At 43.0% G+C, this 288,358-nt stretch overlaps 10 protein-coding genes across 14 annotated transcripts in view; 3 read left to right on the forward strand and 7 right to left on the reverse strand.

The window, feature by feature from the left end:
- Positions 1 to 2,159: 2,159 nt before the first annotated feature.
- Positions 2,160 to 53,198, forward strand: abca2 (ATP-binding cassette, sub-family A (ABC1), member 2). The gene is made up of 49 exons (XM_080468434.1): positions 2,160 to 2,451; positions 21,586 to 21,679; positions 27,316 to 27,427; positions 28,330 to 28,493; positions 28,999 to 29,120; positions 30,516 to 30,629; positions 30,792 to 30,968; positions 31,100 to 31,321; positions 32,116 to 32,489; positions 33,403 to 33,562; positions 34,009 to 34,137; positions 34,227 to 34,394; positions 35,115 to 35,211; positions 36,062 to 36,235; positions 36,762 to 36,864; positions 37,327 to 37,441; positions 37,946 to 38,136; positions 38,606 to 38,756; positions 38,860 to 39,064; positions 39,151 to 39,315; positions 39,728 to 39,908; positions 39,990 to 40,202; positions 40,913 to 41,109; positions 41,225 to 41,412; positions 41,515 to 41,688; positions 41,934 to 42,054; positions 42,335 to 42,607; positions 42,843 to 43,064; positions 43,164 to 43,266; positions 43,547 to 43,872; positions 44,420 to 44,633; positions 44,720 to 44,825; positions 44,917 to 45,028; positions 45,454 to 45,514; positions 45,730 to 45,904; positions 45,985 to 46,100; positions 46,243 to 46,390; positions 46,466 to 46,589; positions 46,948 to 47,080; positions 47,155 to 47,275; positions 48,025 to 48,203; positions 48,905 to 49,046; positions 49,168 to 49,302; positions 50,949 to 51,052; positions 51,149 to 51,241; positions 51,512 to 51,614; positions 51,688 to 51,825; positions 51,991 to 52,200; positions 52,400 to 53,198. Exons 1-49 carry the CDS (start codon positions 2,386 to 2,388, stop codon positions 52,433 to 52,435), a joined length of 7,551 nt encoding a protein of 2,516 aa, XP_080324560.1. The 5' UTR covers positions 2,160 to 2,385; the 3' UTR covers positions 52,436 to 53,198.
- Positions 53,199 to 57,598: 4,400 nt separating this feature from the next.
- Positions 57,599 to 70,708, reverse strand: npdc1b (neural proliferation, differentiation and control, 1b; the record flags this gene model as incomplete). The annotated part of the gene is made up of 9 exons (XM_080466814.1): positions 70,630 to 70,708; positions 63,076 to 63,255; positions 60,684 to 60,752; positions 60,433 to 60,600; positions 59,533 to 59,599; positions 59,360 to 59,441; positions 58,458 to 58,537; positions 58,219 to 58,318; positions 57,599 to 57,670 (listed from the first exon to the last, which is right to left on the reverse strand). The coding sequence occupies exons 1-9, from the start codon at positions 70,697 to 70,699 to the stop codon at positions 57,599 to 57,601; spliced, it is 888 nt and encodes a 295-aa protein (XP_080322940.1). The 5' UTR covers positions 70,700 to 70,708.
- A 2,491-nt stretch (positions 70,709 to 73,199) lies between these two features.
- On the reverse strand, positions 73,200 to 109,471 carry niban2b (niban apoptosis regulator 2b). Its single transcript, XM_080466706.1, has 14 exons — positions 109,308 to 109,471; positions 89,677 to 89,807; positions 88,341 to 88,469; positions 88,103 to 88,208; positions 86,504 to 86,659; positions 82,723 to 82,838; positions 81,668 to 81,772; positions 81,171 to 81,333; positions 79,878 to 80,065; positions 79,561 to 79,716; positions 77,537 to 77,650; positions 76,679 to 76,786; positions 76,291 to 76,402; positions 73,200 to 76,153 (listed from the first exon to the last, which is right to left on the reverse strand). The coding sequence occupies exons 1-14, from the start codon at positions 109,360 to 109,362 to the stop codon at positions 74,694 to 74,696; spliced, it is 3,099 nt and encodes a 1,032-aa protein (XP_080322832.1). The 5' UTR covers positions 109,363 to 109,471; the 3' UTR covers positions 73,200 to 74,693.
- A 2,515-nt stretch (positions 109,472 to 111,986) lies between these two features.
- Positions 111,987 to 131,519, forward strand: stxbp1b (syntaxin binding protein 1b). 4 transcript variants are annotated; one of them, XM_080468230.1, is made up of 20 exons: positions 111,987 to 112,128; positions 117,750 to 117,799; positions 118,090 to 118,171; positions 119,416 to 119,492; positions 119,601 to 119,679; positions 119,990 to 120,093; positions 122,034 to 122,182; positions 122,394 to 122,478; positions 123,179 to 123,309; positions 123,509 to 123,616; positions 123,709 to 123,769; positions 125,199 to 125,264; positions 126,102 to 126,182; positions 127,090 to 127,228; positions 127,513 to 127,622; positions 128,272 to 128,373; positions 128,641 to 128,726; positions 129,148 to 129,308; positions 129,533 to 129,648; positions 130,699 to 131,519. In XM_080468230.1, exons 1-19 carry the CDS (start codon positions 112,092 to 112,094, stop codon positions 129,640 to 129,642), a joined length of 1,818 nt encoding a protein of 605 aa, XP_080324356.1. In that variant the 5' UTR covers positions 111,987 to 112,091; the 3' UTR covers positions 129,643 to 129,648; positions 130,699 to 131,519. The 4 variants fall into 4 exon arrangements, with proteins under 4 accessions (XP_080324356.1, XP_080324359.1, XP_080324358.1 ...); XM_080468231.1 differs by having other exon boundaries at positions 112,050 to 112,128; positions 129,151 to 129,308; XM_080468233.1 differs by lacking the exon at positions 129,533 to 129,648 and having other exon boundaries at positions 112,019 to 112,128; positions 129,151 to 129,308.
- A 9,462-nt stretch (positions 131,520 to 140,981) lies between these two features.
- Positions 140,982 to 209,992, reverse strand: whrnb (whirlin b; the record flags this gene model as incomplete). Its single annotated transcript, XM_080466525.1, has 11 exons — positions 140,982 to 141,158; positions 145,773 to 145,901; positions 146,889 to 147,064; positions 148,801 to 149,461; positions 153,536 to 153,739; positions 153,816 to 154,001; positions 159,589 to 159,628; positions 161,184 to 161,539; positions 174,940 to 175,065; positions 178,222 to 178,398; positions 209,276 to 209,992. 11 exons carry the CDS (start codon positions 209,990 to 209,992, stop codon positions 140,982 to 140,984), a joined length of 2,949 nt encoding a protein of 982 aa, XP_080322651.1.
- Positions 209,993 to 215,888: 5,896 nt separating this feature from the next.
- noxa1 (NADPH oxidase activator 1) lies at positions 215,889 to 231,315 on the reverse strand. Its single transcript, XM_080468155.1, has 16 exons — positions 231,218 to 231,315; positions 228,527 to 228,708; positions 228,257 to 228,339; positions 226,899 to 227,007; positions 223,487 to 223,627; positions 222,434 to 222,541; positions 221,680 to 221,739; positions 221,555 to 221,592; positions 221,339 to 221,477; positions 220,495 to 220,563; positions 219,245 to 219,332; positions 218,920 to 219,011; positions 218,273 to 218,433; positions 217,280 to 217,388; positions 217,061 to 217,184; positions 215,889 to 216,753 (listed from the first exon to the last, which is right to left on the reverse strand). Exons 2-16 carry the CDS (start codon positions 228,698 to 228,700, stop codon positions 216,623 to 216,625), a joined length of 1,626 nt encoding a protein of 541 aa, XP_080324281.1. The 5' UTR covers positions 228,701 to 228,708; positions 231,218 to 231,315; the 3' UTR covers positions 215,889 to 216,622.
- A 2,041-nt stretch (positions 231,316 to 233,356) lies between these two features.
- dpp7 (dipeptidyl-peptidase 7) lies at positions 233,357 to 238,485 on the forward strand. The gene is made up of 13 exons (XM_080468158.1): positions 233,357 to 233,566; positions 234,042 to 234,168; positions 234,252 to 234,391; positions 234,481 to 234,644; positions 234,758 to 234,893; positions 234,979 to 235,060; positions 235,446 to 235,612; positions 235,717 to 235,777; positions 236,395 to 236,513; positions 236,608 to 236,764; positions 236,885 to 236,949; positions 237,410 to 237,480; positions 237,579 to 238,485. Exons 1-13 carry the CDS (start codon positions 233,474 to 233,476, stop codon positions 237,676 to 237,678), a joined length of 1,482 nt encoding a protein of 493 aa, XP_080324284.1. The 5' UTR covers positions 233,357 to 233,473; the 3' UTR covers positions 237,679 to 238,485.
- On the reverse strand, positions 238,419 to 252,966 carry man1b1b (mannosidase, alpha, class 1B, member 1b). 2 transcript variants are annotated; one of them, XM_080468157.1, is made up of 15 exons: positions 252,676 to 252,966; positions 251,058 to 251,177; positions 250,512 to 250,626; positions 250,235 to 250,368; positions 249,809 to 249,939; positions 248,033 to 248,142; positions 247,226 to 247,405; positions 246,988 to 247,136; positions 244,296 to 244,484; positions 244,023 to 244,213; positions 243,809 to 243,929; positions 243,346 to 243,540; positions 242,983 to 243,114; positions 242,416 to 242,567; positions 238,419 to 238,699 (listed from the first exon to the last, which is right to left on the reverse strand). In XM_080468157.1, exons 2-15 carry the CDS (start codon positions 251,160 to 251,162, stop codon positions 238,678 to 238,680), a joined length of 1,926 nt encoding a protein of 641 aa, XP_080324283.1. In that variant the 5' UTR covers positions 251,163 to 251,177; positions 252,676 to 252,966; the 3' UTR covers positions 238,419 to 238,677. The 2 variants fall into 2 exon arrangements, with proteins under 2 accessions (XP_080324283.1, XP_080324282.1); XM_080468156.1 differs by lacking the exon at positions 238,419 to 238,699 and having other exon boundaries at positions 240,773 to 242,567.
- Positions 252,967 to 253,921: 955 nt separating this feature from the next.
- LOC308111567 (uncharacterized protein) lies at positions 253,922 to 273,338 on the reverse strand (the record flags this gene model as incomplete). The annotated part of the gene is made up of 34 exons (XM_080466526.1): positions 253,922 to 255,433; positions 256,111 to 256,296; positions 256,375 to 256,455; positions 256,556 to 256,662; positions 257,001 to 257,166; positions 257,312 to 257,374; positions 257,887 to 257,940; positions 258,024 to 258,041; positions 258,163 to 258,216; positions 258,402 to 258,455; positions 258,528 to 258,581; positions 258,918 to 258,971; positions 259,093 to 259,146; positions 259,241 to 259,294; positions 260,169 to 260,222; positions 260,791 to 260,844; positions 261,416 to 261,469; positions 261,665 to 261,718; positions 262,066 to 262,173; positions 262,307 to 262,360; positions 262,974 to 263,027; positions 263,780 to 263,833; positions 266,622 to 266,675; positions 266,799 to 266,906; positions 267,408 to 267,452; positions 267,685 to 267,738; positions 268,444 to 268,497; positions 269,305 to 269,349; positions 269,488 to 269,533; positions 270,186 to 270,239; positions 270,828 to 270,935; positions 272,054 to 272,098; positions 273,134 to 273,187; positions 273,262 to 273,338. 34 exons carry the CDS (start codon positions 273,336 to 273,338, stop codon positions 255,278 to 255,280), a joined length of 2,385 nt encoding a protein of 794 aa, XP_080322652.1. The 3' UTR covers positions 253,922 to 255,277.
- Positions 273,339 to 274,894: 1,556 nt separating this feature from the next.
- LOC308111568 (uncharacterized protein) overlaps positions 274,895 to 288,358 on the reverse strand; it is a gene marked incomplete at its 5' end in the record, with an annotated part of 31,606 nt that continues 18,142 nt past the window's right edge. Inside the window, 12 exons of the mRNA XM_080466527.1 lie at positions 274,895 to 275,398; positions 275,477 to 275,530; positions 276,441 to 276,485; positions 277,109 to 277,162; positions 278,763 to 278,816; positions 278,894 to 279,001; positions 279,743 to 279,796; positions 279,886 to 279,939; positions 280,017 to 280,055; positions 283,140 to 283,259; positions 285,078 to 285,122; positions 286,244 to 286,651. Coding sequence (XP_080322653.1) covers positions 275,297 to 275,398; positions 275,477 to 275,530; positions 276,441 to 276,485; positions 277,109 to 277,162; positions 278,763 to 278,816; positions 278,894 to 279,001; positions 279,743 to 279,796; positions 279,886 to 279,939; positions 280,017 to 280,055; positions 283,140 to 283,259; positions 285,078 to 285,122; positions 286,244 to 286,651 — 1,137 coding nt within the window. The 3' untranslated portion in view covers positions 274,895 to 275,296. The remainder of the gene's footprint in view (positions 275,399 to 275,476; positions 275,531 to 276,440; positions 276,486 to 277,108; positions 277,163 to 278,762; positions 278,817 to 278,893; positions 279,002 to 279,742; positions 279,797 to 279,885; positions 279,940 to 280,016; positions 280,056 to 283,139; positions 283,260 to 285,077; positions 285,123 to 286,243; positions 286,652 to 288,358) is intronic.

Below are 288,358 nucleotides of genomic sequence, written 5' to 3' on the forward strand. Positions count from 1 at the left end.
TTCAGATAATCCAGATTATAGAGCATCTTCCACATTCTGATTGATGTAACTTCAGATTAACGTCCAGATTATCGAGTATCAATAACTTGCTAGTACTATTTATCAGTAATCCCAGAAACTTTTATTTTAAAATACATACTTTTTGGATTAATTAAGTATTTAAATTCAATTCAACTCAATTCAGTACTTTGCTTTACTTTACTTTATTTTTTGTCATTACAGGTCATTTTCAAATCATTTGATGAAATTATCTTTACAGAGTTTTTGTTGGCAAGAAAAGATCATTTCAAAAGTGTATTTACCAAATGAATATTGCTCAGTTATTCAATCTGTGAGACTGAAGGATTTCTACGATACGTGAAACAACATCAGACTATTTGTAGTATTAGTATCAATAAGAGATTTACTTTTTCTGTAGCTTCGCTCTGTCAGAACTTGAATAAACATATTAAACACACACCAATAAAATATTTTCGCCACTTGTTTATAATCCATTCTGCTCTGAATTCATCCTGAAGAGAATCTAAAATAAACTGTGGAGACTGAAGAGAGACAGACTCGTGTCTGTCATCCGGCCGCAGGCCGCGGCTCGAGCCACACGTTCTTGTTCACTGCATCACTGTGCTGCCCTCGAGTGTCGAAAACTATTAATGCTGCTGCACTGAGCACGAGTCAAGACAGGTAAAGAATCAGTATTCAGTTTGAACCGTTTTTAAGATGTGATTATAAAATTGAAAGGCTTCTTTGTTTGAAAGTTCTCTTCATCAGCAAACTTTTTACGTGAATACTCCGATTATTTCCATATGCACACTGATATATCTGGAACTTTTTAAAGGATCTCCATACTTTTTGGTGAATTAAGTATCCAACATATATTCCAGATCGCTTCTTCCTTTGCATATTATCTGTTAGTTGGCAAAATTATATCACAATCCCTCAAAAAGTTTAAGAGTTAACGAACCAACAACAACAAAACCATGAAGGGAAATTATAATTATTACCGTATTTCCTAGGACATTAATCACTTTTAATTATTGTTGTTGCTTGATCGGTCATGTAACTTATATTAAAAAGTGACTTATACATGAACTATTTACCAGTACATACCGTCTGTGACCACTAGATGTCACTGTATGACATCAGAAAGCTGCTACAACACCAAGGAAAAACCTCCATTACTGTATTTGACTGACAGAGCAAGAAAAATGTCTCCAAAAAGGAAAGAAAATCAATGGTGGATGGTATGCTGGTTTTATTTCAGTGTGTTTTTTTCTGGGTTTGTCTCTTTCGTTCTTTTTTTTTTTTTTTTTTTTAAGATTTTTTTAAATGTTTCTGTGGTTAAATTTGTTTACCTTCATGTTGGTTTTCAATCATTTTTGGGGTATCTTTCTTTCTTTGGTCTTTCTTCTATTTTCAAGCTTTTTATGTTTACTTTGTTTGTTTATTAAATACCTTCGTGGGAGTTTTTTACCCTCATTGTCTGTTTTTATTCAATTTTGTGTAATTGACTTTGCCAATATTTTTATGGCTTCCCTGTTCATTTTTTTTTTTAAAGTTTTTTAGAAATCTCTTTTTTAGATTTTATTTAAAATGGTTCTGTTGTGAATGTTTTTGCCTGCTTTAGTGTTTGTTTATTTATTTATTTATTTATTTATTTATTGTCTTTCTTGTTTTTCTTATACTTATCATTTCACTTTGTATGGTTTTTTATTTGTTTGTTTGTTTTTAATTGCCTTTGTAAATATTTGCTTTTGATCACTTTATATTTTCATAGCTTCCCTGTGTATTTCTTAACGCTTTTATGAGTTTAGAATCATTTCTCATAAAAACATTTTTTTGTATTGTTGGGGTGATTAATAATAATAACAATCTCCTTTATTATTATTATTATTGTTATTATTATTATTATTATTATTATTATTATTATTTCTGTCTGCAAGGCTCTCTGTTGAAGAGCGCATGTGTGAGCGCGTGGAGCGTCAGTGCTGTTGTGCGCATTAACCGGAGCCGAGCCGCTGAGCTCTCCACAGGCCGGCTGGCTGGGACGTGCAGTGGCGTGCTCTCAGACGTGCACTGGTGATCTGGGACGTGCAGCGGTGTAATCGGCTGCGGGCGGCTTCATGCCACGTCGTGCCGCCCCGCTGCGCTCCGCCCTCGCCGCAGACAGCCGCTCGGACTCGCCGGTGCGGACTCGGAACGATGCCCGGCGGCGTCATGCTCAGCGCCTCCCCGCGACACGGCCGCCGCTGCCCGCTGCTCCGCACCGAGACGCCACCGTGAGCCCAGGCCCACACGGTTCCCGGCGGACTCGGACGGGGCTCCCGCCGGTTATTGAACCCCAGCCCGCGTGCGCGCTCATGTGTTAGAATAATAAAAAACGCCAAGATGGGATTCCTGCACCAGCTCCATCTCCTCCTGTGGAAGAACATCAGCCTGAAGAGGAGGGGGCCGGTAAGTCTTCTCTCAACGCAGAAAGCAGCAGTCATGGGGGGAGTTTGAATTTTTATTTTTATTTATATAAATATCAGACGGGCGTCGGTTCCGCCGCCGCGCTCCTGCTGCATTACCGCTTTATTTCACCTGCCTGTGTGCGCGTGTGTGTGTGCGTGTGTTTGAATAACACCGCAGTAAAGCTGCGTGACTCCCCCCCCCCACCCCGTTCGCGCCCCTGCTGTAACAGGTTGTTGTTGTCGTCGTGTGTGTGTGTGTGTGTGTGTGTGTGTGTGTGTGTGTGTGTGTGTGTGTGTGTGTGTGTGTGTGTGTGTGGGACCTGAGCTGACCACGAACGCACTCCTCTGCACCACCTGATGCAAATCCTCCTGGAAGTTGAGGGAGTGGAGAGAGCGAGCACCACCCAGCCTCTGCTGCTCCGCTCTGCACACGTTCATCATCAAATACATCAAACGTCCCTGTCTTCTAGTCTGTGGAGCGAATTCCACCTGAAGCAGCTTGATATGGGCTGAACATTCAAAGTGAAAGAGGTTACAAAGGTTCCCACGAAGCTCAAAATACATAGATTTTTTTAATGTCTAACATTATGTTTAAAATTGAAAGGTGTTTCCTAAACAGGCAAACACATCATACATAGCAGAGATTTAAAACAAATATAGGCGTTTGACAATATTAATGATCGCCTGCAGGTTTGAGGTTTAAAAATCTCAAGAAAAAAGTCAAAAATAAAGTTAAAATCATCATTACGTTCTTCAAAATGTAGAAAACGTTCAAGAAATTGTCCCGAAATATTAGGATTAAAGTTTGAATAGAGCAAATAAAGAAGTTTGAGTCTAGAGAACCAATGAATAATGATGTTATATCAAATAAATATGAAATAATAATGAAGTTTTGAGAACAAGGTTAAGATGTTAAAGAAAAATCAAATGTTCTGAAGTAATTTAAACATGTCACAACAGTTAAATCAAAATTAAGACAAAATATTTACAGTCACTCGAATTAAAGCAGAATTATTAAAGATAATGTTGTATTGTTGTTACGGTGACTGTCAAAATAAAACTATCAAGACACATGAGAATATCGACTGGGAATTATGACACTCTGGAGGAAAACCTTGTTCTTATTGTCCATCAGCTGAGCATGTGCAGAAGAACTATTAACTATGGTTGTACTGCACATGTGCAGTAGCAAACACAGCATTTCCCTGTGTCCAAAGCTGTCTTTTCATTGGCTTGTTGTGTAAACAGACGCCCAAAACACAATAAAAGTTTTCAGTTTTCACTTGAAAATGTTGTCGTGTAAACGAAGCCTGAAATAGCAGTGAGCCTGCTCTTTCTCAGGTGAGGCTTTCGGGCCACATCGGGCTCCTGCGCTGGTTGAAAAGAGCAAAAAAAAACCAACCAAAAACCACATCTCTGTATGCATCTTTTCTTTGGAATTGTGCTGTTTTTCTTCTCACACACTGACATGTTTGTTCGGGGGTTTGGGGATGTTGACAGGAAGAGACAATGCTTCTGTTATATGATGATCCAGCAGGTCAGAGGGAGCAGTGACACAGATGGGGGCATTTTCCAGCCTCCTTTTGAAGCCGTTCTTGGTGCCATGGAAGCTTTAACCGATGTAAAAAAAAAAAGTGTCACTGCGCAATTTCATCATGTTTCATCATCAGAATTCTGATGCCTTTTCTTCCAAATCTCATGAGTACAAGCGGGACAGACGCTAAACCAGGACTTTTTTTATTGATGTAAAGTTGCAGTGATTATAAGAAAAACACCAAAAAAAATACAAATTTAAAGCTCATCAATGTATATTGTTCTATAATTTAAGAAATGTTATATTATATTGTTAAAAACATTCATATAAACATCAGTTAGGAATTGATTGTAGTACCACTTTGTACCACTAGGTGTGTGTGTCTGTGCGTGCGTGCGTGCGTGCGTGTGGGTGTGTGGGTGTGTGTGTGTGTGTGTGTCCCTGGTCCCAGTATATGTGGTTCTAAAATCTTCAGGTACTTTTATTGATGGATAGAGAATAAGAAGCAAAAGTTTTCTCTCGCTAATTTTATATTTGTGGCTTTCTATTTTGCTTTATTACAACATTTGCAATATATACAAACTCGTAAATAGACAATATTAATGTCTTATCGAGCCATTTTTCTTTGTCAGTTAATTGTAATTTTCGATTGGTTAGTCGCACAGCTCTTTGCGATTACACTACTTCATGGACTATAAATCCCACTTTATTTTAGTTGTTTGTCCGCTCATGCAGCGTACACATTCATAAAATATACATTGCGTTCCATGTTCGACCAATAGATGTCACTGTATGACTATTTATTGCCCTTGTCGTAATTACCGTAATTCCTGGACTATGGCTCTTTCTTTAATTGTCTGACTGGTATGGTTGACTTTTCTTAAAAAGTGACTTATATGTGAAAACAATCCTGTAGATATCATGTCGAGCCACTAGTTGTCACTGTATGATAACAGAAAACTGCTACAGTACGACAGATGAACCTCCTTTACTACTGTATTTGACTGACGGAGCAAGAACATTGTCTCCAAAACAAAAAATCCTCTTAATTTTCTAGATGTGGACTATAAATGTGACTTTTTTTCTTCTTTGTGACACATTTTTTGACAGATGCGATTTATAGTCGGGAAAAAATACTGTAGTTTCTTCAAACCAGCTGGGGGAATTAGCAGAACATTTTACCGTAATTCCTAGATGATAAATCACAACCTTTCAGCCGTTTGACTGGCCATGTGACTTATTGTATGTTAAGAAATGACTTTGAATGAATTTATTAAAACCTCATTTAGTACTATATATGAGGTTCTGTAACAGCAGCTATTCCATCTGGACATGCACATATAAGCTTAAGCACATTTTCTCCAGATGTGATTTCTAGTCCACAAAGTACGGTAAACATAATAACTCCATCTTGAATTTACACAGCAGAGTGATGGAAGCCTAATTGATCCCAGTTCAGTCAGTTTTTTATATGTTTATTGAACAAGTTGGGATCTTGAAGAATTTGCGATCTATTGAGCAGCCTTAGTATGTGAACATGTGAATGTCACTAACAGTTTAAAGTACTTTGAGGATACTAAAATCTATACAAATGATTAGATTCACCATAAAAACAAGTCTCTTATCTTGTTTTTACAAAAAAAAGGAAAAAAAAAAGGCATCCCCTTGCCCCCCGGATTCATCCTACAGCTGCACCCTCTGAAGCTCGCTGGCGCCCTCTATAGGCGAGACATTTTGAAAACTCACAGCCTGAAGCATAAAGAAATCTCGCATATTGCCATTCGAAGAGAAACCTCGCATGGATGTGAAAACATGCAGATGTGAGCTATAATCCGACGTGGTGACCTCTGCCAGTGTGACTCTGCATATTGTGAATCCTTTAATCCTTACAGCATCTATTATTAGCCATCACAGACCGAAAGCCCATCAGCACTTTTAATTTTACCGTTTGTGCTCTTTCTGAAAGTCCAGGCTCGTTCTGCACTCTGCTGCTGGTGTCCTGATGGAGGGGTGAGGAGGAGGCGGGGGGGGTGGGGGGGATATTTTTATCCCATCTACCTGCAGACTTCAAACCGGGAGGCGCACCGGAGAGAGCTCGTGTTGTATTAATAGCAAGGGCTGCGTCATTTCTGGCTGGATTTATAGCGGCGCTGCTCCGCTCCGGCCTCATTACGGCTGTCCATCGGATTGATGGTGGAGCTGAACGGGCGAGTCAGCACTCAGCTCGCTCCGCTCCCATATGTCGGTCCCTCCTGACCGAGTCCGGCTCGTGCACAAATTAGAAGCACGTCATGGCCCAGATGCATAAAGTACATCCAGGTTTTCTCTTTAAAAACATCCCAGTAGCCGATCTTTAAATAAATAAGGCTGTAGGGGCATTAAAAGTACACATAAAAGTACTAGCGCTCTGCTTTATAAGTTTATGTGTTGAAAAAATAATGCAAAATTCAGGATTTTAACACAAAAAGTTATAATAAAGGCTCTTCCGTACTTTCCGCTTTAAGTGTGCGCAGACCGCTCGGACCTGGCGGATGAGCCCGCGGTTCCATGCATGCTACATTTCAGGGTTCACGTCGGTGCGCGTTCAATAACGTAACAAAGCGATCCCATAAGTATTTCCACTTCTGGTGGCGTTAAAGTTTTTGATATTTCACTCCAGGAGTTCTGAGCCGTCCTGCTATCTTTATACTCTTTTAAAGTGTGATTGTACAGACGCGGATACCAGCAGATCTCTTCACACAAGCGCCCAGCAGGCGTCCATTGTTGTTGTTGTCCGTTGCACATAGGCATCCACCCGACAGCGCCATGAGTACTACACTACACACACGTGAGCGCAGAGAAGAAGACTTTAACAATGTGAGTACACAGACCATCATGTGGACCGACGATGAAGTTGAAATGTCATTACAGGCGACTCAACTATAAAACTACCAAGTCCCAGGAGAATATGGACTGGGAGTCGTGACACTCTGGAGGAAAACTTGAGCTACTGAGCATGTGCAGAAGAGCTTATTACCAAGGCCGTGGTGCGCAGTAGCATGGTTTCCGCTGTCTACACCGAGATGGAGCCCAAGCCTTTTCATACAGTCATACAGTTGCATTTTCCTCCTGTTTCCATGGCGACTGAGTCTGAGCATTCTCCAAAAGTTCCACCTTGGGAGCCGTTTATAAAAAGTTGTGTTTTCAGTGAATCTGAGCGCCGTTGTCACGTAAATGACAAGCAAAACACTGAAAGTTTTGCGTTTTCCCTTCAAAACTTCACTCACTCACTCACTCACTCACTCACTCACTCACTCACTCTGAGCCCTAAAGAGCCGGGGTCGAGCTTCGTTCTCCTTCTGATGAGTCCGGGATCAAACCAAACTTCAGGTGTGAAAGCCAAGCCCGCTCTGCTCGGGCAGCATTACTCACAGCCACCGGATCCACCGGCTGTATGAAATATTGAGCAGCGTCGCCGTAAGGAAGTTAATTATTTCACTGGTGAGGTGGTGAGCTGAGCACTGCTTCATGTCTGACTATATTAACACGTTTCTTTTGAGCGGAATCCGAAGGGGAAAACACAGCCAATCGCAAACGGAAACCAAAGTGAGCGTGCTCAGCTGCACACAAGGGCTCCCGCCACCAGCTCGCTGAGAGTCTGACCTAGATCTGGTCTCTCTTTAAATGATAGTCTTACAGCGCAGAACCCACCGGCTGGGTATCTATGAGACTGCAGAGAGAGCCAGGGACTCGACAACAGAGATTTAAAGCAGAGAGAGAGAGAGAGAGAGAGAGAGAGAGAGAGAGAGAGAGAGAGAGAGAGAGAGAGGAGAGAGAGAGAGAGAGAGAGAGAGAGATGAGAGAGAGAGAGAGAGAGAGAGAGAGTGAGAGAGAAGAGGAGAGAGAGAGAGAGAGGAGAGAGAGAGAGAGAGAGAGAGAGAGAGAGAGAGAGAGAGAGAGAGAGAGGAGAGAGAGAGAGAGAGAGAGAGAGAGAGAGAGAGAGAGAGAGAGGTGGAAAAACACACAACAGGAAAGCATTCATGAAGATGAGAGGAGAGCGAGGGGATGAAGGATGAAGCTGCAGACTGATAAGAGAGCGTTGCAAATCTGAGGCAGAAGGTTAACCGACAGCTAAATGAATTATAAATGCTATCTGTGCGCTCTAATAGAGCAGCAGCTGGTTCACAGGAGACAGGAGAGGTTATCTATGAATCCGGTGAGGCAGCTTCAGGACACTCGAGTGTTTTTAGCTTCTGGTCGTCAGACTTCCTGATTGTGACGAGTCCGTCTAGAAATCTTAGCTTCCTTTACAGGAGCACGCTGACATTAGCTGTCCATCAGCCGTTAAGGTTTTAATTTTAAAGATTTTCCTGGACTGGTAAGTCGGGATGCACCGATATCAGTATCGGGTCCGATACTGCACGGAGTACTCGTACTCGTAAAAGATCCCCGAAACAACGCCGCAAGAGGAGGCTTTCCCATGGATGCTCAATATCGCCATCCATGGGACGGTACTGGACGGGGTCTCGTGCATTTTCACTGACCAAAGTTGCGGATGTTAGCGAAAGCACGGTACCTCCCCGTTACCATTCTTCGTAGCCGCTCCGTTGAGGTACCTAGCACCACTGGTACAGGTTCATCCTGAATGAGGCTGTTCAGAACAACAAAGTTTTGCAAGCTGTGTCACAGAGAGTGGAGGCCACAACAAACGTGTTCTCCGTGCTCGTCCCGCGTTTACTGTCGCGAAATGACATCGCATACCTGCGTCGTTACGTAGCCGTTTAAAACCCGTTTAGAACCCGGAGTTCAACGTTAGCCTCGTTTTGCAAGACGAGCTGAGATCAGCTGAATATTTGAGAGTTTACTGGAAAAAGGTTCTGGAGTAATGTGAAGTACAGTAACAATGTTCCTTCTTCAAACTTACTTTCCAGAGTTAACATGTTTCCAATCTGAAGACTTTGTTTTTTTTAATTTAATTGAATTTTTTAATTTACTTACCAACGTGTTTAAACTGGTGAACTTTTTGTAAATGCTCCCACACTTTGAGACTTTCTGGTCTCCTGACCCGTCTTCACCGAAACAAGCCCAGATGAGCTTTAATTGAATGTTTTGTTGTTAACAATATAAACTAACATTGGATGCAGACGTGAAATAGTAGCCAGCATTGTGTCCTCACAACACGAATGTTCCTAGTTTGAACCAGTTGATTGATGGGTTGATGGATGCATGTTCTTCCAGTGCGTGCTCGGGTTTTTCTCTGCCGTCTGCTCCAATTCAAAGACTTTATTTGTGACTATGAGTTGGCTGTAGGTGTGTGTATCATTGTGTGTAATCTCTGTGATTGCACTATGGTGAGTAAACCTGTCCTTCGGTGTCAGTTGAATTAGGCGCGAGTCGACACAATCCTACCTGAGCTGGAGCCGTTATGGATAGATGGATGAATGAATTGATTCACTCTTAGGCAAACTGAGAGTACCTTTAAGGGAGGAGAATACATTAAAGGCAACTGCAAAATCGGGACTGCTCCATAACTGGAAAAAAGTAAAGGACATATCGCACCCAACAGCAGTTTCGCCAACCTGAATGCATTCACATTATTACATATTTTTGCACCTTTTACATTTTGGAGAGTGGTTATGGGAAGTTTTGCTGAGTCATTATATTTGAGGACAGACTGATGATGGTCTGCAGCATCCAGCTCAGTACAGACCAGTCAAACATCTCCAACACACAACAAGTCAAACCGTAGTCAAACTGGATGGAGGAAGTAATCCAGCCATCACCTTATTGTTATCGTTCCTCCATCAGAGGAAACTCCTCCTGGCTTCGTCGGACGTTGGACCCATCCGTCACTCAAACCAGACTGAAGCGTGACGCTTCTCGCCATCAACACCTTATGAGCGCCGTGTTTGAGGTTCACTTTACACCATTCAGCCCCACACTTGGCGTCATGCTTGGTGATGGAAGGCGCCATGCACCAGGTGGGAGTTGGAAACCAAGCTGCTGCCTTCACAGTTCATGTGCTGCTGGTGATGCTGAATAATTGAGTCAGTGGAGTGTTGGCACTTTCTGGCACTCAGCGGCCATGTTGCTGATCTGATGCTCCGATCCTGAGTGGATACGGTTTGTAGACAGCTGAAGGTAGGATAACGCTGAGGAACTTATTACATTGGAGACCGCCGACTGAAATCTCTCGGTTACAATCACTAGTCAACAATTTAGGTTCACGCTTCATCCAGCAAACGAGCTTGTGTGTTAACTTCTGAAATTCTTCCTGTTTCTTTTAAACTAACATTAGTAAATTACACAACACATGAATCAATACTAAAACAATAGCTTATGTAGGAATGATAAATAAATAAAGAATGTTAAGAGTATATAAATAGATTTTATGAGGTGAACTACACCATGAAATAAATAACTGAATAAATTTGTAAATAGATTAAAAAAATAATAATAATATAATAATATAATAGGTTGTCGAGAGGAATTAAACACTAAAAGTGCATAAAAAATGGAAATAAATGTAAGTAATTAAAATTTTTAAAGTCCACAAGAAGATTTTATGTTGATGTTTACATGTTTCCACTCATGTAGGATTTGATTCTTTATTTTTATGTATTTATACACATTAATTATGTGATGCGGGAAAGACAAACAAAAGTTGTTATTTTAAGTGTTTAAAGTTGTTTTTTAGTGCACTTTGTAACGCAGTAAGGGATGTTGCAGAAGAAGAAAACGCTGTTGGACGGACAAAAAGCACCACAACACCAGAGTGAACATGATTTGTGCTCCCAGTGTCGCCATGGTAACAGGGTTGATGTGACGTTTGCACCAGGGCAGCAGAAGTAGAGTTGGTGTGAACGTTCGCTGTAGTTTAGTCTTCATGAACACTAGTGAAAATGAAAAGACCGTGGGACAGACCTGCATCACGTTATTACGTCATGAAAGGTGAAGGACGTTTCATCAAAGATCGTGACGGAAAGTTTAAGGTGTATCTTTCGGTTTATCTTTATTAGCGGCTCTGATCTGAGGTTGTTTTAAAAAGCTAAGAATTTTTCACTCATAAATCTTCTACGCTGGTGTGATTATAATTGATTGGGTTGTTTTATCCTCCTGGATCCCCTTTCCTGAGGTTCTGATATTTGGCAACAGTTCGTGGTCACATTTCAGTGACTCTCCTCTCATGTAATGCAGATGCAATTTAGCAGAAAGGCCCCTGCAATCAATTTCCCCTCCACCGTTCACAAAAGCAGAGGATACTTGGACAGTTTAGAGACAGAGATCCATGAGCGTGTGCTTCATGTTTGACCTGCTCATTGATTGCCTGGATGCTGGTGGCAGCTTCATGCTGTGTGGATGCTGCAGAGACACGCTGCTCAGAAACAGTAGAAGGGTAAATGAAAGCAAATATCTTGAAGAAAATCTGCCCCAGCCTGCAGAAACCCGAGACGAGGGTGGGGGGGGGGGTGGTAATGATTGACCTTTCAACACCACGACGACGCAAAACTAAGAGTCAAGATGACACTGTAGCGGCGTCAGGAAGTCTCTTACTGCTAAAGTTCACATTCAACCCCATCAAACGACGTGGGTTAAGAGAGACTCTCCTCTTCATGTCTGGAGAACAGCTGCGAACAGCTTCAGGGTAACATTGTCGCCTCTTGATTCTTGGTCCAAGTGAAGCCAGAAGATGAAGGTTGCCTATTTTGAGTTAACTGAACGGGATGTCATTATATGCAGATGACGTCTTGTATTACGTAACTGAGCATGTGCACCACGACCATAGTAAATAGTTCCTCTGCACATGTTCCAGTAGATAACACAATAAGAACAATGTTTTCCTCTAGATAGTCATGACTCCCAGTCCATATTCTCCTAGGACCTAACAGTCCAACTTGATCATCTGCCCATTCAAATATCCGTGTACCCCCATTGTTAATGTTTACAGCGTATTGTTCCCTGCATGCATGTGTGTGTGTTTTCATTACAAAAACAAGCAACAGCGCTAACACTACACTAACTAGGATATAGGCAACGTTGTGCAGTGAAACGAGTTCATGAAGTCCTTGTTTCACAGTGTGTCAATTGATGAACTTAAGAGATGACTAAAATCGTACGATAAGAAAAGTTAATGATCTGCAAAAAGCCGAATTCTGGCAGAAAATTAGATGCAACTACTGTTTGAGAGTAGATAGGTCTGGTCTAGATTCTAGACAGTCTCTCTTCTTGTTTCTTTTGCATGTGGACATGTATGTTAATCAGGCAAAACCTAAATCCTTCCCTTTGTATCTTATATAAATATAGAAAACGGAATGGGCGTTTACCCTTTCTTAAAAGATGAAATAAGAATGAAATGCTTGACTTGAAAATGTCGTTCATGTACAACTGTTAGATTTCTGAATATGTTGCTGATCAGTAAATGGAGTTTGGTTGATTTTCTTCTGCTTGAGTGCAAGCAGGTTGCCTAGCAACCAAGTCTCCGATGGTCACGTTCTACAACTAGCAGCCAAGTTTGCGACTTTGTGTGTCAAAATGCTTCATTACTGCACACTGATTAAAATTGGAGACATATACTTTGTCATTTTCATTGAAATAGCAGCTTTGGATGAAATAATCCCTGTAAAGAGAATATTTTACACTTCTATACAGGGATTCCATTTATTTATTTTTTTTGATGTTGCTGGCTACTCTCAGCCATTTCCGGCCATAATCACTGGGACTTCAACAAAGTTGGATTACAACAGAATTGGTAGATTTCCCATTTGAATCAACACTTTATTATTTGCAAAAGTATTTTTTTGTGAAAGCTCCTTTGATTCTCACACATCCCAATGCCAAATTTGCACCAAAACATTTCACACAGGAATTCCGAATGTGTTTTTCGTCTCTCATTTCCCAGATTCAGGTGCGCATCAGTGTAAAACATGCAGGATGTCGATGTCGTGAGCTGTGACAAATTCACCCGACATCACTGGAAGCTCCAGAAGGATCTTAAAACGTTTACTTTTAGGAAATAAATGTTTGATCGTTCCCAAATTTCAATACGTTTCAAGCTGAAGTCGACGACGCCTTGGAGAGTGCAGGCAGCAGCACAGAGGTCATTTCTAAAGCAACAAGCTGTCCTTTGTCTCCTCATCTCATCTCTGGATTTAATCTAAGCTGCTGTCTCTGGTGCACATCCCAGGAGGAAGGAAGAAGCATTCAATAATTCATAGGCTGTCTGTGTCCCTCTCCTCATCCTCCTCTTCCTCTGCTACTGTCTGTCCGCCTCAGCTAAATCCGACTGGCACAGACTGGCAGCCAAGGGGACTGAAGGACTTTCTGCCAGCAGTCGTGCTCTGCCCGAATGCTCCATCATGAATACAGCTGCTTTTTTTTTGTTTTGTTTTTTTTGTGTGGATGGCCTATTTGATGATTGTGAGGAGGATTTGTCTTAGCCAGACAAAGGGGGGGGGGGGGGGGGGGGGATCAGCTTCAAATCAGAGCCATATCAACAACAGAATTCCAGCTGCAGCAGCTCTTACAGGTCCAATCAAACTACGCTAATCCACGCTAATCCACACTAACACATGCAGACTTTCTATTTTCTCACAGGTAATTGCGCGATGTGTTTAAGTGCACTCGGATAATGATTTGGACCAAAGGAGAAAGCCTTGATGTCGGCAGTGCAGCTGCAGGGCTGTTTTTATAATCTCAGATACTGCATTAGTATTAAAAAGTTCTGCTGAGTCAGCAGATCAGAAGCAGCATATTTTTTCTTTATGGGGATTAAAAAAAAAAAAAAAATCTTTTTGGCTCCTTTGTGGTTGTAGAGCTTTTCTTTGGCCAGCAACACCTCCTCCTCCTCCACCTCCACCTCCACCTCCACTCTCTACTCTCTCCTTCTGCAGTCTCCTCTCATTGTTTTGCTTCCTACGGTGGCCTGAAAAGGTCAACATGGTGAAAAATAAACACATCAGCACAAAACGCTTGAATATGAAAGATGAACAAACCGCAGTGAATGTTTACTGAGCAGTTACCTGTGTGTGTGTGTGTGTGTGTGTGTGTGTGTGTGTGTGTGTGTGTGTGTGTGTGTGTGTGTGTGTGTGTGTGTGTGTGTGTGTGTGTGTGTGTGTGTGTGTGTGTGTGTGTGTGTGTGTGTGTGTCCCGCAGGGAGAGCCACCTGTTTACTGGGCTTCACCCTACAGCCAACTACAAAATGCTGAGTGCTGCTTTTTATCGTTACACAAAGCTGTTGTCTTTACCTGTCACTGTTTCACGAAGCTCCTGTTGACTGGAGGATCAGCTCAATAATGCTGAACAAACTCAGTCCACCTGACTGCAACATGGGAATTGTTCCACTGGAAGTAGCTTTAGCATTAGCATGTATCCATGACAGCAGCTGTGATTAGCATCAGCATGTCTAAATAGCTGTAAGCTTCGTTGGTAGTTTGTCTCATTGCCATAGCTCATACATCTGTTTCTTTAAAAAAAGCTAAGATCCCGATTACAGAGCATCTTCCTCCCACTAACCTGATATAAGTTCAGATGATCCAGATTATAGAGCATCTCCCTCCCACTGATTGATGTAATACTAATAAACTAATATTATAAACTTTAATGCACAGATCCATATAAAACAAGAACAGAAAAGTTCATAGACAAAGTAGTAAGATAGAAAATAATGAAAGATACGACATATTAAACTGCATATACGTTTTTTTTACAGGTTTTAAAATTAATGCATTCTAAAGAAATATAACATTTCAAATGTTTTAAATTAATGCAACTATTATACAAACATTCAACTAATCTTAACTTCAACTAATCCAAATATCTTCCTGACTCTGTTGTCCATAAGGAGTTATGAGTTATCTTTCCCAAGCAATAAGTAAAGGAACTATTTTTCAGAGTAACTAGCAGAATACTAAAATACTGTACTCAAGGACATTTATTGTTACATTGCTCAGATTGTACTTGATTATAAATAGCAATGCTGTTGAAGAAAAACTGGGGTGAATATACAAAATTAAATTACAGCAATCTTAGTATTTTTCTGGTACTCATTAAGTACTAATTAGCAATAATTTGCAAAACATTTCCAATGAAAGCTTTTATTACAATGGGATGAGAGCTTCCTGTCAGTCCAAATCAGTCTTTGCATACATTGTGAAGATTGGTGAACAGTGGACCAATAGGATGAGCCGAGCCCCCATCGTCATGGCAACAGCTATGACGTTAAGAATGGACCCACTGAAATCTGATCCACTCACTTTTTTGTTTACGTGAACGGGCGAGACGGTGATAATCCGAGGAAGCTGCCTCTTCTGTTTGTTTATGTGTGTGGAGGTTTGAAGTGTTTGCTGCTTGCAGATGTTTATGTAACCCTGAGAGCGTTTCACATGAATCACACACACACACACACACACACACACACACACACACACACACACACACACACACACACACACACACACACTTTCTTATTGTAAACAGATGGGTCCAGTCACCCAACAACAAGCTCACCCACTGCCACGCAATTAACTGATTTCTACCTTCGTCAGTTTACTGACTCACTTCCAGTTACTGCAGCTTCAGAGCTGCTGTCTTTCTCATCATGCGCTGGCCGGTAGGATTAACATCACCCAGAGCCGTTTTAAAGACTAATATCCATTTGTCCATAGTGCTTGGGGAATTGCGTAGTCTCTACGCAGGCCCTTCACCCTGGAAGTTCTGTGTTGACGTTGCATGAGCTGTGATGTAGTTCACTACCATAACACTAGGGGACGTAGAAGGATCAGGTTGAAACCACATGAAACTCGTTGGTAGTGTTTATTTTCCTCATAATGAGCAATTTGGCTGAAAGATCGGCAGTGACTCAGTTTTGTGTGGAGATGGTTCACGGCAACGCATAGCCTTTGTGTATCGGTTGCCTGTGGAGCATAGCATTGGCTTGAGATGTACTATTGACTTGATGAGGAGTGCGTCATCGATCATGAACTAACATGGACATTTAACATGCCCCACTGTAAGCAGCAATAGCATTCGCTTCATCCACATTAGCTGTGATTAGCATTTGGATCCTCAAGCAAAGGTTGACTTTCTTTCATAAGCATTTAGCTTTGTGAGTAGCTCATTCAATTCAGATCTTTCAATACCAACGCTAATCAATTAGCCTTAATATTAGCCATCACCACTGTATGCTTTAGACTCAGCATACAGTAAAGCTAACTTTTCCATCATGAAGTTGTCCCTTTTGTCGCAAGTCAAACCATTACTCATTACTCATAGCAGGAGCTCTCATATCATATGTAAATTCATAATATTACATTTTAAGTACCATGATTTGATAGGACTATCAAACCTGGACTATTCGGTGCCCCTTTGGTTTGGTCACATGTCAGAAGATAGTCTCTAAAAGAAGCCTCTGCGTCCAACCTGTTGAACATTTTCTCTACATTCACTTGTCAACATGTCATGATCAAACTCCTACAGTAACAAGTAATGACAGCATTCAGGCCGGCCAACACACAAACAAAGCCAATGTGTGCGAGCAGATCCATGTGTGGGATGAAAAAAGCATGTTACATAACCTAAAGACTGGGGGTTGTTTTTGTTGGGTTTTTTTTAAATGCAAAATCAGTTATTTATGAAAGAAATTGATGTTCAATTGGGAAGAACACAATAAAAAAAGGGCATTACAGGTAACAGAGAATTACAGCTGAATTCGAGAGAGTTAGAGCTGCTAACTCACTTTGAGCTTCCATTTTTGTATACGAGCATTAATTCTGGAAAATGACTTTGTTCCTCTATTTTTGTGCTCACTATGATTGCCCCTTTGACGTATTAGCATTAGAGCTAAGTCACGCTGATCATCCGTTTGATATGTTAGCATTAGACCAGCTGGCTCACTTAGAGCATTGCTAACATCATTTAGCTGCCATGTGTGCAGCTGCTTGTTTCTCCTGTCTGAGGCCATGCTGACCTCAAGCTACTATCAATAGAAACCTCATAGAAACCTCTGCAAACTTCCCTTTAAAGGATTAAACTGTCCCCACAGAGGACAGGCACCTGAGTGACGACCTTAGGTTGGTTTGTTGTGCCTAAAAAGCTTTGATTTCCTCTGCTGAAGCGAGCTTTATCAGGCTTTTGCTAATCCACCCCCGCGGACGGAGTGTCCTCTAGTCCTCCGGAGGACGAGTCCTCGCCGGCTCCCAACTGTATGAGCCCGATCAAATTGCTCAGCGGGGATACATCTGAGTCCATCTCTGTTTATTTTGAGGCGAAGTGGCCCTTTAAAGGACGAGTGTGATTAGAGGGCAACGCAGCCAGACTGAAGATGACGCATCCATTTAGAAGGAGGGAGTCATTTCCCCCAGTGAGGGCGGGGCAGGACCGGTGGCGGGGGGGGGCTTTTAGTCGGGGTTTACTGCAGCAGGGATTAAAAGATGAGGTGGTGCGGTGCGATGACTCTCATGGACGACTGTGAATAGTCTTAATTCTTCAATCCCAGTCTGATTTTACTCATCTTCGTTGGACTTTAAGGCCCCATTTTCACAACAACATCCATCCATCTATCATGATCAGGGTCCCAGGGCGATGGAGCCAATCCCAGCCTACTATGTTCCAGGTCAGGATACATCCTGGACAGGTCACCAGTCTGTCACCGGACAAACACAGAGAGACAGACAATCACACACTCACATTCACACCTTTGGGCAATCAAGAGTCACTAACTAACCTCACACGCATGTTGTTGGACTGTGGGAGGAAACTGGAGTGCCTGGAAGGAAACCCACACAGGGAGAACTTGCAAACTCCACACAGAAAGGCCCCAGTCTGTATTTGAACCCGGACCTTCTCCCTGTGAGGCCACGACACCATTTCAAGTGAAAACGCAACGTTTTTGGATTTTTGTTTCTGCAAAGTTTTCTGTCTGCGTGCCATTGTTTTGAAAACAATGTCTGTTTACACAGAAACATAAAAAAACGCTGAAAACGATATAGTTAGCATGCCAGCAAGTTGGTGCTGGTTGGACAGACGACCAAGTTGAATTATTATTACGGTGACTGTCAAAATAAAAGTCCCAGGAGAATATGGACTGGGAGTCATGACACTCTGGAGGAAACATAGTTGTTATTGTCATCTACTGAGCATGTGCAGAAGAATTAGTTACTACAGCCGTGGTGCTCATGCTCAGTAGCAGCTTTGCTGCCTTTTCCATGGAGACGAAGTGTTTTTTAAAAAGTTCCACTCTGTAAGCCATTTTAGTTGTGTTTTCAGTGACTCCGAGCACCATTTTCCTGTGAACGGACACCCGAAACGCAACGACAGTTTTGCATCTTCACTTCAAAACGTTGTTTTAATGGGCCTAACATCACAGGCAATTCGACGGCTTATCGGAATTTAAAGAAATCAAGTCAAATCCTCACTCAAGCTGAAACATCCAGAAGAGAAAGCTTAGTGCAACAAATAATCCAAATGGAAATATTCACGTTAACGTCATTTATCCTCTATGAATGCTAAAAAAATGTTTTAAGGCTGATATAGCCTACTCTGTCAACAGTACGTACAGTGCATAGCCTCTACACGGTCGCTTCATCCTAGAAGTTCTGCACTAAGGTTGACCCGTGAAGTAGTTCATTGCCATAACACTAGGGGGCGTAGAAGGATCGGTTGAAACTCGTTCATAGTGTTTCTTTTCCAGCTGTGCAGTTGAAGTTTCTGCAGAGTTCCAGACAACGCAAAGGCTATGTCTATTCTTTGTGTATCCTTTGCGTACAACGTATATATTAGACTTCATACATCCATGTGTTGGAACGGCCATCTCAAGAATCAACTCTACAAATTCCAAGATAACAAGGAAAACTTTTTCAAGAGAGAAGTCAATGATCGCTCGTGTGTCGTTGATCTGAAGTTGGATTGAGAAAGTACTGATTCAGGAAGCATTGTTCTATGACAGAGGTCGACAACTTTTAATGCCAATAGAACTCTTTTTGTAACTTATCCACCAAATTAAATTCACCTGGAGCCACAAAACACGTTTAATCTTTAAAATAACAATATTATTTTTTGAGATGTGTACGGTAAATTCCTCAAAATCCAATCTGACATGTTGTCATTCCACTAAGCTCAAAGAATAAAATATATTAAGATTGAATTGTGGAAAACTTCCGTTCCTCCCTGATGGATTGACTTCCTCCAACCCAATAAATCCTAAAGATTAAGTTTGATTCTCCACTTGGACCTTCGTACTGAACAGCAGAATTTCCCTCCACGTCCGGACGCGTTGCACTGAAACACACCGTTATTGAGCGACACGTGGTTGGTTGTGGCGGCGTCCTGGACTCAATCCCGCTCACTGGTCCCCGAAGCCTCCGTCCTCCTCCAGCTCAGAGTCATGATCGGCCTCTCAATTATTAATAACTGAACTGCAAATGAGTGGTGAGCGGCTGCTTAATAATACATCTGCAGCAGCAGAGTTACAGGTTCTTTGTGTTTCAGAGTTGGCTGAACGTGTGGCTGCCCCTGTTTTCGCAAGAGTTCATGAACGGTTCACACGGACTGTTTTTCTGCTGTGCTCAATATGACATTTTTGTGAGACTATCGTAACTTTATCAGGAACCAGAAAAACCGGACACACACACACACACACACACACACACACACACACACACACACACACACACACACACACACACACACACACACTGCATACACTCACTGTGACGATCGCCTCACGATTGGTCAAAATTGCGGAAAATCTGCATCGATTGGTTAAAGTTGCAGGCCTCGATAAAATGTTCTTGAGTCGGTCTCTTCCTCTCAAAGTCATGGTCTCATCTGGGTCTTGGTCTGCAACTCTGTCTCAGCCTCTTAAAATGTTCATGTTAGACACCTTCTCTTTATAGATGTGAAATGTTTGAAAAAACACCTGTTACTCTTTAAAGACGGCGAGAGAGCGACCAGGGCTGAGGGCTGGCAGTCCGCAGGGTGTTTGACCTCGAACATGTAAAGATATGTGTGTGTGTGTGTGTGTGTGTGTGTGTGTGTGTGTGTGTGTGTGTGTGTGTGTGTGTGTGTGTGTGTGTGTGTGTGTGTGTGTGTGTGTGTGTGTGTGTGTGTGTGTGTGAAAGCTCCAGGACCCTTCACTCTCACACACACTCACACATAAATCCAATGATTTGTTATTCAAATCACACATTTGAAATTCTCTTCCAACACACCAGAAGCATTTCACCCAGCTGTGTGTGTGTGTGTGTGTGTGTGTGTGTGTGTGTGTGTGTGTGTGTGTGTGTGTGTGTGTGTGTGTGTGTGTGTGTGTGTGTGTGTGTGTGTGTGTGTGTGTGTGTGTGTGTGTGAGAGAGAGAGAGAGAGAGAGAGCGAGAGAGAGAGAGAGAATCTATGGTCTCTTGTCTCCTATTTAAATGGGCCGTTTGTCTGTCATGACCTACACACAGACACAGAGTCTTACAAAGAGGTTATGGTTTCTGTGGACAGTGGAACAAGAGAGGACTATGCTGTCATATTCAACACACACACACACACACACACACCCACACACACACACACACACACACACACACACACACACACACACACACACACACACACACACACACACACACACACACACACACCTCCTGTGGCCTGCTTGTCGTCACAGTTTGATTACAGTTCGGGGAGGTGAAGGACGAGTCGGCTCGGTTGAACTGAGTGATGAAGCAGGAACTTCAGTTTATCAGAAGCCACAGACTGTTTAGCAGCTGCGTGTTCACCCGGCTCCTGTTTCATATAATCTAGATACAGAAAAAAATGTAAAAATTCAGTTTGAACTGGCTTTAATACACCAACAGGAAGTTCACCCAATATGTGGGAATATGTCCAAGTGTCCACAAGAATACGAAAAAGATCTCTCCTCTTTCTCCTCCTCCTCTTCGTCCTCCTCGTCGTCCTCCTGCTGATTTATGTTGTCTGGTCCCCGCAGTCTGCTCTGTGTCCAGTCCAGAGGCGGACTAATTGAATCTTAGACACTGACAGTATTTTTCCTCCATCGGGAATAATGAAAAGCAAAGTAAAAGGGCCTCATGTCGAAGTGGCTTATGCGCTTTGTGACATCGATCGGAGATTAAAACCCCAGACTGGGATCAGGGACAGTGAAAATAAAAGTAATTTATTACAGTTACTAGCTACGTATTGCAACAGAAAATGAAAAGTTGTGTGTCCTCATAAAACAGCTGTGTCATTGTAGTGTTAGCGTTAGCATTAGCTGAGCTTTCAGTACTGTGTGGGTCAGTCTGATTAACTCATTAAGTTCAGATGAAGATACATCAGTTTGTGGGAGGAAGATGCTCTATAGAAAGATCGTAGCTCTTCTTGAAGAAACAGATTTATGAACTAAGGACAATGAGAAGAAGCATATAGTGGACTAAATGTACCAAAATCAAATAAATAAAACATTTATTGAATTGGAATTAAATATATAAATGCGTCATTAATTCAACAAAAATAACAAAAAAAACGTATATAATTATTTCAATATTTAATAAATTATTTCATGGTTCGGTGTGTGTGTATATATATATATATATATATATATATATATATATGTGGAGTAAATTGATTTTTTTTTTTCATCCACAGTGGGTGCTGGCCTTTGAGATCTTCATCCCACTTGTCCTCTTCTTCATCCTCCTGGGTCTGCGGCAGAAGAAACCAGCCATTCCTGTCAAAGAAGGTATGAGAAGACAAGAAGCAGCATTTAATACAGGTTTAGGTTTTTCAGGATGTTTGACACTTCACAGTTTGGACCTTTCTTTCCTGTCAGAAGTAACATTTTGATTGTAAATGGATTTTCACTTATATAGCGCTTTACACTGTTAGTCACGTTCACATTCACCCATTTACACACCAATGGCGCCGGCTACCATGCAAGGACCAGGATCACAAAAAAGACATAAAATATCAGGATAGTCGGTTTCTTTCAGTATTATTTGGCAATTTAAATGCTATTCTACACAACCAAAACAAAAGTCTCAATTTAAGTTTAATCTGTGAGATTAACACTTACCATAATAAAAATAAAGTATAAATATCTAGACGCTGCGAGCCGTTCCTTACTTTACCTTTAAGATCTAAACATTAACAATAAAGCACAAATAATCTTGAGGTTTAAGTTGCATTTCAACTCTTGGATTTCCCGAATATGAGGATTTTTTCTTCCCTGCATCTTCTTCTCTGGTTTTGGTGTATTTCTGTGGCAGGGTTACAACTCCACCTAAAGGCCTGGCATATGTACTACATCGTTTTAGCCGTGTTCAAAGTGACGTGTGGAGGAATTGTTTTTAAGAACAACAGGGAGAAAAAAGATTTGTTGTGGCTCGTGTATGGACCATAGATGAAAGTCACCTGTAATAACAATCTAACTCGGTCGTTCGTCCATACCAATGTCCATGTACTGCCGTTGTTAATGTATATAGCTTATTGTTCTCTCCGTGAGTGTGGTTTCATTATAAAAACTAGTACCGGGCCCTCGGTAGAGCGCAGAACTTCGCCAACGCCGCATTAGTGTGCAGAACTGAGTTAGCATAGCTAGCATGATAGCCGTTAACTAGGTAGGTCAGGTAACTAAATCACTGTGTGAAACACTGAGCAGGTAGCGTCTCCATGGCAACAGACGCTGATCTCCTTTTATCTCCTCCTTGAGTTGCCTCTCTCATCCCCTTTTAATGGGAAATGTTTTGCAGTTTTTTGGGAATTATTCAGAAATGGTTCGCTGTTAACGTCCCACAATCTAATCACATGGTCATTGGATGATGGCAAATCATCCCTGAAAATTTCATGCAATTCGGGTGATTAGTTTTTTCAAAAAGTTGGTAAAACCCATACAAACCAATAAATAAATACAGACGAAAACATAACCTTGTCGGCCAACTTTCGTTGGCGAAGGTAAACAAACAGCACCTACTAGTGGCCTGACACGCTAACGACATTGTTTTCAATGTTTCTGCCATTTCCATGTAAACGGACATAATTTTAAAACGTTGCCGTGTAAATGTGAAACCTTTCTGAAACGAAAAGGCAAAAACAATGCTTTTCACTTGAAATGTTGCCGCGTAAACAGGGTCTCAGTTGTGTATAACTTTGATATAGAAGTGTCTTCTCATGTAGTTACTAATGTCCTCACTATGGTCCTCACGAGGAAGCAGCGCTACAGTAGGTAGCACTGCGGCACGGGGTGAGGGGGGTCAATGTCGATGTTGAAACTCAACTTTGTTTTACTTTGAGTTCTTTTTTTTTTTTCTTCATCTCGTCCCGTATGCTGCTGTTAAAACTGTCTTTACATGTTGAGCTGCACTGCCGGAGCTCAGGGAGGCTGCATGAGTTACCCCGGTAGTCTCCGTCCCGTCGTCCATGTTGAAATGTTTTGCTGTGATGTTGGTGAAGCTGAGCAGCTCACACTGCTGCTCTGCTGTGGTCCGCCTCCTCGCCATGTGCCGTAGTTTCTGTGTCTTCAGTTCACCGCCCAGGGCCTGATTTACGCAACGAAAGCCTCAAAGCTAACTTAATCTCTAAACATGCACCGATAACATTGACATCATTACTTAATAATGTGATTACAATTCTTAGAGAAACTTTAAAAGCCTTTTATTTCCTGTTACTTTGAACCTGAAGATTAGTGCTTCTGATTTCTGGTCAGAATGAAGTGAAATACAACTATCAATATGGGAACTTCCTGTCTGGTTCAGTTTATGCAACTTCAACAGCTGCTTGTTTGGGGGCGCTATCGCGGGTAGCCACAAGAGACAGCAATCTATAGTCTTCAGACCAGTTATCAATGAGCACCTTCCTCACTTCTTCTTCCTCACTACTCCACGTCTGGCCACAAGATATTTTCCAACTTTTTCTTTCTGCGTCTTCTTTGGATTCGCACTGTTAGCTTTGTTTGTTTACTACCTAGAATGCACTGCGCTCTACGTCACGTCCTCTCTCTCCGTACGCTGTGAGTCCCTGACTCATTCACCTTGTCTGCAGACCGGGACCTCAGTTCACTTTCAAGTGAACCGAGATCCACGTTTTCAAGAGGACCAGAGTTCACTTCTTTGATCCGGATCAGAGTTCAGTGGAGCGTTCACACACACACGAATGAAGCGGAACAAACTTTAATTTGGACCAAACAATGCTGGTGTGAAAGTGCCCTTAAATACCATATTTTGCCAACTATAAGTCACACCTCATAAGAAAAAAAAGAGTTTTACCTCGGAATTTTCTATCAATAACGTTGTTATTCCTGCTTATTTAAGTCGACACCTCTCATTTTAACTTGATGAACTTCATCCAGCTGAAAGAGTAATTCAGCTGTAGCTGTTGGTAAGTCAGGCCCTCTGCGTCCAGTCGGTCGAGTTCTTCATGTTGTAGTTGTAGCTCCCAGTTTATTTTCATGTTTTTGTTTTTTGTTTATCTCTGTTCTTTCATCTTCTGCTCCTCTTTGTTTCAATACCCATTCTTTCTTTCTGTCTTTCTGTCTTTCTTTGTTTTGGTGCATGATGCATGTTCTCCACATGTTGGACGGAGCAGTGTGTAAGTCTCATCGTGTTTGTCCTCATCGGGTCCTGTTGCCTTTAACCTTTAACCTTTTACCTGACTATCTCCCCAATTATCAAAGACTGTATGAAAACCTGTACGATTCAGTCACTCAGCATCGCTTTCTTTAGTTTTAGTTTCACTCTAATTAAAGAACACATGAGGAAACACTTGAACAACATTTGCTCTCCTGAACTCATTGGAGTCATTTACGCCACTCTTTTTTTTATCTCCTGGAGCTTTTTTGGTGACTTAAGCCATAACTTGACAAAGATCTTAATTGAACTAATAAGAAAAACACATTTGAGACTTAAGTTCCTTATGCCTTTGGTTTTTTTGTACCTATTTTGCTTTCTTCTTTTCTGTCGTTCCGTTGACAGAAGAACACCATCGAAACATGTCAAAGTATGTTGTAAAAACCTATTTGCCTGAAAAGAAGAAAGCAAATCTGTTTTTCTGAGTGTCACAGTTGTACTGAACTGGACTCTGAGAATCTTTCAGCTTGGGTTCTTTGCAACCTGTGAGCATCCTGTCAGGGAAAATCCAAATAGTTGTTCATCCTTCAATCATTTATATAGGATCAAATCACCGTTTAGCACAGGTTTGGTGACTAATCTGTGTTTCCACGTTTAAGAATCTCCTCATGGATGAATCCGCCTCTTCACAGGAGCGAGGACATCAGGACACCCTAAAATGTCTGAGCACTCTCCCTGAGTGGTCATAAATAGTGTATTTCACCTTGTCAGGTTCTTGGCACAAATTTCTGTGTATCAGTACAAACTTTCCTCCAGAAACTAGGAAGGAACCAAGTTCATTTCCTTCAGGGCTGAGTCACTGAATCACTTTGTTTTAATTCTGTTTGTGTGTGTGTGTGTGTGTGTGTGTGTGTGTGTATGTGTGTGTGTGTGTGTGTGTGTGTGTGTGTGTGTGTGTGTGTGTGTGTGTGTGTGTGTGTGTGTGTGTGTGTGTGTGTGTGTGTGTGTGTTCCTCTCAGTCCTGATCAGTGATGAGGTAAAGCTTTACTCTACATGCTAGTAGGTGATTAGTTAGTTTGAGCATAACCTGGTCTATCTCTCTTTTATACCACCACGACTATATGTTAACTAAAACTCACTGATCAGCTTCCTCCCGCTTCCATCCAGATTATGGAGCATCCTTCTCCACTAACATCCAGATTATAATTTTGTAGAATCGTTAAAAAGGAAATGTTCCAGGTAACAAGTAACTTTTTACTTATTGAGTTACTAAAATATCACTTAGAAGAAGAAGAAGAAAAAAAACCATCACTAGAATAAACCGAAGAGTTTTGTGGGTGTTGGACTCAGAGGAACACACTCGTACTGATATTTAATAATGAATAATCTGATTAATCTCTTCTTTTTGAACGGCTGTGGTCACACAACTTGAATTGCCTCTCACTTTTCAGTGTGTGATCGGAGTGTTTCTACATGTCCTTGTGTGATTTGATGGACATTTGTGTGATTTATAACCTGTTCCTCTTCTTAACCCCCTGACCCGTGCTCACCTCTCAGCTCTGGAGGGCCGAGGCGACGCATGTCAGTGAGCGGTCACAGATATAGAAGATAATACAGAATAATTTAACTGGACTTGGTTTGTAAACTCACATGAAAGAGTGATAATCCTATTTTCTTGCATTTCCTTGAATTTGTTGGTTTAGAAAATAAATAACAGTAGAAACATACAAACTTTAAATTTCAGCATGAGCAGCTTTAAAGGCCATTTCTATTTGCAAAAGTGTATAAAAAAACAACAACCTTTCAAACAACATGACTGTGAGTATTTTTCTCTGGTTGACTGTAAAAACAAAAAGCAACAACTGCCACCTCACAATGTAAAATATATCGTATTTTAAGAAAAAGAAAGACAGAATCAAAAAATTGCTTTTTTTGTAAATGTATTTAAAAAAGTAATATTTAATATCTATATATAATAATATCTCATATTCTTTTATGATAATATCAATAATAAAAGAAGAAATTGGAATGCACAATTTATTATACTTATTATTATTATTATTATTATTTTAAAAATAAAAATGTTAATTACACGGTTTTAAATAGTATTTAATTTTTTTTAACTATCTTTATGTTTTCATCATTAACAATGCTCGTTACAGTAAGAATGACCCCTCAGCTTGGTATTGGGAGGTCACAGGTTCGATCCCCACCACAGTCAGGCCACCACCGTGAGTAAGACCCTCGACCCCCACCAGCTCCCAGAGGGCCGTGATGTGGCCGCCCACCAATGGGTCATTCCGGTGAATAAATTTCCCCAAAGGGATTAATAAAGTATCATTACAAAAATGTATTCCACGTCATCTCTTCAGCACCAAATAACAAACAGCAACAAAAAAAACCTATTTCTGCTGATTCAGAAGGAACAGGGAGAAATGTGGACGTTGACGTTTCCAGATGAAGTTTGAATAAAAAGTACTTTAGTCTGTGTGACATCAGCACAGTTAGTCTGGTTGATGTGTTTATTCGTGGTGCAGGAACTCAAAAAAACCATGGACAGGGCTGCCCCCGAAGGCCTCCTGAGTTCAGTGGGAGCCCTTTTTGTACACAGACAGATGTGCTGGTCCCGACCGCTGTGCTGACATGTGTGGGCGCCTCGGACCCCCAGCCGGACACTCCGGACTCCTCACAGATTGTCTGCCTCCTTTCTCCACATGACAAACCCACCTCTTCTCTCTACATCCTCTGTGGCTTCTTCTGTCTTCCTCCCTCCCTCCCTCCCTCCCTCCCTCCTCCCCTCCCTCCTCCTGTGCAGCCTTCTACAGCTCAGCGCCCCTCACCTCAGCCGGCATCATCCCCATCATGCAGTCGCTGTGTCCCGACGGGCAGAGAGACGAGTTCGGATTCCTGCAGTACAAAAACTCCACGTGAGTGGATTTCTTTTAGTGATGGCCAATTGAGCAACCCTCATGAACCACTTTCTTTATTTCCTGACCCCACCAGAGGGCACTATTGGTTTGAATATAGAGGCTGAAAGACTGGCAATGAAGTGAATGCTTTCAATGATTTGTTGAACAGGAAGCGCCATCTTGTGGCTTCAGAAAATAAAGACAGTGGTTCATGAAGCTTCATTTGGTCATCACAAAAACTCCACATTGATTATTTATTATTATTATTATTATTATTATTATTATTATTATTATTATTATTATTATTATTATTATTATTATCATTAACTTCTTTTTTACTTTTTTTACTTTTTAAAAAAAATTATTCAAGTGTTCTCCCTAAGTGATTATCTATCCATCTATCTATCTATCTATCTATCTATCTATCTATCTATCTATCTATCTATCTATCTATCTATCTATCTATCTATCTATCTATCTATCTATCTATCTATCTATCCATCCATCCATCCATCCATCCATCCATCCATCCATCCATCCATCCATCCATCCATCCATCCATCCATCCATCCATCCATCCATCCATCCATCCATCCATCCATCCATCCATCCATCCATCCATCCATCTATCTATCTATCTATCTATCTATCTATCTACCTATCTACCTATCTATCTATCTATTGCTCTATCCCTCTATCCATCTATAAGGAGAGGAAATTCTACACTTTAAAAAAACAACCAAAGGTTCTGTCACTGAGCCAAGACGTTACATAAAAATGCTGAAATGTCTCTTTTCAGTAACATGTTCTTTATGTCCTAATGGGAATAAAATCTGAGGGTTTTATTTTCTCATATTTAACTCTGTCCCAGTATTGTTAGAGCTGTGTCTGTCCCACTGAATATCTGTTCCTCTTGTCAGTGTGACTCAGCTGCTGGAGAGGATCAGCGAGGTGGTGGAGCAGAACCGACTCTTCACCTCGGACCGGCCCGGTCTGGGTCAGGAGCTGGAGACTCTGCAGCAGCACCTGGAGAACCTGGGCTCCGCGCCGCTACCGCCGGACTACAACTTCAACAGCAGCCAAGGTCTGACCTGCACTGGACTCCGACCCAGTTCTTATTCTCCTGGGACTTGGTAGTTTTATAGTTGACTGTCACTGTAATAACAATCCAACTTGGTCGTCTGTCCACTAGAATGTCTGTGTACTGCCATTGTTAATGTTTATAGCGCATTGTTATCTCAGTACACGGAATTTTCATTACAAAAACAACCGACGTTGCCACCTCATGGCCTGGCATGCTTACTACATAGTTTTCACTATTTCTGCCGTTTTCATCAAAATGGATTTTGTTTTCGAAAGTTTCCTGAAAGTTTTCACCTGAAACGTCATGTAAACGGGGCCTCAGTGTTGAACAAGCAATTCCATCTACAACATCTGAAAACAATTGCATTTTTTATGAGTCTGTGTTGAGCATAGTGCAAATGAAAAAGCTTTAGATATATCGACTTTAGAGATAACTTGTAATGTTTGGTGTACTGTTTAGCTGAGTCATGTGTCCACGGCTGACGCGGCCCTTTGTTCGTTTGCAGGCTTCACGCTCGCCAGCGTGTTGAAGAACCAGTCGCTTTTCCTTCAGTTCCTCCAGAGGAACCTCTCGCTGTCGAATTCCTCGGCCGGCCTGCTGCTCGACACGCCGCTCAGCCTCAGAGAGGTGATTCACCACCACCACCACCACCACTACTGTTCTTCCCCAGGTGTTATATTTACAGTGCTCCCTAAAGAGAAAAAAAAGAACTAATCAGCATAAGAAAACTAAACCTTGTCAGCACACAGCATCGCCGCTCTCTAGGAGCAGGCCTTGTGTACCTGTTGATTCCCCCATGAGTTCAAACCATCTACAGAATTAATTCACTCAGGATTTCCTTTAAACTACAACCGCAACAGCTTCTCATCACCATCCAAAGTCTGATATTTATTACTGTACTACAGTAGGGCTGCAACGATTCCTCGAGTAATACCATTACAAAGAAAGACTGAATAGTTTCCTCTGCCTCGAAGCCTCATTTAATTAAATTTAGAGCTCACGTTTTGGGCGGACTCTTTTTATAATGTGACACAACGTGTTCACGTCACAGGACAGACGGAAGGGGCCCTTTGGAAACATGTCTGCAGTTTTGCTGGGAGCCAACAGAATGGCAGACAAAACAGCGAGAATGAGCAAGCAAACAAAAAGAAGTAAATTTCGCTTTGTCCCAAGTCCTGTTCCACAGCCAAGCATTTCTGTTGAAACAAATTGTTTCTAATTCTGAATGAGAAGTTAAACAAATTAAAGACAGTGTTTAAAAATCTGTACAAAAATTTTTTTTTGATACTTAGAAAAATAAGTGGGAAGCAATTTTATTTATTTTCATTGTATATTTATAATTAGACTTTAAGCAAAAGTATTTTTTCATCCAATTAATCTATGGAATATTTCATAGAGTACTCAATTGCCAACATACTGGATGTTTTCTACGGCGCATTGGGCAGTGCGTAGTCTCTACTCATTCCCTTCACCCTGGAGGTTCTGTGTCGAGGTTATGTGCTCTAAGAAGTAGTTCACCGCCATAACACTAGGGGGCGTAGAGGGATCAGTCAAAACTATATGAAACTCATTGGCAGTGTTTATTTTCCTCATAACGAGGGGTTTGTCACAAAGATTCTTTGTCCCGCCACTGAGCGGTTTGTGTTGTTCACCAGTTCACCTGATTGCGTTGGTTTGAGAGACCAGCATTTTCCTTGATGTTTGGTAGCTATTCAGCAATTCGGTCACTGTTGCGATGTAACTTTGTGCCACAAGGTGGTGCATTGAGTCAACAGGAAGTCCCGCTAATCAAACTATAACAGACCAGTTCTCGTTACATGGACCTTAAGTAATCTGATTAAACACACAAAGCCTTTCCATGCAACACTTGTTTTTTTTAATTCACCACTTTACCTTAATATTGTTGGTTTGGAAATGATGGAAAGACGTTTGGACTGACTCTCTCATTGGGACGTGTTTGTGGCGAAATAACCGGCTGACGTTTCAGTTATTTCCGTTATCCGTGTGCGTTTGTCTCTTTAGGTGTACGGTCTCATCTTTGGCACACCTCTCAGAGGCCATGGAGGAGCCCAAAGTTGGATTCAGGAAGTGAAAGATCCCAAACAGAAGCCAGGAGATAAAGATCTTCACCTGGGGGTGAGTCCACGCGGGAAAACCTTGAAGCGTCACGTCTGCATCCAAAATAGAGGGTTTCATTTTCAGGAAGTTCAGCATTTAGCTTGCGATTGCTGCTTAGCATGAGATGAAAACAAGCAGAACAATATTTCAGGGTCTAATATTCCTTCCTGGTCCACTCAGGAGAAGCTGCTGGGTGGGGTCCACAGCCTGGACGGAGGTCTGATACATCAAGCCTTACGCGACCCGACGAAGGCGGCCCACCAGCAGGCTCTGCTCCGACTCATGTCTCAGGCGTTAGGCCTGGCCGAGGTCTCGGGGAAGCAGAGGAGTGACCAGCAGGGCATGAAGGAGGCGGAGGTACCATGATCGTATAACTCACATTCTTCATTTTATATACAATCGAGCTACGGTCAAAAGGCCTATTTGGTACCAATACCCGAGGAACCAAACATTGATCATGGTGTGTAACGTACTGATCTGGTCTACAGGGGGCGTTGTTGAGCGGGTCCGTGCTGGAGGGCCTGACCTGCGGGGAGAAGGGCTCTGCCCGGCTCGGCGACATCCTACTGGTCCCCGAGAGGCAGCGACCGGTACTGCAGGCTTACCGCAGCAGCCTGTGCAGCCAGGGGGAGGGTCAACGGTCGGAGCGCTTCAGGCAGCTGAGTCTGGAGCTGAGGGAGCAGATCAACACGCAGAGCCTCGCCGAGAAGGTAGGCCGAGAATCTACACACTGATGAGGGTGGAGGGTGGAGGGTGGAGGGAGGAAGGAGGAAGGGGGGTGATCAGGGCTTCGGTCAGCCTGAGGGGCCACAACGTAGAAAACTCTTTACTGTCAAATAAGCTTTTTGCCCCGACTGCTTCATTTTATACGTAAAGTAAATGTTTATTTCATTCACTTATATTATTCATAATATTGTTTGTAAATAATAAAAATTATTATAATCATAATTTAATGTGTATTTATGTTCCAGCCCTTTCTTCCATAGTATATTATTTACTTAATGTAGAATTTTATTGGTTAGACATACAGTATATGATTTCATTATTTTTGATAAATAATAATAAGGTATTCTTGACATAAACATTCTTTCATTCAATCAATCATTTACTTAATTTGTTGTTTATTTGTTTGGTTATTACTTCATTAACTTATTTGTTTGTTTTTATCTATAATATTATTCCACCTTGTTTCCCCCTTTTTATTACCTATATCATATTGTATATATAATATAATATTACTTCTTATTTCACACACAGAATATATTTTTGTTATTATATTCAAATTTTTTTAGATGTATTTTATAATTTGTTCATGTCTTGTATTTTAGTTTAAATTTTTGGTGTGAGCTCTCAACATAAGATTGTTTCCATTAGGATTCTGACAATCAACACTGCAACCAGCCAACAGATAAAAGATCACAAAAATGAGGAACTACTCACTGTTTTTTAATGTTTATTGGTAGAATTTAGTGAAATGAAGACATGAATTTTGTGTGTTGTTAAGCTGCACCTGGAGCGCCCCCCCTCCCTGCTGCCCCTGTCCCAGTCCCACCTGGGGGCCCTGCTGAAGGACCTGGCTGACGTGGAGCGACTCCTGAAGGACGTGGACCTCCTCTCTGGCCTCGCCCGCCTCCTACCTAAAGGAGCCTGTGCCGGGCACGCCGTGATGCCCCCCGCCAACACCAGCTGGGCACAAAACACCACCATGTGGGGCCCCAACACCACCGACGTCCCCCCGGAGGAGACGGCAGGGGAGGAAGGAGCAGGAGGAGGAGGAGGAGGAGGAAGGAAAGAGGAAGGAGAAAACCCTCATTCTCAGTTCTCTGCGTTCGTGCAGCTGTGGGCCGGACTGCAGCCCATCCTGTGTGGGAACAACCGGTGAGCACTCACACAGGAAGTGACCTCGCAGCGGAAATAACACCTACTGCTTGCTAAAACAACATTCTGAATATCAGACCACATCACCGGTAGAAAAACATGTCTGAGGCCCCATTTACACGACAACGTTATCAACGGTGCTCGGAGCAACTGAAAATACAACTTTTTGAAAGCAGAAGTTTTTCAAAATGCTCCGAATCCATTTCCATGGAAACGGGGAAAACCAGTCCATATTCTCCTGGGACTTGGTAGTTTTATTTTGACAGTCACCATAATAACAATTCAACTTGGTCGTCCGTCCACGAGAATGTCCTGTATTCTCCCATTGTTAATGTTTATAGCGTATTTTAGTCTGCGATTATGTGTGTGGTTTCCTTACAAAAACAGTCACAAGCACCAACTTGTGTCATACGAGATCGTTCTTAGTATTTCTGCTGTTTCCATAGAAACGGACATCGTTTTCAAAATGTTGCTGCGTAAAAACCGAAGCTTCTCGGAAACAAAAACACACCTACACATGCAATGTCGTCTCGTCAAAAACGTGTCTAACGTATAATGTTAAAAGGGTCATATCATGCAGCTTTTCAACACTTTCACATGGATCTCCAAAGATCTATTGAAGGAGGCTCGTCTCCTACCCATTTGGTCATCACAGCCTTTCGGTGTTCTTACACGATCTTAATGGTTCAGAGATACATCCCAATGGACATAATATTGGAGCCAACAAAACCACATAAATAGCTAAGAATGTCATAACATTCTTGACAACCAATGACTCCCACTCATAAATAAACTGTTAATCAACTTTATGAACACAGAGCTCTGAAACAAGCACTTTTTTTTTACCCGTTTCTGTGAACGTTCGGAGGATGTTAAGGTGACGTTACAGTTTGTGAGGCCGCTCTGGTTACAGGATCATCGAGCCGGAAGCGTTGAAGCAGGGAAACATGAGCTCTCTGGGCTTCACCAGCAAAGAGCAGAGGAATCTGGGCCTTCTGGTTCACCTGATGACCGCAAACCCAAAGATCCTGTACTCGCCCATCGGCTCACAGGTCGACAAAGTCATCCTGAAGGTACGCACCAATCACGCCTCGCTGACTGGAACACCGTCGCTGTTTGCTCGAAGTTCGGCTGCAGAGCCACTGTCTCTCCACTCAGCTCAATCAACCGTACTGAGTCGTGTTCATTTCTCCGAGATGGAACACAAACAACTTCTCTCTTTTGACTATTTAGCCTGTACAAGGACCGTTTCTGCTCTCGGACAGAAAACCTCCCAGAAATGGATAATATGCTGTTCTGTCATAGGCGTCATAAAACAAGATCTTGCAGCATTGTTGGTTAAATCGATGGGGAGGGGCTGCGATTTAGACTTGGTCGTACCTCGTACCAGAGCATGCAAAACAATATGTATTAAACCAAATAGCATCAGTTGCTCCTGCAGCCCGATCTTGTCCGTTCGAGTCCGAGTGAGAAGGCCTTCCTGTGTCGCTTCCCTCTGTTGTGTTTCCGTCACTCGCAGGCAAACGAGACGTTTGCGTTCGTGGGGAATGTGACGCATTACACCAGAGTGTGGCTCAACATCTCGGCCCAGCTGCGGACGTTTCTGGAAGAGGGCCGGCTGCACACGCACCTGGTGTGGCTGCAGCAGGTAGGCTCAAACATGCGTCCCTTCTCTTTGCCTGCATGGTGCTCCATGTAGTTCCCTTCTTCGTCACCTTCTTCTTCTTCTTCTTCCAGCTGTCGTCGGAGCTGCGGCAGCACTCAGAGCTGCTGAACGGCACCGACAGCGATCTGATGCAGCAGCTGATGGAGGGGAACTACAGCCTGCCCAACACGACCACGCTGCTCGAGCAACTGGACACCATTGATAACGCCGCCTGCGGCTGGACGCGCTTCATGTCCAAGGTCAGCTCGGCTTGCACACTGCCCCATTTAGAAAGTGTCTCCCCAAGATACTAAGGCCCCATTTAAATGGCAACGTTTACAAGTGATAACGAAAAACTTTCGTGGCGTTTTGGGGGTCCGTTTCCATGACAACGGTGCTAAGAGCCACTGAAAATGCAACTCCCAAGGTTGAAATTTTCCAAAAAGTTCCAACACCATCTTAGTGGAAACGGGGGGAAACCGCAACTTTTTGAAAATGCTCTGACTCCATCTCCATGGAAACCAAATAAAACACAACTTTTTGAAAACAGTCTGACTCCATCTCCATGTACACAGGGAAAAACATCTTTTTCAAAACACATCTGTTTGAAAACGTCTCTGTGGAAAATGAAACTTTTATCAATCCCTACTTCTGCACATGCGCACTCCAATCGCAGTAAATCGTTCTTGAATTTAACAGCTCTTTGAAAGAATTGTACATTTACTACACAGCCATCTCAATCACATAGGGTGTGTGGAGGACACTTTTGAAAAGGCGCCTTTTTATAAATGCCAGCCAGCTGCGAGCACAAGAAACTGGACAGAGTGAGACAGCAGCTCTGCAACAAAAGAATAACTGAAGTAACTGAATATAGCAGAAGACAGGCTCCAAGAGCGAAAGATAACCTTTATGCAAGACCTCTGATGCTAATCATCACCCAATCATACAGAGAAATTGTGACGATGCTTTCTACTGTCCAGGTCAGTGTGGACGTCTTCAAAGGTTTTCCTGATGAGGACAGCATTGTCAACTACACCCTGAACCAGGCCTACCAGGACAACGTGTCTGTGTTTGCCAGTGAGTCATCTGACCGTGTCACAGCTAAAACAGCGTGTTATTTCTAATATTTCACTAATATTTTTTACTAATATTTTTCTAATATATTACTAAGATTTTATTGGTTGAAGAAGTTCACAAAGTCATTACTGCTCAGATTTCAAGGGACAGGAGGTTCCACATAGCTGTGACTTTTTGGCAACCTGGCTATAGTGCTGAAGAGAAACCTAGGGTTGTTCTTGTTTTCTTCTATTGAGGAGGAATAGATTGCATTTTGCATATGGCTTTTTTTATAGATTAACAGACTATCTCTCCAGACAGAAACAAACATTTCTAATTGAGTTAGACTCCATTTCTTCTCCAGTCTTGGCTCAGTACTAAACTGGAGACAATGTCTGAGAATTCAGGTATAGAAGAGAAGTCTTTTGAGAAGTCTGAAGTTCTTCAAAATCTGCTGAAGGAGTTCTACGAGTCTGTGGTGGCGAGCGCTATCCTCTATGCTGCGGCATGCTGGGCCAGCAGGCTGAGGGTGGCCGACACCAACAGGCTAAACAAACTCAATTGAAAGGCCAGTGATGTGGTGGAGGTGGAGGTGGACTCTGTACCGGCCGTCTCAGAGAGGCGGTCCAAACTGAGGTCCATCCTGAATAATTATTCTCACCCACTCCATGATGTCCTGGTCAGCAGCAGCAGCAGCAGCACCTTCAGGAACAGACTCATTCCACCAAAGCGCACTTATTTATTCCTGTGGCAATAAGACTCCATAACTCCTCCTCCAAATTCTGATTCTGAAAAAGGAAGATACACTACCACAAATAGAACTGGCGTTTCGGAAGCCGATTTGTATATTTCTTTTCTCTTTTTGCTCCAGGTGTAATTTTCCAGACCAACAAAGATGGAACCTTGCCACCACATGTTCTTTATAAAATCAGACAAAACTCCAGCTTCACTGAGAAGACCAATGAAATCAGGAGAGCCTACTGGCGCCCAGGACCCAACACTGGAGGGAAATTCTACTTCCTGTATGGTTTTGTTTGGATCCAAGGTAAGAGCCACTCTTACTACTGTCTCTTTATTGCACTTGGTGTTGAACTTACCATCAGCAGAGAGCCGTTTTCTCTATACGTTCTATTTGTGCGGCTAATTAGCAAGCTCTGTGCCCCTCTTGTAGCGCCACAGGCTCCTCCTGCCCCGGCGTTGAGGCTCTTGTCGATCTTGCAGAATCCTGCATCAGAGAGCACTAGCATCGTCTGAGCTGCCGTCTTCTGTAAATCTGCTTGACGAGTCCACTGTTAGCTTTAGCATTAGCATTATTCAAAGTTTCGCTTTAACATTATGCTACCCTGCCCACAGACACTAGTGTTAGCTTCAGCATTAACATTATCCAAAGCTGCGGTGTTAGCTTCAGGACTAGCCTCGTCTTCAAATCGTCTTCTTCAAACCGTCGAGAGCCCACTCCGATTTGTGTGACTCATTTTATTGTCATAATCAATCACTTTTTTAGTTTTTTCTGCCATTATTTACAGGAATGTATTACTTGATCATGAAAGAAGTGTCTTCTTTCTCCCCAGATATGATCGAGAGAGCCATCATCAACACGTTTGTGGGACACGACGTGGTCGAGCCTGGAAACTACGTCCAGATGTTCCCATACCCGTGCTACACCAGAGACGAGTAAGAAACCTGCTTCATGTTCACAAAGAACACATTTTATACTCACTTTTTCATTAAGTACTTCAATTACATTGAATTTTATTGGACTTAATTTTATTACCCTTTTCTTTAAATGATGGCCAATTGCATGTAAACAGATGGAGACTTCAGATTAACGTCACAGTATGCGACATGCATCATCAGCAACAGGTTTCCAGTTACTGTTCTAAAAACAGTGCCAATATGTCCCTATATATCCTAATTTTTCATGGATGTATATATATGTTTTGCAATAGTTGTTCAGACTGAATTCAGACATGATTGAAAGGATTATGGCTGGTTTTGGACATATTTGGAGCCAATAGCGAAGCAGGAATCGTTCAGTCCAATTCTGAATTTGCTGGATGTACAGGACAGGTGGTCATAATGTTACGGCTGACTGATAACTTTAGTGAAATAAGAAACATTCTGTGTCCTCTGCAGCTTCCTGTTTGTCATTGAGCACATGATGCCCCTGTGCATGGTCATCTCCTGGGTTTACTCCGTCGCCATGATGATTCAGCACATCGTGGCCGAGAAGGAGCACCGCCTCAAAGAGGTGAGGCCTCTCCTGATTGGTCTAACTGTCGGGAGGCGGAGCCTGTCCCAACTATTGTGAAAGGCAGTGAGACTTCAATTCAGGCCCAAAAAGAAAATGAGTCACTGTTCCATTGTGTTTGCATTGTGTGAACCTCAACGGGCACAGGGAGAACATGCAAACTCCACAAAAACAAAGAGACTAACATCCAGATTATAGAGCATCTTCCTCCCACAAACGGATGTAATGGAACTTAATGAAATAAATCAGTTATTAAGCTGACCCAGCATCCAGCTATTGTGTCACAGCAGGTAGACTTTTTATTTACAGTAACTGATGTAGTAACTGTAATTCCTTTGAATAGGGTAGTAGGAGCTGTATTGACTAATTTCCTGTAACTGTCACACTGCTTATCGGCAGAACAAGTAGACATGACGCTTTCCCTCAATCGGCTGAATATTTGTGAATAGTCACTGTAATTAGTCACCAGTGTATGTTTGTGTAACTAAAGTGTTGCTCCCCCAGGTGATGAAGATGATGGGCCTGAACAACGCAGTCCACTGGGTGGCGTGGTTCATCACCGGCTTCGTCCAGCTCTCCATCTCAGTAACAGCGCTCACGGCCATCCTGAAGTACGGCCGGGTGCTGCTTCACAGTGACCCCTTCATCATCTGGCTCTTCCTCACCATCTACGCAGTGGCCACCATCATGTTCTGGTGAGACCCTCGACCCAGAGGCCCCTCCACTGCTCCGATCACATGTCCACTGTTCCACAGCATCAAACCAAGCTGCTGAGATAAACTACCAGCACAGACTGAGGAAGGGAATCTGACTGCTGTTTAAGCATGTTAATGCAGAGTGTTTTAGAAAAGTTCCACCTTGGGAACAACGAAGTTTTAGGTTTCCTCTTGAAAGCCCTGTCATGTAAACAGGGCCTCAGTTACACTTGGATGATGAGAGAAACATCTTCCAAGACATATGACGAAGTCCAGATAATTCAAGTTGCTTTCAGAGTCTGAATGATCGGTTTCTTGTAATATGTTTGAATGATATAATCGGTAGGATTGGACTTGTCCTTAATCATCTTCACGACGCACTTCAGGTCACTGAAGACTTTCCTTTGGAATATATCAGCTGTAAGTTAAAGGGCATTTAAGAAATCTTCACTTTTCTGCTTTTTTCCAGTTTCTTGGTATCGGTAATCTATTCAAAGGCCAAACTGGCTTCAGCCTGTGGAGGAATCATCTACTTCCTGAGCTACGTGCCCTACATGTACGTTGCCATCAGGGAAGAGGTGGCCCACGATAAGATCACTGCCTTCGAGAAGTGCATCGCTGTGAGGATTTTTCATTTTCCTTCACCAATCTCTGAACTTGATGCTAACTCCACCAGGAGCTTGTTTGCTCACTGTGTTGTTGTTGTTGTTCTCACTCCTCCAGTCTCTAATGTCCACCACAGCGTTTGGCCTGGGCTCCAAGTACTTTGCGCTGTATGAGGTGGCGGGAGTGGGCATCCAGTGGCGGACCATCAGCCAGTCCCCGGTGGAGGGTGACGACTTCAACCTGGGTCTCTCTATGATGATGCTCATCATCGACGCCGTGGTGTACGGCGTGCTCACTTGGTACATCGAGGCCGTGCATCCAGGTGAGGGAGGGTTCGCCGCTTCAGTCACTTTCAGCCTCCTCTTTTGTTCCTTTGAACATGTAACACACAGTCTGTGTTTCCTCCAGGAATGTACGGGCTGCCCCGCCCTTGGTACTTCCCCCTGCAGAGGTCCTATTGGTTGGGCAGCGGGCGTGTGGAGACCTGGGATTGGACGTGGTGCGGAGGTGGAGCAGCCAGGCTCAGCGTGATGGAGGAAGACCAGGCTTGTGCGATGGACCAGCGGAGGTCTGGTATGGATCATCGTGGCCAACCGGGATGACTTTCATTGATGGGATTTTAATATTTCAGAATCACCAAGTCAGATACAATGAAGCAATAATCTGGATGTTAGCTGATGTTAACTTTCTCAGTTAGTGGAGGAAGATGCTCTATAATCTGGATGATAGCTAAGGTTCCATCAGTCTGTGGGAGGAAGATGACGTCGAGTTATAGTTACATGAGACTCATTTCCACTTGTTCCACTTATTCTATCATGTTTCATTCTAGACACAGCAGCAGCTGGCATTAGAAGGATGCCGGTGTCATATTAAAAGCTTTTAAGACTAGAAGTATTCAAAATAAATTAGTATTTTCAGGGAGGAGGTTCTGTGTCAATGGTTTGTTCCCCTCTGATCTGTCATTTGGTGGTGTTGGTTCTTCCAGAGGAGATGCGCGGCATCGAGGAGGAGCCGAGTCACCTGCCGCTGGTGGTCTGCATCGACAAACTGACCAAAGTCTACAAGACCGGCAGCAAGCTGGCCCTCAACAAGCTGAGCCTCAACCTGCACCAAAACCAGGTGGTCTCTTTCCTGGGACACAACGGCGCAGGGAAGACCACCACCATGTGAGAGAGAGAGAGATAGATTGTGTGTTTGGTGTGTTTGTCTGTGTATGTGTGTTCAATAATCAAGCTCTATTTTGATAGGTCCATCCTGACCGGCTTGTTCCCGCCCACCTCGGGCTCTGCGACCATCTATGGCCACGACATCCGGACGGAGATGGAGCGTATCCGTCAGAATCTGGGCATGTGTCCACAGCACAACGTGCTGTTCGACAAGCTCAGCGTGGAGGAACATCTGTGGTTCTACTCCAGGCTCAAAGGCATGGACGAGGACGACATCCGCAAGGAGATGGACAAGTGAGCCACGCCCCACCACCATCACCACCACCCCTCTGACAGTCACTCCTCTGACACAGTCTCTTTATCCAGAGCCTTTAAAAATCCTTCTCAGAGTTGGGTACAGTCAAGAGATTTATACATGTGATAAAGCTGAGTAAAAACAAAAAACAAACCTACTCAGAGAGGTACAGGCCACATCAGTGGGCTTCACATTTCTATCAGAGGTGCATTGAATGACATTATAAGTTATCGGTAATATCAACTGGGAGATTTTGTTTTTCCAAATCTGAAAACTAAAGCAGTTACCAGAGTGATCATGGCTGAATGTTTGAATATCATGAATCATAAATAGATTAATACATTGACAGACTTCCAGAAGCACATTCATGTAAGGCACATGCAAATCCCAGGAGGTGCATGAAGGAGAGTGTTGTTTCACAACATTTCTTCTTGTTCAATTAGAAATTGTTGCTATAAAATTAGTTTTGCATTAAAGAAGAAGAAGAGAAATCTGGACTTGTATAAAATCCACGTTAACTGCGTCATCAGTGTACAGGTGGACGGTACATGTAGACCAAAGCTTAATGTCCTTTTGAACAGTTTGGACTGACATCCCCGAGACAAATTCAGTTGTGATTTAACTAGAGTGAAATCGATGGGTTTGCCTTCAGGAGGATGAGAACATGAGTGCAGATATGAGCAGGTGACCTTCCCCTCACACGCTGCAGGATGATCGTGGACCTGGAGCTTTCCAACAAGCGTCACAGCCTGGTGCAGACGCTGTCCGGGGGCATGAAGAGGAAGCTGTCTGTGGCCATCGCCTTTGTGGGCGGCTCCAGGGCCGTCATCCTGGACGAGCCCACGGCCGGAGTGGACCCCTACGCCCGCAGGGCCATCTGGGACCTCATCCTCAAGTACAAACAGGGTGAGTGTCAGGGTTCCTTTGATTGAACTCTTTACATTGTATGTTTAAATCTCAGCCTGTATGTGTGTGAATCCTTCTCTTGTCGGTGTGACTCAGTGTGTGTCCTCCTGCTCAGGCCGAACGATCCTGCTCTCCACTCACCACATGGACGAGGCCGACCTGCTTGGAGATCGCATCGCCATCATCTCACATGGGAAGCTGAAGTGCTGCGGCTCGCCGCTCTTCCTGAAGAGCACCTACGGCGACGGATACAAGCTGACGCTGGTGAAGAAGCAGAGCGAAGGCCGTGGTGAGTCCCGGCTCAGACCACCAGGGGTGCATTCATTGACCCATGCTTTGAGCTGCTTTGAGGTGTGGATTTCCTCTGACACTGTCGACTGTGACGTCTCTCCAGGTGAGCTGCAGCCCCCTTCGTCTCTGTCTCCGTCCTCTCTGTCGCCCTGCTCGGAAGCTCGGGTCACCCAGTTCATCCGGCAGTTCGTGGCGTCCTGCCTGCTTGTGTCCGACTCCAACACCGAGCTGTCCTACGTCCTGCCCTCAGAGGCTGTCAAGAAGGGCTGCTTCGAGAGGCTGTTCCAGGTACCGCTTCTCACCTTCCTCCGACCAGAGCAAGAAAAGTCTGGTGGCTGATTTGGACATAGTTTGGGAAAAACTACTCTAAACTACCGAGATGCTGATGTTCGTAGCCGTTATCAGCCTGCCATCCCACGACTTTTATTTGTGGACTTTATTGAAAGATATTTTCTGTGTTGTACCTTTGTGATCATGCACGTACTCCAACGTGTGCATGATCTCCGGTCTTCTTCTTCTGGGGTTTCCTGCAGGCTTTGGAGCAGAGCTTGGACAGCTTGGCTCTGACCAGCTTTGGAGTGATGGACACCACGCTGGAGGAGGTCTTCCTCAAAGTGTCAGAGGAGGATCAGTCTCTGGAGAACAGCGATGCTGGTGAGACTACCATACCGAGACACTGGCAGCTGAATGCTTTCGAGGGTTGATACTGTCTTTACATCTAATGTGTGAGCTGAGTCTGCTGATATGACGTACCGTACACTGGTTCCGGAGTCGTTTCCTCAGCTGGCTCCCATATGTTTGATATTTGTCCACCAAGGTGTCTAACCAACAGAGTCCTGTTGTCCTTTATAAAGAGTCTGTGCAAAGTTCAGTCATGGTTGATTGGTCTAGTTGTGGACTGATCTGGTAATCCTCTCCTCCCCTGTCTCGGCAGATTTGAAGGGGTCGCCAGGCGGCAGCTCCGTGGGGAAGTCCTCGGTGGGGCCGCAGGGCGAGACTGGACCTTCGGTGGAGAACGAGAAGCCGGAGGTGGAGCTGAATAACCTGGTGATGTGCTCCAAGCTGAGCCAGAGCCAGTCCTCCCTGAAGTCCTCCTCGTCCGTGGGCTCAGTGCGGGGGGACGAGGGGGGGCTGTACGCAGACTTCTACGGCGACTACTGCCCGCTGTTTGACAACGCCCAAGAGTCGGACTCCGCCAGTCTGAGGGGTATGACTGTCTGTCATCCAAACATCACTGTGAAGCCAAACCAGGACACTCTGACAGTCTCTGTCTGCAGCAATTAGGAAAATAATGATAATGATGTAATGTGTAGTTATATCAATAATTAAGAACTGTTTAAATCTGAGTAATAATGAGTAACTTGGTTGTTTGTTTGTTTTTATTGTGATTATGCTGTTTCCATATCTGACATGTCTGAACCCCCTCATCTCCTGGCCCTCAGGGGAGGCGGAGAACCCCTCGTCCCCCGAGCCGGAGATCCTGGAGGGGCAGGGCAGCTTCAAGCTGGAGGGCTGGTGGCTGAAGCTGAGTCAGTTTCACGGCCTCATCGTCAAGAGGTTCCACTGCGCCAAGAGGAACACCAAAGGCCTCTTCTCCCAGATCCTCCTGCCCGCCTTCTTCGTCTGCGTGGCCATGACCGTGGCTTTGTCCGTGCCCGAGATCGGTGAGGCAGTAAACTGGCTTTGGGAGCTGACATAGTTCAATGATTGACTTCTGATCAGTTAAGAGTGACAAATCTTTTCCTGTTCGTTCCGTTTCACAGGAGATTTGCCTCCACTGATTCTGTCTCCGTCTCAGTATCACAACTACACACAACCCAGAGGCAACTTCATCCCCTACGCCAACGAGGACCGGCCTCAGTACAGGTAGTGCCCTGTTGGTTTTCTGCGTGTTTCCATACAGGACACGTCAGCTGTGTTTCTGTGTTTCATTCAAACATGATTGATAGCTTTTTCATTATCATATTGTTTACTTCAATTAAATAACAAATGGTTAAAAAAAATGAAATAATCTTTAATTTCAAATACAATCAAACACGACTTCAAATCCACTGCAGCAGACATGAGTGTGTAGACGGGATTTGTTTTGTGACTCATCAATTGTATATTTGGAGTAAATGTCTCCATGCCTGTCCCCGGCCCCCAGGAGTAAACTGTCACCGGACGCCAGCCCACAGAAGATCATCAACACCCTCCGCTTGCCGTCGGGTGTCGGTGCAACCTGTGTCCTCAAGACGCCCTTCAACAGCACCCTGGACCAGCTTGCCCAGACCCTCAACCCCTCTGCCAACAACTCGAAGACGCTGGCCGCCCGATACTTCGACTCCATGTGTCTGGACTCCTTCACGCAGGGTGTCCCCCTCTCTAACTTCGTCCCCCCACCCCCCTCTCCAGCCCCCTCAGATGACCCCGACCCCCGGTTTGTGGACGGGCTGTGGAACTTCACGGTGGCGCCTCCGACTACAGTCCGCGGTGAGTGTTTGTTGCCTTCACTTCACCTTTTACTCCTATCCTGTCGCAGCTGATTTGGCTGGGATACATCAGTTAGTGGAGGAAGATGCTCTATAATATGGACGTTAGCTGAAGTTACAGACAGACCCGCCTCGTAGAAAGTGAAGCTAACTGCTATTTGAGCATGCTAATGCTAACCACAGCCACTGTGTATACAGGCTAATGCTAATGCTACTTCCAGTGGGACACCTTTCCTGCTTGCTGTCTGGAGAACGGAATTAGTTCAAGATTATTGAGGCTCCTCCACTTTCAGCAAAGTGACATAGAAACCATGAGCAGAATAATGCTGGCTAACGCCGAAGCAAACACTACGAATACAGTAACTTTGGACTTAATGTATTGTTGTGACCCGAACTCTCATAGCAGACGTTTTAACCATCATAAAAAGATAAAAGCTAAATTAAATCCAACTCACTGACACAAGATATCATTTAAAACAACTCAAAAAGCAAAGAACGAATGAGTGGAACAATGCAGAGATTAGAAGTCCTCTTTCCCGTCCTCCCAGAGCCCGTCACATCTCCTCCCACCCTCCCGCTGTCCATCCACGAGCCGGTGCGCTGCACCTGCTCCATGCAGGGGACGGGCTTCTCCTGCCCCAGCGGGGTGGGAGGGCGACCCCCCCTCATGAAGGTGGTGACGGGCGACATCCTGGTGGACATAACGGGCCGCAACGTCTCAGAGTACCTGCTCTTCACATCGGACAGACTCAGACTGCACAGGTAGGACTGCTGCTGGAGGAAATGGTGGAGGAGCTGCTCCATCACATCTCTGACCGCAAGTTCTCTTGCTCTTTTTGTTTTTATAGATACGGTGGTTTGACAGTCGGAAACATCCAGAAATCAATCCCAGCATCCTTTGGGAGGCAGATTCCTCCGATGGTGCGTAAGATCGCCGTGCGCAGATCAGCACAGGTACGTCCGCCGCGCAGACCGAGTGGAAGATTCCAGATTAGATTATTAGATTTGGGCACAGCCTCTGAGTGAGCGCCCCCTTGTGTTCCAGATCCTGTTCAACAACAAAGGTTACCACAGCATGCCCACGTACCTGAACGTGCTCAACAACGCCATCCTGAGGGCCAACCTGCCCTCCTCCAAGGGGAACCCCGCCGCCTACGGTGAGGACGCAGGCTGTGGCAGTGAATTCACTGATCACACCACAGAAATCTGTGGCTGAGCGTGTTCAACAGTGTTTAGTTTCACTGAAGGTGATGATGACAACATAAATTCAGGTGTATTGAAGTAAAGAGACGCCTAGAACATGCAGGATGGAGGCCCTCCAGGACCAAGAAAAAAGTTTCTGAGCTGCTTTTCAATGAAAAACAAGTGAAGGGACTTTTTCAAAATGGAGAGAGCGAAGACCACGAGGGAGGGGGTAATGATAATGACATCACATGCTGCTGTAGAAATGAATGGAAAGAAGTGGGGTACATTAAAAAAGAGCTCCCAGCTGTGGAAACCTGCAGCAGCAGCACAAAGAAAATGTCCCAGGGTGAACGTTGTGACCAAAACACAATGAAACATGACGTTGTGTCTTCTGCAGGTATCACCTTGACCAACCATCCAATGAATCGAACCAGTGCCAGCCTCTCTCTGGACTACCTGTAAGTTCATTCTTCTTCCTGCCACTTGTAGATCGGATTAATCAGGAGTTTCTTCATTTTTTTCACCCCCTGCTTTTGGTCATAGTGTGATCACAATGTGATCATGTCGAGGTGAAGTGTTTCTGCAGGACAACGAGTCATGTGCATTTTCATGATGAAATCCTCACACATACACTGTTATGAAGACGGCCTCTTGTGTGTGTGTGTGTGTCCAGGCTGCAGGGGACTGACGTGGTGATTGCCATCTTCATCATCGTGGCCATGTCCTTCGTTCCCGCCAGCTTTGTGGTTTTCCTTGTGGCAGAAAAGTCCACCAAGGCCAAACACCTGCAGTTTGTGAGCGGCTGCGACCCCGTCATCTACTGGCTGGCTAACTACATTTGGGACATGGTGAGTTTTGCGGGACGTGAAGAGGTGTGTGTGTGTGTTTGCAGGGTGTGTGACGCAGTTCTGAACATGTCTGTCCTCAGCTCAACTACCTGGTTCCTGCCACGTGCTGCGTCATCATCCTGTTTGTGTTCGACCTGCCCGCCTACACCTCCCCGACCAACTTCCCGGCTGTTCTCTCCCTCTTTCTGCTTTACGGGTGAGACACTCGTTTTTAACCTGTACTCAAGAGCTGCGCTGTGGTTAAGATACTCTTAACTCTACTACGAGTATGCGGTACTAGCATGGTACTCAGCTGTGAGGAGAATTCTCTCCTGAGGAAGTGTCGCTGTCCCCTCCAGGTGGTCCATCACCCCCATCATGTACCCAGCTTCCTTCTGGTTCGAGGTTCCCAGCACCGCGTACGTCTTCCTCATTGTCATCAACCTTTTCATCGGCATCACTGCGACCGTGGCTACGTTCCTCCTGCAGCTCTTCGAGCACGACAAGGTGGGTGTGAGGGTCGTCCGGGCTCCACCTGCAACACTTTCATCTGTTTCACACCCGCTGCTCCTCCCTCTGCAGGATCTGAAAAAAGTCAACAGCTACCTGAAGTCCTGTTTCCTCATCTTCCCCAACTACAACCTGGGCCACGGCCTGATGGAGATGGCCTACAACGAGTACATCAACGAGTACTACGCTAAGATAGGTACTCAACAAGTTCATTTCTACCAGTCACAGTGCTGACAGCCTGAAAAGATAAACCAACCATCCAGTCAGTCAGTCAGTGGACCAACTGACCAATTGATCAATCGACCAACCAAACAATCAGTCAACCAACCAACCAAATAACCAATCAATCAGATAATCAATATATCAGTCATTTCCAACAGATCAATGACATAGTAAATGAAGTATTTATGGTTTTTTTTGTTAAACCTGATCAGGACTAAATGACGGCGATCTCCTCAAAAGAATCCAGTCTTGATTCCATGACGTTAAAGATTTAATACATTGAAGAGACTTATTGGGTTTTGTCTAAAGGTTGTTGTGGACGTGTCCTTCAGGTCAGTTCGATAAGATGAAGTCTCCCTTCGAGTGGGACATCGTGACCCGGGGACTGGTTGCCATGACGATCGAAGGCTTTGTGGGCTTTCTCATCACCATCCTCTGCCAGTACAACTTCCTCAGGAAACCCCCGTGAGTCCCGCAACGCGGCTGCCTCTCGCCCTCCCCAGTTACTGTTTCACTAAACTCCTGCGCTCTCCGTCCAGGAGGGTGCCGGTCAGCTGCCAGCCCATCGATGATGATGACGTGGACGTGGCCTGTGAGAGACGAAGAGTCCTGCGGGGGGACGCCGAAAACGACATGCTGAAGATCGAGAACCTGACCAAGGTGTGACGCCAGCAGGAATTAAACAGAGGAGAGAAATTTGACTTCTTTGTTGTACCAACTTATCGTTGGTAATGAGTCAGTATGAGCGGTATTACCCAGAAGTAATATTTTCTGCTTTGCTGGACTCGTTTCGATTGTTTGTTCTCACATGTTTTTGGCGATCTTTGAAGATGTTTGTCTTTCGTTTACATAGTTTGCTCAGTAGAATCCTTTATTAGCCAGTTCGAGGTGAAAATGTCTTCCTGTAAAACAGTATCAGAACAGAGGTGACTCCTTCTGGGCGTGATTGCTTGTCCGCATTCTGCATCCAATAGAAATGTCTTGGTTTATAAGCCCCGCCCCCTTCATTCTGCATTCTGACGCATATGCAGATATCTCCTTCAGCGTCGCGGTGGGTGACGCACATGTGGCTGGATTTGCTGCTAAGAACTGTTCTCATAGGGGATATGAGCAACGGCTGATTCTCCAAGAAGTTGAACGCCGTAACAATGGAAACAATAGCAACAAGTGCAATCATGGAATCATTTATTTCACTTATTCATTTATTTAGTTTGGTGATTTTATTTTATAATTTGAAAAAAACACAAGATCAGACAGTATATTGCAAAATGAACATTTTCAATTGTAACAATTATTTTAATCTGGATAATCATCAAAATTTATGAATTTTTATGAAGATCCACTCATTATTTTTGTATCTTGTTAACAGAGTGTGTGTGTGTGTGTGTGTGTGTGTGTGTTCCCTCCAGGTGTACAAGTCCAGGAAGATGGGTCGGATCCTGGCCGTGGACCGGCTGTGTCTGGGCGTCCGGCCCGGTGAGTGTTTCGGGCTGCTGGGTGTGAACGGGGCCGGTAAGACCACCACCTTCAAGATGTTGACGGGAGACGAGTGCACCACCGGAGGAGAGGCCTTCATCAACGGAAACAGGTCAGCAACAGGAAGTGACCCGGATGGTCCGATCAGGATCATGACCCCTGATACAAAGAGAACAAACAGACCTCTTACAGACCAGGTTTATAAATGTACTTTAGTCTATTTTAATTTTTAGACATTTTACAGACTAGTTTCAGTCATTTTTTTGTTGCTTTCTGAAATAATTTAGGTTGTTGTATTTCCATACGTTTTGGACACATTCTGGACTGCTCTTATCTTGGTTTTGAATATATTCTTCATTCATTTTTAACTTCATAAACTGAATGTGGGTTATGTACCTATTTGAAACAGGTTTTATATGAATTTCAAACAGATTTCTGGCTTATTTCTAAGTTCATTTCATCCAGCTTTTGGACATACAGTATGTAATGCTAGTTGAGGACAGAGTTTGGACTCGTTTCGACATATTTTAAATGACTTTGAAAGGATCAATCTTGGTTTTTTTAACTAGTTCTGTCATTTTTCATAATCATGGACACGTTTTTTTTTTGCATTGAAGTTCAGGTTTAGACTTGTTTTGCAGAAATGGTTCGGTCCAATTCAGCATCTGTGGGATGTGCAGGACCGGTGGTCATATGTTCTGGCTGACTGGTGTGTGTGTGTGTGTGTGTGTGTGTGTGTGTGTGTGTGTGTGTGTGTGTGTGTGTGTGTGTGTGTGTGTGTGTGTGTGTGTGTGTGTGTGTGTGTGTGTGCAGTATCCTGAAGGACCTGCTCCGCGTGCAGCAGAGTATCGGTTACTGTCCACAGTTCGACGCTCTGTTTGACGACCTGACCGCCAGAGAACATCTGGAGCTTTACACTCGCCTCCGAGGGATTCCCTGGAAGGACCAGGAGCGGGTGTGACACACACACACGCACGCACACACACACTTTAAACCAACAGTAAGGACTGAGTAAGGACCTGAAGCAGGTCGTGGTTCTCGTGTTGGGGGCTGACAGTACCCGTTGTCTCCTGTAGGTGGTGCAGTGGGCGTTAGAGAAGCTGGAGCTGTCCAAGTACGCAGACAAACCGGCCGGCACGTATAGCGGAGGCAACAAACGCAAGCTGTCCACCGCCATCGCCCTTATCGGATACCCGTCACTCATCTTCCTGGTGAGAAGATCCCAGAGTCCAACAGAAAGTGAACGGGCCAGGACCGATTAGAAAACACTCTTATTATGGTCTGTCATTTCACTGTATTCAACCCAAATATTGAGGACAATTTGGACAAAAATAGACTAGAAAGAATTAGAATATAAATTCTTCGTATTAAAGGAAGCCTCCTTCAGAGCCTCATACACCTTCAGTACCGCTGGTCCAGTGCTGAAGGCTGCTTCACACTCGGAGCCACATGTAGTTTAATGGTTAGAGGGAAACACATAGTGACGGTCTTTATTTTCTGAAGCCACTAGATGGCAGTGTCTGTTCAACAAATCGTTGAAAGCACACATCTTTGCCTATGGAGCCAGATCCAGGTCTACGGAAGAGCATCAGGGCCACTAAAGAAAAAAAAATTTGGAGGCTTACAAAAAAAAAAAACAACCTTTGTGCACTTCAGAAAAAGTCGAAAATCAAAGTAGATTTTTTTTTTTCACGGTGGCAAATTTTTTTTTTTTTACAAAGTCCGTCCATCCACATGCCAGCGCGTGTGACTGCTTCCTCAAAATGCATCACAGTTTAATGAAGTGGTGAAAAGATGCTTCAGAACAGAATTTAGCTCCTAAACATGGTGCAGTTATCATCGGTATCAGTATAAGAGACAGAGCAGCCTGCTGACTTGTTCGTCGCGGAAGTTCGTCGAGTACGAAGGACAAAGACACGGATCCCGGGCTGCTTATTTAAATGTTCTTATTAATCAAGGAAATCCTGTGTAAAATCACGTGTCCATAAGCAGTAAGCAACCCAATATAGTCAGAATTAAGTGATTTAATGTGAATTCACATCTACGGGCAAATGATGAGGGATGGATAGACGTCTCTCCGTGAAAAAAAAAAAATATCGACTTTGATTTTCGACTTTTCCTGACGCGCACTAAGGTTTTTGGTTGTTTTTTTTAACCGCCGAAAAAAAATATCTCGAGTTTGATTTTCAACTTTTTCTGAAGAGCACGAAGGGTTTTTTTTTTTTTTTTTTTACCGCCGAAAAAAAATATCTCGAGTTTGATTTTCAACTTTTTCTGACGCGCACAAAAGTGTTTTTTGGTTTTTGTTTTACCTCCACAAAAAAAAATCGCGATTTTGATTTACGATTTTTTCTGACATTTTTATTTGGAATACAGTATCAAAACCTTGAACATTCAGATTCAAAACATTTTTTTTTCCATCATATTTTTTTTTCAAATGAACAAACTTTTTGACCTGGATCTAGCTCCATACTTGCCATTCTTTTATCCTCTATATTCAAACAAACTGTGCCCTCTAGTGGGGAACGTGGTTCATGAGGCTTCATGAAGCTTCATTTGGCCATCACTAGAGACACTGAAGGTCTCCTTACAAAAGTTAAAAACAACATAGAAATATATATGTATGTGTGTGTATTATGTAGTAATACCAAACTCAATTACTAATCTTGGGAACACTTGGGTTAGGGTTAAGGAATACTGTATCACAGGGATAGGAGTTAAGGGGTTAAGTTTAGACAACCACCGAGTTACAGGGTCACCGGGTTTGGATTATGGGATGACCACGAACCTCCCACACTTTGGGAGTCACCTTGTGGCGTCTGATGTGTGTGTTTTTCGGGGGGGGGGGGCGTTCCAGGACGAGCCAACTACTGGGATGGACCCGAAGGCCCGCAGATTCCTGTGGAATTTAATCCTGGACATCATAAAGACGGGCCGCTCGGTGGTGCTGACGTCACACAGGTGAGGCTCCGCCCCCTCCTGCCGTTTTCACTCTCTGGGTGTTTTTTTTCTTTTTAACGCGGTGTGAATGTGTGCCACCATCCATCCGTCCTGCAGCATGGAGGAGTGTGAGGCGCTCTGCACCAGACTGGGCATCATGGTGAACGGCAGGTTCAAGTGTCTGGGCAGCATCCAGCACCTGAAGAACAGGTGAGCACAACCTCTTCCATTCTACATGCAGGGTACGGCTAACGGAGGCTACAACCATCAAAACTCACACACACATGGCCAAATACAGAACAAAATACAGAACAAAATGCAGAACATACAGACAAATGAAAAGTGTATAAATACAGCAAAGAGATGAAAAAAGTTTTGACAGAGATTTTGGAACCGACTAAAAGATTTGAAAACAGCAGTTTAAAAGAGATCTAAATGTTGGACCGGGTCCGATGTGGACGACTCGATGATCCGCTGCAGGTTTGGAGACGGCTACATGATCACCGTCCGGACCAAGAGCAGCTCCAACGTGAAGGAGGTGGTTCGCTTCTTCAACAGGAACTTCCCCGAAGCCGTGCTGAAGGTGCGTTACCCACAATCCCTCTGGTTCGTTTGCTTTGGCGTGTGCTGGGTGTGACCAGGTCTGAACCCCGCAGGAGCGTCACCACACCAAGGTGCAGTACCAGCTCAAGTCGGAGCGCATGTCGCTGGCTCAGGTCTTCAGTAAGATGGAGCAGGTGGTGGGTGTGCTGGGAATCGAGGACTACTCCGTCAGCCAGACCACGCTGGACAACGTGAGTCAACACCAAGAACCCCCACCCACTCACCCAAATCACAGAGAACCCCTTCCTCAAAAACATAGAACTAGAAACCCAGAATAAACCATAGAACCCCCTCCTCAACAACACCCGCCCCCAAACAGAGAGAACCACCTCCTCACCTTCTCATACCTCCTGCAGGTGTTTGTCAACTTTGCCAAGAAGCAGAGCGACAACCTGGAGCAGCAGGAGGTGTCGCCCCCCGGTGGAGGACAGTCCCCGCTGCAGCGCGTCCTCAGCTTGCTGAAGGCTCGTCCAGCCAACACGGAGCTGAACGCTCTGATCAGCGAGGCGGCCGACGAGCTGGAGAGCGACGACGACGAAGGACTGATCAGCTTTGAGGAGGAGAGGGTGAGGGCGGAGAGCAGGGGGGGGGGGGGGTCGTAACTGAATTTTATTGTTTTTTCCGAAAGAAAAAAAGTTTTTAACATTAACACATCACATAAATTTATTTTGTGTGTGTGTGTGTGTGTGTGTGGGGGTTTGTGTGTGTGTGTGTGTGTGTGTGTGTGTGTGTGTGTGTGTGTGTTTGTGTGTGTGTGTGTGTCAGGTGCAGCTGTCCTTCAGCACTGACACTCTCTGTTGAAGCGTTTCTGGATCAGAGGGTGGAGCGGAGCGAGCAGGAAGTGATGTCAGCGAGCAGGAAGTGATGTCAGTGAGCAGGAAGTGATGTCAGCACTCTGAGCCTGAGAAGAGGAGCTGAACCTCGAAGACCAAATCTGTGTGTGCCGGGGCGTCTGGGACCTCTGGTTGTGGTTTCAGGGGCCGGAGCACTGAACTCGTCCTGACCCGCAGACGTCATGAGACTGTTGTCCTGGTTCGTCTTGGACGACGGAGCGGATCTGGTGAGAGGGCGGCCATGTTTCTTTGTGACAGACATTAACCGGCTGGTTTTGGTGCTGGTGGTGCCCCTCTCTCTCTTCACCCTGAACGCTCTGCTGGGTCGGGCTTCATCCTGTGGTGGTGTGCCGACCGTCCACCTGAGGCCTGAATGAACTCTGCATCGCATCACTGTGACAGCCAGCAGGAGCTCTCGGATCATACGCCACTTTAACTTTGATTTCCAGGAACTCGGAGGACTCTGGGACGTTTCTCCGACTCTTTGTTTGGCATGTGGTTTTAACAGCTCTCTCTCTCTCTTTCTCTCTCTCTCTCTCATGAGTTTTGTGATAACTGAGTTGTAAAATGTCCTGTTGAAGAAAAAAAAAAAAAAAAAAGAGTAATTCCTGTGTTAATTCTTTTCACGGCTAACTGCAGTCTGATGAGCGTTTTCTTGGTGATTCTTTTGCCTCTGCTGGATTTTTTGTTTCCTGTTTGAAAGGGTGGTCATTAAACTGAGAAACAAACTGCTGGTGTCTTCTTTTAAACTTTATTTTCATTACATCCATCTGGGTGGTAGTACATAGACCAAAGGAGTCCAGACGTCTCTGTCCCCTCCATGTTCCTCCAGCTCTTTAAGACTCTTTAAGTCTCTCCCAGACCAAACGAGAGATTTAATCTCTCCAGAGTCCTTGGGCCGTCCTCAGGGCCTCCTCCCATTTGGACTCGCCTGGTAAACCTCTGAAGCGTCCTGATCAGATGAAAAACCTCAAATGGCTCCTGTCAATGTGGAGGAGTGACAGCTCCACTTTGAAGAGTTCCACCATCCAGGAGAGACTCACTCTATCTCACAGGGTGACGAGTGACGCCCGCCAGCCTGTCGAGAAAACTCATTTTGGCCGTTTATATCTGCGATCTCATTCTTTCCGTCATGGCCCAGAAGTCATGCCCTCAGGCGAGGGTGAGGATGTAGACCGACCAGTAAACAGAGAGCTCTCCTTCATGGCTCGGTTCCCTCTTCTTCTTCAGTGACGGCATTACTGAATCTGTGACAGATCTCATGATCCCTCCTCCCATCACTCCTGAATAAGACCGTCCAGGTCCATGCAATGTAGAGCCGTGTCACCCAGAGCAGCCCCACAATATCCAGGGCCTTCATGAACTCTGGCTGTGTTTTATATTTATTTTCCATGACCACACGTCGCTGGATGGCGTAAAAAAGAAAATAAAGAGCCAAAACGCAGTGTGTTTCACTTCAGATTATAGAAATATTTATTGGTTTCATTTCGGCTCTGCTATATCCACATGCATGCTAAACATGGTGGTCAACACGTGTGTAAAGAGCTCCAAACACGGAGTGTGAAAACAGTCAGTATCAAAGGTCAGCGAGCTTAGGTAGTGAGGAGGTTAACCATCATCAACATTATCATCATAGAGGATGCGCAGAGGTGTGTGTGTGTGTGTGTGTGTGTGTGTGTGTGTGTATGTGTGTGTGTGTTTGGGTGCAGGCAGGAAAGCAGCAGAGCTACATAACATAAAAAAAAGCCAAAGATGAGATGTGTTTCAAACGTCCAACAGTCAGTTTGTTCCTTGAACTCAGCACAGAGTCAACAGTCACAGGCCTGCTTCCTTTTTACACACACACATACACATACCAAGTGTGTGTGTGGTGTGTGTGTGTGTGTGTGTGTGTGTGTGTGTGTGTGTGTGTGTGCAGTAGTATAGAGTACAGTCTGATCTGAGCCGGTCTGGTGGAGGAGCCGCAGTGGAGCGACCTTCCTGAGAGGACAGTGAGAGGCCACATGTCAGAGTCTGGTGGACAGATTGGAGACGGACAGCAGGACACGCCGACAGCTGCAGGAGACACGAGCTGCGGTTATGTGGATTAATGGTAATCTGATTAGATGCTGACCCGATTAAATTTGCACCATATTAATGCTTCAATCTGATTATATCCCAATGAAATTACGACGGGATCGTAGGGGGTAGGTCTGATCTGATCAGGGACTCTGTGCGCATGTCACAAACGTCATAGTGCAAAGCATCATGGGATTGATCCACTGAGATTAATCTGGTAAAATCTTGGTAAATGTAAACCGGCACAACATTCTCATTACTTTATTCAGTGGTGATGTAAACGGGACAATCTGGTCCTAGGATCGGAAAGAATTCAATCAGAATGACAAAACAGTGTCAAATATCTGATGAGTCATCCTGCTGTCTGGGGCGTGTCCTCTTTCATGCAGCCAATAGGAACCCTTGGTTGAATCCCGAAGCCTCGCCCCCTCTCTGTCGGTGGTACGCCTCTGGCTTTAAATATTTAAATATGAGCGCCTGCAATCAGGGGGCGTGTCCTAAACGTTCCGCATAATTGGCTCCAGAAAAAGACAGATCTGGAACGCGGAACGAATGGTGAAAACAATGTGTCAGGAGTTCTAGAATGTGTAAGAGTTTGACAAGGTGTCAGAGCTCTGCAGAACTTTACCAGAATTGTGGAACATGTGAGAGTTCTAGAAGTTGTGAGGATTCTAGAACGTGTCAGAACTCAACATGGTGTGTAAAGAATTCCAAGAATTTGTCAGGCTTCTAGAAGTTACCAGAGTTGTATATAGTGTGAGAGTTCCAGGATGTGTGGTAGTTCTAGACTTTGTATGACAGGGTTCTTGAATCTGTGAGTCGGTCAGTGTTTGAACATGTCAGAGATTCTGTGCGAGAGTTCGAGAATTTTCCAGAGTTGTATATATGCGAGTTCCTGAATTAGTTTATATGTATAAGAGATTTGGATTATGTCAGAGTTCTAGAGTTGATCATACTTCTAGTACATTTTCAGAGTTGTATAATGTGTGATAGTTCTGGATGTCAGCGTTCTTGAACCTATGAGATTTCTAGAATGTGTCAGAGTCTTAGAAAATCAGAGTTCAGCAATGAGTATTCTAGAATGTGCAATAGTTCTAGAGCTTGCCAGAGTTCAAGTACGTTCCCAGAGTTGAATAGTGTGTGAGAGTTGAACGACATGTCACAGTTCTAGAACCTTTCCGGAGTTCTAGAATGTGCGAGCATGGAGAGTATTTGAATGAGTACCTTATAAAGGGTTACAGCCTGGACTTCACGAAGCATTCAACATGTGTGCGAATATAAAGAAAGAAACGATGAGCTGAGATTTGCCACTCGGGGAACCGAGAGAACCGTGAAGGAACACGGCGAGCAAGAGGTGGGATCTCGTCTGCTGTACACAGTAGCAGCTATTTACACGTCACAAAACCATGGGGACAAGCCATGTTAATCAGGTATCGTATGTACAGGCTGGGTTCTCTGTTTCAGAGTTCAGATAAAGAAGTTTCAAATTCCTTTGAAATCATTCAAGTTCTATTATATATATATTTATATATATATATATATATATATATATATATATATATATATATATATATTTATATATATATATATATATATATATGGATCTGTATAATCATCGATAGCAAGTTTGCAGAAGAAACTTGTCAGAAGTATAAATGCATATTGACGGTTGGGTTTCTTACACAGCGTCATCACTTCATGCATAGAGGAACTAGACTGAGAACACAAAGGCTACAGAACATACGGATACAGATCACGGTGCTGCGCAGAGCTCACGTTTAAAACCCTCGTTTAAAATAAATACTGAAATAAAACCGAAGCCTGCGCTGAGAGCTCAACCCAGGAGGGTTAGAGTTTACCCATAAATACAGAAAGGTTAAAAAAAAAAATTTAAAAAACTTGATCGTAGCTCAAAGGCAGAAGAAAAGGAGAGGAACTCTGGTTTATTCCGTCCTGTTAACGGGTGTATTTGAGCTCAACAGACTGTGCTAACGTTTGTTTTCCTTACCTCTGTGGTAGAAAAGTTCCATAACAATGTGTTTGTCAAATGTTAACTTTATGACGGCAACTGATGGGCAACGCTTATCACCTTAGAATAGCGCTGGAGGAGGCTAATGCTGACGAGCATTAGAAATCTCCATTTGAGACAGAATGGAAATGGAGAAAGCCCATGGTTCCCAAACTTAGCGATATGTTCCCTTGACGTGTATCTGTGAATGTGGCTGATTGTGTGAAACGCTTTGATAATGCTAAAGCACGGAAAATGCGCCACATAAGTGAAGGCACATGTTTTTCTAGCTTCCTGGGACAGTCTTGGTAGCTTGCAGCAACTTTTATAAGATGTGATAATCAACAACAGTTTCAAGAAAAGCAGCTAATGCTAAGTAGCATTGAGAGTGTCCATCGCTGATGACAAACAGACTGTACAAATTACTTTGGGTCCAAACAGTCTTCGTCTGCTCAATTTTAAATTTTTTTTTAATTATATGCCTCATTCAATAGGATGCTGGGAACAATGCTAATGCTATGTAGCATTAGGAAATCTCCATCCAGGATGAGTCACAGCAACGTTTTACTGACAGTATGCAAAGATGAGGCGAAGCCGATGCTCATAGGAAGGTGAAACGCCACCTTCTGGACATAGGTTAGTTTTCAAGTATTAGCATTAGCCCATACCTTTGTTCAGATTTGAATGAAAACGTTTGGAAATCATTTGTTAACACCTTGAACGGGTTGTTGTGCGACTCCGTGTTCTCGATTCCCAAGTGAGTTGGTCGTTAGCATTGCCTATTGAACCACGGGGAAAAAAATAAACCAGAGTCCTCTTTTACCGTACAGCACAGTACTTTACAGAGGAAGTACTCAAGCTACAATAATGATAAAAAAAAAACAAAAAACAGGAGAACAAAAAGATGGGAGACTTTGGTCCCAGATTCGGTCCAACTTCAAACAGGAAGTCAGCGCTCACACTCGTTCAATGTCCATCCCTCTGTCCTTCCTGTCCGATAAAAGGAGTCGGACTAAGAGCCCGGATGAAACCGTGCAGCATTCGTAAGGTGAAAACTGTCCAGGTTTACTTGTGGAATCTCTGCTGGTAAAGCGTGGAGTCGTCGAACAGCGGGTTCTTCACCTCCATTTCACCCGTCTGAAGAAACACAGGAGCATTCTGGGTAAAACAGGAAGTACCCACTGAAGCTAAGGTGCTAATATCTCGAGCCAAAATTACAAGCAAACACCAGTAGAAGTCAATTTAGTTTATAAATAAACGAGTTCATGCTCTAATTGTGACGTTAGCCTCGTCGCTAACATTAATACAAATGAGGAAACACATCGTAGCTGCCTGGAACCCCGATAACGCTAGCTAGCAATAAATAGAATGCAGCTGGTCTTGATATTTTCTCTTTTATTTTATTTTCCAAATGTTTATTTTTGATTTCAACTAAAAGTAAAAACAGACATTTTTTAATTTTGAGTTAATGCTAATGCTTAGATTAGCATAGGTTAATTGAATCTTCTTAGGTTGATTTGAGTTTTTGACAAATCTTAGTCATTTTCGTCACCGTATTACTTCTTTTGTGATCTTTTAAACCAGAACTTAACACATTTAAACCATTATTCCAACACCGACACGGACATCGCGCGGTCTGGAGATATCGCGACTTATAGTCTGCTGACTCGGCCGGCGGGACTCACCGGGGCCAGACCGGGACACTCGTACACCGTGAAGTCTCCGTCCTCGTTCTCCTCGTCCGTGGACGCTCCCGAGTCGGGAACCTTTGGCTCGTCTCTGTGTCTGCACACACACACACACACACACACACACACACACACACACACACACACACACACACACGAGTCATGGTATATTCCAGAAGGCTGAGGCAGATTGAAGCAGGCGGGGGGGGCAGCGGGGACAGGTGAACTGGACTCACTTCTCCAATGAGAGCATCTGCTGCTTCTGGTGCTGGTAGTGGTACATCTGAGCGCTGTGGGCCAGCTTCTTGTCCCCAGGCTGTGGCACAGTGGAGGCGGGGTGGGGGGGGGGGGGGGGGGGGGGGGGGGGGGGGGGGGGCGGAGAGTCAGAGGTATCCGGTTACAGTGATGACCTGTTTTTCAGTCCACTGCACGCCTCCCTACTGCACGTGTTCACATCTCATCACTGTACCATCAAACCACTGGACTATCCAACGTTAAATCAAGAATACTGAAAACTGAAGGAGCTGCTAGACGCTGAAAAAAAACCTTCTGATTGTCACACAAACTGCTAACAGAAGATAAATCATTCAGTGGGAGGAAGATGCTCTGTAATCTGGATGTTAGCTCTTCTTTATGAACTGATGACAGAACAGCAGCTCCAAACTATCAACATGCATTGATAGTTCATCTGAAGCAGACAGCTAACTGCTAACTAACTGTGTCATTGCTAATGACAGTTACTTTGAAACGATAGCTCTTCATTCACTGGCTTCAGGCAATAATGCTAACGCTAAAGTTGACAGCGGACTCAACGAGAAAGACAGAATGGGAAAGCAGTTCCAAAAAAGGCTAACACTATGTGCTACCACCTTAACTGCCACCATGCTGACAGCCACTAGCAAGGGATGCTAACCTACGTATTCCATCTGCTAGCCAAGGTGTCACTATGTGTTGCTATCTCAAAGTTTGTTAAGAAAATGTAAAATTTTTGCTGAGTTAGGATATTCCTGAGGCCAGACGTCACCAGACCCACAGCAACACTGAAGAACTGATGAATATTGAAAGTTATCCAGGAAACACTGAGTATTCGTGGTGAGACGCTTAACTGTCCGTGTCTCCGCGGATTGTCTGCACTCACCACGTTGTCGAAGGTTTGAGCCTTCATCAGTCCGTAAGCCGGGTAGTCCACTTTCTGAGTGAGACGCACTCCTTTCTGTAACCTGCAGAAATGACAAACTTTCTGCCTCAGAGGTCGCCAGTCTTCAGTAAACTCCGTGGAATAAACTGAGGGGTGGGGGGGGGGGGACGTACCTCACCCAGCAGGCTCCGGCCACGAGCAGAGCCAGCGACCCCGCCACGATGAAGATGCTGCTCAGAACTGAGAAGACATAGAGACATACGGTAAAGGGCAGCTGGAGCTGCGGGTTTCTGCGAGTGCGAGCGGTGGACATGACGGCTGCTGTACTCTGAGGGGATCTGAGATAATCTGCAAGGATCTGAGGGGAGCGGCCAATATGGCGGCGCCGCCACACAGGGGAACATTGACGGACTAACAAGGCGAAGCAGAACTAACGGACATGAGACAGACCGTCTTCACGCTTCACAAAGGAGGCCTCTGAAGACGCTTCAACCCCGGGGGGGCTTCAGGTCTGCTGACATCACCGCGTTTCTGTGTTCTGCTAGATCTCATCCAGGGAGCCGGGTTTGATCCCGGCTCCCTGTCCTCCAGAGACCAGATCGTATTTGGGAACCGAAAGAAAACACCAGGAGCTGGGAATGGAGCATAGTCCGAACCACTGCACCACTGTCCACAATGACCAGAGCACTCACATCTGATCAGTGAAGTGGTCTTTACTCAGCAAGGATGACATAAAAACTGGCACAGTGGTGAAGTGGTTTGCACTGTCCTCCCACAGTGAGAAGACCCAGGTTAAATTCTGCTCTGGGCCCTGATTGTGTGCAGGTTGCATGTTTTAAGGCCTCATTTACACGGCAACGTTTTAAAAACAATGTCAGATTCCACGGAAACATCAGTAAAGCGGAAAACAATGTAGTTAGCATGGCAGGCCATGAGATGGCGCTGTTGGTTGTTTTTGCAATGAATTCAAAAAGCTCATTTTCTGTGGCACCGACTTGTAAGCAGACTCCCAGACTTCCAAACTCACTTGAAAATGACGAGTAAAAGGAGCCGCAATGCCTGAGGAGACTCACCGATGAAGGCGTGGTCGTTGGAGGGGTAGGGCAGGATGACGGGGTCGCTCAGCAGAGCGGGGGTGTGGTTTGTGGCTGCGGCAGTGGGAGGAGCCGCGCTCTGATTGGCGCCCCGCTCTGTGGGAGGAGCTCTGTGGGCGGAGCCGATCTGTTTGTGCTCCCCGGAGGCTGCGGTGAGGAGAGGAAAGGCTATGGTGAGAGGACGCCAGTGGGAACGCTGAAATGTGCAGAGGGGAGTCACGGTGCGATACCTGGCAGCTTGGACTCGGTCCTCTGCTCGCTGATGACGGCCGACAGGAAGTCGATCTCCTCGTCCAGCTCTGGATACGTTTTCACTTTATCTGGAAACACCATTAGATACACAACCGTCACTCACAACACACCCAGTGTACCATTGTTCTCAGTCCTTGAAAAAGTTCAGCCGGACAAGATGAACATGGTAAATGTTCCTGCTTAGAACCCGTTTTTAATCGAGTGAGTGAACAGTGGAGAAGTGGTTAGTTCTGTTTACAGGACAAAGCAACATGGTGGGTGGTTAGTCCACAGTGCCTTTAGCATTTCAGCATTTCATGATCGTTGGATCACATCAGAAATATCCCGGTTTGAGTCCACAACAGAACCTCAATGTAGAGCACTACATGTTCTCCCGGTGCCTACATGATATTACAGGAAACTTTAGACTGAAAGTTTGTGTCTGGCAACAGTCCAGACCCAGTGAGACCAGTCAAATCCCGTGTGAGTCATCAGATCTATTTGGAAGAAAGTGTTATATAAAAGTAAGAAAAAGCAGCCGACAAAGTCGTGATAAGACTGGGCATGAAAGTCTGTTAGTTTCACTTCAGGGGAGAACTCAGTGAGGTGGACACGTCTGTACAAAAACGTATCTGAAAGTGGTAAAAACACTTAGATAATAATGATGGATCAGACATCTGGAAACAACTTGCACCCTGCACAGTTGAGTTGATACTCCACTGATTTTGTAAATTCAAAAAGAACAATACAAAGTTCACGAGATGTGAAGTAAACACAGCTGTCAAAATCCTTCTTAATTTAACACGCCTCATTGAGATTTCAGATCAAACTTTTACTTAAAATAAGTATCCTTAAATATTGAATGTCCTTTTTATGATGGAGTCACAATAGAAAGTAAAACAGCAATAGAAGATAAGCAACACAAGATCGAAAGAGAATAAAAAACAAAACAAAAAAAACCTTACCATGGATACAAATACACAATACAAAGTGTTTCAGTGACAAAGGGAAGATAAAACTGATGTTGAAAATCAGATAAAATAAGTTGTTGAGTGGATAAACACATGATTTAGAAACTAAGATGGAAAAAGTAATAAAAATACACACGGAAAAATGACTTTTTCTATACACAAGTGGACAAAATGGTGAAGAAGCCTCTGTCCCAGCTGGACATGGTGTTTCTTTTCAGTTAACTTTAGGGTTTAAAAGTTAATTCCTTTAAAGCTTTGGAACTAATTTTACACAGTTACACGGTTGCCTGCGGTCAAAAATGAAAAGCATGCTGGGAAGTGGAGTTTTCCTTCAACAAAAGACTGGAAAAGTCCCTTTCTATTCACCTTCTTATCTGGTCAAACATTTGAAATGTCTCAAAACTGACACCAATCACTAGTGTCAAAAAAACATCAACCCCGCCCCCAGTGGCTGAGAAGAGAAGTGCACTCTGGACAGGGGTAATGAATGAAAGTGGTGTTTGAAGACATGTCGACCGTTGGGGACTCCTCTCACCATGAGAGCCTAAATGAAATCATGAAGTCATTAGGTCCAGATGAGAAATTGTCCTAAAACTACTGTCTCACTCCACTCGCCTCCTCTGCACCCTCTAGGTCAGTGTGTGTGTGGCTCTGTGATCCATTCTCACGCCCACTTGAACGACTCCAACTGTGGGCGGATGAAAACATGCTGAGCGAGAAAGCCAGCGAGCGAGCGAAGGAGGGGGAGGAGGAGGAGAGAGAGGAAGAGGAGGAGGAGGAGGAGGAGAACAGCAGATGTGAATGTTGGAGTTGGGTCCTCCTCGGAATGATGAATGAAATCTGTCACTATGGCAACAGGGAGGAGGAAGGAGCAGGAAGAGGAGGGGAGAGAGAGGAGGAAGAAAAAAGAGACGCCACTACCGCATGCTGCGACGGGCCAGAATATAGTTGAGATTTGTTCCTCTGCATAACAGTGCTCTTTCTTTTGCCCCGAATTCGACATCGGCAGGTCCCAACAGACTGTAAACTTTGTTGTCATCATTCATAGATGGAATGAAGGACATTCATACTTCAGCCACTAGGTGGCAGCACTGTAATTAATCCCAGGCTATTTCTTCCAGAGCTCCACTAACAGTATTAGCACTCGTGGCTAGTCCTTACAGACATTATGAAAACAACCTTTTTACATTCAACTTTACAAAATGTGGACACAGCAGGAGAAATGGGGGGGGGGGGGGGTGCTTCACCTGTAACTGAGTGAAGACAACATGACTGATGTTGGGATGATGGGACAGTTCTCTCTGTGTTGCATCATCACATTAATGCTTCTTTCACTCATCGTGGATAAAAATATAATACATTTTCCCAACAGGATCTTTACATTTTGGTGGAGAATCCAGAGACACTGACTGACCTTTACTGGAGTGAGCAGAGTGAGCAGCGTGACTGGAGTGAGCAGAGTGTCTCCTCTGGACCACACAGCGCCCTCTGGAGTTCTCCACCAGGGGGCGCAGGCAGGGTCCACATTGGGAGCCGCCCAGCAGACAGAACTCCCGCCCGGCCCGGGCGCAGTCCAGACTCCGAGGGCACTGCTGGAATCCTGCAACACACAAACCACAGAGACAACAAGGCTTCCTTTAGGTGTCAGCTTCACTACACACCAGCTCGAGTCACCTCAGACCGACAGAAAAATACTATGAAAACTACACTGAGGTGAAGGGCGCAGAAATGTGCACGTCTACAGCTGGAGTGTGTGTTCTGTTTAAGGTGTGTGTTCTCTTTAAGGTGTGTGTTCCCTTTAAGGTGTTTGTTCTCTTTTCAGTTGTATTTTATGGTGGTGGGGAAAAAGAAAACATGAATGAAACATGGTTAACTTGGTTTATCACCCGGTGTACACACACACACACACACCAACACACCAAGGTATAAATGCACATACACCAACACATACTGTACAAATATACACACGCACATACAGAAACACACACTCGCTCTCTGCTGAGTCTCTGCAGCAGCTTCTTGTGGGGTGGGGTGGGGTGGGGGGTAAATTAGTCCAGATTATCAATATTAACATGTTTAGCTTCCTCTACTGCCGAAGAGCCTGGGCAACAGTTGTCATGACGACTGCCATGGCAACTGAGAAGGTGTGACATCATCACGGGGGTGAGTCACCGCGCGGGAGACGGAGGGGTTTGTGTTGTGTGGAGGAGAAACCTTCATCGCAGGTGATAACTGCTCTCATCCAGGCACGCGCACGCATACGCGCACACGCACACACACACACACACACACACACACACACACAACCACAGACCGTCCCAGGTGTCCTTGTGGCTCTCCTCGTTGCTCAGCCATCATCCGCCGCAGCAGCTAATCTATGCAAAGCTTCTCGGCTGGACGACAACGTGCCGCCTTGTTTCTGAGAGGCAGAGATCCGAGACTTGCGACACACAGCAGCCGCACTCCGTCTCTTCAGCCTCGTTTCCATCCCGCAGTATGTGCTGGGACGGGACGGGACAGGTTTTCATGCGTTTCCACTGACAACCGCTGCCATTTTTGATAACACCTCCGTTGAGGTACCCAGCACATCGGCACGGGTTCCATAAGGACGAGCTACAACGCAGCCATCTGCTGATTGGTCAAAGGTCAAAGGTGACTTTATTGGTGCAGGAGAGTGCATCTGGTGGTACATACAGATACAGTGACGATCGTCACTCTCGACAAGCCCGTAATATTTATAAACCATATAGTTCCCAATAGAAGAGTACCCTCTCCTTTTTTCAAAGATGTAGAGCGCACGAAAAAAGAACAAACCTCACTACTTGATAAAAGATGATATTTTGCTGTTGGTGCAAAAATGCAAAAGCAACAGTCAATAAAAAATGTTTTCAAGCATTTTTATTCATAACACCGCTCCGCTCCAGTGCTGGGCTGGTTTTGATTCACCAAATCATCACAGTGAAGAAAGACGATGGGCGACATGCTCACTTGGAGCAGTTCCCCAGACGTTATTGTCTTATTGCGGTTTTGTTTGACGTAGAAATCTAATTTTAACAACCTCAGAGCAGACAAAGACAGACACTGTGATCTCTACCGCCCCCAGTTCAGACTGGGGTCCAGGACCCCAGAGCGTTCCGTAAAGTCCACTCTGAATACAAAGTGTTCCTCCTACAGCTGCTTAGAATGCCAGCACATTAAGATAAGAGGACGGTGAAGCCTAATGTTCCATCAGGCTGTGTTACATCTGTCAGCTGCCGCACGGCCTTAAAATACACTCGGTTCTCAAGAAGTCACAGTTTCCTAGCAACCTTTGGTCCTCCGTTTCATTAAAGAAAAGGAAACGTGTTCGGTCTCACTTTGCTTGTCACCTCAAGGCTCCCCGAGTCCCAGCTCGACGGAGGAGCTTCACTGTAGTGTACAATCGTCCTTTAGCGAATATGAACTCAACGCAAGGTGTTATTTTTTTTTAAATAATGTGTTTTTAAACCAATCGACAGTGAATCCTGCTCCAGTCACCAAACACCTCTGTGTCATAGAACTGCTATCTCAGCATTAGCAGGCTTTAATAGCAATTAGTTTCCCTTTTTAACAGCCGTCTGCATGTCGGTAGTTCATCTCAGTTGTTGCTGCGCCTTCTCGTTTTCATTAGTTTATAAATCAGTTTCTTTAAGAAAAGATATAATCCAGATTAGAGCATCTTCCTCCGCTAACATCCAGATTATAGAGCATCTTCCTCCAACTAACCGATGTAACTTCAGCTTATCTACAGTCACACAATACCACTATATTTACTCTTATACTTACACACATATTTGTTTTTAAACTCACCAGTGACACTGTGATTGCTGGTAAAGATGTTAACATGAGACGACAGCTCGATAAGTGAGATTTTAATTGTGACTTTTAGCGTCAGAAGCCTTTTCCCTTGCCTTCCAGCATGATGACAAACCTAAAATACGGGAAGATCATCTCTCTCTATGAAATCATAATCCCGATGCTTTCTATCCCTGACTCTCTCTCCTCCTGCTAAATGAAGTGGCTCTGTGTATTTGTGGGCTGGCGTTAACGGGACGGAGGCCTTCTAATAGAGGTGGAGTTGAACGGGGGACGCAGGAATAGAAACCTCTGTCTGTGACGGATGTCTGTTCCAGGATCAGATCTGAGTCACTGAGTGAGTTTTAATGGAGCAGGATGTGCACCCAAATGGTCTAATGTCCAACACGAGTTGATCTGTGAGTTTGGATCGCATTAATAACGCTAATGCGACACGCAGAAGCTTTTTGCTGCGTTTCTCTGAAGCTCGACCGCGACAGGTGGGAAATTATGCAGAGAGGCGCTCTGACATTAACGCAGATGGAAATGTCAGCTGATGACGGCGATGCTTTGATGCTGCGCGTGTTCAAACAGTGACGATGCTAACACTCACACAGCAGCAGCAGGGTGTACAGAGGAGCTGCACAGTAAAGCAACATGAAGCCTCCATCAGGTCAGCAGAAACACTAAACACCAACCAGTCACATTAAAGACCACAGGAAGTACACGAAAACAGTTTCTGCAATGTTCATTGATGATCTTTTTACTCATCTTTGAGTGCGACATGTGATGTCACGCAATGTAACGTGAAGTAACATTGTGTTACGTGAAGTAACGTCATGTAACATGAAGTAACGTCATGTTACGTGAAGTAACGTCATGTAACATGAAGTAACGTCATGTAACGTGAAGTAACGTGAAGTAACGTCATGTAACGTGAAGTAACGTCATGTAACATGAAGTAACGTCATGTAACGTGAAGTAACGTGAAGTAACGTCATGTAACGTGAAGTAACGTCATGTAACATGAAGTAACGTCATGTAACGTGAAGTAACGTGAAGTAACATCATGTAACGTGAAGTAACGTAAAGTAATATCATGTAACATCAAGTAACATCATGTAACAGGAAGTAACATCATGTAACGTGAAGTAACGTGAAGTAACGTCATGTAACGTGAAGTAACGTCATGTAACATGAAGTAACGTCATGTAACGTGAAGTAACGTGAAGTAACATCATGTAACGTGAAGTAACGTAAAGTAATATCATGTAACATCAAGTAACATCATGTAACAGGAAGTAACATCATGTAACGTGAAGTAACGTGAAGTAACGTCATGTAACGTGAAGTAACGTCATGTAACATGAAGTAACGTCATGTAACGTGAAGTAACGTGAAGTAACATCATGTAACGTGAAGTAACGTAAAGTAATATCATGTAACATCAAGTAACATCATGTAACAGGAAGTAACATCATGTAATACATCTAAAAAAACTTTGAATGGAGGCTGATCAATTTTTCTTCCTTCTATCAAACTACGACAGGAACTGAGGGTTTTTTTTTTGTCTTTGAATTGATTTCAGGCCGGACAGAATCAAACTGTGGTTATTATTCAGCGTGGTGAATTAGTACTTGTGGGTCGTGAGAGCTTTCAGTAAATTAAATGTATTAAATCATGTGTAGCACCTCCATTGATCTCATACGGCAAATGCAGCTGAAGCAGAAATCGGCCTAAGGAATCAGTTGCACTCCAACAGCTCAGAGAGTGCAGTCAGCAAAGACTCTGAACAACAACCGTGACACGTCGGTAAAAAACCGAAGGAAACTGACAAAGTGACCACAGGGAGGGGCTTCACTCTCACCATTCTTCCAAGCTTACACTGAGGATTTAATGACAGTCACAGAATATAGAAAGGATGAGGGTGTGGCAGAGAGGTGAGGCAGGGCACCTGACTCTTGTCAGGGCCTAATTACCTCTCTGCTCATAAAGGAGGAGCAGCCCGAGCCTGAGACCACATTTACACATAGCCGGGTGTTTACAAAAACTGATATTTCCTCCTCTGCATTTACAAAAAAAAAATCTTCATTGACACGAACCCACATAGACGCCTGGTTCAGAGCTACAATGATGATGCCAAACCTGTAGGGGGCAGTGTAACGAGAAGCATGAAGCTATGATAGCCAATCAGAATTCTTGAAAAAAACATGACGTCACTAATTGTGATGTAAATCTGCGCCTACGCCCCTTTAAGGTGTAAACAGAGAGTTATCCAGATCTCCATAATATTTCAAAGAAAGATATCATCAGTTATAATTAGATAGCATTATTAGTCCATTAAATCTGTGTTCATAGTATAAAATCAAAAATAAATAAATAAAAAAGTTCATCTGGAACTGGGTACCGTCACACAATAGTTGTACTTATGTGACATAAAGAAAATGTCTGTCTATAAATAAGCTTTGAGCTGTGACTCAGTCACGAACTAAACCAGGACATTTTGTTCAAATTTTCTTGAATTCAAAACAATTTTAAATACTGAATCCAATGACAAATTGAGGTTAACATATTTAGTAAAGTATTACGTCTCTCCAGCAACCGTCTTTTCTTTATTTCAGTAAACTTCACACGTTTTGTCGACACTGTTTCTGTTCGAGGAAATGAGTCTTTTGACTTGTCACTTCCTCGGTGTGGTGTTGCTTTTAAAGCCTGTGGAGCGACGTGCTGACGGAGCTGGGAGGGAGAGGAGCGACGTGCTGACGGAGCTGGGAGGGAGAGGAGCGCTCTTCAGCTCCGACAGCAGGAATGTGTCATTGAAGGAAAGCAGAGCTAAAAGCTGAAGCCGACACCTCCCCTCTGATAACCCGGAGGCCACAGACACAGCGAGCACAGCACAGCCTGAAAGCACCTCCAGCTACCCATTCCTCCACCCATTTACCCCTCCATCCATCACCTGCCCTTCCACCCACCCATGGATCCATTCATTCATACAACAACCAACCCATCAATCCATTATTCATCCAGTCATTTACCCCTCCATCATCTTCCTATCCAACCACCCATTCATCCATCCATCCACCTGTCCGTCCATCGATTCATCCTCCCACCCATTCATCCATCAATCTATCATCCATCCCATTAGTCCATACATCCACCCATTCATCTGTCCATCCATGATCTATCTTTCCATCCATCATTCATCCATCCATCCAGCCATCCATCCACCCATACATCCATCCATCCACCCATACATCCATCCATCCACCCATTCATCCATCCATCCATCCACCCATTCATCAATTATCCATCCATTCATCCATCAATTTACCATACATCCCATTATCCATCCATCCATCCATCCATCCATCCTTGCAGCTCTGAATCATCCCTCTCTCCTTCCTCGCTGCCTTAATCGGATTTTTTCTGCTCGGTCTCTCATCCAGACGCAACAGCTGACGTCACAGAGGAAAAGCCCCCCGGAGCCACGATGGCAGCTCCATGAGCCACGACTGCAGCCTCAGCTTCACAACACCCCACCCCCCTCCTGGCACCTCATCCTGGACCGTCACCACCTCATCTTCCTCCAAACACTGAGTCAACTCAGCAAGTCAGAGCTCAGTTACATCAAATCTTATTTTCTAACCACACTGATGCATAAAGCAACTTTTTAAGGTTTTTTTATTCCCTCCAAATCTGTGACAGGTCTCCTCTGGGCAGCTCCAGAAAACTCAGGGGGTCAGGGGTACGCCTATTCCTACTATAACTTTCTGTTGGAAATTTGAGCCAACAAATCTTAAAGGTAAAATTTTCAAACACATCGGAAACTAAAATAAGTTCCAGTGCAAAACCACAGTTCAGAAATACACCCCCCCAAAACATTTGTAAAATCAATCGTTTTGTAATTGCAAAAATATTTTCCTTTCCTATAAGTTTCCATCAAGTTTCCATCTTGTATAAACTAAAAACTTGTAATAGTTGAAAATATGAAAAAAGCCATAATGAAATAATAAAGAAAGAATGGTATCTGTAGAATAACTAAATATTTTAATCAACAAACGCTTGAAATAGTTCAATAAAGAAAATCTAAAATTAATCTTGAATTTTTCTCTTATTTTTTTGAGACAAAACTGTAAACAAAAATGAAACACATCTCCAAGCGAACCTGATATAAAGAGAGAGATTTTATCCACATGGGAAACTTTTTTGAACTATTTTGCCTCGAAAACACTTTATTTTATTTTAAAGTGTAGGTTTAAAAAAAAAAAATCGGAGATATTTGAAAAACTTAGTGGAAACAGCCGGGCATGCTCACGATATGGTTTTCAGCATTTATGCTGTTTCCGTGGAAACGGATGCTGTCTTCAAACATTGCTGTGTAAATGCAAAACTTTTCTGAGACGAAAATGCAGAAACAATGTATTTTCTCTTGAAATGTTGTCATGGAAACGGGGTCTAAAATACTTAAATCTAACATAATGAACCAAAACAGGCATACAAAGAAACATGATCCCACTAAAAAGTCATTGAATTATAAAAATCATCATTGAATTGTGATTAAAACTGATTAACAAGCTGTTAATAAATAGTGTTTTATATATTGATGAAATTCAGTACAATATTTCTTCTCCTTTTAATCGACAGAAGGCTAAATATTTTCTTTAAAAATGGTATTTTATGTAACTTTTTGTGACAAATAAGACATTTTTATCAATGAAATCTACTTAAATAACACATTAAAAGACTTGTGTGGCTGTGGTGTCACAGATGTGGATTAAACAAAATGTGGCTAAAAGGAACATTTGTGGTATATAATACAGATAAATAGAGAACAATATACTCAAAGTCCTTGAAAAAAAAATCTTCCAACACAAATAAAGCTGATTCATTACCCTGATTTCACTTATTTCTTGACATTTAACAGTAAATCAATGCAGCTTTTTATGTTGTAACATAAGATGTTAAGTTAAATATGTAAAAGAAAATGTTATAACAATGTGACAAAGCCGGGGCAAGTTGTCCATAATCAGACCTCCAGGCGGTGGACAGAAAGGGTTAAATCCCCGGAGGCCCCGCACAGCCCCCGGACAGCCGGGGGACGGACACCGGGAAGACGAACACCGGAGGACCGACCCTCGGGGCGGCGGCAGCAGCGTCTCACCTGTCAGGCAGGTGCTCAGCGCCAGTAGGGCGGCGAGCACCGCAGCCTGGACGAGCAGCGGAGCCCGCATCCTGGGCACTGCTCCGGCGGCGGGCGCGGAGCGACGCGGAGCAGCAGCGGCGGAGCAGCGGCGGGAGGTAGAAGAGGAGAAGGAGGAGAGTCGGTGCTGCTCATCCCCCCATCCCCGGGAGGACTCCGAGAGAAGAAGCCAGTGATGAGACGCAGGAGCTGGGCCGGCGGTGAATGCAGCCGGGGCGGTGGTGGAGGCAGCAGGAGCCGGCCGCGGGGCGCCCTCTTATCCGCAGGAACTGAGGTCTCCTCCGGTCACTCCGACGGTTCAGAGACGGTCTGACGGATGATGGAGGTCTGATGCTGCTGTGAGTTGCGTCACTACGTCAGAACCTGACGTCAGCACGCTGTACCCCGCCCACAAGTCGAGCATACTGGAGAGTTACCGATCTGCTCGTCGACATTATATACAGAGACGCCTCAATGACCATAGACAAAGAATAGACGAGTGATGCAGTGTCGCCGCCATATTGGATGGGTCATCTCGCTCACGAATCTGACCAGAGTCAGCTGGAGTTAACGCAGAACGAGCAACTTCGCTCACGTTTTGGATACAAAAACTTGAAGGAAAGCAGCAGAAGATGCAAATCTGGTGTACATTTAAAGAGCTCTTTGACAAGAACCTGCCTTCAGCATTCACACAATAAATGAGCTCTTAAAGATAGTCATCTTTGCGCCTCACGTCCTTAAGAGGCATAAGCAAGAAATACATGTCAAGGGAATTGCAATATACTCTGACAAGGTAAAAAATCATGTCAGCATACCAGCCAAATACAACAATTCTGATATATAGCAAGTGGGATAAGAAATAATGGCACATTTGAACCCATTCACAAAAGACAACTAAAAAAAAAAGTGAAACTAGAGCATCATATGATAGAGGCCTTCATCAAGCAGGCCCACAAACACAGCTTACAGACTTTATACAGCACTCACACCTTTTAGTCCACAACGAAATGGAGAACATCAAATATGGGGCGGCATGGTTCGGTCGGTCGAGCGGTCATCTCCCAATTGGAAGGTTGCAGGTTCAAATCCCATCTCCACCTGAAGTGTCCTTGAGCAAGACAGTGAACCCTAAACTGCTAACGGCTCCCATTGGAGTGACAGCCCCATTGGTGTCTCTGGGAATGTTCATGCAGCTGTAAGGTGCTATATAAGTGAAATCCATTAACCAAATACAGAAATCTAAATTGAATATGGAAAGAAATACCAGTCCGCAATGCTTACAGACCCCATGGCTTTGCAACTCCAACCAGCGTTAAGTAATGCCTCACTTTCATATGACCACTTTTTTCAGTAACAAGTAATCAAACGCAGTACTACTTCTGTTTTTACTATTGTGGCGTCCGACAGGACATTGGAACGGAGAGGAGTTTCTTGTCTGTTAAGCCACCTTCACAGGTCGCTTATAGCAGGCAGTGCAAATAAATAAATAGATAAATAATGCAATAGCAGACTACAACGACATCATAACTTGTAAAGTAACCAAGTTAGTCATAACCAAGTTATTTTTTTAAAGGAGTAACTAGTAATCAGTAATTGTATTACCTTTTCAGGGTAACTGCGGCAACACTGCCAGCCAGCTGTGAAGGTTAGAATCTACAACTGTCCGAGGAGACCACCACAGAGAAGTCACCTCGCTTTTAACACACAAAGTTCTGATCCAAAGTTTAGCATTGAAGTTTTTTTCCCCTTGAATAATATAAGTACAATGGAAGTTTTCTTTCATTTCCTTGTAAAGCACCGTGGATAGTGTCTGAATGGTGCTATAGAAATTAATTTGCCTTGCCGACAGTGTGCATGGACTATAATCTACTGTAGTCTGTCTGTGGAATGTAATACATGTCTGCTTAATATGAAATACTATATTGTGTGTATTGAATATAATATACTTTATGGAAGATACTGAATTGCAGCCTTACCATAAAAAGCTGCTTATTAGTATTGGCACATGTGACAGTCTGCAGGATGTCAGAATTGTTCCAGATGAGCACGAGTCTGCATAGGATGAGTGAATACTCACCAACCCACCAAAGAAGGAAACCCACAAAAACGAACACGTGACGATAAGACGTTTAGGATACGTCGACGAGCTTCGGTTGCAAATAACGCCGTTAATTCTCAGAGAAACACATCATAGGAAACTGGCACTAGACCTTACATTATAGTTATACTTGTAGAACTCTGCTAGAGATCCAATATGAGTGATCAGTTTTCCCACAGATGGCATCATGAATAAGCTTTTATTTTGGTGACTTTAAGAAGTCTGTGTGGCCAAGATCAATTTTTACTTTTAATTATCTTAGGTTTGGGTGAAGCAGAAAAAGTTTTCAGCTGTAGAGAAATTGTTTAATAGAAAAACTATATATAAAAATATATAAAAAAAAAAAGCTGAGAGAAATACGGACATAAATAAAATAGTAATGTCGTAGAAGAGGATAAATAAATAAATAAATGAGTGAAATAAGTCTCAAATCAAACAAGACAGATTTAATCGTTAAGGATTTATTATGAATAACAGTCATTTGGAACACACAAGAGTAAAATAAATCTAAAAATAGAGAGAGAAAGAGAGAGAGCAAGAGGTAATAAATAAAACAGAAATGAAGATTCTCAATTAGATTGGGTGAAAGTATAAAAATGATGTAAAATGAATATTTGGCAGCTCTGAACAATGTTTTCATACTTTATACACAAAGCTTTCTTTGTCGGGGTAAACAAAAAAAAAAAAAGAAAAAAAAAAAGAAAAAAAAAAAAAAAAAAAGAGAAAAACAGTGTCATTCCCACTACGAAAGAAATTGTCAAGCGTTGTGATGTGAGAAAAATTTAATCCGGATGTTGATTTCTGTTGGTTATCCAAGTGAAGTTTGTCACATTTGGTCCAAGATTCTCGAGTTCACACACAAACTGCTAATGACATGATTTGGGAGAATAAAACCTAAAATAAAAAAAGCGAGCATGTCTGACAGTTATTTTAGCAAAAAGATTTGGAGTCATATGTGAAGTATACTTAGACGTGTGTACATGTATGAAGACTCACGTGAGCCTGTCCAGCTATGACAATGTGACACTTTATTGGCGGGATTTATTTGCCCTCAGTCACGACTGGCAGGCTCACGGGGCCTGCCCACTTCCTGTTAAGTCACTGAGGACCACCACCTACAGGCAAAATTAATTACTCAAGTCAAAATCTATGGAATAAATCCAGCCAGACTTTAATTGCCCTCCATCTTGACTTGAAGAAAGACGTTTACTCGCCGTTGAAGGAACCCACACAAATTATGAAACGCATACAACAAAGTTTCACATGCACATACTACAGTGCTACTTAGTGTTTTCAAGGCACACAGCCTGAGCGGAGAGAGCCTGCCCGTCATCACAGAGGCAACCCGAAAGCCACAATTACCTATGAATCCAAAACACGCACAGAAAAATCTAACCAACTAAGAGATTTGCATCCTTTTATTTGCCCCGAGTCTCGACTTCCAGGCTCACTCTTGAACAGCCAGGTTGTATCCAGATCCCTATACTGAGGAAACACAGTGCAGACCAAAAAGCATACAGTGAGCCTTCCAGTCCACACTTGGGGTAAAGAAATAGACCAGTAATATAGAGAAAGTCTTTCCATGTCTCCTGTAAAATCCTGATGTCAGAGATGGAATTGACAATTGAGACATTAACAGGCGTTTGTGAATATGAAATTATATTAATGTGGACATACGACTGTGGACAAACAAATTAAAGTAGTTGTAGTAGTAGACGGATTGGAGAGCTAAATGAGCGCGTCGCACTAAAAGTGTCTCAGACTGTTTGATTCTCGAGGTGGAAGCAGTGCGAGGAGACACCATGTGATTCTGAGGTGGTGAGAATTGTCAATATTCACGGGGGGGGGGGGGACACAAGAGCAGCTGAGTAGAGTTAAAACGATTGCAGGTGTCTTTTAATCTTTAAAAAAACCCAGAACAAACTGAAAACAGGGTCAGTCTGGGTCCTCACTGGTCCTGGACCGCTGAGTCACTGGTTTTTCGCTCTGCTGCTACATTCAACTGCTCCTCTGAAGGCTGCGAGGAGCCTGAAGGTGAAGGCTCCTCCTGCTGCTCCTGCTTCACCTCCACTGCCTTAATGGGGGGAGACTGGAAGCCGCTGTCATCACGAGGAGGCGGGGGGAAGTCAGCTGTTGCCTCTGGGGGGGTTTCTGAAGCCGGTTCTGATGAGATGGACTCCTCAGGAGGAGGTGGTGGAGGCAGTACATCCTCCGAGAGCTCCGCCTGGTTGGAAAGCAGTGGGTCCTTCTCCACCTGCTGGCTGTCCTTCACCTCCTTCTCCACCTGCTGGCTGTCCTTCACCTCCTTCTCCGTCTCGTTCTCCACCTGCTGGTTGTCCTTCACCTCCTTCTCCGCCTCATTCTCCACCTGCTGGCTGTCCTTCACCTCCTCCTTCACCTGCTGGCTGTCCTTCACCTCCTCCTTCTCCGCCTCCTTCACCTGCTGGCTGTCCTTCACCTCCTCCTTTACCTGCTGGCTGTCCTTCACCTCCTCCGCCTCCTTCACCTGCTGGCTGTCCTTCACCTCCTCCGCCTGCTGGCTGTCCTTCACCTCCTCCGCCTGCTGGCTGTCCTTCACCGCCTCCTCCTCCGCCTGCTGGCTGTCCTTCACCGCCTCCTTCTCCGCCTGCTGGCTGTCCTTCACCTCCTCCTTCTCCGCCTGCTGGCTGTCCTTCACCTCCTCCTTCTCCGCCTGCTGGCTGTCCTTCACCTCTTCCGCCTGCTGGCTGTCCTTCACCGCCTCCTCCTCCGCCTGCTGGCTGTCCTTCACCTCCTCCTTCTCCGCCTGCTGGCTGTCCTTCACCGGCTCCTCCTCCGCCTGCTGGCTGTTCTTCACCTCCTTCACCGCCTCCTTCACCTGCTGGCTGTCCTTCACCGCCTCCTTCTCCACCTGCTGGCTGTCCTCTTCCTTTTCCACCTGTTCATGCTTCACCTCCACCCCCTTTACCGCTCCTTCTACAGCTCCTTCCTGCTCTGGGACTTTTTCCTGAACGTTCTCCTTCAGTTTGGGTTCTTCCCTCACGACAGAACCATTGGACATGGCTGCAGAGGCCACTGCCGCCGCCGCTTCAGGACTCGCAGAAGCGTCATCGTCATGCTCCTCGTTCTCCTCCTCTAGGATGTCGTCGACGCCGGGCACCTCCATGCAGGACTCTGCAGGCAGGACGGTGGCGTCCTCCACCTGGATCATGGACACCACCTGCTTCATCCTCCTCTTCTTCTGGGACTCCTCGCCGTCGCCCTCGCCATCGCCCTCGCCGTCGCCCTCGTCCGCAGCTCCTCCGTACTCTTCGGCCCAGTCGATGGAGGGGTTTTCTCCCAGCAGCTGCAGGCTGGGGTCGCTGTTGCTGAGCACGATGCTGTCTCTGTACAGGTTGTGTCTCCGCTGGACGGCCGCCTCCTTCACAGCTGCAACGGGAATAGACCAAAACGGCTCAGTGTCTTCAACAAGACCTTTTCTCACTACTTGTCCCACAAAAAAGATGAACCCCACGTTGAGCAGAATGATGAGGACGTGAACGTAGAGACAAAGAAGAATTACTGACCCATCATGATGTCCTTCATCACCGAGTGAAGAACCACCTCCTCGAAGATGCTCTCCACCAGGATGAAGCGCGAGAAGTCCTCGAAGATCAGCTCCCGGAAACGTGGAAGCTCCTGACGATTAGGAGAGACAACGGGAAGTAAGCCAACGGAGTGAAGTAAAAGAGAGTCTGCCAATGCGGAAATAACTAAGAGGGAGAACGTTTAGTGGGAGGGCATAAAGAGGGAGAGCACGGCAGCTACTGGTAGGACGCCAAGAGGAAATGCTCCAACAGGAACTTGGTAAAGTTACTGTGTTAACATAGAACTTTGACTGTGAAATAATCTTTGGCTTCCTGTGGCAGTTTCACTCTGGAGAATAAAATTCAAACGGACACATTTGAGACTCACCGAGGAGCAGGACGGCCCGAGCTGCTTCAGCATGTACGGGATGAAGATCTGCAGCAGAGCTTCACGGAAGAAACGCTTCCTCACCGTGCTGCTGTCGTAGTCAAATTTCTGAAGGAAACGAGACACAAAATGTCAAAGAAGGAGAGGAACAACTCAGGTGGAGTTGGTAAACGAGGTGAAATGCCCATCAGTGATACTCAAATCATAAGATGAACTAAAAAAACAAATAAAGTCCAACAGATTAATACTGCATTACAAGTCAGAAAATGGTTTTGAAAAAAAAAATAAATAAAAAAAAAAAAATCCATTTTCTAAAATCCATTAAAAAAAGGCTGAAAATGACTTGCTCTGTTCCGATTAAAACCAATTTATCCGGTTTATCATCATGAGAGATGAAAAACATGAAAATACAAAGTACATGTATTATAACCTAGAAAATTCTGCATAAAAAGTAAAGAAATTCCTTTTTTTTTTTTTTTTAAACTGCACATTTGATTGCTTGGGAATATTGTGCAGTTGCAGATGTCCACCTTTAGGGGGCAGTGTAGCAACACAAGTGGGGAAACTGGGTTAAAGCTGAATTCAAACCTGAATGTAACATTTTTCAGACCAGTTGCTAATACATTTAAAAACAATTCAGTAATTTCTCAGTTCTGAAGCTTCATACAAAAATCTTTGAGTTTGTAGCTTGTTTCTTTTTCGAATAGAAACATTTCTGACAGATAATACAGATATTCTTGTGAGAGCATGTGTGTGTGTGTGTGTGTGTGTGTGTGTGTGTGTGTGTGTGTGTGTGTGTGTGTGTGTGTGTGTGTGTGTGTGTGTGTGTGTGTGTGTGTGTGTGTGTGTGTGTGAGACCTTGATGACTCGGTCCTGGCAGCGCTGGATGGTCTTACACAGATCTTCAGATCCCTGAGAGTCCAGACTCTGGTGAAGGATCTGCTCGAACGTGTACACCGCATCGTCCATTTGCTTTAAAGAGACGTATTCAATTACAAGCGAGCATAAAAAATAAAGAATCAACAGCGTATTGTTCTCTGCACGTGTGTGTGGAAAGTATGGTCTCACGTGTTGATGCTGTTGATCATTTTTGTAATAAAATGACACACACACACACACAAACGTGCTTTTAGCGTTCCTGCCGTTCCCGTGTAAATGGACGTTTTCAAAATGTTGCCGGGTAAACATGAAAATTTCCAGAAAGCAAAATGCAAAAACATTGTGTTTTCGCTTGAAACACTGCCGTGTGAAACGCGGCCCGAGCGAGAGATTTGAAGTGAGCCGGTGCAGTTGTGCTCGTCCAACTACTCGCTGTAACTTGATCACAAGCCAAAACCGATGCTTGTTTAGATAATTAACCTTGTTGCTTTGAGCGTTTGTTAAGTAGATAAATGTTGCAGTTCCCAACATCGAAACTTCAGCCAAAGTGAAAAACTCCTTCTGCTTTCAGTGGACACGCTCTTTATCAGTAGACTGAGAAGATAATTAAACTGTGTCTTTGCTCTTTTTTTTTTTTTTTTTTAAAGCTTTTGTTTTACAGTTTAGAGTTTAGAAAAAAAGTCACAGCATGAAGAACGACTGAGCAGCTTGAACTCTGGATGACCCACGCACACACACACAGTTTCTCTGCAGGCTTGGACACTCGACAGATTAATGCAATTATTCCAAGGCCCTGGCTTCATGCGGGGGAGGGGAGCTGGGTTTAAAGGCGCTGTCATGCCAAGAGAGACAGGGTACTCTTATTATACGTCGGCATTTTCACGTCACGCAACTCCAACAGCTGCTCCTTTGGAGGCGCTGTTGCCTGAAACGAACACTGACCAGAGAGGAAGAAAAGCATGACGAAGAAGAAACCCAGCTCATTGATTGGCCCAGAATGAAAGTCCCGCCCCTTTAACCAGTGGAGGCTAATTAGCAAGTGGCTAATGGGTAGCTACAAACAACCGCGATATATAGTCTTCTGCCAAATATCAATGAGCACCTTTCTCACTACTTCATCCTCACTACTCTAAGTCTGCCCACGAGATATTCGCCAACTTCTTTCAGCGTCTTCGGATTTGCGCCGTTAGCCTTGTTTGTTTGCTACCCAGAATGCACTGCGCTCTAGGTCAGGTCCTCTAGCTCCGCCAGCTGGAAAGTCCATCGATAATCCCCGACGCGTTCATACCGTCCTTGAACCGGACCTCAGTGCACTTGCAAAGTGAACCGAGCCCCGCATTTTCAAATGGACCACAGTTCACTTGTTTGATCCAGATCAGTCTAGGGGAGTGTTCACACTTAAAGTGGACTTTCTCTGAAACAAACTCGGGGCCGGACCAAACAGGGCCGGTGTGAACGCGCCCTTAAGTGTAGTCAAGGTTTTAGATGGGGACAGGGTTTTAAGAGGGGGTGAGTTTAGATAGGCGGGGGGAGGTTTTTTTCTTTTCTTTTGTTAACAAAACCAAACTTCTCGTCTGCAGAGGAGTTTGGTTTTCTTTATTAAAACTCAATATTACCGTATTTTCTGGACTATAAGTCACACCTTTTTAGTTATTTGGAAGGTGAAGCAACTTATATTAAGAAGTAACATATCGCACAACGCCGCAGTAAATGCCATGTTGGACCATTAGATGTCTCAGTACTGTAGCAGCTTCCTGTTGTCGTACAAAAATAAAAGCCTTCTTTGTTTGACAGAATAGCAAAAAGCGGCAATAGAGACTAAAAATGAGAGATGTTCAGGCTCCTCTCATGTGGAACCAGCTCCCAGTTTCAGTTAGAAAACCATGGACCATTTTCTAGTGAAGCTGCTGTAGGTTTAGACTGCAGGATGACCGGCACTGAGCTTCTTTCCTTTCTCACCCTCCATACAGCGATGTTTCACCATTACATTGTGTGCGTCTCACCTCTCTCATGAGGATCTGGGCCCTCTGGACGAACACGGAGGGGCTGCAGACGTCAAACCTCTGCTGCAGACCCTCCAGACTCAGCTGCTCCACCTTCTCGTAGCAGCTCTGCATCTTCACCGGGTGGAAGGCCAGCATGGAGACCTTCTCCATGTGCTGAGGAGGCAGAGGGTCACGGGTTGGTTCATGAGCTTTCCCCAAATCAGCCATGGAGTTAGTACAATCAGTTAATAATGAAGTGATTAAAGATAAATATACACAGTTATGTAGGCGATAGTAAAGTATTTATGTTTTCAGAATGAACCGCATGTCCTCACCTGCCCCACTGTCTCCTTGGTGCCCTCGTTGATGGTGTTCTTGCTCATGTCCACCAGCTCTCTGAAGAAGACCTCGCGGACCTCCAAGAAGCCTCGGCTGGTGGGCTCCATCAGCGCCTCCAGGATGGAGCCGATGTACGGCTGGATGCTGACCTTCAGCAGCTTCTCCGACTTGGGGAGGACCACCGCTGTGGGGAGGGGGAGGGGAGTGTGTAAGCGTCAAAAGTGGATTGTTTTGACAGTATAACACCTGTAATCTCACTTGCAAGCATTTTCTACTGCACATTACTATTTTCTGAATTATAAGGTGCATCTCAGTGTCACATCTGACCAACAAAATACATGATGAAAAGAAATAAATTGCACTGTTCCATAAGAAATTGAACTTCCACCATTTATTTCCCAAGAATGCATGAAAACTGTTCTGTTGAGCGCCAGCTTAAAGTAATTTCTGGGTCACAATTTATTTTTTTTATCGTTTGGCTGATCATGCAGCATATATCAAGATATACAGTACATGTCATTTGTGACCACTAGATGTCACTATGAGAAAATAATGCTGCAGCAGCACCACAGAAAAACCTGCAACTACTGGATTTGTAATTATATTACTCCCAAAATAAACTAAAAAATAGGATCTACCAGAACTTGGACATTTCATATTACTTTTATTAATGGCATTAAATGATTACTCATGGGTCTCTGGGATTGTTGCATTTTAAAAATCAAAACGGTTGCGAAGCTGCAGAGCTGTTGTGTCTTTCCTGTTTACTGTTGCCACGATATGACCAACCATCTACAAATACAACATAACAAACATGACAACAAACATGTGAGGCTGCATTTCAAGCTTTTTGGAAATGCACACCGACTTCTCACCTCTCTCTTCAGTAAACATATTAACTCGGAATTCTTCAGCTTTCTGTTATCGTCACTCAGCGTAGAGCAGGCATACAAGCAGCATTTTTTTCCTAAACGTTTGTGTAAGAAGGTAGATTTTAGCTATTGGGTTACCGTGAAGGTATGGAAAGAATCCGACCGATGAGAAGAATGGTGGCAAAAGCAGAAGACGATTTCAAAGCCAGTGAAGACTGGCGTGCAAATTACTGGAAATTAGCACTTAGAAATTACTGTTTACTTTAAAACGTCTGTGGGAGGACGGTCCTCTGTCTATAATCCAGATGTCTGCTAAAGTTACCAAGATGAACTACCAACATGCAGTCGGACACAGGCACCTCTTAGCATTAGCATGCTTGAATAGCATTTAGCATTCTTTCTGGCGGTCCCACTCACCTCGGATCTTGTTGGTGACGTGCTCCTTGGAGGCGATGATCTGATCCATGTCTTTCCGTATGGACGCCTCCAGAGACGAGCGGGCCGCCTCGCACCGCTGCAGCACCGCCTCGTACTGATCCTGGCACTGCCTGTGCACCAGGCTGTACACCGCATCGCTGATCTGCACACAGCATCACGTTACTGGAATATAGCTTCGTTTGATGCATTATATTCAAATTATGTGGAAAATAACTGATCTGAAGAAACAAGGACCTGAGAGGAATCTCAAAACTATAAAGGATATTAAAACAAAAGTATTGATCCAAATTTGCAATCTGTGTTCATACAAAACACCAGGGGGACCAAGGATAGAGCCTTGAGGATACCCCCCCACGACACATTTTCATAGATTAACACGTCTACGTCCAATAAAAAAGACGAAAGATTTCAGTTAGAGACACAAAGACTTTTAAAAAAAATAAAAAAATAAAAAAATAAAAAATTCTGTTTCTCACCAGCATCCAGTTCCTCTGCCGGTCGCGGAGTTTGCCTTTGAGTCGAGGGGATATGAGGTCTCTCAGCTCCGGCAGGAGGCTCTCCATCACCAGGTTAGATAAGATCTACAACAAAACACAGCACGCACAACTAGAACCGAGCACGCATCACAGAGAACACACAACCCGATTGTGACAGGATCAACCTGAGGAATGAGTTTCAGGTTTCACTCAAATCAACTCATACACCTTTTTTTAGCATTAATATGATCAAAATAACCATCAATGAGGGCAAGTAAGAGAATATTCACCTTTAAAACTCGTTTCTGACCAATTACGTCTATTTTCTAAGTATTCAACATAATATTCTATACATGCGAGTTCATTACTTTAAAGAGATGTGTCAAAGTCACGAGGACATACTCACCCTGGGATTATTAACATTAAAAAGGTAACTTTAAAAAAAATATATTTCTGATGTTGAGACTTTCAAATATTTGAATTAAAGAAAATTCCCCCTGTTCACTTGAAATTCATTAACAATATAGGCCTATATTGTAAAAATGTATCTGAAAAACTGAATCTGACACTTTACCCAACCTGCAGTAGACCTTTGAAACTGTCCGGTGGGGTTTGACCAATAGGGTGTATTTATCCATGTAAATCTCAGATTATGTCGAGGGTCGATCACAGTAGAACTGCCAGGTTCCAAAATAGTTTTTTACCCCACCGGACAAAATACCACGCTGTGTTCTAACTTATTTACTCTCCGTTTAAAGTCATTTCCATTTATTTATTCTTCTCATATTATCTCAGGTACTTTTAGTGGTGTGTTTTATCGTTGACCCTGCAACGACATTTCGTTCTACAGTGCGTCTGATGTAAATTGTCAGAATGACAAGAAAATAATCTCTATCCATCTAGAGCGGAGCTGGTTTCAAACCAGAAGCAGGGTCTTTGAGGGTTTGTAGCATCTAGAAGAACCTGTTCAATTCCAGAGCTGCAGAACCCCGACCGCACGTCACTGAACCAGTCAGATCTCTGGAAACGTCTCTGGACCACAGAGGCGGGCTGACCTGTGACGGAATGCCGCACATCATCTCCCAGGTGCCGTAGTGCCCCTGAGCTTGGCGGTAGAGTCGTACGGCATCGGTGAAGGCCGGCGTCTGCACTTTGTAGTCCTCAGACAAACCTGCACAGGAGACATCGGCATCTGTTAGCATGTCTCTATGTCCGGTTCTACAAAGCCACTGTTAGCATTAGCATTAAGGCTGATGGCTTAACTGGTATTACTGGCTCAAGTTGTATTTATTGAAGGAGGAGCGGCTTATAAATCCTGAAGTAACTCAATCCTCCTGACAGTCACATTAAAGTTGTCCCTCTGGAAGTAGCATTAGCATGACATAACATTTTACAATAACGCCTCCATATTCTGCTAGAAAACTTAAGCTCCCATCGTTCTTGAGCTGAACCAACGGTTTCCATGTACACAAAAGGTCTATTTTTCTCATATATTGTTGACAAATGTGTCTAACTGTGTTAGTAAGCACTTCAGGTGTGTCTTAAAAAGGGAAAGACGATCTAAGACGTGCAGTTTCATCACACAATGCAAAGCCACAGAAGTCACAAGTTTTGAGGGGGCGTCCACCGGAGCTGACGCTACAATAATACAGACCTGTGAACATTATTCACACAGGAACTTTATCCAGTAACTGCGGGTGATTTAGCTGCAGTAACAGAGTAACTAATCATGGATTCTCAGTCACGACAGTGAAAGATGAGTAGCATCAGTATTCACCAATGGATGGTAGCATTCATTACTACCTTGCATGTCACCTGTTCAGTGACGCACACACAAAACACTTCCCGATGAGTAACTGTGAGGTTTTGCTTTTTTCACAGTCTGCATTTATTTGTGTGTTGCTATAACGACTAGCATACAGCCTCACAGATTGCGAAACATCAGATTACAAATTCCTATTCATGCGCAATATAATCACATTCAGTCTCACAGCAAAACCACAAGTTGCCGGTTCTTTTGAAACAATCACCCCAAACGAAAAAAGGATCTGAAACTTCTCATTTCCTTCACATCGTGTCAGAATATGCAGGCGAGTTAAAAATAGCTGAAATCAAACACTCGAGGTGTGGCCGGGTGCCAGCCATGAGCTCAGCGATGCTCGGCGTGAGAAACGCGAGGCCTCGGAGAAGAGTTCAGCTCTTTTGCATTCCTGTTATCGGACAGCCCCTGAACTCCGGGATCTGTGGGGAGAAAAGTCGCTCAGTGTGTTTGACTCCTTTTGTGAGGTCCCACACATGAACACCCAATTAAAAAGGCAGTCAAAGAAGCACGACAAGGTTTTAAGGCCGAAGCACACAGACAGAAAGCATGTATAACGTAAAAAGTATAGGTCCCAAGACAGAACCCAGTGGAACTCCATGTTGAACTTCTGACCTGAAGAGTTACGACAGGATTACAGGTCAAAATATGGTCCCTGAAAAGGATGTTAATGCTCTGTGTGTTCTCATCTTTCTCCCATTGTGGGTCCTGAACACTGGAAGACTTATGGGGACAAAATATGTCCTGCACAGACTGGTTCACTTGTATCAATAGAACAATATGCGGCTTGAATTTTAATGCTGCAGGTATGTTAATGTCAGGGGACCTAAATGTGTTTACACACATTTGTTTGAGATGACCAGCCATGTGGGGACAAAAAAAAAAAATGTGTGCGAGGTAAACTTACATTTGTGAATGCGTGTTAAAGATAGACAAAGGGAAGTGTTGTGGTGAGGCAGTGGTTGAGGTTACAGTAACTGTTGAGGAAATGGGTGGAAGTCCACAAAATGCAAATTGTGTGTGCGTGTGTGGTAGCAGAGCGGTTAGAACCTCATGACAGGGCCCTCTCGAAGAGGATTTTATCATTATTGTGCCATAGTTGCATTAGATAAGACATACGAGAACATTTCAAACAAACTCTGCAGACTTTCCGTGCTCTGCTGACACAAACTCGACTTTTTCTTTGTCAACAAATCTCAAAATGACTTCTGCTCTCATACGTGACAAAACAGCACCGCAGTGAATCACACGTGAACTGTAAAGATCAGGTGTGCTGCAGCAGAGAGGAAATTAGCAGGACCTAAAGTTTAACACACACACACACACACACACACACACACACACACACACACACACACACACACACACACACACACACACACACACACACACACACACACACACACACACACACACACACACACACACACACACACACACACACACACACACACACACACACACACACACACACACACACACACACACACACACACACACACACACACACACACACACACACACACACACACACACACACACACACACACACACACACACACACACACACACACACACACACACACACACACACACACACACACACACACACACACACACACACACACACACACACACACACACACACACACACACACACACACACACACAAACCTTTAAATCTGAAAATAGGAAATGTAACTGTGTGGGGAGCATTTGAATTGAGACGATAATGAAAAGCTCCATGAAAACAACAACTTTCATGTGTTTTACATGTAGAAGACGGGATGCATGTTGCAGGGGTGTTGGGGTGGGGGCGGGGGCAGGAAGGCAGTTGGGGACCTGGATCCCACCCTGACGCCCCCGACACAAACCACTCTGTGAGGAGCAGAGCGGACGGGCGGCCTGAGACTGCAGAGCACCGCGCCCACACCTCGTTTACCACATGTGGCTCCACGTGTTAATGGAGTCGGTGCAGCACAGAACATACAGAGTCATTCAGCTCCCGGTTGGAGGAGACCTTCGACCAGTGAGAGGCACAGCTCTTCACTCCACTTCCTGTCCAAACAAAGACTGGAGACATGATGAAAGCTGCTCAGGTCACCGTGCGTGCACTCTGGGTTTATCCATCACGTTCCAGGCAGGCCTGTTTATTTCACACTGTCCTGCACCTCGTCCTCTTCAGCCAGAGCCAGCCGTCCTGCGTGACCTCCACCCAGTGAGACACGGCATTAGAGTGGAGGTCACTTCCCATCAATACCCTGCCAATTACACGGGTGACCATGACGCTCCCTCTAACATTAGTGCAACCATAATTGCAGTCATGGCGACTATTATTGCCTGTAAGTTAGTTTGTAGAGTGGGAGGAACTCTTGGTCAGTGTAGGTCAGGGTAGACCCAATGTCTGCGACAAATCTGAAGAAGTACTTGAAGGTCATGCTTGAATATTAAGCTATTGACATACAACACAAAAACATGCCTCACGCTCACAGTGCTAAGAACGATCATCAGACGATTGATATCTTATTTCCCTCTACAGAAAATCCGAGAGACGAGTGGTTAAGTGGAAGAGAAGGTGATGAAATACAAACGAGGAAAAACAATGTGTCACAATCATCCAGAGCTGGTAGGACAAGACGAGACTCGCCGATTGAACAAAGTGTTGCATCATCAGGATTTACTTCACCGTTTCCCAAATCTACACAACAACCCTGACAAGATGCTTCACAAGTCTCTGCTCTGAGCTGTTCCATGTCACATGATCTGCCTCCATGATATATCCCTGTAGGGGGGGGGGGGGGGGGAGCAGAAGCTTCACTGCAGGATAATTGTGAGGAAGCTGAGCCGCTCCCCTCAGCCTGCAGCCAGGTGACGCCGCAACTCATGGCTACATTTTCGCAGAAATGTTCACTCGGCTTTATGTTTTTCATTCATGCAACAAACAGTTTATAGACTTACAGCAGCTGATAATCTATCATGCGGACAGCAGGAGCTGCCAACGGGCCCGCAGAACTCACCGTCGTTGGCGTGTCGGACGCAGTCCTGGAGGACGGCCTGCCACTTCTGCTGCTCTTTATCCGACGAAAGGGCGAAGAAGTAGTGTCGGGCCAGGATCAGAGGGTGGGGGATGACCACCTTCTGGAACGGAGAGCTGCCTACTTTGGCCTTCACACCTGGGAGGAACAAAATGCAGAAGACAAAAACACAGAACACTTAATTTAGGTCAGGATTCTATGTTAATTGATAAAACTGGATTTAATAAATTCCACTTGTGCATCTACATGAAACGTAGAACTACTCGTGCCGTCGCGGTGATGAATTAATATTCCAACACAAGAGAAACTCGGCCTCAAATCAACTGGATGTAAAATCTAAACTAAAAGAAGAGCAGAGAGGAAGTTCTGCCTGAAACGTTTCTGCTGTAATAAAGTGAAATTGAAGGATCACAGTGCTGCCTGTTTATATAGCCGATGAAATAATATCGTACAATCTCACAAAGTCACACACTAACAACTCTGGAATGGTCTGGCAGCAGTATTGCTTTTGGTCTGGTGGATTCATTTTAATTCTTTACTGAAGGAGCAGTTATTCTTTGACAATATAAACTGTAAGCTGCGCTGCAGGATTTCTTCCCAGTTTGCGTCATTGGTCGGACGCTGCAAACGCCGGCTCTTTCATGTGAAGGCGCACACGTACTGTAGGTGTGGGTTGAACTGGCGAGTTGATAACCTGCTTCGTACAAACAGTTGTCAAAGTCACGGGTGTCTGGATAAGTCAACCCAGGAAACAGAGAGAGATCCTGGATGTGTTGATCACGGTTCGTAGTACAGGCCTCAGGACAGAGGTATCGGAGGGTCAGGCGCTCACAGTTTACACAAAGAAGATCCTAGAGTGTCTGAAACGCCTCGTGACAGGTTCAAACACAACCTGCTCGCTCTCACGTACAGAGGAGAACACCTGATCTTTAGCGAGTAGAAGCGTGCCAGCACTTTATTCCTGTCTCCACTCACTGCCTGAAGTGTTTCGACTACTACAAACAGGTTTTTTTAGATCCACTTTCCAAACGAATTTCACCTGTAAGCGCGCCATTTTCACTTGTAGCATCCATTCTGTTAAACGTCGCCATTTCCTGACAATCTTCCTAACATTTTCAACTTTACACGACAATGTTGCTCGGAGCCGCTGAAAACGCAAGTTTTTGAAAACGTGCCAACTCTGTCTCCGTGGAAATGAGGAAAAACACAACTTTTCTGAAACACTTCTACTCTGCATGCGCACCACAGAAGGAGTAATAGTTCTTCTGCACATACGCGACTAGACTGACACTGGAGGAAAGCCTTCCTGTAATTGTCATGACCTCTAGCCCATATTTTCCTTGGACTTTGTAGTTTTATTTTGACAGTCACCATAATAAGAATACAATTTTGTTGTCTGTCCATACGAATGCCCGTGTACTTCCATTGTTCTCTGCGCCCATGGTTTCATTACAAACACAAACAACAGCGCCAACTTGTGCCCTGGCATGCTACCTACATCGTTTTCAAGACATTCGTGAGTAAACAAGGCATTATTAAAGTAAAGAGTCCCACACCCTGCCTCTCCATCATCGAGCTCACCAGGTAAGCTGTTGCTGATCAGATCCATGTATTGATCCAGGGACGTCAGCACTTTGTAGCCGGCACAGTTAATGGTTCCTTTGGGCTGGAGGTTTCTGTCGTGGGCCTGGTGGTACAGAAGAAGAAGAAAACCTGACTTAAATACTAAATTATTGTGCATTTTACCACAGCCATGCTCCCAATCAGCTCACAGGGAGTAAAACTTCCAACCCGTACTGTCCCGTGGGTTCTTCCTCACCGCTTTGTTTTCGTAATAATTGACGCTGTAGGAGTCCGGGATGAAGACGAAACGGCTCCTCAACTTCTTGTTCTCCTCTAGGAACTGGAAGAGGGAGCCGGAGAAGATGGACTTGTTCTCCAGGGGAACCTGTTGGAAAGAAAACACTTCAGCTCCGACTTAAATTAAAAAGAGGAACAGTGGACAGATATAATGATCTTCTCAAGAGAGGCATGATGAGAGAGCAGGATTGTTTTTTGGGGCGCGGGGGGGTTGCTGTAAATAAGTAACTAAGTTGCTCTATAATATAGAGGTTAGCTCTTCTTGAAAGAAACAGATTTGTGAACTAATGACGAGATGAAGCAGCAACAAAACAGCTGAGATAAACAACCAACAGGTATACAGTTCTTTAATCGCAAAGCTGACTACAATTCCAGCTCATGCCACAGTCAGCAGAGACAGTAACTCTGACCTTCAGTAATTGTACTGGTGTGTTTGTCAAATCATCAATCTCCTACCATCCATCCCAACTTAATTATAGCTTTTGAACTCATCCAATTATATTCAGACGTAAGCCTGAAAGAGGCATTAAAGTTAACATTATCTTAGCAAATTACATGTTTAAGACTTCTGTGAGACAGTCCAAGGCACTATTCAAGTAAAATGCATTTTTTTCCTGTGTTTTGGTTTCAGGAATGTTTGTCGTTTAGACAGCAACGTTTTGAAAATGCTGTCCATTTCCACGGAAACGGCATAAAAGCTGAAAATTATGTCGTTTTCATTTTGGGCCACCAGTGGGTGCTGTTGGGTCGTTTGTCCTCGTAATGAAACTACACACACAGAACAATATGCGATGAACATTAACAATTGGAGTAGACGGTAGTTTTATAGTCAACAGTTGAATAACAATCCAACTTGGTAGTTTGTCCATACGAATGTCCAAGTCCCAGGAGAACAAGGACTGGGAGTCATGACACTCTGGAGGAAAACATTGTTCCTATTGTAAATCTACTGATGCATGTACAGAACAACTATTTACGGTTGTGGTCTGCTTGCATGGTAGCAGCATTTCTCAGAAAGTTGTGTTTTTCCCCGTTTCCATGGAGACGGAGTCGAAGCATTTTTGAAAAGTTCCAGTTTGAGAGCAGTTTCAAAAAAAGTGCCGTATGAACGGACTGTCAAAACGCAACAAAAGCGTTCTATTTTTACTTGTAAACTGGCTAAAAACTTAGCAGACACAGTCCGGCTGAAGCTGACTGGATATGAAGACCTTTTTGCTTTTTTTTTTTTTCTCCTTCCCCTTTCCAGCGTTTTTCCGGTGGAAGCAGTGGGTGTTGCTGCACGGAGACGTTTTTACCTTTCGGTGCAGCAGCTGAGGCTGCGGGCCGCCGCCTCCTTCGATGTCAAAGCGCACTTTGTTGAAGAGAGCCACTGCATAGTGCTGCTCGTACAGCCGCCCAAACTCCCCCATCACCGCCGCGGTCCGAGCTGCAAAACACAAACAGACACACGGTTAGAGGAAGCATGTGGCACGAAGCCAAGAAAAGGTGAGGAATCTGGAAGCTGACTGAGACTGACAGCACGACTGAAAAAAGCTACACAGGCCAACGGAGGACGGATTTATTCTTTTGACACTTGAATAATTTTAGTACGCGTTTTTATGGGGATGTGAGACCGAACAGGAAGTATCGTTACTGTGTGTAATCAAGTTTGTTTTGTCGGACACAATCAGCTAACACCATGGAGCCACCAGCTAATGCTAAACGTGTAGCCACCAGCCGAGGCAAAACTACAATTTAATTATTACTTTATACTATTAAAATTCCTCTCAGATAGAAAATGTTTCCTCCATTAAACCTTTTCTTTGTTTTTTTTTTTTTTTGTTTTTTTTAAATCAAGTTCCGCTATGATTGATAATAGTTCATGTTTGTTAAATGGAGCTGCTGCTGCCGTCTTGGCCGCCAGGGGTCCCCGAGATAAGAGGTCCTGCAATCTCAATAGGACTCACCTGGTAAAATAACAAAAATTATAAAATAAAAAAATCAATGATCAGCATTCCTGCCGTTTTATTGGGACAGTCCAAGTCTTGTTACTTCAGTCAAAATAGGCCTCATTCACACGTGTTCCGGGTGATCCGATCATATGTGCCGAGCCCTAAAGACAAGTGTGAACAGGCTCTAAAGCGCTTTCAATCAAACCACCTCCCGAGATGGTCAGGGACGCGTCTGACAACAGAGGCTTTATAGTCTGAACAGTCATGCGTCACAGATGCGTCAAAGAAACTGCAGCCCTCCAGGCACAGACGTCCATGTTCTTTTCCAGTGACACGCCGCCTCATATCTGCAAACTTTAGCGGAAGTGATTTAGAGGTAGTAACACAATCTGGAGTGGTTAGTCCAAAACACATGATACGGCCGAGTATAAACGGTCTGTCTCAGGGCTCGCCACATGTGATGGGATCACCCGAGTTATTTGCAGGAGGAATGTTAAAGTGAAAGTCAAACAGTATCAAAGTGTGACATCGCACACTCTCCTTTATCCGTTTCATCAGTGAGTCCACAGCACGGATGTTTGTTTGAGCTCCAGTCGGCCTTCAAACGTCAAACCTCTGATAAGAAGCTGAATTGTTGGTGTGTTTACACGTCAGTGCAGGACTGACTGCTGGTGTTACACTTTAAAGTTACCTTACCAGTAAAGAAAAACTTTAATATATACTTCTCGTAAAAAGGTATCACTTCTACACAGAGAATAAACCAATACATGAAAACACGACCACTCATTTCCAACCCGCAGTTACCCAAATCGATCACACCAAAGTTGATATGTTTACAAACAAACTGGAACTTGTAGTCGTCGAACTGTGTTTATGTTTCGCCAACTGACATCATCTTTGGAAACCCGAGCGCATGGATTTCTAGGATATGAAAGATGGTGTCATAGCAACTCCAGCCAAAATCAGACCGCTTCAGCCCGAAAAAAAAGCCAGACTTTCTCAAAGAAAGAGTATTCAATCAACGAGAATAGTCTGGAATGTTGTGAAAATGATCATCGATTGTACTCTCGATCTCGTGAGATCTGAATATGCACTGGAAAAACAAACGGGATCTTGTGAAACAATGCTTCTGGAATGTTCCGTGACTGGTAAGATGTCAACAAACCGGGGGAAGTTCCGCGAAACTTGGATTTAATGTTTGTATGACAGTAATGACGAATCTCCCTCAGAACGGTATCAACAACTAAAACTGGGTCCTAAATTTAATTAGCTCATAGTTAATGGGTAGCCACAAACAACGGCGATATACAGTCTTCAGACCAGATATCTATGACCACCTTTCTCACTACTTCTTCCTCACTACTCCACGTCTGCAAGATATTTTCCGACGTTTTGTTCCCGAGTCTGCTTATTCTGATTTGCAGAGTAAGCCTTGTTTGTTTACTACCCAGAATGCAGTGCGCTCTACATCGCGGCCTCTCACCCCGCCCGCTTGCATGAGAACCGAGATCCAGAGACGTTTTCAAGGGGACCAGCGTTCCCTCGTTAGATCCGGATCAGAGCTGAGGGGAGCGTTCACAGATGTCCAAAAGAAGCGGACTTTCCCAGAAAGTCCCCGTGAACACGCCCTCATACGAGTTCAACTATAAACTAATAAAAATGGTCAAAATGTCTTCTTTAAAACTCGAGTTAGGGTACATGGTGTTGATGCTTCCAGAGACAGAGTTTTAAGCAGGAATTCTGTTTATCTTCAGGAGAAAAACGAATAGAGCTTTTCTTGGGGGGGGAATGGCAATGTCTTCCAGACTGAGCCCAGTTTGGCTTTTATTAACAACTTTAATCCGTATTTTCCTTGCCCTGGTTGAAAGATAATACATGAATAAAAATGTTGAAAACAATGGAAAGACAAAAAAAAAAAAAAAAAAAACCACCTCACTACATTCAGTTTTGCAATAACCGTCAGGCTAGTTTTTAATGAGTCCATTGGATAATTTTTATGTTATCCTCATCAAATGAAATCCAGTTCAACGCATGGCACTTTTTGGAGCGGTTCACCCTGAAACGTACTCCGTTTTCAGTAGACAAGTGTTTTTGTCAAAGAAGATTAAAACCCCCCCCAATATTCTACATTTTCCAACAAACTAATGCCGGAGGACACTAAAGCTTCAGGCGTCGAGCCAGACATTAGTTAAAGAGAATCTGGGGAATGGACGGCTCGTTGGTGGTTCAAATTGGATCCAAACCAGACTGAACGAGGAAAGAAATGGTGCCGGTGGTACTCCAGATGGAATTTAGCAATAATTAGGACACACACACACACACACACACACACACACACACACACACACACACACACACACACACACACACACACACACACACACACACACACACACACACACACACACACACACACACACACACACACACACACACACACACACACACACACACACACACACACACACACACACACACACACACACACACACACACACACACACACACACACACACACACACACACACACACACACACACACACACACACACACACACACACACACACACACACACACACACACACACACACACGTTCTGAAGTGACTTCCCTTCAGAGCAGCAGCGTCAAACCCATTCAGCGGCCACGTTTTAAGACCGTTGACCCAGTGAAACAACAGGTAAACAACCATGAAAATAACCACAACTCCAACTGTATCACACTTCATGCACTTTAACAAAATTACATTAAAACCATTTGGACAAATTTTAGGCCAATTTCCTAACTTTTGTATATGCATTAATTAGCTAGGTTTCCCAGCAGGATCTTTTATTCTCATCTCCGTTCAGTCCTTGCTTGTGTCCCACTGTTGCATCAAGCCTAATGAAGCTATTGAGTCTGCGGGTCGTATGTTTGACACCGTTACTTGAGAGCTGGGGTGCTAATCTCATTGTAGTTCACGTACAATAAAGTCTGACCGTCATTGGGTCCATCCTGTCACACGTCTTAATAAAAACCACTCACCACTTCCAAGTGCTTTTTATTATAAACACTTCATCTAAAGTTCTCTTATTCTTCAATATCTTTAGAAAAGTTTAACAGTTTAAGGAACAATCTTAACCTGATGTCTGTCAGGACTAACTAAAGTAAGGGTAACGTGTTTCAGATGTAGAGTCTTTCATAGCTTGTTCTTTTAATGTCTTTCAATACTTAAACCATTGTGGGATTTTGATTGGTTAACATAGTTTGGTAAAAAGAAAATCCATCTGTATTTGGTGTTTCTGCAGCTGGAGGGGGGGGGGGGGTGACCCATTTTAACCCATCTGCTTTGCATTGTGGTCACCAAATACCTTTTTTTTTTTGTATTTGCAAGTATGTCATTAACTTTCCTGGTGAAACCATTAGAGTGTCTGCACATTGTGAGGAGTGATGAACTGAGTGGAGAGAAACAACCCAGAAACACATGACATTTATGGGAAAATAAATGTATTTTTGGATAGGGCTGGTTATCTGCAGGTAAAACATGCTCAATGTCACAGTTTAAACGCTTTTCCACAGCCTGTCAGTGGGAGTCATTACCCCTAAAATCTGCTTTACATCTTCTGAATGTGTATTTCCTCCTGGAGATCAGTGTGCCAACTCCTAATGCTTGCTGAAAATACACACAAATAAACCCCCTCTTTTTGTTTCCAATCTTCATGGGTCATTCACATTTACTTACAATCAGGATAGAGATGAAAGTCACATTAATTAAAACCACTTCACAGAACCACCCATTGATTTCCTCACAATTAATGTATTCCTACGTTCATGTGTCCAATAACAGTTGCATTAAATTGTATATTATACTGCAGACTTAACTCCAAACTGAACGGACGGCAAGCACAACTTGATAACCTCAACTATTGTTTGACGTAAAGGCCTCGCACAATGTTTTCAGGTGAAAAGGGAAAATAAGAAAACCTTTGTTGCTCCAAAAAAAGTTTTTACCCCATAATCTAGGCTATAAAATACTCACCATAACAATCAAATCCAAGGAGACAGGACAGGAGTGTTTTATACTTCTGGGTCAGACCTGTTTGGTTTCCAGAATAGAGTATTCAATTTATGAAGTCCCACCCCCTCCCTGCCCATGGTGAATAATAAAAAAAAAAAAAAAAAAAAAAGAGCCAATACAATATAGGATTACACATTGGTCCGACATAATTTCCTGGACTCAGCCACAACTGCTACTTACCTAATCCTAACCATAGTTTAGGATAAAATCTGACTTTATTGATCCCACGTGGGGAAATTCAATCACCACAGCAGCTCCACAATGCAAATAATTAAAAATTGTTAAAACTGTAGAATGGCACAGAAGAGAACAGAATATATATTAGTTTGCCTTTAAAAAAAACATCTTACGTTATATAATTTCCTTCATTTGTTTTCCATATATGGAGAGTCGTCCTCATGGGCCATTTGTAATCAAATGTCCCCACAAGTATATAAGGACAAGAACACACACACTCCTCCAGTGTTTCATGCCTTATAGGGACATTACTTTGAGGTGACTTCCTTTCCGTCAGATTCACTCTAAACTCGGCGACAGTACAACAATCAGTATCATCCTAAAACACCATTTCAACTTAAAACTATTTTCTTCATGGGGACGTCACCCCCGCCCGCACTCCACCACCAACTCCCTCATGTCTGTCCCCATAGTGAAAAGCCTCCTGTGGGTCAGCATGCAATCAGGATAGGTGTCCTCACTACTGCAGAAGAACAATGCTCCATATGTAAGAGGATTGTCCTTTGCCAGCTGGTCCTCTGGACAGGAAGCCTCTGAAGGAATGTGACCCTCACGTAAGAATGAAAGATGGCGGAAGAAGCAGGACGCCAAGAGAAAGTTCAGCAACACTTTTTATTCCCACCCATTATGAACTGCAGGATGTTTTGATGGCCTAAAACACAAAAACGCAGCTCGACAATTCAATAAAACCTCAGAAACAATTCTGATAAGCCAAACTGAATCAACTGAGAAACGCATTTGTGATGCAGAATTTGTCAGTGTAAAAATCACTTTATGAAAATGTACCCATTATGTTTTTGTCTGTTCAAAAACATTAAGTTCACCAATGTTGATGGTGTTCTTCTCTTATCAGAAACTCAATGGACTCTTTCCTTTCTCTCCTTCTTCAAACTGTTATCTGCGCTATTACGCCTCATATGTTGTTCTCACTTAAGAACATTTAAGTTATCTGTTTACGTACATATATACATATATATCTTTCTTTGAGTACAATAATCGAGCATTCATACTTCTTTACTTCACCATCTCTGGTGAAAGCCATATAATTATATTTCTTTTGTGTAGTTAACTGATGCACACCCAAAATGGTTAAAAACATAATTTGGGGCAGATGTTTTGTAAAAATATAAAATGAGCCAAAAAAATTAAAAATAAATTGCGTAAAGAAGATTAAATCCTGCGAAAAGACAGAAGTGTTCCACACTAACGTCACTGAATTCAGTTTCAGTGTAATGAACAACATACATGGCTCTTATCTTTTCTTAAAGATATTTGAAAGTATTCTTAGTACTCTTGATAGACAAAAGGCTCATTTATGTCCTACATTACATACAGATACGCCAAGAGGCTTTGTCTGTACGCTGTGATCATTACAGTATTTCTTATGGCTACAATAAGTATGCTGCAGTACCACTGCAATTCGAAGGGGGCAGTATTGAAGTTAAGGCTTCTACAGACTGCAAACAGCTCCCGGTGATTTGCTGCTGTCAAACAATGTCAAGTCGGATTCAGAGGAGAATAACCGTCGGTGGTCACATGTTCGTGACATCATCCATCACCAAACAACAGATTTTGATCCACGACAACGAATATCGTCACGATAGTCCATTTCCCGTCTGAGATGGTTGAAAGAGGTTGAAGTTTTTTTTTTGAGATGACCCCCAAAGACCACCACTGCCTCCGATTGCATCTCCTTCTCAACCCCTCAGTACCACCTGATGTCACCATGGCAACCACCAGCAACTTTTTTATCTTCTCCCTCTGTTGGACCGATTACCAATTCTGATTCAATCACATTGGAAATGACTCAGCACCAGTCAATCATCCGTTTCCGAAATAAATTTTCCACCTCATACATTCCCTGGTTGTTGTACATGTTGCTTGGCGACGGAACGCAGCTTGTCAACATCGACCTGTCGCCATGACGACGCTGTGTGCGTCTACTGCAGCCCTCCATGAATGAGTTATGCTAATTGCATTAGCAATAACGTCATATTTTCTTCATATTTCCATCTCTAAGCCACCATGGGATGAAACGGATAAAATGGAAGTATGGATTTTGTAGTTCGGCAGACTCTCCTTGAAAAAGGAAGAAACTTGTATGGGTGAGAGAAAACCCAGCTGAACTGTTAATAAACCTTCCATCTTCTCTCAACCTCCCGCTTGTACCACGTACAAATGCATTTTATTTTTTCCCCTCATTGTAACGTGTGCTTCGAGGACTTTGTTTATAACTCTCAATCCTAATCATTTGGTTTGTTTTCATAGGAAACATTACAACTTTAAGAAGGCCTGTAATCAAGGTCCGACTGTAAAGACACTGAGGTCGACACAGTTTGAATACGTAGAGCATAAATAAGCTTTAAGTGCCGACTCAACTTCAACCGAGTAGGGGAGGGCTGAGTCACAGCTGAGTGCATCACACGCTAACAATGCAATCATCTGTCTGTCTCCGACACTCGTCTTAGTCACACAACACTGCCCTGCACATGATCCTGCGTTAGACTGATGAAACATCGACCAATCAGTGTGACTTCAATATAACCAACGTCTTCCACTCTGCTGTTAAACCCTGAACTTTAAGAGATGAAAACATACAGGATGAAATCTGTTTTTAAACTCTTTCCCTACAAATATTTAAACCAGTTGATATCTGCGAGGAGAAGCAGCCCTTAAATCCTCATCAGCCCGACGAGGCACTCCTCTTTCATCTGTCAGGATCCACAGCAGCAGCTGCCTCGCTGCGGTCGGTGAAAGCCGCCACTGTCAACATGCTGCTTTCTCAAATCCCACTCATGTTAAACACAAGACAAGCAGACCGCCTCAGAAGGCCCAGCTCTTTCAAACGACTGACGACAGCAGGAGAGGCTCTACAACAGTGACTCTGCCCTCATTTGACCGTCCAGGCATCGTCAGAACACGTCAGCAGACTCTTCGCTTCCTGACCAGGAACATCGATGACGAGGCAGATTTTAACCGTGAAATCATAAAAACTCCTCAGCACACACACGATGGAGGTGATATTCCCCCCCACCCCCGTAACTTTCAAAAGCCAGTCTGACCACGTGGAGGTTGAAGTTCCTCCAGCACAGAAACAACTGGGTTTCTTTTAAAGTTGTTCATGAAATATATATTTATTATTGTCAAGATCTGAAAGCGTCGTCAAGTTCGTCCATGTCCCAGTCAATTTAACGACTGCTGTCCACTTCCATGAGCCTGTTTCAAAGTCATTTTTACAAACCAAGTCTGCTCCTCTAACATCTAGACCACGGGTTCTCAACCGGTCTAACCCTGGACCCAGTTTCTCATGGTCAGTCACGACCCACTTTTTTAGAATTCAACCCGAAAAATTTGTTTTTCAAGAATATATGCTAAATACACATGATCTTTAATATGTTTTTCTGTGCGTCACTACTGCATGCCAGGCAAAATAGAAGTGTTTCAAAATAAAAGACAAGTCTAACACGAGACGCATATTAAACACATTTATTTTTGACCAGCTGTCCGTGACTCACCCAGAACCGGCCCGCGACCCACCAGTTGAGAAACGCTGCTCACCAACCAATGGATGCAGCTGCCACATGTAAGGAACACGGGCCATCAAATGGGAGCAGTTCGGCGCTCAGAGCCTCACTCAAGGACACTTCGACATGTGGAGATGGGTGGAATCGACCCGGCAACCTTCGGGAATAACCACTCTACCAACTGAGCCACAGTTGGCCCTTTTAGTGGCTGCATTCGACTTTCATGGTCATCTTTATATTTAATTCCCATCAATAGATGGGTCATTGATATCAGCCTACTGAAGTGACGCAGATCTGATGACACCTAAACTCAGGCGCAGGTGGAGGAAATCTTGATGTGTGAACGTACCACCAAACTGTCAAGAAAAAAAACAACTTTATTTCTCTGCCGTAACAATGCTTGTTGGTAGCAAACATACTCATGGAGAGTCCGTTTCGTTCCTTTTAAATGGTTCCACATTTAGGAGAAACCATTTTCCCATTTCGAGCCTCCGTAGTTCCGAAACAGACAGAGAGTTTCTTTAATAGGACGTAAGATTTTCTGTGAAGTCCTCTTCATTGTGTCGTTGAGTCTTTATCTTCCATTAGTCAAGAACGTGGAGCAGATTCTACCACTCTGGTCTCGAAGGCTCCATTGAGACGCTGAGGTGATGTATTGACGTCGCCTCCCACTCAGACAACACATTAAAGAGTTTTTGTCAAATCAAAGCAATGAAAGGGAAGATTGAGTCTTACAGATGGAGGCTTTACTGCATCGTAAAGCACCGGCGGTCACTTTTATTATCTCGTCCTCTTAAGTAAAAGAGACCACAAGATCAATGATTATGTTCTTGGAGAACTTTCAATGTCTTTGGGCCTACATAGATGTTATTCTTTCATTGTAAGGAAGAGGTCTTTCTTCCTCTCCCTGTGATTAAAGGAACCGCACTGACCGGACAAACGCATCAAGTAAATGTCTTCTTCAGGTACGTAAATCTGCCTGCTCGCACATTCAAAGTGAAACTTTTAAACCAAACCTCACACAAAATATTCAAGTTATGGAGTTTAAATGTTCAGAGTGTAGAAATAGCACAAATTAGAATTGTGAATGACACTCAAATTGTTTTAAATGGCAACATTATAGCTGCTAAATTCTGTGGACTGAACTTGAATTTAAATGAGTTGACTAGTCTAAAAAGAAAACACACTTTGATTTGTCACCAAGTATTTAAACTTATCATCCATTACCTTCCTGAACCTTTAAAGCAGATGTTTGGAGCTCACTGGGGTGACAACCCATTTGCTAAAGTATGATTTACATTTGAAAAGACTTTAACATACAAGAGTTTTTTTTTTTTTTTTTTTTTTTTAAATAACAGCTCGTTTATATGAGGGGCAAGAGAAAGAGCACTGTGACCTTGACCTTTATTTGGTTGTTTCAATCACGTCACATTTTTTTCCTGCTTAATCTTCTATCTCTGGTCATCAGTTATGAAATAATCATGATGACGTACCAAACATTTGTAGTTGATCGCACAATTTCTGTGAATTACTTCTTCAAAACGCTCATTCTGAATTTGCAGAGCATGGAAACATGAAATGTCAGCTAAAATCCAGATCATAGAGCATCTTCCTCCCACTAAAATTCCGATCATAGGGCATCTTCGTCTCTCAAGCTGAACCACACAATGCAGACAGCCGAGTTGATGCTAATGCTAACACCACAGAAATATAGACATTCCAGCATTATTAATACAGGATGTTTACCCAGTAACTACTTCATTTTAATTTGCAGTAACTAGTAAACCCCCCTTTTAATTATTTATTCTTATTTTAACAAATAATATGGTATTTGTCAGTTAAAAACAGCACTCTTTATATTGCTAAGACAGTATATTTTGTGCGTACTTGTACTATAATGAGTATTTGCTGATGAAAGTGTGATCGTGTTAACATATTGTGTGGGCACTGTGTCCAGTAATGTGTCCGGAGTATTACCATCCCCCTGTTTTCTCCTAAACAAAGTGGAAATAATCTCCACTGACTTATCAACACGGAGCCATTAAGCTGGTGAATTATCTCGACATCCTCCAGTGTTTCCACGACTGAAGATATCAGCGAAGGAGAAGTCTGCAGCCTTCAGCACGGCTCAGCCGCTGCTCACCAGGGTCACATTCCTCACATAATCTTGTTTTCATTAAGTACACTAGCGAACATGTCGTATGAGGAGCGGGCAGGCGCGTAGCGGGGAGCTGACTCCGTGTTGGCTAATTGTCGGGGGGGGCCCACAGGGGTGCTGAGGCAGCCCGCCGCCTGTAATAACGCTCCCGTGTCGTCTTCCATTGCCGCGCTAATCTAATCTCCCAAACAAGGCCTTTTTGGTCGGCCTTATCACTGACGTCAGGCCGACACTTTCAGCAGGTTTGGATCACAGAGTCCAGACCGGGCTGCCATTTAGGAGAAACCCCCCTCCTGCCCCCGCCCCCTTTCTTTCTTTCTCCACCGTGCCTTAACAAAAACATTCCTCCGAGATGGACCCACAGGCTGACTCATAAATTTAGACCGTGTTCCCATCAGAGCTAAGCAGAGAGCTCGTGGAAGGATCCAGAATGTATTTAGTTTGGCTTAAATGTGTTTACCGGGATAATTAAAGGCAGGGCAGAAGATACAAACACTTCGCTGGGGTCGAGTACAGAGTTTTTCTTAGTGCATGTTTGTCAAAAAAAGAAAGTTTAATGTGCTTCAGTACTGGTCCTGGCTCAGAGACCACCGGGGTCAAACACACTGCTGATACCTGCAGGATCCAGACAAATACTTCAAGTTAAGACAACAAACTTCTTCTCGGAGCCTGTTCAGATAAGAATCTCCACTAAATCACCCAAATAAGCGATGGCGGCCAACAAGGCTGAAGCAAAGCTTAGAAAAATGTACTTTGTTCACAGGTTTTAAAATGGATTGATCAAGACTACGAAGTGGAAATGTTTGTTTTTTTTGTCCAAATTGATTCAACAGAACTGTAAAAACTTCCCACAACATGCCAAGTGAACTTCTTATTTCTAGCAACTGAAAACTCACACTTTCCGATCGAGTCAAAACAGCAGCAGAAACACTTCCACAGAAACGTCACACAGACATTTTCACATTTTAAATCAAACCAAACATACAAAGTAGAGCTGTGCGATTTTACGATATACATCATAGTGCGACATAAAAACATCTACTGTAATTATATATATATATATATAGTAATTTTAACATGCAGGCTAATTGGTTAGCTCTGTTGCTACATTAACTTTAACGATACTCTGGCTGTGGCTTAGGTACGCCATGTCAAGCACAACTCAAGGTCGGAAAGACCGCTGGATAATCCAAATGAATCATGAAGACATGTTCATTGTATGAAGGCTGATGCGACTGCCGCAACACTAATGTTTTGTGGTAGCGTTATTGCGTCACCAGCAAGGACTTATTTATGACACTGGTTGCTATTGAGTAAACAGAGGCAAAGCAGCGTGGCTGAGGTGGAGGAGAGCGCAATGGAAAGAGAAAATAACGTCATCAGTAGCGTTTCATCAGACTCTGATACAGAAACAGAACGGTAAGAAGAATTGCTTGGGAAGTCGAGAAACGGTATTCCATCATTTGGCTTTGCTTTAGATTAAAAAGTATATATATGGTATAAATGTATATATGGTATAAATGTATATAGCTGTATTATGTAATTATAAGGATATCTGTGTACAAACTAAAGAATAGGTAATAAGGGGTGGGAAATTAAAAAAGTTTTGTACTTCTTCCCACTTTTCAAACAATGTGCGGTGTTTTGTTACGTATTGGCTCTATGTTTACTTTTTTTTTTAAACTTACTTTTGTATGTAGAAATAGTTCCATATATTTTTTATACATGTTCGAAATAAATTCATTCATTCAAAAAGTCAGAGACCGACCGGACAACAGGAATCTGCAAAAACATGCTTCCGACAAGTAGTTGCCAGCGACTTGGACACACGTGACGTTTTCATGCTAAATAAAGACACGGTATGTCTTTAAGCACAAGATGTGAAGATGCGACCGAGCACTAATGTTCTCAGAATCACAAAGATGAAAAGAAAAAAAAAAAAAAAAAAAAAAAAATCAATCAATCAAGCCTGCAATAAATAAATAAAACATTTATGACAAAAATACTATATTAGAATATATATAGTTATTGGGGTATAACATTTATATCACTAGCTTGCTATAGAGCTATAACGCTAGCTAGCTTCACATTTATTTTACTTGAGTCTTAAACATTTTAAACAATACAGAAAACGCGCAGTGTTTAGCTAGAGAGCATCACATTTGTTTGAGATATTCTTTAGCCTAGCTAGTTCAATAAAGCCACTAACTTATAAGCAATGGATGTGCCCAGTATCAACAGCTTGCTTGGTTTGTTTGGTTTAGTGTAAGTAGCAGGAACAAGAATTAGCTAACTAGCTTTATTTCTCCCCGTCTTTCTACAAGAAACATCTGCGTCAACGCAACGCCATGAAAACGACTCGAAATGATGTAGTACATATGCCAGGCCTATAGGTGGCACTGTAATGCTGCCACAGAAATACACCAAAAATGGAGGAGACATGGAGCATGCAAAAATCTAACATCTCCCCTTATAAACCAGTTAGCATCAGTAGCTTGCGCAGCTCAATCTCAAGCATGTAGTCCGCCATTGTTGAGTGATGTCACAGGGTTATTAGGTCAAGAGGGAAGGCAACGAAATCATCGTTGGCGATTTGTTGATGGGCAAGTTGCACAACCAATCCAGCCTAGAAAAGCATAATTTCCCCCATTCGTTGTTAGCTGGTGGAGCCAGAGCGAAACAAACATCTGACTGGCATATGTGATGTTTTAGTTGAGGTTTAAGTTAACATCGGACCAGTATACACAACAGGAGGAAGACCATTTTCAATGCAACAAAGAGCAATTCACTATTCATCGGTACAGTTGCGCTGTTCAGACCCCCCCCAAAAAAAGCCGCCGGGCAACAAAGAAACAAATGGCACTGCGTCAGGTCTATGTGCTCCGGGTATTACAGCTGAGTTTTTCCTCACAAACACACTTCTAACAGACCATGTTCACAAAGAGGCCCCTCATGCAGCCAGGCTCGCTCGGTCAGTGTGTGAGGGGCCAGGAAGCAGGAAATCCTAACGTGGAACCCCCCCCCCTTTCTCCACCTCTCAGATCAGCTGGACGGAGCGAGGCCGACGGTGGTCCACTGAGGTGTGTCGTTCCTGCTCACAGAGGCTCACTTCAAACTGGTTCAGGTAGCGGAAATACCTACTGCGAGAGCAGCTCTGGGTGGGGTCGGTCGGTGGGGTGGGGTGGGGGCTGATCTCATGAGGTAAACCTCTATTAACAGGTTCTGGTGAAGTCGCATTGCAAAGTAATCTGATGAGAAGGGGGAGTGTTACTCATGTGAACCAACCTGTATTTAAACAAAAATGGAGTTTAAGGCTAAGGGGGGGGGGTTCTGAGCCACCGCCACTTTTTCAAAGCAATGATTTGATAACTAAAAAACAAAATCACGTTAGTCTAATCAAGTAACCAAAATCTCTTAAGTTCAATTTAGTTTAATCAATTTTAAACAAACTATAAAGCAAGCCGTTTTATACCCAATAGTAGAACTCAACATGGATTAATTTTAACAATATCAATTAATACCAACCATATATCAAATATTTACTGTTATAAAACAGATATTTGTAAATATTTTTTATTAAAAGAAAAAAAAAATGTTGCCTACATTACGCGATCAAAAAAAAATTTAAGTTCACTTTTTAGTCAGAATTTTCCAAATACATGAACTTTATCTCTTCCACTTTTTAAACATCAAACCAGTAAAATAACAACCAACAAAATAAACAAACTCATAACTTCAGCAAAAGCGATCGTTAAAAAACAGGATTTTAATTTACTGAAAACCTCTTAAACGTTGTAGTTTTCGGCTTCCGATGAGTTTCAACCCGTCGTCCTGTCAAGTTTTCGTGGGTGAGTCGAGCGTTGTATTAAAAGTGCGAGCTCTTCCTGTGCAGGAAGCGTTGGAACCCTCGGGCAGATTTCAGGCTGCAGAGCGATGGACTTCCAGGCCTCGCCATCAGTTAAGACTGTATGCAAACAATGTGTGATTGTCTCTGCATGTTTTTCCAGCAGCTCCATGGTTTTTTTTTTCTTTCTTCCCCTCTCTCCCTGAAAAGCGAGCGCTGTGATTTGTGAAGGTTTGGACTGAGTCGCTTTAAACGCTGAAAGCAGCTGCTGGGTATAAACAGATAATGAGCGAAGACTGAAGGCAGGAAAACCAAAAGAAATTGGCAAAATACGGGTAAAGAAAGACTTCCAGAGAAGTAAAACCCGAGTCAAGAACTAACTGGTGATCCATGTTTCTGAAAGACTCCATGAAGACGAAATCCGGCTCCTCAATTCCATGCATGAATCATTTTTGTCCATGACTTGTCTATCTGACGGCTTAGCGTGATTCTGCGTGCAAATGGGAATGTTTGGTTCATAAGCCCCGCCCCCTCGATTGTTATGAATTATCATCTTCTTGAGGTGACTTTGCTCCTGTCTCGAACGAATACTCGGACCCTGCATCTTTTATTTTTGCATTTTAGAAAAGTTTTGCATTTAAGTTTTGAAAACTATGTCCGCTCACACTGGAACAACAGAAACGCTGAAAACAATATAGTTTTCATGTTGGGCCACTCATGGCCCATCCACCTTGGGGAGCCGGTTTCATAAAGTTGCTGTGTAATCTCAATCTCATATCAAATATAGAACACGCCTCCTTCTAACATAAACCTCCTCCTGATCGCGTTCGTCCCAAATCAAATATTTGAATAAGTTACACCCCGTGTACTTTTTCCTCTTCGATGGCTACGCACACAAAATAGCTTTGTTTTTCTCAAACAAAATCAAAAGCATTACCTGATGCTACATTGTTAGCATCGCTAATACTTCCACTGCATCGAAAGAATCTATAGTTTTGGAAAAAAAGCATCTCAGTTTTAAAAAAGGAGTCGTCACCTGGTATCCTCACATATCCAATCTCCCTGAAATTGTCACAAAATCAATTAATTTATTATTGGGAAACAATTATTTGGCGAAAGGAACTGCACCTATTAGCGATAGCATGGCGATAGCAGTCCTTTGCGCACACGAAAAAAATCTAAATGTGATCATGGAACCGTCTACAAAAATCGGAGAGCAACACACCCCAAAGAGTTCAAATGAAATACAGGGTCATTTCTAAATTACATGGAGTACAACGTTTATAGTACTCCACTTAGCGGCTAAAAGTATCTGAGGTGGGTTTATGATATTAGCCTCTGTGTCGACGACACTCGAGCTCAAGCAACATCTCCCTTTTTGGTGTGCACAGCCTTATGGGTGATTCTGGTTTAAACAAAAGAGTCCAAACAAATAAAAACGTAGTTTTATGGTATTTCCGCAATTAAAATAAAAGATTAATCCAACTTAGCAGCACTAGTCAATCATGGCTGCCGGTACGCGTTTGTCTTTAAATAAGCTTAACCGAATGGAACTGGATACAAAAACCATATCAGCTTTGAAAAGTCAATAATTTACCAGATCAAAGCTTTCGACAAGCATTCAAAGATCATTTATCTGATCGACCTACATGGCTGTTTTGGATCCCCCCCCCCCCCCCCCCCCCCCCAACAACAGCTCTGAACCCTTTTCCACACGCGTGAGCTCTTTGTGTCGTTTTCCAGAGAGGAAATGAGAGGTTAGCCACGTCACGGGGGTCATTTCCAGCCCCCGCTTCTCGGTGCGAGTCTGACCTCATGCTGGAGGTTACGGGAGAAGTGGAAGACGCCGCCGCCGCTGGATTAAAAAGGAGCTCCCACGGGCTCTGGACTAAACGGCGGGACGACGGCGGTGCCAAATCACCTCCGACGATCCAGCGACAGCGTTGTGATGCAACGCCTCGCCGTCAGGAATGAAAACGTTGGATGAATGTGTGTGTGTGTGTGTGTGTTTGTGTGTTTTAATGATAAATCCAGGCGCTTCCTTGAAACCAGACAGCCGGCCCGGCTCTGCCTCGTCGCGGCTGCAGCTCAAGGCCTGGAGGACATTTCCAAACACACACACACACTTTTTGGTGCATTCCTCAGATTCCACATCTGACACACGTGTGTGTGTGTGTGTGTGTGTGTCACTTTAAACTGAAGGAAAAGGACAAAGAGGGATTAAACCCTGCTCCTAATCTATCCAAAACGTTGCGTGTACAAACAAACAGAATGTGGAAACTGGAGCTCAGATGACGGTTCTGAGGTTTTTTTTAAATGAGTCAGAACTGACTGGTCTGGAGTTTGAAGGCAGGTTTAACCCTTCAGTGGGAATCAGGCACATGGAGAACTCGTAGCTCTGTTGCTTTTAATCCCAGGTTTAGTCACATTAGAGACATCTAATCCAACAGATTATCTAGTGATCCTGATACTTTCCCCAGCATGTTCTCCGTGGACCTCTATAACTGCTTTTCTGGAACAAAAAATAAATCTAACGTGGCGACGTTGGACCCAAAAGATTAAAACCATCATGCGGACAGCGAGGAGAGTTCTTAAACGAGTGAAAATAGAAAAACATTATGTTTTGGATGTCTGTTAACTAAACGCTGAAAATGCAACTATTTCAAAACGATTCCCAAGATGGAACTTTTTGAACATGTTCCATGGAAACGGAGAAAAGGCAACTTTTCTGAAACGCTGCTGCGGCGCGTTGTACACCACGGTCGTAGTGACTCGTTCTTCTGCACATGCTCAGTAGGTGGACAACAACAACGACGTTTCCTCCAGAGTGTCACGACTCCCCGTTCAGATTCTCCTGGGACTACATTTATAGTCGACAGTCACTGTAATAATAATCCAGCTTTGTCGCTACGTATTCGGCAAGACGACCGATGCAGATGACGGCAACGTTTTGGAAATACATGAAGTTTCCTCCCGTTTCAAATCGCAGGTCTGGCAGCATTTTAGCTTTCTGAGGTCAGAAAAATAAAAAAAAAATAAAAAACAATCTCCAGATATTGCAAGACAATGACACCAGGCTGCCGACACCAGGTCTGCAGCCTTTATGACCAGACGTTTGTCACTTTCCTCTTAAACAAATTTAACTGGAACCACAAAACACATCAAACCTACAAAATGAGGCTGAAACAGCTTAAAACAGTTTTGATATATAAACGGTCTCTTATGTTGTACTAATGGAGTTTCAATTATAATTTAGGATGGGAAACGTTTCATTACATATTCAGCCGTTTTTGGATCGGATTTGAATTGAACCTTCTTTTGAAGACAAATTTGACTTTTTAGCTCTTTTAACCAGTACTTCTTTGCCCCTCCCCCTTATTAAAGCCTTTTTCTCTTACAAGTTCTAGTCATTTTAGGTTTTTTTAAAACATGTTTTCGCAGCTTTTTTCTCATTTCCTGTGGTTTTAGTCGCGTCTCTAAACCCGTTTTGAGCCCAGAGTTAAAAATGATTGAGAGAATTACTTTGCGTGTATAAATAAACTGAAAACAAGACAAAATGTTTATTTAGGTATAATTTTGTGAAACGTTGAGGGAGGTTATTAGCCATTGATTGTTTATTGAAGAGACTTTCTTGAAAGTTTATTTTATGAGAGATTTGTTTTAAAATTCACTTAAAACAATAGATTTTTTTCAAGTTATTCTTTTACAACAAAAAGTAAATATGCCTTAGCGTCAGTTTCTGTATCTACCACAGGGTATTAAAGTTTGCAACATCACACACTCGGCTGCTTTAACAGCAGCTTCCCGTTTCCTCACGCTCTCGTCACAACAGAGGAAAACCTTCTGCAGTCCTGCACTTCATCTGCTCATAATCCCACTTCACCAAAAAAAACAACAAAAAAAAAAAAAAAAAAAAAACGAGCTCCAACTCGCCCGACAACGGCAAAAGTCACATCCTGTGAGAGAGAGTGTGACGCGGCGCCGAGGATCAGCGAGTGAATCAACGTTGAGCGCGAAGTCCAGAGAGGCTCGGTTAATCAACGGCGACAGAGTCAACACTCGGGGCGGGGGCAGGTGGGTGCAGCTCACCTGTCGGCCTCAGACATGAGCCAGATTTCACGTACGGGAGCCCGGCGGGGACACCCACTCCGGTTTTACTCCCAAGTAGCGTTTTTCCTCTCTCACTCGGTCTGATTTTGTTTTTAATAATGAAGTAAGCAAAAACAAAAACTTTAAATGTTCGATCAAACCAGTGGGGAGGGTTACTGTGGGACTCAGAATCTGGACTGGTTTGTTTCAGATTGCCGAAGCCAACGAGTCAGAAATAAAGACGTGTGCCAAACTCCCGGAAGAGAAAACTGCACTGCCGACCTGTGACGGCCGACTCAGTGGGTTCTCTGAAAGAGTCACAAATCCACCAAAAACCCCAGTTTTGTGTTTGTTAATCCACTAATTGTTTCCTTTAATGACTCGATGCACCCTCTTGTGATGACAATGGGTAATACAAGAGCAAACACGTTGAAGCCAACTGATTAAACTTTTTGCGTTTGTTTGATGTCGCAGCAAAAAGTTTAAAAAGGAATCGTCCGACATGACAAATAGGCAGTTTTTTTCCCCCCTTTTCATTTGACAAAGACATAGTGTACCTTTAAAAGTTTGGTAAAACCAGAAGGGACAAAGTTATAGTGGGACTCTGGTTGATTCTTGGAGGTACATTCTTAAAATTCCTGAGCCTCTGTAACAACACACAAGATGGATTCCTAAAAGCACAAACGTCCTCACCTGCAACACCTTTAGCAAGGCGCAAAGAGTGAGAGTTTCGTCCGGTTTCCTGACTTTTTCAGAGTTTTGTCACCAAGTTTGCGTTTGTCAATCCATTAATCGTTTCTATTAATGACTCAATGCACCCTCTTGTGGTGAAAAGCGGGTAATGCAGGAGCAAGCAGATCGATTGACTTGGTGACTTTGCTTGGCGCCTCAGCAGGAGGTTACAAATCACCTCCAACACTTTAAAAAGGTGAAGCAGCGCCACCAGGGACAGTTTCCAGTTCAACTCGTACCCAGAATCTCCCCTCTCATTCCTGGGAAACTGGACGGAGGCGTTTCCGAGGAGTTTCGGATTCCTGCGGCGACGCGTAAAAGCGCACACGTGCCAAACGACCGTGCGCTCCTCACCTGTGATCATGTCCCGCTTGGCTTCATCCAGGTGACTGGATACCACGTCCCCCATGGTGGATCGCACTCCCCCCGCCTCGCCTCGCCGTCAGGAGCTTCAGGTGCTGTGGGACTGTGGAGAGGAGCAGCGGGAGCTTCGCCGGTCGGTCGGGGCAGCGCGGACGGGCGGTGCCAAGCGGAGAAGTGAGAGCAGAAGGTCCTGACTGTGGAGTGTTTGCTTCTGGGAGGAAACTCAGCCTCCTTCTTTTAAGTGGGAGGGGAACTGATGGAAGTAACCCCCTCCTTCCAGCCGCGGTGCGTTCAGGTGCTGTGAGGACACACCGCCGGCGCGAAAGTCCGTGAACGCATCACGCAACGCAAAATAAACACAAGATTGTCTTTCGCACCCTTATTAATGTCTTTAACAAACTTTAATAAACTGTATTGCGTCAAGAAAATCTCATGTCTTTTCTATGAATTTCCCATGGAAAAATAGAGGTTTATATAAAAATGCTGATCAAAGGTTTTTGGCGACAACTGATATTGTTATAGTTTATATAAAAACATCTGGATTATTTTGTCTTTGTGGGATTATGTAATGAAATATGATTCCAAATTTAAAAGATATTTCAGTAAATTAAATACCCTTATATGAAAGAAATGCATGTAACAGCTATTAGAAATATTTATGTAAAAAAAAAAAAAAAAAAAAAAAAAAAAATATATATATATATATATATATATATATATATATATATATATATATATATATATATAAATTGTCAAATGTATTTAGGAGGGGCGAAATGAAAAATATTAACAACAATAATAATAACTGGTATTATTATAAAACACAAAATCAGTGCCTGATCCTGACACTTGTTTTACATAACACAAACATTTTATTTAATTTCATGTAATATTTTTACACGTTTTGAAAAAAATACTCCTGTCTTAAGTTAAAATCACAGGAAAATCGTAGTTAGTTTCTTTTTTTAAAGTAAAATGGGGGGGGGGGGGGGTCTGCATTTAATCGTTTCAGCTCTTAAGAGAAATGAAGCTGAGGTTTCAGTCATCGTATTCAGTTTCACACATTCCTTAAATTCTACAAAAGCAGCTTAAGTTTGTGTTTTAAACCATCTCATCATGTTTTCTGTGTGGAGATGACTTAACATACTGGTAATCTGAGTACTTTCACTTTGACAAAAACAGACATGGATCAATGATTTATCTTTGAACTGTAGTTTTCTATGCTGTGTTCAGGTTTTACAGCGTTTTGCAGAAATCCAACGTGTAATTACAGACAGTTTGAAGCCTTATCATTATTTTTGTGTGGATTTTCGGTTTGTTTAACCTCTGTAATCATTCAAAAAAAAAAAAAACGAGAACAGTAATATTTGCAGTATTGTACTCAATACAGAATCTTAATTATTATTTCTTGATTAAGAAAACAAACGTTGTTTTGTAATGTCTTCCCTCTATAAATATTTCCTGGTGCTTTAATGGAAATATCTGGATCAAATTATATTTTAAAAAACAGAAAGAGACACAGTTGAGCAGTTTAATGATAATTTGAATTGAAAGCAAAAAAGCTCTTTAGTTGATTTAAGGTTTATTTGACCTCTGCTGCCCCCTGGTGGAAAGAAACGGCCACGACAGAAGTCGTTCAACAATACCAGACCTTGTATTAAAAAATGTAAAAGAAGTTAAAAGCTTTATACGGAAGCGTATTGCATTCGCATTAAAAAAATTTTTTTAAATCGACTCCTTTTTTCTGAATTTATGAGATAATTATCTAATAATTTTGGGATGATTATCTGAGAGTTCCTGACATGCGACGTAAATTTGGAGGGTTGATAGAAAAGAAGTGACACACACAGAATTCACTATATCACACTGCTGAGGACACGAAGAGCTTGTTTACTACGTCAGCAGTTTTGCGGTTCTTTTCTTTAATGAACTGCATCTGGGTGACACATGCGCGATATCGACACACATGAGGGACTGAATTCAATTCTTTCCAGTGGCGAGCTAAATTTAATTTAATTTTTTAAATGTTCCGATTTTCAGAGATTGTAAAATCTCAAGGTATTCTAATCATCTGTTATATTCTGAAAATCCTGGTTAAGAGAAAAATTGTCCTGAATCCAAGGCTTGTGATTTGAATGTAATTGTTCTGAAGTGTAGGTCCTCCTTTTATATAAACCTAAAGCAGCTTCATTAGAAAAAATAGAAAACTCTGAAGACAAACCTGAGGAGTAGTTCAGTGGACAGGCTGTTCTTCCTGAGGACTCTCAGGAGGTGACGTTGTGTCCAGGTGAGACCCGCAGAGATGAGGATTTGTTTTATTTTTAATAGCGTTCATGTAAACTGAACTGTGTAGATTAAATAGTCTTCACTGGAGATCGAAGTAGTTCAGAAAATTAATATGTGTTTTCAACAATATAAATTCATCCCTCTGCGCTCAAAAGTATGTACTCTGACTGAGTTGGGAAACGGTGCAATAGTTTTGAGATTTGCATGTTTTCCTGAAATAACATTTAATTAAATAATCTGATGTTATAATAATAATTGTTTAGTAGTTTAAAAATATCTACTTTAATCTCACATTTAATCAGATTTGATCTACCTGGAGATGTAAAACCCTCCGGAACGTCCACTAGGTCAGTTTCCGGTATGTATTTCTGAGCTTTTATTGTGAAATGCGGAACGAGCTCCTGCTTGATCCTCGCGAGCTTTGCGGGTTTTTATTCTTTTGCGGAGTCGCGCTCAGATTGCCGTGCGGAGGTGTTCGAGCAGTTCATTATGGCACCGCTCGGATTAAAAGCCATCGTGGGAGAAAGTAAGAAGAACTTTAATTTCTGATATTCATCCATTGATTACATCTTTATTTAATTCTGCTGACGCGGCGGTTTGAGGCGCGCGGCTGATCTGATGCTTATTCCAAAGACACGTAAAGTGACGCACTGCGATCTGGTTAATAAGCTTTTAAATGCTGCTTGAAGTGGTGACAGGAACCTTATGTGTTCTGTTGTTGGGTCTATTCCGTCGTGCGTAAAAGGCGCACAGACATTTGGAGACGTTCGGCTCATCCGGTGGCTCTTTCTCCACATTTATTCCAGTTTTTGATGATTAATATACATAAAGTAATTTTATGGCGTCCAACTGGATGTCTCTGTGGCTCTGGGTGTTGTTATTTGTGTGCGGAATGGGAGCATGGAGTCCTGGTTCCACGGTTGGTAAATCCTGCCCCGCTAATCTTTGTCTGCGCGGATTAAGCGCTTTGACATCATTCTGAGAGGAAGAGGAGAAGAGAAGATCCCATTCTGACACAAACCAAACCGGGCTTTGTCTCACACTCGCCTCCCTGGGCCACACTTTCTTATTTAACCGTTATTGTAATGGGCGCAGACGCGCTTTACGCAGAGCGCGCACAAACTTCAGCGACGGCTTCTGTTTTCAAAACATTTCTGAAACCGAGATTTTAATCTTGTGCCTTCTTTTTCTGGATTATCCTGGCTAATTTCATCCACAATTGGTCGATTGATCAATTCCATGAAACAGGAAGCACTAAAGCTCATTTTATTACAAATACTGAACACCGAATAAGTTACTTGAACATTTACACTCCATTACCACATCAGCTATTGACATTTTGTTTTTTATTAGAAATACCTGATATTTGGAATTAAATGTAGGAGATTAGACTCAAACTGGTGTTACTTCTGGGTAGAAGGTGAAGAACGTGATGATACTACCCAATGCGTATTCATTTCTACTATTTTAAATGCGATATGAAACCATAATGGAGAGTTTGACACACTTTGTTTCTTCCATGAATGAAAATGAAGATTATTCCAGCCACTATACATGTTTTTTAACACTTATTTCTAATAGATTTGTCATCCATTAATACATTTTTGGCTGCAGCTGTTGAGATGAGATTAGCTAGGACAAGACAAGACAAGATAAGATAAGACAAGACAAATCGTTATTGCACAGTCGCACCTTTTATAAAACAAAACACAACTAAGTTCGCCCCTCGTCCACAACTGGGCCAAAACAACAAAACAAGGATAAGGGACATAAAATTTTCAGATGAGCACAAGCTTTACACCAAATTCATCAGACCTGCCAAAATAAAAGATAGATACAATTATAAACACTATTAAAAAGGAATAAGAATAAAGATTATTTAAACAGTGTAGAAAATGTCAAGATAAGTCAAGTGCAGAGTAAAATGAAGTGACTCACCGTCGCACAGTGCAGAGAACAGTTATCGTAAATTCTAGTGGTGTGAATTGATTACTGCTAAAATGCTTTAAAGTTACAACTTTAAAAGCCACTTCACTAATGTATCAACTCATTAAATCATTTGGAGAATATTAATATGATATCAGTTGAAATATTGAATTCACTAATGGCAATTTTGGACGGCACGGTGTGGCAGTGGTTCGCGCTCTCACCTCACGGCGAGAAGGCCCGAGTATAAATACCCCTGTGTATCGAGATGTGTGCGTGTGTGTGTGTGTTTCCTCCCACAGTCTAAAAACATGAGGTCACTTGGTGACACTAAATTTGTAACTATAAAGTTGAACTTTGTCAAGGTTTTTGCATCATGTGACCGGTATGATAGGATTCCTAATTGTTGCTGAATAAGACCAGTTTACTCTAAATTTGCCTTAAAAACATACATAAACCCCGAAAAATATTACAAAATAAACTAAAATTTTCCTCAAACAAACGGATATTTTGCAGCTGGCAGCGTTTCGGTTTCGTTTTAAACATCTGAGGTTTTCCTTCATAATAACTAATCCATTACGTTCTGATTTAAATGTCAGAAGACACTATGTGAGTCAGATACTTCATTTAAAATGAAAAAGATTAATATGCAGATACATTCATCCAAACTCTGAAGAGATCCCACATCAACCCAGAGCTTCAGTAAGAATAATAAAATGCATAAAGTGAGGCCAGAGAACCTGGAGGAAGTAAGTCATTTTCTCCTGAACTGAAAAAGACTAAATAAATACATAAATAAAATGGTTATAAAACCCATTTTTGTTTATTAGTTTTGTGCATCTTCACACAATCTAAAGATCGGGAATGCTACAACCACTGTGTTGTGTTGTTGCTTGACGATCGTATTATAACGTTTGTTGTTGTTTCTGCAGAGGCGACCTTTAGTTCAGTCAGTCTGCAAACGCGTCACAAACTCACATTCACTCCTCCAGGACAGTTAGAGTCACTGATTCACCTCAAATGGACTTTTTGTGATGAACCTGGAGAACAGGTCGGAAGCTGGCAGCAGAATTGGCTCATCTAAATCGATGTCAGGTGTAATTCTGTGTGTGTCAAGGAATAAAGTTGAGAGGAAACTTTTATTCTGGAGTTTTTCAAGGTGACTTACGGTCAGGAGACATTTGACCAAGCAACTTATACCCAGGAGGCTTTTCGTCGGGGGACTTTCAGCCAATAGACCTTCAGCTGAGCAACTTTTAACCAGGAGATGTTTATTCGGGATACTTTCAAAGTTTTTATTAGTTGTCTTAAGGATTATAAACATACTGAAACGGACAAGTTTTGATGCTTAAACAGAACCAAACTACAGTTATCGGAATAGACATTTAAGAGTCAATGGAAAAGGCGGGCTGGGATCAATAAAAAAGAAATCACCCTAAAGCTAAGACTTCACATTTTCTCCTTTGGCTGTACTTACAGATGTAAATTTGCATAATCAACGTTGTTATTTAAGGCAAAACCATGATGATTTTCTCCACTCGGTTATAAATTTAACCAAACTGCAGGAGCACGAGCAGACAGAACTGGACTATTTTGGCTCCTTAGTTCAGGTTGGGAATTACTTCATGCTCCCAGAATAAAGAGAAACTATCAAACAGGTGGATGGACGGGTGTGAAGCAGAAGACACGTCCTCTTAATCCCACGGACTAATGGGATGAACTGACCCTTTCACCAAACAGCAGTAACTGTCGTTCCGGGCTCTTCTTCACAGCACAGCTGACACATTTAGGACACCTTCACTTAAATCTGATAACTGCAAACACGCAGCATGTGTGGGGTCCAACCGAGGATCTGAGCGTTAACCCGTCGTTTTTAGAGTTATCGTCAGAATTGGGTTCAGGTCACTGTTGGAACTAGAGAATGCATTATGTCAATAGATAGGCCCTACAAAGACAAGTACCACAAAAAGAAGTCCCACCAACAGGTTCAAAACAGCCCCACAGTGGGTGACAACTTGAAGGGTGGACGCGTGGTTCCATGACTGAGGTCTGGGTTGGGTTTGGTTCTGTACTAATATTAGACACTTTAGATGAGAAGATGCAGCATCACTCATTAACCAACCGTCAAGAGCAGTGGTAAAAACAACATGGACCCATTCTGAGCCATTAGAATACAAAAGATAAACTGAATACAAATGGAGCAGAGACTGACAGCTCACCTTTCTGAAGAAGGTTCCGCAAAAAGACGAGAGGTCAGAGCAGAACAATTCAAACCAGAGTGGGACGTACCAAAGGAGAAACAGATCTATTGACCTCAAGGAAAAGCATGGATGATGTGCAGTTATTATTATAGAAATGAAAAATTAGACCGATCATAGGTCTATAGAATCAGTCCCACCTTTGTGGATTCAGCAGATAGAATTGATCAACACCTTGGAAAGAAAATTCATCCAAATTCCTCCCCTCTGCCTCAACATTTGAACGCATCGGGATGAGTCTTATCTGCATTTGACACCCATTATAATTTGGACGACCTCTACATGTGACGGTAGTATTAGGGTTCCACTGTTACTGATGAAGTTTAGGGTTAATCAATGGAAAGAGGAACGTATTGAATCAATGGAAAGGCCTTACAAGGATAACGCTCCAGGCCTTGTGTGTGTATGTGTGTGTGTGTGTGTCTGATATGTCACGTCCGCTGACACAGAAACAGCTCAGAAATAGCGGTGGGGGTGGGGGTGGGGGTGGGGGTGGGGTGGGGTGGGGGTTGGTCCGGGGGAGGGTGTAAGAGGATTGGGGGCAGATTAGAGGGCGGTGATTGAGTAGGCGTGTCCATCCTATCACAGAGTGGCTTCTTCAGCACGGACCGCACGGGTGAAATAACCCCCGTCAGAGGGGTGATCGGCCGCGTCTCCTCACGTCTCAGGTGTCCCTCCGTCTTCAGGTCTCCACGTCTCACATCAGACCTGCTGCTGTGATGATGACGGGCGGCGTCAAAGCTCGGCGGTTTCCCTCCTGTCCACATACACAGAAGCTGTTTGTGAAAAAAGGATTTACACAATCAGAGTGACACGATACCGCGTGCTCGTGTCATTTCTTTTAACCACGGGCACAATGAAAGTCTTCTCCATGATCCAGCACCTCTGATTCAAATAAAACTGCTGCTATCAGCCTCCCGCAGAGTTTTTAACTGAAGGATAACCTTCGCTGTCGCTGAGTTACACTTTTAATAATTTAGACCGGTCGTCCATCACTCTGACATCGCTCTCATTTCTCCTCGTCATCGTTGATAAGCTGACTATTACAAATCACTGCTAATCTTGCACAAGCACGTTAACTTCACCTTGCTGTTAAAATAGATTAAATATAGGAGGCAAGAATATTCAAAAGCCTCTGAATGTTCTTGCCTCCTATATTTAATTGATCCATCTGTAAAGCGTGTTGAGTGGATGTGATAGACGGTCCATGACGGACGGCAGTTTGTTCAGTGACCCTCTGGCTTTCCTCTTGTCCTGAAAAACAAATTCAACGAGTTGGTGCTGGAGAATTCATGGAATTTCAACACATATAAGCTTTGTTTACAGTATTAGTATAGCATTGGTATTGCTATTGCTATTGTATCGGAACAGTAACTTATTGATTGGTATAGTATCGGCATGGGTGATACCAGCTTTGGTCTGACTCATATTGTATCAGTATCATATCGGTAAAGGATCGATATCGTAATGGTCTTGTATCTTTATCTTAATGGTATCCTTTCAATATCATACTGGTATCATATCGGCATCGTATCAGTATTTCAATACCTGCTTTGGTTTCACTCAGTATCGGTTCGGAAAGACAATCTGTGGTGTTGCACATCATTAACTTCATATTTTCCTAATGAAACCGTCCTATCCGTCCACTCTACTGCTGACATCAGGACGCACGTGCAACATTAACTAATGAAATGAGGAGGCTAAGCTGGTGCTCATGGGAAATGTAGTTCCTCAGAGTTAAACTGTGACAGGTTGTAAAAGTTTCCCACCATTTAAAAATACAAAAAGAGAATGAAAGAGAGAAAGTTTCCACTTGTTGTTGTGGTTCCTTCATGATGGAGTCAGAAGCAGCAGCAGGACAGAAATAATGATCTCATCCTCAAAGAGCAGCAGAAAAAGAACAAAAACTGAATATTTCCACATATTAGCTCCGCATGTTGATGTTTTTCTTCTTTTTTTGCAGAGATAATGATTGATGTCATCAAGAAGGCCCGAGAAAAAGGAAAATGGAAGGTAGAGTTCAGTTCCAGTGACTTCCTCCTGATGTTCTTTCTCCTGTTCCTCCTGATGTTCCTCCTGAGGTTCTTTCTTCCGTTCCTCCTCATGTTTATCCCGATTTTTCCTGCTGTTTGTCCCAATGTTCCTCTTGATGTTCCTTCTTATGTTCTTTCTCCTGTTCCTCCTGATGTTCTTTCTCCTGTTCCTCCTGTCGTTCTTTCTTCCGTTACTCCTCATGTTTCTCCCGATTTTTCCTGCTGTTTATCCCAATGTTCCTCCTGATGTTCCTCTTTGGTCGGCTGCAGGTGCTGGTGGTGGATAAGCTGAGCATGAGGATGATCTCCTCCTGCTGTAAGATGACAGACATCATGTCCGAGGGAATCACCAGTGAGTACAGACGCCATCCGGGTTATGTTGAAACAATGGAAATGTGTTTTTTCACTTCAGCTGAAATGATCCAGTGACAGTGATTATTTTTATTGCACCAGATACAACACAGTCACCTCAACTCACTTTTACAGAGAAAAAAAAAGAAAAAAAACTTTTCTCCATGAGCAAGCATTGAGCAAGGTGGAAATAAAAATGATCTTTAAACAGGAAGAAACCTTTGCAGAGAGACTAACTGCAGTAAAGGTCTCCCAGCAGTCTAAACCTATAGCAGCTTAACTAGACAATGAACCAGGATGTCCTGAACAACCCAAACATTGAAGGGTTTGTTTATTTGATGACTTGTTTTATTGTTTCCTGCACTGTACATGCAATTATGTAACCTGAGATATTTTTGCATCTTTATTCACACATGGCAGACATTGTTTGTTTGCAAAACAAAAACAAAGAATTTACACCCTTACATCTACACTGCAGAGGGTACTTACATAGACTTCATGAGACACAGGTGGACACAGTGGTGGTGATGGGGCAGCAGACGTATAGAAGGTGGGGACAAAAGTAGAGGCACAAAAATGGGAAAATATCTATCCATCCATCCATCCATTCATCCATCCATCCATCCTCGGGGGTCATGGCAGCAGTATAGACGATAATAAAGCCCAGACATCTCCGTCTCCCACAACTTTCTCCATCTTTTCTGGGGGGAACACAAGTCACTTCCAGACCAAACCAGAGATCTAGTCTCTCCAGAGAGTTCTGGGCCGACCTCGGGGCCTACTCCCAGTCAGACGTGCCCGAGATACTTCCACCTGGGGAAGGTGGTCCCCCTCTACCTGGACAGAGCATGCCACCCTATTCTGTGAGAAAACTGTGGGGTCTGATTTGGAGGTGCTGATTTGCCTCTCAACCACTTTCTCTCAGCAGTTCAGACTAAGTGGGTCACGATTAATGCGTTTCCAGGTCTGTGTGAAAACGTCATTAGAAATCAGCGTTGGTTGTCTTTGTCCATGCCTGTAGTAAATATGACCACATTATATGGGCACGTTGACACTAACAGCTACAAAAACTTGTCACACAACACGTGAACTGGACAAGATAACGTGAACACCAGAGTGTTAAACTGGACAATAACCAGAGTTAAAACCAAACTAGACGTACTAAACCCATGAGCAGGACACAGCGTACTCCCTGACTTCTGGTCTCATGAAGCTGATAGACGATATGTTTCCTTCAATCTGCAGTCGTAGAAGACATCAACAAGCGGCGCGAGCCTCTGCCCAGCATGGAGGCCATCTACCTGATCACACCTTCAGACGAGGTAAATGAAGCAGCTCCTCCAGCAAATTACAAACTGTATGTCTGGAGCCACTTGGGAGCTTCAACCTTTCCAGGACGCCCTTCGAAATGATTTTAACTTCTGTTTCAGTCTGTGGAGGGTCTGATAGACGACTTCAGAGACCCCCAGTCTCCAAGATATAGAGCAGCCCATGTCTTCTTCACCGACAGTGAGTAAATCCACTCTGCAGTACCTGCAATTACATGATGGAGACATCAGATTGTCCTGTTTACGCAGTAAGGTGTAAACCTAAGCTTTGATGTGGTAAAATGAAGCGTCATGTTATGTATTCCTTCATCTAAATGAAGGCTCACCTATAATAATCCAATCTTTCACAGAATGCGTCACATTTTTTTTTTTAATTCTTGTTAAATTTCACAAAATGTAACATTTCTAGCTTTTGTATGGTGACATAACATTTACCACCAACAGCTCAGTAAATTATCAGTAATAATGTGTTTTTTTGAAACTGTCTGCAGCCATCCCAGATACTTTATTTGGACTGTTGACCAAATCCCGCGCCTCCAAAGCCATGAAGGCCTTGACCGAGATCCACATCGCCTTCCTGCCCTATGAATCTCAGGTGAGACCGATTCGATTCGATTTGATTTGATTTGATTCCTATATTACCAAATTCAGAGAAAGAGACTTTTTGTTTTTCCAGTTGGGGTTAGGGGACAGAATTGGGGAAAAGACAGAGAGCTTGTTGGAAGGGATTTCACACTCAGGTTAAAGTTTGAAGGGTTACTCATAATCTACTCCATCAGAAATTATGGAAATGTAGAAACCTGCAGAGTGGTGTGTTGTCAGGATAATATTGTATTTTGTGTGCGAGTGCGTGCACGTGTGCACGTGTGTGTGCATACTTGTATTGTTGTCTTTCTGGAGACTTTGATCTGTAATCACAGTCTAACTTTATTCAGACCAAAATTAAGAGAAAGCTCATACAGAAGAGGCCTGTGACATTTCTAACTTTGCTTAAAAATGCTTGTTTGTCCATGTTCTCACTTCAGAGTGGTTTTTTTCAGATCAGTACCACCTTTAGAAAGACTGGTCCTCACATGGGAACATTTAAAACATGGTCCCCATAAACCAGATGAATCAGTGTGTGTGTGTGTGTGTGTGTGTGTGTGTGTGTGTGTGTGTGTGTGTGTGTGTGTGTGTGTGTGTGTGTGTGTGTGTGTGTGTGTGTGTGTGTGTGTGTGTGTGTGTGTAACCGTGAAGGCCATTGAGAGCAGGAACATCAATCAAATGAGCACTTTCAAGAGATACTGACTTGCAGTGTTATACGTAGCCACATAAAAGTGACAAAAACGGTTAATTTGCTCACAATTTTGATGCCGCATGTTCAACAGAATTCTGACACTTGTATTTTTCAACAGGTTAAGTGTGTCTGCATCATTTTCTGTGAGACGTGAGGTGGTGACAGTTGTGTTGAACAGAAGAATAAGGTTTTGTTCAGTGATGAATTATGAAGTCTCCGATGTCTCCATTTTTATTTTCAGTAAAGAGTGAATCAACTCAAATTCTTTCCACCAAATTAACTAGTAGCCTCCCTGTAACCCTGCATTTCTTTGGGGGGGGGGGGGGGGGGAGTGTTTCTCAAATATGTGCCCACAAACTAATACTATTTGTTGAACATATCATATTATATAATACAGGTTTTCCTTCCTGTTAGAGGACAAAAAACATTTAAGGACCTTAAGCTAACGTCGCTACCTGACAACGAGCTGATGGGCGTTTTGTGTCCGATCAGCTGAAGCCTTCAATCCTCTGTTGTTGTCCTGCAGTTTTAATCCCCCAAGGGAGGGAGGGAGGGAGGGAGGGAGGCAGCATGCAGCTCCTCCCCTCTCCACCTTCACAACATCCCTGTGTCTGATTGGCAGATGGATGCAGCCAATAGGAGCACAGTTAGGATGTGTGACAAGAGAAGAGCTCAGGGATTGTTTTCGTGTGATGGAGTCAGAAACAGATGGGTGGATGCGTTTCTGTGGGAAGGTTCAATTAGTGTCGACTTCCGATGGACAACATTTGTTCATTTATTAGTCTCCTTATCAACATATTAAAGCCCACGTTGAAATTGTCTCATGTTGCTGAATGTCTTTATTTATGTAAATATGAATCACTTAATTCAGTATTGAGAAAAAAAAAAAGTTTTTGATTGCTTCTGCTGGTCAGGCCCCGCCCCATTCCCCCATCAACCAATCACTGCAGTTTGGCTTTGTGGGTAGTATTACCACAAACAGCTTGCTCACAGTAACTAAGTGAAAGAAACATATAAGGACAAAAAGATGAAGATTTTATTTACAGTTAAGACATTAAGGCCTCCAAGACTTCATTTTATGAACCTGTTGATATGTCTTAGCATATAATTCCACAAGTCAAAGACAATGTCTTTTTTGTTTAAAATTTTCTGACTGCTATCAGGAGGGGGCCTTCACTTTGAAAGTGAAATTTCTTTTCATATACTTTTGATTCTAACTTCTGGTTTTGCACGATTGCTTCTCTCTTTGCTGTTAATAGGTCTTCTCCCTGGATAAAGTGGATGCCTTTCAGGACTTCTACAGCCCCTTCAAGGCTGACGTGAAGAACAACATGTTGGAGCGCTGCGCCGAGCAGATCGCCACCCTCTGTAACACGCTCAAGGAGTATCCGGGAGTTCGATACAGAGGGTGAGAACATGTCCTCGCAAACTGATTGAGACCGATCAAAAGGGGGATGAGAACATTTCCGTTGTTTGGTATATACTGATTTCATCTTTCGTTGGTGTGTGTGTGTCTGTGTGTGTGTGTGTGTGTGTGTGTGTGTGTGTGTGTGTGTGTGTGTGTGTGTGTGTGTGTGTGTGTGTGTGTGTGTGTGTGTGTGTGTGTGTGTGTGCTTCAGGGAGTACAAAGACTGCGCCGTACTTGCTCAGATGCTACAGGAGAAGCTGGACGCCTACAAAGCTGACGATCCCACCATGGGAGAGGTGAGCAAGTAAAGCCAGTTCTATTAAAAGTTTAGTTCATTTATTTCATTCATTGTAAAAAAAAATAATAAAAGAAAAAAGTAATTCAATATAATACATTACAGAACAAAAGTTTTCGAATTATTGCATGAGAAGGAGCAGATAGAAGATTAAATGGTATACCCTGCCCCTTTATCTCAATTAATCTTCCTCGTTGAAAATTAAAAGCGGGCTCGGCCCCTAATGATTATATAGTATGAGCAGCCGACATAGCCACTCTCACTTCTATCAGAGTTATATTTCTCAGAAAAAACCCAAGATTAAACAAAACAACCAAAAACTAAATAAATAAATGCATAAACACTTTTATTCTCCAACATCCTTTCTTTGTATTTCAGTAACAGCCTTGTTTCAATCACTCTTTAAAATCTACTTTGTGTTTTAGAATCTTTTGAGTGCTTATCTAGATTAACGTATAACTGGAGCCCTGGAACTAAAAATGCATCATTCCCTTACTTTGGTCCTAATTTTTTTTATTTTCCTTTTAAATGATAGTTACCTTCTCTTTGTAATTTGTCACAGATGAAAACATAAAATAAACCTCTGTGAAGCTTTAAATGTAATCTAGATTATGTGCAGGTCACGTAGCACATCGTTTGCTCGGCGTGAACATGAGTGGATCATGACCTCCATGTCCGCTGCGTTCCCTCGTTTCCCTCAGGGTCCGGACAAGAGTCGCACTCAGCTCCTCATTCTGGATCGTGGCTTTGACCCCATCTCACCTCTGCTGCACGAGCTCACCCTGCAGGCCATGGCCTACGACCTGCTGGGCGTCGAGAACGACGTCTACAAGTAAAAACACACTGGACTACTGATATATATTAAGATATGTGTCATTACTCTTAAGAAAAATCCACTCGCCGTTGACTGTCAGTGTTATAATACTAGTGTAATATAAAGAAAGTGTTATATTCATGAAACAGCATTAGTCACTGATAACTGAAGTTACTGAAGTTTCTATGAACTGTGAAGGTCTGTGTGACTCTGTCAGGTTTGAGACCAGCGGGATGGGAGAAACCAGAACGAAGGAGGTCTTACTGGACGAGGACGACGACCTGTGGCTGTCCCTGAGACACAAACACATCGCCGAGGTGTCCAAGTGAGTTCCTCCCACCTCTTCCTGCCCACGCACACCCTGCAAACGCAGAGAACGTCTTCAACTCATGACTGTCCCTTCTTCCGTCTGTGCAGCGCTGTGACTCGCTCCCTCAAAGACTTCTCCGCCAGCAAAAAGATGAACACGGGTGAAAAGGTAGAGGACCTTCGACACGTCTCTGCTTCGGTTCCAGGGTCTGTTATTCTGATTCTGTCCTTCACACAGTCATGATGAAGTGGAAGCAAAAACTAAATAAATAAATGCATAAACACTTTGCATTTGTCTGGTGAGACCAGACCCGTGTCTGGTCTCACAGTGATGGAGTTGATCCCAGACGGCTGTAGTTGGAGTCCCGGTGTTCTGCCGACAGGATGGGGATCGAGGGAAAGGCAATAAATGTAAATGCACTAGCTCTCCAATCCAGGAGAGGGCCATAAAGAGAAGACCAAAGTCTTACGACAGCATAGAAGCAAAGGAGAGGCCCATGGAAACAAGGCTTATGTCTTCATCCAATTAAAGATTGAAATTTTCTGACCTTTCCAAAGTAATACTCCAACAGTGACCACCGACTTTCTGCGGCGGTTTAAAATAACCTCAGAACTTAATTTAGATCCTTTTTCTAGCACTTGAAACATTACTCTGTTGGTTTGTAGTAAGTTCCTGTGATATTTCTCTGTACATGAAAAAAATTCCTAGGATAGTTCCTGGTACCTGAAAGACGCTCCTGCGATGGTCCCTAGTACATGGGGAAAAGTTCTTGTAGTTACTTGGGGAAAGTTCCTGAATCGGTCGTGGTACTTGAGGAAAGACATTTTGTCAATTCCTGTAATAATTCCATTTCTTGAGGAAAGACCATCTGATGGTTGCTGATACTTTGAGAGAATTCTTGTCATGGTTTTTGTACTTGAAGGAAAGCTCCTGTGAGTGTTCCTAGTACTAGGGAATATGCCATGTGATGGCTCCTGGTACATAGGGGAAGTTCCTATGATGATTCTCAGTACTTAGATAAGGTTACTAGGATGGTTGTTGGTACTTGGGGAATGTTCCTGAATGGTCCTTGGCACTTGAGACAAGTTCTTGTCATGGTTCATCATACTTTCAAAAGATTCCTGTAATGATTCTTGGTACTTCAAGACAGATCCTGTGATGGTTCCTGGTACATGGGGAAAGTTCCTGTGATTGTTCCTGGTGCTTGAATAAGGTTTCTGTGACAGTTGGTGGTACTTTGGAACCACTCAGGAATGTTCCCCGTCACCTGAGGTTACATGAAGAAAGATCCTGTGATGGTTCTTGGTACTTGGGGAAAGTTTCTGTGGTCAAAATGCCATTTCAGTGTCACCTGTTAACCTCAAATCCATGTTTTTGGACTGTGGGAGGAAAACAAGGAATCTCTACTCAGAAAATTCCCCAACCCTGGATTCTAAGTCTCACGGCTGTGCGACATTCATTTGCCCACTTTCCTGTTCGCTGTACTTCCGACACCAGTATTAGTGGAACCATTAAATATTGCATAAGTGTACCCAGGTTTCTTGTGAGGGATTTGCACCTTTCATGATGTCGTGACGTGTACTGTTCTTTCTTTCAGACCACCATGAAGGAGCTGTCACAGATGCTGAAGAAGATGCCTCAGTATCAGAAGGAGCTCAGCAAGGTAGAGCTGAAGTCTTATTGAACAAAAATGTTCATCCTGAACAGAACAAAGGTTCTTCACTGGGAAATCCAACAGGTTCTCACCAGGTTTCTGACTCTTTATATCGCCCGTTGCTCTGTACACTGGTGAAAGATCACACTGCTTCTCTCATGCAGATTTAAGATATATAGTGAAATAACACTCTTTCCACATCTTTATATCTCTAGAAAACCTGTGAATAAAATAAACAAACTTGCTGCTTTCTGACTTTACAGCTAAAATCAGCTGATGTTTCATGTTTAACAGTCGTGATTGTCGCTTCGATAAAGACTAAGAAGTGTTTTTAATAGATATAATTTGAAATAGAATACCTTTAACTCTCTTTTTTTACCATATAAAATCAGGATTACCTTCATTTATTATGCTTTCGTACAAAATATCAGTATTGTATTGGTATTACGTCAGTATGATATCTGCATCAACGGTACCATCTTTTACTTCTACTTTTAGTTCATGGGCCACATTTTGGTTTTTGAATGGTTTGGATCAGTAAAATAAGAGTGTAATAACTTGTAAATAAGAGTAATTATGATTGTTTTCCATTGTGTGAAGACGGATCAGTACTTTTATTTCAATATCTTTTCATGAAACACGAATAAGCAGGAAATTTAAACTTTGGTTGAAACATGTTGCTTTGAACAATTTGTTCTGGTGCAGACGACAGTGAAAAGTCCAAAATCCACATAATTCTATGTTCTCTTTGAATTTTGTTTCATTTGAACAACGTAACGTCCCTTGGTGCCTAATTAGAAAAATCTGAAAGAGACTAAAGAGACGTTCTCTTCTCTCTGAGCTCAGTACTCGACCCACCTCCACCTGGCGGAGGACTGTATGAACCGCTACCAGGGAACCGTGGACAAGCTGTGCCGTGTGGAACAGGTACTACACACAGACAATGGACAATAACGACGTTGTTTCCTCCAGAGTGTCATGACTCCCAGTCCAGATTCTCCTGGGAGTTGGTAGTTTTATAGTTAATAGTCACTGTAATAACAATCTAACTTGGTCGTCTGTCAATACAAATGTCCGCGTTCTCTATCTCTTAATGTTTATAGCGTTTTGTCCTCTGTTAAGGACTTTGTTCTTCAAAATGTTTCTGTGTAAACGTGAGACTGTTCAAAACGAAAATTCAAAAACAATGCGTTTTCACTTCACAAAGCATCGTTTAAAGGAGTGATTCACAACCAGTTGGGCCTGACCCCCACTAGGTGGCGCCAAAGACTCGTGGGGGGGGGGGTCATGAAGCCCTCTTGAGTTTAAGGGATATGAAATTTTTTTATGTCTTAAAAATAGGATTCAGCATTCATTTGATTCATGTCACAGAACTACAAGTGTAAGCGTTTGCATTAAAAGTAAATCATTTATTCAAAAGTATATATTTTTAAATAAAATGTTTGAATTAAACATTTTACAGTATTGCGAGGGTATGGCTTTGTTGAATGTGAACGTCCTGTCTCCGCTATACACTAAGATAAACTCGCAGGGGAAGCTGCAGGAGACAAATGGCAGAATGTCAGGTTAAAGAGAAAGATGAATTGTGAAAAATAAAAAGAATGCGCTAAAAGACTGTATGGCTTCATAGAAGCAATGGACACAATTAGAGCTGGGAATAAAAGTAGTGAATCACTGCTGCTTTAAAGAATTTTATAGTAACCCAACTACTCTGACTTTATGCTTCTATAACTCAAATAGTCCAAATAATATCAAAGAGATTAAGAAAATGAGAAAAAAAAAACCATTTACCGTGATGCATTTTCATTCATTTCTGTCTCTGTGTGGTTTGAAGGATCTGGCCATGGGAACGGACGCAGAGGGCGAGAAAATCAAGGACCCCATGAGACTCATCGTACCCATCCTGCTGGACGCCAACGTCAGCGTGAACGACAAGATTCGCATCATCTTGCTCTACATCTTCCTCAAGAACGGTCAGACTGTGGATACAGATATTCAATTACAGTCCATGTTGTGTTCCGTTCCTGCAACACAAATCCAGTTTTAACGATTTCAGTTTGCACGCTTTTACTGTGTTTATTTTACCATGCATGCTCCTGAGCATTTGTGTGTATTTGTGTGTGTGTGTGTGTGTGTGTGTGTGTGTGTGTGTGTGTGTGTGTGTGTGTGTGTGTGTGTGTGTGTGTGTGTGTGTGTGTGTGTGTGTGTGTGTGTGTGTGTGTGTGTGTGTGTGTGTGTGTGCTGCATGATGCATCAGGAGTGACTGAGGAGAACCTGTGTAAGCTCCTCCAGCATGCCAACATCCCACCTGAGGACAGTGACATCATTTCCAACATGGCCCACATGGGCGTTCCCATAATCTCAGAGGTGAGCTGTGATCACAACCAGGAAGTTCCTCAGAACCCACACAGGTGTCAACAAACAGAGGAGGAAGTCATTACTGTAAATGACTTAGAAACACAGCTGCAGTTGCTGAAGTTACTTCTGTTTACGGTGAAAACAGACGTAAACTGCCCCGTTTACAGGACAACAGCGCTTGTATTGTTGTGTGTGTGGCATACTTATCACATAGTTTTCAGTGTTTTTTGCTGTTTCGGTGGAAACGGACCTCATTTTCAAAACAATCCAGTGTAAACGAGAAACTTTTCTGAAACAGAAACACAAAAACGATGCGTTTTCACTTGAACCGTTGTCTTGTAATGAGGGCCAAATACTTTTTATATTGCAAGAACATCAAAAGCAATGCTTCTTTTTAATGAAACCATTTATCACTGTTAAATAAATCCGCACGATACTGCTCAACACCCAACTGGCCAAAAAAAGAAAGTGTTACTTTACCAAATAACTAGTTACTTTTTATTCGCAGTAACAAGAAAAGTTACTTCATTTCAACATCGAAGTTCCCATTACGCTTCCTAAAAGAAATCCTTGATAGTTAAAAACTACGCAGTCTGTTACGTGAAGTTACTCTGTAATGTGAAGTAACTCAAGTAATGGAAAACTCACTTCCTCACAGGTAACCGTCAAGAAAGCCAAGAAGCCCGACCGTAAGGAGCGGATCAGTGAGCAGACCTACCAGCTGTCCAGATGGACTCCGCTCGTCAAGGATCTCATCGAGGTACCTGCAGGCCGCGTAACGTAGCTACTTGCTAATAGGGTGGACCTCTGCGCATTCGGACACCTGATTATTCCCCACCATCACAACCAAACACTGACATGAATAATGGCCGTCAACCCAAATGACTGGTCCTTCATAGGCGCTAGTATAGCTAGCATGTTTGTAGCTAGCTGTGTTTGGAGTGTTACAGCATTGTCATATCGGTTTAACGATGGAGGAACGTTGGTGACTCTTCAGGTCCAAACCTTTTCACATGTACTTCACCAGGATGCCATCGAGGACAAACTTGACCCCAAGCTGTACCCGTACATTTCCCAGCGACAAGTATCGGCCAAAGCCAGCGCTCCCTCAAGGTGAGTAAAAGTGGCGCACGCTTCTTTCAGGTGGCCGAGTGGAGCCACGTTTGGAGTTTCAGTGTGATATACGGTCCTGTTTACATGACAACGTTTCAAGTAAAAACGCATCGTTTTAGTTTCAAGGAAGGTTTCACGTTTACACGGCAACATTTTGAAAACCATGTCCGTGTACACGGAAACGGCAGAAACGCTGAAAATGATGTAGTTAGTATGCTACGCCACGAGCTGCCGCTGGTGAAAATGTCCACTTTGGGGGGGCCATTCTCAAAAAGATGCATTCTCAGTGGCTCCGAGCACCGTTGTCGTGTAAACGGACGCCCAAGACGCTGCAAGATTTTTCCATTTACATTAAAAATTGTTGCTGTGTAAAACAGGGCCTAACCTTGTCCGCGGATGTTTACTGCTGTTCCTTGTCTAGTAGCAGTGCTCGCTACGGTAACTGGCACAAGAACCGGGGGCCCACGGAGATGAAGACGGGCCCCCGGATCATCGTGTTTGTCATCGGGGGCATGACGTACAGCGAGATCCGTTGCGTCTACGAGGTCACGCAGGCCAACGGGAAGTGGGAGGCACTGATCGGTGAGTTCAGCCTTAAAGGGCCAATCAATGAGTCTGATTCCTGTGGATGATGCGGATCCCCACGTTTTCATGTTGCATTATGGGAAGCGGAGCGCTCAGGATCGTTTGGGTTTAGCCGCCATTAGTCTTTTTCAAACCCGAAATGGGTGATTTTTGTGTGTTTCTGACCTGGTTGGTTTGAAACCTGGACCCTCGCTGAGCTCTGAGGGTTTTGTTCCCTGTAGGTTCCACACACATCCAAACCCCAACTAAGTACCTAAAGGAACTCCAGCACCCAGACTTCCTGGACCCCAACGCTGCAGCAGAGGGCAGCGAGGAGCCGCCTGCAGAGTGAAGAAAAGTAAAAACTCAGTGTTCCCCCATCGTGTTCACCAGCCCGCTGTTATTTCCCCCCCCCCTTCCCCCGCCGGCACTGTGAGGTTGCCCCTGTTTGTGGATGAACTGCCCCTGGTCTGATCCTGGTGTTGTTTTCACTTTGTTTGGTTTATTCTCCTGTCTATGAACTCCTTCCTCTTTATGTGGTAAATTTGTGGCTCCACTGTTTTAATGCCGTTCATGTTTTGTGGTCATATTACATCTTTTTTGTTTTCTTTGTTACTTTCTTTTGGCACATTTATGGTCTTTGTTTTGGTCACTGCAAGCAAGGGGTTAATTGATTGATCTTCTGACGCCTGGTGTCGCGAATTCGCAACCTCCTGCTTGCATTCAGACTGCAGCCAAAATACGTCATACATCCATCCATCACCGGTTTTAGCATCAGTTTTTTAAAGCAAAAACACAAATAATTATGTTTTATATAATTGTAAATAAATTCAGGCATTAAGGGATTAAAGGACCCATATTATGCAAAATGTACTTTTTAATTGTTTTCTAACAGTAATATGTGTCCCTATAGCCTGTGTATGAGGCCCTAGAAGAGAAGAAAATCTGTCATCTCCCTCACTTGGTTGCTCCACTTTTTAGCCGATGTGTGCTCATACAGGCGATTCAGAGGTTTTCCCTTCACAATGTCTTGCAGGGAAGTAACCACTCCCTCTGGTAGTGGAACTCACTCTGTCCCTCCCACACGTACATGAGGTCTGCCCTCTAAAGTTACCGGCAGACGCCATTTTTTCTCCTCGCAAACACTACCGTAAAACAGACCTAGCTCATTAGCATTTAAAGGTACAGACACAGAAACAGCCTGTTCTCAGTTGAGCTCACTAGAGGGACTTTTAAACTGACTGGAATTCAGAACAAAGGCTGGATTTTTGGGATATACACTTTGAATACGATGTTGGACCTCCGACACCTATTTAGAATTGTTTAAAATTTATTTAAAACTGTACGATATGGGACTTTTAAAGCGTGCAGTACAAACCTGATCGTCATCCTGTCGTGTCTTTTTCAGGATCGACTGAAATCTTCACCCCTTCTCGCCTTCTGAAGACCCTCAAAGACTTGGAGAAAGAAGAGCAGACCGGTTAAGAAGATCCTGTTGTCGCGCTCCCTCCTCCTCCTCCTTTCTCCTCGGACCCTCGTACAGCAGTAACACAAAGCTACCCCCCCCCCCCCACCACACCTCCACCCCCAGACTGTAGATGTTAATCTGAGTTAACCTGCATTTGTTTTTTTCTGTTGCATATTGTGTGATTGTATTAATCTGGATTTAAAAATGTGTGTGGAGTAGTTTGGCCGACTGGATAAGATTCAGGGACTCTGATGTCGACGCTTCACAGCTGAAATGAACAGAAATGCTTAATTTTTTCCCCCCTGGATTTCATCTGTGAATCTGTTGTAATCTCTCCACCTCCACCTCCACCTCCCCCTTCCTCTTGGTCTTTTCTTTCTTTGCAGCTCGTTTTCATGGTAGTGCCGTGCTGTATCGTAGCGACCGTGCCACACTTTGCAAATAATCACATTTACATGAAGTCTCTGACCTTGGAAAATGCCAACATCAAGTCACGCTGATGGTATTTTTAGCTGTAGCTGACGCAGTTGAAAGATAATTGTCGGCATCTGTTGGCTCGCTGTGTCGTCCCTCGTCTCGTAGCGACTTTAGCTTCCGGCCCCGTGTGTTTGTGGCGTTTCTGGTTCCATAGTGTAGCCAGTGATCCTCCGTGTTACGAAGAGAGATGTCAGTATTATCACAAGTCTGTGCTTTTATGTCCACATCCGTGAACACTACTTGCTGTGGGATGTGTGTTAAAGCTAATAAAGTGGCTTCCATTGAGCTCCTGGTCGGGTTTGCTTCTTGTTCTTGGTGAGTTGAGGAGTCACTTAAAGTCACTGCGACCTCTTACTGGAAGTATTCGGCGACGCGATTAACTGGATTAACCGATGGCGCCTAATGGAGAGCGAACAGTTAGAATATTGACATTTAATAAGATAGTATGCAGGCTGTGTCAGGGAAGAGTAATCACCCCACTGGAGCTGTGCACATCAGCAACAACGTTCAAGATTTGTATTGTCATATATACAGATAAATAGACATCCACACGACAATGAAAAGCTCACTATGCTGGTTCCCAAGCGATAATTTAATAAAAGATAAAAAAAAAAAAAAAAAAAAAAAAAAAGAAGGAACAGAGTATGTATGAATGAAATAAAATAAATAATGATAATGTACATTATAAAGACAGTCAGTAGTGCAAATATGTTTGGTTTTAATACGTGGAGTCGTCAACACGTTCAAGTGAAAACAGAAAAACTTTTTAGGGTTTTGGGATTCCGTTTACACGACAGCTGCTCAGAGCCCAACAGCACATTGGATTTATTACCACTGCCAGAGCTTTGGGTGAACGTCTTCATGCACAATGTTTTAGAAAGAAAAAAAAACGGTCTCAGAGCACAACTGTCATTCCTCCTGCTGCAGACTGAAGTCTTTATTTTTAGTACCTCTGTAATTTCACTGTTGGCTCCCATAGAAGGTCAGAACGGGTCATTTTCAAAGAGAGCTGAGTGGCCAGTAGGAGATGAGCTATTATCTCCAACATACACATCACAGGTTGTCATGGCAACACACCTCCATAATAACCTGATCGCCGTCATGCTGCTGAATACTCTGAAGTTACCTCTCTAGGGGCAGGTACTCATAGACTTTTTCTCTAGACAAATATAGACACTATAGTTTCTGCCTGATCTGGATCCTCATCCACTTCCTGCCGTGTGACAGTCTGCAGGTTTTCCCTGTATGCTGCAGTCTTTGTTTACCAGTGTGAAAAGCCCACAAGGCCACGAAAGCTGAAGAAAACCCTCACCAAGGTCGCAATGACCACAAAGGACGAGGCTGCTCAAGGCTTCACGAGGCTCCACGAGTCTGCTTGAGCCGCCACGAGTCTCCATCCTACACCATGAAGCTCCATGGAGCTCCAGGTGGTTCTGTGAGGCTCCACAAAGCACATCAGTTTATTATAGTGAGAAATTACTTGTAAAGGTCATCACAGCCTCAACATGCTTGATGCATCCATTATTTATTCATCCATCCATCCATCCATCCATGGCTCTATCGGGGGATTGAACCTCTAAACCTGCAGACTGGAAGATCTCCTCCTCTACCGCTTCAGTTTATTGGAATGGAAAAGAACTCATGTCACATGTACTTCCTGTCACTGCCTGATGGGGGCGCCTTTACCAAACTCCTGAGTGCAGCTGATGAAAGCGTGGGAAAGATGAGCTTCTTGGTGAAACATGTGAACTGTGACTGACAGAAACAGACTATTTTTAGCGATGTTTCTCGATGTTTCGATGAGTCCTGAGAACAAAGGGAACTCGGCTAAGCTGTCTGGATGTGGGAGACGTTGACGTGAGCTGGAGCTGGAGCCCGAGCCCCCCCCTCTACAAGTGAAGGTCTCAGCTTTCTTTTCAGGAATCCTTGCAGTAATAGGGCTTGTGCTCCGGTGCGTTCGAGGCCGCGGGCAGAGAGGCAGAAAGAGAAGCTGTGAGTCATTTCAACGCTTTGGAAACCAGCGGGCACACCTCCACCTCTGTGCTACACCACGCCGCCTTACATAACCACACCACCTCATCACGTACACACAGAGGGGACTCCTGATGGTCTCTTCACTGCTTTACGCTCTTCTCTCATGTTTCACTATAAACTGCTGATCTCTGCACCGAGTCCGTGGGAGTAAAAGCAGCGAGATGCAGATTGAGAATCTGACAGCTGCATGATGGGAGCTGCTGTTCATCCCTGCAGGCCAACTCACAAACTGATCCGTTAAGTCTTGTTTCACAAATGTTCATGAATGTATTTTAGAAAGTTGCAGTTAAAGAAGAGTTGCTGCAGCCTGTGGGAAAAGATAGAACAATGTTCAGGTCGGAGAATATCTTCATGTTGTGATTGAATGTTTATTCTCAGAATCGTTTCTGGTTTTATTGACATCAGTGAGCTTCGTCTGCTTATTCATCCATCCATCCAACTGTCATCCATCCATCTATCCATCATCTAACTGCCATCCATCATCCATCCATCGATCCATCCATCATCTAAGTGCCATCCATCATCCATCCATCGATCCATCCATCATCCATCCATCCATCATCTAACTGCCATCCATCATCCATCCATCTATCCATCCATCATCTAACTGCCATCCATCATCCATCCATCGATCATCTAACTGTCATCCATCATCCATCCATCATCTCACTGCCATCCATCATCCATCCATCCATCCATCCATCATCTAACTGCCATCCATCATCCATCCATCCATCATCCATCCATCCATCCATCCATCATCTCACTGCCATCCATCATCTAACTGTCATCCATCCATCCGTCCATCATCTAACTGCCATCCATCCATCCATTCATCATCTAACTGTCATCCATCAATCCATCAAACTGTCATCCATCCATCCACCCATCTATCATCCACCCACCCATCCATGCATCAATCATCTGTCATCTACCTACTTATCTATCATCCATCCATCCATCGTCTATCATCTACCTACTTATCTATCATCCATCATCTATCATCTACCTACTTATCTATCATCCATCCATCCATAAACCCACAGAAAGTTTAGTAACTGTAACTGAGTAACAGATTACACTTTCATTAATCACTTACTTGTGTTTTACCTCTATTAATCGAGCCATTGCAGTTATGTTTTACCTCATAACAAGTAATTTCAGAGAGAGAGAGAGAGAGAGAGAGAGAGAGAGAGAGAGAGAGAGTTTGTTCACAAGCCTTGGAGGCTTTAAGTCCTGGTCTTTGTTTACCTAACTGAAGCTCTTATTGACTGTCAGGATGGAGCCCATTAGGTTGCTGTGTGTCTTTATGAATACTGATGAGTCGTCCCTCACTCCTTCTCTTCTTCACTGTCAAACAAAAGCTTTTCCAAACACGTTCGGATCAGAAGGAACAGAAACTGCTGAAATCAACAAGCGGCTAATGAAATGCCTTGGTGAGTCGCTTCAGTGAAAATTAAATAGTTTCAGACGCGGTGGTTTTTGTTCTCTGCTTTCCACTTTAGTTTGGAAATCAAAGAAGTGACGCCACGCTGCGTTTGAATTCCTGCTGAAGGAGGAAACGTCGAGGAAAAGACTTCCCATGAACCGACCTCACTCTCCAGCAGGACACACACTTTAAGCCACGATCAAAGATCTCGTCTGAACTTTAGGATGCGACGTCACACCAAAAACAAAAGTCCTCGATGTGTCTACTCGGTGTGTTTCGGAGGGTTTGCTGCTGAATTTGCTGATTACTGTGCTTGTAATTACAATGATTACTATTTCATTATTACTTTGATCACTATTTGGTTATTACTGTAATTACTATGTGATTATTACTATGGTTATTATGCAATTAATTTGTGGTTATTACTATGATTACTCTGTAGTTAAGTTAATATCACGAGATTGCATGTGACTGCTGTTAATACTAAATTTCCTGGTAATACTAGGATTACTATGTGATCATTTCATTGATCCATAAAAACCAGAGTTTATTGTAGGGAACGTCCAGGACACACACAAAAAAAAACCTTACAGGGAATGAGGAACGACGGGCGACAAGACCAGGACAAGACGAGCCGGCAAAGACAACAGAGGGCGAGGGGGTTTAAATACACAGGGAAAGGGTGGAGACAGGTGGAACTCATAACGATGGCAGCACACAGAGGAAGAAGATCATTGGTTAATAGGAAAGGTGAGCTGAGACGCACTGGAGCAGACCGAGACCTGACAAGTTGTCATATAACAGTTTATCTAAACAAATTTTGAAAAAAAATAATGAACTTCCTTTCCCCAGTTCATTTTAAACACTGCAGAAATATATATATATTTTGTGTCCAAAAATGTACTTCTCACACCCTCACGTCTGAAGGCCGACAGTAAAGCTCCAATAGTGGCAAAGGAAACTTTTCACTTAGTTTTAGTTCACAGACTTTTTTTTTTTTCAGCTGTAGTTTATCTGAAAACAGTTTCTCTCCTTATTCAGTTGAACTTTACTTTTGTTTCTACTCCTGGAGAATTATGTACATTTCTTCATGAAAGACACTCCAATGATGTAGGAATATTTCTTTAAATACCTGAACAAACCCGCTGCTCCTCTCGTGGCTCCATGAGTCACGTGATCATACACACCTGAAAAACAAACAAACAAACAAAAAAACCCACTCTACTCAAACAAAACACACCTGTTTGTTTCATCAGGCCTTTTCCTTTTTATTGTGTCATCAGGAAATCTGTCATGTTTCCATCTTTTCCAAAAATTAAGACTATTGTGAGAGCGCGGCTCGGTCACGAACAGGAAGAGGTGATAATTGGTGGTGATGGGACGCCGTGGAGGGAAACACACAGGAGGCGTTACATCAGCCACAGAGGGATTACATAACAAAATCCTCCAACCTCCCACCGTTTACGCTATATATTTATATATATATATATTATATACATCTCTATAAATCTATGTGCACCTTTTTCTGTACAAGATATATCATGTTTGAGTTTGCATTCACAAAGAAAACAAAAGTTAATCTCATTTATACATGTTTTAAACAGCACAGTATCGCAGCCAACGCAACACTTCAGAGTGTCTCGTTACTCATAATAATTGTGACAAATGTCCAGCTCTCGCTCTCATCTCGCCGCGGCGGGATTACGTCTCTCAGATTACAAAAATATAATGTCACCGTCGAAGAAGAATCGTTTGTGAAAGCTCATAGTGGTGACCTGCGGGTTCGGGGTGCCGTGGTTTTACTTTGGGTTTGCAGTTCATTAAAACAGGTCGGATGACTAAACGTGTCTCATTGAATAAAGAAAAAAATTAAAAAAAATAAAAAAAGCCACGCGGTCAACTCACTGTTCTGCAGAGGGGAGAAATCAGAGGTAACTTTCCTCTCAGTTTAATCTTTCCGAGTCATGACTCTCTCAGAGAAAGTGAATTATTATATATTTAATCATATAAATGATCATGTGACACATGTAAAGACGAACACAAAGAAAAGTAACCTGCTACCGAACAAGCTCATGTGAGATATTGTGTCCTTGTTGGACGTTTCCATTAAAACAAGCCCAGCGCTGGTGGAAAAAAGTAAGTAATTTAACCAATTAGAGCCAGGAGTTTGTAGACCTTAGATCGGTCGAAAGTGTACAGAATACCCAGAACTGAAGAGGTTACTAATCAGTAAGGCCTGCGCTTATAAAATCATGCACAGACCTGTTTCTATGACGACCGTTACACATATTATAACAGACATTTCTGTTCGTACAGCTGCAGACAAAGTCAGTGGAAGACAGAAGAGTCTGCGTCCTCCGCTTCCATTGCTGATTAAATGTTGACCCTGAACACATCACGGGGGGGTGGAAGTGAGCGGGTTGCCAGGTCAGCGTGAAAACGGCCTGAAATTTAATTGTTTGGGGAAGAACACACAGCTCATGTGTTGCATAAAACAAAACAAGACCTCCTCCCAAAGAGGAGGTAGGGTGGAGGGAGCATCATGGTTTGGGGTTCTGTGTTTTTACACCCGCCATCATGGAAGGATAAATGAATTCCCATGACACACGGTGAAGTTGTTGCAAGTAAATCTACAACAAAATGGCTTTCAAAACAGAAAATCCACCATATGGAGTGTTTGAGTCCAGAACTGGAATCCAATTAGTAGTTTAAAAAAAAAAAAAAAGAGTCTTGAGCTTATCGTTACTAAATGAGCTTCATGCAGTCATCAAATCCAATGATTCACTTTATTTTTCCATCAGCTTTGTGCTTATTTTGATTTGAAATGTGTTCATTGACGGTGTGATATTACAAGATACTGTGACTTAGATGTAGATTAGATGATATCGTAAGACTAATAAAAGCCAATTCTGAAGATTTCACACACTTTTTCTTGCCACTTTGTGTGTCATCACATCACAGTTAAAAAAATCAGAACACCGTAAAATCACCTTTTACTCTAGTTTCGGACGCGGAATCGAACATTTTATCTATGTTTACCTTTCAGTTAAGATTTTTCTGTGTATCTCAAGCAGCCGCAGTGAGTCGTGTGGCTTTACGTGTGTGTGTGTGTGTGTGTGTGTGTGTGTGTGTGTGTGTGTGTGTGTGTGTGTGTGTGTGTGTGTGTGTGTGTGTGTGTGTGTGTGTGTGTGTGTGTGTGTGTGTGTGTGTGTGTGTGTGTGTGTGTGTGTGCATGAGCATCATTTGAATGATAACAGGACGCTCAGATCTGATTAGCACTTCCTGTGCGGTGCATTTGCGGCTCGGGCCTCATTAACATTCCCTTCACGCAGGAACGCTGAGCTCATATAGGAAACTCGTGGATTTTGACGGCGGAGGAGGAGGTCGGACACATGGAGCAGCCGTTCACTCAAAACATTGTTGGGGGGGGGGGGGGGGGGGGGGGTGATAATGTAAAAGGTGGGTGATGAAGGAAACATTGTTTAACTGTGCACTCCATAATAGTGATATTAAAAAGTTCTATTGTCCTTTCATGTCGGGTTCAAAGAAATCTACAGTATGTACAAACTACGTGTGTGTGTGTGTGTGTGTGTGAGCTATTAAAGTACTGCTGATCGGTATTGCTAATATACGAAGAGATCTCAGAGAGCGGGTTGATTGAGGATGACTGGCTCTGAAAAGAAAGCACCATTTGGTTCATGATGGAGGAGCTGCGCCGAGCTGCGTCACGAGGACGTTGCTGCTTCTGGATTCACTTGGACTTTTCAGGATATATTTAAATATGGTGTTTTACCATCGTGCCATATGGGGAATAAATGGGATTATTTGTGGGGAGTTAAAAATGCTTCTTGTTAATGAGTCCGATACAGTTGGGAAGATTGGAAAGTGCCTGCAGATTTGTTGCGACACAGAAATAATCCAGCAAACAAATATTTGCACGTCTGACACATCTGCAGCATCATTTGTCTCCTGGCACTCGCTCACATGGTGTGAATTCTTTTAATTTTTTGTTTTTGGCCTTTGTGGGGAATGACAAATTTAAAAAAAAAAAAAAAGGACTTTTACTTGTATTGCACATATTGCCTGTTCAGTATCATGACACATGATGCGTCCCATCTGGACACACTTGGACATGAACATGACAGTGGGATCAATTTGTTCACCGTCCCTTCTAAAGACACTTTGCCTGGCAGACAGAGTTGGACACTACCAATCTTGAGATTGGAAGAAGTTCTATGAACTGTTGAAAGCTCGCTTGAGAGGCCCACAATGAGGCCTGCCCAGAGGAGGAGAACCAGCAACCTCCGTCCAACAAGTGGCTTTTATTTCATTCATGTGAAATTTTTTTTTTTTTTAATTGAATTGGCTCATATGGACAGAACCATAGAGATGTGATCTGAAAGCAGAGCTGTCGTTCGTATCGCCTCACAGTGAGAGAATCTCCAGGCCGGCAGGTTTTCCTGTGTGGAGTTTGAATTTCCTCACATGCTCTGGCCTCCTCCCACAGTCTTTTCTTGGTCTTGACTCATTAACGTCAATGTCTTGGAACGCTCTGGTCCTGGTCTGGACTCAGTCTTGACTGCAACACTAGTCGTCGCCCTCGATCGACAGCAAGTCGGATTTCAGTTTTGTCAGCGGGACTGGAACAGATGAGTATCAAGACAAACCTGCTCTCCCACGATAAGCTGGAATATGTCAGCTTTCAGATTTGTTGGTGACCTGAACAGTTCCCTCCTCAGATCCAGACAGGGAAGGGAAGTCCAAACTCATCCGAGGAAGTCCTGAAGCAGCAACGACGAAATGCAAAGCAGAAGACATTTTGATGAGTTTTGATGAAGGGACTCGTGATGTACAGATTAGTCAGGAATACGATGAGGTCGGATTTAGCTGAATACTCAATTCAAGAGTCAAAGGCTTCAATTCAGTAGATTCTCGCGGTGAAATCTTCTTGTTAAGGCAGAATAATGATGCACGCTGCAATTTTCTTGGTTCGTTATGCAATGAAATGCTGGTGGGGGACGAGGGATTTAGGGACAATTTTCACGAGCAGTTATACCAAACACGGGTCAAATGAAATTTGCAGGAAGTGTTTGTTTTTAGTTTGTCTTGAAAAATATAACTTTTGAAGAAGATCTCATTTTAAAGGGATGCCAGAAGAGGCGAAGAACGATATCACAATGTAGTCAGGTGACTGGCTTCTCTAAAAGTGGAGAAGCAGAAATAAATCATATATTTTGTTTTTATCATATAATGATAAAATGTACTCTAATCCAGTCATGCTTGTTTCATTTTTAAAGCTGATATTTTGTCGCAGAGCCCATTTCTAAAGCTTTAAATGTTAAAGGGGTCATATTATGCAAAATTCCCTTTCTAACAGTTTTCCACCAGTGATATTTGTCCCCACACCAGGAGAGACGCCCCAGAAATAAAGAAAATCTGTCATGTCTCTCCATGGCTTGTTTAAATATTTTAAAAAGAGTGTTGCTCCAATGAGCCAATCAGAAATCAAACCCTATATAGTGTCATCGGGGGTTTAGCCAATCCCAATCAAGGTAGGCCCTCCCTCTGCTCTGGCACATGGCACCACGAGAGGAAGTACTTCGTCCTCTTCCCAAGATGGGCATGTGTGGGCGGAGCCGGTCCAGTTCACACAGACACAGCAGATTCTGAATGCAGCTCCTATAATCCAATCTTTAAGTGGATAAAAATCAAGGAAAAGCTGGATTTATGACAATAAACTTTGAATCCACGGTTTCTGGACCAATGAGACTCGTGGGAAAGTGTTGAAAAGCTGGACAATATGACCCCTTTAATGGACTGTAATCAAACTACAGTCTCCTGTTACCTGTTCTCTGCTTTTCATCGTGAAGATCACAGCAAGTTGGTGAGCACAGTACGTTTTTCGACTGAAAGAAATTAAAAGGTAATCGACCCAAATAAATAAAAAAAAATTTGTTTAAGAAGATTGCTTCTGCAATCCAATCCAGAAACTGCAAACTAAGATAAACTTAAGTTACAAATGCACATAGCATTTAACCCAGGGATGACTCCCACAGCTAATAAACATCACGGGCAATATCCTTTTTTTCCCCCCCTATATTCAAATTGTGCAAATCTCTGTAGAGTGCAATCAGCAAATACCCAGCACATCTTCATACGAACGCCTCCCTGAAATGAAAACGAGGGTCTTGATTACGGGCGAACGTCGGGTTTTTCGTCCCTCATTTAAACAGTGGAACAGTGTCTCCTCCAGCCGAGCTGCGTAAAGTGCATAGTCCTCCCACTACAGTCCCGGCTCCACCACCAGGAAGTCGATGTGGTCGCTCTCTTTGGTCTTGAAGGCCTCGGCGATGATGCGGGCGGCGTCTTTGTGCTCCCGTCCTCTCAGGGAGACGCCGTTGACCTCCAGGATGACCTGACCCACCCTCAGCTGGCCGCTGTTATGGGCCGAGCCGCCTCTCTGCCGACATGCAGGGGGAGAGGGAGAGTTCAGCGGAGTCAGTGCGACGTTTCCCCGTGACTTTTCAGAAAAAACTGTTCAGAAAGCTCAGACTGTATTTCAATCTTTACAATTGAACACAACTTTTGAAGGTTGAAATAAAAATACACACAAACTCTTATTCAGTGAGTTGAAACCATGGAAACAGTAGCTCACGCTTTAATGAGCGTTAAAATAGAATTAAAAAAAGATAAAATGGAATTTAGCAGTTTAATTTTATTGAAACATGAAACACTTGTTTCCTTGGTTCTGATGAATCTTTCTGAGGATTTTAGAGAATTTCCTGCATCAAAATACACAACATTAAATGCATAGAATCTTTTCGGGCATTTTCACAGGTTTTATGCTCCACTCTATTAAAAATATTTTAAAACCTCTTCTAAAAATCTCTCAATAGAGACATTTGAGAATCCAAATCTGACCCCATAGTTTGAAATTATTTAGACTTTTTTTTTTGATGTAGTTTTTAGTCTTGTTTTTAATTCAGACAACAAACTGACAGAAGCTTCTCAAACAATGACGGGACAGAATTAAAACTTCAGTTACTTCTGGACACGGAAAATACACTTTCTTATACACCGGTGAGATTCTGATATGGCTTTGCTCTTCACGAACTGTCTTTATTAGAGATGTGACTTATAGTTCAGGATAGACGGTGACAAGAAATTTGCAATATTTAGGCCCCGTTTGCACAAAAAGGTTTCAAGTAAAACGAATCGTTTTTGCGTTTTCGTGTTTGAAAAGTTTTGCCTTCACTCAGCAAGGTTTGGAAAACAATGTCTGTTTACAGATAAAAAAGCAGAAATGCTGAAAGAAAATGTAGTTAACATGCCAGGCCACAAGTTGGTGCTGTTGGTTGTTTTTGTAACGAAACCACACACACATGCAGGCAGAGAAGTAGCGTTTCCTCCCGTTTCCACGGAGACGGGAGTCGGAGCGTTTTCAAAAAGTTGCATTTTCATCGGCTCCGACCACCGTTGTCATGTAAACAGGGCCTTAGTTCTCTTCTGGTCATTGCAATCCTTTGAGTATTGGTGTTATTTTTACAGCTTTGGTTTGTAAATGATATCCGAATATCAAGCAACCGAGCTAAAAACAAATTGAAGTTCTTACATTTAGCCAAGTTGAGGAGTTTGAAGCTCCCTTTTTTTGGGGTCAATATAAAACCAGACAGCCTCACTATTCCTGGAATTGTGGTAAACTTGTTGAAAACGGCACGATTGGTTCTGACATGGTTCTCTCACTTCCTTTTGCTTCTTTTATTCTACCTTGATTGTAAAGTGTAGTTTCCCCAGGTTGTAGAAAGGACTGCGGCGGTCGTCTTCGCTGTGATACGATCGTGTCAAGGTCACACTCCGGAATGAGCTTTGTAGAGGTAATGAGGCTCGGCGACGTGCTCTTTGTTTCCTACACATTTAATAGTTCCTGCAGGGATTTTTCTTTTCATCAACGGATTTTAATGTGAAAATATCAGGTTATAAAATCCTGGCGTTCCGCCTCATTACGTCCGAAGGAAGCAGAGCTGGAAGCTCTTTAGTGACTGATTCACATTTCTCAGGAGTTCTGATGTTGTGACTCGATCGGACCGGCAGAGCGGAGCTTCATTCTCCTTTACAATGTTGTGTTAAAAACCTCCAGTAGTTTCTTGTTACCAAGATCACTTTTCTACTGACTCAGTAGAATTACTCACATTTGGGTCCTTACCAATATTGAGTAGTTAATGAGGCAATTATGATCCTTAAAGTCACTTCATTGACTGTACAAAGTTTTTATCACTGCCTCCGACTCCTGGCCTGACAATCACTGACATTAGGTTTTTAAAATATTCCAGAACTTTTTGTGAGTTTGATTCCTAACCCTCCACCTCCAAGGTCTGGACACGTGTGTGTGTGTGTGTGTGTCTTTTTCTTCTTCTATTCTGGTGGGTAACATAAACCTGATTGCACACTCACTCACTAGGACTCGTGTCGCTGCCTGAACCAAACTGGATACTGGTTAGAGGAGGCCTGTGCTGGTTTAGACCTTCCACTTGAACACGCACCTTTATGAAAACTACCTTAAATTCTGAGGATGAGACTAAAATATTTCTAGGAATTTTTAAGTATTTTCTAACAACTGACATGATAAATGACAACTTGTAATTTAATTACTACTCGTGGTTACACTTACCTAAAGGTTCATACATCCAAAGCACTTCTTTCCAGTTATTTGAAAAGCTTTCAAAACCACTTGAACTGAATCCAGTGTATTTCAGTGTCTTGTAGCGCCCCTGGAGCTGGGATTGAGTACTACACCTTCATGCACCAACCATACAAATAGTTCTTAAAGCAGAATTTACAAGCTTGTGTGTGTGTGTGTGTGTGTGTGTGTGTGTGTGTGTGTGTGTGTGTGTGTGTGTGTGTGTGTGTGTGTGTGTGTGTGTGTGTGTGTGTGTCCTCCTCGGTGGTAACAGGTGGTCTGATGTCCAGACCTGCGTTTGAGAATGTGTGCAGTCAAAATTTACTTCATAATCATCTGTTATTCGTCATCCAGTCTCTCAGCTGTGACTCGTTTTCAAACCACAGCCGTCATTTCTTCTTCAATCCAAACTTCAGTTTGAAGCAGCGGCCTCATCGTCTCTTGCCGGGTTGCCTGAAGCTGTTCGCCGGGTTTCGTGCGTCACCGCTCGGAGCTGCTTGTTATGACCTCAGTGTTTCACTGCGGGCCACCAGGAGCTGCGGCACAGGGTTAATGCCTTGCTCAAAGGTACGTTCGCAGAGCCCAGGCAGCAGGGGAACGTTTGTGATTCATCCCCACCATACGCAGATTGTTCAGAAGTCATTACTTGTGTCCCGCGCACCCTGCAGTGATGTTTTTCTGCTGCATGTTTTGTAATCGAATGTCACAGCAAATCAAGACGCTTCGCGCAGAAGATTTAATTGAATCAGGCAATTGTGGCCGTGGGGCCGTTGTTTGTCTGGAAAAGAACGAGGGATCGATGGATGAATGGATTATCCTTTAGGCTGCCGCCTCGTAGACCACAAGCAAACAATTACTTTTGCATGACACACACACACACACACACACACACACACACACACACACACACACACACACACACACACACACACAGACACACACACACACACACACACACACACACACACACACACACACACACACACACACACACACACACACACACACACACACACACAGATTTGTAAATTCTGCTTTAAGTACTATTTGTGTGGTTGGTGTATGAAGGTGTAGTACCCAATCCCAGCTCCAGGGGCGCTACAATACACTTAAATACACACTGGTTTCGATGTATGAGTCTTTAGGTAGCCTTTTTCCATATGGGACACCCATACAATTTAAAAAAAAACAAAACCTTTGCAGATACACATGAACGTATCTCGCGGGTCGTATTCAGTTTTTTTTTTTTTTATTCTTTGAAGAATTGACGGTTCCGATCAGGGGAGGTTTATTTTCACGTCACGTTAACGTCTCCTTCATTCACAGTCCAACACCAGCCTGCAGAGTGAGGCGAGCATTATTAGATTACAGCCTCACTTTGATATGACAGAAATATAATTGGCTGAAGGCGTCTGTATTCATGTGCGATGTCACGGTAATCAGGGGGGATGTTTCGGTTTGACAAGGTGCAAACTGGCTGAGGGGTCTTCAGCAGACTGACTGCTGCCGACATTGACGGGTGAAAGGAGACATTGTTATGTAAATCTAAACGTCCTCCGGGAGAACTATAAAGGAGACGGTGGGCCGGGGACTGACGGGGTGTAAGTCGCTGGGTGATTAGCTGATGTTATCAGTACATGTAAAACACTTTGGTTCTAGAAATGAAACAGCTTTGCTCGTTTGTACTTTTGTGTTGGATGTGACAAAATTGGAAGAGGAGAAAATTAAGGATTCGTATTCACAAACTGTAGAAGGAAAATTGGCACGAGCATGGAGACGACTGGTGTTTGTACCGTTATGTTCCGGAGTATCCCCCGCGTCCAGATCTACGTTTGACCATCTGATCTTCGAGTTTGAGGACAAATAAAATGCTTCCATTTGTCTCAAAGTGGAACAAATGAGGTTTAATCGATTCAACCGGCTCACGGGAACTTCAGTGACTGTAACTAATATGTGGATTTTGTAGGTAAAACAAAACACATAAAATTCCAATTGATCAGAATATTCCCAAAACAATATAGTGAATTCCACAAAATCTGTTCTTCAGCTCCAAACATTAATGTATTCACAAGAACAACCTAAGTTCACACTCCCAGGAAACACTGAAACACAGCTGTACGTACTGAAATTGTCAAAATCCACGAACACAGTTCATTCTAACGGGCCACCCTGAGTTCTTGAAGTTCAAACTAAGAATTCCAAACACGAGGAGCAGAGGGTTCTTAAACTTCTGCATGGAAAGTAAAAGCACGACTCAAAAGTCAGATTTTCAAATATATTTGGATGCTACTTTCCAGTTCTGTCAGGACGGATTTCCTGGTCTTGTCCCTACTGTTTCCTGGACTTGTGATTGATAGAAAAGTATTACCTGAAGGGGAGAAGACAGACTCGTAGTACCTGAATGGTGACGATGCGTGGCAGAGGCTGGCGGGTGTTGGCCCCTCCTTCTATTGCGATCCCCAAGGTGTTGGAGTTTTTCAGAACCCGTACCAGAGTGGCGGTGGGTGTCGGGACGGGGGAGCCGGTCTGCTGGGACAGGAAGTGAAGATAAGGTCAGATAAGGGTCTTTTTGTTGTCCTTCTCAAAGACAGTATGTGTGAGTACAATGGACTTCCTTATGGACTTCTAGATTTCAGTTTGTTTTCAGAAAGTAAAACTGTTTGTTTTGTATTATTTTTTCCAGATTTACAAAATTAAGTACCCAAATGAATTTCATGCACCTGAGGATCCTGGGTCGTGGAGTTTCTTGGGGAAAATGTTTAGCAGCTTGGTAAGAAAGTCTTTGGTATCTTTCATGTATCGAGTATAAATTAGGCTGCAGTGCCTCCACAGAAAACCAAAACATTGTATATTGCTATTTACCGTAATTTGTAGACTATAAGTCACACGAGTCTCGTCTGTCAAAAATGCATCATGAAGAGGAAAAAAAACCAAAATTTAATGGTGTTAAACGGGAGGAGGGAGGTTAACCTTGTGAATGTTTGGATTTTCTCATTTTCCGTCCATAAAAACACAAGAATCATCATCATCAACTAATCCAGACCGATATAATGTGAAAGGCCACATCCAAAAAGATTAGGACTGTGTGTTTGATCACTAACAGAACTGAGGCAGTTTAGCATTTCACTTTCACCACTTTGAATTTGATGGGAACCCATTGAGTTTGAAGGCAAAAAGGGAAAAACAGACTCTTGTTTATAATGACGTCCAAGTCTTCACATGACATTTTCAGTGGTGGGTTTATTTTCCCAGACATGTTGGTCTCATTCGAGGCAGCTTGCCTCATTTTCTCTTGTTTCATCATCTCTTTGATTGGACTGCCACCACGCAGTGACGTATCCCATCATTACCACCCAGCATGGAGTTAATCACATTGTTGTGCGCGCTAAAACCTGCTCACTGGATTGATAGTAAAAGAAATGAAGAAGATAATTGGGTTTGCACAGGCAGTTACTTCCACAAACAACTCCATGGGGTTCTGAGGGTTCATTCGTTACAGCGTGAAGCTCTTACTTGTCTGGTGGCCCCTGAAGGAGGCGCGTGGGCCCCCGGCGGTTCCACATGGCCCTGCTGGTTCTTGCTGGGTCGGGGGCTGCCGTCCTTACTGAGGCCGCCCGCCTCGGCGATGTCCACCCCGCTGTCCTCGCTCAGGGTCTGCCCGCTGTCGGACAGCTGAGACAAGGTGGCTCCTGGAGGGGACACACCCATAGAAACCACAAGATAAACCCGGAGTACTTCTCTGTCGGAACTTGTCTTCATTTGTGTCTTGTCTAACGGTTTCTTGAGTTGTGCTTTGAGATTTGTCTTGTCTTGTTTGGCATTGTGTTAAGTCTTCATCCTGTCTTGTCCTGCCTTGTTGGACTGGTGTCCTATGTCCTCACATTGTTTTGTGTCCTTTTCATGCTTTAGTCGAATCATTATGTGCTTTGGTCTTGGCTTTGTTTGTTCTTGTGTCAAACTTGAACTTGTTTTAACCTTGTGTTGTGGTGACCTGTCGCTTCATGTTGTGTTCTTGTCATGTTTTGTGTCTTTGTAGGAGGCCTTCATTCGTTGCCTTCTGTCTTAAGTCTGTCCTCACATTTCATGTGAAGAGGTAGAAGGTATCCAATTGTACTTAAGTAGATTTTTCAGGTGTTTGTACTTAAAAAAAGATGTTTCTGACCTCTTTTACTCACTTTGAGAATAGCTATGACACAAACGGATCTAAAGAAAGACGTGTAATCTAAAATGAGGTGAAAAGCCTCAAACAAAGCTGTTTCAAGTCAAACTTCCCTCTCTGTGAATATGGAAATGATCAGGCTTGTTTAAAAAGACGGAGATGACAGCCCACAGGCTGCCTCAGCGGGGGAGAATTGTATTAAACATCTTTTTTATTATTCAGGGGATGAAATATTTCTGTTTATCCAGATGGTTGGAGAAGCCTCGGAGGAGCTTGCAAACACAAGCAGAGTGGTGGTAAATCTTTTTAAACAACCTTCAGGAACCCGAAGGTTTGATAGTTTAGAGCAAAAATACAAACACTGCTGCAGAGGTAATTATGAAGACAAATGTTTTTTTTTCTTTAATGCGCACAATATCGTTTTTACTTGGAAAGTCCTCTGGTTTGTTATCTAGATGGAATAAGTGTCTGTTGGCTGAGCGACGGGGGGACTGTTGAGGGTGAGGGGTGTCTCTCTGTGATGTCTTTCACTCGTAGAACAAAAAAGAAAAATCCTCCCGCAATTTATCATTGTACAAAACTAGAAGTTAAACTTTTTCTCCAATTTCCAAGATATAGAGATAAGTTATAGATATACTGGGAAGTCCATATTCTTGGTAGTTTTCTAGTTGGCCGTCACCATAACAACAATCCAACTTATAGCATATTGTTTAACCAACAGCGCCAACAGGTGGCCTAGTATGCTAACTACATTGTTTTGAGTGTTCCTGCCATTTCAGTAGTAAATCGTTTTCAAACTCTTGCCATGTAAACATAAAACTTCTGTAAAGAAAAACGCAACAAGTTTTCCCTTTTAAACGTTGTCGTGTAACCCGGGCGTCAGACGACGACTCAGTAGAGATGAAGAGAGTTTTGGTTTTGATTAAAATGCAGTTAAATAAGCAAAAAAAGAGAATATTTTTCTCTCTTCCATCAGCTGGTCAGTTTGATATATTGATATATTTTATATACCTGATTGGTCCAACCTGAAATGGTCAAATAACAGAGTCCTAATTTAATCCAGTTTTGTCACTGAGGGGTGACGATGGGTCCTGAAGATGGTTTAGAAGATGAACTATCTTTGGGGCCCGGTTTTGGCCCCTGGACCACAGCTAATTGCTCTGGCTGGGGAAAGTTTTGTTGTGTAGTTTCTGTCCGTGTTTCTGCAGCTGCGGCGGCTGTGTTGTGTGCATGCCGATCTGGATCTCTGCTCACAGACCTGCGTACCTCTCTGCTGTGGCCTGGAGTCCGCAGACAGCCGGTTCATGTCAGTGACCAGGACCTTCTGGGTGAGGGCGGGCGAGCAGGGCCGGTCAGGACTGCAGGGCGGAGCCACCGGCGTGATGAGGAAGGGACAGGGGGAGGCACACGGCGAGGGGTGGGGTGAGAGATGAGGGGACGCCATGGGGGAGGCCGCCTTGGAAGAGGACGCGGACCGGGACAGGATGGACTTCTCGTAGGAGCTGGACCTGGACGAGAGTTTGACGTCGGGCTTGGCGGCATCCCGGTGGTGCAGGAAGCCGGGGCAGGTGTGGTGCCCCGAGCCGGGCCGGGGCAGGTGGTGCTGGTGGACGTAATGGGGGAAGTGGGGGTGGTTGTGGTGGTCTGGCTCAGCGTTCTGGCAGGTGTGATGGAGGGCGTTGAGGGAGGTGTGGTGGCCGGTGCCCGGGCAGGGGTGGAGGGCGGCGGACTGGGGGGATTTGAGCGACTTGTGGAGGCAGTCCTGGAGCAGACGGGAGGGGCCGGTGAAGAGCAGGCTGGAGGCGGGCTGCACCAGCCGGGCCGAAGGCTTCCTGCTCAGCTCCCGCTCTCTGGACGGCCGGCTGGCCGCCTGCAGGAGAGACGCTCTGAACGGAGGAGGAGAGTCACCTGAAGCCTGCAGCTCGTCCTGCGGAGCAAAACAACAAGTCGGCAATCCAACAGGAAGAGAGAAATAAAAACCCTCCAAACATCTGGTGTGTGAAACAACTGCAGTTTTATCATTATTCTGTCATGAATGAGGCATCATCAGAGAGCTGCTGTCAGAACCTGATTGGATCAAGTCAACGGGAAGATGTCCAAGTATCCGAGGAAACAAAGACGACAAACCAGAGGAGCTCAAACACACAACGCCACAACTCAAAACAGAATGTGAAAACTACTGAAGTTTAGGAACTGTACAGTCCTGCACCGTGATAGTGCCTCTCTCTCTCTCTCTTTCTCTCTCTCTCTCTCTCTCTTCTTCCTCCTTTTCCTGCCTCCGGCTCCACACTTACACTTGCAGATGAGATCAGTAATGAATTCATGGATGGACGCCATGAAAAAGCCGAGTAGAGTCGAGCTCCCGAGGGAATAAACTCATGATGTTTAATGACTTCTCGGCCTTTCTGGTGTCGCCCCCAGGGGGTGGGGGTGAGGGGTGAGCGGTGGGGTGGGGGTGGGATTCTGATTTCACTGTTAATAATCCCACGTGTTATTTCTTGTCGTGTAATGACCAGCAGAGCTGCTGGTGGCTCCTGGTAATCTGCTTTACGTCCCAGTTTGTGAGGCCTGGAGGTTGTGAGTAACACACAAACACATTTATACATTTCTTTTTCTCCGACATTCACTGAAACTGAAACATACCAGTGCAAGGTTTTGTAAGGCATTAGTGTTCTCCTCCTGGTCTTTTTCTGTCCAGCCGCCGACGCAGCCATCAGCCTGGAAGACAGAAACAGCATGAAGCATTGTGGCACCGCAGAAAAAAATACAAAGAAACGTGGGTTTAGTTTAGCCTACTTAATTCGGATGACAGATGGACTAGATTTGCCTCACGGGACAACATAATGAGTGTAAGAAAGTTGAGAACAGAGAGTTTGGGAGGACTTCCCACTCCAGCCGAATCAGTGAAGGCTGCAGGCTTTCTCATTCTGTGACTGCAGTGGGTTTCAAAGTGGGCTACAGGGACCCCGAGCTGTCCTCAGAGCCGGTGCAGAAAGGTCGTCCAGCCACTGAGACCTTCACTTCACCAGAATATGTCAAGTGAGCGACTCCTCTAGTTAACATGTCATATAAATCAATTCAGATGAAATCAGTCTTTAATTCTTTTAAACTGAAATGTTAAGGATCCAGATTCCAAAACCGCAACGTGAATTCTGCCGAGTTTCAGACTCGTGCTAATAGATTTTAATATTTGGCATGTGATCAAGTAAGAATAACACCGTTCAAATTCGGCTTTTATCGGTTGGAAAGTATTTCACTTCCCCATTCGATTGTTTCCCATCAGATGAGCTCTGAGCCGCCGCAAGTACAAAATAACGGGATTTCATGAAGTCGGTTGTGCTGGTGGAGGTTATCAAAGGGATCGCAAATACATTTCAATTCAAAAAGGAAAAAGGAAAAAAGCTCATTCTGATATGATTGGTGAAAAAGTCAAACTTCTGAGGTCCAACACAAAAACACATCTTTTCTAATGTCTGCAAATGGAAGTCGTGGGGGTTCTGAAGAGGAAACGTCTCTCAGCACAAAAACAACCTCATCTCTGCTGGAGGCAGAGCCGATTTCTGGCTCTCGTAGAGTTTCGTTTAAACTGAACGCTCGGTCGCTAACCCTGTTAGCTATGGATATATTACTTAAATACTTGTTTTAAATATAAATATATGTTTAAAAAAATTTTCATTCAAAGTTTTGTACTATTTTAATAATTTTATATCTATTCAAGAACATTTTATTTAAAAAATATATATTTAGAACTTGCCCACATATACCACTAGAGGGAGCACAGGCACCACAGTTTGAAAATCACGGCCTTTGCATACTAATGCATCTAAAGTACATCAAGCAGCGCGTAGCGTCTACTCAGTCGCTTAAATCTGGCAGTTCTGCATCGAGGTTATATGAACTGTGAAGTAGTTCACCACCATAACTCTAGGGGGGGTAGAAGTATTTGTCAAAGCGTTGTGCCAAAACCAGAATCTTGTGGCGTGTGCTGTTCACTCGAGTTTAACAGCTTTTCCAATTAAGTGCACAGTTAATACACCATCGTCTGGATCACATGGAGTTTAACATGCTCCATGGCATAGTAGAGGACCAATCACATAGTCCTTCCGGTCTATGATGTAGTAGAATGGACCAATCACAGCCCTTGTGGTCTATGCTGTAGTAGAATGGACCAATCACAGCCCTTGTGGTCCATGATGTAGTAGAATGGACCAATCACATCCCTTGTGGTCTATGATGTAGTGGAATGGACCAATCACAGCCTTTGCGGTCTGTGTACTTTCCCTTGCATTTTGTGCTGAACGCTTAGATGGGGCGGCTGGAGGTGTGCGTCAGTAGATATACAGAGGCTGTGCTGAGGTGGTTTGCAGCAATGCGTTGTTTTTGCATATGGAGAATAAACAATTTTTACACCTGCTTAACAAAAACTGACGCAACCACGAAAAACACGAACAACGTGAACTCTCGAGGTCAAGACACGTCGGTGTTGATAGAGAGCAATGACATTCAGAGGAAACCAAGTTTCCTTTCGAATGTTTAGATATCTTGCAAGAGGGATTAAAGCCGGACACAACACAAAGTCCTGGCACAGGGAATCCTTCAAACGCAGAGTTGAGAACATACTTATAGTGAATGAGCAATGGGAGTTTTCTGTCTTGGATACTTCATAGACGATGGATGGATCTCCAAATCATTTTGTGGTGGTTGACCTCTTTAATGTTCAGTATAAAAAGCTTTTCCTCTCGGTCTCCTCCTTTCGTGGCGTGCTCGCTCATTTTGAGGCCTGCTAATTACAGCTATTGGCTAATCTGAATGACAGCCTTGCACAGAAGTGCCCACCTAATGAGACAATGCAGTGTCATAACACGGTGTTACTACCATGAATCTTCCCGTTTCTCACTGAGCAACTAAGTGACTGTCAATTAAATGCAATTAGCTTTTTTATATGGGGATTCTAATTTCACGAGTGCTGAAATTAATGTGTCAGCATGGGCAATTACACAGACACATGTGGGCTGCGGCAGGAAAAAACAAAACAAAGCAGTGACAATAAAGGCTTTTCAGCAGCAGCCACTGAAAAGCCAACCATGACGTGACAGACGCACTAACAGCCCCCCGGTGGGCTCGGAGGATTCGTCAGGCCGACAGTCACAACGATGGAGCGGCGAGGGAAATAAGCCGAGAAAGAAACAGCGCCGTCAGACTGAAGTTACAGTGTTCAGTGGTCTTCGAGGGGGCCAGGCAGCTGAAGGAAGTGGATTACAAGGCACGGCAGAATGAGGTCTCTAGATTAATGTGGCCACCAGTGAGACATCAATACTACAGAGTTGCGGACGGCTGTCATGAGTCAGCTGGAGGAAGGGCAGCTGAAATATCACAATACTGGGCTTTACAGGCTGAAGTTCGGACTTGAGCAAAACAAAAGGAAAGATGGTACTTTATTGCATTTGTTCATGTTGCATTCCACTTTGTTAGCTCAGGGGGAACATAAAACAAACCAGTGAGTACCAACCACTACACCAACAAGATACTGTGGGTCGGTGTAATGACTGATTTACTCATTAAGATCAGCTGAAGTGACACCAGTCAGCAGGAGAAAGTTGCTCTTTAATCTGGATGTTGGTGGGAGGAAGATGCTCTGTAATCTAGATGTTAGGATAAAAGTTACGTATGTACATTAGGTGATCTCTGTAGTTTTGGTTGAATGCTTGGATCAGTATCAGGCTTCATATAACCTGCATGGAATGACAGTTGCTGCTGCTGCTTGTGGTGCAAATTACACTCAGACCAGTTTGACATAATTTACCCAGAGACGCTGAATTCACCAGATTTGCCTCTTATTGATAAGGTAAAGGCGTCAGGACGTTAATGGAATATGTTGAGCTTGAAAACATCATGGAGGACTGACAAGTGTTTGTCAAAGTGTTGTGAACAGGCGGCATACCGTAGCAGGTACAGTGTGTCCTCCATCATGGACCACAAGATGTCCTCCATCATGGAGCACTGAGTGTCCTCCATCATGGACCACCAGATGTCCTCCATCATGGACCACCGGGGGGATGTGGTTGCAGTGACCTGCTGGACGCAGGACTCCGAGACGTCCGTGCCAGGGTTGATGGGATTCCTGCTCACGGTGCAAAACCAGCCTGTCATAGAACTCCAGATCCTGGGGAGCCACCAGACTCCTGACCTCAGTCAGCATGGAAAGCTGGAGGGATGGAGAGGACAGACTTGAGCAGATGATGGCAGAGTTTGCGGCGGCCGTAGTCGGACGTCGTACATACCTTTGCGTGAGTGTTGAAGAGCTCAAACAGAGCCATGGTCAGTGGCTCCACTCCGATGTGTCCGTCCTGATACTCCTGCATGTAGTAGACCATGGTCTGCCTCTCGGCCTCAGTCAGCAGCATGTAGGCCTGCTGTTCCAGAGACACCTGAGCCCCTGGTGGACCCACACCTCTGTATCCAGCCGGCTGCAGAGGTAGAAGAGGTAGAAGGTGGAGGAAGAAAGAAGTCAAACTGGATGGATGAAGGAAGGTATCCAGTTGTACAACACTGAGATGCCTTTACATATCTCTTCTTGTTGCACCAAAATATTGTCAATTCCATCCTCATCCTACCACCTGGTTGGTTCCCTAGTTGAGCTCCTCAGATACCGACCAATCTGATATTCGATACCCCCAACTGACTTGTCAATGTTTTGTAGTTTTGGTAATGTAATTATATGAAGCATGTTGTGGATTTTTCAGAGTTTTAGTCCAACTCTAGTCAAGTGGTTCCCAACCGGGGTCCTCGGTTCCCCTCAACCAGGGATCTGGGCTGAGGCTTTACCTGTTCTTTGACTTGGTAGAATACAATCTGAATGAGATACTTTTTATAATCTAAAGCATATTGGGAGGAAGATGACCAAAGAACTAGTTACTTGTTAAGTGTGGTTGGTGGTAAATGAAAGCACTCAGCGGCTGAACCAAACTCATCACACTTTTGGAGGAAAGTGAGCACTTCGAATCTGCAGAGTCACTCAGTCAGAAAGACTACGACTGCAGGAATCCGTCATCGTCATCTTCATAAGCCACTCGACTCGGGAGCGGCTCCTCGTGCCTCTGGTGAATTGACGGAGTGTCATCCTGGACCCCGTGGCTCTGCACAGACTCAATACAATCGACCTCCAACAAATTGCAGCTTACTGTGCTTCAAGCTGGTAGATTTGCATCAGTGAAGGCCTCGCAGAGAGGGGAAGCTCTCACTGTTATCCACCCGGCTGAAAAATCGATACTTTTTGAGAGATTTCAGATTAAGTTTGACCTTGAGTCTTCTTCTGTCAAGTAAGAGGATTGACTTTATGAGTACCGACATGATAAGAGAGGAAACGGATCACTTTGAAAGCTTGAGGTTGGAAGGAATAAACTGTGAGTGAGCTTCAGTCTGAGCTCTGGTTGTTTCTGATACATAAAAAAACTGACACTGGAAATAAAGTGCACGGAATGAGATCAATTCCTCAAAGGAAAACCCGGCAGAGGTGGAATGAAACAACATTCTCTGGCTTGAGAAGATTTCCCAGGAGTATTTTTCCGTTTCCTCCTAGCAGGTTAGATATGTGTTTTCAATCATAACAGTGTAAATAACATTCACGTTATCTAGTGGCTACATGTTTAGCGTTAGCTGGTGGCTACAAGTTTAGCATTAGCTGGTGGCTACAAGTTTAGCATTAGCTGGGGGCTTCATGTTTATCTTTAGCAAGTAGCTTTATGTTTTGCATTTGCTTGTGGCTACATGTTAGCATTTAGCTAATACACAGATTTGAATTTTGTGGGGATCTTTGAATTCTTTCCTGATATTTTGCACACGGCTTATCCACGTTTCCATCCCACAGTTTTTAAACCGAAACTTACAACCAGATGATGCGAAAGGTATTTTCACTGTACGAATTTAGACTGTATGTATATAAATAAGCATAATTAAATGCCTGTTTTGTGTACTGAATATTTTGCCTGTATTCAATTACGGTAATTTACAGTAACATGTCAATGTCCAAAATCCAATTTTTAGTCACTTAAAATGTTACATTTCCAATTCTTTGGATGACACATAGAATATGTTGGCAGGTCCTGACTAAAGGTACACAACCAATGACATACATTTTATCTTATCATTTGATTCAATTTCAAAAGAATATAAAAATGAATTATAGCTATTGACTCAAATTAAAACTTAAAATTAAATCAAATTTTTATTATTTCAGCAATAATTCAGTTCCTACTAAGTTGGCTTCACAGTGAGAAGATGTGGGACTTCAGGAGCAGTGGTTACTTCTTGAATATCTACAGTTAACGTCTTCATGGTTTTTCTAAACTTCACACGGGACAGATTTGGCACTTTTGTCGCAGATTTCATCCCTGAGGCCATTTCTCCGACACGCCTGACCCAGATACTTCTCAACGTTGACATTTATGATTTAACCCCCTCTTGCTACGGTTATATTCGCTGTAAATACAAATTGTACTAACATCCCTCATCATTTGACTGCCGCTGCTTTCTCAGTGACGGCGGCTTGAATGCAGCAGACGGGCTAAATGTCACCGCGCTGCGCCTGGAGCCCACGTTAAAAACAAGACAACACGAATAAACAATAAACTCACAGAGGAAACAAAAATCCTTGTGTTTGATTACATCAAAATCCTCTTACATGCACAGTCGGGTTCAATGCATCCCGACGCAATACAAACTGAATCTCCTACAGATGAGAAACCATCCATCCAAAGTCTGAACCCGACAGCTGAGGCTGATTTCTGTCTGCGGAGACGTCCTGCTGTCTGGGTTTGGGGATGAATCCACTGGGACTGTAAACTACATCTGTGGCCGCGGTTCCTACAGCAGCTTTGGTAGCAGATGCAGACAGATTGCTTCCAGAAAGGGTCGTGGAGATCCGGCCGTCTCCTGAGAGTCCAGCCTGAAAAGACTTCATGTGAACGAAAAACTGATGCAAGCGTCTGAAAGTTTTCATACAGAATTTTTTTAAACTGAGAAGTTGCTGTGCTCACATTTAAAGGCTGTATTGTTCTTCTATTCGGCTTTCCAAAATAAAACTCTAACAATCGGGTTCATACCTTATTTCTAAAGTTCCACCTAACAAAAAACGGCCAACAAAGATATTGTTATCGGGTTTATTATGCCTCCAGTTTGTTTATAACTATTTTCCTTTCTTTTTTTCCAGTCAAGTAGGTTTTTAAACACATACCTTTGACATATTTCGACGATGTTCTTCCCTCTTCACGACTTGTCTGATGAAGACGGAAAAACACCATCGAAACTTGACTAAAGTGTGTTTTAAAACCCTGCTTGCCTGATGTGAAAAAAGCTAATTACTTATGAGCCAACAAAGATGTAATCTGATCTAATCTGATGTAACCTGGTGTCATCTGTGACCACAGAATAACTCGTTTGATGTTAATTGTCCACTAACTTTTTAATAATGTGGTGAAATTCAATCGACCCAACCTGCTTTAAAGCTGTAAAATCTTCATTCAATGTATAATCAAGTAAGGAAAAGTGTTGTCACCAGCCAGATTCTTCAGACTTTTTAACCTCAAACAGGCCTAAATACCACATAAATAACTACTCCTAAACTAGTCTAACACTGGTCTAACATATACAAAACACCCATTGAAAAAAAAATAATTTAAAATTTAAATAGGTTTCACTTGTATATCACTTATTGCACTTTTCCACCACTTGAACAGTCCCCAAATCTAACATACATAGGCCAAAAACCTGTCATAACAACGCATTAAAAAGTTGAAAGTCTTTAAAAAGATGTGTCGTGAGCGGTCAGCCAATCACATTTTGGGGGCGGGGTCTTTTTTGAAACCCACTGCCTCCTGTGATGAGCTGGTTTTCAGTGGTGTGCCCTGTTCGACTCTCTGAGATACAAACGATGAACACTTGTGTCCTTCAGAAGCTGCTCAGCTCTCGGAGCTGCTCCTTCGTGTCGCTCGCTCATTAACGGATCGCTGGAGGCAGTCTCAAATGCTCGTTGGACGTGCGTTAAATCAACGTGGCCAACCGTCCAATGTTAAATTACAAAGCTCGTTAGGCCTCGTCTGCCCGGGGCTCAGAAACAGGACCCTTTTCTGAAGAATAGCTGTTTAATTAAAGCCCGAGCTGTGATGCAGAATGTATTGGTTTTCTGCACATAATAGCATGTATCTTAGCTGTTTGAGCTGCCAATGGAGATTGCTTACTAAAAGATGCATGGGAGGAGGGGGTGGGGGGGATAGACGGCCCCTCAGGCGACAAGTCTGAGAAGCTTTCTGGATTTCATTTTCCCTTCAATATTCAAGTTAGGGATGAAAAAAAAAACACATCAATAACAATAATTCATTGATGCTGATTTAATTGCGCCAGATTCTGTGGCCATCTATGAACCAATCAGAGAGCAGACTGACTGACACGTTGGATGCTATCACATTGCTCCTACGTTTTTGTTAGCCAGGTAGCACTTGCACCACGTGTTAAGTCGTAATGAAGTAAATCCTCAGTTGAATCAAAAACTTCTCCATTGATCGTAATGTCTATCGAGACAGGTATACCTGTAGTATTCCAGTCTGGTCTTGGCCTTAATTCGGTTTCAGATTAGGTGGTCAAAACTACGACACTGGTCACATCAACCTGTTTCCTGTTATGTCTGATATATTTCTATATAGTAGCCGTGTCTGAGCAGTGTTGCCGTCATGTTTCATGGCTTTCTGAAAGCATCTTTACTCAGACTTGATTTAAAAACATGTTTGTCTGTCTTAGCAGAGTTTCCTCCATGTAACTGAGCGACTTTCAGGTTACTTCATGCTTTTAGACTGTTAAGGAACCAAACGGTGGGTCGTCCCCATCAGTGGATCTTTGTGCTTTGATGCTGTTTTTCTCATCATGATCGATGGTTCTTGATGCCCACTGTAGGGATCAGGAGTTTGCATTAACCAGACATTGAGCCTGACATCAAGATATGCAGAACACCATTTATGCATGCGCTGCCTGTCTCTAAAGTCCAGCTTCTGATGAGAGGGAGCACTAATGGGGAGTTTCCGAGAAGAAGACCTAATACCTGGCAGCTACGTGGCTTCATGCCACAGGTTGGTGGTAAAAACCATGGAAACTGACTAGAAACTGCCGGAGCATCGCTGTTGTTTCAAATGGGGACTGATACTGCTGCATATGAGGCTTTGTGAAGTTCAGTCAAGGAAAGATGTACAAAACCACAATGTCAAGAGCTTTGGTAACAATAAGAAAAGAAATCCCTATGAACTCCTACCCACTGAATCATCTCCAGGAACCTGGATTCTTCCTGGAGGTGAGTCCGTGGGGAATAAAATTCTACCTTGACGGAGAAGCTCTGACATTCTTTCTGGCTTTTATTAGTCCGTGTGTTGGTGAGCTATAACAGCGCTACCTTCTTCGATTAGAGAAACAGCAGGACAGATTATGACCCTCTGAATACCAAATGACGCTGTTCGCTGCTCCACACACAGAGGTGACCCCGTGTGTGCGCGTGTGTGTGTGTGTGTGTGTGTGTCTGTGTGTGTGTGTGTGTGTGTGTGTGTGTGTGTGTGTGTGTGTGTGTGTGTGTGTGTGTTCAATTTGTGCTTCTGTGTTTATGCTTTAGATTTGTATGCACGCGGGAATGTGCGTATGTTGTCATGCTGAATGTACATAGTTTGATTTCTAAAGCTGCTGCTGGTGCATAGACAACAGTGGTGTGGGCGGGGCTTAGACATTCCTGCATTCCTATTGGTTGCTGAATGAGGACACGCCCTCAGTGCAGGACGAGTCACCAGGTGTTTTACAAGAAGAGAACTTGAGAGAGAGAACGAAGGGAACTTTATGTAGAAATAGTTCAATAATGATCATTTTTGACTAGTTGTTTGTTTTTGTTTTTTTTAATTTAGCACAGATGAGGAGATGAATTTAGGACATAAAAAGAGAAAAATTTCATTTTTATATCATGGGATGTTTAATTGAATCCTGAGTGAATGTGGAGCTGCACATGTACGAGTGTGTAGGCTGTCTTACCTTTCCCAGGACCGGCGTCGCTCTGGCTGAAGACGGTCTGCTGCAAAAACAAACCAGATCAGCATTTTTACACATTTTAACTGATGATTCCTGCTGCTGATCGCCTTGCGTAGTAAATATTATCAGTTTGATTTAAAATAGCTGTGAACACCAAGAAAACGCTAAGCTTCAATCATACACTCGTAAATTATACGACTACTACAACTAAATGCTTGTATTTACTATTTCTTTATGTTTTGGAGGATTTTTTTCCCAAAATTTTTTTATATATTATGTTTACAATTAGTGCCGCTAATTGACAGCAACACTGTAAACTAATTTCTTAATCTTATGAAAAAGTTTGATTCCGATTGTTTTTGATGCACTATTAGACTTTTTTTTGTGGTTTTATTGTGATCCTGTCCCCCGGTTTTCCTCCAGTGTAGACTTTGAATCAGAGAAGCTTCAGCATCAGTTCCTCCGCTCCTCCTCATTTCTTCTGCCTGTAGCGCATTAAAAACCCCTTCAGGCTTGCCTGAGGCAGCACGAAGAGGAAAAGCCCCTGAGCAACAGGAGTGTAATGAAGCCGAGAGCATCTGATTTCGGAGGCGGCAGCTGGCTGCTGAACGTCCTCCCCCAGAAAACTCTCCGTCAGGTCGCAGCGGCAGATGGAAAGGAGGAAAGAATCACAGCAGAGCTGTCCAACACGATCCCCCGAAGAAACACTCTCATCACATTATGGGAAGATAACACAGCGAGTCCATAACAGGAGCTTTCAGACGAGGGTTCTGCCTCCTTTAGACCTTTGCTACATCAGAGCGATCAGTTGGATATGTTGGTGGAGGAAGACACGAGGGAAAAGACGGAGTGAAAACGGAAAACTTTCGTAGCGTTACGGTGTCTGTTTACTCAATAACGGAGCTCGGAGCCACTGACAACATAACTGTTTCAAAAAGTTCCGCCTTGGGAGCCATTTTTCAAAGTGCTCTTGCTCCGTCTCCATGGAAACAGTGGGAAATTAAACTTTTCAGCTCCTGTGCATGCACACCATTTAGTAAAATATTTCGTCCGCACATGCGCGACTAGATGGACGTCAACAACAATAGCGGCCTCCAGAGCATCATTACTCCAAGTACACATTCTCCTGGGACTTGGTAGTTTTATAGTTTAGTGCCACAATAATAACAATCCAACTTGGTCGTCTGTCAATACGAATGTTCATGTACTCCCATTGTTAGGAGCATATGTCCATGGACGTCATTTTGTTTGGCAGGACCCCGCAGTGCCGAACTTTCTTCTTGTTCTTATGGAGTATGAATCGGCCTTTAGATTACAGTAAATGTCTCTGGTTCTGTCTGTAAAAGAAACTTCAAATTCAATCGTGTCGAACCAGCACCGGTAAAAAATTATTTGCAAATTATTTCAGATAACAACAATCTCTTTTATCTTTGGGGCAAATTGGGACAGGAAGGCTACATCTGATTGTTCCCGTAGAGCAGAGATGCAAAGAAGTATATCTCGATATGCAAATGGTAAAAAAATCAAAAGGCATTTCTGCTCCAGGTTCTTAGTTCTAGTATTTACTTTTAAAAATTCTTTCAGAGTCATGTGCTCACCTGGTGCTGCAGCCGACACTGGGGTGGACCGCGGGTTGGACCGCGGGGTGGACCGCAGGGTGGACTGCAGGGTGGCCCGCCGGGTGGCCTGTGGGGGGGTTGATACCGGTGCTGACATTGGCGTGGTTCAAGGCAGCAGCAGGAGCAGCGTTGGGGTTGGTCGTAGCATTTGTCTCGGCTATCATTGGACTGCAGAGCCATTTGGTCTCGTCCACCACGGTGCGAGCGTGGGGCAGGCGGCCCACGTCCCTCACTTTGACCAGCAGGTGGCGCCCCGTCTTGAGGATGTGGACGGCCTCGTCGTGGGAGATGGTGATGAAGCTCTGACCGTTCACCTCCAGCATCTGGTCCCCCACCTGCAACCGAGCAGAGCCCCCTACTGAGTGCAAAGTAGGAGCCAAGTCTTTACATGTTCAACTCTGTAGGTTCTCAAAATATTAAACGAAATCCTCAGTTCATGTTCGAATGATTGTCAAATAATTAAATAATGAGCCGAGTTGGTCAAAATCAAGTCAAATCAGCTTGTACTAACATGAAGCTGACGCTAAATAAGACAAATAAATTACAGGAGATACAAACTTTTTAATGATTTTACTGGTTTGTGGAGTTGTGGCTGAATTCAAACTTCTGCTAACAAATAAGTAACCCACGCTGCGACTAACACAGATCTAAGGCCCTGTTCTTAATATACTCAATATACAGCATTTCCTAGCAACCAATGAAATGGGTTTTACATGAATCCCTGACAGCCCTTACTCACAAAAATTCGAAACGCAATGAAACTAGTAATACCAGGTTGTGCTGACATGGTGGTAAAGCAAATGTTAATTGCATTACATAATCATGTAATTTGTACAATTGCCCCGATTGTGTACAAAGATGTTAGAACAGTGATGTTATGCTGGTTCTAATACAAAGCTAATTTAGTTTCAGGAAACATAAAATTTTACAAAATATTAATTTGTCAAAATTCATCTGGAGGCACACAAATTCAAAAAATATTGAGTTATCATGTTTTTAACGTGACTTCTGAAAATATTCATTAGCATCTATTTCACTGTAGTTAGCTGCATCAGAAATGCTAACAAACAGATAACGTAGAGCGGACGTTAACGCTACTTAAATAAGAGGAAATACAAACTTTTCAATAAGATACGCCCAAAGTTCTCAACCTGATGCAAACAGGAAAGCTAGCAAACAATGAACAACAGCTGGTTCCAACATGTCGCTAAAACTAATGCCTGCCCAACTTCTGCTGACAGAAATGCTAACAAATGAATAACAACAGCTAACATGTCACCAAAACTAATACCAGTTAAATTACAGAGATTTCACACTTTTAAATGATCAGCTAATTTGTGCAGATGCATAATTGCTAATAAACATGAAACATCAGTTAGTGCTGACAAAGAACTAAAGCTACCATAAATAAATTAGGGGAATAACACATTTTCCAATGATCTGATTTAAGGAGAAACACCTGAGGCTGAAGTCTGCTTGACCTAGAAAAAAAAAAAAAAAGAGCTAAAGCATCAAAAAGACTGAAAAATGACCACATTGTTATATAATTATCAATGGACGTGTTAAAACGGTTGTGATGTGATCAGAGGAGGAATTAGCACAACAAGGTTTTGTTCTCATCAAATAAAAAAATAAATGATAGCAGGTGACTCAGAGAACTGTGCTTGTGTTATTCTGGATCCAGAGGTATTGTTATTAAAGACTCATCACTTGTGAGCAGCCCTGACTCACGGTTAAGTGAGATGTAGGAGTCGCTCCTGCTGATGGAGGCAATTGACTTTCTGAGGAGAAACAGATGAATGCTGGGAGCCGTGAGATGTTTGCTACCAGCGGCACACTGTGTGACATTCAACAGATGGGCTCCAGTTATCGGCCCCCTCTGTCCCCGCTATTGATATTAAGTGTTGACCCTCCTGCATTGACCCTCCTGATGTTGCCTCGTCTTGGGTCTGAACAGGCTATTTGTCCACATTAGAGGAGGTCCTGTGGTGCTGAGGCAGCAGTCAGAGAGCCTGTTAGCACGACGCTGAGAGGATGAACGACATCCTGCATCCTCCTCCACCTCACGGTCGTCATAAAACTTTTCACATTCAGGAATCCTATAACGAAAGTAATGTTGTTTGCTACTGGTACTGCTATACTGAGATCCTGATTACTAGATGAGGAGTGCATCATTAATCTAATTAACTAAACAAAAAATGGCCCACTGTAAGTAGCTTTAGCCTGCATCCAGGGAAGCTGTGATTAGCAGTAGCATGGTTAAATAGCATTTCGCTTTCCTTTATAAGAGCTGTCTGAAGGTCTGTTTCTTTCATGAAATTCTAACATGTAGATTACAGAGCATCTTCCTCCCACTAACTGACGTAAATTCAGCTGACATTCAGATTATAGAGGGTATAGCATAATGAGTTTGAACTGAGTTCCATCTGTCTTCCAAATAAAGTTACTTAAAAGCACGTTAATTTTTCACCTCCAGCATATCTTCCTTTCTGTCATATTGAGTTGTGTTTGGAGGTTTTGCTTTTTCCTGTTTTTGTGGTTGGACAGATTATTTCTGCTGATTAAAGCATTAAAACTCAACATCTGAAAACTTCACCGCCAGCGTCTCGTTCAGACGGACAGTCGATAACTCAAACCCCGCTCAGTCAGCAGGTATTACACTGTCTGTCAGGTTTCACACAGACAGAGTGAAGCCTTTTATAACAGAATTCTTTGTACCATCCCCTGAGCTCTTGTAGTTCAGAGGCCACATACAGCTTGCTTGGATCTCACTTGGGCAGCACGAGTACGGAAGATTTTTAAAAATACAACTGAGAAATGTGACAACTCCCACAGTGTCTTTCAGTTTCATTACAAAAAAGTCCAGAAAATGCAGAAAATGTTCACGTTTAATGAGGGTTTTTCCCCCCAAAATCCTTCAAGTACTTTGTCCTGTCCATCCGAGCAGTACCAGCAGTAACCATGAGGGGCAGTGTGACCATCGATTGACTGATTGAGACACGAAGAAAAAGAAACATGGTGGAATATTTTAAGGATTGTTAATCAAAAACTTTATATGACAATGGCATTAGACAGAGCATTGCGCTCCACCATTGGACTGTCGTGCAAATATGTATTTGATGCACATTTAAGTTTGGTTTTGTTTCCTGTTTTTAATTCACGATTGTTTCTGTAGTTGCTGTGCTGCTTCAAGAACCACGATCTGCCTGAGGTATCCTAACAAAGGGATTCATTCAAGTTTTATCTAATCCAATCTAATCTCCTCTGATATAATCGAATCTCGTGACAAAACTCAACGTGACAGCAAGAGGTTCAATATCTCTCATTAATATTCAATTCAATTTTATTTCTACGGCGCCACAAACAGTCATCTAAAGAGACTTTTACAGAGAAAAACTAGAGAACAAAGAACAAAGGCCTCTAGAACCGGAACAAGAAGCTGAGGAAGTGAGGTCTAAATCAGAAATATATATTCACTACATTAAAAAAAATATATATTATAAATAAAAAATTACATAAATATACAACAACAAAACTTTTTCTACTCTGTTGCCATAAAAACTGCTGTCAAGGACTATTGACTCAGAGCTGCCCCCCAGTGGACGCATTACGTCCAGGATGTGGAGACGTGCAAAGACAGTCATGGAAACGTTGTTCGTAATGGACGCTTTGATTATAGTGTACGTTCTAAAAGAGCCTTTAGCAACTTGTTTACGTGGGAAGACGATAGAAGTCCAGGCACCCTCTGCAACTTCAGCGCAAGCTATCATTTCATCTGTGGGGAAAGTGAAGTTTTGCTTGAAGGAGAGGACGGTTGGAAGTGGAAGTTGGTTTCTGTTGTCATTATAGGGTTCTAAATCCAGGCTCAGGGGTGTTTCTTCCTCCAACACAACCTCAGACCCCGGATTTTAAAGTGAGCAGGAATCCAAGGTCATTGCAACTTTTCCACTTTGTGGCATGTCTGCAGGACACACACACACACACACACACACACACACACACACACACACACACACACACACAGACACATACATAGGCGCAGGCTCCACCCACTCCCCTCTATGAACCAATCACAGCAAAGCACAGCTGGAACCCTCAGTCATCGGCAGCTTCATTGACAGTTTGTCAGCATTATTTCATTTATGTGATTACATGAGATTTTAAAGAGTCTAAACTCTCAAAGACGTCAGATAGTTAACCTGTAATTCAGATCATTGGCGGGATCGCCTTCCAAAGGGAAACTAACGTCATGAAATAACGGATGCAGTGTAGTTCAGATATTAACAAAACAAAAACGAATAGTACATTTAAATCTGGATCAATACATATGTTTTGTAATTTCAAAGTTACGCACAAAACTTAAATGATCATTTTCCGCTCATGGCCGATGTGCAGTACCTTCAGGGGCCACCAGTGGGCTGCAGTCCTCACTTTGGGAAACACTCAGGGGGCTTTTCCAGTAACATGTCTTTAACATAAGACATGTTATTATAGGACCCTAATAAGAGGACATGTTTGTTCTTCTTATTTGTAGAAGAAAGCAATAAGAAAAAAGGAATAATCTTGAGACTGCACTTCCTTGAAAATGACAGTGGGTTCCGGTTTTTTAAAAAGTTAAAGTAATTAAAGGTTTTTATGCTGCCACTTTACTGATCTGGTCCACCTGAGGCCAGATCATGCTGTGTGGCCCCTGATGATGCCTCCCACCTGATTTTTTTTATGCATTCATTAGAGGCTAAAAGCAGCTCTAATGAGTGACAGGATAAAAGTTATGGATATTCATGATCCCCAGAGAGGATATTCATGATTCCTCCCTCAAACAGAATCCGGTTTAACGCCAGTCAGCATGTCAGAGCGGCTAATGTGCACAGCTGAGCTTTTTATTCCCTTTGGATGTGATCCAAGTCACATCTGAAGCCTCTGAGATGTGAAACGGGCCATTATAATGACTGTGTCTTATGATTCACCCACGTTGAGGATGAACTGCAATAACACAAAGGTTACAGTCATCCAACTGTGGTTTTTATGTCCAGTTTTAAGTGTAAATTTAAGCATCTGTGAGTCAACGGGGAGATTAAACATCACATTGACTTTCTTTTTAAATACAAACATGATGCAGCTCAGGTTTACGGGAAGCTGTTAGGAGACAACAGTGAGAGGATAGTTTGCTAAAATAGCAAAAATGCAAAAATCGGCTGACATGGTTGAAATGACTGACGAGGCTAAATTAAGTAAAAGAACATTTTAAGAAACTTGTTAAAAGAGCAAAACTACCAAAAAAAATGAAGCTTTAAGAAGATAAAACTGCTAAAATGGCTTAAAAAGATAAAAAGGCAAAAACAAAAACAGAAATTTAATGGGTAAAATCAAGAACTGCTGGTATTAGTGTAATGTTTTAGTTATAGCCTTTTTAGCAGTTTAGCAATTGAGGTATTTTAGAATTTTACCCGTTTTGATTCTTATTTTAAGAACTGTTGATATTTTAGTAACATTTTAAATACATTTTTGGTGAATATAACAAAACAAAACGTTTCTAAGCCATGATGGGTTTTGGGCTTTTTTTTAATTTGGTGGAAAATGGGTAAAAAAATAATCTTTAGGTTTAAGGCTCATTCTGCACAAGATTAAGAGGTATAGAAGATGGATGAATGGATACTGGCATTAAATCAAATCAAAATTCAAAATCGGAAGTTAGTCTCCAGTTTTGATGATGAAGAAATATTTCGGGCACGCACGCACGCACGCACGCACGCACGCACGCACGCACGCACGCACGCACACACACAAACTGTGAACATCATGTTTTGTCCTTTGGAAAATGTCACATTTTCAAAATTTTGCGGACAGTCCTCTGAAACCACCCAAACATGCAGCAGAGAACAAAACACTTTAAACATTAACAATGGGAGTACATTGATGTTTGTATGGACAGACGACCAAGTTGGATTGTTATTACGGTGTCTGTCGACTATAAAACAACCAAGTCCCAGGAGAACCTGAACTGGGAGTCGTGACAATGGAGGAAACATTGTTATTGTCCAGCGACTGAGCATGTGCAGAACTACTATTTACTACAGCCGTGGTGTGCATGCGCAGTAGCAACGTTTCAGTGAAGTTGCCACGTTTCCACGGAGACGGAGTGTTTTCATAAAGTTGTGTTTTCAGTGACTCTGAGCATCGCTGTTGTGTAAACGAACCCCAAAACGGAAGGAAAGTTTCCCGTTTTAAATGGAAAATGTGTAAACAGAGCCTAAAAGACTTTACTTCCAGTCCCTCCTGTAAAAATCTGCCCCACCACGAAGCTGTTGGTGAATCTGCCACCTCCTTAGAGCTCCTCCTGACTCATATAGCCACCTTTTCTGAGTTAAATTGTACGAGTGCTTCATTAAACCAAAGAGTTTCCACTCTTCCCTATTTATTGTGAAGTCAAGCTCTTAGCTAAGAGTCAAGCTTTTTAATTTCACATCACTAACAGCCTTGTTTTCGTTCCCGTTGAGAGAGGATCCGGTGATGGAGTCTAATTAAATTCAGCCTGATTCGGTTGCTCACTTAGTCGTGTGGGATCGGTGCGTGAAGCAGACTTCGTGGACGTAATAAATGAAGTGTGTGTGAGAGTGCAGATAGCGCAGAGGGAGTGCTGATCGCAGCAGAAAAAGCTGCTCTCACTGTATTACACCACAAATTACTTATTGACTTCCCTCCTCCTCCTCCTCCTCCCTCGCTCCTTCTCACACCAACGTGATGAAGCAGAAGCAGCTTCACTAAAAATCCACCGCTGAGACGTCGGGAGATAACAAGAGCCTCCGTTTACGTGACTATTCACAAACGTGTGTGTGCAACGCCGTCCGTTCGCCACTCGCGTGCTAAAATTAGCCTCCGCACAAACGACGTGGTGAAATACGACGGCGGTGACGGCTTTATGGCTGCGGAGGAGGCCGTTCATCCTCCCGTCGCTGTTCTGCTCACACCTCCTCCTGCAGAGATGATCGACAGGCTGCATTTCATTGATCATTCATGATGAAGTGCGAAGTAAAGTGTCTGTGTGCGTGTGCGTGTGCGTGTGTGTGTGTGTGTGTGTGTGTGCGTGCGTGCGTGCGTGTGTGTCCTTTTCACATCAGCGAGAGGGCAAACTGCTATTTTCAGCGACAGGGGCAGTTTGTGGACCTCCAGGTGGTCACAGAGAGCGAGCGTGAGGAGTTTTAATAAAAATACATCCAGGGTTTTTTTTTTGTTCATCCTCCAACAAACCGTCTCTAACAATCTATCGCAGGTTTTCATGATGTGTACGTTAAGATTGAGGCCACGTTCACACATAGCCAGGTATATACGGAAACAGGTATTTCCCCCTTAACGTTTTCAACAATAACACCCTTCGCACCAGATGGTTTTCAAAACAATTTTCATCTACACAAACCGCCAGCTACTATGAGCCTGCCAGACCTGTAGGTGGCGCTGTAAAGAGAAGAAGAAAACCATGCTTGCCAATCAGAGTACTGGACAAAACACAACAACTGTCACAAATTACTTCCTGTTCCTTCAGCGATAATCCTGCAAGGGTCATTTGTTGGAGTGGAGCTCCTCATCGAGGCGAATTCAAACTTTATGCATCCGCGCGACGTAAATATCGTCCACTGCTTTGCGCGAGGCTCGACTGCGTGCAGCACAGTTTATGTGACCATACAGACTGAACGCACCGACCGGAACGGACGGGAAGTCCGTGACAAAGTGACACTGGTATAGACAAACCTGAAAGTAGTAAGAGGTTGAATACATTTTATTTATTTACCACGTCTCAAAGATTAAAAACCAACAAGTGCTTCACAGGAAAACACAATAAAAAGTATTACTTCTCAATAAGACACAATAAAACTGGGATCACCGAGTCCGGAGCGATCATCGAAGTTTCAGTTTTCTCAATGTTTGACTGAAGGAATTTGGTAAATCTGTGTTTGAGTTCTATCAGGGAATCTTTTAAAAACTTGCTAATTTATTAATTCAGAAGATTCAGAAACTTTGACAGAATAATATATCTGATGTCACAATAGAGATGATAAATAGTAGCAGAGACTAAAGTTTGGTAATAATAACACTATGACGCACAATTTTAAAGGCAGAAAAGAGATCCGGTACAACCAGAAACGAATAATCTCCAGAATCTGCTGCCATCAAAATGTTACAACAAACTTTAAGTAAAGTAAAATTAAAGTAAAGTATAAAAACCAGGCTGGAAACCATCCACCTCATTGGTTTTCTCCCAAGAATATATGAACCTCTTTGACATAAAAGGTAATTTGGATATTGGTCCGTCGCTGTTTGGAAGTGATTGATTCAAATGAGGCTTTTCTTATTCGTGGCTCACAAAAGAAGCTGGGAACCGAGCCATCGTTTAGGGAGATATTAATCACTTCCACAACACAGGGCCCAACAGAGTCAAAGACACTATTGAAAAGGAGAGTAGGGAGGACATCAAGACATGAAGTCAGTTTTAATACCACCAAGTAAAGCAGTGATGTGCTGTAAAGTTACAGGACCAAGTATCCGATGTATGCAAATTACAGACATGATGTTGAGGAACAGATACAGAAACACCAGATCTGATGGCAGCAGTGGTATTTATTAAAAAGGGGCCCAACAAGCACTTAGAACTTTTTGAAGGATATAAGATTAACAAAGTTTGGATGCTTTCCAGGTGTTCCAGGTTCTGACAGTCCCTCACACCATGACGGATATTTTCATTTATCCGGGGACATTAAGTTACGCTTTGGACAAAGTTTTGTTTCAAATGTGCCACTTTGCCTAAAACAGATGAACACCGACTGTTCAAAGATGAAAGAAGAACATCAACCAGTCTGAGAAGGTTTCCTCATCAGCTTGGCTCAAGATTCGTCTTTGAATCTGCGGTTGGAGAGGTCAAGGATCGTAAGACGAAAGATTATAATCTATACAGCTGTGTACATTCTCATGTCTCTATACATATGTCATCTATATTTAAACTCAAGGAGAAAACAAAGTCGATGGTGGACTGCCAGTGACAGTAGAACTCCAACTTATCTTTAACGTTCGAACGTTTCCTCGATCATAAATAACAGCAGCAGAGAAAACATGAACATAAAAACAACATTTAAACCTATGGGTGCCTTTTTGGATAAATGAATGATCCACATTGCAGAATTCCTCTAAAAACATGTAAAAAAAAAAAATCCAACTTTTATTCATTTGAGTTACTGCTAGCAGACGTCTGTCATTAGTTTTACACATATTGCACATAATTTGGCACCAGCCACTTAATCTCTGCGAATGCTGCTCGAAATAGTTCACAAGGTGTCACCGGGAAACAAGCGAGCAGAGCAGGTTCATTAATGCAGACAGAGTCAAAAGAGCTTCAAACAAACGCCAGGAAACAATAAACTGAGAAAAATGAGGCTATTAAAAAGCAATTTGTTGATGAAAGTTTGCTAAATAATGTAAATACATAACGTCTAAAAAAGCTTGTCACAGTAAAAAAGTTCTAAAATGTATCTGAATTTAATTAAAGGCAATAATTAACAAGGCAGAGTTTTTTTTTAAGTTATTAGTTTGACAGTTTGCTTCCGAGATTATATTCCAGAATAAAAGCTTCTTGCCAATGTTTATTCTTCATGCAGGATGAAGACTGAGATTTCATGGTAACGTGTTTAAAGTGGCAGACATGCAACCGACTGTTGCATCTCTGTTGGTTCATTTGCATCGTGTTTCATTTCTGCTTTTAGTTCAGGGGGCAACTTTTGCAGTTCTGTGACGTTTGACTTCTGGTTTGCAACTTTTGCATCTCGGTTTCATCTCTGTTCATTTGCATTGTGTGGCAACTCTTGCATTTTGTTTTGCTGTTTTGTCTCGGAGGTACAGCTTTTTTAATTTACTGTTGCAACAAAAACACACAAGTCCAAACCACAGACTCAAAGGCTGAACAAAAAATGCAAATGATGCAACTTTTGCATTCAAGTTGTGGTGCACTTTTTAAATTTTACGTTGTGGATCTTTGCATTTGTTGATGATTTTTGTAGCTTTTGTGTGCTTGCATGTCATTTTTTTCTTGCAACAACTGCATTTGTGTTGCATCTTTTGGATTTGTGGATTAACTTTTGCATCTATGTTGAGATTTGCATGATTTTGTTGCAGCTTTCAGATTTATTTTGGATGTTTTGGAAATGTGGTACACATTTTTCTTGCAAACTTTGTATTTACGGATGACATTTGCACCTTTTCAGTTTTTGCTTTTTATTTTTTGTTGGAAAATCTGTATTGCAGCTTTTGCATTTTGAGTTCAACTTTAGCATGCACCTGTTGCATCGATTGGATTTGTGGCTCAACTTTTGCATCTGTGTTGTAGCTTTTGCATTTACATTGCAGCTTTTGCACTCAACTCATTTGTATATTTTGCAGCTTATGTATGATTTTCTTTTTTTTTTTCATTTCTGTTGCAACTTTTGGAATTGTAGTGACACTTTCAAGCATCAAGCTATTATTGTAGAGCTGTTAACAATGTCTGCATTGACAAATACGAGCACTTTCAGGCTTCCAGCCAGTGTTTCCCTCTCGCAATGCTTGAAATAAACCCTCCTGGGATGTTTGTGTGCTGCGATTCATCGGAGTCACTCGGCTGTACTCTCCTGAATATTAGTCCTGTGTTGGCTCATGCTCGTCCTCTGACGCTCTGCTCATGGAAGAACACTGCAGCCTGCCAAACACATATTTCACCACACTGGACGTGACAGACAAATCTGTGGCTCAACCCTCCGGCAGCGGAGAGGCTGACACTAATTAGAGATCACACACACAGACAGAGAAAAACATGGCTATAACAGCTGAAGGAGATCTGTCCTCTGAGGTAGAAGTCAAACAAAGCTGAACTCTAACACGGAGTCTGTGGAGCAGCTTCGGATTCAAATTTGATTTGTCTCTTTATTCCTGATCTGGCATGGCCGCGGCCACCCTCCAAGGTTAGAAAACAGCCTCTAATTGAATGGATTTGGAGCAGATTTATATCACTTTCTAATGGATCAGGCTGACTGTGTCACTCTTTTAAAGTAATGAATGGCCAACAGCAGCTGTCACTGTGTTGCACAAATATAAATGAGTAATCTGACGTTCAGCTCAGATCATTCTGGGTGATGGATCTACTAGTTTTCCAGCCGTGCTGAATTCAGGAGTGTTGAAGGACGGACTTTCAAACTGTGGCCGAGGTTATTTTGCTGCTTTCCACTTGATAAGAGCAAAAAGTTTCATCCTTGGTTTAGGTGTAAAAACGACCCAAAACACAGAATGGAAACATTGGGGAGGCAGACTATACTAACTAACACATGGACAAGGTTTCAATCTAATCCAGAATCAGAAAGTCACATAATCCCATCTACAGACACAGGGAGAACATGCAAACTCCACACGGAAGACACAAGCCCAGATTCAAACCCAGATTGAGGCCCCGTTTACACAACGTTTTCAAGTGAAAACAGCAAAACCTTTGTTGAGTTTTTGTTGTCCGTTTACACGACAACGCAGCTTGGAGTCACTGAAAACTGCTCCCATGCTTCTTCTACATGCACGAGCAGATGAACAATAACAACAATGGCGTCCTCCGGAGTGGAACGTGAAGACACACGGGTGAATTTATTTGAATGGATGCCCACATCTTCCTCATGGCAAGTTTTGTAATTCAACACCAGCCTCGTCAACGCTTGGGATGCTGCTGTCATATCTAAAGCAACATTTCCACAACTTTTCAAGTGAGAACGCATTGTTTTTGTGGAGTGGTAGTGTCTCAGAAAAGTTGTGTTTACCCCCGTTTCCATGAAGATGTTGTTTTTAAAAAGCTGCGTTTTCAGTGGCCCCGAGCCAAAACACAACAAAAGTTTTCCGTTTTTACTTGAAAACGTCGTGTAAACGGGGCCTGAGAGATGTGCAGCGATCCCATGACGATGTAGTATGACCAGTACTTTCAGTCATGTGACCTGCAGCGCCAGAGTTCCCCTTCATCATATTTACTGGCATCAGACTGTCAGGCAGCGAAGAAGCTGCATGTAAACAAGAGAAGAGCGATGGTGTTTCCAGGAGAGGATAAACATCCTGCTGTCAGCCTGCTGCTCTGCTCTAATAGGAGGATCAGTCACCGTCCTGCACCCAGACCACCTCCTCTTCCTCCTCATCTTCATCCTCCTCCACCAGCAGCATGAAGATGGACAGCAGCTCTCGTCCTCTCCCTCTCAATGACTGCAGACTGAACGAGGGGAAAACATCCGCAGGAGCTCTTTTCATGCGCCTCCCTCACTCTTCGTTCTTTCATATCTTCTTTCATTCCATGTGAAAGTCTCCAGGTCTGCAGCATGACCACCCAATTCTCCACGGATAGAAAATAAAAAGAGCGCTACCTCTTCATCTCTCTGCGTCAAAGAACCTGAGAAATGTCACCCTGTTATATTCTTCCTCCTCTGACTTTCAAGCTTTTTTTTTTTTCCTCCCAGGCTATTTTTTTTTTTCATCCAGGTGTCCCAATTAGTTTGAACTAATAGAGAATGTAGCTGTATGTCGTATTTTTATCTGCAAGTAGGACACAGTGTGATCCGATGATGAAAGCCATATTGTTTACAGGTAGGAAACACAGTTCTTCTGGCCTCGGGCAGGATGGAAAATAGCACGCGAGACGCGAGTGGCCTGTTTGTGGAGGCAGAAAGCTGACCTGAAAGCCTGTTTAGCTCAGTTATAAAGCACTCTGACAGGTCCTGTCAGGGCTCAACTGAGGCCGTGAGGCAGGTAGCAGATGTTAGCCACGCTATCAGGTTTTAGCAGGCTGATAGAGAGCAGGCGGCAGGTAAACGCTAACAAGGTTAAGCAACATGGCCATGACAGAACACGTCTCGTCAAGAGTATTCAATCCGAGATTTCAACTCAAAGAGTAGGACAAGAGCAATATATCAGTATAATTAAGAAAGCGTAATTAAGAAAGCGTAATTAAGAAAGCTTTTTAAAATATGCAGCACTCAAACACAATGGGTCTACCTCGCTAAGATCTTGAGTGTGTGAAACGCTTTCAGTTTGGATGCGTTTTGCAGGTTATCAACAGACAAAAACACCATGAGTGACGTAATACAGAACCAGGAGCATTCAAATGAGAGTTTTGCCTGTTTATATGAGAATGATCTGAGATATTGCTTCCAGTTGGACGTGTTGGTCAAGGAAGAAACTAATCAAATCAGAACGAATCAGACCATTACAGAAAATTACTGATTTGAGTCCAAAACAATCCAATAAATAAATAACAGGGGAGGTGATTGGTCACAAAGTCTAGGTTTGAGGTACAACACAGGAAATAGTTGTTAGGGGGGAGTTGTGGGGAGTCAGTTGAGGAAATGACCGAGCTGATTGACTCCTCCATTCTGAACATTATCGAATCTAATGCAAGCTAAACATTTACAACATTTCTATTAGAAAAAACTCTCCCTCAATCTGGAAAACGTCCTCTATGGTTCATGTTCATGAAGGTAAACGTTCTCAATGGACCGAGTTGGACTCCATCCTCAACAGATTGACTTCCAATTGTCTGCTTGCAATATCACGTTTGTGTACCTCAAAGACATCAATCGTAAAAAAACTCACTGTTCGTCTGAGCCTTTTCATCTCAGAGCCATGACTGGTTCAATAGAGTGAATGATCAGTACCATGTGTTGTACCAACTCTTTGACGTGAGGCTGAGTTTCTTTACCTTCAGTGCGCCGACGTCTGCAGCAGATCCAGGATCCACTCCGGTGATGTAGATGCCCAGACCGTACTCGGCTCCACCTCTGATCATCAGACCCAGCGAGCGACCATCGTCCATGTTCAGGCTCACCTGCAGGAGAGACATCATGTCCAGAAGCGTGAGTGTCCACAATACATGTTAAACAGTGTGTGTCTCATGATTCATTGGGGTTCTGTCGCTTCTCTCCACAACCACACATTAATTTGTCTCCTTTTAGATCCAGTAGTTTTCAATTCTATCTAACAGACCAACATTCCAATCAGGTACATTTCTATTAGCCTGATTCTAACTTAACTTTCTGGAGTTTACTGCAGTGGCTGCTGGGACAGTGATTGATTTTAAAGGATTTAAGATATCCATGTTTGGCTTGCTTAATGAGTTGCTGTCACCACAACAAACAAGAGGACATCTATCTTGTATAAAACACAAACCCGCAGCAGGATCCTGCGGACAGGAGCGGTTGCTGGATTTCTTAGTCTGAAAAGGTTACAAATCTCCTTGACAATGTTTTAGATAAGATTAGATTAGATCAGACTTTGTAAATCCCACATGGGGAAATTCGGTCACCACAGCAGCAGTTTCACATTGCACAAAATAGTTAAAGACAGTATAGTTGTGGATCAGCACCTCCAAATCTGAGTCCATGGTTCTCTTCATGGAAAAGGATGGCATGCCTTCTCCGGGTACAGGGAGGAGAAACTTCCCCAGGTGAGGAATTCTAGTTATTTCAGGGTTTTATTCAGGAGTGATGGGAAAAGGGAATGTAAGACGTGCTACAGGCGGCTGCAGTAATCCAGTCACAGTACCGGGATGTTGTGATGAAGAGGAGCTGAGCTGTAAATCAAAGCTCACTGTTTACCTGTCGGTCGACGTCCCCACCCTCACCTATGGTCATGAACTTTGGGTCATGACCGAATGAGATTGTGGATACAAGCGGCTGGAATTAAGTTTTCTCTGCAGGTCCTAAATATTTAGGACAAAAGCTTCAGCTAAACTTAACAACAGAGGGAGCTGGATAGAGACAGCAGCTCAAAAGCCGTTTAAATTAAGAAAAGTTTGGTGAAATAGTAAGTTACATGCTTCAGTTACAGTAAAGAGTTACTTTTACTGCAAACACATTTGGTTTACCCATTTGAACTGCACCCAATCATTGAATTCGCTGCTTAACATCCACTCCGTCTATAGATAAATAGTCTCTGCACTGTCATTATTTGTCATATTACTGCAGTATTTGTTTGATTCAAACCACTGAACTTGTGAAGTCGCTCCTGAAGCTTGAAATTCAACTCCAAAGGGTCCCAGATAAGATCTCACACATAAGCAGACGTGCAGGTTTCTGTCCGATCTCACACCAGATATAACACTTTCAATACTTGCGCTTCATAAAACAGAGAGCCGGCATATTGTAGATCAGCAGGCAGATATCTGGCTCCTTCCCTGACTAAGATTTATACGCTCGCCAAATACGGAGGCGACAAATCATTGCTCCCTACTGTACGTGCAGGCTATTTAAGCCTTTGCTGTAGTAACAGCTTCTCGGGCTTCTGTCCAGAAGCTCCACTTCCCTCCTCATCTGTTAATTAGCTCTCCTCTAGGTCACCCAAGCTCATCTGAATAGAAGCAAATATAAGCACTTTTCCTCCTCGTGCAGCCTCGATAAACCAACATGTAATGCAGTGGCGGTAAATCAGCGTCTGCCCGGCGATCAGACACATCAGCGGAGCTGCTTCGTGGCTGCACCAGAGGCCTTAACACTGCATGCACACGGCTGCTGAGGCTGCACTTCGAGCCAGGAAGCTGCCGCAGGACGTTTAGGTGCTTTATTCACCGATCAGCCACAACATTAAGACCATATGTCGATCCCAACTGTCTGACTCCTCACATGCCACAAATGCCAGCGATTGTTTGCAGTAGGTCTTTAATGTCAAAGTGACACCCAATAACATGGTTGTTGGGTTCCGCAAACTCTTCCCGAACCATTTATTTATTTGTGACAATTTTCAAACACTTCCAAAACGAGTCAAAACATAAAACGAGTTGCATTTATGTAGAACTAAACTGCCTTAATTTAACTCTGTGGTTCAGGGTAATCTGTGATTGTCGGTGTAAATATCATGAAGACTTTAACCTCCTCAACCACTTTGTCTTGATCTGGTTCATCAGTGGAGATCTGAATAATCCCTTCCAGACATGTTCAAAGATTTATGAAAAGTCTCTGCTTTCAGAGATAATTTGTGTCGGATAGGATTTTTTTTCCTCCATGAATGTTGGATTACCTGGTTAGTGAAATGCTGACTTCGATTTTTCCCTCAAGGACAAATCTCAACATGTTCTCATCCTGAAACAATTGATTAGGCTGCTTTCCACTGAATCGAAAAACAACAGTTTTTATTGGCCAAACGGCAGCAGTTACCCATGAAGAGTTGTATTCAATTCGATTTGATGCGATGCGATGAGTGCGATCAGTAAACTGTTTATCAGTTCCCTGATAAACAATCAGTCTTTTGGTTTTTGCTTATTTAGGAAGGACTTCATGACTTCCTACTCTAAACTCCAGACCAAAGTCCATCGCTAATGCTAGCTTCGAAGCTAACCGAGCTAAAGGTCCACCTCTGTGAGTGACTGGAGGTACTGCAGCAATTATTTACCAGTAACGGAAGCTAAAACAGTATTTGCTGTGTCAGTAAATGTGTAAACTCTCCCTCATCTGCACAATTAAGCACGCTACACTTACAGGCTCATGGCCTGGCATGCTAACGACACCACTTTCATTGTTTATGCTGTTTCTGTGGAAACAGACATTGTTTTCAAACTATTACAAAATCTTTCTGAAACAAAATCGCCAAAACGATGCCTTTTCACTTGAAAACGTCGTCATGCAAATGGGCTTGTTTCCTTGGCCTCTCTGGTGAATTGGACGCTGGACGTGGGTCAGAGCTGGTACCAGGTGAGCTGTTTGGTTGACTCAGTTGGAGTCAGTTTGCATGTGGATGAGCCGCGCATTGACTCTGAGCCCTGTGGTGACTTTTGTATGAGTCTGTCCTCCAAAATGCCACATCTCGAAAGGTCACGGTGTCTGTCCTCGGGGAGCCATTTTTCAGGGCTGCTGTTGGACGCGAGCAGCAGGATAATTAGAACAATTTGTATAACGCCGGTCACTAAATGCTTTCTGTTTGACAGGAGTGGCTTGCCGTTCTGTAACTGAGCACGGCGGAGTCTCTTCCTGTGAATCAGCACAACTCTTACCGTCCTCTCCTCCATGCCGGACCCCTGCCTCTGGTTGACCTCGTGGTTGTCGGGCGGTGGGGAGACGCTGCGGCCCTGAGGGTCCACCCAGCTGTACACATGGTTGGTGATGTATCCCCCGGGGATCCGTCCCATGGAGCACACCGACATGGTCAGCTTCTTACATCCCTTCAGCACCTGCATGACAACATAGAAAACATGTCAGTTTAATTCGTCATGTTATTCCAGTTGTCTCTGTGTTGTGATGTAGATACAGAAGTTAGCGAACTAACCAGCTAATCTTATACAGATTGAAAAGTAAAGACATCAGAAACTCACCAAACAGGACAACACAGACTCATTAATGCCAAGAATGCACACAACATGTCATTGCTTAATTTTTATATAGGTCTATTGCTTTTTTTTTTTTAAAGGAAACTGTGACCCAGCTGGGTCCTGAGAGGTAAGTTAAAATATGTTTATGAACGTTTTTTATAATTGAGTTTGGAAGGTTCTGAAGTAGTTCACCATCATAACACTAGGGAACATAGATGGATTGGTCATAAAACGGCATGAAACTCATTGGTAGTTAGGGTTGGGCGATAGTACAGTAATAAGGTATCCCGTGGTATCTAAAAATAGTTTCATTACAGTTATTAAAAAATAAAAAAACTGCTGCGGATATAAGCCTATGGGGACTTAATATATTGGTAATATAATGTCCTTAATGCCTAAATAACAAGTGTTTCTCCAGCATCTATTTAAGTGTGGTTGACTTTTCAGTTCAATTCAAAATAGTTTAAAATGTTTCCCTTAACTGTTGTTTCGGGAGATTGACAGTTAATAATGCTTTGAGACGTTACAGCTCGGAAGTTAAACTGAAGACAAGACAGGAGGGCGTGAAATCGAGACAGTTGGTCTCAAAAAAAGATGCTACATGTCAACTAGGAGCTGCCTGAACGGAAATACTTTCCCTAAACAGCTATTCTAGATAAATAGAGTAAAGGAAATGTAGCTAAATAGATTTAGAGTCAACATATTATAAATGTTCTAAAAAAAAAATAAAAAATGTGAAGAAACTTTTTTAATACATTTTCACCATAAACAGCTGCTTTACTTCTCATTTGGAATCCACATGCAAAGGTTATACGTAGCCTCAAACCATCTCTGCACAGCCTCTGCACAGCTCGATGTACACAACTAAAAATATCTAAATACGTTTCATGTCATGGACGGCACGATGCAGGAGGCAAACATGTAACTCACTGCTACACCTTGCTGGTTTGCATCCAAAGCTAAAATTTGCCACGCCACTGCCAATCTTCATGCTCATTATGACCAAAAAAATAAATACTACCAATAGAGTTGGTCATATGGAGGCATTTAGATTTAAGTTTCCATTCGGGTGTAATGGTGTGATCAGTCAGCGACATATATGGTGTCATGAAATGTGATGACCACATGCAGCTGTCGGTGATTCTCCCAGAACTGATATCTGAACCTTATTTCTAACTTTATTATTATAAGTGTAGATATTTTTCTGTGTACATTTGATAATTATTTGCAAATTAAATATATTTGATATGTCACAGCTCTCAGAACATTCCACATTTTGCAGATTATAAACATAATTTGAGAATGTTACGAGACGCTGGGCCTGTTATTGGACCGCCATTGTGATCTCAGGGGACCGGACGTCCTGCTGTGGGTTGGTGGTGTTTGGTGCTCCTCGCAGCTTCTGCTATTTAAACCTCCGTCGTTGTCACATCCTCTCCTAGTTTTCGGGCAGAGCGGACAGAATTAGCCAGGGCTTTAAGGCCACGACGCAGAGAATCACAGTGACTCACACGAACGCCTCACAAAGACCGCAGGAGGCGGAGAAAGAGGGTCAGAGTCGGCTTTATTCACTTTCCTCAATGAAAACCAGGACAACACACGCGCATTCATAAACTCTTCCTGTGGCAGGAGCCACTTAAAAAGGCTTCACCTCAATAAATCCCCTGAAAGCACAAACTAGAAAGTGTGTGCAGGGTGTTATTTTTAAAGAAACTCGAGGGGGGGATGTTTCTGAAGCAGGCATGTGGAAATAATGACTGAGATGTGTTTTACCAGGACGCTTTACTTATTAATATTTCAGGGAAGAAATCAATGTAAAAATCAAAAGGAGGGAAACAGAAATATTTATTTTATCAAGAAACAGTTTTATAGCTGGCTGGAATATAGAATTTTTAAAACAGAAATGTCAAACAACCAACATGGAAAAACTAAGCCTCTGTTAGTTTGAGGTCCTAAACCCCATTAACCTTAAGGTTCAATATGTCTTTAAAAATGTTTTATTTTTTTACTTTTTTACTGTATATTATTGAATCTGTATTTTATTTTTCACTTAGTAAACAGTTTTAAGTCATAATTTTACATTTAGTTTTTTTTTTCTAAATTATCTGTAATTCTAATTAAGCATGTGAGCACATTTTCCAACCTCTCTGTGTTTTAACAACATACTCGCTCTCAAAATGATGCTGAATAGACGTTTTTCTTCAGAAGAAACCCTAATGATCCTGCACCATCAGAGCTGCCGATGTTTGCAGTGATTTGTTAAACCTCCGTCCACAGTTCCCCTTCAGATGAGACATTTGACTGGAAGAATAAATTATCTCTGCCGTTTCCTCCCCACAGTCATTTGTTTCCGTGTTATTTTTAAATCTGTCCAAACCAATAGTTACAGTGTGAACTTCCCACATGTTTGTGAAGCACAAACAAACAGTCTGGAGGACGTGTCTTTGGATTATTTTTAGTCCCTGTGATCTTTATCTGAACACAGGAGCTGAAAGATTCCTGCTCCGACACGAGCAGACAAAAGAGACGCTTCCATTTCCATGTTTCGACCTCACGTGTTTCTTATTTTTCCTCCACGTCACGGTGGCGCTTCTCTGTTAGTCCCCGAGTCGTTGTGACCCTCTGGCCGACGAAAGAGTGACGGTGTTGTGTCTGAATGAGGGACGTTGCCATATGAAACATGGCCACGGCAGCAGAGGTCAGGGTCCCGGGTGATCGTCATTCTGCTCACGTCCATCATGCTGAACCACAGAGAAAACAACAGCCTCCATCGAGGGAAGTGCCCCACTTAGCATCATTGAACGTCTCCTCCCATTAGCATTACAAAGGTGAAAACAATCGTTATTCATGCTCTCTCTGTAACTAACAGACAATCGTGCAGAGTATCAGATTTGATGACGGTATCTACAGAGAATTTAACAACTTTTAAAACGCCGACAATTTCTTTGCCTGCCTCAATCTAAAACCTTTCCACATTCTAGAACCACGACCGAGCCAAGAGCGCCAATATATTATGGACTTCACACATTCAAAAACACAAACGCAGGAACAAATCTGGAAGTCAAATTCTATTTCTCTTACAAATATTCCAACTCTTAAATATCTTAAAAAGTCTTACACATTCTAGAATCCTGATCATTCTAAAACTCCTTGATCTCTTGACAAGTTTGACAGCTCTGGGACTTTATAGACACATTTAAGAGACTCGACCTCATACATTTTACAATTCAGATATCTTTAAGAGGTCACATGTTCTAGAATTCCAGTTTGGGATCTCTTGACAAATTGCACAACCCTTTGCTATTTTAGACGTTAACTCTAACTTATTCAAGAACATTGACAGACTTGAAAAATCTCACACATTCTCTGGTTCTTGCGCGTTCTACAACCCTCATTAATTCTAGAGCACTTATAAATTAGAAAACTGTCACAAGTCCTAAAATGCCAATCATGAAACTCTCACAACTACACATTCTAGAATCAACTTCTTGATCTCCAGACAAATTCTACACCTCATACACATTAAAGGATTAATTTACATTCTAGAACTCAAAGAAAGTCGAGAGTTCAGGAAGAAGATGTGGGAGAAACCAAATGTTAAGTTATAAAACTACTTTTTTTTTAATCTCTGCTGAGGACTGAAGGTTCTGTGTTTAAACTGCGCCCTCTGTATGCCTGGCTGGTTGGACGGCCGTGTGTCTCTGGGGAGCTGATGGATGTCCAGAGAGCGTCCCCACGCTGAGCCGTCACTCCTTCACGGCCGCGCTCGTAAATCAGACCCTGCTGAGCCACTTTATCACCACCCGGGAGCGGAGACGGAGCAGCGAGCGTCCCGTCCCGTGATCACGTCCCGGCTCCACGAGCGTGATGGATGGCTGATGATAAGTCAGGTGAGATTTAAATTCAATTAGTCAGTTTCACCTTCAGTCACCAGGAACAAGCGCGGAGCTCTCGGCAGCCTTCACCTGCACTCGTCTCTCTTATATTTAGCTCAATCGGCTCAGCCTGCTGTTTAAACGCACCTTTCTTTCACCTCTCAACCTCGCGTCCTCCTCTGGGATTTTCATGTGTGGCACTTTGCGTGAAGAGTCTCGCTAAAGCAGACACATAAAAGCCCCAGAATCCTTCACGAAAATGCGAGAAATCACACTGAATTGGTACTTTACGTATGTTGCATGAATGTTGCACCAACTCTGAGAATTCAGGTCAAAATGATGCACGATATTTGGCCAATAAAATAAGTTTGTGGCGCATGCGGCTGCAGATATGACAGATAGATGAGGGTACTTTACGACTTAAATACAGAGTCTCTCCCTCAGTGAAGCGAACTTATTGTCAAAGGACGTCAGTAAAGAAGTAGAGAATCTGCCGGATGAAGAGCAGACTGACAAGGAGAAGGCTCATTTCTCACACTGGAGCTCGGAGAAACTAAAGTGGGGAGGACTGGAAAGGGGTTTGACGCATCAGCGGCTGCACAACATATCAACAAAGGATACTGCAAAAGTGTGCGTGCATGCGTGTGTGTGTGTGTGTGCATGCGTGCAAAGAAATCATGGTGATGCACATCAGCTTCACACTTTCTTGTGATGACACGAACACTGTTGTTCAGCACACAAAAATAAATAAACAAATTTTTAATTCTGGATTTGGTGCTGTCCACAACGCTTTGCACGTCTCCGATGGTCTGGACGACAGCATGCAGGAAGTGAGATTGTAGCTTCACTAATTATCCTAAATCCAACCTCCACAGTTACATCCAGCTGATTAATATTCCAAAAACTACAACTTTCCAGTTAGTTTTCAAATTCATTTAAAAAAACAAAAAACAAAAAAAAAACAGATGTTAATGTTAATTATTGTCATTTTAATGTAATTCAGGGTTCTTTCTGGGCCTTGGTTGGTTGTCAGAAATATTAAGTAACAAATATGAGAAACATCTGTTAGCGTGGCCACATCTGTTACTAATTAGCCTCAACAGTGGCTTTCCTTCTAAAAAGTGTTCATTAGGTTAATTACCAAACAGCTGCCAACACGGAGCTCAACACGGCCTCAGTTAATATTTTCATTGACTGTTTGTTGTTCAGGAGAGGCGAGAACCACCCCCCCCACAGGATAAATCATCCAGCTACATTGTTGGCTGAGCTAGAGGCTGAAGTTTGTGCAGCCTTTGACAGAGAATAATTCACCCTGCCAGCATTTCAATAACAGCCTCCATATATCAAAGCTGGGGAGAAAAAAGCACGTTTGACTTCAGTTTGTCGGCGCCCCCGGACCCCCCTCCGCGGCCCCCCTCCGGCGTCAACTAAAACTGAAGTGAAAGTGACTTTTAAAATGCAATCAATACCAGTGAATTTAAATGGTTTCTGAAATGTTGCTCTCTCCGATGTGTTCTTTGTGAAACTGACGGCAGGAGCAAGGGATTGATTTTTCTTTCCAAATGTTGCGTGTTGTTTCAGCTGTTTTAACAATCTTGCAGCGGAGGAGCTGCGAAAAGGTCCACCGCGGTCGCCCGGACCCCCAAAGTTATGATTCCCACTGAAGGGAATGAGCCGCAGAAAGGAGGTATTTAAGGAGCGATGCCCTCTCTGCTCTCCGGCTGAAGCAGATACGAGGTTCGGACAGATTTCCTGTCCTCTGAGCCTGATTTACTCCCTCCAAACATCAGGCGGTGGCTCCAATCCAAGCTGCACCAAGTCTCACACTGCAGTGACGCCGAGCATTCAAGATAAAGATGTTTCACACGGAGGAACAATCCGGATCAGTCAACCTAAAGCAAACTTTAATCTATCAGTATACCAGTTTACGAAGCAATTTCCGGATAGTAAGGCTGCAAACTTTAAAACTTAAAGAGGATCACTTGCCCCATAGAAGATAAGATGGACTTTATTTAGTGTTGCAACAGCAACATAGTTAAACAATAAGAGAAAACACAAGATATGATGAAAAGGAGCAATAAGAACAGTAACACAGGTATGAATAAAAGAATAAAAGGGCATGCTAGTGACATCGTTTTCAGCGTGTCTGCCGTTTCCATGGAAACAGACTTATGAATGCCAAACTTTCCTGAAACAGAAACTTTGCGTGTTTACTTAGAACGTCATGTAAACACTGCCTCAGCCTGTCAGTGTTTTATCGGTGCACAGAGAAGTTTAACAACAAGAAGACGTTTCTTCTCAAATGTGTCGCCGTTTGTTTGTACTTCTTTCTGAAAAATGAAAACAAAGCAGCATGGCGACTTTATAAGAAGGAAACTGGAAAAGAGTCGCTCCCCTGGAGCGATTCAAAACCACATCAACTGAAGAATCTTGACATTAACCTGCAGGGAAACATGCTAACAGAGCTAGCCACGCTAATCACGCCGGGACATCATTTACCCTGAGACTCTGTGATCCTCTGAAAAGATAACAGCTCACTGTGGTCTCACATTATCCACCTAGTGGAACGTTTAAAAGCTTCAGGATGTTCATGGAGTTGCTAGGAACTTAACTATTTCCAATGTGGTAACGTTTTGGATTCTCGATTTGATTTATTTAACATTACGGTTCAAGCAGACCTTTGAATGATCAATAAAGTATGTAAAACTCCTTGGATACGTGCTCTTAAAACATGGTACTCAAGTCTTCTTCAGACGAGAGAAGAGCTGAGAGGATGGATACGTGACATTTATAAAGGTCTGCGTTAAGCTTCTGTCTATAAACTGAAGGAACACCGACTGAGCTTCCGGACATTTTTAAATTGCTGCTCTTATAACTGCAGATTTTATCACCTTATTGCTGCTTTCCGAGTTGATTTAAACTCTGACTCAGCTCATAACCATCGGTGTTATTTCTATTAAGACAGCAGCTGGAGCTGACGCTGCACAAATTACACCTTAAAACTCAAACTGTTCATTTTGCCCAGAAGCTGAACGAAGGGACAAACCGGAGGGAGGTTTTACTGATTAAGACAGAGTGATGGTTGGAATGAGTGAAAGAGGAGCAGAAACCCAGAAGAAATCCACGTTATGCCAGAACAATCTGCTGGAAACGAAACTGTGTCCGTGTTCTGTGTTCACAGTGGAGTGATTGGATGAAGCACCAAACACTAGAATGTGGACTTGGACGTGTCGGTGGAGAAATTGATCAAACATTTGAAACTGTCAAAGCAATCAAATCAAATGAAAGTAAAACAAACTTTCAGATTAAACACATACAGTTCATTTAGAATGTATTCACACTTTTTCCATGTTTTGTTATGTGACAAAACCTTTTACCAAAATGGATCGAATTTGTTGTTTATTTGTTTAGTTTTTTCAAAGGATTCTACACACAACACCCCATTATGACAATGCCAGTTTTTTTTTTTTTTTAATGTTTGGAAATTTATCAAAACAATAAAAGCTTCTAATAAATCCCATGTACAGAAGTCTTCTCTGTCAGTCTTTGCCATGAAGCTCTAAACGGAGTTCAGGTTCTTCCCGTTTCCTCAGTTTCATTTCAGTCCAGCTGCCATAAAGTCAGTCGACTGGACATGATTTGGACAAACAGACTATATGAGAACCCACAGTTAACCAAGCATGAAGTCAAAGGAACTACAGCGATTCTCCACCTCGGAGCCTGGTCCTGCAGGTTTCTTCCTGTTCTAAAGTGAATTTGTCGTTTCCACCGTCTCCTCTGCTCGCTCATGTGAAATTGTTGGGTTTTCGCCATGAAAGTGTCTTGAAATGACTGTTTTGTTTTTGCTGCTATACGAAGAGGACTGAATTTAATTGAGTGGGTGAAAAAGGTTCCGGTCCAGAGGTGGGAGCAGTGACTTTGTTCCCTCAGGGAGGAAATGTGACAAGATAAAAGTCCAACATGTGGTTCATGATCAACTATGGCGATCGATTAGGAATCAGCTGGAAAGACGACACCAGCCACCAAGACGTCCTGCAAAGCTCATACTGACCTCTAAAGCTTGTCAACAACCCACTTTCTAACCTCCATGGTGGTCCATAAAGACTTCTGATGTGTCGAGAGCACAATCAATTACACGGCGCTCTGGAGATTAATTGCTCTCAAGTGAAGGTGACAGGCTGATTGGTGAGTGAGAGACTCTCATGTAGTCTGACTCAGCTGCAGAGCGGCGGGTCTGTTCCTGCAGATCCTGCAGCAAACCGTCAGCTCGCTGCACCAGGGACAACCCGCAGTCCCAGCAGAGGGTTGGAGTGCACGAGGTGGACTGTTGGCAGACTCAGAGCTTCCTACCTGCAGACCGCACAGTCCCACAAACACTGAACCCCAGTTTAAGGAACAGAAGAAAAAGTACTTTCTATGAATAAATCTGCATTGTGCTCCAAAATTGGATTTCCCAGAGCTTGAAGGCACTGAAGTAGAAGTCGGACTAACAGAACTATGACTTGTTTTGTACTTCCAACCACAAAAAAGGTGATTGGATTGAATTTTTCATGAAAAATCTGAATTCCTACCAAAAGTACCTGCTGGTTTTCATTCCAGGTACAGTTGAAGGAACTAAAACAGTTCCAGTTGCCTTTTTCTACCAGGAGCTGAAGTCCTCGAACGTCTGTCATATTTCATTGGAGTTTCTAACATTCGCTTAAACATGATGAGAACTTTTGAGACTGTAAATTTGTGTACTCCAAATTATTTGGGATTTTACAGTGTAATCTTAAAATCTAGATTTAGACATGTTATTTCAAGATTTCAAGTAAAATGAAGTAAAATTGACTCGCTTCATGGGCAGATAATTTCACTAGTTTTAAGTAATTTCATTCTCAAACTTTCAATTTGAAAGCATCTTTAAGTATTTTAGAGCTGGATTTGGAAATACTCTATATCAAGGGCAGAGTTTCACAGATCTTAATATATTTAAGATGTTGTATGTCTTTGAACAGAAATGGTTCAGTTTGAGAAGCACAGCAAACCACTCCAGACGAATGGCAGCTCCGCCTCACAACCTCAGGCAGGTGGTCATAATGTTGTGGCTGTTGGTGTGAATTCATATTTGGGAGCTGTGCAGTGGGATATTTTGGTGCTGGAATCTGGGTCTTGCCTACGCCTCAGCCCGACTGACTGTGATGGATGAGCTCCCTCAGATATGTCATCATTAAGGCGGCGCGGCGGCTTTTTGACGGAACATGAAACGTTCTCGTCGTGCGTGGCAGCTTGGCCGGTTTCTCTTCGGAGCCGCCGATGATGGAGAGCCGCTGCGGCGGGCCATCGGTCTGCGGCGGGAAGTAATTATGGGGAGTCTAAGTGTTGGCTTTATCGTCTGTGTGAGATGTAGAACAATGCGCCGCAGCCGCATTAACTCCGCCTGGTGAGGTCCGACAACAGGAGAGCGCTCATGAATATAAATGGAGAAGGTTGGTGCTGCTGACGGAGGCCGTGAACACACCTGAGATAACCCGGAGGATTCACAGGACTCTCCCTCAAAACGAGCCAAAACACTAGAATCAATCGCAACTATACGTTTTATGAACCTTAAGCTGTCTTTATTAATCATGTACGCTGTGTCAACTCACACCCATCACTGTAATTGGTTATTAATCCCACTACCTTCGTGTTCACACAGTGAAACCCCGCGGAGGGATTACGAGCCTTGCTGCCTCTCTCATGGGGATAAGAAACCCTCCCATTCACAAATCCAAGCTACTAAGAGTCAATTTTACAGTCGTCATTGTAATCATGACTCAAATACACACAGCTACCAATATTACCCCCCGTTTACGCCACATTTTCATGTGAAAATCAAAAACTTTAGTTGTATTTTGGGGATCCGTTCACACAATAACAGTGCACAGAACCACTTTTTTGAAATACTTTGACCCCGTTTCCATGGAAACAGGTAAAATACTGTATGTCTTCTGCACATGCTCAGTAGAGGGACAGTAAAATATGTTTCATATTCTCCTGGACATGGTAGTTTTATTTTTACAGTCACCGTAATAACAATCCAACTTGGTCGTCTGTCCATACGAATGTCCGCGTACGGCCATTGTTGATGTTTACAGCGCATTGTTCAGCGCCAACTCGTGGCCTGATACGTTAACTACAAAGTTTCTGCCGTTTCCTTGTAAACAGACATCATTTGAAAAACACAAGAACTATTTGTTTTCACTTGAAACGTTCTTCGGTAAACGGGGCCTTATTGTGCCATCGGTAAAAATGAACTGTAAATTTGCATTTTAGCAATGTTCATTTGGAAAAAGACACTTCAGCAGCTCCTGTTTTATGATGTTGTATGCTGCAGCAAAAATAATGAGTGAAGGTTTGATTTAAAACATCTTATAAAACGAGCCGAGAAAAGAAAAAAGTGTCACTAACGATCTGGTCAGCAGTTCATGCGGTTTCCTTGACTGAGCTGCTTAGTCTAATGAAGGCTCCTTTATAAGTATTCTACCTTATTCTCTTCAGGCCGGTAGGGTCTTTACAGCATAAAAAGGTGAGTTGCAAAATCCCACTTGCCTAAAGAGAAGAAAAGTTCTAAACAAACTGAAGGTATAATGAAGCTAATTGAACGACGGCTCCTTGAACACAAAAATGTTCTCAAGTGTAAACAGCAAACTTTCCTTGAGCTGTACGAGGACAGAGTGCAACATTCTCAAAGTGTCCCGATCTACGTCTCGATGTAAACGGGGAACACGTACGCTTACATTTCCTGCTGCAACAAAGCGACACGTTTAATACACCATCGTCTGCGTACGTGGAGACACATTTCTTACACACTGATCCTGAGTGGACCGCTACGAAGAAGAAATACAGTTTAAAGGAGATTGAAATCTTACATTTTGCTGTTCTGTGTGTTTACATAGTGTGTTTCATTATAAAAACACAGCACCATCTCGAGGCCTGAAATGTAAACTACATTGCATCTCTGTGTGTCGGTGGGAATCTGCTGACTTAAAAAAAACACAGTAAAAACACACTGAATGACCCATTATGGGCCCAGATGAGCACGTGAACCTCTCATAACCACGACTCCTCCAACATTTATGATGCCTGTAAGATTTTAAAACTCACAGAAAGCAGATAAATTGGGCTTTGTGTCCATATTCTTGGTATTTCAACCTTCGGGACGTGTACAGTACGACGGTCCAATCACAGGCAACATCCAGCGACATCCAGTGTCAAACATGTCAAACGTTTGAACTTCTCAGCACGTCAAAAACACACAAACAGAGCAGAAGCCCTCGAAATGAATCTGTCCTAAAAGGTGAAATCTGGTCTGATCGCTGTGTTTGAGTACAGACGTCCTGCTGCAGCTGCTCGACTCCGGCGCATTAGTAAGGGGCAGCGGGGCAATAAGAGGGAGATTCATCGCCGTGATCACTTCATTATTTAAACGATGGAGAGAGATGGAGACCCTCCTCCAGCGACTCACTTTAACACCACTTAGAGGGTTTTACAATGCAGCCGCAATTAATGGAAGCAAGGTAATGACCGTAATTACGTTCTGACCCGCGATCAATCACTTTTACTGCTCATTATCAACCTGCAGGCAACAACACAGACTGTTTACGCCACTTCATCACGGAGTCGTGTGTTTTCCAAGACGAGGACCCACAATCAGGAAAATACGAATCCAATACTACAACAAAAAAAAAAAAATCCCATTCTTTATCAATTCCTGAGACTGAGCCGAGACTCGGACCCAAATGCACAGCTCCAAAAAATGATAAACAATCTTGTATTCACAAAGTACAAAAGAAAATCAATGTTACAGACAAGGAAGAAAAAAAAAAATCGAATCAAATGAAAAATGAAAATCAGTCTCGCGCGTCAAACTGAAAGAATAAGTCAAAACTTGGACGGAGCAGCTTCTGAATGAACTCTGATGAACGACCTGAGTGGATGGCGAGACGAACTGTCTCAGGACAGCGGGAGACGGAGTGCACAGACACACGAGTTAAAGGAGAACGGGTTTGACGCAATCAGAGGACAACAATCAGACACAAACAAGGGAAGACACCTCAAGCCAGAGGGTGAGAGCCTGTTTACATGCCAACGATTTTAAGGGAAAACACAAAACTTTTGTAGCGTATACAGTGTCCGTTTCCACGACGACGGTGGTCAGAGCCACCGAAAAAACAATTTTTTTTGTAAACAGGCGAAAACAACACTTTTTGGAAACACTGCTACTGGTCATGCGCACCACGACCGTAGTAAATATTTGTTCTGCACATGCTCAGTAGATAAACGATAACAACAATGTTTTCCTCCAGAGTATCACGACTCCCAGTCCAAATTCTCCTGAGACTTGGTAGTTTTATTTTGACAGTCACCGTCTATCTGTACAATGATAATGGAGGCCTACGATTCTGATGGACCTCATCAGTGGCGACTGGCCAATCAAAATGACCCACAAATATAAATTAATAAACTGTAATAATGTCGAAATATGTTTATGCCAACAAACCAACAAAGGGCCCTGAACTGGACTGGCTTTATTTTCTGTAATCTTCAAAAAAAGAGAGGATTTCTTGATTCCTCTCTCTCTAATGTGTGTGTGTGCGTGCGTGCGTGAGAGAGAGAGCTGCCTTGCCCAAAGGCAGCTGATCAACAATATAAGTGACTGACATAAAATGAAACCAATCAGTTGTTTGATGTCTCAGACTTGGGGCGCAGTTTAAATCGCCCCTGGCCGGTCCTGCTGATGGTTGGATGAAGTCAGTTCCGGTTTGTTCTTCAGTGTTTCTATAAAGATGTCGACATGTGGCGATGGAGTAACAAACAATAAGTCCCTGATTATTAATCGAAAAGAAGAAATGTAGTATGAAAGAAGAAATTTGGCTGAAAAGCTGCAGGTCAGCTTCAACTTTCTCCAGTATATATATATATATATATATATATATATATATTTTATTTTTTTTTTTTTTTAAATGCACACAAACAGAAATGTGTTCACAATTCTGCAAAAGTGTCCAGGTTTGTTAATGTTTACAAATGTTTAGATACGCTCGCATCTATTAATGACTGAAAATCTAAGCGCACAGTTTATTTCGCAGGTTTTGCGAGATTTGTTTCGAGGCACGAATCTAAAATACTTTGAAAGATTGATTCATTTGTTGGGTGAAAATATGCCTGAGGTTGGCTTCAGTTTCCCCTAAACTCAGACGTCATTTCCAGTAAACCAGCGCCAAAACACATTCACTTTCCAAAAGAGACTAATGAAGCTTCAGTTTCTATTTGTTAATAAAAGAGTCGGAATAAGTGCTCTCCGCTCACTGGCTGTTTAACTATAACGTTTCATCACTGGGGGCCTCTCTCAATTTAAATAAAGGCAAGATTGTTGTGAAGTGCATTAAAAACGCACTTCATGTAATTTAAGTTAACACTTGGCTGAAATTGAAGAATAATGACGAGCCCCACCTAAGATGTTTACCACCAGCCGCCACTGGATCTCATCCTTTCTAACTGGGTATAATTTGGAACCTGTCCTTGATGCCTGTGAAGGAATACACACCGTAAATGGATGTGCCCAATTACAGGCCTGATGAAATGTTTAAAGTAGCAGACTACTCAACAGAAAAAAAAAAAAAAAAAGAGAGAGAGAGAGAGTGACCCAGATAGCCTGCAACTGGAGCTTCACTAACAAACGACGGGATGACAAAGAGGCTCCGCAGGCGGGTCCATTCACCGCGCTCAGCGCTGAATTGGAAGGCCGAGGCAGAAGTAGCTGCTTTCTATTCTGGGTTCCGGTGTTTCTGCAGGCTGCGAGCCATCCAGAGCCCAGAGAGGCAAAGATCAGCCCCGTAACCGGCAGAGACGAGTGACACTCCAGCGCCGGCCGGGGCTATATCTGCGCAAACCGGCGGTGCTGGAGCCGGGATGGAGTGGGAGGAAGAGGAGCTCTCAGCGGGTCTCGCATGAAGGGAGGGGGGCGGAGAGGGTGGGAGGATGAGGAGGTGGAGGACGGGAATTGTTGCTGGAATAAAAAGGTGGATGGTTTTATTTTGGAGCTGGAGGAGAGGCGATGAATGGCCGGCGCAGACGTCAGCGCTGGTCACGCTGAGCGAGGCTCGTTTTGCTCCTCGCACGAGAGCCGACGTGTTTCGATAAAACCTCTGGGTTAGTTGGTGGAGCCGGTCCCAAGGCCACGACTTCACCCTTTCTATGAGTCCAAGGTTCTCGGGTTAGACCCACGTGGCTCCCAATGGAGGTGGAGCGCCGACGTGCAGGTGTGTGAATGTGACTCAAAGTGTGAAAACAGTTGTGAGAGTCAGAGATACGCTACAAACATCAACAAAGGGAGAACACGGATATTTGTATTAACAGACGACCAAGTTGGATCGTTATTACGGTGACTGTCAAAATAAAACTACCAAGTCCCTGGAGAATATGGACTGGGAGTCATGACACTCTGGAGGAACACATTGTTCTTTTCTACTGAGCATGTGCAGAACTATTTCCTACGGCCGCGGTGCTCATGTGCAGCAGCAGCATTCCAGAACACTTCCATCTTCCCCGTTTCCATGTGGACGGAGTCACGCGTTTTCAAAAGTTGCGTTTTCAAAAGTTGCGTTTTCAGTGGCTCAGAGTACGACTGTCATGTAAAAAGATCACAAAACACTCCAAACATTTTCTGTTCTCACTTCAAAACGGCACAGTTTATTAATTTTTCAGCCATTTCAAATTTCCAGGACTTTTTTTTCTTTCTTTTTTTTCTATGTAACTTTTGCTGCTTTAGTTGTTTCAGCTGCTTTAGCCATTTTGACATTTTGTCCCTTTTCTTTTTTCAACAGTTTCTATTAATTTAAGCTGCTTTGCCTGATTTTTATTATTTATTTTTTTTTAACACGTGTGAGCTGCATTTATCTTTTCTTTTTGTACGGGTATTTTACTCTTTTGAGGCATTTATTTTAATCGCTTTAATCACAGTTTCAGCTATTTTAGATACTTTAATTATTTCAATCCTTCGTTCCGTTTAATCCGACTTTACATGGGGGTTTGTCCCCTCTGAGGTTGTCAAATTAGATTGGTAAAGATTTTTAGGACCCTTTCTGGAGAACTGTAAACTGTCCCGTGCTTGGTGGCTCCGTCCTGGGCCCACTTCTGTTTAACACCTACACGCTTTTACACAACAAAATCTCCAGAATTTCCCTCTGCGATTGAGTGTTTCTGTTCTATTTCTATTCTAGCACTATGCAGATGACACAGATTTACGGCTGAGTAAGAGGATCGACCAGGCCGAACACAGTCCGAACGGTCATATTTAAACAATCCATGACAGCTTCTATATCTAATTATTGTAAAACACTGATTTGCATCGTTTGTGTACAAATAAATGTGCCTCGTCTACAAGTAATCTACAACTCCTTTATAATCAGTGATTTCAAGTCACGACTAATCAAATCTGTTATTTTTCCTCTTCACTGCTGTTAAACCGGATTAAAATCACTGAGGAACCTGCAGCACCTCTTCAGGTTTCCTTCACAGGTAATGGGCCGGCATTGATGTAATGTGATTACAGTCAGTTACCAAACATCTGCTCCTGCTTCATGACTCTGTTCGTGTGTACTGTTGCTGATTCTGGATGTATTGGGTAATTAAAGCAGCTGTTGCACACACTCACCCTCATCTTCATCCTCCATCTCTCCGCCATTATGAAAGTACTTGTGACTCACGCACTGATGTTTCCCAGGGTGCATTAGCCTCACATAATGGCTGTTTTCGTGTGTGTGTGTGTGTGTATGTGTGTGTGTGTGTGTGTGTATTTTGGAATCAGTGTTACTCGTGTTGTGGGAACATCTGCTTCCACGGGCACATTGTGGTGACCTGCAGTCCCTTTAGGGACTGACCCAGGTCCTGTTTTTCAGTGGGATGAGTCCCGGTTTGACCCATAAGTGCATTTTTACTCCCTGACGAGTGTCTGCGGTGGACGTGACGTGATTCAACCTCCGGTCCAGTAAGATAAAGAACTTTAAATAGAAACTCACCCCTCATCGCTTTCATTTAATCAGTTTTCGAAGCTCGTGAAATTCACTTTCTCGGGAGGCCGCTGCAAGTTTGAGAAGCAAACTTTCGAATCCCTAGTTCCACTTGAATGCAGCGTATTTTTTCAGTTTGTGTTCATACATATGGAAATGTTCCCGAGAGCCCGAGTTGCTTCTGCTTTGTTTGTTTCTTGCTGAGCTTGTGTGCGTGTGAAGGGAGTATATTGAGTTAAATTGACTGCCACCTCAAATCTCCTGTGCAAGCTGCATTCATTTACTTCAGCATCTATCACACTTAGCCCACACACACACACGCATGCACGCACGCACTACTTTTTATTGTACCTTATGACTTATTTCTGAGGTACAGTGAACAGAGTTCACTTGGAAATACGTGTTTGGCTCGTCCTCCTGTACAAGACCTCGTTCACACGACAACGGTGCTCAGAGCCAAGCAACTTTTTGAAAACAACTCCTAAAGTGGAACATTTTGAAAATGCTCCTTCCTCACAGAAATTAGGGAAGATGCAACTTTTTGAAAATGTTACAACGGTCTCTGGGGAAATGTAGCTTTTTGGAAATAGTACGTCTCCATGGAAACGGGAGGGACGCAACTTTTTGAAAATGATTAGATAGATAGATAGATAGATAGATAGATAGATAGATAGATAGATAGATAGATAGATAGATAGATAGATAGATAGATAGATAGATAGATAGATAGATAGATAGATACTCTGTTCATCCCTCTGGAGAAATTCTCAGAAAATGCAACTTTTTGAAAATGGTACCAATCTGTCTCCGTTGAAGCAGGTGAAAATGCAACTTTCTGCAAATAGCCGGACTCTGGACACAGTGGAAACTGCTGCTAATGCTGCTATAGTAAATAGTAAAATAGTAAAATTGTAAATAGTTCTGCAAAAGTTGATGGAGAATGACAAGAACGTTTGCCTCCAGGGTGTCATGACTCACAGTCCATATTGTTTTCGACGTAGTAGTTTTATAGCTCAGTCGTCTGTGATAACAATCCTGCTTTGTCATTGACTAGTGGCCCAACATGCTAACTACATAATTTCTGCCGTTTCCGTGGGAACAGACATCGTTTTGAAAATGTTGCAGATCAAACACAAACATTTTCTGAAACTAACGATGTGTAAACGGGGCCAAACTGCAGTATCTTTTCCACTTTCATCCTGATCTAGTTATCATTTCCCATCATGTTAATCACAAACTGTATTCGTGTATTTGTGTACGCAGCACCTTGTTGTCAGCTCAATGTCAGGCCTATTGATGGAGTACTGTTATTCTCACAGAGTTGTACTGCACTTGCATAGTGTGTTTTTCCTCTGTTCTGTTAATAAATGTACTCCTACGGGGAGGTCACGGTTTGAATGCAATTGGCTTGTTACAGACAAGAGTTTCCCAGAAAGTTTGTCAGGAGCATTACTTACAAGGTTTGATGAATACTTGCAGTGAGATCTCTTCAGCATGCACAGATTATAGAGAGAATAATCTCACATATGATCCATTGGGATCCAACAGCAGATGATATTGTGTATTGATTATAATTTCACAACGGTTTATATGCAGTTTATTTTGTACGCAGTGTAATAGTGGAGATGTTATGAAGTTAGATCAGTTAATAGTCGGCAGATGCTCTATAATCTGGAGTATCGGAAGTTTCGTCAATTACAGGGAGGAAGAAGCTCTACAATGTGGATGTTAGTAGGAGGAAGGTGCTCTATAATCTGGATGTTAGTGGAATTAATATGATTTATAATCTGGATGTTAGTGGGAGAACTATGCTTTATAATCTGGATGTTAGTTGGAGGAAGATTCTTTATAATCTGGATGTTAGTGGGAGAACTATGCCTTATAATCTGGATGTTAGTTGGAGGAAGATGTTCTATAACCTGGATGTTAGTGTAATCAAGATGCTTTATAATCTGGACGTTAGTGGGGGAAGATGCTCTATAGTCTTGATGTTAGTGGAATTAAGATGCTTTATAATCTGGATGTTAGTGGAGGAAGATGCTCTATAATCTGGATGTTAGTTGGAGGAAGATGCTCTATAATCTGGATGTTAGTGGAATTAAGATGCTTTCCAATCTGGACGTTAGTGGGGGAAGATGCTCTATAGTCTTGATGTTAGAAGACGCGCTAATGCTAAAAATAAATAAACTCAGTAACCAAGACAAGTGTTTTCAAAAATATTGTATGTAATGAATTAAATGAAGCTTCAGTAACTGTAACCGGGTTAAATTCATCATAGTCATCAGTTAGCAGTTAGCCGTTAGCAGTTAGCAGTTGGCATGTTAGCCCGGGAGTTAGAGTTTATTCGAATTACAGGGTAAAAGAGACAAGTAGAACCCGTTTGAAGCAGGATTCAGACTAAAGGAACACTAAATGAATCAGTGTTCTGGACTTTCGAGGGGCTTTAAATGTGCAAACGCAGGTAGAAACTCACACGGAGCCCCGGGACAGCAGCTGCTCTCTGATCTACTGTAGCTACATAACATCGGGGAGATGATTCCCAGCAGCCTTTCCCACACACAGCGGTGCCTGTTATCTATGAGCGCCGTGTTCAAGGACATTTGACAGCAGCAGCAGCAGCAGCAGCATCCAGCGGCCGCATTCTGATGGCGAGAGCAGCCAAACCGAGCCCGGCTTTGTTCTAACAACCAGCGGTCATATCACGTTAGCTCCTTCAAGCTGACAGGAAAGGATAACTTCACCACCTCCTCCTCCTCCTCCTCCTCCTCCACCTCCTCCTCCACCTCCTCCTCCACCTCCTCCTCCTCCTCCTCCTACTCCATCCGTTTTGATGGGAAGTCGCTGTTACTGCAGCTTGTTGTAGACCTGATGTGTGCACTGGAGTCATTATGTAATATTATTTTCACACACAGAGGAGCAGAATGAGGCAGTCGTTCGAAAATAAACTCAAACAGGAGCCGAATTTAGATGTAGAGCACACCGATCAGGAAGAATAAATTCAAATCTACTCGATTCTACCGGCTGAAAACAAAAATACGACCACGGCGTGGGCTCATAACGCACCGTAACGGTTTTAAACAGTGGTGGGCGATCGTAGTGGATGCTATAAATATGCCCTCATCCTTCTGAATCTTATGTTTTCATGACTTAAGGTACTGTACTGAGAATTCAAGCCACGCTACTGTTGTTCACTGGGTGGCAGTAGTGAGTCAGTCCTTCAGTACTCAGTATCTACAGGGATTCACTGCACCATCTGGTGGTCCAAGGTGGTATTACCAGACTGACCATCCTGTGGGTAGCTGGTTAACTTGATGACGATATTTCTGTGTAACATTATGATGGCTGTTTTTGATGGAAAATATCACACACTGACATTTTATTTGGCTATAAATGCTTAAACTTACAACTTAAAATTCCCCCCAAAATTGTATGTTATAATGGACTTAAAGGAGACATATCATGCTTTTAAATCCTTCCTTTTTACATATAAATCATACAGTTGTGGTCTATACAACGCGAAACTGCAATGCTTGGGTCTGAATTCCTCATTATTAGAGCTCCACAGGCCCCTTTTCTACCCCTTTTCTGATGTGCTTCTGAGAGCAACTCGTTTTGGGGCGGTCTCTTCAAATGCAAATGAGACACTTCATACCCCGCCTCCTCTCCAGGTTGCAGAGGTGATACTCGGTTCAACGTCACCCTGTTCGGCCATCTTTGTAGTTTGATAGAACAGATACAATTATCTAGCGGCGCAGAAACTTTATATTCACACATTATTTACAAAATGTCAACAAGGGAAGATTTGTCCATCCAGCCATACATGTTGGAGCCAGAGTCGGACCCGGCGGAGCCAGATGAAAATGACGATGATGCACCTACAGAACAACGTCTTCATATGGATGTAACGCAATGGTGTGTTACTATATTTACACTAACTTCTCCATCCATGCCCACTACTACAATACTGCCTGTATTACAACGACTATTTAACACAGAAGTTACATTATAATCTAAAACGAGCACACAGCGCTAACATATGAAGACGGTGCAACTGCTAATGCTAACAAAACAATGACAGGGACGTCTTATCATCACACTTTTTAGCGTTATATACAGCTTACCGAAGTGCTCTGTTCGTCGTCTCCATAGATAGAAGGAACTGACCGCTCAATCAGACCAAGTCTTTCGGCAAATCCTTCTTTATACTGGCGGAGGTTGCTGAAGCAGTCGTCCTTAAAGTGCTTCGCGCACACAAAAATGACCTTACCCACAGATGTGGGTACATTTCTGTGAAAAATAAAACTCAACCAGGCACTTCGAAAAGGTTCTGATGCTGGGAGACGGTGTAACGAAGCTTGTGGGTTACTACATCCAACAACCGAACATTTCGACTTATCCTCTCGTAACTTCGGTTGGACTACACAATCGCAGCGAGAAACAAAAATGGCGGATTGCTCGAAATGTCGATGTCCTAATTTGGCAGTTCCGCTGAGAATACTGTGACGTCATTGTTCAAAAAACGTAATAGAGAATAGAAAAATCGAAACCGATCGCAAAATATGACCAAAACAGAATATAAAGATATCAACGGAGCACCTGAAGAGACTACTTTGAACTTTTCTGTACTTCTAAACACTCTAAATATACAACAAAATGCATTTAAAGGCTAAAAAAGTGGATTTAGCATGATATGTCCCCTTTAAATAGCAAAATTCAAAGAGTGTCTATGGTATGACTATAAATCATCATTCCATAAAAGAAATATTTCAATAGCCCCACAAAAATATCCCATAAAGGGTTAACATGAACTTAATGATTCAGATGCAGTTATTTAAATTTCATAATGTTTGTCAGACGGGATTTTTGGCTTTCACTTTAATTAAATCAGCTATTGTGTGTGTGTGTGTGTGTGTGGGGGGGGGGGGGGGTGTCTCTCTCTCTCTGCAATGCTCACTAAAGCGACTTTTACATTGGCATCAATTGAGGCTTTCTCAAATAAATAGCAGCTGTGCAACTTTTCATTAAACTGCTATTTATTGGATGAATATCGTGTTTTTCAGATCCAGACTGTAAAGGACCTCAAGGTTCAAGGTAACATAGTTTCCTCTAACGTCATTGAATCTTTTCAACAATCCGCCTGATTTTATACGTCGGTGGGAGAGAAGGGAGGGTTTCCATCAGCATTTGGCGTCATGTTTTGGGTGAACCAATGATCAAACAGGGGGTCTGCAGTCTTTCTAACCTGGGGGGATCCAGAGGAAAAGGTTTGACAGTTTTGGACTGTAATCTGACAGTTTTCTTCTATAAAGCTGGTGGATAGAACAGGTTTTTTTTTTTTTTTTTATCTCTACCGACATTTAAAGGGCAGGATGACTCACCATATATTAACATCGTTTGACGGCAATGGGAATCGGACCCATAAAAAGAACATTTAAAACACTGAAGGTAATAACTTGAAAGAAAATGACTTCTGCTGGAGAGTCGGGTCAGACTGGACAGGACGTCATTGCAGAGTGAGACACCTTCATCATAGTAAATGCGAGTGACAACGACTCCGTGATGATCTGTTATTTCATTAAAAGCCTTAATTCCCCTGTTGCCCTCCTCCTACTGTCGTTTCTTACAAAAAGAACACCCCCACGTCTCAAGGACGGCGTCCAAGAGCCGCCTGCCGACTGGTGGATGCTGTAGGGACGCGGTTAATAAGGCTGAAATCCCACAAACGTCTTACGCTGCCACTCGACTGCCAGAGAGCCTGATTACCGCGGCCGGATTAACGCGACGCCTTAACATCCATTAAACACGGCTGTTGAGGTTTCCTTGTACCTGAGCCAGAGCCGAACGGCTGTGACATGCTTCAATTCATCCCAATGACAGCAGATAGCGCCTGGCACCGAGGCAGAGTGACGGGTCAGCAGACGATTACCTGCAGGCTGCACGGTGAGGATCATCATCGGTCAGCGCAAACGATGAAAAGTGAGGAGTGTTGGTGTAATGATGCACTGAACCATACGTTTATATCAGTGGTTTTAACATATTCACCCCAACCCCAGATTACCTCAAAGAAAAGCTGAAGTACTCCAGTCTGATCTCTGGTTTCAGATCCAGCAAACGTCCGTCTGTGTCTTAAAGTGGAGGGAAACTGATGCCAAAGTTTGTGTGCATTGACACTAAAAACCCAAATGTACATGAACCCAGTGGAGTACAATATAATGTTCTATTTTTGCCAGTCCAAAGTTAACAATGCACTGCGTGAATGCTGGCGCCCCCTCATGGAGGTCACAGAGCTCAACATTGGCAACCACACCTTCATCGCAAAATTGATGTTATTAAAACCTATTAGACATTAAAAGTATATCGTATTATGGAACTTGCAAAACAAAGTCAGAACCTGAACAAATCTGCAAATCTAATTTCAATGAACTCAGTTCCGGTTTTTCCAAAGTTTGAAGTAAAAACATTGTTTTTACGTTTTCATTTCACAAACGTTTCGTGTCGGCACCAGTTTGGACGTGACGTCCGTTTATACAGGAATGGCAGAAATACTGAAAATGATGTACTGCAGTTAGTGTGCCAGGCCATGACTTGGGGCTGTTGCTTGTTTTTGTAATGAAACCGTACACATACGCAGAGAACAACACGCTATAAATGTTAAAGGAAGTATGTGGACATTCACATGGACAGACGACAATAGTGGATCGTTATTACGGCGACTGTCGACTATAAAACCACCAAGTCCAGGAGAATGAGGGCTGGGAGTCATGACACTGGAGGAAATGTTGTTGTTATTGTTCATCTACTGAGCATGTGCAGAAGAACTGTGCGCATGCACAGTAGCAGCGTCTCACAGAAGTTGAGTTAATTAATGTTTCCATGGGAGGGTTTTCCAAAAGTTCCATCTTGGAAGCCGTTTTTGAAAAGTTGCATTTCCAGTGGCCCGAGGCACCGTTGTTTTGGCTCAGAAGTGGAACGTTTTCAAGTGAAAATAGTGTTTTCGGTGTCTGTTTACACAACATGTAGAGGGACTTTGCAGATGAATGGTTGTAGAAGATTAAAAAAAGAAGAAAAAAAAAAAACCTCTCTCTGCATTTTTCTTCCTTTGCCTGACAAATTGGAGCTTTTCGATTCCACTAATGCAGCAGTTGGAAACAGAGTCCCCCCCCCCCCACCCGACAGGCTGCTGATGGGACTCTCAGAGGGGCAGCAGGTGGAAGTGAGATGCAGTTTGTACCTCGGCGTCACAGATCTGAGGAGGCTCTGTTCGCTGTCCGTCTCCCTCTGATCTCGCTCTCGTCTCTCCTGTCTGAGCTGTCACCTTGACTCTGATCACCACGCCGGGGCGTTAAACCCCCCCCCACCCCCCCTCCTCCGGCCCCTTCAGCGGATCCCTGCTGAGACTTGTGTATATGCTTTTCAGGAACTCTGACAGAATATTAAACCCGCAGACTCTCTACGGAGGAACGTGTATCAACAGAATCCATCTGTCCACAACGGGCAGAGATATGCAGCCATGTTTGCTCGGCGCAGAGGGCATCGATCAGCGTCGACTTAATTCTCTGTGAAATGAGGACTCGGGGAGGCGAGGCTTGCCGTGCGCCGAGCCCAGTCGTAAATAAAGAGCAAAGTAATAGCGTATGAAGGAGAGGCTGGAGGAAGTGTTGCAGAGGGAGTTCAGAGTCGGAGGAGGATACACACCAACTCGGGGAAAAGAAAGTGAAGCTGATTTGTTTCTTTCTTTCATTAAATACAAACTTGAAAAAAGTTTCTTTGAGGAACATATTTAGAGCTGGATTGGGGTTAAGAAAGGTTATAGCTGCTGCTGCTGTGTGCATGTTGGTACTTTATCGCCGCTATTAAAACACAATCAGCGTCAGTATTATCCAGAGGTGTTTCCAATGATGAACGGACTTCGGGGAATTTGGAGCACGTTGGACCGCGGATTATATTTTAGACACACTTTAAACTGCCAGTTGGAAGCATCATCTTTATCACTGGTTACCGACAGTTTTTTATTTGGAGAAATTACCTCTTATAGCCTGTATAACCCTCTCTGATCTTTGATTGGTCCAAACCTCTCAGTAAAAACACTGGTGGACACGCCCACTAGCGGGACACTTTGTTATATTGATACGGTGAGATGGGGGATCGAACCCCCGATATCGTCCAACATGATGGAATATTCCTTCCAATACGGAGAGGGTCATGACTCCCAGTCCATATTCTCCTGGGACTTGGTAGTTTCATAGTCGACAGTCTGTCCACTAGAATGTCCGTGTTCTCATATTGTTAATGTTTATAGCATTTTGTTCTCTGCTGCATGTGTGTGTGTGTTTCATTACAAAAACAACCAGAAGCACCAACTCGTGGCCCTTCACTCTAACTACATCATTTTTAGTTCTACTGCTATTTCAGTGTAAACTGAAGTTCTTTTCAAATCATTACTGCGTAAACAAAAAAGGACACATTTTCAGTTGAAATGTTGACGTGTGAACGGGGGGTCTCAGTCGACCTTCAACCCAAACTGCACATCAGGTCTCTGATTCCTCTTAGACCTCCTGGTCTGGAACCACTGCTTTTTAGAACACTTAATATTTTATTTACATTTTCACTTCCTGCAACCCATCAGGGGTGAAACCTCTCCATTTGTCAGCAGCTGATTTGATGTTCTCCGTTGTGTTAAAAAGTCCTCAAACATGCTCAGTTTCTCTGCATGTGGGAGTCACAGGAGTGGAAGCTTTTACCAGGAATTCTTTTTTTTTTTTTCTTCTCGATTATTTCAGTGTCAAAGTAATTCAGAGACGGCCGTCAGCACATCTACTAGTACACAGCGAAGAGAAACTTCATGCTCGCTGTGTCCATGGCAACATTTCACTTCCTCATCCTGTGTGTGTGTGTGTGTGTGTGTGTGAAGCCCTTTAATGTCACATTTTACAAAAGACAAAACTCTCACACTGCCTTTCAAGCTCCTGATGTCTTAAAAACACAATAACCTTTTATCGTAATTAGGAGAGCTTGTAATTTTTTAGTTTTTCTTTTTAGTTTAAACTCTGAAGGAATAGCAAGATAAACTTTTTCCAATTTGTCTGATCAAATGATGATAAAAACAGGTGAATTAAAGGGTTATAAAGTTCTCGTGGTCGTTCTTTAGCAGGTTATCTGTGAAAAAAACGAAGTATTTTTTACTCAATTCATTACCCAGGACGAGCTCGTGTCCAGCATGTATTTTCAGTGTTTTGGGAGTTCAGTCTCGATGCTGCTGGTGCAGATGTGCAAGCTGCTCATGCTGCTGATGCACCAACAGATATTCAAGTGATTTTACAAGGTCCCTCTAATCTTTAGTCAACAGGACTAGGAAAAGAAATCCTTCAAGAAATCCAGTGGATTCTGGAAGAGTTCCTGGGCCTATGCGGTGGATTATTGATTCAAATCAGGCCCATTTCTCATGCAGTGGATTATCAATACCGACCTTCAGCCTTTCACCTGCACAGATTTCTACAGATTTTTATTTTTTTTTGTTTAATTTTATTGCTCAGTATTAATCTCCGGGGGAAAAAAAAAAAATCACTAATTGACCCATCGGTAGCAGCCACACGCAGCAGCGCTCGGGGGAAGCCAGGAGGAAACTTAAAGAAAAGCCCCTGACGGCATTAGAACCCACAACAAACCCACTGTGAGGTGAGTGTACTAACCACTGCACCACTCTGGAAGCGAGAATCATACCCTTCGACCAACAAGCCACAGGATTTATTAAAGTTTTGTCCCTTTTACTTTGAGCAACATGTTTGTGAAATGCTTCATGTTTTTTTGTTTTTTTTCCGGATTGAACCTCTTCAGTGGCGTTTATGTGTAAATTACTTAGTGGGGCAAGATTTCATTTCAGGTCTAATGACAGCAGAGTTCAATTCCACTGAATGCCACAGTAAAGATCATACACAACTTTTTTGTCATTTCTGTCAACATTCAGACAACGTGTGAAAAGATTGAGCAGTGGAGATAGCTCATCAAAGAAATAAGTAATAAAATAAAAAACTGAGTGAGTGACGTGTGTTTTCAATCAGGAACGAATTATTCACATGACTGGAGCTGCAGCGCGCTCAGCATTAGTCTGTTTAATAGGCGCCTGCAGATAAACAGTTTGAGATGTTAATTCTAGGGCCATTGAACGACAGCGGAGGAAGAAGCAGCGTCACACAGTGAAACACTGGTGGAGACTTCTCACGGTTTCATCCAGACACAGCGAGTGGAAACCTTCGTGACCCTTATATAAAATAACTGCAGTCAGCTTAAGTAAGTACAATCAGCCAATTACGTAACAATTGAGACGGGCCTGCAGCTGGTCTGGAAAACAAAAGAAAAGCACTCTGAGGGGATCCGGTAAGAATTTTTCATGTTGTACTGATATTGTGTTCACAAACACTTTATATGAGATACACTGGTGAATGAAGTTATTACCACCATTATGTTTTATCTTTATTAATCACTCAGGAACAGAGACTGAATTATCTGAACTGGCTTCATGCTGTGCGCGAAGTGGCACTTCATTACCCAGAAGTGAGTTAAATACCTGAGAGTGATGGACGAGCTTCCTCTGGGGGGCGCCAGAGAGCTACAATGGGTGCAGCTGCATTAGCACTGGGGGGGGGGGGGGGGTGGGGGGGGGGGTTCAGGGGGATGCTTTTTTATCTTCCCAAAATGTGTTTTTGCTTATGATGTCTCGGGTAACTTACTTAAAGTCATAAAATCAGCTTTAGTGGAACAACAGACTATGTATAGAGAGAATGCATTTTAAATGAAAACCTCTAACAAGCTCAAGAAGAATTATCTTATTAACTGCCCATCATCGTCAACACACGTTCACAGTTAGGTGTTATAATTTGATTGGATTAAAAAATCATTTAAATCATTCAGCTCTTGGCAAGGAAAAGCTGCAAAGGTGACATGGATGGATGGATGGATGGATGGATGGATGCATACCTGGTGGTCAATGAAAAATGACTCAAAGTCAATAAAATGCTTTTGAAACGATGCCGTTGGGAAGAGAATGGTAGGATACAAGATAGGAAACACAGGTGGTGTAAATAAGGGGCAAGAGAAAGAGCACTGTTATTTAGAAGAACAAATGGGTCTGCTGAAAAAACAAACAAAGCAAGAGCTCGTTCTGACCCGTTCTCATACCGCAATTTTCTCTCGTGAGAAAAAATGCGAGATTTTAACTGGTACGGATGTTAGGCGTGCGTTTATACTAGTCCCGTTAGCGGCTAACTGCTAGTGGCTAACCGCTCCATTCAACAGAAGTTTGTGTATGATCTCCTAATCAAAGCCTCCCGTTTTGGGGCACACACCCTTATGGGCGATTCTGGTTCGAACAAAGAGCCCAAACAAGAAAAAAAAAACTCAGCCACTTTCAAACTAGAGATTTTCAGGCAAGTTTCAACTGAGGTCCAACACCGCGGGAAAGAATTCCTCCTCTGTTGCTACGTAGTCGTCGACTAAATCCAGATTAAAATGCCTTCCTGTGTGGCCGTGGCTCAGTTTCTTTCTCGTGGTGGTGAACAGTTCTGAAGTCTCACCACAGACCAGAGGAAGCTCCTCAGTGTTAGCATGTCGCCGGTGTTAGCATGTCGCCAGTGTTAGCCTCATATCTTCAGTATTAGCATCACGTCCTCTGTGTCAGCAGCTTCATTAGAAGCTGGAATGAATCAGCTCTCCATGAGAGCGAGGTGGTGAACCTGTTCTGGGTTCTGCCAGGGCCTTCAGCATTCGCTGGAAGTCTGAAGCGCTCGGTGTGCTTCTGAATATTGATGCAGGCTGATAATGAAACGTTGCTCCCGTCCCAGGGGAAGGCTAATTATGGATAAGCAGTAAACATAGATTCTTCTCGGTACTACAGAGCTGGTTTATATTGCCTTCATTAGTCGGTGGCGAAGAGGAACGAATCTGGAGGTCAGATGTCTGTTTGGAGCCGTTTCACATAAACTATGTCCCACTGCACAATGAAGACCTTCACCTTCAAGCTGTTCACAAGAATTGTACTTTCAGCCCTCCGGATTTATCTCTGGTGGCACCCATAGAGGGCTGTGGCCCCTATTACCTGCATCCACTCCCCCTCAAAGCGTTTCATGGTCCAGGTTGCTGGTTCAATGCCCAATCTCGTCTTTCTTGTCTTATGAGGCGAATTGTTTTTGGGGAAAGAAACTGAACCCCGACTTGCCCCTGGATGTAGAGAGAGCAGCTTGCATGGTCTGTAGGACCCCGGCTCTGTGTGGAGTTTACATGGACGGACGGATGTTATAAATAAACTTTATGAACTTAAAAGAACTTCTCTAAAACAAATCTTGACATTGAGCCCCTTCTTTGCTCTGTTAGAACTACTGCGGGCACCTATAGCGAGAGTCAGGCGACTCTTTGAGTCACATTCTTTTGAGTTCCTCGAAAACAGCTTGACCTCATTGAGCTCCGTCTGCTCTGCTCGGTCATATTTCCACAGATCCTCCTGACGGGGTAAACAGTGGCACTGCTGCTGAGGCAATCTTGCAGATTTGCATACGGCAATGGTAATAAAAGTGTTTTTTATTGATGGGATAGAGAACGTTGCCTAACCCTGCTGCGCCGGCTCCTTTTATTGAAGTTGTTACTCAAAAACAAAGAAGATTCTCTTTGATGGGCCACAAATACCCTGGCGGTTCTCTGACGATGCGAAGGGAACGAACTGTCGGAGCAGAGGAGGCTTGTTTCTGCCCCACTGGAATAAAACCTGGTGCAGGCAGGTTAAAAAGCCTCTCTAGTCGCTCTTAAATAACACGTTGCCCAAAGGCCCGGACCGATCAGCCGGCGGGAGGAGAGGAGAGCCTCGCTCCAGCTCACAAATGGCCTCAGCCCGATAATATTAGAGTGACTCAGTGGAAAAGAAGCCTCGCAAGGTCATAAAAAAAGAGAAAAGTTGCGGAGACAGACGGTCCAAATACATGCAGCACATAAAACATTCATGTCTGGGACAATATCGCGTCATCGATGGGATATTTTTAACACCGAGACCTTTCGCCTCGTCCTTTGTGTTCCTCCCACATGATTCTTCTCCTCTCTCACGCAATAACTCTGTCGGGCTTTTCTCTCATTTATCCGCTTTCCTCCTAAATCCAATCTGTGCATCAGCCTTTACATTACAGCATCCGCCAATCAAAGCCTACCGCGGTGCGTTCGCAGACCGCAGGAAACGAGAGAACTGATCCGTTATCACACGTTGTGGGAGGAAGTTTTGACCTTTTTTCTGAAGCCGCGGGAAACAAAGATGTCACGTCGAGGCATCAAGTATAAGCGGGAGGTTTTGCTTATTACCCATTGAAAATGTCTCATAATTGATTGAGAAATCTGATCACATCATTAAACACTGAGGCCCCGTTTGCACGACAACATTTCAAGTAGAAACGCATCATTTTCACATATCCGTTAAGCGGTTACACAACAACCTTTTCCAAACAATGCCTGTTTCAATGAAAACGGTAGAAACGCTGAAATTGATATGGTTAGCGTGTTTGACAGGCGACTGTCGACTATTAAACCATCAAGTCCCGGGAGAATATGTACTGGGAGTCATGGCGCTGTTGATCTACTGAGCATGTGCAGAAGAACTACTTGCGACGGCCATGGTGAGCATGACCAGTAGGAGCGTTTTCAAAAAGTTGTGTTTTCAGTGGCTCCGACCACCGTTGTCGTATAAATGGACCCCCGAAAACACGACGAAGGTTTTGTGTTTTCACTTGAAAATGGCGAGAGAGAGAGAGAGAGAGAGAGAGAGAGAGAGAGAGAGAGAGAGAGAGAGAGAGTGTAGAAAAGTAGAACGTGAGAGAGGATGAAGAGAGAAGGCTGCTTGGAAGCAGCTCATCTCTCTTTGCCTGCAGTCACGGAGCGTTAAGAGTAATAAAACGTGAGAGTAACTGAGTAACTGGACCTGAGGGTCAATCAGAGTACTGGTGGTTTCTCACTCATCACGGTCCAGTTCTTCTGGAACAAATGCTAAAATAACTGGAGTCTCCAAATGGGGGGGAGGAGGGGGGGGCTTAAAATTGGGAGAACAAAACAAAACAAGCAAAACTACTTATAAAAAAGAGATAAAACTGTTCAAATGTCTTCCCTGTAAATAGTGTGAGCTGTGTTTAATTTTATTTCATATTTGATTTTGAACTTTCTATTTACTCTGTGTGGAGCAATGCTTTAAGGACTGTCTCTCTGGGATTAACAAAGTATTTCTATTCTATTCTAAAATGTCAAAATTGTCTGACAAATGCTGGAAAAGAGAGATGAAGTTGCGAAAATCAGGTACAAAAACAGCTGAAAATTTAATGAAATGGTTACCATCTTAAACTGTAATTGAAACTTCTTCAGATTCAAATGTTTTTCTACAGTTTCAAAACATAATGAAACTTTAGAATCACCGTGTAGACCAGGGGTCTCCAACCCTGGTCCTCGAGGGCACCTGTCCTGTACATTTTAGTTCCTCCCTGCTTCAGCATACCTGAATCTAACGATGATGTCATCACCAAGGTTGTGAAAAAGTCCAATAACGAGCTCTTCATTGCAATCAGGTGTGCTGCAACTGGGAGAAGCTTTTACTTTTTAATTTCAAAGCAAAATCTCAATATAAAGAATAAACTAAAGCAGTTTAAATGAGAAACTGCTGCAGCAACAGTCGACTAAAACAAATCACACTTTAATTAAACCACAAATTTGTGGAAAAGAGAAACAAAATAATCTCACAAATCCAACAGAACTTCAGATTTGATTTAGTGTCAAATCACAACTATGGTTTTGGTGATAAAGCACACGCGCTCGTACCTTGACGGCGTCAACGTGCGTGACGCAGTCGAACATCAGGTCGTTGGCGCTCATGATCTGGTCTCCGACCCGCAGCCCTTCCCTCTCGGCGGAGGAGTCCGGCTCCACCAGGGACACGTAGATCCCCACGCCGTGCTCCGAGCCGCCGCGGATGCTGAACCCGAGCCCCTCGTGGCTCCGGGAGCGCGTGAGGGTCACCTGGCGCAAGTCTCCAAAGAAGCTCTCGCAGAAGTGCGGCTGCGCCATGACGGCTGCCGCCGCGGCGGCGGAGCTGAATCCGTCCGGACATCCCGGCGGCGCGTCGTGGACGGAGCTGACGTACTTGTGCAGCGCCGCGTCGCCGTCGTCCCCTCGCGGCTCCACGCTCGCGCTGCCGTTGCTGGGCAGCAGGTCGGCGTTGAGGTAGAGCCCCTCGGACGTGTACTGGTCGAAGAGCAGCTGGTCGGACCGCGGGATGACGAGCCGCAGCATCGGCAGCAGCTGCCGCTTGGCCGCCGAGTCCAGGATCACCTTCAGGGTCTGCACCAGGTCGAACACGTTGCGCTTTGCGTGGTACACGTTCAGGCAGTGGATGAACTGCTCGCGCTCCAGCTCGCTGAGCAGCACGTTGAGCGCGTGGTGCAGCCTCCGGACGTTGGCGGAGAGCGCGCGGCCGCCCGGACCGCCCGGGTTCACTGACGCCGCGGTGAGCGAAACGCGCTCCAGGTCCGCGCTCATCCTGCCGGGCGCGCGTGGCACGGAGCGCAGGACGGACCGGGCATCTGGCGACGCGCCGAGCGGGTGGAAGCTCGCGTGGGGAGGAGAGGAGGACGAGGACGAGGAGGCGGCGCGCGGAGCATCGGGCAACTTCAACAGGTGACCGCGCGTAACGGCGCGGCGGCGCGGCGCGTCAGCCGCAAAGCACCCGGAGTCCCGGCCGCTGCTCGCATGCTGCACCTGCTGCGAAACACACAGTCGCGCGCTGTCCGTTTAATCCAGCTTCACCGGGACGAGTGGTCCGCACAGCCCGGTTAGAATATGTTCAAACTCCACTTCTTTTACTGTTTCACACGCAAATAGAAGAAAACATCATATTTTCCTCCCGTGGTTTGATTTTTGTCCCCGAAACAAACTCCAGAGTCCAGAGCGGCTCCGTGTCGCTGCGCTGCGCTGCGTGTGGTGGTGCGGTGCTGTGCGCGCAACTGGAACCGCCGCGTCCGACGCTCTCGGACTCTGTGTGTGTAGGAAATGACGCAGGCGTGTGTATGTGTGTGTGTTTGTGTGTGTGCCTCATTTAAATGATTATTTTTGGCATTAGCTGATGTCACTCAGCTGAAGAAGTACAAGAGAGGTTTCTCTTTATTATTATTCCTCCAGTCACACACAGGAAATCATGCTCATGCCAGACACGTCAACACAAAGATATATATATATATATATATATATATATATATCTTCTCCAGCCCCCTTGGAGGTCCTGCAGAGCCTACATTGACTCAGAAACGGCATGTTGGGACACAATTTGGCGAACTATTGTTTGTTTTTGGAATATAACCACACACAAACACACACACGCGCACGCGCACACACACACGGGCGCAGAGAACAAAACCCTTTCAACAATAATAATGGGAGTACACAGACATTCTGGAGAGACGGCCATGTTGGATTGTTATTACTGTGACTGTCAACTATAAACTACCAAGTCCCAGGAGAATCTGGACTGAGAGTCGTGACCCTGGAGGAAAACATTGTTCTTAATGTCCGTCTACTGAGCACGTGCAGAGGAACTATTTACTACTATATTACTACTGCTGGCGTTTCTAGAATGGTTTTCCAAAAGTTGCATTGCCAGTGGCTCTGAGCACGTTGTCGTGTAAAGGGACACCAACGCCCAACAAAAGTTTTAGGTTTTCATGTAAATTGTTTAAGGGGCCGCAGGTTTCTATTAATAGCTGCTTGGAAATATCCTGAAGCCTCCGGTTATGACGAGGAGTCTCAGAGCTGATCAGCCAGATCAGCTTAAAGGATGAACACACACACACACACACACACACACAGTTTCTCCAGTATGGAAGCTGCTCTCAGGCTTTATAAATTGCCCGATGAAGCTTCAGATTTGATTTATCTGTTAAATTTTCAGTTACAAACGGTCGTGACTGTCAAACTTCAGGTTTTAGAGTTGTTTAACGGCCAATTTGTCATTTTCTCTATTACACTTATTAAATTAGTTTCTGAAATATGTTTTAAAAAGTACATTCATTGATGTGTTTTGACCACTAGGGGGGCAGTACAGCACAGAGCTCTTAATTATTAAACTCACAGTATGTGTTCAAACAGTGAATAAAAGTTGTTATTCAGAGATATTAAAGAATATTTAAAAGGTGAAAACAATTAAATGTGGAGGGGAAAACAAACTCCTAACTTCTTTCATTCATGCAGACGATGTTTTACACTCAAACAAGAGTAAATCAGTGGAGAACAATAACAAAAGAACAACAACATGAAAGGAAACTCATGGGTAAATATTTACAGCCACGAGGGGGCAGTGTGACGACACTCTGAACTGGAGATCAGCATTTATACTTTTAGTACCTCTTCCCTCTCTCTGACTAGATAAACTGAGTTTCTTTCAGTTTTTTTGTCTTTTTTTAAACTTGAATAAAAACAGTCTCTCTCCTTCACATTTCTTTAAATGTTCCCGCCTCGTTCGCTCTCTCTGTCGTCTCGGTTTGTCCTTTGGGAGGATCAGTGGGAGTTTTAAATGAAGTCAATCCAGAGGGAGGACACAGTGAATGAGATTACAGATTGGAGATTAAGCATGTCACACCGGCTTCATGTAGTCCCACTTTCTCCTCCTCACACAGGACACAAATTTAAAAAAAAAAAAACGTTTTCCATCTTGAAACAGATTAAAAACAGTTATGAATTTACAAGAAATTCACTCCTTATAATGCGATTGTTTTTACAAATTTTCTTTGGGCTTTTTTTCTCTCTCACAAAATTAAGAAATGAATTCATTGCCACATGATGGAAAGAAATATAAAAACTCGCACCAGAGATTTGGAGCTCATCACAAAAAGCCAAACGTTCACTTCCTTCAAAATAAAACTGAATTAAATACAATATTTTGTACTTAATCATAACATAATTTTGTGATTCAGGACTAAATCGAATTAAATGCACAATTTTAACAATATTAATAATATTTCAAGACCTGTTTTGAGGAGTCTACCTGGAAATAAAAACTCATAACCCATCTTCTTTTGATGTTACCTAAATGTAATTTTGAAAAAAATATATAAACGGATCAAAATGTAATGATATTTTAAAAATGTTTGATTAGAGCAATCTCTTACTTGGTTAAAATTCTCAATGAATGTCTTATAAAGACCAGAGTCCTTCAAAAACCTGTTTTTAATCAGAAAATGCATGTTTTAACATATTTGTTTTAATTTATAACCGAAGAAACAAAAACCGGTGGCAGTGACCACATCTGGTAAATTGTCTTAAAAAATTGGTTGAAACAGTTCTGAGGCCAGTGGGGCGGCGTCGTATATCGATCATTGATCGTCATCAAACTGCGACGGAGTCCGTTTCCATTAAAGTCAGGGAACTGCTCCACTTCTTAAAAGCGCCGCGGTTTCGAAGAACAAATGTCCGAGCAGAGAGACATGCACATCGTCTGCATAAGCAGAAATCGCTCTTCTGATTTCATTCGGTGTCTCCGACGTGGAGCCGCTTTTTGACTCCGAGCTGTACACTTTACTCATGTCACAACGAGCTCCGCTGGCATTAGCATTAGCAACTCTCAATGCTGTTTAATAGAGCAACATTACGGAGTCTGGTTCTGCAGGAAGGTCCCACCTTTTCTCTGTAACGTTGCTTCGAGGTGACCGTGTTGCTTTCACTGCTGTAGAAACGAAATCGATCTGGAATGTCTTCAGTTGTTGAAACGTACATTTCTCCCCAATCAGACTCCCTCCGGACGAACGTCCTCCACGCTGAACTTCTCATGAGTCCCGGCACTTAAACCTCCACCGGGTGCGAGTTTCCCCTCCAGCAGCCGCGAGGCCGAACCGCACGGTGGGCGGATTGATCCGTTAATACACTCCTCCTGCCACTTCAAGCAGCTTCTTATCCGCCGGTTCACGCCGCTCGATCGGCGGCAGGGGGGGGAAACAAAGAACACAAAAACATGTAATGAAGGCGGCTGAATTGCGGCGGTCGATCGGAGCCGTCTGCCTCATTGTGCTGAAGCTGCACGTCGTCTCACCGCAGTGACTGTAAAAACTGCGCCGCGGATTGAATCCTCACAAACGCAGAATCCCGTCAAGGCGCCAGAAAGCTGCTCTCCTCTTCATCTTTGTGCACGAACAATCAAACCAGTCTGAGTGATTTCGATGACTCATCCACAAACCTGCACGAGATAAACGACATTTTGCCAAACTGGAGTGGAATTTGTTCAAACGTGAGCATGTCGGGCACCGCAGCTCGCGCCTTGTGTGCAGGAACGTCAGGAAGTAATGGGATACCATCGTGAAGATATTTAGCCTCGTTTCCACAGTGCCCCTTGGTGCCGGTGCCGGTCGGGTGGGGTCGGCTATCCGTAACCAGACCCATATCAGTGCCGCGTTTCCATTACACGGGGTTCGGTTTGAAATGCAGGCGGGGTTATGAACGGTTGCGTAATCATGCAGGATGTGACGCCATAACGGGAGGACATTTTCAAAAAAGTGACCCGATTGCTGCAGAAGAACTGATTGGAAATGGCTGCTTGCTGGGAGAACAGCGGTTGTCACGGACCAATGAGCAGACGGCAGTGTTGAAGCTCCTCCCCCTCATATCCGGCACATTGTGCCTGGTACCCCAAGTGGAGGGGTAGGGAGAAATGGTTACCAATGGTACCGGTTGGTAACGGTTCTGAGTCAGTGGAAACGCACAACAACCAGTTACGACCTGACCCGTACCGGCACCAAGGGGTACTGTGGAAACGGGGCTTTAGTCTCTCTATCCTCTCTCACCCAGCCGGTCGTTAGCATTCGCTTTACCCTGGTCTCAACTGTTGCCCTTACACTAAACTCCTGTTTCCCCGACTCAAATCCCGTTTCAACCGAGACACAAAAGATGTCGGGAACCACATCAGTGTGCCGCGACACTGGAGACAGAATGGCTGTTGTAGCATTAGCATTAGCACTAGGAAAATCACGGAGGAAATTGTGTGTGCCTGCATCTCGCCGCCGACCAGTTGACCTTCTCATGTCCAGAAGAGTTTCCGTCTCCACGTGATAAAAAATGTCTCAACTTTTGAGTTTGGGCGAGAAAATGTCTCCCAAAAATACGTTGGGAGTCTATGGGAGGAAATCTGGCACTTTCTGCGGACAAAAGCATGTTTCGAGAGAACCGTTTTCCTGAGACAGACGAAGTGAAAAGTGACAAAAGCACAAGGCCTGTAGCTACGTTCTGATGTATAATATAAGATTGAGGGAGAACTGTGGCCACAGTGACGAGACTTTTGTTCCTTTTTAGTTTTACTTGACACGAAAATCTCCTCACTCTAGCGCTCCTCATCGACTCCCATGTTGAAACTCTGAAAACTTTATACAACTTAAAGGATCACACGATAAAATTGTTCAATGATAGCAAAAAGATGTTTCCATGTCTGAATTTAGGACAGATGTGAGAACTTTTTAAATGTTAAATTAAATCTGTAGCTGAAATTATGATGATGTCACCTGGCGTTGAAGACGGAGGATTATTTTGGTGTTTTTCACTCTTCCCATCCACTTTGAATGGGAAACTTTTTGCAGTTTCTGCTGGATTGTTTCGGAAACGGTTCGCCAAATCATTAAGAAAAGTCATAGCACACTTTTCCAGAATTTTCCACACGTTTTGATATGCTTTGTGTGTGTACGTGCTCCCAACGGTGCGGGAATAGTTACGCGCTGAAAAAGCAGCGGAAGGAAAATTAAGATTATGATGAAGATTAAAATAAAAATTAAACACTCTTCTCACGATTGTACTCTTTGATCCTCGCCACAGGAAGGAAGAAGAATTAGCTATGTGTGTGTGTGTGTGTGTGTGTGTGTGTGTGTGTGTGTGTGTGTGTGTGTGTGTGTGTGTGTGTGTGTCAGTCTGATTCACTCATTAAGTTCGTCTGAAGTTACATCAGTTAGTGGAGGAAGATGCTCTATAATCTGAAGTATTTTCCAGGCAAACAGTGAAATAAAATCAAAATTGACTTGAAACATTTATTTCCACTGCTTTTGACACTTTCAATCACAGATTATTCTTTAATATTAAAAATATTAAAACACAACATACTTCAGACAAACTGTGGAAAACAAAATGCAGAAACAGAAGATACACCAGCAGTGATGTGACACGTTGTAGAAACAGGAAGGTGGAGTTCAGATTTGATATAAAAATCAGGATCACAGATAATCTGAATGAGCTTCAGGTTCCAGCTGGGTTCAGATCCACACAGCTTCAGATTATCAAACTATAATTAGACTCGTCTTTACAGATTCATTTTTATTTAATAATACATTTATGAGGAAAAAAGAAAGATTTGTGATTCCTCACTTTAATTTTTAGTTTTACATTGATTTGTTTTTTTCTTTGTTTTTATTTTATCTGAAATCATTTTTTTCATTTGACTTTATTTTTTTGTGTGATAATTATTCCAGTTTTATTGCTTTATTTTTGACATAGTTCAGCTCAAATTGTTCAAATGAAAACGCATTTTTCTTTTAAGTAAATTGTAACAAAAATAAAATAATTCTATTCATATCTTATTTCACTTTATTTTGTATTGTTAATCTAAAAAAAAAAAAAAAGATAATCTCTTTAACCCTTAAACTTTGACTTAGTTCAGTTGTAACAGTTTATTTGGTTTAGGTGCCGTTTAGTTGGGTTCTATTGCGACTTTCATTTGAAGTTAGTTGATTTAATTTGAACTACAGTTATTTATATGTTAGTTAGTTAGTTTATTTATTTATTTACCTATTTATTTTCTGCCAGTTGAGTATTTTCAGTTTTTTTCCAACCTGAGATTGAATTTATATAAAATAATTCAATCTGAATTATTGGAATTATTCCAGTTGATTTAAGCTGAGTCAAGTTAATTGATTTAACACAATTATATGTATTTATGTTAATTTGTTAAGCTTAATTAGATTATTTTAAGTTCATTAATTTAAGAGAGAGGGTGATGGGCTCTACATCCTTGTTTTTAAGGGTTAAAGTTTAAAGGTGAGCCCCATGGTGGTCTCACAGGGTGGAGGTCTCACGGGGTGGAGGTCTCACGGGGTGGAGGTCTCACGGGGTGGAGATCTCACGGGGTGGAGGTCTCACGGGGTGGAGGTCTCACGGGTTGTCATTCTGGAGCGAGGACAGGCTCCAGGCCGCGTTGATGTTGACATTCTCTCGATACGCGAAGCAGCTCGGAAAAATCCCGATGTTTCCGGCACAGTGACCCTCCAGCCACTCCTCGTTCACTGGGCGAGAGGAAGAGGAAGACGTGGAGGAGGAAAAGGATGAAGATGAGGTAGAGGAGGATGAAGAGGAAGTGGAAAAGGAAGATGAGGTAGAGGAGGATGCAGAGGAAGAACAAAAGGAAGAAGATGATGAGGTAGGGGATTATGAAGAGGAGGATGATTATGAGGAAGATGAAGATGAAGAAGAGGAGGAAGATGCAGACGAGGAAGAGCATTATCCCCTACTTCCTGACTTTCTTCCAGGAGGAAGAGGGTGGTGAGGAAGAGGAGGAGGATGAAGAGCATTAACCCCCGCCCCCATGCTGACCTTCTCCCAGGATGTCGATGGTCTCCCCCTCACTGAAGTCCAGGTCCTCTGGACCTTGAGCCATGTAGTCGTAGAGCGCCACCATCTGGTAGAGGATGGTCCTGTTCTGCAGCGGGTCTTCGAACTGGAACGACACAACTCCTTTTATTCACACCGAGTTTTTACTCATCATTTAGTTTTTATTCTTTCTTTTTAAACAAAACTCCGAAGCGCCCTGACCTGGCACCACAGGGTGGCTCGGCCCGCCTCCGCCACTTCCTGCACGGTGCCGCCGGCCGCCACGTCCTCACTCAGCGGGGTCAGCACCCGGGAGCCATGCTGCTTGTGTCTGGGGTGGGGGGGGGAGAATGATAAATCATTATGTACGTTTTTATAAAGTAAATTTCATGAAATAATTTTTTTATCAGAAGTATTTGGTCGCTTCATTTTTCAATTCTCATTTTATTTTTCTTTGTAAGTGGTTCAGTATTTATGTTGGGTTTCTTGTGCTCAGGTTTTTCTTTGTTAAATTTGAGAGTTTCTTCACAAATACTCACTTCATACGATTCATTTTATTTACAAAGAAGTTCCGTTTTCATTTGTGATTTTATTTAATATATACAGTACAATAAACTCACAATTTACCATGATAAATTATATTACATTTTATCATTTAGATTTTTAGCAGAGTTTTAATCACTTTCAGACATGAAATTATTGAGGATTGAAGAGATTAAATTAAAGAATAATTTGTTATTCATTGCATTTTTAAGGTTTTTCACGTTTATATTTTGTTACTGGGAAATGTGGACACTACTCCCTGTTACCAGCAGGTGGCACTGTGTGCAAAGGACATCGTCATCATATGGCTTTATATGCATAGTTTTAATTTTCTCTAACTAGATTTATATTTAGCTCAAATATTTTTTTTTTTACATTTTGAATAATTTTTTCCACATCATGTTGACATTTAATTAAATAAAATGGATTTTATTTGGGGTGTTTTCAAAGATTTTTAAAGAATATTTGATTTTGAAATGTATTCACTTCCCTTTTATTTTTACACTTAATTTTTTTCATTTTATTAAGATTATGTTTGATTTCTCCACAATTCTTATCTTTTTTTAGTTTTTTATTAACTCGAAATGAAGATGAAGTGAATTTGGACACACGATGGGAGAGAAACTACCATCGGATTAGGGTGTGTGTGTGTGTGTGTGTGTGTGTGTGCACCTGAGGCGGATGTGGCTGGCCTCCTGCCCCAGCTTGTGGGCGACCTGCTCCCGGAGCTGCTGGTAGGTGGTGTCCAGAGGAACAGACAGAGCCACAGTGTAGGTGTAGTGCACCTTGACCACCAACAAGCCGGCCTCCGCCCCCCGAGCTGAGCCGTTAGGCTGTGAAAACACACACACACACACACACACACACACACACACACACACACACACACACACACACACACACACACACACACACACACACACACACACACACACACACACACACACACACACACACACACACACACACACACACACACACACACACACACACACACACACACACACACACACACACACACACACACACACACACACACACGAGATGTTAGAGCTGCTGCTTTAACCGCCTGTATGGACGTCAGAAGGAGGAAGTTTTTCAGGTTATAGAGCAACAACATGAATATTTTTATTCTGGAGTCGACTGCCTCGGCTTCCCGAGGGCGTCATGGTGACTTAATCGGGACACATCAGCATTCCCCCCATCGGTTACAAAGCAGTTTCCTCGCAATGTTTCTATATTTAGACCCAGTGTGTGTGTGTGTGTGTGTGTGTGTGTGTGTGTGTGTGTGTGTGTGTGTGTGTGTGGGTGTGTGTTACCTGCTCGCTGGCTGGGTTGGCTGTGTACCTGGGCGGCTCCTCGGCAAGTGGTGGGGTGTGTGTGGCGGTGTTGTAGGACGGCGGGGGGGTGTCTGAGGCAGAGCACAGCGTGAGGGGTTACAGGTTAGACCATAGAGCATTAGATCATAGAGCATCTTCCTCCCAACATCAAGATCATAGAGCATCTTCCGTCAACTAACTGACGTTTGTCGAGTGGCTTCATCTTTAACGTTTATTTTGCTCTGAGTAAAACCAAAGGCCGGACGAGACACGATGAGCTTTAATGGAGGAGGGACGGTGAAGAGCTTTGCGTTGGTTCTCTCACCCCGAGGAGGAGCTACAGGGCTGTGCTGGGTGCGTGGACGGGAGGGGGGCTGCAGCCCCGGGGGGAGGGGGATCCCACTGGGAACTCTCTGTGGACAATGAGGCGGAGACAAAGTGACGATCAGCGTCTGTTTCTGGTTGTTTTTTCTCGGAAACCCGTGAAATCTGGCAACTCTTTACCGGAGGCTTCACGTGACCACCGTCAAGAACAGAGCTCGGCCAGATTTCTACAGCAACGTTTTCAAGTTCAAATAGAAACCTCGAAGAGCTCGAAGCCTCTGAAAACACATTTATTCGAAAACTCTACGAATGTGTAGATGGCGGGAAACACAACTTTTGTCAAATGCTGCTACCGCTACTGCTACTGCTACTTCTTCTGCTACTTCTACCGCTACCGCTCGTGATACCGCTACTGCTATTTCTACTGCTACTTCTTCTGCTACTTCAACTGCGCACCACAGCTATAGTGAATAGTTCTTTTTTACAACAACAACGTTTACCTCCACAGTGTCATGACTCCCAGTCCATTTTTTCTCCTGGGACTTGGTAGACAGTCACCTGGAACTGACCTTTGGCTAAGCCCCGCCCCCAAACCCAAACGATCCAATCGCAATTGACTGCAAGGACTCGAACAGAACGTTCTCAGCTTCATAGAGAAGCATTGGAGCTGGAGACCTTTGTTGTTTTCTGGACTATTTAAATCATTTAAGACACAACAATGGTAAAAAACACAATTGCAACGATACGAGGTATCCTGAAAGGATAAAAACAGTTTATTTCATCTCATTTCCTAAACAAAACCTGGACAAATGTCTCCTGTTGATGAAGCCGTGTGGCGGAGCACATAAAGTCAACTAGAAACAAAGATGTCTTCGTTTGTTCCAAAGTAAGTCGACGTCTTGAATAATCTGATCCACTGATATCACTGTCGCTAGCTAATCTAGTTAGCTAGGTTGCTAAGTGCTAAGCGTGAGTTAGCAACAGTAATTAAGGGGGGGGGGGGGCTTAGCCAAAGGTCAACAACAATCCAACTTGTCTGTCCGTACCAGGCGTATTGCTCTCCGTGTGCAGGTGCGTGTGGTTTCATTACAAAAACAACCAACAGTGCCACCCCGTGGCCTGGCATGCTCACTACATCATTTTCAGTGTTTCTGCCATTTTTATGGAAACGGACATCGTTTTCAATACATTCCAGTGTAAAACACAAACATTTTCTAGAACAAAAAAAAAACGAAGCTTTTTCAGCCTTACTTTATCCTTCTTGCTTTTGGGCGTCTTCACGTTTGAAGGTTCGAGCATGGTAACAGGGAGGAGTCCTCTCTGCAGCGAGAGGAACCAAAAACGTAAAACATGGAAGATTTTATCTTGTCTGGTAGGAACTTTGAGCCGGAATGATGATATAAACTGTGACGGATAAAGCAGGGGAGCTCGGCTCAGGTTGTGTCGGGACGCTAACTGGCCTGAATTTAGCTAAAATGCTGAAGACGTGCAGGTTAAATGCTTTTAATTTGAAATAGCTGTTAATCTAATGTAGTGGTTTGCCTTCTATCTGCATCCCGAACTGGTTTCGGGTAAACAAATCACAAATGCAGTCTAAAATTGTTCACATTTAATGTTCTTTTATTTCCACAGAATCTATCCTGCCAAAGCGAATCTCTAGAAATCAGGTGTCCGAATTTTAATTCACTTTTTGTTGAGAGGCCAACTGATCTTTACAAACGACTATTCAGGATATTTCTAGTCATGCATCCCTTTCCTTTCCAACACCCGTAAACCTTAAAGCTACTCAAGTTTCTAAAAACTTCATGACTTCTGATTTGTCTTGTTGAAGCTCCACCTGCTGGTAAAACTCAGAACTACAACACGGTGGAGTTTCACGTGAGGGCTGGATTTCATTAGATCTTAAAAAGTCGGCCGTTTTAAATTAAACGCCGGGCTGCAGTTGGGCCGCGGGCCGTAGTTTGGACACCTCTGCTTTAGACTAATGTTGGCAAACGCCTGACGTTTGGAATGTTGTACAAAGTCACCCCGACTTTGGCGCTAATGCTACGTTGCAAAGAATGTCTTTGATCACGTTTGACACCCGTCCTCTCACCTGTCCGTCGTATATGACCATCACCATCCCGTCGCGGTCCTCCTCCCCAAACAGGAACACCGTGCCCCCCCCGGGCACCGTGATCTGCCCTGGGCCCCGGGCCATGTAGGGGCCCCGCAGTCGCATGTAGCGAGAGTCCCTGCCAGGAAGACAGGGCGTCACTCACATGTCCAACCCACAGAGACACGCCGGGTCACTTCTGGACAAGATACTCACGGTGTTCCGTCCATCTGGGGCTCGTAGAAACCAGGTTCCTGTATCAGGGGGGGGAGGGGGCAGAGAGAGCGTCATGACACCGCCAGAGACCAGCACAGACCAGCAGAGTCCACCTCCACACTCACCTGCCCCCTGAGAGGCTCGAAGCCTCCGAAGTCGTCGTAGGGAATTATGGAGCTGATGACCTGCAGCGGCAGACCAATGTGAAATATCAACATCTGTGAAGTTTTTCTCTAAAACAGTACAACGCAACAAAACCAAGGAGCAGTGCAGGTTTTCTTGGTATCAAATAGATTTTTACCAAAAGTGCCGATGCTTTTCAGCTTTTAATGCTTTGATCATCATAACTGTAATACGACTTTTCTGATATCGAGATACATACATTTAAATTTTTTTTAAATTCTTATTCTTATTTTTATTTTTATCTTATTTTATTTTTTAAATTGTGCGTGAGATGTGAAAACCGTGAAAAAGTGGACACCCAAAAAAAGCTTTTCATGCCGTGGTCCAACACACCCCCACCCAACTTTAATCTGCACATTTAAACCAAGGATGGTTTAACCACAACTAGATCCCCTCTGATATTATTAGTGAGCCGTGATCTGTGCAAATTAATTTGTGCAAAGTTCATGTATGCATCTACAATGACAAAGATTTATCTACAAAAAACAAACAAAATATATATAAACATTTTCTTCAAGTGTCGTCCTGAACACAGTATAAAACAATACATGACTAAATTTACATATATATCATATATAATATAATATTGTCAAAATGAAACTTCTCTCTCTATTGGTGATATTAAATAAAGTCATTATCAAGAAGTTCACTAGGACTAAATCTGAAAGTGGAGGAGTTATAGAACATTGTTCGTACCTTTGCTTTCCCCAGGAAGTCCCTCTGGCCCACCTGCTCCACGTCCTGCTTCCTGGGCTGAAACACCACACCTTCAGGCACCATCAGGGGCTGCAGGGGCTCCCGTCTCTGGAGAAGGAGTCAGTGTTCAAACTGTACAATCGCCGTTATGACACAGCTCTGCTTCAGACCACAACGTCATCGGGAGAACTCTCCGGTCTGGACTTTGCATTTTCATTTCCTCAAAACTCTTTTAAAAGTGTCCGGTTGGATCTCTTTCCTCTGCTGCCATGTCCTCGGTTCAGTGGATGAACACTGCACGACATCAGAGTTTGACACAGCAGAATTAAACGAGTCCTCATTTACGCAACTTTTCGAGTCAAAACGCATAATTTCTGCGGTTTTTTTTTCCAGAAAATGTTCACGTCGACACGGCAACGTTTTGATAATGATCTGCATTTCCTTGGATAAAGCAGAAACTGATGCAGTTTGTATGTCAAGCCATGAGGTGGCACTGTTGGTTGTTTTTGTAATGGAAACAACACATCATTTTCACCATCTTTACGTTCTATGTGCTGCAGTCTAAGTCTTGAAATATCTTTTCTTAGATGGGAATATTCTATCTTTACGTATTTCAGTGACTGTTGCCCTGTTAAAGCTCACCTTTGTTTATGCATATTGGCTAAATTTAATATTTCTATTGAAAGCTAAAGTTTTATGATACCGATGACATGCTAAAATGTTCAAACCCTCGTAATTAAAATCCCTCAACATTGAATTAGGGAGATTTTATTTTCATCTGTTTAATTAAAAAAACCTTAGAAATCAAGCATGCTGCACATGTGTCACAATAAAGGGGGCGGGGCTTACAACTTCTAATAATCTATTGGCGGAAGAATTAGGATTTTACTCCATTTTACAGGAAAAACAGAAAATCAAATTAACCAAAAAGACTTAACTTTGAAGTTAATTGGCTCACATCAGGAAATAAAAAGAAGCCGGAAGGCATTTTCTTGGGAAAATGAGACGACCTCTGGGAGGTCAAACGGCCGTCCTCACTCTTCAAAGACTCACCGCGATGTTTTCCAGAGCCACCTCGATGTTGCCGCTGCGGCCCCCCCCTCCGCCTCGCTCCTGGGTGGCGGACAGCAGGACGTCGTTGGCCTGCTCCCACTGGTTCATGCGACAGTACACGGCGGCGGCGTTGTACAACACCTGCGGGACAAACACAAACTTCAGGCCTCGTTTACGCAACAGCGAGAACTAATCGTCTTCGCAGCCTCCTGGGGGAGCGGAAACTTCCCGTGCACTTCAGTTTGAGACACTAGAGGACGGAGCCGTCAGCTTTCCTGCTGCAAAGGTTGAAATGCAGCATTTTTACTGCAGCAGTCGCCCGGGAGACGTTTCACTCACGTGTTTGTGACGGAGCAGAGAGTGAAATAACCAGAGACCTGTGCCACATTTTCTATCTCAGAAACAAGAAAGACATTCTGTACTTTTCTTACCCACCGTGGATACGGTCAGAATACTTGCAGTAAGTTTGCTTTAAATACTCAGATTCAATGCGTTTTGTTTCCTTTAAAGGAGAAACTGAACCCTGAACTGCTCCCAATGGATGGACTGTGTGTGTGCGTGTGAATGAATGAATGTGGTCAACAGTGGGGACGGCAGAAGTGGTGGAGAAGCATCATGAGTGAATTCTATTTCATTCCCGATTCATTCCCAACCTGAAGTCCGGGTCCCCAAGTTACTTTAAGCATAGTTTCTCCTCTTCACACCTGTAGAACAGCTGTGAACAGCTCAGTGAAACACTGCAGGATCTTGATGGAACTAACTAATAACCACCAAGGTCTAATATTTGATTGAGGGAATAAAGCTGATGAATGTAATTTAGTAGAGCAGGACAGTTATGGCATATTTTTCTAAAGGGTTCCTTTTGAATACACGCCTCACTGTTTTTGGAAAAGTACCAAATAGTAAAAATGTACGGAATAATGGACAATACCACGAGCTGTGTAGACAGGAGTTAGTTGCGTTGAGTCATTCGTCCATATTCTGAGTATATGAGTTCATATTTCTGTCTGCTGGAGGCTTACAGGTTGTGTTGAGACGACACGTTAATGCGATCTGGTTGGCTCCACTGGGGGTCAAGGGTCATGCTCAGGGGCCCACGGTGGGGGTGGAACCTGCCAGCTCCTGATCGCAGGCCCGCCCCTCTAGCCTCTATGCCACCGCCGCCAACATCGTATTCAAGTTGTTTCCGTATGAACGTGAAACTTTTCTAAAGTCTAAAGATAAATGATGCGTTTTCAATTGAAACGCTCTTCTCCTTGGTATTTGAAGCAGCGCCCTCTGGTGGACTGGATGGTGAACACAGGCTGTATTCAAGGATCAAACACGAGCGTTACATTTTATAAATGTTTTCCTGTTGCATAAAGCCAAAGTGAAGTAACTTGCAGACGACTGTCAACACTTCGACGACACGCTGATGCCAGCAGGATTCACACGAGCTAAAACTCAGCGGCGTCTCCAGATTCTTCACACACTGATGCCTTTCAGCATCAGCAGACGTCATAATCTGTAAGGACTTGATGTTAAGGGACACGGTTTTATTGTTATATTGCACATTTTTTCTTAAACCTAGATACAGAACACTTCCTCCTGCAGGGCATTATGGGAAAAAAAAGTTACCGATACCTTCCTGTCTTTTCTTTATCTTGTGTTGTCATAAACCTAATGCGTCACTTCATCTCTGTTCAGATCTTCGCTCTCTATCGGTTTCTTCCCTCCAGGAACTCAAGGACAAGGAAAAGAGTTTTCCCACATCACTTCAGCACGTATTTACCTTTGAGTCAAGCGGCCAGCCGATCGCTATCTGGACAAACAATGGCCGAGCTGAGGAAGGTTTGCACAGGGAAACGTCTACGTTCAAGTTAACGTTTGACTCCGCGTGAAGCTCATGACTGATCATCCAACAATAGACTGATGTGAAAGATTATTACGTAAGAACATAGAATTACTTTTTTTTTTTCTCCAAACATTAATCCAAGTCCAACCAAACTGATGAACAAACACAAAAATCCATGTAGCTTCATTCCTTCAACACGCTACCACTTCACAACGCACACACAATTATACAACAAAGCAAAGCAGAGAAGCAAATGCTGATTTTATGGATATAAGATTCACACAAAATTCTATCTGTGATACACAGGTTCTGTTTCAGAGAGTTAAACACCTTATATTTTTGAGTTAAAAGATGTATTTTACAGACATTGTTTTGAGGTAACCAGGCAGCCTTTAATGGGATTTTTGTCTTTTATAAGTCTTGTTTATTTAACTAGTGAAAAAGAAGAGAAGAACCTGAGCTTCTTCCAGGAACGCAAAGCAACTGAACCAACAGGAACAAATAAAGTGTGCGCTAATCTAGTGTCAGAGGAGTTAGATGCTAAAACCAGCACAGACCTTGTTTTCTTTCTCACTCTACTTTTTAAAATTCCTTTATTTATTCCGTCCTGTCCCTCAGCGGACCAGCGGTAGAAGGGAAAAACGTCTGAATAATAAACTTTATTAATTAATATGTACTTTCCTTACTTCACTGTCTTTTCTGGCTTGTTTGTTTCAGAGGATATCATCTTCTCCTGGTAGTTCAGTCAGGTTTGAGACGTTACAGTTTTTTGGGTTTCTGAGGATTTGATGATTTTTCTGAAGGAAATTTGAATGGTAGTACTTTCAGATCATGAGTTGACGGGTTGGCGTTCAGCCTGCGGCGTCTTCCTGGCTTCAGAGCGAGACGCTGCAGGCTGCACCTGAAGAAGTCGTGTGGTCGTGATTTGATCAGTTACCTGACGGCTGCTGTGCACAGGTGCATCACAGGTGCATCCGACCTCGGCTTGCAGAAATATGTGAAAGTTGTGAAAGCGCTTCTTTAGCCTCCATCAATGAGGCTTTGTTCAAGCCCAGCTGTGTGTGTGTGTGTGTGTGTGTGTGTGTGTGTGTGTGTGTGTGTGTGTGTGTGTGTGTGTGTACCCAGTCATGAAAACTCAATTTTTTTTATTTTTAAAAGGTACTGTTATTATTTTTTAACGTGTGTATGAACTGTAAATAAAAGTAAAATGTTTTGCTGTTTTAGCGATTTATTCCCTTCAAACTATAATATTAGTGTGTTTTTGAAAAACTATTCAGGTTTACTAAAAAACACACAAAAAAATAAATAATTCCATATTGTTTTCTGGAAGCTTCAGAAAGCCATAATAAAAAATAAAAGACACATATGTACAAGGTCAGAACAAACTTCTGTCAATACTTGTTAAGGTAATGATTAAAAAGTCTGTTTTCAGAAGATACTGCCACCTAATGGACAAATGTGTCACTGCATCAGTCAACCTAATTGTGTCGAAAAAGCTATGACAGATTTATAGTTTTGTGTGTGTGTGTGTGTGTGTGTGTGTGTGTGTGTGTGTGTGTGTGTGTGTGTCTGTCACACCTGCCAGCTGTAGAGTTTGAACCGGAGTCCCAGCTGTTTGTAGTCAATGACCATGTTTCCCCTCATGTGCTTCTGAGCCCAGATACAGTCTGTGAGAGCCTCCTCCAACCTACACACACACACACACACACACACACACACACACACACACACACACACACACACACACACACACACACACACACACACACACACACACACACACACACACACACACACACACACACACACACACACACACACACACACACACTATTAGCGTTGTGTCATTGCCGAGTTTATTACGTACAAATATGTTGTAATGGGGGTCATTGTGTTCCATTGTGCGCCACTTAACAGCGTGATGAATGGCATGGTGACTGCCCATTGTGACACTGCGAAGATTATTTTTCTTGCGGCTCAATGGGAGTGTTGTTTTTGAGTCTGACGCAGATTTACAGGTTGATCCACACAGATGGGTCGTCCCTGCCGCGCTACATTCCCTCTGAAATGTGAGGGCGTGTCCTGCTAATGGAGCTGAAATAACCACTATTAAAAGTGGTGAAAGGCAGTAAAACGCTCCACAGCAGAGGCCGATACACAAATCAACATGGCTCTTCAAGAGACATCTTCATATTCTTGTGTTCTATATTTTGGATGTTAGTGGGAGGAAGATGCTCTATAACTGGACGTTAGACCTTCTTCAAGAAACAGATTTACAAACTAATGACAGTGACAAAACGCAGCAAAAAATCTGCTGAGATAAACTCCCAACATGTAGCTTGTAGAGAGCGATGCTAATTAGCTAATTTAGCATGCCAATGCTAATCACAGCTACTGCAAATCCAATGATTCTGAGGGATGAAATTCATGTTGCCATCAGGATGTATTCAGTTCAGGACACTTTTTATACAGTTATGGCTAATGCTAACAGTAATTACTTCTGGTAATGTAGTACTTAAGTAATCACTGACAAGTACAATACTGCTCTAAGTAATGATATTGTATTATAGTCCCGCCCTACTTTTAACCTACTTAGAATAGCTAGCCTACGAGCCATAAATCATTATTGTTAATAACCAACATACTCGCTTCTATAAGGTTTATTCTCTGAATATCTTCAATAAATCTTAATGTGTACATTGTGTTTTGGAAAAATTGGACCAAAACTAATTTCTCTTTACTCATTAGCACCTCCTGTGGCCACAAAGGGTAACAGGATGTGTGCACTCGAATCATTCTTTCAGTTTTCCAACATTTTATTCAGTCATTGTGTTCATCTTCATCCATGTAAATTTCTTCTTCATTGCATTTAGAAGTTTCATCTTTCCACGTTTAAGGTCTCACAGTGAGTTTGTGGAGGTGTTGCTGCCCCCTACCTGTCGACCTGCATCATCACCGCTGCTCTCTGGAAGAACCCCACCGCCAGCCGTTCATCCTTGGCGAGGGTGAGGTCTAAAGCCTGAGGACGCAGAAGGTGGAAACAAGCTGAAGTTTTACTCTGCTGTGCCATAGAGGAAGCTCATTGCAGGCTCAGGCCTCAGCGAGAAGCAACCGGCAGACTGCAGCGATGTTTGAAAGCAACTTCATCTTAAAAACTTTTCACGGATGTTAAAGCGTCTTTCGGGCGGAGGGAGGGTGTGACTGACCCTCAGGGCCTCAGGAAGCTGTCCCAGGGCCACGTGGGCCGAGGCGGCGTTGAAGAGCGTGCGGGAGGTGGGCTCGGAGATCTGCTCCAGTTTGTCCAGAGCACCCTGCCAGTCTCGGATGCCAATGGCCTGGACCGACTCGTCCCACAACTTCAGTAACTCCGTGTAGAGCATGGCGGCAGCTACAACACACGAGACGTCCGTTTCAATACAAGGCAGAAAAAAACATTAACGAACAAGGCTTCAACAAACCTCACACTGTCGGAAAGATTATTTGCCTTTTGAATGCTGCAATATTTCTAATGAACATGCATTTGTGGGATGAGAAACAAGTTTGAGGAAAAGGATGCAAAGAAAGTGACAAATCCGTCGTTTACCTTCTATATAAGGCAGAAAAAGTAAAGATTTGTTTGTTGTAACAATGATTTTCCGCAGTTTCTCACACTGTGGGAATGGCTGCCTATTCAAATCGAAAATGGTGCCAGATTAGAGCATTTGTGGGATGAGCAGCAGCTTCGCTTTGCTGGTCAGGCCTGTTTTGAGGTTGTGGCGCCTCCAGGTGCCATGACTGGACCAGATTTGTAGAACCGTGGCTCGGTTTGGTTGGTGTCGTCTATCTACCACCAGGTTCCATCGCCATCTGGAGTCAAAGGTTCCTCGAGCAAAACTTGATCCGCTCCGTCAGCCTGATCAGATTTATTGGTCCTGGACCAGGTCTGGAGCGATCCTTGGCATGTCAAAAAATTCAATCATCTCAGGACCAGTCCGGGGCGGTCCCAGACTAAAATGTATGGATCCTGTCTGTGGTCCAGAACTTCTCAGGACAGATTTACAGCTCAGTGACCAATAGGAGCAACGCACAAAGTCACATGACTGCTGCGGACTGACGAGGGAGAGAGGACCTGCAATACCCGCTGAAAACAACCTGCAATAGTCCTCTCCTCCAGGCCCGGGACCTGGGGAGGGTGCAGGACTCCCCAGAATGTTCTGTCCAATCCTACAGATTACACTCCGCTCGCAGCTTACTTTAGGTCCCCGTTTGCATTTTCAAGCATTTTCAGAAAAGTTTTGCTTTTACACATCAACATCTTGAAAACGATGTCAGTTTCCACAGAAACAGCAGAAACCTTGAAAACAATGTCGTTTTCATGTTGGGCCACTAGTTGGTGCTGTCGGTTGTTTTTGTATTGAAACCACACACACATGCAGGTAACAATACGAACATTGACAATGGGAGCACAAGGACATTCGTATGGACGGAGTTGAATTGTTAGTCCGGCTGACCGTCGACTATAAAACTACCAAGTCCCAGGAGAATCTGGACCGGGAGACGGAATCGGAGCATTTTCAAAAAGTTCCCACTTGGGAAGCGTTCTCAAAAAGTTGCGTTGTCGTGTAAACAGACGCACAAAACGCAACGAAAGTTTTGAAGTTTCCACCTGAAACCTTTGTCGCGTAAACAGGGCCCAGGATCGCAAAGGACTTTGGAGGCTGAATCAGTGAACTCCATCGACTGGTTTTCCAAAAGAGGCAGAATTCTTTGGCGTAACAAGCTGATGTTCATCGTTGTTCGGATCAGGACTGTCGGCAGGTTGTTTCATCCTTCTTAACTTCTTGTCCTCTAGTAAACCGGTGTTTCCACGTTGGAGGACCCAGTTTGGTTCCAGACTGTGGAGATGAGGGATCGTCTCTGGTTGCAGAATCTTCCTCTTAATCCGAGAGATTTCCTCCAATGATAACAAACCTTCCGGTGAGGGAGACGTCTCACACTTCCTCTACCGAAAACAAAAACGTGCGAGCTGCTGTTTCAGGTGCTGCAGGCTGAAACTGAATGAATGACGGCCACAGAGGGATGAAGATTCACCCTTCAGATGTCTTAAACACTTCCTACTTTTGTCTCAGTACTGACATGATGCTTTGTTTTCTGAATTCTTTACAAGAGTGAATTAATGAAAGGTTGCCTAGAAACCACCTTTCTGGACTGGAATTACCTTAAAGATCTGATTGGAACTGAAAAAACCAGAAATTTGAGTTCGTCACTGGACGAAAACTCACTCTTTAGGTAATTTAGGATCCAATTAACTTTGCACGCATGTTTTTAACTGTAAAAACCCAACCACATGCAGGGACGACCAACATTTCCAGTCTGCTTCACACGAAAACAAATAATCCCTGTTCAGAACTTCATGTGCTGTCGGGGTCTTCTGGGACCGGAGCTTTCAGGTTGAAGATGGTACCGAGGTTTTTATCCAAAGAATTTCTCCTCCTCAGCAGCTTGACATTTCCAGACCATCAAAACATTTCAATCAACAGAAAGTCTCCTGTCCACAGTCTGCTCGGTTTGCTCATGAGGGCTTGAGTTCACTTTTCCCTGCCTTGAAACAACTGTTGCTGCAGGGCAGCTGAAGGCTCCACGACCTCAAACGCAGAACGAATCACGACAAACAGACAAAGACTTGGTGAATTTTTTTACATCCTCCGCTCTGCTGCCCATCCAGAAAACAAACAAGACTCCCCGTAGCAAGAGGTTAAATACTAAAAATCATAGTTACAACAAATATATCCTTTATTTATAACTCGTCTGAGGTTAGTGTGTTAGTTTTCTTCCAGGAAGTTTCCTTGTTCCTCCCTCTGCTGCTCGCTTCTCTGAATTAATCATCCCAAACCGGCTCCAGCTGCGAGTCTGCTTACCTGAGCGGCAGGTGAGTCCCTCTGACAGCCGGCCGTCCTCCTCACTGGGCTAACAGTCCTGCAGACACCCCCCCCCCCCACTTCGAGGCTCCGCCCACCAGCCACCAGGAAGTCACCCCATCCACATTCCTCACAGCAGCAGGTGGCACAGGTTTCCGCCTGGAGAGGACCGCTCCACCACCACATCACCGTGAGCACATGACGCTCTCACGGTGAACATTATCCAACCGAGCAGGAATTCCCCAGAGTGTCTGTTAGTCAACACCTCATTGCCCACGCCGACCTTTGACCTCGGTTTACAAGGTGTATTTCTGAGCAGGAAGTTGGGAGAGCGTGACTTGCTTCCCAGAGAGGAGGGGAGGGATGATAAATGAACTCCTACCTGCTGGACCTGCTGCTCAGGTTGTTTCCTCTGGGGAAACGCCCTCTGAAACCACAGCAGGCCGTCGGCCAGGTCCAGCTTCACATCGCGACACTCACAACGTGCGTGTCTCATCACACTGAGCTCGTCACAGAATCCAGGTTCTTTCACAAATACAACCGCAATTTCTGTCGCTCCAGTCTATCTCTCCTGATTATATCGACGTTTAGTTTTTGAAAATAAAATAAAATCTCCATTAATTTCTAAGCTTGTATGTTGTTTGTATCGTACTGGAAATCGTTTTAACTAATTTTTTAAATTACATTTCATTTTTAGTCTTACAGTTTTTTTATGGAATCTTTAATTGTTTTGCACTTCTCGATAAATCATGTTCATTTTCACACTTTTCTTTATCTTATTTAAAAATTGCTTCAAGGATTTTTGTTGTGTTACTTTTAAAAGAGATCCTTAATCTGAGCTTTCACCGTGTTTTACTGCACAGTCACACCCAGCAGAGACTCTTAACACAGGCTGGATCATATTCGTACACAGTCGTGATCATTTATTTTATTGTGGCATGTTGGATTGTAAATGTTGTCTTTGGTTTGTTCTCATGAAAAAATGTAAGTCCCTGTATTACATTATTTTCATTAAAATTTTCTTTGATACCATCTTATTTTTAGCCTTTGTGTTTTTTTCTCCTATTTCTTTTTCCATTTGATTTTATTTAATTGGATTTAGTTGTACAGACCGCAAGACATAACGTATAATCTCTCTCTCTCTAATAGTAATAAATATGAACTTAATCCATTTTCTATTTTGCTTAATCCTGTTCATGGTCGCTGGAGCTAATCCCAGATAACTATAGGCGACCGCAGGACACACGCTGGACAGGTTGTCAGTCCATCACAGGACAAAACACACAGCGATGGACGCTATACACACTCACATGCACACCTCAGGGCGAATTAGAGTCACCAATAAACCTGACATGCATGTTCTTAGACTGTGGGTGGAAACAACATACACGGGGAGAACATGCAAACTCCACACTGAAAGGCCCAGGGCTGTATTGAACCCAGAACTTGTCGTTTTGAGGCAAGAGTGCTTACCACTGCAACACCGTGAGACCCAATGTGCTGTTTGGCAAAATATTTTTATTTTTTTCTAATCTTGTAAATTGTTTTTGTTTTCTTGACTTAATTAATAAAAATTAATAAAGAATTTTCTTTGTAACGTTTAATTTTTTTTCTCATTTATAATTTGATTTTTGTTTAGATATTTATTAAAAATAGATATTTCATTACTTTAATTTCCATGTTTGACTTACTCAATAACTTTGAATGTTTTGTATGTTGTGCATTGTTTTATTTTCTGAGTCCATATCTTTTTTCTTTTTTTTTTTTTCACTCTATGCTACTTTATTCAGTTATTTAGGGGATTTTTTTTCCTTGATATTTGTATTCTATTTTGATGTATACTATATTCATTTTATTTGGTTTCATTTAGATTTTTATTTATGTTTTACTCTGTTTTGATTTTTTTTTTGTTTTTTTTTTGTATTTGGGGATTTTTTTAACAAGGTTGCATCTTTTGTCATTTTTTTTCTTTTTCCTTTTAATGAATGCAAATTTATTTAGTTTTATTTAGATTTTTATTACTTATTGATATATTTTATGTTTCATTTAATTTAATTATTTTCCAGGTTTGACCTCCTCGGTCACATGATTTGTGAAATTTTTTTCCGAGGTGTCCTTGAACGTCTCACAGACCATAACACAGGTCATGTGACAAGTGCGTTCTGCGCATGTGCGCTGGAGAGCTGTGAGAGGAACTTCACTGTTTCTCGGTCTTTTTTTTTTTTTTTTACATTTTGACCGTTGTCTGGATAAACTATGGATAAAATGTTTAAATATTTGCTCTTCTCGGCCGCGGTGGTTCTGTTTTCTGCAGACCTGCTGTTCGCTTTGTCACTCGCTCATTCTCAGGTAATGTTTTAACTCTCTTACAGTTTGACCGATTTCCAATGTTCACGTGTTTAAACTTTCATTTCCTTTCATTATATTCCCTGAAAATAACCGGAACTGTTCTAGATCATTGTTCTCTGAGAGACAAATAAATTATAACGAGACATGTGAAATTATGGAGATTTTATTGACATTTTTAGGATCTGTTCTCTTCCTTGGATCAAAGTTTGTGTTACTATCACAACACACACATTCATACATTAACACACGTACAACTGTGTGTTAGTGTATGAATTTGTGTTATGTGAATGTGTGTGCGTTATTGTATGAGTGTGTGTGCACTATGGCGTGTATGTGTTATTGTATGACTCTTCAGACTCCTCCACCAGTAAACAAGAGCTTAGTAAATTAGTAACTGTGGGGACTGAGCTTGGGGCTCATTTTAACCAGTTGTTTAAAGGTGAACATGAAGAATTAAGATGTTCCTTTGTTTCAGTGGAGAAAACATCCTGAGGTGAAGAAAGACTCGCCGTTCACTGAGAAGTTCTTCACTCAGACTCTGGACCACTTCAACTTCAACAGTTTTGGGAACGGGACGTTCCCTCAGCGTTACCTGATCTCAGGTGAAGTCGCCTCGTCCCTCCACGCGTTGGCCACCAGGGGACGTCACGGGGACTCACTGTCTCCCGTCCTCGTGTCTCCGCAGATCAGTCCTGGCAGCGAGGCTCCGGGCCCGTCTTCTTCTACACCGGGAACGAGGGGGACATCTGGGAGTTCGCCCTGAACTCCGGCTTCATCCTGGAGCTGGCAGCCCAGCAGGGGGCGCTGGTCATCTTCGCGGAGCATGTGAGGACACACCGTTTTTACACTCCTGCCGGGGTAGACACGAACAGGTACCAGGTCCATGTCCAGTAACGGTCTCTGTCCCTGGCCAGAGGTACTACGGAGCCTCTCTGCCGTTTGGGAAGGACTCGTTCACTCGTCCTCTGGTGGGTCTTCTGACGGTGGAACAGGCTCTGGCCGACTACGCTCTCATGATCAGCCAGCTCAAGCAGCAGCTGCAGGCCGAGAACTGCCCCGTCATCGTGTTTGGGGGCAGGTAGGAATTCCCCCACCTCACCCAGTCTTTGTCCATCTCGTTTTGTCCTCTACTTTGTCTTCATTTTTCTCAGACTGTATTAAAATCACTTTCTTCTACTTTCAACGTAACAGTTACGGAGGAATGTTGTCCGTCTACATGAGGCTGAAGTATCCCAACATCGTGAGCGGAGCGTTGGCGGCCAGCGCCCCCGTCCTGTCCACGGCCGGCCTGGGAGACCCCCGACAGTTCTTCAGAGACGTCACAGCCGTGAGAGCTCACGCACACATTTCGGTCACACGTGTCTCACACCGTTACGAAGTGTCCCCCATTAAGCTTCATGTCTCCGTCTCAGGACTTTGAGGCCGTCAGTCCTCGGTGCAGCGCTGCAGTCAGAGCCGCTTTCCAGCAGCTCAAAGAGTTAGCGGATCGCCAAGGTAAACCTGCGTGTCTCGAGGACACGTCTCCGCCACGACTGTCGAGTTCCACGGAAGTCTTGTTTCCATGGAGATGCAGTTTTCAGGGTGTCAAAGACACGGTGCGGGAGCTAAAAGCAGGTCCAATCCCACCTGCAGGATAACTTTTGGTAAAGTTTTTTTTTAGATGTAAATACAGTTTCTAATATGTAAACGAGGGATGATGCTGTTTTAGTAAGAGATGAGATTCCACTGACCCCTGAGCGGAGAACTGGGTGAAGCCCCAGTGGAATATAGCTGCCGTATCGTCAGTATGAGTTTCAGTATCACAGCCACCCTTCGAGGGAGAAAAAGCTGAAACAGCCACGGGAAGTGATTGAAATCCTCGGTGTGTGTTCATGTTCAGACTACAAGCGGATCCAGTCGGAGTTCGCTCTGTGTCAGCCGCCGTCTTCTCCCCGAGACGTCCACCAGCTGAACGGCCTGCTGAGGAACGCCTTCACCCTCATGGCCATGCTGGATTACCCCTACAGCACACACTTCATGGGCGACATGCCCGCCCACCCCGTCAAGGTACCACCGGGCTTCAGCCTCTGCTTTCCTCTGCATCAGTTTCTGTTTCTCTAAGCTTCCAGTGAGAGTGTGTGTGTGTGTGTGTGTGTGTGTGTGTGTTACAGGTGGGCTGTGACGTCATGCTGAGGGGTCCAGATCTTCTGGGGAACCTCAGAGACACTGCAGGTAAACACTGTCAGGAGGTTCTAACATGAAGCACACTGGTATCGGTGTATTCCTGCTATTTTCTATTTGACTGATATGAGATCAGTTTGAATTGAATGTTTCTCCTGAACTAAACTTCATGTTTTTTTACCTTTATGTGCTTGTGATTAAGTCTGATTCATTTGTGTTGTAATTCTCCTTTCACCATACATTTTATCCTGACATTTATTTTCTTCTGTTGTAATTTATTTATTTTCATATAGAAATCTTCATATTTTATAATTTTCTATGTAACTTTTTCATTTTTCTCAAATTTCTTGTAATCTTATTTTCTTCCACTTATATTTTTTTCACTTTTTTTATTTCAAATGTTCCCTTATGTATCTTTAAAAAAATACTTTGTCACTTTTTAAATTTGAATCCTCACCTGTTTTCGGTGATTGTTGTGATTCTTTATTTTTTTCTATTTTCTTCTTTAATCCTTTCTTATATCCTATTTTCTTAGTTTCTTTCCCTTCCCATCAGCGGGCTTGTATTTACAGTCCGTGAGCACCAGGGGGCGATAGAGAAGTACTTCCATCAGAACGGTCCGCTGAGCTTTGACGTCTCCTGGTTCAGAATGTTTCTCTCTCCTGCAGCCATCGTCTACAACTCGTCTGCTCAGCTGAGCTGCTTTGACCTCTACAACCTCTACGTGGAGTGTGCCGACCCCACCGGGTGTGGACTGGGGTCCGACAGCCAGGCCTGGGACTACCAGGTAACACACACACACACACACACACACACACACACACACACACACAGAGTTATACACGTCCAATTATACACACTCTCCTGGCGTTGTGTGGTAGGCCTGCACCGAGGTTGAACTCTGCTTTGAGAGCAACAACGTCACCGACATGTTTCCCCCGATGAGCTTCAGCCAGACGGAGCGGCGGCGGTACTGCGAGGAGCGATGGGGGCTGACGCCTCGACCCGGCTGGCTCCGGGTCCAGTTCTGGGGGGACGGTGAGTCTGGGAACATTATAAAAAAACCCTTTTTTTAAATATATATATATAAACAGGCACATTCTATACTCCAAATGTCTTAACATGTTGTGGTTTAATTCCATCTCTGTGGATCCTCAGCTCTCTCTTCAGCCAGCAACATCATCTTCTCTAACGGGGACTTGGACCCCTGGGCCAACGGAGGGGTGAGTGCAGAGCAGCTTTTAATTAATGTCACACAACTACAAACTTTAATTCTATACAATAAAAGTGGATCGTTTATTTAAAAATATTTCTTAAAAAATATGACATTACAAATATTACTGCTACTATATGTATTTCCCCCCACCTGGGTCTCTTGTTCTTCCATGTGTATGAAAATATATTTATCTACTTATATAATTTATTCACTATCCTCACTATCTTTAACTATTTGTGCAACGTGGAGCTGCTGTGATGACAGGACTTCCCCATGTGGCAATAAGAATGATTTATTCTAATCTCAGTCGGTGCGTCAAGTTGACAAAGAGGAATTGGTCAAAAAGGTTTAGGGTCACAGTGGTAAAAAATACATAAATAAATTAAAAAAAAAAGTGGTTCCTTGAAAGAAAAAGTTGGGTGGACCTGTTCAAAGAGTTCTAATTGTCGGTCCGCTCTCTTGTGCAGGTCCGTCAATCGTTGAGCTCGTCGCTGATCGCCATCAACATCTCAGAGGGAGCTCATCACCTGGACCTCAGGTGGGCCGGCCACACACACGCACACGCACACGCACACGCACACACACACACACACACGCACACGCACACTCTGACCCATCTCTCGGTGTCCCCTCCAGAGGAGCTCACGATGGAGACCCTCCGTCGGTGGTCGGCGCTCGGAGGCTGGAGGCCGAGCTGATCGCCGGCTGGATCCAGATGGAGAGAAACCGACAGTAACACTGGACTTGATCCGGATCAAAGCTGCACTGGAGATAAACAGCCTCACATTCATGTTGAAGAATCCTTCAAGAGAACAAGCAATAAAAGTTATTTTATGATTTAACTGCAGTTTGACCGTTAACGTATCCTCGATAGTTCTCACTGAGCTGCAACACGTTACAAACAAATACACAAGAGCGTGGAAGGTAGTTTTAAACATTTCAAAAACGTTAAGATTCTCTTGATACAGAAATTATTCTGGAAATAACTGACCGAAATGTTGACTTTTCATTGATTTGAAGTGAATTTCGACGGTTTTCTGACGCCTGTGAGACGATTTTACAGGTTTGAACCCGAAGCAACAGGTTTGTGAATTCCTGCGAGAGCGTGGAGACGTTGTGGAAACTCGTTGCTGATCAGTTTCAGCCCAGCGAGATTGACGAGGTTTAAATCCTGCAGAAGAGCTTCAGGTTCAGACGAGTCGGCAGGTTCAGAAAATCTCATCAAACTCAATAAATGAAGACGAGGCGACGGAGGCCGTGAGGATCGAGACAATCGAAATCACGATGAACTTGATTTGACTTTTTCCATTTTAACGGATTATTTTCTACCTTTTTTAAAAATCAGAAACAAATGAATGTATTTTAAACTTTGACTCGCCGTAAAAACAAGTCAGGAAAAAAAAAAAATAATAATTTCACACATTTGGTTTTTTTCAATAAAATCTTTTTATTTCCAGCATTTTTTTTTTTTTTTTACAAAATTAAAGCCGGTCCAGCATTTATTTTACACAATCAACAGAACATTTAAAGAAGGGAACGTTTGAAATAAATTAAAAGGAAAAACTGCAGCAGAAAGTTCTTACGTTCACAGAAACGCCTCCGGTTGGAAACGCGAGACAAAAGAAACCAGGAGTTTGTTATTTATGGTTCCTCTTATGGACGAAGCAGCTTCATTGGGAGATTTTTAAAAAAAAAACCAGAGGAGAACTGAGGCGAGGGTTCCTACGCAGGGTTCCTACGCAGGGTTCCTCTGATTTCTGTTTCGTAAAAAAAAAAAAAAAAAAAACTTTGAGCAGCCAGGAAACCGATCGTAGGTACAAAACCTGACAAGACTGTAGTTCGTACAAAACAACCAAAGGAATCGAAAGATTTGGCTTCTTAACGTCAGATGAAATGTCAACTAACGTTAAAACTGTTTCAGACTTCCAGTGTGACACAAAGAACTTCGGAGGTTTCGAGTTTCACTGAATGTTGACAGAACGCGGGATGGTTCCGTCGACTCATCTCTGGATCAACTCAAACTAAATTCGAGACAAATCGATACTTTAAGAAAGAAAAATCCTCGGCAGGATTTGTATTTAGGTGTTTAATAACTTGTCCCTGATATATCAAGTGTTTAGATCCATTTGAAGCCTTTAATCATGATCGTCATCGTTTTCAGGTACTGTGCAGTACTCTGGAGGTTAGCATTTAGCTTCCCTGTGTCAGCCCTGATGCCTTGCCTGATACTGATCCCCGGTATCGGCCTCAATACGGGATACAGATCCCCGGTATCGGCCTCAATACGGGATACTGATCCCCGGTATCGGCCCTAAAGCGGGATACTGATCTTTAATCTGCCCCAATACGGGATACTGTTCCCGGTATTGGCTCCACTACTTCCAAAACATGCTATTGATTCTGTATCGGCCCTGATGCTCGAGACTGATCCTGATAGCAGCCCCCATATTTGATACTGATCCCGGTATTGGGGTGTCAGTATCATTATCAGCCGAGTAAACAGAGACTCAAGAGGCCTTCAACTGCACCACACTGTACGACAGCAGTTCTCAACTAGTGGTTCATGGCCCAGATGTGGGTCGCCACCTGGCTCAGAGTGGGTGGTAGAAAACCCACCAAGCTCTTTACAGGAATTTAAATATACTGAGGACACAAGGGGACAGAAATCTAAACTGAAATGCGTATTTGGACTGAAATGTTACAATCTCTTTTCAGATAAATTTTCTTTCATATTTGTGCATTAAAGCGATCGAATCTTTTAGGAAAGGCTGAAGCTACTGAAGAGTTTTGGGTTTAATCTAAATGCAGATAACTGAGCTTGAAAGGGGTTAATCTTTTAAACTTGTTTGATCCTATTTAAATTCGATGAATTTGGATTGTTTGAGTTTAATGGCTGCGGCTGAACTAAAACTGCGTATTTCAGAGGGATGACAGAGTACCGAGCCCTTGCAGGCTGGACTTTGACTCGACGTAAACCTGGAAGTCGTTCTGAGGATTGCTGCGAAAAAACAACAACATCACTGCTCCTGAAGAGGTTCAGCGGAGCGACACGAGGGAAATAACAAGAGCTCTTTTGAATGTTGTCTGAAGCAACATTGAAGGCACACGTGAGACGACACAGACGGAGAACAAAGAACAAAACAGGAAGTACAAGAACAGTTTGGTCTCAACATCGACTCAGAAAAATATCATATCGAAGGACTTTGTTGCTTTACCACAGAAATATCAAAAAGTGCTCAGAGATTTGAGAGTTCACAGATCTTCTAGAGATGTAAAGAGTCTTTTTCTCACATCGTCTGAGTGGAACAGTGTCGCGTCTCTGGACTTTCTCTCCGATTAAAGGAGCGAAGCCACAGAGTACGACTGAACATCCGGAACAGCCTCGCGTCACTGAAAATGAAACCGATTCAAACAAACGACAGAAGAGGTGGTATTTACAGGAATGACTTCAGGCTGCTGAAACGGAACAGAAAGCACAAAGAAAGCTGCTTCTAATATACACTACTGATCAATATAATACACGAGATACTGAGTCAGAACCGCTTCCTCAAGCTGTGCGACTTGATCAATGAGAGATCAGAACCAACCGGCTCCCAGTCTCTGTTACGGAGGCCGACACGGTCTCTACTTTTAGGACTTTTCTAGTTAATAACGCTCCCAGTTGGGGCTGGTTGGGGCTGGTTGGGGCTGGTTGGGGCTGGTTGGGGCCACCCTGAACAGTTTCTCTCTCTGCTACCTTCCTGCACACGAGTCTGAAACGCAGCTGAAAGCTAAAAAAATTACACGTGAACAGATTTATACTCAATTTATACAAAATGTAACAAAATATTAAAGGATGATCTTCTGTTTCTTTAATCAGGAAATTTTCACACACAATTGGCCTTTTTTTTTTGTTTCTCATCATTTATATAGTGTACATGAAAAAGAAAAAGGAGAATAAAAAAGTTACTAAATTATATTTTTGGCACCAGAAGTTGTCCCGTGTTCCGGGACGACATTTTCAAATGGAAAAAAGGGAAAACCTTCGTTTTGTTCTCGGTGTCCGTTTCTACGACAACGGTGCTCGGAGCCTCCGAAAACACAACTTTTTGAAAACGCTCCGACTCTTGTCTCACTAGAAACGCAACTTCTCTGAAACGCTGCTACTGTGCATGCTCACCACGGCCGGAGTGAATAGTTCTTCTGCATAACTTGGTTGTCTGTCCACAGGAACGTCCGTGGACTCGCTGTTGCTCATGTTTATTGCGTATTGTTCTCAGTCTACGTGTGTGTGTGTGGTTTCATTACAAGAAATAAACAACAGCACCAACTTGTGGCCCGGCATGCTAACTACACTGTTTTCAGTTTTACTGCAGTTTTCATAGAAACAAGCTTCGTTTTCAAAACGTTGTCATGTAAACGGGGCACGAGCTCGCTGCCACTGCGGAGCTGGGAGTTCCTGTACCACCGCACCCGAGTCCCTACATTCTTCTAAAAGCTTCTTCCTGTTTAAAAAGAACAGTCTCCTGTGGGATTATCAGAGTTTTCTCTGTGCTTTTGTTGGATTATATGAAATTATAACAGACTTGGGTTTACTTTAGAATGAACTTTGTTCACCTAACGACTGATCGATGTTACTACCTCTTCATCTTCACCAGACGTCCTCTCACCTCCTCCCATTGATCATGTTGCACTGTGAGAGCGGCTCTCTATTCTGAAGCTCTTGTTTCCTGTGTGCCCTGAAGGCATCACAGACACCACTGCAGGATGAAGAGCTCTGTGAGTCACAGTGAAGTTGAAGAGGAGCTCTGTGACTCAGTGAGGATGAAGACGAGCTCTGTGACTCAGTGAGGATGAAGAGGAGCTCTGTGACTCAGTGAGGATGAAGTGGAGCTCTGTGACTCACAGTGAGGATGAAGAGTTCTGTGAGTCAGTGTGACGATGAAGTCTCTGTGACTCAGTGAGGATGAAGAGGAGCTCTGTGACCCACAGTGTGAGGATGAAGAGGAGCTCTGTGACTCACAGTGTGAGGATGAAGAGCAGCCCTATGTGAGGATGAAGAGCAGCTCTGTGAGGAGGATCTTCAGACGGAGCAGATTTGCTACAGAAGCTGCCGCCTGCAGCACACGCTGAGAAACACGAGTTGTTCTACGATCTCTCGAAGTAAAAAAACGGTGATTTCAGTTTTCCGCACCAGCATCGGTGTGAGTTCATGGAATTAAGACAGCTTCGATTTAAGTCACAATCAGGTTGTTGTTGTTTTTTATGCTCCTCGGCATTAAAACTAATGAATAATCACAATCTGGACCTTTTTTCTTTTCTTTTTTTCAGTCAGTAGAAAACAAAGAGACGCTCTTGTTCAATCTGCCCCGACACACCAGAGAGGAAGGAGTCGTTACGGCCTGAGACCGACCCTGAGTGTGTGTGTTTGTGTGTGTGTCATGCACTAGAAGGCCATATGGGCAGTAGGTGGGCTTCTGTGTTGAAGACGTACTGGTCCAGGCTGACGAGGTCGTGCTGCTCAGAGAACAGCAGGTACAGGTACTTGAGCGTCTCTCCCAGGAAGAAGCTCTCCATCTTGTCCCGCGGACTCGGGTAATCCGGGTCCCGCACGTTGTTGATTGAGGTGAAGCCACCAGAGGAAACCTGAGGGGAGGACCGGGGAGGGGGTTTCAAGAGTCACTCTAATGTCCAGATTATAGAGCATATTTGTCCCGCTAACATCCAGATTATAGAGCATATTCATCCTGCTAACATCCAGATTAAAGTGCATCTTCCTCCCACTAACATCCAGATTATAGAGCATCTTCCGCCCACTAACATCCAGATTACAGATTCTAGAGCATCTTCCTCCCACTAAATTGACAGAAGTTGAGGACCGGACTGATTTAATCGTTATTGAAAACATTAGAATGATCTTACTGGTCATGTTGAACCATTAACTCAAGCAACCCCTTATTGCTTAAATAACAACATTCATCAATAAATAAACGAAGCGAAACATAATTATTTAATTCCCAAACTTTGGCACATGTGCTCTAACTGAAGTATCTTCACTGACCTTGGTGTACTTGTTGAAGCTCTGGAGGATCTCCCAGCCCCACTGCTGGTACTTGTGATCGTTGGTGAACCTGTACAGGTAGAAAAGACTCTCCACCGTCTCCGGTCGCAGGAGGTTGTGTCTGTCAGCGAGCTGGACGGAAACAGCAGAAAACACTTTTTAATAAATTACACACTGCTGGAATGTAGAATGTTTAAGCAGAATTAAAGATACGGTATGTCACATTTCGGTAAGGCCACTTTGGTGCACTAGGTGGCAGTAGTGAGATTGTCTTCAGTTAGTTTTAAAAAAATTTTTATTGAGCCTCATGCATTTTGGTGTGTTGAAGGTTCCTGCTTTGGATGGATTTCTTCGACTCCGTACCTTGACGTCGACGTCTCTAATGCTGCCCTGGTGCATGTTGAAGTGGACGATCTCCGGACTGAGGCCCGTCTCCATCTGGACGTACATCTGGTAACAGGTCTCCATCAGCTCCTTGGCCAGGTCCATGTGGTCCGCGGGGAGCCCGTTGTGGGCCCCGAGGGCCAACGTGCCCGGCAGGAAACACACCAGGTGATCCTGGAGGAAAAAAAAAAACAACGGAAAAGTTCAAGAAAATCACTCCATCTTACTTCTATAAAGCTTTCGCTCTGTAATCTGGATTAACTACCAACATGCAGACTGCTATTTGAGCATGCTCACGCTAATGTTACTTACATGGGGGGACATGCTTAATGTGGCCGAGTTAGCTCAGACTAACGAGGCTCCTCCTCCAGTAAACAGGAGTTTAGTGAACCAGAAACTGCTTTGGCTAATGCTAATGCTAATAGGACGTGGAATAATTCACCATTTTGGGGCTGAACTGTCCGTGTGAGACCTCCCCGACGAAGGTGAGGCCGTTGGGCGAAGACTTCTGCAGCAGGTTCTTCTTCACGCCCTCGATGGCCTGCAGGTAGTCCTCCAGCAGTCTGGAATCAAACAGAGGAGCAGAGAAGAGATTCAACATCTACAGCCGTCAAGAGATAAAAACACACTCACACTCACACACTTGTTGCACTCACTGGTCCTCGGCCTTGCCGCCCTGGATCCACTGCTTCAGCAGGTACTCGTAGTAGCTGTCAGCTCGGGCTCCCAGAGTGTAGATCCCCTGGTGGGTGAACTGTCCGCTGTTGGTGTTGATGAACATGGGAACCAGACCGTCCAGCTTCCCCTCCAGCTGGTGGACCTGCTTCATCACCTCGGACACGGCTGCCTGGAGGAGAGGGGTCAGAGGTCAGAGGTCAGAGGTCAGAGTCCCCCCGCTGCGCTCCTGGGACCGGTCTCCAGGTCTTTACCTGGTACTGGGGGTCCTGCGTGAGGCGGCTGAGCTCTCTGAACTCCAGCTGGATGCTGGTGACTTCAGCCACCGTGCTGTCGGAGGTCCAGCGAGGAGGGTGGGCCGTGCCTTTCCCGATGTTCACGTCCGAGTAGGGGATCTTCGACGGGGTTTTGAAGGCCGGCATGAGCCTGGAGCCGATGTCTTTCTGTAAAAGAAGTAGACAGAGTACTGATCCACCTGATCCTTTATATTCCCTCTAAATGTTCGCACCATGACTGATCGGCAGACAATAATCATGGCTCTCAAACTTCTGGCGTGATGCACTGAAGCATGATGGGATATTTCCTCTGTGTCAACTACAAGTTCAGACTAACTCACAAAGGGCTGTGATGTGAATCCATCACTATTTCATACTGAAAGCGTCAATCAAATCTGGAACACACCCCTTTCAAACGCTTTGACTGGGACTTTGAGAACATACAGCGGGAGCGTCCAACACATTTTAGTTCCGGGGCCACATGAAGCCCAAATTGATCTCGAGTGCGCCGGAGCCACTGAAAACACAAGTTTCTGGAAACACTCGGGCGCCGTCTCCATGTAGGCAGCTTTGAACTTTTAAGTTTTTCTTTGTCGTGGTCCAGAGTCCATGTGATGAGAATGTCTGTATTTTCACAAACCTAAGCAATTACTACAACTTCAACATGAAGCCAAGTTTAATGAAACCTTCTGGGTCAAAATATAGTGAAATGTCAAGAAAATACCATTTTCTTCTTGTGGGCCGGTTTTTGCAGAGAGGCCTTATGTTTGACACCCCTGATATTAAATACCTATATTCAATATGCTCACATATTTTTAATTTGTCTTTCCAAGCTGTACAAACACACAGTTTGCATTATGATCGACACTTTTTGAGTTTGAAAGATGTGACTGATTACTTTAGGGGTTAATGTCAATATTCATTCAATTAAGTTAAGCTGAATACTAAAAGTAGGAGATTAGAATGAAATCTATTGTAACTGTATATATTTTGATCTCGTCAGTAGACATTTTCCCAGAGCTGCAGTTTTCAGGGCTCGTAGAAACTGCGAGTTGAAAACCTCTCTTCCTTCTCCGCAATCTGTTTTGAACATGTGGCGAGAGCTGGGACAGGAAGCAGCTGCTTTCTGAGACTAAAAATCACCGTGAGCTCCGAGAGGAACTGAACTCTACCCGAGCTGTGTACAAGCACTGAATCAGGAGGTTAGCGGCGGGATTATTCCACATGGGGATTAGAGAGCGATGCCTCAGCTGACGGATTACATCTGAATGCGGAGGGTTTTAACTTTGAGAAACATCTGCAGAAATTACAGGTCTGAGGTTTCTATTTTTGTTCTTCTACGAAATTAGATGTATTTTTATCTCGAAACAGCGGCTGTGATGTTCCTGTCAGGGCTGTCAGAAGGTCACTGTCAAGCCTGCAGCTCCAGGGGGAGGAAGAGGAGGAGGAGGAGGTTTTGAAGTGTAGAAACAAAAGCTGTGTTCAGTTACTGAGAGGTTGGAGCAGTTTGAAATATCTGGGACAGTTACTGGAATGAAATAATTTATTCCAGGAACCAGGCGGCTCGAGTTCTGAATGTTACACTGATGGATCTCATTCAGTTTGTCTGATAGACGGTTCATCGATCCAGTTCTCATGTATGTGAATAAATATCAAATCAACCAGTCAGATCTTCATCGACAACTCCCTTTAACAACGGAGCATAAAGGTGAGATCAGACTTAGTTTACTCTTCACACCATTTCTGAATATATAAAACACTGAAGTTACTTTGGGAAATAATCTTGAGTTCCTTTTGATTTCCTCTCTTGGTGAGTCCTGTTAATGAGCTGAGCTGTTAGAACTATGTGGGTCAGTCTGTCTCATTCAATTAGTGGGGGAAGATGCTCTATAATCTAGATTATCTGAAATTACATCAATTAGTGAGAAGAAGATGCTCTATAATCTGGATTATCTAAATTACATCAATTAGAGGGAAGAAGATGCTCTATAATCTAGATGATCTGAAATTACATCAATTAGCGATAAGAAAATGCTCTATAATCTAGAATATCTAAATTACATCAATTAGTGAGAAGAAGATGCTCTATAATCTGGATTATCTAAATTACATCAATTAGTGGGAAGAAGATGCTCTATAATCTAGATTATCTGAAATTACATCAATTAGTGACAAGATGCTCTATAATCTAGATTATATGAAATTACATCAATTAGTGGGAAGAAGCTGCTCTATAATCTGGCTTCTAGTGGGAGGAAGATGCTCTATAAAATGGAATTTTGCTGAGTTTAGAACCAATTAGTGGGAGGAAGATGCTCTATAATCTTGATTACGTGAAGTTGCATCAGTTCAGCGAGGAGGAATATACTAAATATTCCAGATGTGGAATGATTACACCAAGAAGAAGCAGCAACAAAACCGCTGAGATAAAACATGCAGACAAGCTCTTCGAGGGGGAAGCTAACTGCTGCTAATCAAACATAAATGCTAATGCTATCAGAAGGTCCGAGTTAGTTCGGGATTAATAAACTGACCTCCAGTAAACAGGAGTTTAGTAAAATAGTGACAGATTAAAACGCTAATCCCGAAGCAAAGAAGAAACCTCTGACCGACCCAGAAAGAGAAGCCTGCCATGTCTAGGGAGCGTGTTGTGTTTGTGAACGGTGCTCACGGCTTTATCCAGGAACAGGGAGTCTCCGGTCAGGTGGTAGGTGCTGAGCAGGCCGCCCAGGATGCGGATGGTGCTTTCAAACAGGTTGACGTCCACGTTTCTGTTGAAGGTGAGCTCAGTGGAGACCCAGGCTCTCGCTTCCTCGAACTCTGCAGCAACGGACGCAGAACATTTACAACTCGTACATCTCAGACTGGCTCGCCGGCTGCAGTGTGAAGGAACCAGCGGTGATCTGTACCTTCCTTCAGCCCGAGGATCCACATGGTGTCCAGGGCGTCGATGAGGGTCAGACCCAGACCGAACCACTCGCTGTACGACTTGGAGATGGGCCGGAGCTCGTCGTGGCCCCACGAAAACTCTTTGTAGCCTTTCCAGGCGTGTCGGAAGGCGTCCCGCACCGCCTCCAGCCGGCTGGCCTCTGGACACACAGGACGGAAGGGAACATCACAAGAAGGGAACGTTAATGGGTTACATTTGAAGATCAGGTCAGAGGAAGGAACTTTTTCACCCAGTTTGTTGTTTTCTTAAAAACATGCATTTCTCGCAAGCTAGCCAGTCTTCTAGTACCACTTTGTGCCACCAGATGGTGTAGTGAGTCCTTCCAAAGCAGGCAAATAAAAAACCGAGTGAAAATTGACTCAATCAAATCATGAAATCTGGAGTTCAGTGACAATTTAGATCCCGGGTTAGACAACAACATTTCAATTGAAAACGCATCGTTTTTACCTTTTCATTTCAGACAAGTTTTGCGTTTACACGACAACATTTAGGAAACTATTTCCGTTCCCGCAGAACCGGCATAAACTGTGAAAACGATGTAAACTAAGATATGGACTGGGAGTGATGACAATCTGGAGGCAAACATTGTCGTTATTGTCCATCTAGTCACGCATGAGCAGAAGAACTATTAACTGGAGTGTGGTGTGCATGCGCAGTAGCAGCGTTACATTCCCCCCCCTCCGTTTCCACGGAGACTTCAGCAGCTCCCAGCACTGTTGTCGTGGAAACGGACCCCCAAAACGCAACAAAGAAAACGGGGCGATACCTGACTGGTTTGTGGGTATGATCTCCTGCTGGATGGGTGAATTGTCCTTCTTCTCTCCGTCCTTCATTCCCTCGGTTCCCTGCTCAGTATTGATCACGGCTCCATGCCAGCTGGAGGACAGACGTCACATTTAAAAAGAGAAAAACACAAAGATCTGAGCTCTTCAGTGTCTGGAGCTGATGTTTCTAATTTCTTCCTCATTTTCTGCACTTCCTTTAATCTAAATTAAAAATGTAGAACATGGGCTGCTTGTTACACATTAAGTGTATAAAAAATGCATATTAAATCTATTTGTGTATACAGGGAAACTGAAGCACGTTGTGTTTCAATAAATGATGAAGATTTGGGATTTAAAGATTTCTTCATACCTTTAAAAGTTTAATATGTCGTGATACTGTATATGAATAAAGTTAATCAGAATGGTAGAGCCACTGTAAAAACAAAAATTATTATTAAAACGAGTAACAAGTAAAGATATAGAAGTTTGTTTTTGGTGCATTCCATCAAAGTTTACTGATAAACAATCTATATTATTGAAAAGTATCTTTATTTCCTTTTTTCAAATATTGCTGTTTATGAAAATCATGTATTTCAAAGACGATTATTTCCAGTTCCGTGTTTTTTTCTAGTAGAATAACTCGCGACAAATAAAAAACAAGTGGAAATATATTTCATTCAATCAAACTGAATAGAATCATTACAAACTGCAGTTATAAATTCAGCGTTAAGATAAAAACATTAATAACCTCAGGGCTTTATATGAAGACATATTTTCTTATTCTATTACCGGATTCTCTGGACTATAAGTTCACTGTTTTAGTTATTTAGCTGCACATGCGATTTATATATTAAAATATAGCAGAACATACCATGTTAGACCACTAGATGTCACTGTCTGACAACAGAAAGCGGCTACAACACTACAGAAAAACTTCAATTACAACTCCACTTGGTTAAATGTCAGGAAAAGAAAAATCTACACAGCAGAATTCAAAGTGAAGAGTATATGAAGTGACACTTTTTAAAGGTATGTCAGTTTGTAAGAATACGTTTCTTGAGGCGATTGTGTTGTCTTAAGTGTGTCTTGTGAATAAATTCAACCTATGCTCTTAAAGTAGTTGTACACACAGTCTTGATAGAAAAGTCCTTTTTATGTATTTTTGAGAATTCAATAGAAAAATAATTGTGTCTTCAATGACGTGTTATATTTTTCCTATTCTTGATGCTTTTGGAGATGTGAAAATGTGAAAATACGGGATCTGATAATTTGTTACAATACCTCTTCTACGGAATACAGGAGAAAGCTAAATTTGGGTGAAGAAGCTTTGATCACTATTAAAGCCACATTTCAAGTGAAAATGTTTTTTTTGTTCTGAAGCTGATGTTACCTTTGAGGTTAACTTCATTAGTCTGATTAGTAACTGCCACTAAGGCCCCGTTTACATGACAACGTTTGGAAATGCATCATTGTTGCTTTTTCCTTTCAGATAAGATTCTCATTTTGTTTTGAAATGACCAACCAAGTTGGATTGCTGTTAGAGGTGACTCAACTATAAAACTACCAAGTCCCAGGACAATTTATAAACGCAACGAAAGTTTTGCGTTTTCACCTGAAATCGTGTTAACAGGGCCTCAGAGGAGATAAATGAACCCCCTCTGGTGGGAATCTGTACAGGTGTAGACGAGAACTTTTTCTTTTGATGAGTGGTTTCTCTGAATGACTTCCGCTGTGTGTGAAATGAGAGTTTCTCTCTCTATTAGTGTTTCCAGGCTGACCTGATGACGCCTTCCTCCTCCTTTCCTCCCTTCCTGCCCTCAGCTGCTTTGTCGTCCACCGCTGAAGCGTTTCCTCTCTTCTGCTGACGATTTATCAGCACAGGCGGCCCTCTCTTATTGGACAGTTTCCTCTGAGGGAAAACGCAGAGACAAGAAATCCTGACTTCATCCTTGAAAAGTCAGACATTTCCACAATCACAGCATACACTCAAAGGGTTTCAAGCAATTGAAAAAAAATTAATATAGATTTTTTTTCCCCTTAATATTTTAGAGAGATAAATTCAATGGCCATCATGTTTTTTTCATGTATCTAAAAGATTTTACTTTTAGCAGCACATCTCAGACCAGAAAGATCTAAATATTTACTGTGAACAGTGCCCCATCTGTAATGAGCTGCAGTGTGAGTGTGTGTGTGTGTGTGTGTACCTGTGAGGGTTGTTCTGGCAGTGGAACTCGGGTCTGTTTGACTTTCTCTGGCTCAGGAAGCATTTGTGGGATGACGAAGGGCTTCAGGAGGTTTTCGTCTGTGCTCTGTTCTCTTTGTGGGAGGCCTGAAAAAACTAAAACACAAAGATGTAAAAAAAAAATTAAGTAAATTCACTTTGGGTGGATTCTATAGGTATAATCTGGTATCTGACCTCCTGGATCTTAAACTGCGTTTATATAATAATATAATAATATAAAAACTAGAATGAACTTAAACCGGGAGCAGTGAGGTGTTCGCTGACGGTGGGATATGAAGCCATCCCACAGATGAAAAGGAGGACGAGGGTGAAGAGGATGAGGCTCCGCTGCAGCCGGGACAGCTGCTTCCATTTCTGAAGAGGATGAGGACGAAGGATGAGGGATAGAAGACAGAGGACAACTTAGTTTCACTCTGAACACTACACATCTTGTTTTCGTTCTGAAGGTTAACACTGTAAAAATAAATAACTGTAGCACTGTAGGCCCAGAACGCAACAAAAGTTTTCTGTTCTCGCTTGAAAACGCTGTCGGGTCTACGGGGCCTCATTCTGAACGTTTGGAACTTTCTCATGCTAAAAGTTTCTGTTTTCAGCTTCTTAAATCTGAGATATTTTTGTTTCCTGATTATTCTAAACTGAATAATCTTCTGTTGGGTCAAAACAACTTATCTGAGGAGATTGTCAGCTTTGGAAAACGGTCGTTGGCTTTTATCGAAGACGTGGAGACACAAAGGTTTGTTCTTGTTTCTCACAGACGGAGCTCGGGGGGGGGGGGTACGACTCACCCTCCAGCAGGACTGCCTCCTCCACTGCTTGCTGTTGTTGTAGCTTCCACTTCCCTGTCCTGATAAGCTGATAGACACATAGTCCTGTCGAGATGGTGAGAGCATGTCTGTGAGCGAGCCCTGTGGGGGAGGAAGAAAGAAAGGAAGAGGAGTGAGTAATTTAGTTATCGATTCATTGGTTGATAAAAAAAAAATTTAAACCGTAAATTTCCCATTATTTATTTATTTTTTTTAAGATTTTCAACAAATCTTTTCTTGCATCTGGCAGTATTCTACCACCACAGCAGCACAAGCAGCCAGCACTAGCAATAGTTGGCCTTGAATTGCATCACATGCGCCACAGTGCAGTCAATGCTTTCAGCAACATGGCTGGCAAAAGGTTCAAGAAACGGGAGAAAAGGGCAAACTTTATGAAAAAAGTCATCCAAAGTGTGGAAAGCGCTTCACACTGAATCCACAAAAAAACAAAACACAAATCAATTAGTAAAACAAGCGCAAGCAGAGATTTCTGACTTCTGCCAAAGGCTGACCTGGACTCGGATAAAAAAAAATTTTAATAAAAAATTTCTAGCTCGCCTCCAAAATTCATTGAAATCTTCCACAGCCTAATATCTAAATATGGTGAAAATTTTGACAAATTTGTTGTAGTAGTTTTCACATAATCTTGCTAACAAACATATAGACAACCACATTTATGCCGATGATGTGATTACATCCTTGGCAGACATAAAAATCCTTCTGGTGTATATGTTTTGTTAAGTAGTAGCCTGTTCGGGTGGGGTTGACTTCCGCACAATATTCCACACAGTATTTTGTGTCTCATTTGAAATTTTAAACAGTTTAGTTTTTAAATTTCATATCATACATCTTTAAACTATTGTTATAGCATCTTTTTTTTAATCTTTTTTGAGATCGACCAGCATTTATTTCACACAACAACTGGATTATTGTGTTTCACGAGTTCTCCTCAACCTCTTTACATGTTTGAATCTGGTCTGAAATCATTGTATTTCCATGACTCTTGTAGGGTTTCCCAGATTCCACACATTTATTTATATATATATTTGTCATATTTATTCCTCTTAATCCACAGAGATGTTGACATATGCTATGTGTATAAAAGGTAAATACTGAAATAATCAATCACACATTGCTTCTTCCCCTTTAACCAGTGTGCTTTGGTGCTATTGTGGTATTTAAATTAGCAGCAATTAACATTTTTTTAAAATTATGATTTAATGGTTGAAAACAAGCTGCCATGCAAGTTAATAATCAACAGGCTAGTTTATCGACATTGGCTTCAACTGGGTTAACTCTGCATGAATTATGAGGAATAAATGTTAAAAACGTCTATTAATGCGAAACAAAGCAGGAGTTTGGCTTAAATTCTGGAGCCTGGTACAGCGGTCGCTCTATCAATCTGTAGCCGGCTCATATGAACGTTCGAGCGGATTCGTAGCCAACTAAACACCGAGGCTCGAGTCAAGGCCTACCAAAAAAAAAAGAAAAAAACTGCCGAGCAATTTCAGAGCGGAACAGAAACATTCACGGAATAACAACGTGTCGCTCAGGAGTCACCCAGTGGCGATAAGGCCACGACTATGTGAACCGCACTGACCTTTTAAAGAGTGTGAGAGAACCAGATGCTCCGTGTGGTCCGGCAGCGGGAGGGAAGTGGCAGGCAGTCCGGGTTCCAGCGGTTGTTAGTGGGACGTCAGTGGCACAGCTCCGGGGGTCTCCTCATGTTTAAAACCCCTCAACCAGACCAGTGCCGCGCAGAACGACGCAGCCTGACAATAATCTAACATTTACACGTGATAAAAATTATCAAAAATAGGTATTTTCTGAGCCACTTGTAGCTCTGTTGCTGAAGCTTCTCTGACAACAAGCGTGATCCAAGGGGACGTTCAAGACCTCCAGGGGAACATCGGAAATTACAGTTCTCCACAGCTCCAGCCCCACAATACACTTTCATTTTCAACAACAGAATAACACAATTTAAAGTCGTTTTTTCCACGAATTAACGCATTTATATAGCTATAAACGTATTAAACGAACAGTTTGAAATTTCAAACCTGAGAAGCTATGTGAATATGAATATAGCCTTCATGTCCTGAGAAATATTAGTAATTAACTATAAAATTGTAATTGCTGCCAAATAGAGCTACCATCGCTAGTTGATGCTAACTTGCATCAGCATGCGAAAAGAGAGTAAATGTTTTTTTCATTTTAAATGTAGATTTTTTTTTCTACTCCCAAACAAAAAAAAAAGTTCAGTTTAAATTTAAAGGTAAAAATTGTACTATTTTCATCAGTCCAGCCCACTTAAGTTCCTGAATGTGGCCCCTGAACTCAAATGCTTCAGATAAGTTTCACTGCTTGTTTGCAGAGTTACCAATAATTATCCACCAAAAGTTTCAGCTGATTGTAAAAACGGGAAGATTTAAGAAGCACATTGCAGTTTTAACAAGACGTGGATGTCTTATTTACCGAAGTTAAAGGTGAAAGGGTCAAGACACCACCTAATGGTTCATGGTGGTACTGCAAACAAAAGCAAGCTAGTTAACTAGTTCACTTGTTAACTTTAGTATGTTACTGCAACATAAGATTTAAGCATTCAAGGTTATATCTTATATTCATTTATTTGGATTAATTAAGCTTAGAAAATGCATTTTCTCCATTAAAATCTTTATTTAAGGGAACATTTTCAGTTAATGAATGAGCTCATTAAATATTCCAAAATGTACCTAATCAGTAATCGACACTAACCAGCAAGAGAATGAGCCAGGTGTCAAATAATGATTGCTCAAAGAAAAAATAAAACCTGGTAGTTTAAGACAGATGAAGAGAGAACAGACCGCATTACAGAAAAGTGTTTTTAATCATTAAAAGCTGCTTTAGTGAGATCCATAACAGAAAAAAAAAAAAAATACATCCTGAAATTAAGCATAATAGAAATATTTAACATAAGATGATCGTTTGTTTCAGGTGAAAATGTTTTGTATTGTACTACAAATCTGATTTACGATAAATCCAACGAGCTCTTCCTCGCATAAGCAATTAAATTTTTTTAAAATTTGTTGATTGATATTTAAAACACTGATCTTGAATTCACAGAGCATGGAATTAATTATATACCTCGTGTTCATATCACAATAATGGTAAATTTATGTTACATTGAAATGCAGCTTTAATCGCTGGTGACCAGGAACCTGAACATCATAAATTATTAACAGCTCATGTCTAAAGATGTAGGAGGAAGAATATCTACAACAGGACGTATTTACAACCAGTTCAGGAGTTAACTTCATCACCTGAGTATTGGCGAACAAACATTCTACCACAACAGGAGAGAAGCATAAAACATGAGTACAACACAGAGCTCTATCGGTAAAATATACCCTTTTCAAAACGTATAAACTCATTTCCAAGAGGTAAAACAGACCTGAACACGTCACATCGTGCAAACATTCGCTCAAACTTTGGAATAACAAAAAAAGTGAAACCTCGCAAAATAAAGAAACACTCAGAACTAATGAGCATGGATGAATTAAAGCCTCATACTGACAAATATTTTACATTTTCTCCAGCTTTTTGGTTTAAAATGTGGTCAAAGAAAGCTTCTTCATTGACTAAACTTGTTTCGTAATTTGGAAAAACATAGTTTCCAACCTGAAGACAAGATAAAGCAGAATTGGTTAATACTGTAAATAAAGTTGAAGACTTTTAAAAAAGTATTGTGGGGAGATAAAAAAAAACAAAGCAGTAAATTGGTTTAACAATAGCAAATCTGAGTCAGAGAGGAATATTACCAGAGTTTTTACAGAAAAATAAGCGGATGTGTATCTGGAATTTCCTTCATCTTAAATTTTTCTTACTGGCTCGTGCAGCAGGAGAACATTTTTATCAAATGTATGAAGCTCCTGTAATACATCCATGCTCATCAAGTATCACCACAACATGAACACACACGCACACGCACACACACACCCACACACACACACACAAGGAGCCGATGAACCTGAATGTGGAGCTCTGATATAAATAAGCAGGTTTTATCAACACAAACAAAATGTACAAAACAGATTTATGAAACATCCCTGCTCTGGAGTCAGTCTGTGTGCAGAAACAGCTGCTCGGCCCGTTTGGAGGCGAGGTTTCGGACGTGGGCACGTCTCACCGGACCTGGGTGAGGCTGGAGGGGAAACAGGAGGGCGTACCTAGCTGAAGCACGCCGGCCCCACGCTGAAGCCAAACTCCTGAGTCACGTCTCGGCTCCCGAACACGGCCACGTCCCGGAGGGGCAGCAGCTGCAGGTCGTCGCTCTCAAACTGAAACACGGCCTCCTGACTGCCCGAGTCCAGATCCTCCAACGGCTGCAGGCGATGAGAGCCGGACAACGATCAGAAATCAACAAACTCGTGTGTTTGATGTACTTTTCTTTTGCTATTAGCATTTGGTTTGAAAATCTGAGGAATAATAAATACTTTCAATGATAGTAAACAACATGACATAGAATTTCATTCTCCTCAGCAGGTATATCACCTTCTCCTAGTGGTCACTTGTGGTATTACACACAAAATCCAAGGCGAGGAATTTCCTTTTCTCATAACTTTACAAATGTATGGAAACGTATTAGATACCCTCTGCATATAAAATAAAGAAAAGTACTCCGAAATATTTTGAAGTCAAACAATAAAATGTTGATAAAAATGCTTTGAGAAATTGTAAAAATATAGAGTCTGAACATGCTTGAAGAGAATATGTCCCCTTTTATGGCATTTGGCTTTAAATATAAGCACGTCTGAGGAATATTCAATTTAAAGTAACAAAATAGAACAGTGACCAGAAATCTTAGCAGATAACAAATAATTCGATTTTTGGACTTTCACCTGAACAGAAAGCAACCACTTCAGACTTGTTAGCGTGTAATCTGAGTTGTGCATTTAGCCCCCAGTGGTCACTTGTGGCATTACATGGAGAAACAGACGCAAGGATTTTATTTTTTATATACCTTTACAAATTCATGGGCAATAGAAACCAGGTCACCCACCACACAGTCCTGCAGCGTCCCGAGGTAGCTCTGCCGCCGGGAGTCTGCCAGGAAGCGGACTTCCCGCTGGCTGTGGCCCTGTCCACTTCCTGGTCCACAGGAGTACGAGACGGTCTGAGAGGAGAACCTGCTGTGGAGCCGCAGGAACCTCATCTGGACCACATCTGCACCTCCAACGTACTCAAACTGCAGAGGAAGTTGCGATTTCAGAAACAGAAGAGGAAATCCACCTCAGATAAAAAAAGATCTGGATCGGAGATTCACCTGGAAGCCGTCGTCAGCCGCGCTCAGCCAATGAAACAACATCTCGCTTCCTGAATCCTTCAGCCAGGGTTTCACTGGAACCTGAGGAACAGCAGAAACCCCAGACGGTTTAAAAACCCAGCAGGACAGATAGTTTCTATCTGCCTCCTTCAATCATTTTCTATCTTCTCGGAGCCGATACCTGAGACTGGAGTGGAGACAGGCAGGTTTTCGGCTCCGCTGTGAAGTCGCAAAAAACCTGAAAAGCATCAGCCGGACTCCCCTGGTTAGGATCAACGTAGTAAATACCTGAAAGAAGACACAGGTTAAAGCCACGGTGATCAGAGCTGTGAGCGTTAGCAGATTAAGAGTGCAGGCAATCATGGAAAACCTGCTTCTACTGGTAAATGAAACAAATATGTGAGGGAGCAGCTTCCATGAACAGCAGAACATCTCCACCAATCACAGCAAGTTACTCAGTGAACACTTGTTAACATGAAGGACCAGACTCAACAATGAAGAACCAGGACTGACGGACTTTACTGAATTAATAGAACTGAAGAACCAGGACTGATGGCGACTCTTGTATTGCAGTTTTTTATTAGATAACTTCCTGGTCTTTCCTAACTCGTCCTGCTTCTTCTCACCATTGGTTGAGTTGGGCCGAGCGAGCCACAGCTCCAGACACGTGGTCGCCGGACGCTTTCTGCTGCCGTCAGGCGGGTCGATGAACCAGCGGAGATCCCCCTGAAGGGAGTCCAACAGGGTTTGGACCAGGGCGTAGTTCGGCCGGTCTGACATCAGCTTGAGCTCCTGGAATATTAAAGAGAAGGATTATGGAAGCATCCTCGCCTAAGATTCATCTGACCAAACTTTGTATGTCCGTCCGTCACAGTTTCCGGGTTTAGCACGGCAGCAAAGCGCAAGCTAATGTGAATAAATGAAGAGTCTCGTTTACCTTCAGCTGGGTCAACGTGAGGTTCAGCGAAGGTCCCGGGGGTCCGGGTGCTCCACGATGACCCTGACAAGCATAATTTAACCCGTGAAGTGTTGAATTTACCAGACTGTTAGCATTAGCATGTATCGACAATAGCTGTGCATTAGCATTAGCTTCTCTTTCAAAGAGCTTTCGTTGTCATTAATTCAGAAATCTTTAAGAAGAGATCATTTTCAGTTTATCTTCCTCCTACTAACATCCAGATTATAGAGCATCTTCCTCCCACTAACATCCAGATTATAGAGCATCTTCCTCCCACTAACATCCAGATTATAGAGCATCTTCCCCAATATCATCCAGATCATAGAGCATCTTCCTCATAATAACATTCAGATTATAGAGCATCTTCCTCCCTCTACTATCCAGATTATAGAGCATCTTCCTCCCACTAACATCTAGATTATACAGCATTTCTCTCACACTAACATCCAGATGTTCGAGCAACTTCCTCCCACTAATTGATGTAATTTCATATAATCCAGATTACAGAGCATCCTCCTATTATGGGACACTATACAAATGGATGTGATACTCACAGGTGGGCCTTTCTTCCCATTTGGGCCAGGTTGTCCTGTAAAGCCTTTCAGACCCTGATGATCATATATACAACAAATTCAAACTTCAGATTAAGTTCTTCCAGAAGATATTCTCCAATAAATGTGGCGTTACTCACCTTCTGTCCAAACAAACCCTGAAAACACAAAAAGCAGTTGATGACAGTTTGATAGCCGTCCTTCACATCGTCAGAGCTTCATTATCCAGCATCGTTATAATAATGTGTAAGAAATATAGGAAGTGGTGAGGAAACTCACAGGCAGGCCGGGAAGGCCTGGATCCCCTCGTCTGCCCGGTGGACCGATGTCACCCTGAGGACAGAGAGGAGGGAAAATTGGCTTTGGTTAACTCCTAAACAGTTTCAAATGTAATGGCACAGACTCAATGTGACAGGCGAGGTTAAGACCGGCAGACGGAGCTTTAGAGAGCAGCTTCATCCAGACCTTCTCAGCTGACAAACAGATGCAAACGACTGGATTTCACTGTGTTTCCTTACCTGATCTCCCTTCGACCCGGCTCCTCCAGGCATCCCGGGGGGTCCCTGCTTCCCCTGAAACAACATGAGAGTCGTCAGCGTTAGCAGACGCTTTACACAGAATAACCTGAGGATCCATCCACTGACCTTCAGCCCGTCTCCTCCAGGAGGTCCAGGTGATCCTGCCAACCCAGACTCACCCTGCAGAGAGGGGGGGGTATTAGTTTAACATTGTATATATTGTATATATATATATATATATAAAAAAAAACAAATGTATGTATGTAAATAAATAAATACCTGTAAGCAATAAATAGGAATTTATTTATATGATAAATATATTATATTCAGATCCTTCTTTTATATGTCCTAAAAGCAACTAAAATAAGAATATTTTGATATTTCTGTACTTTTCAACGTGTGCTTCATATCTATGTGTACTGCCAGGGATAGTAAAACACTTTGAAATTAAAACGGGTAAAAAAGTTATTTTGGAGGTTTTTGTGAAGGTAGATTTTGCATTAAACACCAGCCTACCTTCGGTCCAAGTGACCCCGTTTCACCTTTCCTTCCTCGGGTTCCGTTGTCGCCCTTTAGGGGCAAATTGAGAGAAACAACACAGTTTTTACAGAAATGATCACAGACACAGATCAACATTCAGGCTGAGTTGATACGACCGCAATGAAACCCGCTGAGTTTCGAACCCACTCACATAAGCACCGTGTTGCCCCGGAGGACCGAACGGACCTGGAGGTCCCGTCTTCCCCTGCAGGACCAGGAAGTAAAATCATCTGGAAAAACTGCAGTCAAAACAAAAAAAAAAAAAAAAAAAAAGAAGGAATTTCTTCCTCCTGACTCACCTTTTCTCCAGGCCTTCCTCTCTTTCCTCTTTGTCCAGTTTTGCCTTTTTTGCCCTTTAAGAAGACACAGAAGTCTCATTAGAAGACAAATCCACATGAAGCTCATGTTGGGAACAGATAATGAAAGTTTGTTGGGCCTCAGTCTGTCTGCTGAACCCTCATCTTGCTGTATCTGCTTTCTGAATTACTGCATTTCATATAAGTCACACCTGAATGTAAAGTCAACAAGGAGGAACAAAGAAAATATTTAAATCACATTTATTTCCATGTTCAGAAATAACTGTTGATAATCCACGTCCAGCAGCTGCGGTTCCAAAAGCCTATGTGAATTTGTTCCTCATTGTGCTTTCAGCCCATGAATGGCCTTCTTAGTTTTACTCTAGTAGAGTTATGTTGATATAGAGTGACATCTACTGGTCCCAGATGGTACATACTAGTAGACTTTGATATATAAGTCACATGACCAACCAAACTACTTGTGAAAAGCGTGTGACTTATAGTCTGGGAAATACGGTATCATGCTGATTGACATGAAATACAGCTGCTGTAAGCAACTGCTGTATTTCCCAGACTAAAAGACACATCTGTCAAAAAATTTGTTATTAAGAGGAAAAAGGCATATAGCCGAAGAAATTTGCTTCGGCTGTTCCAACCGTCCGGGCTGAAGTATGTCGGTGCCGTACTTCCGAAACCTCGGCGCTGCCGCGTGCTGCGCATGCACGTTCCAGCTCGCCAATGATTGTATCAGTCAAACTTTAATCCTGTTAGCATGTAGCCTCTTTACTGTACGAGCCCCGCAGCTCGTTAACATGTTGGAGGTCGGGGTTACGTGATGCCCCTGAACGCATCACTCAAAGCTGTCAGCTCCTGCAGTTAAAAGTTACAAAACCAACATGGCCTTCAGAGTTTGGTGTCAGAGACGTCTCACCTTCTTCCCGACTCTTCCGTCCTTCCCTTCACGTCCACCACGGCCGTCGTCCCCCTGAAATTCAGTAAATGCATTTATGTCATCATAGAAAATATTTTACAATATAACATCTTTATTTACAATTATTTCCCTGACAATAATGTATTATTTAATTGTTCATACATTTAATCATTACTTTATCATTTATTGGGTGATTTATTCATTAATGAATTTATTTATAAAAACATTTTATGATCATAAAATCTCTTTTTTATTTATTCATTTATATACCTTTTAAATGTACACTCATGTTAATTTTTTCATAAATGTTCATTTTAAGTTTCTTATCAGAAAAGTATTCTTAGAATTTAAAGAAAACAAAGGTACACAATTATCTTAATCATTCACATAAATATAAAAAGTATAGGAAGCATAATTTTTCTTTGTTTGAAAAATTAAATACAGTAAGAATCCTAACCTTTGTAATTTGTCATTGATAAAAATGCTGACTTCTGAAAACACAGTTTTACCGTAATGCCTTTTATAGATGGAAGAGATGACGGCGAGATAAGAAAATACACTAAAACTCCACTTCCTGGTGTCCCTTTCTTAAAAATTTTTTTTTTTTACATATTGAACTTACCTTATCACCTCTGATTCCGTCTCTTCCCTTTGGTCCAGCGCCACCTTTAGACCCCTTCAGGAAAACACACAGATTGAGATTAAATAAAATATTAACTACAGGTGAGTACTGACATACACTGGAGAAGATTATTATTCTTGAGTTTATAAGTTGTAAAAATCAAACACAGTATCTCAAATCATAAGAATATGTGATCATCTAGAATATTTTGGCTTTTTCTAGCTGGAGGTCAAAATAATAATGAAAAAATGCTTAAGATGTTCACACTTGGAAATAGTCTAAACAATACAAGTGTATTATTTACCGACAAAACTTTTCCATATATATTCTTATTTCTCTGTATGTGACAGTCCTCAATAGGCTCATAATGAAATTATCACCTTTATATTTCTTTTAAATTTGTAGAAAATCTTTTAATGAGGTCAGAAATTTACAGGTTTTATGTCACTATTTAAATCACACTTTTTAGGACTAAAGGTGGAATTTTGGTTACATATTTAGTTGTAATGGTTAAGATTTGTGTGTGTGTGTGTGTGTGTGTGTGTGTGTGTGTGTGTGTGTGTGTGTGTGTGTGTGTGTGTGTGTGTGTGTGTGTGTGTGTGTGTGTGTGTGTGGGGCCTCTGACCTGAGGTCCTGGACGACCAGCAGGACCTGGAATTCCCGGCTCTCCGTCGATATCCTGCAGAGTAAATTCAGATTTTTAAAAATGTATTATTGTGAGTGGCTGTTAAAGTCATGCTGTTGTACATTATAATGAAAAAAATATATATATATTCATTGTTTTCAGCTTCAGTCCAGATCCCAGAAACACTGACAAGCACAGATCTCCCTTTCAAACATCATAACTCTGAAGATCGTCAGGAGTTCTGGTTACCTCGAGTCCTGGCAATCCTGGAGCTCCTTTATCTCCTGGAAGACCATCAGAACCCTGCAAAGAGAGAGATGGAGCATTACCATCCAACCACCATCCATCCATCCATCCATCCATCCATTAATTCATCCACCCATCCACCCATCCTATGCTGCTTTATCAAAGTTAGAGTTCCAGAGATGATCCCAGCCAGTATTGAGTGGAAGTTCAGTTCCATGCTGTTCAGGTCAAACACAGACACACATTCGGACCTTCAGACTGAGAGTCACCAGGTGACCTCCAGTCGTTGAAAAGCTCCAGGACGCGCAGGAAGGAAGCCAGCTGAGAGGAACCACTAGATCCAAAGCTCAGCCAGCAGAAGAAGCTGCAGTAAATTCTCCCTTCACATCAGTCGTGTTTCTCACCGCCTCTCCAGGTTCTCCTTTCGGTCCGGGCTCTCCTTTGAACCCCACAGGTCCAGGAAAACCCTTCAGACCAGGAGCTCCAGGTCTTCCTGTGACTCCTGCAGACCCCTGGAGAACATCACCAAAGTGTCTTTGTTTTAAAATCCTCATTGTTCAGCAGACACTACAGGTTAATTATAGACTGCACCGCACAATTCACAAATACAAAGAGATAAATGTGGTTTCCACGGGTGATACTGACCACCGGTCCATTGTTCCCCACGTCACCTTTCACACCGGGACGTCCTGCCACTCCCTGCAGGAGGAAACGATCCAGAGCAAAACCAGTGAAGATGTGCCTAACAATCTTTAATATTCTAATTTTCTCATATTAATACAACGTAGAGCTGCTGTGATGAATCAATGTTCCCATGTGAGATGGAAAAAAAAGTCTGTTATCTTGAATAATCTCCATCCCTCCTAGAAAATCTAATTATTTTCTATTATTCACATCAGCGAGCAGCAGTGTTTATTACCTTTGGACCTCTGGTTCCTCCAGCCCCAGATAAACCAGAAGGACCTTTTTCTCCCTGTACAAGAGAAGGAGGATTGTTTAATTTCAAATATATCCATCATCACGCATACTTACCGTATTTCCTAGACTATAAGTCAAACTTGTTTACATTGTTTGGCTGCTTATGTGACTTTAATATCAAAATGTACAGGTTCAAACCATCTGTGACCACTAGATGTCCCTGTATAGTAGAAATATGCTACAGTAATGCAGAAAAACTCCACTGCTACTGGATTTGACTGTAGAAATTATAGAAATCCTCAGTAGAAAGAGAAGGAGGATCGCTCCCTACTACTTTAGATGGGAAGCCGACCCACTCTGCCCACTGAACCACATGTACTACAAGAGTGTGTACCTTCACCCCCGGTTCTCCATCAGTTCCTGAAACTCCTGAAATTCCCTGAAAACCCTGAAATAGAAAACAATTTCCACATTCAGAGGTGTTACTGTTGAACATCAGTAGGTATTCAACACTCTTGATTAATGCTGTCAAAAAATTTATATTTTTAATCAGATTAATCACGGTGTTGCTGTGGATTAATTTCGATTAATCACAATTAAACATGGTTAATTTTCATCTCTATTAATTGCATTTGATTTTGCATGCGCAAACAGACTCAAGAAAGAAAGGAATATATTTGCACTTAACGTGTTTGTTAAACACCTTTAAGAGTTCATGTTAACAAAACAACTGACATTATCCAAGAGGAGACGCGTCAACTTGGGAGTTCAAACCTGCAGATATACGAGCCCCGTCAGAAAAATTTACCTTTTACTTCTCTTTTTTCAAGAGATACCAAAGACACAAATATATACCTTTCTGATGAAAACTACATTAATTGTAAGTATTTATTGACGATATTCGATCACCCTTAATTCTGTGTCCATACCTGGACTACTCCATTGAGATGAACTGGTTCATAATACATTTGCAGTTCAAAACATTTCATCCATTTTGTGAATATCTGATGTTCATTTCACATCTGTTTCATTGTCTTTTAACTAATTTTTTCCCCCCCGGTCAGTGTGCCTGGAATTTATTATTGAACCTGTTGTGATTTCATATGTATGATCATAATTTGCATTACTTTTTCGGAATCCATAAATTTTAATTTTTTTTTAAAGTAAATTGTACGAAGTTCTCAAAAACAAATAACATACCCGCAGTCCTCGGAAACCTGATGGTCCGACCTTCCCCATCAGGCCACTTTGACCCTGAAAATAAAAAAATTAAAAAATGGTGACGAGAACAATGAGCTACAATAAAAACTAAATCGTAAAAGGCACATAAAATGAGTCAGTGGTTTTCAAGATGTGAGGCGGGCCTCATCTGGCCAGCGCCAAAGAGCTTCAGGAGAAAAATAAATCTGTGGGTTAAGAGAACGTCTTTTCCATGCATGAAGGTCAAATTATTCTGTTAAAGATTTTTTTTGAACCATTGGTGATCTCAATGTCATGGAAATGGTCAGGTTTTGGTAAACGGCAATGTTCAGAAGCAGTGAGTGTCACATTGCGTTCCAGAACCATTGTTCAGCTGAACGCTGTGTTTCCTGCCGATTCTATTACACCACAGGTCTGCTCAATATGATGATATAAGTTATACATGTTAATGGAATCAAACAGTTGGGAAGCTGGAAGCTGTTTGAGTGGATCATAAAGATGCATCATTGTCAGTGTTATGTCAGTGGTTGATAAGGTCAATTGGTCAAATCCTACATTCCTGGTGGAATGGTTCACCATTGGTCAGCCAAATCATTTGGTAGGTTAGGTTCTGACATTGGCCAGATGGTTGTCCTATCATGGAGGTGAGGCTCACCCTCCCTCTGCCACTGTGAAAACCAGTGACACAATAGATGAAAATCAATGGAGGCTCACGTACCATCAAGCCTGGGAAGCCCTTCTCTCCTTTAGACCCTCTCGGTCCTCGAGTGCCTGGGATTGCTGGAAGCCCCACAAACCCCAACCCACCACGATTTCCTACAGCTCCCTGGAAAAAACAAAAAACAAACATATCATGATAAACTAACAGTGGAAAAGCAAAGAACTTGAATGAGAAAACTGTTAGTGAATTCTTTGAAATGACCTTTGCTCCTTTTGGACCGGGATCCCCAGGAACACCAGGTTCTCCAACATCCCCCTGCATAAAGACCGAGAGTCAATGGAAGAACCAGAAGGAAGGAAAAAATTTGAATATTTGTGGATAACCGGCCAAGACTCAAATAAATACGTCTTTGTGGAGGGTTTAACCATTTCTGATGTTTTCAAGCAAAAGGTGGCATTGTTTTTCCCCAATTCTCTCTCTATTAAAATAAACAAAAAGAGCCTGTAAACACATGAATTCTGTCACTGAAAGAGTAATTGACCGGTTGAAGAGGTTACCATTGGTCAGCTGATTGTAATATAAACAGAAGGCCGAGCTCTACGGTTGGTTGTATGAGTTCTGCCTTTACTGGCCAAGGGAGTTCAAACCAGTTCCGGAATGTTGTATAGTTGGTAAATAAAACGGCCCCTCTGCTCTGACTTTTTGTAATCATTCACCGATTGGGTTAAACCATTGGAAAACCAAATGCAGCGGGACTTTGTGACGAGGTTACCACCAGTCAGTCGAATGTCATTTTGAATGGTGATGAAATTGTACAATTCGTGTGGTAAATCTGTGTCCACAATTTGAAATGGAGTTAAACCATCGGTCAGCTAAATTGACGATTGGACAGGCTGAGTAACACCACTGGTCAGCCGAGTGTTACAAGATGTTTAAAGGTTTCTCAGTGGAGGGAAACCATCGATCTGCCAAAGGCCAACTGCTCAATTCCCCAACGCAGCGATTCAGACCTGGTCCAGTCTTCTATGTTTCCATGGCTCTTCTGAGTGACTCACAGATCATGTGTCAGATCCTAAATATCAGGTAGTTGCAGGTTCCAGGAGGAAAATGGTAGAATGACGGTACATCTAACCTCTTTGCCCCTCTGCCCAGGCTCACCCTGCAGCCCTCGGGAGCCCGGAGGTCCTGACTCTCCCTTCAGTCCAGGGGGCCCTGGTGGTCCCCAGGGGCCCGGAGAGCCCTGTTTGTTGTTTTTCAAAAAGACACTTATTGATCATCTATTGATAATGGAATATGATAATATAAGACAGATTTTAAAAGTTGCATTTTGTTTTGTTTTTAGACACTTTGGACCAATTTGCAGTTGAGCAATAACACATACAGAGGTAATTGTTAAACATTGAAGTCCCACATTTATTTTGAAACCACACACATAAATATTTAATGAAATAATTCAGTGTGTGTTGTTAAAAGTCTCACGGACCTGGTCCCCCTTTTTCCCAGGACTTCCTTCTTGACCAGCTTTTCCTGGAAAACCCTAAAGAGACAAACACCTTCATGTTCACTCACTACATTCTGTATTTAAAAAAAGATCTAAATAAAAATGGTCACGCTGACTAAAACGAGTACATCAAAAAAGCACTGACTAAAAACATTGAAAATGATGTATAAAAAAAACAGCAAATGGTAACAAACAACCTCCTCTAGGATCGACTAAGTTTGTCTGATCACACCCGGATTATCTCAGGAGGAAAACTGACCTGCTGCCCGTTCAGACCTGGAGCTCCAGCATCACCAGCAGAACCCGCAAGTCCCTGAAAATGACATGTTCGAGTATGTTTACAAATTACATTTCTTTCTTTCTTTCTTTCTTTTTTTACACAGGATCAACGATGTTGAGAATCCAGATTATAGAGAGCACAATAGAGCATCTTCCTCCCACTAACTTCCTCTGAATTCAATGAGTGAATAAGTTAAGTCAGTATATACTGAGGGAGGTTATTAAAAATAATACAAGCATTATGAGTGCTTCACTCAAATCATTTTCAGTAATTGGTTATAATTTTCACTTTTCCATTGCCAGCTTGTTTTTTTTTTGTTTTTTTTTTAAACCAAAGTTTCAGAGAGCATGATTTAATGTAGACGATACAAAACATAGGACTTAGAACTAGAGTCAGTTACCTGCTGGCCTTTCTCTGCAGCCTGACCCGCCGGTCCAACAGCCCCCACTAGACCCTGGAGAGCAGAGAGGAACCGTGTTCGAGCACCGAAGGCAGATCAGGAGCTGCATGCACGCTTCACCTCCAGCAGCATTCACAGTAACAGTAATAGACAGGGAGGTTAAAAGTACCCACTCACTGGAAACCCTCGTGGTCCGGCAGAGCCCGGAGAACCCGCAGACCCCTGACTGCCATGTGGACCGGGTCTTCCCAGACCACCTACTGGTCCTGGCAGGCCTGCAGGGCCCTGAGAGGAAAAGGATTGGGAAAATTGTATTTTATGTAAAAATCACATGAAATCATAAATATTTTGCATCTTGAGAGGCTGTAAATCGCGTTGTGTGTCATACATTGACCAATAAACATGAAGCCAATGGTGTTTGGTACTTTGAATGTCTATCAGACTCAATGCGTAAAATATCTCCCACAAAAACCTCAAATCATCTGATAATAAAAAGCACAAATAAAAGTCGTGGTGGGGCAGATCAATAGCTAGTAGATCGATCAGCTTCCACACGTATGTGCATGTAATACGATGCTTGGATCGGGTTTTATATGAGGAAGTTATCAGACCTTCAGTTTGTCTGCTGCCAAAAGTGAATTTGAACCTAAATATTGGACTTCCAGATGTTTTAATTATTAAATACTATTATTTTTAACAGCTGTTAGGCTCTACAACAAATGAGAACACCTTTTCTAATAAATCGATACTTTTAGTTGTATTGTTTTTATGACGGACACTACTCACTGGTGGTCCACGTATGCCTTTGAGCCCCGGCTCTCCCTGACGACCCTGAGGAGAGGAGAGGAGAGGAGACGAGGCTCAGCTCGACATTATCTCAAAATATCTGGGTGTTTTCGAGTTTTGAGAGCTCATGTTCTCACCTGAGGTCCTGGGGGACCCCGTTCACCAGCCGGGCCCTTCACACCCTGAGAAAACACTGTTTTAATATCCGTGTGTGTGTGTGTGTGTGTGTGTGTGTGTGTGTGTGTGTGTGTCTCCTCTAAGCACCACTAACACTCACAGGGGGTCCGGGCTTCCCGCGGGCTCCAGCAGAACCTCTGACACCAGCGTCTCCCTGCACAGCAATAAACACTTCACACTAACTTTTACATTTTTTCATTCATAACTTTAATAAATCATCTGTGCAGTATGCATGTGTTTGCTGTGTCTCATTCTCTTGCTTCCTGGTGTTTCTTGGACTCTGGATGTACACTAAATGGACATCAGTACTTCATTACAGTAACTTTTTTGAAAGAAATTTTTTTATAAGATCTTGCAGTTCATAATAGAAGTTACAGAAAGTGAAAACTAACTTCAGTAGTTGAATCAAATCAGAACAACTAACTGCTTTGGATAATGCTAATGCTAACAGTTAACTCACAAGTACAGGGAGAGAAACAGCAGCTCTCTTTTGGTCTCATATAACACACTGTACCCCTGAAAAGATTCCGTTGTACTAATTTCAAGTACGGAACCTCAAAAATAATCAAGATATTGTAGAGATGTCGATAAAAAATTTGAGCAAGCCAGCTAGTCACAGCCCATTCAGTTGTAGCCACACATAGCCACCACAAGGTGGTGCATCGAGCCGCTACGTGTATTCAGTCTCAAAACCAGGATTCTGAAACATTTGAGCACGCTAATGCTAATCACAGTAGATGTGGATGCAGGCTAATGCTACTTCTAATGGGAAATCTGCCAGGAGGACTGGTTTAGTTCAGGATTAATGTAAACAGGCATTAACTGGTAAGACTGATTAGGTTCTGCTCAATGAGCTTACCCTTTGCCCCATGTGGCCGGGTCTCCCGATCAGACCCACCGCTCCAGAGTAACCCTGAGCACAGGAGGAGGTTTTTAAATAAATGTTAATCACACATCTTAATGCAGTTGTAAATACAATATTGGGTGAATAAAAACAAAATCGATAGCGGTCACTTACATACATGCCCACTGGGCCCTGAGGTCCTGACAAGCCTGGTTTTCCTGTAAAACCCTGAAGCAACGTTTTAAAATCAGAACGTTATAAGAAATAAAGTGGTACCAGTTTACTTCTCCAACTGTGTCAGCGTTTTGTAATGTCCTAGATTTAGTGTTTCCTCACGTCTCTGAACATCGTTTTAGGATGTTCTCCTACTCGTACCTCATAACCTCTACTACCAAATAAACTGTATAATCATGCTCTTGGATCCTGGATCTGAAGCAGATCTGAAAACGGGACGTGCTCACCCTCTCCCCCGCTGATCCAGGGACCCCGTTCTGTCCTGGTTTTCCTGGAGGACCCTGTTAAATGTCACACATGACTGATTTCACCAGCTTTTCTATTCAAAGCAGCATCACTGTTTGGGGTAAGGAAGTATTTTAACTTACTGGTGAGCCTGCAGGACCGACCCGTCCACGGTCACCCAACACACCCGGATATCCCTTCATCCGGACAGAAAGCAGAAGGATACTTTAAAAACGGAAAACAACTGAAGAGCAGCACTGAAACAACATGATGGGGAAACTGTTGCAGTATTTATAATGCTTGTTAGAACAAGTTGACAAATGTTATTTAGTTTAACTAGTAAAGGTCAGTCAACTAGAGCATCTGAAGGCTAATGAGTTTGTAAAATTTGTGTTTTTTGAACAAGAACCAACTCACTCTGTCTCCTTTAGCTCCAGATGATCCCACAGAACCAGAAATGTCCTGCAGGGAAGACAAGACATCAATGAATGGGTCACAGTGTGAAAACCGAAAATGTAAAGACTTCATTAAAGCAACAAACGCAGGAAAAAAAACAACAGAATCATATGAGATGAAGTTATAAAATGGGAACCTGTGTACCAGGCTTTCCTTCTGGTCCCTCAACCCCAACTCGGCCTCTAAAACCCTGTGAAAAGACACAGACCGATTGATATCATGTCACATATTGTTCTGTTTGCAGTGTGTGTAGCCGGTCAGGCATTGAGGTCACTGGGTGGGTGAGCGAGTCGGTCAGTAGTTGGATCTGTTGGTGGCTCTATCAGACTTTTGGTCAGTCAGGTGTTGGGTGGGTGGGTTAGTTACTGGGTTTCTTCAGTGGGTCAGTCAGGTGTTAGTCCATTGGAGGGTGAGTCAGTTGTTCAGTCAGGCATTCGGTCGGTGGGTGTTTTTACAGCTTCTTCTGTCTTAGGAAGCTATTGATGAGGTTCTTACCGGCGTGCCAGGGAGACCATACAGTCCGGGGAGTCCTGTGCGACCCTGTGAAGAGTTAAATATAAAACAAAAGTGTTTTCTAAACAGAAAATGATTGACAAAAAAAGAGTGTGATACTGGTAAATGTGAGTTTCCTAAAAGTGAGGTGGTTACCCTCGTCCCTTTGGGGCCAATGTTCCCATTTGGTCCTGTTACGCCTCTGCTGCCCTGGAACATGAATAAAAACAGAGGATTTAATATTAAAAGCTGGATTCACTGTTTATTTGTGGTAAAAAGGTGGGAAAACGTGTGTTGGTGGATCTTTTCTTTATCAATTTGATCAGGCTGTAAAACAAAAGGCCTCAGACCTTTGACCCCAGTTTCCCAGCTGTCCCCTGGAGACCATCCTCACCGTCTTCACCCTGAAGAGACGCAGCAGGATGAAAACGGCACGTTTACAGTAGATAAAATCATCATCTTGATATATTGTACACATTTCATCCCAACATATCTGATGAAGTTAATAATGCTCAGGGGTGACTGGTCATTAAAGGCAGTTCGGGTTGAGCCCCACCTGGTGTCATCAGAAAGGACTGCATGCAATGTACGCTATTAATTCTTTATCTACAATATTTTCTTGTCTGTGAATAAAACTTCCTCCTATATAATACATAATTACTGTGTGAGGACTGTACTCCCTGGTTATCAGTCTCCTCTTGTGGTTTCAGATGGTTTCCTCCTGATCCACACCGATGGTGCATTAGTGGGGCTCGCCCCTCTCTCACCATGCAGTGTGTAATGCATGCATTAACATGTAAGTGCGCATGTTCAGGGTGTGGCTGCATTCATTCAGTTCACGTTATTTTGATGCCTCGTGGGGCTTGAAGCCTGAAGCCCCCACTAACAACGTGACCTTTGACCTTTAATTCGCACTTGACCAACATTCAAATAAAAATGACTTGAAATTCAAACAAAATGCTTGAGATTCATGCCACACTCAACCTCTGTACCTCTTTTCCCAGCGGTCCAGGTTGACCTCTTGACCCCGGAGGGCCTGAGGGGGCCCGCTCACCCCTCTCCCCCTGAGGACCTGGGATCCCTGCTGCCCCCGGTGGACCCTGAAGGGACAGCAGGTTTGGAGGTTGAGAGATTTATTAACGTGACTGTGTTAAGGAGGGGTTGTGAGAAATTCAAGGCACAAGAGTGTTAATAGGGAAACGGTTTATTATAGTAATAGTATATTACTCGCATGCTGAAGTAGTTGTAAATGTTTTGACTTTTCCCACATTATTTCATTGTTTCAGGAGGTCAAGCTGAGCTTGTTTACACAACAACATTTTCAAGTGAAAAGAGAAAATTTCTGTTACATTTTGAGGTCCGTTTACATGACAACAGTGCTCGGAGCCGCAAAAAGCAGAACTTTTTCAAACGGCTCCAAAGATGGAACTTTTTGAAAACACTATAATACTGTTTCCATGGAAACGGGAAAAAATATAACTTTTCTGAATCTACAGTGCTATTTATTACAGCACACTACGGCCATAATAAATAGTTTTTTCTGCACATGTGTGAGTCGATGGACAATAACAACAATGTTTGTCTCCAGAGTGTCATGACTCCCAGTCCAGAGTCTCCTGGAACTTGGTAGTTTTATAGTTGACAGTCACCGTAATAACAATCCAACTTCTATATGAATGTCCGTGTGCTCCAATTGTTAATGTCCAGTGTATTGTTATCTGCTCTCGTGTGTGGTTTCATTAGAAACACCAACAGCACCATTCCAGTTTTATCTAAATTTGGACTAGTGTAGTTTTATTATTTATTCCCACTGACGTGTTTCACTTACTTTGTCTCCTTTGGGTCCAGCCTCTCCTCTGTCACCATTGTGTCCTCTGAGGCCCTGAACATGACAGACCAGACTCTTTTAAAACCAATCCTGCATCTTCCCAAATCCAAGGACAGGCCTTTATGAAGCAGGTGAAAAATCTAATACCATTGTCTGATATTGTCTCGGCATGAAATAAAAACAACCTACCAGACAAGAGATCATAGCGTGTTTTGGTTTTATGCTGTATAACTTTGAAGAAGTTTTACTGCACAAAACCATTACTAGTCCAACAACACATTATCAGTAGGGTAAAATGAACCTGTGGATTTTTTGTTAACATGGCATTTGTTAAAGTTGACACACATTCATGAGGAAAAAGCCTCAATGCAAACATGAAATGGTTCTTACGGTTCCACCTGGAAATCCTTTCGGTCCTGGACCTCCAGAAATCCCCTGAACGACAGAGCAGAAAGGTCCTGATGTTATCACGGAGTCAAAAACACACAACGCTTTAAGGGGCAGAAATGATTTAAAATAAAGATTCAAGACCCTCATCCATTGTTACCAGTCTTGGTATGATTGTGGACATCAAACATCTTCACTCCAACTATTGGACACCTGCCAGCTCTGTCCTTCTCGTCATCATTCCTGACACAGAGATTCATCCACACCTTTGTCTCCTCTAAGCTTGGCTACTGCAAAGCCTCCCTCATCAGGACCCCTGAGAAGAGCTTATATGACGATTACGGTGAGGCTGTTTAAAGAGAACCAACTTCGTTCACCGCACTGGTTCTCCATCTCCTCGAGGATCAGATATTCTGTAAATATGCTCCAACGCCTCCATCATTCATATTCATAAAAAAGCTTCATATTACCTCAAAGAGCTTCTCACACAACAAACACCTGCCACCGAAGGTCTTAACACAGCAACATGATCCACAATCCCACAACCCAGCATCCTCCACAACCCAGCATCCTCCAGAAACCAGCATCCTCCAGAAACCAGCATCCTCCAGAAACTAGCAACCCAAAAACCAAATAAACTAATTCCTTCACAACCCAACAAACAAATTCCTCCACAATTAAAGTTCCTCCACAACCCAACATCCTCCATAACCCAACAAACCAACAAGCCAACAACCCAACAAACCGAGCAACCGAGCTTGAGGTGGACCAGCTTTGTATCCCAGCAGGGGCATTAGGAGGGGAGCAACGTGGTTCAAGGCCTCAGAGGATTCGTCCTTCTGCATTCTGAAGCCTCCAGGTTCAAAGTTATTATCAGTACAGGAATGTAGTGAAGCTCTTCCAGCCAGAGTGTCAAATGTTTCAAGTTTCCATTGCTGTGATGATAATCCAGGTCATTCCTGCTTTTGATTTCCAGTCTGAAGCCGCAACGCCAACTTCAAACCTTCAGCTTCATGTCTTTGAAAGTCAGAAACACGCTGATGGGAGTCTGCAGCACAGAAACAATGACTTCACAGTACGTACCGCGGCTCCTTCGATGCCAGCTGATCCTCTTTTTCCAATCGGTCCTGTTTCACCCTGTCGGGCGGAACAAAGACATCAGTGTCACGGTGAGATTCATTAAATGTGCAGATGATTGCATTCAAACATACCGGGTCTCCTTTTGGACCAGGTGGGCCGTCAGCGCCTGGTTGACCCTGGCGAAAAAAAGCAGCCACCAGAGGATCATGGGTAACGGTGCCGAACAATTCAGGCTTTATGATGACGCGGAGCATGACCGGGCGGTTTTTACTGTTACTGAGTGCAGAGAGAAGTGATGGGTCTGATACCGTGTGATGGAGCTCAGCATCACTGAGCGTACCTGAATCCCTCCAGGTCCAGGTGGGCCCGCCTCGCCTGCTAAACCTGATGGTCCCTGAGAGACGAGAACAAATAATCACACTGATCCCATGGTTTCTCCTGAAGTGAGCTAGAAAACAGACGGACGTACTGCGGGACCCTTTCGACCTCTTGGACCGGTGGGGCCTTGGTCCCCCTGTCAACAAATCAACAAACAAATCAATCCTCGTACACAATGAGTAGGACTTTGTTTTTTGCGCTGTTGACTGAAGCGGAATGATCTGGAGGATCTGAAGAGCCGCACAAACCTCTGAGCCGTTCAGTCCAGGTGGTCCGATACCACCCGTGGCCCCTGGTGCACCCTGGGAAATTCACACTGAATGTTAGCGGTTCACAACAAAGTAGTGTAGGGGTTAGCTGTGTGTGTGTGTGTGTGTGTGTGTGTGTGTGTGTGTGTGTGTGTGTGTGTGTGTGTGTGTGTGTGTGTGTGTGTGTGTGTGTGTGTGTGTGTGACAACACTTATTGTCATCCCCTCACCCTTGATCACTGTGTTGGATTTAAAATTCTATATATATATTTTTTTTTTTTGCCATGGTACACTGGAGTAGCGGTTAGCACTTTGGCCTAACGAGAACCTCGGTTTGATTCCAGATTGGGCCACATCCACATAGAACAGGGCTCCTCTTCTCTCCTGCAACTCGAAATGCAAACCAATCTGGTTGCTTTATTATTACCATATTGTTTGGATTATAAATTTAGTTTAATGAGTTTTTTGTTGGTGCTGTAGCAGCATTCATTTGCCATACAGTGACATCCAGTGGCAACAAGTGGTATGTAGTATATATATATATATATATATATATATATATATATATATATATATATATATATATATATCTCACACACATATTTTTCAATTTTTAAGTCACATAACCAGACAAACAACTGAAAAAAAAACATATAGTCCAGACAATACAGTAAGTTTTCCCCATAGTTAGAAACTGACTGCGCAAAATGAGGCAGAAGAAGAAGAAGAAGTTGTAGGTTTAGTTGTAGAAGGAGAAGACGTTGTTTTCCACTCACATTCATTAACTAAGGTGTGTATAATGATTTTATTTAGGTTTTTGTTTTGTTGTACTGTAAAACGTCTGGCTGAAAGAAAGTACCAACTTATTTGTTAGTTTATTGGAACATTTCAATAATAGATATTTAAGAATTTAATCTAGATCTGTGCCGGGTGTTTTGTACTGCAACATTTAAGATAAAAGAACACATACTGAGAAATAAACATGTATTTTTTCATACTACTCGATAACGTTTTAACTTTTTTTTCTTCTTCTGGTAAAATATAGATATGAATAAAGAACATTTAAAAAAACGTTCATTATGACATTCAAGGTGAGCAGGCCCGTCAGAAAATTTGTGATTTTAGATTTTTTTTTTTTTCTAAATTGGCCGAGAAGATTGAATATTTTCAGCTCCTGTTGCAGTTAAGGTAATAATAAATTATCATAATATGATATATAAACTCAACAGCATACAATACAGTGGGGGTACAGTGCAGGGTCTCAACCTTCTGTATTAAAAGCTCATGTTTTGCAAGGAGAAAAAAATGTTTGCACAATGAGCCTGAATTCATATTTGCATCATTTGGAATGACTTTATATGAGGTTTTGAGTTGATGTTCATCATCAGGAGGAAAGTTCTGGAGTAAAACCGGCCTTTCCTTGTGGAGTTTGAGATTTCTTCACTATCCAAAGTACAATTTGTCACATCTACTGATTTTGTTTATACCAAAACTCTTAAATCTTTTTAGTATTGAGGAAACAGACCAAATGAAAGTTAACTTCATGCTGTGAAAATAAAAACAGTGTGCGTTGGAGACAGATGCATGAAGACACTCACCAAAGGTCCTGGGGGACCCGTCCTCCCGTCATGTCCACCATCTCCCTGATTAACACAAGACGAAAACAATTTACCAGGAATAAACATACAGATTATAATCCTTTACCTGGAAGATAGAAGTACCTGTGGTCCTGGAGGTCCAGGGACCCCCTGCAGGCCTTTCCTACCAAGAAGACCCTGAGAGGAACAGAGAGCGTTTATCACTTATTCACAAGTATGATGTCCAATATGTATATATTCTTGTTATTTTAAATGTCCTAAAGCCAAATACTTAATAAGGTTTTGCTAATCATTTGATAAGTTACTGCATAATAGACGTTGCGTTAAAAATGTAATATTTACAGCCAATAATGTAAGAACACATCAATATATTTTTGAAAAGGAACTTTATAGATAATAGACTGCACAGTCATCGTATTCACAATTGTGATCCATCAGCAGCACTGTCTACCAATTATTTGAATTCATCTGATATTTATTTTCTGACCTCATTCACAGGAACTCTTTGGTTTGATTGACACAATGAAGATAAATATGAGCAATTATCAGGACAATCTATTGCAGTTGGACGGGATATGAATGGACATGCAGAGCATTAATGCATGGAAATTCACTGAAGTTGACTCAGTCTTTTGTTTTTGCATGTTGTTTCAATCTCAAAGTGACAACGAATCTGTGGTTTACCATGCAGCTTTATTTAAAAAGACGATTTAGAATGAAAAAAGTGAAAAGAAAGTTCATTTACGAAGCAGAAACTTTAAAAACAACAACGGTTAGAGAAACTTTTACCTTGAACACAAATCATTTATCTCAATCGGCAAACATCTTAAAATTCCTATTTATCTCAGCTGTTGTCATTAGTTTATAAATCTATTTCTTTAGGAAGAGGTCACATCCAGATTATAGAGCATCTTCCTCCGACTATTAGACTATTAAAAAGAATGTAAAAGTTACTGCAAGTTATTAATTACCTTTTAATTGAACTCAGTAGTAGCAATGATTATTTTCAGTTAAACTGTGAGGATTTCATTTTTGATGTCAACTGAAAAACAACTTTAAGAAGTGTGGAGGATCATGTGACTCTTACAGGAAGGCCAACAGGTCCACGTTCCCCTGGTTCTCCTTTGAATCCCTGCAGGAACAAATATAGAATTATTATTAAGTCTCTTTGGGATGCAAATTAATTATGCGTGAGTGGGAAACTTCTGGAAAAGACAGCTGGAAAAACTGACATTTATGAATGAAGTGGACATTTGTACTTCTAAATGGAAAAGCTGAGAAAACCTTCATCCGGGGACGAGAGAGGAGCTCAATCTAGTGATCAACCAAATGTCTCCATTGAAAAACATCTTCATTTATTTTAAATTTTCCATTCATGACACTGTAACCTGTTTGTTCGAAGAAATGTAAAAAGTTAAAAATGGCATAATGAATCATTATTTAACTGCTACTTTTCTCTTTACTCCTTCATATTCAATGGAATACTGTATGTTCATTGTTAATCTTTACTCATGACTTCAATTGTTGGAGCTTTGTATTTCTGTAATTATTCTCTTTTCTTATAGAAAAGTGTCCAAAATGATCAGTTAAATCTAATCTGATCTCAAAACTGATTTAATTTAAAACTCCACAGGACAGTTTGAGGTGTAGTACTCCTTCCTGACCACTGGAGGGTGATACAGTCAAACCTCAGTGATGATGATCGAGCGCACACAGAGGAATGAATATTCCCGCTCATCTTTTCTTCACACTGACCTTTTCCCCGCCTCGGCCTCTGTCTCCGCTCGGCCCCGGCTCTCCGGCGAAGCCCTGCGACAGAGCACACACACACTCAGATCTCCTCACAGCAGCATCTTTCTTTACTTTCATTCAGCTCTGTGCGGCCTGCAGCCCGCCGAGGAAGAAGTGGGCTCGCGGCTCCTTCGCCGGGATGCAAATGTTGGCAACCAACCGAGTGGTGAGACCACAGAGTGCAGGAGTGTGAGGGAGAGAGTGTGTGATTCCTGAGGCAGCGTCAGGCCCGAGAAGGCTTTTGAAATGTAAAACCAAGGAGATGCTCCAGTGAGCACAATGCAGAGAGACGGTCAGTTTGAAGGATTCTGAGTTCTGAGTGTATTTTGAGTCGATTTTCACTGAAAAGAAATATGAACGACAACATGTTTCACATTCCGAAATTTGAAATAAATATTCTCAAGGGCATTTTAAAAATTGATTTTAACATAAAAGCTAGTAAATTCTACAGGGAAAATAAAAAGAAAGAAATAAAAAAAAAAAACGCTTATAATGAGCCAAGTCGTTAGGCCAGGTTTACACGACAACGTTTCAAGAGAAAATGCATTGTTTTTGTGTTTATGTATCAGAAAAGTTTTGTGTTTCCACAGCAACTTTGAAAACTGTGTCTGTTCACATGGAAACAGCAGAAATGCTAAAAACGGTGTACTTTTAATGTTGGGCCACTAGAGGGTGGCGGTGTTGTTCTTTGTAATGAAACCACACACACAGCAGAGAACCAGACCCTATAAACATTAACAATGTGAGAACACAGACATTCACCAAGTTGGATTGTCTACATGAAGTCCCAGGAGAAGATGGACTTCATGTGGTGCACATGTGCAGTAGCAGCATTTTCGAAAAGTTGCATTTTAAGCGGCTCCAAGTACCGTTGCCATGTAAACAGATCCATAAAAACTATGCAAGTTTTCTATTTTCACTTGAAAACACTGTTGTGTAAATGGGAGCTTAGATAACATATTAAAATCCCAGTATTAACCCAACCAACCCATTAGAAATCTACATTTGTCCGTGTGTGTATACTTTCTTCAAATCGCTGCTAATTCTACTTTATTAAATTGAATATCATAATTTTGGGGGGTTAACGATGGGGTCAAGTAAGATGTATGACCTCTAACTCGGAGCGGTGGGAAACAATGTAGATGGATAGAGCCAGCAGATGGCGGTAATGCTACTTTATGTTAACCAGAAGAAGAAAGAGAAGAAGAAGACCTCTATCTTTTATTCTTATTAGAATGTTATTTAGGCTCACTTGTCACACTTTGAGAATTTTTTGAAATGTAAAGTGCGTTACAAATACAAAGCATTATTATTATTATTATTATTATTATTATTATTATTTTAATTCTTATTAGTCTGGTGCATTTTTGGGTTCCATGTCTCTAATATAAATTTACATCAAGATAAATCCTGGTCTGTATTGTGGAAGTTGCTCAGTAATGATTGAGAAGGTCCCGGGCTCGAGTCTTGATTGTGTTGCATGTTCTACCTCTGCGTACATTCGTTTTCTCGAGGCATTACTGGTGAGTCTAATTTGAGCGTAGGCGTGTACATGAGTGTGTGTATACGAGGATGTGTTAGATTTAGTTTTATCCAGCGGTTTCCTCCTCTCGCTCACCTCGTCTCCGTCCTCTCCTGGTGCAGCTCCGTCTCCTTTAAATCCTCGGACGCCCTGACAGGACAACACAGAGTCACCAAACTGTGCCAACATCTCACCGCAACCATGAAATCTCTACTGGAGCTTCTCACCTTGGGCCCAGGTGGACCGGGTGGCCCTCGATGTCCATCCACCCCGGGGCTGCCGTTCCTGCCGCTCCGCCCGGCCCTGCCGAGGACGCCCTTTGGCCCGGGGTGGCCCTGGAATGGGAAAGACCAGAGAGCTCAGGAGGGCAATCGCACAGACTGGCCACAAGGTGGCCTCAAAAAAAGTGTTAAAAATTATGCCAACTTTTTACTGACAGTAACTTCATTCTCCCGCTGGGGATCGCACCCGTTTTGATAGAATTAACAGCCTGATGCAGATGTGACAGTTCGCTGCATTATTGTCAGCAAAATCAGCATCAAATCCAGTTTGTGAAAACATGAGCTGCAGAAATCTAGAATAAATCTTGTTGGGAAGAAATTTTCAGGCTGTACTTTTTTGGAATAAAGTACAATAAATTAATAATTATGAGACTCTACAAATATATATCCGTATATATATATATATAAAAATACTTTTTTTTTTTTTTTTGCACTATTTTTTGGAAGTGAGCCAATTCCCGTCTCCATGGAAATGGAGGGAAAACTCAACTTTTCTGAAATGCTGATTTTACACATTTTGCACCATGGCTGTATTAAGTACTTCTTGTCGATGCATAATAATGGCGGCCTCCAGAGTGTCATGACGATACCCTCCGGGGACAATGTGTGATTTCATTACAAAAACAACCAACAGCACCAACTCGTGGCCTGGCATAGTAACTACATCTTTTTCAGCGTTTCTTCTTCAGCCGAGATCAAACGAGGCTGAAGCAACTGGAGTGGCGCCCCCTGTAGGGCTCTAATGACCACACGGATACAAAAGCAGCACATTAGTGTCGAGTCTAAAGCAGTTACCATCTCCCCCCTCGGTCCTGGTCGGCCTCTGTTCCCCGGATCTCCAGGAGAACCCTCATTTAAAAGAAAGACAAAGTCTCAAACACGTAAGAAGTGAGGTAGAAAAACACTGTGTGTGAATGAGATGATGAGGTTTTACTCACGGGAGGTCCAGGTTTGCCCAGTTCCCCCTCGGGTCCAGGCGGTCCAGGCATCACCTGACGAACAAGTGAAACGTGAATCAAGTAAACATCTCCGAGCCGCTGCGATCCTGTGGAGAAGCAGAAGAACTCACCGGCCAGCCCACCCTCAGCAGTTGGTAGAAGGTCGACCCCTGAGAAAAGGAAGAACATGTTGATCACAAGTAAGTAATAAGCTTTCTTCTTTTCCGGCAGGTCGGTTTTTACAACATATATTCAAAACGTTTTGATGGTGTATTTCTGTCGTCATCAGAAACATCATCGTTTGAATTTCCTTTTGAATTCAATTTCACAAAACACTGCAATTTTCTAAATTGTTTGAGATCGTGTTCTAGGTTTCTCATGTCCTTGATTAATGTATATTCTGGACTATAAGTCACACCAGTCAAAAATGTGTCACAGGTTATATAAGTCTAATTTAGATGGTTTAGATGTGGATGTTGATAAACCAGGTCCAGCAGCTGCTGCTCCAGAAAGCTGTTGTGCTTTTAGTCCCCGATTAGCTTTGGGAGTTTTTCCATAGCAGTATTTTATTTCCATACAGTGGCATCTAGTGGTTCCAGATAGTATGTACATTTATATTTTGATATACAAGTCACTTCTTATCAATATAATTCACATGACCAGCCAAACTACAGGAAATGTTGTGACTTATAGTTTGGGGAAATATGGTGAAAATACGACTGTATTTGCTAGACTAAGTTGTATCTTTGTTGTCTTTCTGCTTTTCTCCCGTCCCTCACAAGTTTCTCACACAGACTGAACTCTTCCTGATGCACATTTTAGATTTGTGTTTCGGGAGGAAACCTTTTCTTTCTGGTTCTGGATGGTATGCGCCGATTCGCTGCATACCATCTAAGCTGCTTCTCAATACTTGAGCAGCCAAACAATTAGAAAAGTCTGAGTTGTAGTGGAGATAATGGAGTCCTACTGAGTGACTGTCCCGCTGCGTCGTCCTGCAGGACGCCTGAGAGTTTGAGCGCTGGGCGGCGGGCTTGGCTCTTGAACTGGCGTCTTGTAAAGTTTGAGATTGGAGCCCGAGGACGCGAGTGTGTGACGAAGTGTTGAGAGCTGCGCACAGATCGTGCCGCGGCGCCCAGAGAGCGGCGGGACTCTCAGCACAGAGCTCCACACACTGCTTCACTACACCACCCACCTCCGCCGCAGCAGGTCATATTTGTCTTGGCGGTGCTCTGGTGGACTCCAGCCAAGCCCTGTCAAGGTGAGGCTGAGGCGGGCGCAGCGGCCCGGACCTCCCTTAAGCCTCGCCGCGGCTCCGTCGGCGCCGTCAGAGAATCCAGTGTGCTCCGAGACGGCGGCAACACTGAGGGCCTTTCACAGCCAGCCCGAACCCCGCCAGCTCGGCCGCTCCGCAGCGCCCGACCCAGGCACGAGGTCTGGACCGGCTCCAGTTACAACGCTTGGCAGGTCCTCGGGCTCTCATTACTGAGCTGAGAGCACAGAGGGCCGCGGGGCCGGAGCCTCGGCCACCGAAAGACACTGTCAACACGCCGCCAGAGGATTACTCAGCCCTGCCTGGGAATAGAAGCCCGTTTCTCCGCATGTGATCTTCTATTTAAAAGATCTCTGCGTCTGACTCACAGCTTTCATGGGAAAACCAACACGAGTCCCATCTGATTCCCGTGTTTTCAAATTCACACAGGAATTAACCCATTTTACTGACAATGTGCTCCGCTGCTCGGTCATAGATCATTTATGACGCGTAGAACATTCAGGAACTGGAAGGAAACAGAGAAATAGAGCTTTTTGCATATATAGTTAATATTAATTAATTAATTAATTAATTCAAACTTGAGAATATGTGATGGAAATGTCTATATTTTCACAAAACCAAACAAAAATGAGAATTGAAAATTAGTACAATCCAAACATGAAGCCAATTAAATGAAACCTGCTGCTGCAAAATAAAGTGAAAATGCCCAGAAGACTTCGACTCCAACAGCTGTTGCATTATGGGTGTTTTTACAAACTCACCCTGACTTGAGGCTAATGCTAGTTTGCTCGCTTCGATGGCAGCAGCACCGATATCTCGGCTCGGTTCTCAGTGTCGTGTCGCTACTCTTAAGTTAAAAAAAAAAAAAATGTATGTTTTGCTTGACGTTTTAACAATTTGGTCGTCTGGCCAGATTCGAGCCACTTGTGGATCGTTTTTGGCCAAAGGCTTTATGTTTGACAGGCTTGCATTATGTAGCTTCAGAAAACCTCAACCAGGTTCACATATAACATCAAACATTGAGGAATGGAGACAGAAAGCTGAGGTTAACTTTGAGAAAACATAAGCTCTCACTCGTTGCACATTTTCTACAGACCTAACCAAGTAGAGGCTTATAAATCTGGAATAAATCAGGTTTATTACCAAAGAAATTGATTCAAGTCATCGGGACATGCTTGTATATTGTTCATAATGCAAATTTGCAAACATCAGAGCGTTCTCTTTCGGTTCCTGCATTATTTTCAGGATGTTCATCCCAAAATAGTCAGAAATGCATCTGTGCATCTCATAGCGAATGAGAGTCTGGTTCAGTTGCTTTGACGCAAATGAGAACATGGACAGACTAATCTTTTTATTAACTTCTTCAAATTAAGTAATATCTGTTCCCATTAAGCCATTCATCAGTCTTGTTGCAGTGATGTGTTCTCCTTCCATAGTTGCATTGCTGTATTCAAAGTGTGAAAGATCACAACGATACAAATGTCAAATAAATCATAATAGATCTGAATTTCTGTGGCAGTTGAAATGGTGTTACGTTAATATGAGGACAGAGAGACAGAGGAGATGTGCTCTGTTCATTAGGACAAGTCACATTAGAGTCTAAACCTACAGCCGCAAACCTCAGAAAAGGTTCAGGATCATTTGAGCCAGCTTAAATGATGTCACATTTAAATAGGATGATAATAAGTGATGATAATAAAACATTTGAAGATATTAGAAATCAAATTATTATTTTTTTTTTATAAATTCTAATAACTGACCTATGAGCCACTGTCACTGTGGATTAGCGTCACCATGTTGGTTTGTACAAGTTGCACTGAGCTACTCCCGTTTCAAAACGTCTCCAGACACCAACAAGTGTTTTCCGTGTGGGAGCTGCTGTGGTTTTCAGACAGGGTGGCGCTAGCAGTCCGGAATAGACAACGTGTGGTGGGGACGCTGCTCCGACACGACTCCGGGAGCCGGACCGGAGGTTCAGACTCACCCTGAAGTCCGCCCAGTCCTCTTCAGAGTTCCTCCACAGGTAGAGGGTGGGAAGTCCAGGAGGTCCCGGAGGACCTGCGTCCCCTGTCCGTCCATCCAGGCCTGGAGGACCTGGAGAACCCTGCAGAACACAATGATTGGAGGTGAAATGTATGAGAGCGGAAAACTTTAAGAGGTGGACCAAGTTTTGTACATGCCTTTTTAAACCTCCTGTTTAGGTCAATCAGATTCCCTTACTTAATGTTTGGACAGACTTTTTTTTCCCCCCATGAATATCTATAAATGGGGCTGAACATTATGTTTGGTACATAAGTGTTCCAAACAGGTTGAATTACATATTTTGCAAATTGCATGATTGTATGATTGGGTTTTTCTGTCTCAGTATGTCTTTTGGAAGGCGCGGTGGAAAAAGTGGTTAGCACAGCTTCTTCACAGGAAAAGTACCAGGGTTGAATTCCATGCAAAACGCCAGTTTGCATGTTCTGCCTTCTCACATCATATAAACACAAGCTTGTCGGGTAATAAGTGACTCTAAATAAGCCCCCAGAGGCGGTTTTTGACTCTGAGGGAGACGTAAATCTTTCATGGCGTGACCTGCCTTTGTGTTGGTCGAGAAGTTTTCCGTTGACTCTGAGTTAAAGAAAGACAAATAAATGTTTAAGAGGCATATGTTGGAGCTTTAAAACTGGTGGATTTTACCTGCAGCATCATAAAATGGTGAAAAACAGGTTAGCACTTTGGCTGATTTTCTCTTCACGACTGTGAATTACATTACCGTATTCTCAGGACTATAAGTTACATCAATCTGAAAATGTTTCATCAAGAGAGAAAAAAAAACTAAGATCTCACAGGTAGCTAAGAGTATTTATTGTCCATGTTCATATGTTCCTTAGCTTTAGCCCACGATTAGCCTTTTTGAGTTTCTTCATCACAGTAACGGTTTCTTTTCTCTCGTCCCTCACAAATTTCTCACTCTGAACCATTTCTTTCTGGTTTCTGTTCTGTTTCTGTTACATTTTTCTTGCTCTGCCAGTCAACTACTCGTAGTAATGTTTTTTTTTGTTTTTCCTGTGGTACTGTAGCAGCTTTCTGTTGTCATACAGAGACATCTGGTGGTCACCGATGGTATGTAGAGTATATTTTGATATATATGAGCTTATAAAGAAGAAGGTGTGACTCATTGTCTAGAAAATACAGTAATAATTTAAAAACCAAGATGGATGTATTGGATTTTTTTTTGCTGATCTTTAGCATTTAAACTTTTGGTCGTTTGCTGATAAAAATACATATGAAGGTTTTTCATTTATTTGCGTAAAATGAGTTTTTAAACTGCCTTATATACGTATATTCTTTTAGCAGACACAAACAAACCTTAAAACTCCCGGGACTCAAATAGCTTGTTGATAAATCATTATCATTCAGTTATCTGAAGATGAATTATTATTATTGTTATAGAGGACTGTCCAAAAGTTTAATGTAAGTCAACATATCTTCCGTCTCTTCTGGAAACTCGATCAGACCCGAGTGAGGGCGGTAATTTTTTTACTAATTAGTCTGTACAAGGATTATGAACGGAGCAGTTACATCTGGTCATGGAGAAACAAATGTTCTTGTATATGTTTCTATCTTCTTCATCACACTTTTTTAGTCTGGATAATACGGTACTCAATAGGACAACATTTTCTCAAGGAGCCTTTATTGCATTTTTTTTTTTTCCAGATTGACAATATCAAGTATTTCTTGTATCTCTACTGTATTAGAAAGGCTGTTTGGTGTCCTGGTGAAGATTTTACATTTTGCATGAATGGTTCGGTTGCTACATGATGTGTTGTGCTCTCCACACTTAGTTTCCTGCCTTCACAAGCCGAGGCCATGGGAACTACGGCAGTCCGTACATCAATACCAATCCCCTGCAGCCGCTCCACACTCACACACTCACCTTGTCGCCTTTAAATCCGATGTAGCCTTCTCTCCCAACACATCCCTGCAGGAAGAAAAAGCCATGCAGGGTTTTATTTTTAACACCGGTACACAGCTTATTGGCAACAAGTGTTTGTCCTGCAGCCTGTCATCTTGTGGTCTCCTCAGGATCTCATTAATTCAACGGGTTTCCAGAGAAATCTGTCCAACGCTGTAATTTCACAAGTTGAATGAGAACCAGTGCGAGTGGGCCGGTGTGACCACGGAACACACCGAACCTCCACTTACAACCAAAGTACAGGCCTGTTGAAAAGAAGTGATTCACACAGTTACGTAAGGAAACTGTGCTTTATGATATTTATGTATTCAGGGAAGCGTTCCAGAGCAGTGGTTCCAAACTAAGGGTCTCTTTACACAACGTTTTCAAAGGAAAACTCCTAACTTTCGTAGCGTTGTGGGTGTCTGTTTACACGACATCTGAGCTCGGAGCCAATGAAAACACTGGTTCATGAAAACGGCTCGCAAGGTGGAACCTCGAACTGGTGGAAATGGGAGGGGGGGGGGGGGGGGGGGGGGGGGCACAATGTTTTGAAATACTGCTACTGCGCATGTGCACCACGGCCATAGTAAACAGTCCCTCTGCACATGCTCAGTAGATGGACACTAAGAACAATGTTTCATGCCTCACAGTTCTTATCCTCCCGGGACTTGGTAGTTTCATTGTTGACGGTCATCGTAATAACCTATTATATATTAATAAATAATAGAGTCTCAAGAAAGCTCTGAAATATCCTTAAAAGAGCCTTAAAAGACCTTCCACGGAGCTATAAAAGAGCACCAAAAGACCATTAAAGAGCTTTAAAAGATCTCTAAAAGAGTCTCACTGAACAATATTTGACTAAAATAGCAATAAAAAGTTAGGTTTCATGCTTAACGTTGTACTTTGTTTGGAGGATAAAACTTTTAAAAGAAATAGAAAATGTTGTGTGTGTATTGTGTGCGTGTCTTTTGTGTGTCTCACTCAAGGACACGTGGACAAATAAGCAAGTAGAGATGGGAATCAAACAGCAGCTTGGTTTTAAAATGAGCAGGGACTCATGTCATCAGCCTAAATATGCTCTAATGGTGACGCGCAGAGTTAAACTTGTGACAGTTGTCGTCACACAGCCGGGAGGAGACACTTACTCTTCTTCCTGGAGGTCCCGCAGCACCACGAGGACCTTTGTGGAGTCGGTAGAGCTTGTGGTCGGATCCGTAGACGATGTTCTCCGCTGACCTCTCACGCTCCAGATCAGAAGGTTCCTCTCTCCGGCTCGTGTCCCAGTTTTCCTTTAAGGCCGTCTGGGGGATCATGTTCCCGTCCAGCTCGGACGTCAGCGAGGACGAATCCACCCCTCCATATAAAGCTGCGTCGTCGCTCTTCCGGATGATATTTTCCTCCAGAGGTGATTCCCCATCCTGAAGTTCTCTGTGCTGGTGGTGAAAAGCCGACACGACGGGAGGTTCGTGGACCGGCAGGAAGCTCGGGCTCTCCGCATCCTGCAGACGCTGACGAGTCGAGTCCAGCGGGTCTTTTCTCTCCGACAGGCGAGGCTGAACGAGACACAAAGGAGGGACTGCAATCAAACCACTGCACCGACAATCAAGAGCACCAGAGCTGCTGGGACATCGCTAATATTGGAAGTAGTGATGAATAAAATAAAAATAAGAAGGTTTACGCTCATTTTATAAAGGGTTTGCTTCGTGCTCATCAAAAAGGAGAGGTTAAAGATCAGCGCTCATCTTGACTTGGTGTCGCTCAGGACATGGAGTCAAACAGAAATCTGGGTGTAATTCTGGACTCAGACTTTCAATTCAACAACCACATTAAGACAATAAGAGCATCTGCAAGAATTAAAGGATTTCTGACCGAACAAGATTCAGAAAAGCTTCTTCATGCACTTATGGTCATTAGGTTGTATTACTGTAGCGGTGTGTCGGAGAGCTGCAGCTCATCCAGAGTCCTCAGCAACACAAAGAACATCTCCTGAGATTTACTGAGAAACATCTCAACGTCTGTATGAGAGTGACACTTCAAGAGTCTGGCACCGGCTCACGAATAGAAGTCCTGAAAGACTTCAAAGATACCTGATACGAAAATGAGGAGATAGCGAAGCTGTGGCACACACACACACACACACACACACACACACACGGCCATTGTTTCCGACTACCTCCCAGCAGACACTCGGTCGGCTGCACCTGAGCCCGTTTGTGCGGCTAAATCTTCGCCACGCGGCTCGGCACCGTGGCTCTGACAGACCGAGGCCGGCTGAGTGGCGTCAATGAGCAAAACAAATCCTAATGCAACACGAAGGCTAGCTTCAGCATTATCCAAAGTGATTGTCTCAAACGTCACTATTTCACTGAACTACTGTTCGCTAGATGAGGACCATCTCATTTTTCTGCTTCATATGCTGTGGTTAGCATTAGCATGTTATATAGCGGTGAGCTTCTCTTTGTTGATTATAAAGCATCTTCCTCCCTCTAACATCCAGATTATAGAGCATCTTCCTCCACTAACTAATGTAACTTCATCTGAATTTAAAGACACAGTATCATAGTAATACAGCTATATGCGCACAACAGAGGAATGTTACCAAGTAACTAGTTACTTATGCTTAGTAACTACCAAAGCCATAATTTTTCAGTGGCATGAAAAACATAACTAACAATCTTTTTGTTTTTCTTATTTTATTTCTTCAGATTAGAATTTCACAAGAAATATTTGTATTCCTCCTGTGTGACTCTCTGATGCCCTCTTGTGGAAGTGTCTCACAGTTTCTCAAACGTTTTCTCAACAATTAAAACTCTCACATGCTAAAATAAAGGACCCATTAGAGCCCATTCGTAGGACTAGAATCAGTACATACTGTATAATAGAATCAATTCAGAAAATCACTGCTGAAGTGAAAGTATTTTATCCGGACCCTCTGAAATGTACCCGTAATGGAAACCATACACGGCTTGTGTATCCAGGTCTGGTTGAGGGCCAGCTGTGTAAGCTGGGGCTCGTGTAGAACATCTGGAGCAGATGTTCTGCTGCAGGGCCGTCACAGAGAGGCCACAGGGACACATACGTCCTCACCGGATCTCACTCGAGACATCCATGTTTCATATGTGGAGGCTGCACACTGGGATGACATGCCTGTTCCCCAAATCCCACCAATGAAAATCAAACATTCAGAAGAGGGTCAGAAGGTGGCTGGAGGCCGTCCCAGCAGGCGCCAGACCAGAGGATAGAAATTTATGTGATGAGTA

The sequence above is a fragment of the Lipophrys pholis genome (genome assembly GCF_963383615.2).
Source record: "Lipophrys pholis genome assembly, chromosome: 7".
In the NCBI taxonomy this organism is placed as follows: domain Eukaryota; kingdom Metazoa; phylum Chordata; class Actinopteri; order Blenniiformes; family Blenniidae; genus Lipophrys; species Lipophrys pholis.

Bases quoted from the DNA above. Each gene is read 5' to 3' on its own strand.
- abca2 (XM_080468434.1), top strand. From the start codon at position 2,386: ATGGGATTCCTGCACCAGCTCCATCTCCTCCTGTGGAAGAACATCAGC. The intron at 42,055-42,334 runs GTGAGACTACCA...CTGTCTCGGCAG, and splicing joins TCTGGAGAACAGCGATGCTG to ATTTGAAGGGGTCGCCAGGC. The intron at 46,391-46,465 runs GTGGGTGTGAGG...CTCCCTCTGCAG, and splicing joins AGCTCTTCGAGCACGACAAG to GATCTGAAAAAAGTCAACAG.
- niban2b (XM_080466706.1), bottom strand. From the start codon at position 109,362: ATGGGGGACGTGGTATCCAGTCACCTGGATGAAGCCAAGCGGGACATG. The intron at 88,470-89,676 runs GTAAAAACGTCT...TCTTTCCAACAG, and splicing joins CTCAGCTGCTGCACCGAAAG to GTTCCCCTGGAGAACAAGTC. The intron at 80,066-81,170 runs GTGAGTGGGACC...CCCTCCCCACAG, and splicing joins CGTCACCAACAAGATCCGAG to CGGTGGTCCTCCCCAAGTCG.
- stxbp1b (XM_080468230.1), top strand. From the start codon at position 112,092: ATGGCACCGCTCGGATTAAAAGCCATCGTGGGAGAAA. The intron at 123,770-125,198 runs GTAGAGGACCTT...TCTTTCTTTCAG, and splicing joins AGATGAACACGGGTGAAAAG to ACCACCATGAAGGAGCTGTC. The intron at 127,229-127,512 runs GTCAGACTGTGG...ATGATGCATCAG, and splicing joins CTACATCTTCCTCAAGAACG to GAGTGACTGAGGAGAACCTG.
- noxa1 (XM_080468155.1), bottom strand. From the start codon at position 228,700: ATGCTCTACACGGAGTTACTGAAGTTGTGGGACGAGTCGGTCCAGGCC. The intron at 222,542-223,486 runs GTGAGTCTTTGA...CTCCTTCTCCAG, and splicing joins TGGCTCTGGAAAACATCGCG to AGACGGGAGCCCCTGCAGCC. The intron at 221,593-221,679 runs GTGAGTGTGGAG...CCCCTGATACAG, and splicing joins TCGAGCCTCTCAGGGGGCAG to GAACCTGGTTTCTACGAGCC.
- dpp7 (XM_080468158.1), top strand. From the start codon at position 233,474: ATGGATAAAATGTTTAAATATTTGCTCTTCTCGGCCGCGGTGGTTCTG. The intron at 235,613-235,716 runs GTACCACCGGGC...TGTGTGTTACAG, and splicing joins TGCCCGCCCACCCCGTCAAG to GTGGGCTGTGACGTCATGCT. The intron at 237,481-237,578 runs GTGGGCCGGCCA...TGTCCCCTCCAG, and splicing joins GCTCATCACCTGGACCTCAG to AGGAGCTCACGATGGAGACC.
- man1b1b (XM_080468156.1), bottom strand. From the start codon at position 251,162: ATGCTCTCACCATCTCGACAGGACTATGTGTCTATCAGCTTATCAGGA. The intron at 248,143-249,808 runs GTCAGCCTGGAA...TCTGTCCTCCAG, and splicing joins GAGGAGGAAGGCGTCATCAG to CTGGCATGGAGCCGTGATCA. The intron at 243,115-243,345 runs GTACGGAGTCGA...GTTTCCGTCCAG, and splicing joins TTAGAGACGTCGACGTCAAG to CTCGCTGACAGACACAACCT.